Raw genomic sequence first — 256,283 nt, 5'->3', positions numbered from 1 at the left:
ATTGTCAACCATGTGTTCTGCACAAATCCAAAACACAGTCTGTACCAGTCACTCTGAAGACATTTAAATCTACTCCAGCCAAACCCAGCACATTCCATCCCTTACTCCATAGCATTTACATCATGCCAGGTGCCCCACTATTCAATACAATGGAAGTAACCACCACCTTAACCAGCACATTGCCCCTCATGAGGATGTTGAAGACAACATTTCCCCTCAGTCTCTTCTCCAGGCTGAACAGACCAAATAAGCCCAGTTGCTCCTCATACAGCTTGCCCTCCAGACCCTTCACCATCCCTGTGGCCCTTCTCTGGGCCTCCTCTGGATGTTCTTTAATAGTATAATGTCTTATATTGCAGCACCCAAACCTGTCTCCAGCACTGGAGGTGAGGCTGCCCCAGCTCAGAGCAGAGCAGGACAATCCCCTCCCTTGCAAGGCTGTGATGCTGTGCCTGATGCCCCTAGGACAGGATTGACCCTCCTGACTGCCAGGGCACTGCTGGCTCATGGTCAACTTGCCATGGACCAGCACCCCCAGGGCTCTTTCCGCACTGTGCTTTCCAGCATCCCATTCCCCAGTCTATACACACATCCAGGGTTGCCCCATCTAAAATGCAGAATCCAGCACTTGATCTTTTTGAACTTCATATGGTTGATGATTGCCTCATCTCTCTAATTTGTCGAGGTCTCTCTGCAGGGTGTCCCTGCCCTTCAACATCTCTCCCCAGTTTAGTGTCATCAGCAAACACATTTAGTGCTCCTTTGAGTCCTGTGTCCAAGTCAAGAATGAAGATGTTGAAGAGAACTGGGTCAAGGATGGAGTCTTGGGTTGAAATTGTGTGGCTGTCAGATCACCACCCAGCTTTTCTAGAGAAGAAAGAGGGAAAATAACATGAAAAATCTTGTGGGTTAAGACAAAGACAGGGGCATCACTCACCAGCTACTGACTCAAGCAAAAGAAGAGACAGCACAGGGAAAAATATTTTAATTTATTCCCAATTAAAACCAAGTTGGGTGTTGAGAAACAAAGATAAAGCATAAACCACTTTCTACCCACTACCCCTCCTCTTCCCAGGCTCAGCTTCAACCCTTTACTCCCGACTCTTCTATCTTCTCCCCTCTGGGCAGAACAGGAGGATAAGGAATGGGGGTCTGCAGTCAGTCTATAACAGTTCCTGCTGCCTGCTGCTCCTTTCTGCTCCTCACACTTCTCTGCTCCAGCCTTGGGCTTCTCCATGGGCTACAGCTCCTTTGAGACATCTGCCAGGGGCTGCAGAGTGGATGTCTGCTGCACCATGGTCTCTCCAGGTTTCACAGGGAAATACCTGCTCCACCAGGAGCTCTCCAGGTCACAGGACAATCTCTACTTGGGATAGACTGTGTTTGGCATGGGGCAGCCTCAGCCTCTCCTCACAGAGGTCACCTCTGCAGGTCCCATCCCCCCTGCCCCTGGACACCTGTACCCAGTACACACATAAACAGATAAACATTATTCTGTTTCAAAATAAGTTTATCAAGAGTTTTATTTTATGCAGCGGATGTAATGTTGAGGCTGGAAAATTCCCTCTCACAAATCAACAGGATGATGCTGAAATCAGTGCATGCCTTCCTTTTTTAGAGGCTTATGTACCAAGACCTGACACAGGAGACCTCTGTAACTACACTTAGAAAAGAGATAGAAATAATTTAAGCATTGGTGCTTAAAAGCTCCTTGTATATTCATAAACATTTATCCAATGAACTCTACACAGGGCCCAGCATTCTGTGTCACAGTCTCACAAGCTCAACATTACATTTGCTAAATCTGCAGATGCCTTACTGCTGTCTAACCAATTCATGTGAAAAGCAGCACATAAGCATGAACAACGAAATGCTATCTCAAAAAACCCAATTTATCTCCTGCATGGCAAATTACCAGCATACAACAGGCAATATCTTTGAGAAACTATGAGAATTCACTTCTAGGTTATCTTTAAACCATTTCCCAAAGGAGGAATTTGGGGAGATATTAAAGATGAAACTATGACTTGGGAAATCTGCTCTTTCACTGGGAAATACTTGTTCTTAATTACAACTTAAATGAAGGCTGCTTTCCCAGAAGGATCCCAGCTCCACTTGACCAAACCGAGATCACAGTTAGTATCCCAAAAAGCACTTGCAATACCAGCATAATAAAGTATGCTGTGATCAATATAACTATGTTTCACAGCTTTTAGGTATGTGTGATCTCTGGGATTTAAAGAATATTTAAGTGGTCTTTTACATGAGCCTAAAAACAAAATTAAGAACTATACGAAAACATTTTATTGTAAAGAAATCTTTTCGATTTTCATCAACACGAGTAAGGTGCTGGAGAAAAACAATACTTACCAGAAAAAAAAAAAAGAAAAAAAAAAAAAGAAAAAAAGAAAGAAAAAAAGAAAGAAAAAAGAAAAGAAAAAAAAAAAAAGAAAGAAAAAAAAAAGAAAAAAAAAAAAAACAAAAAAATGTAATTTAAGAGAAGACAAGACTTCTGTGCACAAGTATTTGAAAAACACCTAGGTCTAGAATACTTAACTTATGAGTGAAAAAAATGATAACCAAGATAGGTGAACTTAGACAACTAAGGTAAAATTGGTTGTAAGAGAAATGTTTATGGCAAAAGCGTTTTTAATGGCAGGATAACTCAACTTTAATTTCTATGGCACAGTAATTTTGCATATGACTGTGTTTATGTATTTCCATATGTAAAAAACAAAATCAGGAAATTATAAACAGCAGCAGGATTACTATAAGCAGGATACAGTTGCTAAAAAATAATGGAATTGTGTTGTCCTGCAAAATATTTTCGGTAGTAAGAGTGCCTAGTGCAGGATATGAACATTTTTGCATTGACCTTGTATTTGGATTTGTGCAGTACTTGCAATGCTGTATTCACCTACATGCCAGAAGATGAATTAAAATGAGAACAGGTGCATAGAGAGGATATTAGGATGTGAAAGGAAGAGGGACTCTATTCCAGTCACTACAGGGAGGGGAGGAGGGGTGTGTGCAGAATTAGAAGAGCCTGGCTTGTTCTGCTTAACAAAAGTCAAGAGCAAATGTTATTGTTCTCAGTTAATACTTTGCAGAATAAAATTTATTTTAGGCAAAGGACAAGCCTAAGATGGCAGAAGAACTCAAGGACACAAATAGATCAGAAATAAATTTAGCTAGAAGTTCAAGGTAGTTTTAAAATATTCATGGAATGAATCACAGACAACAATTCAAGCTGGAAGGACCCACGGGAGGATATCTAATCCAAGCTGCAGAGTCAGCTCTGAGGTCAGACCAGGCTGCTCAGGGCTTTAAGCCATCAGGTCTTAAAAATCTTCAAGGATGGAAATTGCCTCTGTGGGCAAGCAGCCCCAGCTCTTGACTGTATTTCCTTCTATCCCACCTTTTCTCCTGTTACAGTTTACACTCACTGCCTCTCATTCTCCCATAAAGCCCCACTGGGAAGTGGGTGGCTCTGCCTGCTCCTGGCTCCTGGCTGGCTGCTGTTGAAGCCATCCCTTCTCACAGCTGAATAACACCTGATTCCTCAGTCTCCCCACGCAGGGCAAGTGCTCAGCTGAATTTGTGCAGTTGCTTCATGTCTTTTCTAATGCAAAGTGTTAGAAGAGGAAAGAATTTGGCGGTGAAGACAAAGGCAAAGAAGGTATTAGGTACATTGGTTTCTCTGTGTCCACTGCCACAAGATCACTCTCCTCACTGAGCAGTGAGCATACAGCTCTTTGTTCAGCCTTCTACTGCTCACACAGAGAATGAAGATCTTTGTCTTGCCTTTGACATTCCTTCCAGTTCCAGCTGAGCTTGGCTTTCCTAACCCCACCCTTGAAAGCCTGGCCAATATTTCTAAAGCCTTCCTCTGTAGCCTGGCCCTGTTTCTGCCTCCTTTTTGAAGCCATTTTCCAGAGAAGTTCTCTCATGAATTCTTGGCTTAGATGAGCAGGGCTGCTGATACACCTGTTTGTTTTCCCAGGTATCAGGATGAACCATTCTCCATGTGGTCCATATAGTGATGGCAGCTCCCCTCAACTCTTTCAGCCTTTAGAGCTGCTCTTGTGATCTCAGCTACATCCTGGACAAGATGCTCACCTGGTGTTCCACGTTCAGACTCTGCCATTCTCCTCCCTCCCTCCCTCCTCTCAGGATCTTCATTTCCTCTCTCTCATACTCACCATAGCTAAGGCTGCCATGGGTCCCCACTGCCCTGCTGGTGTCTCCTCAAAAGGGACAGCAGATCTTTCAGTGTGATCCCATGGGATGACCCAACCAGGCCCTGTATCAAGAAGTTGTCCCTGGCACCATCCTATTTGGATATTAAAACTACTGTGAGAAAGAATCAAGATGTTGCACAGGGAAAAGGTTTGCACCACCACCTCTGGAAGGTCACATTTTTTCCATTTTCTTTGCATTAATCACCACTGACGGGAAAACAACTTAACTACAGGCAGCATAAGGGCAACTTTTAAGTTTCTCTTTTGGGACACAGTAGAAATAGCAAGAATTGTACAGGGAACAGCTCTCACATTCATATGACTTTGAAAGCAAGGAAGAATCAGATTCTGCTCACTCAAGAATAGAAATGTTGGCTCTAAAACTGACAATCACTATCCCAAAACTGTAGTGGTGAAACACAACAAGGCTCTCAAGGAAATGGTATTTCCAGTCACTAATGTATACATAAGATTTTAAAATGTTTAAAGTAAAAAAACCCAAACAACCCAGCCCATACAAAATAGATTACTATTAGAGGTGCATAGTTTAGGGAGTCACCAAGCACCACTCCCTAGACTGGAAAGACCCAATAATTCTTTTGAATATGAATAAGAAACTGATAGAAAACAAAAAAATATGCTTCATAAAGAGTTTCTTGATCACAGAAAGCTAATATGATGGGAGCTCCACAAAATAGCCCCTCAAACAGACAGCAAACCAGATTCTGATATCTTTCATTTGGAATTATATTGAAAATTCAACTTATTGTTAAAACAAATAATGTAATATTTAAAGCAAAGCTTTTCACATATTCTCCTTTTGCAGCTGGTCATCATCAGTATTGACCTGCTCTGGTGTATAAATCAAATTCAGTAATTCAAACAGCACTGCAAAGATATAAGCAGGCCATTTACTGAGCTCTGCCAGTCTGATGGTACTCCAGACAAAGCCACAGCAGTTTGACAGGAATTTTTTACTCCATTCTTAAGGTACCATGGAAGCCATCATGAATGCAAAGCAGACTGCTGATGGCTCCTCAGGAATTTATTGGCAACTTGGACTCCACTGCAACAGAAACTTTGAGAAAAGAAACTTTGGAAAAAGAAGCTTTGATTTTGTTGACTTCTCCTACTAGTTGCATCATAATATTTGAGTGGTTTTTATCTACAGGATGTCTTAGTTTATTGCATTTCTATTCTGTAAATGACGTATCAATGGAATGATTACCAGTACTGAAACTAACTCCAGTCTGTGTACAGCAGAGTATAGGACAATACAAGTGGGTGCTACCATACTGCAAAGCTGAGTTCTCCCTCTGAAAACTTTACTGGTGTTTTAAAAAGAACTGGAGATTTCTAGTAGATTGAATTTGAAAATAATTTATTATCTGTCAGATCTGCAGGTCTGTAAATTATGCACCAAGGAATATGGACAGTTTCTAATGATTGAAAAATATGAACTGTTAGCAGGTTTTATGAAAAGAAATGAAGATGCTCTTTAAACCATTTCATCTTTCTTGTTTGCCTTAAGTAAAAAAAAAATAAATTAATAAGCCCACAACACTTAAAAACCCTAGTGATTTATCAGTTCCTAGAAATACCTCGTATATAAGATAGTGTTCAGGGCTTAATTGACTACCTTAAAGAGGACAGCAAAAATGTATTTAAAAACCACTAATGTTTAGATTTTATGCATTAAAAGGAGAAAAGAGCTTTTGGTTCTTTATGCATTCAGAAATTTGTCAGGTGTTACTAACATTTCCCCAGATTTGAGATATTTATAATGCACTGTAGAGCACAAACACAGTCTGTATTAAAGGTGATGCATACATTAAAAGCAGTCACATGGCACAAAAATAAAAAGGCAACACTAGGAAACAGGCCCCTGAGAAGCATAACACCTTTCAAAGATCACCTGCAGACAAGAGGAAAAAAGCAATCATTAGCATAATTTCCTCCTGCTGTGGCCAGTCAGCTATCCTGCAGGCCTGTAGAAACCCATGAACATCCTCCTGCTTAATGAGCTCCCTCCTGACAGACCAAAGCTATCCTATCCCCGGAGCCTCCTCATGTACAAACTCTAGCTGAATTTGACCCTGACAGGTCACTATTTGCTCCCTTACTTTAGAAGCAGAGGGCTTGATGGCCTGTCCCCTGAACAGCAGAAGACCTCTTAGCTGGTCAAAAATTCATAGAAGCTTCATAAAATGGCATTTTCAGCAGCAAGCATCTGGCTGGAGCCAAGCACAGAACTTGTTTTAACACCAGAACAAGCAAACTGTACTGAGCTAGATCCATACTTGCAAGTCCCTCTGAATGCCAGAATTTGGGATCAGTCATAGGCAGAGACCAGAAACAGCACCGAGGTCACCAGAGAAGGAAGAGCTAAGGTGAATGAAAGGGGCTTGGACAATGATGGCATAGTCACCCAAAAGGCTTTCTTCAGTGTCCACTGCCCCTTCCTGGCCCAAAGCCTCGCTGTGTCTCACACACAAAGCTGGAAAAGGTACAGCCAAATTTCTGAAAGCAAAAATTATGTTGAAGAATTTATCCTAAGGTCCTGTTTTTTTAGGCCTGATCAGCTGATTAGAAGTGAATCAAGACCTGATTAGTTCTTGAGGAAGAGTACTTCTCCCCTGTTACAACCTGCCACCAGAAGACGAGAGTAACTCAAGTTCTTGTTAATAGATCCCTTGGGGTAGATTAATGTGACATGACATTGAGTGCTCAGTAAATAAATATAAATATAAATATAAATATAAATATAAATATAAATATAAATATAAATATAAATATAAATATAAATATAAATATAAATTTCAGAACTATTTGGTTGCAATGGAAAGCAGGTAAGTAGCCCTTTTGGCTGTTATTATCTACAATAATATAGAATATAAAAGCCCAGACACCACACAGGAACCCGACTAAGAAAGACAGTTTTACCATCGGGCACAAACATACAAACTCCTCTGTGTAGGTGCACAGACACACTTGGATTTATTTTTCTAATGCTACTGGTCAAAAACTGTAGCTTGGGTCTGGTTCAGGGACAGAAACTCAGCTGCATTTCTCCTGTCCAGAAGCATCCCTGAATAAAACTCTTTCATGTCTCTAATAAAGAAGGCAATTAAACCCAGAAAAGGCACACATAATGTTAGGATAATATGTTTTGTGCAACATGCCCCTGATCTACTGGACAAGGACATCTGTCACCAGGCACAGATTGGCTCCATCTGGGTTGTGTTACTTATTAGACTTTGCTGTCTCTTGTCCCAGGCAGATTCAGCTTGTGTTCATGAAATTCAGAATGAGCTTTTACACTTGGAAGGTCTTCAGTGCATGGGCTGATATTAGCAATACATTTCAAGCTACATTCAGTGCACACTGGAGTGGGACATTTGTTCCCACTAAACACATCTGGGCTATCAGTCACTCTCAGACATTAAGGTAATTTATCCACATCCCACTTTGCCACTGAAGACAACTTGGCATTTGTCCATGAAACAAGAGTATCTGAGAGGCCTGTTCAATATTTATCCTCACATCAAGTGTTTATCACCTTTGTAGGATATTAATTTCAGTATTACATATTTAATAAACCCCCAATTTACTCCAGCGGAGGAAAGTGTACTTCATTTGGTTTATTAATTAAAACACTTTTAAAAAAATGCAAACACGGTCTGTGTAAGTAACAGAGTCATTACAGAGGTTTCCAGTCATTCATAAGGATAAATTAGTTTTCTTGTCCTCTTCCCAAATTCTCATGCTCCCTGTGACAGTTTCTAACCTGTCACTCAAACAAAGCCCAGACACCAGCCTCTCACACTGAAAGGTTCCTCTCACACAGGAAAGTTGACTGTGAGCAGGCAACTCACACCCTTTATGTAGTTAAACTTCTGACCCTTAGACCTTTCTATTTTCATATACAGCTTCCTCTTTCTGCATACATAGCATATCACAAGGACCCTCTGCTCATCAGCAGGGCCTTTCAAAGCCTACCTCAAAGGAACATAATGTAATGTAATATGACAGCATCCTCACTCAAAACATGTCCAGATAATACTAAACTTATACTAAATACAAATCCAGAATTTTATGCTGGCTTGAATACAACTAATTTGATAAATAAAGACACAGTGTAGAAAAATATATGCAGATTCAGTAATGCAGATTTACAGTTTCAAAGGAAACATTTACAGTAACACATGTGTTTATTGAAGCTCTGGTTCTAATGCATACATTCAACTGCCATAATTTTGATTAAAAAGGAATTTAAAAAGAAAATATAAAGCCAGTGACTGAGATTTTGGGGATTGGCTTAATAAGGAGAAAACCCCAAATATTTTTATAGAGTATTTCTTTATAAAAGTAAGGTGTATTTCTGAAAAAAAAAAATATTATCCAGACCTTTGAAACTTCCAAAGAAACTTCAGACTCTAGCATATTAGTTTTGGCCTCTCTGCTTACACGAAGTCTTTTTCAAACTGACCTGCCATTTTCTCTTGCTGATTTTTGTTTTTTCCTTTTGTCCTGTTCAATTCAAATTCTCAAGTGGTTTCACAATGACGGAACAGTTCTACTCAGCCAAAATGGAAGGCAGCCAAAAGACCCAGATGAAGAGATTTTCAGATGAGCTGGTGAAATTCATTATGCTAAAGGTACATCATTATTTTCACTAGCATTTGGTAAAGTGGAACAGGCAGTAGGTGATTATTAATCATAGAAACATTAGCACTTTGGCTCCTCTATGCAACCTTTCTTCCTCTGCTTTGGTTTCTCTGAAGTCACATTTGCTCTGGGCTATCAGTCTTGGAATAATGTTGTACCAATTGTCTCAGCATCAGCAGTGATGGAGAAGTTTACTCTGAAAAGTTAAAACCAGAGATGCTGCTGTTATTAAAAAGCAATCAATAATGCTGTTTATGCCAGAACATTGGGAATGCTATGGCACACACAGCAAAAGCATGACATGATTGCATATTTTTTTCCTATCAAAAAAACCAAACCAAACCAAACCAAACCAAACCAAACCAAACCAAAAGAATTATAGACTAGCTTGGGCTGGAAGGGACCTTAAATGTCATCTAGTTCCAATCCCACTGCCATGGACAGGGACACCTTTCACTAGGTTGCTCAGAGCCCCATCCAGCCTGGCCTTGAACACTCCCAGGGATGGGGCATCCACAATTTTTCTGGGGAAACCATTGATACTTACAGTCTAACCTTTCCTTGGTCTGATGTGCAAGTTAGATAACTCAGCCTTGATGGTACCTGGAAAAAAAAATACAGAAACTCACCTCTAGGGCCCTGAGCTCAGTCAGATCCTGATAATGAGAAAAGAAGAACAAAAGCATGTAGTGAAAATTATGTGCATAATGCAGATTCACCAGCTGGCTATTGTTTTGAAGGAAGCTAAAAGATTGAAAAACCTAAATGGTGGCATGTACCAAAAATGGAAAAAGTGAATTTCAGTGGTGACAGACAGGGCACAAATCTGGCATATTTAACCTAGATAAGACTCCTGTGAGGCTTACTCAGAAAAAACATGTAAATACCAGAGAGAGCATCAGTTGACCTTGCTGCAATGAACTTGGATCTTAACAACATTTACCAAGCAACAATTGCAAAAATATACCAGCTACTTTGGGACAGTGAAATATTTGTGCTTCATCAGCTATGCTATGCTTTTTAGGCTGTTTGAACTTACCTACATGAAACCTCTAGAAGTCAACACTATTAGACATAGATTGTAGTTGCTGTTCTGGTACTGCAAGCCTTCTTTTTTTCATCCACAGTGGTCAGAGACTGATTCATCCTGATGGAGTTCACATTTTAGCAGAGGAATAGACAAACCAGCAGGCAGCAATGGATGACAATTTGATGAGAGATGTGCTGTGACCTTCCTTCCCTGTTGCTATAAAGCATTTCAAACAGACCTGTGAGCTCCAGGTGGTGTAGAGAGTTTTGCTACAGATGACAGGAGAATGACAGAAGCACAAAGGAGCTCCATTCAGTAATGTTATTTCTGAATCAAAGCTCAAGCTTTGCAGTCTGCAAGCAGATCAAGTTACCTGATGACTAAGGGGCTCCTCGTGAAATCTGGACTGGGTTCCCAGTGTATATGCCCACATTTGTTTATCCCTGAAATCTGAAAAATAAACTAACCTCGATAAACCACAATATCTTACACATGCCACAGCCATTTTGTCTGAAAAGAAGAATTCTATAATTATTGGCACCAACAAAAACCATAGAGGCAGCATAGAGAAGCAGCACCAGGTGAGGTGGTCCATAAATTAAAGGAAAGCATATGTGTGCCAAGCTGCTGCATAATACAGGGGATGGAACCTAATGTAGATTTGGATTTTCTCAAATCACAGCAGGATTGTCCTAGTTAAGACATAGAATTAATTTTCCATAATCAAGAAGAGAGAAGGATAAGTTTCATTTTTCTTTCCCAGGTCATGTTCCTGGAGGTCAGCATTATCTGCTCTCTCCATTGTGAGAATGAAGAAATAAATGATGATGCAAAGACCTGTAAAAAGACAGCTCCCGTCTCCCCTGCATTCCTAATTTCTGTTGCATTTCAGAAGTAGGCAAAGGGATATCCAATTTGTCCAATAGGTATTTTCTCCTCTAGGGCTGGACATAAAAGAATTTGGATGCATAAGAAAGCCCACTATCTAAATTGCATGCAGTTTGTTCTTAAAAAAAATAAAAAATAAAAAAAATAATTCTGCCATTGTGCAATGCCCTCTTCACATTAGTTTAATTAAGCCAGTACTATTAACTGCACAGGGATGAGGTATTTTGTGCCTTGAATAAGCAGGGCTGGAAGACTTATATCTTCTTGGGATGATCAGTTAGAGATGAAAAATCACAAAGGCAGTGGGTGCTTGCCTGCTATGACTGAGCTTAGCTTGACAGCTGGCCAGCCTAATGCTAAATGTGCTAATCATGATAAAAGCAGGGTAATTAATCAGAGCACAGCAAGGACATGCCCATTAGCAGTGCTGAAAGCAAGCAGAGGAAACCTTCCCACGTTACAAGACATACTTCTCTTTCCTAGAGAGCTTTTGGGAGACCTATTATGGAAATGTTTACTTCTGTAAGGCTGAGAGGGAAATGGTGCAGTGATGCTGCTGATGGTGATAGCCTTGAGGTTTCACAAGGGAAGCCAGCAGCTATCTCTGCAGAGGGACACCAGCAAAAGGATTTCCTACTTCTCTGTGATGGGCCTCATAAGGAAACTTAAACCAGACAAGAATGCACAGTGTAATTCAGAAACTGACCTGCTCTAGCAAGGTCTCCTGCTACAGTCAGAGTGAATTGCATGTGGTTAATAATTAGGAGACACCTTTCGGTCAGATGCAATAACCCATGGAGTTAAAAGGATTGCTGTTAAGGCACAAGATAACCCTGCTAATACTTGAGGTAAAAAGCTACCACTTCTTTTACATCTCCCATGGCTGCTTACTAGGATTTAATTTTTATTTTTGGTAGAAATATATTATCTACGTTAAGGAATAAAAATCATTTGAAACAAAAGCCTGGAAATCCTCTCTTCAGTATCCGTCTCCTGAGTAAGTCACCAGGTGCACTCAGAGGAATGTCTGGGTGGAAACTCAAGATGTGCTGTAGCCCTTCACTCAGTCCAGAGCAAACCCTGGCTTGGTCCCTCCATGTAGACACAGAACCCTGCCCCAAGAACTGGATGAGAATGAGGAGCAGCATTCTGGAACAGGGGCAGGGAGTCTGGCTAGGAGGGGATGTGGTTTGGAAACTGGACACTGTGTGTGAGCAGTTGTGCTAGCTCTGGATTTTGCTGTGGCTGTGTGGACTCTGACATGATAGGTTTGTTCTTTTTCTGACAAATTAGTTATACAGACTGAGACAGAGCAAGTTGCAGGACTGTTTCATGTTTCACCCAGAGTCAGTGGACCTTGGGCTCCTACTAAACCACTTGCCAAGCTATGTGATGACTTCCATGTGAAGAGATCACTGGATTCATAGCCTCTAAAGCCCAAAGGAATCATTTTCACAAGCCAGGTGGGTATCCTGTAAAGCCTAGACTGCAAAATGCAGTGTGGGGACCTTGAACAAAATGTTCTCTCTTTTATCAACAAGGAACTGATCTTGGATCTACTCCAGAAAAAATAAATCCCATTAAGACCATGCAACAATAGTGGTAATGGATGGGACTCTTCATTAGCTGATGAGAGAAATAAGAGATAACAGCTATGGAATGGAAGTCTCTGTCCCCAGAAATAAACCAACATTGTTTTCATAATGGCAGGAGATACCCCAGCTACCCTTAAGCTGCGTCTCCTTTTCTGAACAGAGGGTTCACACTTGGCCATATGTTAACTCAGAAGATGACAGCTCACAGAAAAATTGCATGAGGTAGTAAAAAAACAAAACAGTAACAGGGAGCTGCCTGCTGGATTGTTATGAAGAATTGCTTTGAGAAAATGTTCATCCTGCTAGGCATTTCCAGGAGCATCAACATTCAGCTGTTCTCCCACTGTAAAACTATCTAGGAATGCCAGCTGCCAGCTTTTGCTAAGTGGTGTTGGAACAGATTCAGCCATGGCAGGGGTCATGTACAGAAAACACATTCCTTCTCACAGGGTACCAAATGCTGTGCTTTGCATACATGGCAACAGCAAACTTAAAAAAAAAAACCCAACACAAAATAAGAGTGGGAATGCAGATGGAAAGGAAGAGCAGGAACAGAAGCATTCTTAGTTTGCTCTCACACATGAAATGCTCAGATAACCTGCATAAGTGCTGGTTCCAGGCAAGCCCTAAGATGCAGTTACCTGCCATGACAGGAAGGAAAACCCAGCAGCATCACTGCAGCGCTCAGGCTTGCCCTGCTCCCTGCTGGAACAGGCACTCAGAGTCGGTTTCCTGAGTGGGATTTGTAGGCAGTACAAATCAGCCCAATGGCAATTCACGGTGCATTTGGAGAAGCCCCGAGGGCTTTCCTCTGCCCTGCGGAAGGCGGGATCCCCGGGCAGGGGTGGCCGCGGGTCCTTTCCCGCAGATGGAGCCCTTGTCCCAGCCAGCAGCGCTCCCTGCCCAGCCCGGCCCGGGAATCCCGGCACGGCGGGGCTCAGCCGAGCCACCGCTCCCGCTTTTATCAGACCGGGCTCTATTTACACTCGGGACATCTGCATTAAATGGGCTGGCTCTATTGGCCAGCTCCAGGAGAAGCCAGATTAATGGGAACATGTGGAGAGGGCAGCTCAGTACTAGCCTAGCAGGGGATCAGGGTCACGGAGGAATTGAGAAGTATGAAAGCAGAGATGTCGAGTAACTCTGTTTGCTGGGGCTTTTTGTTTGCTTGTTTTTTGGTTTTTTTCCCCGGGGAAAAATTCCGTTCTGCAGGAACTTGTAAAATCTGACAGTGGTTTGATCCCTTTTCCTATCGTTGCCTGTAATTAGCCCATAACCATCCTGCCAGAGTCATTTATGGATAACTCTGTACTTGCCCAGGTGAGAGGAGTGAGGTGTGTTCATGCAAGAGGGAAAACCGAGTGGCTGAGCCCAGCAAGCCATGATTCCTGGAAAAAACCAGCACAAATGAATTTTTCCTTAAAATACTCCAGGTTTCAAATTTTGTTTTATCCTCAATTAGGAAAAAACAATTTTCAAAAGTGCTCATGGAGTAGTGCTATACATCCAGACGAATCACACCAAACCCAGTACAGTGATTCATGCTGATGAACTCCAAATGTTTTATTTGGAAGCAGATATCATTTTACTGAATTGTTTTTAAGTGGTTTTTTTCGAAGAGTGAATGGAGACATTTTTTGGAGGGAAGCTGGTCAGGCTGGTCAGGAGAGAGGTCAGACTTGGAAGGAAGGGAACATAACACAGGTTTTATCCAAGCCAAAATGAAAACTTCAGCATTTAAAGGACGTTTTAAAATAATTTCAAAAATATTTTGGTTCTGTGTCAGTGAAACTGATCTAATTTCACAATTCATGGGGAATTAAATAGTCTCATCTGAAAAAAAAATTTCAAGAACAAACCCAGCAATATTTTTGATCCTGAAACACCACATTTCTTGGCTGCCAGTGCAGCAGAGAACTAGATTGTAGTACAGAGACAGATGTTATCAATAATAATAGGCCAAGAAGTAACTACATGTCTCAGCATTCAGTCCTCAGTATTCTGAATTTTGCCAGGCTATGAGGGAACACAAGAACATTCCAGGGAAATCCAGAGCGGTGACATAAGGTAATGTCACTGCTCAGAGAACATGATGAATTTCAATGCATATACTGAGTGCACTGCTTTCACACTGTCTGAGCAATGAAGTACAAGCCCCACAACTGTAAAACTTTGTATGATGCTTCAAAAATGCTTAGTTATTTATGTTACAGAACCACAAACTTCATCAATTTGGAACTGAGCTTCCCAGGTTCTCACCCAAACCTTGTCTTGAGTGAATCTGACAAAACTCAGGTACTCCTTTCCTTGAAAAGCCTAAGAATTCCATTGAACCACTGTATGCCCTCTGCAGCAGAGGGAAGTTGTTCAGACTGCAAGGATCTGCTCAAGGACCACTGTCTCCAGACGGCAAGTCTCTGGAAGAAGTCTTCCTTCTTCCAAAGTTCCTCGGAGGAACTGCTTTTCTTAGCAAGACACAGGCAACAGAAGGTCCTCAGACCAATTATGCAAGAAAAAGAAATATGAAGAATCTAATACTCAAAATTTCCATGAACACTTAAGTGCCAACCAACAAGAATACTTCTTTTATCTATTATATTTGCTATTTGGCACTTGTATAACTCAGTATTTTAAATATAAAGCATCTTTTCATAGTTGATATTATTTTTCATAGTAATTTATGAGAATGAACTCTTACATGTACCTTGGGTTTTAATGGAATACTGTTGTGACAATATGTAGCTTTATTTAGGGTAATATCTATTACTTAAGTGAAATATAAATTTAATTACATTGTTCATTTAGATAATTCAATCTTATTAGAAGGAATGAGAAAGGAAAGATAGGAAATTTGCTCTGCAGAATAAACCCATTAACACCTTCTTACAAAATAAACCAGGATAATCTTTCCGCATGATATGAAGGTTCAGAAGGCATTCCTACTTCTTATTTTAACAGGCAGTGTTGGTCAGCAATGAGAGCTGATACTGCCTTCAATGAGTATCCCAAACACTGCAAGTCAGCAGAAACATTTATCATTTTCACATGAATCCTTCAACTTGGGTAATGATCCAGGATGACTCTTCTGCAGTAAAACATTCCTGCACAAAACTAAATTAAGTTCATGCTGTCACCAGCTGCCAGATTGCTCCACACAAACCAGCCTTTACTTGCAACTGATCTATCAACTGTTTTAGCTACCAGGAAAAAAAAATCATTTGAGGGATAACATTTTAACATTTGGGGGATAGCTTTCAGCATTTAATAGTCTGAAATAATGGAAAGCAAGGCTCTAGCTCCTCTTTTATAGATGCAGTTAACTCTTTATAGAAAATCTTCCTAGGTAGGCCTTTTGAGTCAAAAATTAAAAGAAAAAAAAATAAAAAAGAAAGGATTTCTGAGAGACCTTCAGAGACCTGAGAGACCCTAGGTGGTGAGAAAATTTTAAATCAAACTGAAGCAAGCAGGTGTAAAAGCCACCACAAAAGCAAGGAATCTGAGGTAGGAAAAACCAACAAAGCAAAAACACTTAGGGAACAAACAACAGACAGAACAAAGAAACTATTTAATAGCAAATTCTTTAGTACTGAAAACCAGGCAGCTGTGTAAATTGCCATTACCTTGTAGAGCATCATGCAGGAATAGGGATAAGACTTGCAACCCCTTAAAGGTAAGCTTATGCCTGAGTGTGCTGCAAACAGATGTTATCCAGCTGCTGGAACCTGTGCTGCAGTCCCTACTGCAAGAACTCAGCTGGGCTTCAGGTGTTCATCCCTCCCTCCCTCTGGGATGTACAGAAGAGGAAAGAGGAAGGAGGGGACACAAAGACCTCCTGCAGTTCACCATGTGGGTGTCCCCAGGTACGGGATGAGGTAGGGCTGTCCCACACCAGCTCTGGGACAAGGCCTGCAGGTGTTGCATGACACTCATGGCTCAGAGCACCCGTGGCTCTGAGCTGCACAGCATCCTCTGCACACTGAGCTGCACACCATCCCCTGCACACTGAGCTCCACACCATCCCCTGCACTCCATCCCCTGCACACTGAGCTGCACTCCATCCCCTGCACACCATCCCCTGCACACCATCCCCTGCACACTGAGCTGCACACCATCCCCTGCACACCATCCCCTGCACACCATCCCTGCACACCATCCCCTGCACACTGAGCTGCACACCATCCCCTGCACTCCATCCCTGCACACCATCCCCTGCACACTGAGCTGCACACCATCCCCTGCACTCCATCCCCTGCACACTGAGCTGCACACCATCCCCTGCACACCATCCCCTGCACACCATCCCTGCACACCATCCCTGCACATCATCCCCTGCACACTGAGTTGCACACCATCCCCTGCACACCATCCCCTGCACTCTATCCCCTGCACACTGAGCTGTACACCATCCCCTGCACACTGAGCTGCACACCATCCCCTGCACACCATCCCCTGCACACTGAGCTGCACACCGAGCTGGTCACAATCCCCTGCACACCATCCCCCCTGCACATCATCCCCTGCACACTGAGCTGCACACCATCCCCTGCACACCATCCCCTGCACTCCATCCCCTGCACATCATCCCCTGCACACTGAGCTGCACACCATCCCCTGCATACTGAGCTGCACACCATCCCCTGCACACCATCCCCTGCCCTCCATCCCTGCACACCATCCATGCACTCCATCCCCTGCACACTGAGTTGCACACTGTCCCCTGCACACCATCCCCTGCCCTCCATCCCTGCACACATCCCCTGCACACCCTCCATGCATCCATCCATCCCCTGCCTGGGGCTGGTGAGGAGCCTGGCTCTAACCCTGAACTGTGGCTGGTTCTGTTGCTTCCCACAGCCCTCGGGCCCAACATGAGGGGCTGTTCCTTCAGCAACCAAAGGGCAGAACCAAAAGAAGAGCAGGGTTATATCCTCACAACTATTTTAGGTATTAGGATATTCTCAGTGGCTTCTAGACTGTGACTCTACATCCCTGTTCCTTCAGCTGGGGATGAAACAGTGCCACAGCTTGAGATGACTTCACCTTTCAAATCCCAGAGACCTTCAGTAAAGCTGAGACAGTAAGAGCTAAGATGTCTCAATTTTTTATTTTTTTCTTTTTCTTTTACTTTAAACATCAGAAACATTTTGGTTTTGAAAAGGAAGTTCAAATTGTCTTTTCTTCAAGAATAAATATTTGCACAGAAATTGTGGCAGGCAGCAATACAAAATGATCATATCCTCACATGACAGTCATTTCTATGCTTGCCTGCATAGCCAATCATTTGTGGTTTATTTTTTGTGTTTGTGGCCCAGCCTGTTTGACCTCAACCACATTTTCCCGATAAGTTTCAGAAGCATCTTTGCCCAAGGAAGGACAACTAAAGGCATTTGAGAAACCTGATGGCATCTGCCTGGCCTCCTCCTGCCAGTGCAAAAGGGCACAAATCTTCCTCAGGGACTGTCATCCCAACCTTCCCTGGATGTCTCAGATACCCTTGTGCACCTCTAATGGCATCCAGTACCTCCATTTGTCAACTAAATGGAGCCTTTGGTGTAACACTTTTCCCAAAATTCTGGCCTTCATTAATGTAAATAAGGTATGAATGTAATGTAATGCAAAGGTGAATAAATGCAAAGGTGTCACAGATCCAAAAATGTGTATATTGCTTCACAGTGACAAGTCTCCCTGCAAACAGCTGCTGTGCACTGATATGATTTCCCCCAATATGAGTCTACATTTGCATTCATGTGTAAGGGTATTATTAGCAGAACACCTTATTAAAAAAAGAAAGGCAGCTGAGATTGTGCAATAAGTAGATATCAATGACCCTAGAGAAGAATCAGAATAAAGTTAAATATTAGAGGCATTTTAAATACCTTTTCTTCATGCACTAAATGGGCAAATTAAGCAAAGCTCTTGAACACATGAAGTATTACCACCCTGTAGGCAAATCCTGTGGAAAAAATCAAGTGAAGCCCAAGGACGTTTCAAATAGTGTCTCAGTATTCCAAGGTCAGCACAGTAATTCTGTATGTTATCTTTTTCATTTTCTTGGTATACCATGGGTGACTTCAGTCCTTGTTCAAAGCAAGGACTTGATCCTCTCATACTGCCAGTTTCCTATTTTTCTCCATGTTTCCCTAAAAAATTACTAAAGAAAGAGTTAAGTTCTCCAACATTCAGGGTTTGGTTCAGTTGTGCATTTACATGGGCACATTTGGGGCATTTGTCTGAAAACCTGAGTGTACCTTGACATTCAGCCATGAGGAGAATGGACTAATTTTTTCCAATCTTGGCAAGAGGAGCATGCTTAAATCAAAACAACTTAGTCATATTATGAAAGCTGAGACCCTTGCAAATTTATATTCCTCGCTGTGTTTGGGTATTTGTGTGGGCCCAGGGCCAGAAGTAGGCAAAGGGTTTGAAGGAGCAGAGAAGGGAATCTGTGCTGCTGATTTGGAGATAATTTCTCCAGATGAGTCTGGAAAACATATGAGCTGGCACTTGGTGACAGTACAGTTCCTGTCAAGTGTCTTGGTTGAGTCCTGCCTTCCAGGCATCTAAGGGAGATTTAATTCTGATGCCAAACACCACAGCCAGTTTGACCTGAGTGAGTGGTCAATTGCCCTGAAACAGCTGCTCGTGTCTGACACATGGCAGGCCTTGCTAAAAATTAATAAAGGGAAGCAGAGATGCTTAAACTTCTTTGACTGAGCAAAAGCTCTGGGCAAATTCTGGTCTTGATTACAAAGATGCAGTCTTACAGAAATCAAGAGGTTTCTTGATTTCCAGAATTCTCCCTGTAGATGAGAGGTGTGAGAGAGACCTGGAAAATCTGTGTCTGTGACCAACTTCCCCAACTGCAGGAGGTGGAAAGAGCACAAAATGCTCTCCTTACTCTGCTTTCTCTTTGAAATACAGACATGCTCTCATTGCAGCCTGCAGCAAAAAGGCTTAAATATGCAGACTACCAAGCCCACAGCAAAATTTCAAGTGCCTACTTCCATGAGAGCTCCTGAGTGGATTGGGTTTTCTAGTCTTGAGCACAAGGATTTCGGAAAAAAAGGTGGTGAAAATATTTGATTTGGAGAACCTTGAGCAACTCTGAATAAGGGCATTGCAAACAACAAATGAGTATGTGCTCTGTGTCACAGATCTGCTGAGACAGATACCAAAACATGAAAACAGCTGCTGACAAAAAGGCCCATGTAGCTGAACAGGCTGGCTGAGTGTAGCCAAAACCAGATGCCTGGAGAAGCACAAGAACAGAGCAAGCCTATTTTCCCAGCATAGCCTGCCAGGCTCCAAGACTTGGTGCCTCAGGCATTTCCTGAGCCAGAGGTTGTCTGTTGTATTTAATAGCTGCACACACACTTTCCTCCACAAACTCATCCAGTCTCTTCTAAAAGGATGTGAACATTTAGCATCCACAGCACTCCATGGCAGGGGTCTGAGGCTTCAACAAATGGCAAAGAACTACTCTTATTTGCTATGGATCTCTTACCTACTGGTTTCACTTGATGCTCCAAGCTTCTTTTTTTCCCCCACTGTTATTCATGGTAAACTTTCAGTCCCTTTATCCATTCAGCCATCCATGATAACATGACCTTTGTCATATGTGTCACATCTCACCACAGTTAACTCTTTTCCAGACAAAACATCCTACCCCATACTATGGTGCCAGACACAGACACCATTCTCAAAACTTTTTTGGTGCCCCCAGCTCCACAGCCTGACAGGTCCCCCTTGTATTTATCAACACTTTGAATTTCTTGTAGAAAAGATGTATTGGTTCTTCCCTATAGCCTCATTTATCCAGGTGCTCACTTCATGTAATCTTTATGATAACTTCAATTTACTCTTCAGCTTCACAGTACCACATTTGACTCCCACAGGAGAAAATCTCTTATAAGCAAGAGATTACACATTACCACTTACAGTTCAGCTTTCAGTCCTGAATTCCCTTGCTCTCTTTATTGGGAATTTTGATGCAATTATCCCTTGCCTTTTCTTATTTTTTGGCAGGGAAAGGGGCTGCTTTGTCATGCTCTCAAATCTAACCTGCCAGAGATTTATGAACTCCAAAGTTCAGACTGCAAGGCTGTCTTGTGTCTTCATCAATTTGCCTTACAAAAAAAGTCAACCAATGTTAAGAAATCAGACACCCCTCTGATCTGAGGATAAGCCAGTCTCAGTGTTTTTGGATGAGGTTCCCCTACAAAGGGTAAATACCATGCAACTCTAAAAGGCCACTACTTAAAAAACCCAAACCAACAAAAAAAACCCCTTCCCTTCTCATTTTACAAAAATAAATTTAAGAGCCTGGAGTCTCTCCTAACATGTCTCTGTGTTGCATTTTCAACAACCTCCCCTTCACTTACCAGGACATGGTCACCTTGGTCTTGTCAGAGCTCCCTTTGCTGCCTCTGAGCAGTCCCTGCTCTGTGTAAACTCTTTGGAGAACAATCTGTCCGGGCTGGATGCCAGGAAAGCCCTTTCTGCAAAATGCACATTTCCAGAAGGAGCTCCCGACCTCTTTCTCCCATTTCTGTCCTGGGTTTATGACAGGTCCAATAGACCCTGCAGTATGGATACCCCACCAAGCAGACTTTTCTCTTGTAATTCCAGCACTAAGGAATGACATCCTGGTCAGTTCCCACTAAGAGGTGGCCATTGGGATGGCTCCTCAGCATGTCAGCTGCTGAGAGAGAGGGAGGACGGGAGGCTGTTGGAGATTAAAAAGCAAAACACCAAAAGTTCACAGTCACTTGGGGCACAGATACAGAAAGTCTGGGTAGTTTTTCTGCTGTTCAGGTACAGGAATACAATGCTAGAGAGAAAAAAACTCCAGTGGTGCTGCCCCAGCAGTGTCACTGATGTATGACCTGCAATACATCATGATAGATTTTCTACTACACTACTTTAACAACTTGATTATGCAGACCACTTTTCCCCAGCTGATTCACCTTGTGGTTCACATATCCCCTTAAAAAAAGTATCAGAAAGTATCATATTTACTGATAATTGTGCATGGACTTCCCACCTCCACTGAGAAACATCAGCAAGGTCTGGACACTGAGTAACTTGTAGTCAGTCCCCTCGGTTAATCACCTGGATTGCCTGCCAAGAAAATGGCCTTACTCATCCTATTAATACTGAGACATCCATCATTTGAATTCCCCAGGACTGTGGAGGTGCAACACCTCAGACTGTCACAGGAGCTTGTGTAACTCGATGAGGGCAGAAGAAAAAAGGAAAGGACAGCACAGAGGAAAGGTCATGACTCAACTACCTTGCCCAAAGCAGGTGCTGTGGTTAGAGTCTGGTCCTGTCATTGATGCCAAATAAAACAGAAGATGCTTCATGCAGTTAAGGAATAGGTCAATACAAAAGCACTGACTCTGCTGTGGGTGGGTATTTTAAGACCCACAGCAGCACCATCCATGGAAATGCATCTCTGACAAATGCCATGTCACACACATCATGTGTTAGTCCACTCCACTGCTGTGCTGAAATGCAGGTGGTCACTCTGCAGTGACCTGTCACAAAAGACCCATCAATTGTGACACCACATGAGATACATGCCCATAAAGCAATCAAATAGAATGTAATTCAAGTCCAGAAAAAAGCTCTTTTCTTGAAAGTATTTTCACAGCATACAGCAGACCAGGAACAGACAACTAGGGCAAAATTGGCGTGTCAGAAAAACTCAATTAGTTCTAAACATTTAGAAATACTTTTGCAGTTGTCCTGATAAAGGCTTGGGATATATCCTTTATAGGACAAGTGATTAAGATGTGAAAAAACTTGATGAGGCTTAACTTACATTAAACTATAAATGATACATTAGCTACACTTATTTCTCATAGCTACAAATTAAATATTTCCAAAACTCTGATGTCTTTCTGCTGAGGCAACAGTGTGAATGGAATATATTGAAGAAGCAACAAAACATCTCAAGAATGACAATTTACTTGTTTTAAAAAATTGTATTTTAAGAGCCATCAAAGATAGACAATGAAACATGAAACTGTTAAAAACATTCATTTCTTTTGGCACAGATCCCTCTCTGCATTCTTTCTCCACTTTCCAAGATGACTTTTTACATTTCTACTCTTTGTGTGAGCTTGAGGCTACAGCATGCAATGTTTCTTAAAAAAACAAAGGAAAACAAATCTATTCTAACCCAAAGAATACAGTAGTTTTAGTGCTAGAAAGAATGCTAAGATTTCTGTCCTTCATTAAAAGTACTAGAGTCATTAATGACAGCCTGGGGGTTATCTGTTTTTAAAGATCCCTCCTTCTGGTTCTTCCTCCAATTCCTGTTTAGTAATTTTCATATTGGCTTAATCTGGCATATCTGTGGCAAACTGGATTGTTGCACTCATAATAGTTTTAAAATTTGCATTACCAGAGCCTACTTGGAAAAGATTTCTATTGACTGGTTTAAATCTCACTTGTGCCTCTGTGATCATCCAGAGGACAAGGAAAAATTACCTGTTTTCACAGAAGACAAAAATGGAGGAAAAACCTCCAAATCTGTGCAGCAGGGTGCATGAAAATAAACATCCCTCAGCTATTTTAGAGAGAAAATGGGTTTAATCTGTTTAACAGCATGTAGTAATGCTGTTCAGTCAAATGCACTTTTGTTAGGCTAAGTTTGAGTTCTGAAGTCTACTGCCTGGCAGTAACTTGAACCCATGTCACTATGCCCTTTAACAGTTCTCAAAAATGCCATGAGTCTGGGTCCTGCACTGGTGGCTGCACTTAGCAAAGGTGAGCAGCTGGTGTTGCTGAAATGCAGTTCCAAAAAAGAATGGACCTTACAAACCAGCCTTCCTTGCTCTTCTCAGCAGGCTACTTCACACAAAGGTGTAAAGGCAGGAAAAAGACACTGAGAGTGACAATCTCTCAGACTTTCATATACGAGTAAAGCTATATATTTCTGCAGGTAAAGACTTTCTGGCCTCACAGAAAAAAAAAAAAAAAAAAAAATATATATATATATATACACACACAAAAGTAAATACTGGATGCAGTAGATATAAAATTACTACTTTATTTTTTGTTTCAAACTTGAGGTATCCTCACTGAAATAGTTTGTAAGCTTTTCTCAGAGCCTGTGCCAAAGGAGTGTACCATATTTAAATTCAGTTTAATTGATTTTCTTCATGTTTCTCTTCCTACCCCAAACTTCATTCTTCACTCTTTACTTTCTCTGGCCCAAGTCTCCCTGTTCAACCAGTCATACAAACCCACCTCTCTTAACCCCAGTCTCAGTTTCTTTGCTAAAAACTATTCAATCTCTTGTCATCTCAGCCCCAGTCCCCCTTGCCCAGGAAATCTCCATCCTTTTTGTCCCTGTTCTCAAAACCCCATTTTTCAGCCCTGCCCTGACTTTCCAGGCAGCTTCCATATAATTCAGGTCATTTCCTCCTTCACACTGCCAGAGTGATAAACACCTCTTAGCTTTGCCAAATCTCAGCCTTGCCAGACTGCAAGCTCCAAAAGGTCTGAGCATGTCCCTTTTCTCCCTGGTTACAGAGCTGGAGATGTTCAAAGACATGCAATGCAGCTAAATTTAGGTGAAACTTACTGGGAGACCAGGAAGACACATCCTTGTCCCAAAGCTGACCTCCTGGCAAGGCTCACACTTTCACTCTGAAGGCCTTAGAGGAGATGAAGAGCAATGGACCATTTTCAAAGGAAAGGTCACCTGGAGTTTAACATGAGCAAAATGACATTTCCTCCAGCTTTATTTACAGAACCAGATGAACCATTTCAACGAACATTTTCAAAGCCCAGCATGGGAAGTTTCAGCATGAATAGCTAAACTGACAAAATTACAGAAAACTGAGGGTAGGTTACTTTCCTGGGGAATGCTGTGCAAAGAGGAGCCATGCACCAACTCTGTCAGAGAACTTTTCCCTCTAAACACTGGCAGCTGAGGGGCAGCCAGCCTGCAGTCCAAATAATCACTGTGTTTCTTTTTAATAAGAGTTTGGACCTGTTTCAAGCCTAGTGCTAAAATTAGATATTTTACAAGCTTTTCAATTTTTCAGTTCAAAGTCTAGGAGTTTTAAGAAACCACATAAACCACTACTGAAGGTTTCAGTCTGGACCATGGTTCTGAGTTCAAGACATCCAACAGAAGCTGTTTTGCATTCTGTAGAAGTCAGATGAGCACAGCTCAAAGAGGTAAAAGTGTTGCACTTCTCATCAGTTTCATGCTGCCAATAGGAAAAATGCAGTTCTACTTTTTACAAAAGCCAAGGGAAGGATGAATACCTAGACACAGAGTTTTGGCTATAATCACAATGCATGGTAGCTTAGATGTGCCTTTTCCAAGAGACAAATTATTTTCAAGAGGACGCAAATGATTCCAAAGACGTAAACAACATGCCAGCCTGACTGATGTGATTCATTGCTGCCTTTCTTTGATGAGATCACCATATGCTACTGCAGAGCAGAAGCCTCAGTGCCTGAGCCTGAATTTTATGGTTCAAGAATCACCTATGTTTTCACTCAGGAAATTTATAGTCTTTGCTAACCCTAAACTAGAAGACATATCAGTCACACATTGCAACCTTTCCAGCAAACTCACTCCACATGCACTATTTCAGTTTTTACCAGTGCAGTTTTTTCCAGTATCTTCTGGTTCTGTCATTTTGGAAGTAGACATAGGCAAAAGGTTAAAAGTCAAATCAGGCAAGCTGCATCAATAAGTTAAGTTCAAATTTTCTTGAAATAAGTAGCAGACTCAGAGTACCAACTCAGATAATGCAGGACTATGTACTTAAAAATATTTGGCTTAGAAAAATTACCTTTATTAACTTTCCAGCAGTGCCCCTCAGAGAAGGGTTTCTAGAGCATTCAAAAGACAACACTGCTCCAGTATGTGCTCTACCCTTTCAGTTGTTCCATTTTACTTTTCTCATCAAATATGTTAACAAGCCTTTAAACCAATGGAGAGACCCTCCTGAAATTTCTTAATTTTTTTTTACTATGTTGTTTTTTATTTTACTTACACTTCCAGTTTCTGATTATGTTTCAGGGTCAAAAAACCACATGAGGAAAATCAAATTTTAAAGAGAAAGGTGAGGTCATAATCCATAATAATTCTTTCCCTCTTTTAATAGTCATTCACCTACCTGATGGGTTGATATGCTCAATCACCCACCTACTTTTCAAGTTTTATAAGTTTTAATCTTTCCTTTTTCATTAGCAGTTAATCACTTAGTGCAAATGACGCTGCATGCACATCAGTTACCAATATATTGCTTTATTTCTTGGTAGCAAATTAAGGCTTTATAGTGAGATTTGTACAGTACAGGCCAATTTAAACATTAGAAACTTTAAAAACCATGTAGCACTATTCACTCAATTTAACATAGCCAGAAAAGTAGCTTTTTTTTTAATAAACAATTAAATGTTACTAGTGAGGCCTTATATTTCTTGAGTGCAAATGGCTCAAAATCCCACCATCCTCAGGGCTCAACATTTAAATTCCTTGAGGCCATTTTTAGATAAAGGATAAACAGAGAGTATAGCTGGCTCGGATAAAATATACTGTATTACTTGCTGGAGAAGAATCTCTTGTTTTAGAAATATGGAAAGGAAAACCAAAATTAAATTAACTGTCCAAGGGATGGTATCATTTCATATTGGTCACTGACCAGTAACAGTAGCAATGACAAATTCATTTTCCATGGCCCTCTTTGCTTTAGCATAACCTAATTTATAATTCAGAGCTGATGCCATCTTGTATTAAAAAATCCCAAACTGGAGGAACATACATAAGTTACAGGAATTTTTGCAGGAGTAGGACAAGTTCCCTCTCCGAGGATGTGCCCAAATCATTGCCCTTTTTTTTTTTTCTGGTGCATCTTGAGAAAGTATTGTTATAAGTATTTCCTCAGCAGTTACGTGTTTTTCTTGAGCATATTGATTTTCACTTCATACCACTGATTTTATTAGTGTTATCTGGAGATGATGGAACTACTGCTTATGAAAACCAGACACAGAGCTTCCCTTCTTATGAGACACTCACAGCTCTTGAGCTGAACATATGAATTCACCTGTCAGTCAGGCACAGGGGGCCTGCCTGAAAATATCATCACCCCTCACATTTCTGGCTTTCAGATCTTTCACAGCATTACATATGAAAATGCAGGGGAACAGCTGCCGGAAAATTGTGAAAAAAGTAACCATGAATCAACCACACACTCTGGGGAAGGAGCCAATGAGATGGGGGACTTCCAAAACACTCCTGCTCATGCAAGAACAAGAGTGACCATGAGAGTACCAGGAGCTCCCAGTGTCACAGGGCAACTCTGCTGTTTAATTCCTCGTTGAACGCAGCTGCATCTCCAGCCTAAAGGAACACATGCAGCCAAAGTCTCAAAAAAATCTAAATCTAATGTGAATAACACTCCAAGCCCCTCTTGTCCCCAGGGGTGTTATCTAACATCAGGCTAATGTCTTTGAAGTCTTGAGATCAGCCATCTATCCTTTGAACTGGAAGGCCACAGAAAAGGGTCAGGTTTCCAAGTGTATTAAGGCACATACTAACTTCACCTCAAAGCAAGTGCCTGGTTAGCCCAGGGAGCACCCACTGCAGTGCTGCCACAGCTGCTGAAAAGGTACACCAAAGGGACAAAGCCAGACTTTCTGGTGGCAGCTGCACAGCACAGCACTTGGGACTGCCCTGTGCAAGCTGCTCCACAATGCCTCAGACCTCTCAGCTGTCCTACAGTACTATCTCAGCTTGTTGCAGAACTACAGCAGCTTCTCAGGCTGATGTGGAGGCTTTTCCTCTTGCCAGGCCACCAATATCTCATTTGTTCTCCTTCACTCAGGTGAATACATCACTGCTTATCAGAGCCAGAAGGGTGGTACTACACATACAGGAGAGGACAGATTTAGAAATGAAGGCAAGTAGTGATGATGTACGAGTGACCTGGAGGTGCACTTTCCAAGAGAATCTATGAATGGGCACAGCCTCCAGATTCACTCTGCAGAAGTGCTCAGCAATGGCCAGCAGGTCTTAGTCTGCCTCAAATGAGTATGTTTAAGAACATTACCCAGTATTTCCTGAGGAGTTACAATGGATGACTACCAGAAAGAAACTACTTGGAGACAAAAGTATATGATATGACTTTATCAGCCATATTGGAAAAAGTTGGGGAACACAGACACAATATTGCATAGTCAGTTTCATCAGCACAGCTAGAACTCAGAAGTATTTGACACAGCTTAGTAGCATTTCCAAAGGAGGGATTATGTGCTATTTCCTTTGGAGGCAGCTACTGTAGCTTGGGACAAGATCATGGCTCTTATGGAAATGACACCCCACTGGGGATGCTGAGCACTCACCGCTTTTGCATTAAGGCAGCCTCTCCACAGAGACCCACGGCACCTTAAAAAGTGATCATACAAAAAGCAAACAAAACAGCCCTCTAGAAACCCCCCTCACCCAGAAGGTACAAGAAAAACTGACTCCCGTGAGCGACAGAAAAGACGGCATTGCTGGATATGGGAGCGTGTGTTTACACACCAGCGTTTTTAATACTGCATTGCAATGACAGGTGTGGGGCGTCCCTTCAGAAGAAAGCAGGGTTGGTGTGCTCTATAATACAGCGCTTGCAATGTCGTTTAACAAACCGCAGAGCCTCCACAGACACTTCGCAGTCCTGCACGTTCAGCATCTGCAGGTCAAAGCAGTTGGCAGCCACAATCTGCAGGCCCTGCCCGGTGATGCTCTCGCAGGACTTCAGGCTCAGGCGCTTCAGGTTGAAGCAGTTGAGGGCCAGGAACTCCAGGCCGGTGTCCGAGAGCAGGGGGCACTTGCCGATGTCGAGCGATTTGAGTTTGGTGCAGTTCTTGGCGAGGTACTCCACGCCGTGGTCCGTGATGCCCTCGCAGCCCCGCGCGTTGAGGTAGCGCAGCTTGCCGCAGTACTTGGCGATGTAGCGCACGCCCACGTCCGTGACGCGGCCGCAGTGCGCGATGCTCAGGTAGCGCAGCCGCGACTCCAGCTTGGCGATCTCGCGCAGGCCGAAGTCGCTGACGAAGCGGCAGTCGCTGACGCTCAGCTCCTTGATGGAGGCGCAGTAGATCATCAGGTAGCGCAGGCCCTCGTCGGTGATGCGCACGCAGCGGCGCAGGTACAGGTGCGTCAGCTGCGTGCAGTGCGCGGCGATGGTGTGCAGCCCCTCGTCCTCCAGGACGAAGCAGTCCGTCATGTCCAGGTAGCGGATGGAGATTTGCTTCCCGTGCAAGGGAGACAGCTTGATGGAGGCTTCGCGCGTCAGGCTGATGCACGTCACCTTGGAGCAGCCTGTGGAGAAACACAGCGAGGTTCAGCAAACACAAATCACACAGCGGGACCAGGCAAGTGTGGAATGCTGAGCTGGACGTGATGCAGATATCCTCACGTTGCAAGAATGGAATCACCCTGACCGACTGTGGACACTGCTGAAGGCCTAGGCAGATTTTTGCCAGGCTTTTTCTCAGGTTTTGAGTTTCGTTTTTTTTTCCTCAGGCTGGGAGGTTTTTCCCATGCTGAGACAGTTTCTCAGCTCCAGCTTGAGCTTTTTTTAAGATGATAACCTTTTGGTAAACAGAAAAGAATTAATAAACAAAAATTAACACCTGGTGTTAACTGAGAAACAGTTTCGTAACGTACGTGACAAAAAATGTTTTCTCCTATTGTCCAATAAACTACTGTCCTGGTCAAAGCTTGCAAACCACTCTATAAATATAGTTCAGTTTTTCAATAAAATGCTTCTTTTGCTTCCCTTGCTTAAAAAGTCGTTTGTTGTTATTATACGCCGTTCTGTGCGTATAGCGACAACCGACTGCTCTGATTTGCCCTGCTGAGTCCCCACACCAGAGGAAACCATGAACTGGAGTCAGTGAGCTTGCTTTGAGACTGTGGGCCCTGGAAAGCAATGGACTGGTTTTGTCCATATCCCAAAAGTAAAATGCTGGTCCTGAGTCTATCTGAGGACAGCCTAGGATCTGTTACTGCAATATAAGCCCAGGGACAGATAGAGAAAAGGATACTACGTGACAAACAATGCAGTTTTTTGATCAGTCTCACTGCTGACTGGCTGAATCTGCAAACTAACATCAGAGGCTCTTTCACCATCCAAACTCATTATAGAAAACACAACCCTGCTCCCTTCCCCCCTCCCCTGCCCTAAGCATTTGGAGAACAGATGTGAATCCAGCCCCAAGCCTGCAATGTGGGAAGGATGGAAAACTATGGCACAACTGTGTGCTTGTAGAAGGGTGGAGATTTGGATAACCTAAGAAAAATGGGGAGAATTGGTAGAAGCCAACACACTTGTAAGGGCATGCAAGGACACAGACAGACAAAGAAAAGGATTGTGTCCTATGAGAAAGTCTGGCCATGAATGGAGGTAGCTAGACTAGAGGAGAAACTCCAGACCTTGCAAGGAAAGACAAAGAACTAGATTAAAGGGAAAAACAAACACAGACTTTCCCCATTTTTAACTTCATTGCATAGAGGAGTGTGAAAGCTTTTTTTGGAAAGTGTGGTTTCTGCTGCACTGCAAACTGGCAGTCTCAGGCTTCTTAGGGAAATTCTTAAGCTGTGCCAAGTTCATCTGGGCACTTTGCATCAGCATAGCTAGAAACAGCTGCAAGAAAGGAGAGTCTACCTGTTAGTGATTAAGGCCCAACAGTTTTAGCCATAAATGGCTACTGAGAGAAATTCTGAAGGTTATGCCCAAAGGGATGTCCCCAGGTGGAAAATAAAAGACCTTTTCTGTATTGCTGGAACACTGGCCAAGCAGTGTGAAGTGACTCATAAAAAGTGATGACCTTAGAGCTCCATGTGTCAGAAACCCTGCAGAAATACTGTAGTGTGGAGTTAAAGAGCGTGATGATGTACAGAGACTGCCTCAAAAACTTACATGACCCAAAGCTGTACCACTTGATATGAGAGACTGTCATTCTGAGGATTAGTGAAAAGTATGAATATGCTTCAGTTCTTAAAAGCAAAAAGGAAAGAAAAATCACTTGAGATAACTGTGTGGACTCACACAAATGTTGTAAGAAATGTGAGATATAGATTTGAAACACTTTGCCACTTGCAACTAGATTTCTACATTCATCATTTAAATTTATGCTAGATCTTTAATTTGGGTTTCAAATTTAGTTGAACAGATGTTTATCTTAGGCCTCAAACAATTAAATGTGCAAATTGCCCACAGGTCATGCAGAAGCAAGACCTTGAAGTAAACCACTCTGTTCAATAAACATCTTAAAACTGAATGCTATTTTCTCTTCAGAGTGTTTCAGATTCATCTATGCTCTGGAGCAATCTCTGGAAGTACTTTTGTCTTCAGGTAAGCACTATATACACACTCAGTAACACAAAGGATTTAGGGAAGCACTACAATACTAATGGTGTAAAAAATTCACCTCTAGTGTATTCTTTGAAGTAGGTGATACAAAATGCATGAAAGGAGCTTCAGAGAAGAAGCTGGCACCTAGCAGAGCTCTGCTGCACCTGATGTAGCTGCTGCTGTTGCATTTGGCTGAGAAGGTTGCTGGATTAAGAAGTCAGTCTGGATATTTTATATTCTGACCAGAATTCAATTTTAAACCTGGCTTAGTGAGAATGATGCATCCATGAAGCCAAGGAGAACATTCTGTCTGCTGAGAGTCCAAGAAGGTTTAATGACCATAATTAGAAAGTGAATGGGTCAGAAGTCTCACAGCAGGGCTGGAGTCACACACATCAGTTGTGCGATCACTGTTCTGTCAAGCTCAGCATTGCCATGTCTAGTTACTTTGGCTACACTGTAAAATATTTCATGGGAAGGATATTCAAAACAGTTTCATCAGAAAAAAGAGTCCTTGTTGATACAGAACTGACTGATTTTTAGGCAAAACGACAGGTTCCTGGGTCCACTACAATTTTTCTGTCCTAAATAATACAGAATGTAAAAGCAAAGCTCTTGTAACAAGATTTTCCACAAAGTAAGTATAACTGATTTCTAAAAGGGAAAAGAAATGTCCAAACAGACCAAAAAACATATTGGCTAGAGTGTTAGACAATAACTTGCTGTCAAGCTCAACCAACTTGTAGCAATATCTCAGACCTGCCCACAAAGTGGATTCTGACAGCGACAAAACTTACATTGTGGAAAGCTCCTTAAGTTAATACAAACATCTGGTTTTGACATTAAAGATTTTGGTAAGTTTTTGCTGCCAAGTAGCCATCCAAGGGGGAAAAGGATTCAACTAGATGTACAACTGTGGACTGGGATTTAATTAACTAGCAACTAGCATCACCCCCCAACACACACCCCCACGCCCTCTTGCTCAGTGTGGAACCAAACCAGTGAAACACTTCAGTCCTGAGAATTCCTTGAGCATGTAGGTGCGAGCCATGTCCTCATAACTACAGAGAGAAGCAGAGGAAAATGGAATCCTCTTTCCAAAACATCCTCCAAAGTTACCCACATCAGAATGAAAAGAGTGGACTCAAAACAAGAGCCCAAAGACTGATTATCTTCAATTCATATGGTACATGCAGGAAAAGCTATATTCAAAACCAAACACCCTGACTTCTGAGCATGTTCAAAAGCAAGATTTTTCTCTCACATGCTCCAAATAGAAAGAACAACTTAAGAAAAAAAGAAATTAAAATTGCTTTCTATCTCATTGATGAGACAAAATTGAAAGAAAACAGTTATACTGGAGATGCTTCAACCTGAATGTGTGATTAGCAATCCAGAACTAATGTCAGTGTGTACCAACAACAAGTAATTCATATACAAGGTCACTGTGAATAGACTCCTGTGAAGTTTTATAGACGCCTTATTACCTTATTTCAGAAAGCAGTCACAAAAAAGGGATAATTCTGATTTATTGATATCTGTATTGATGCCTTCCATGACATTCTGCCATCCTAGGAATGGGGTGAGAGAGTTGGATAAATCAGCTTAAAAAAATAAAAAGGCAGAGAAAAGAATGCAAATCAGTGCTGGAAAAAGCATCTGGTACCAGTGACTCAGTAGCATCACTTTCTACCCCCTGTGGTTTTATCCCGTCTTCATCCTGCTTGTTGCCACTGGTACCTCTGCAATGGCAAATCTGGTTCAGTTGATTTATGATGGCATTAGACTGATAACAGATGAGATCACAAAGTAAATGCTGAGCAGCAAATTTACTTCAGTGCTCTGCTTGGCTGCATCCTTTCCATTAAGTGCCAACCTATTTGCAGAGAGGAAATTCTATGCAGCTGACCTTGGGAAAAAACATCTTGTTTCGCCAGAGCAGGCTTGAAGAAAATTGTCTAAAACATTTCTGCTGATCTAAACAGCTGCAATGGCAGCTTTAAAAAAAAATAACAAAGAGAAGAAAGAGAAAAAAGTTCAAGCTGGCTTAGTCTTGTTAAAATAGCAATGAAAACAAGGGGACCTTGAAGTTTAGCTAGAGATGACAACTGATTTTAATACCCAGAAAAAAAGCCTAGAACTTATTCTGAGCTCCTCCTCAAGTCACTTACCAGATTACAGATCTATTAATTACCTATATATAATCTACATACATATGTGTGTGAACAAGATTAAACAAATTTAGCTGAAGTAACTAAGCTTCACACGTGACATAGCACTGACTGCAGTGTGGGCCCTTCTACGGGTGCTTTGTGCAAAAATCTGTAATAACTCCTTGTGCCATTTGAACAGGTCATCTCTGCTAGCTCACCTCCTTTGGAAGAGACCTGGCCATTCCAGAGGTGCTGCTGGCATTAGGGGCACTGAGATTTCAGTTGCAGAGCATGACAAACATCAGCAGCATCTGCATTGGACCATTCCCCGTTACCTGACACATCCAGGTGTTCCAGGTTTGGGCACAGTGACACGACATCAAAGACTGCCTCGTTGGAGATGTTGTAACAGCCAGACACCTCCAGCCGCCGCAGCTCTGGACAGCACTGGGCAATGGTGTAGAGTCCTCTGTCCGTGAGCCGCCGGCAGCCGCTGACAACGACGGTCTCCAGCATGAGGCACACGTTGGGGGTGTCCTGGCACAGCCTGCGGGTCAGCACCCTGAGAGCCCTGTCCACGTTGACGGTGTCGCCCGTCAGGCGGATAGTCCTCCAGAGGCGCGGGTCCCAGGCCAGGTTGTACCAGCGGCGGCACACGCGGGCGCAGCGGCACAGCTGGTTGGTGGGCAGGAAGGAGAAGATGTGCAGCATGGAGTGGTCGGGCAGCCGGTCGATGCTGGCCTGCTCCTTCTGCCTGGAGGCCAGCCGGATGAGAGGGTGCGTGAGACGCGTCGGGGGCGGCGAGTGGACCATGGCCACGGTTTCCCCGGTGATGGAGGAGGAGGACGTGGATGAGCCTCTGCCATTTTGGAACCCGGGGGAATTCGGTGGAAATATCAGCGCTGGGCTGGGCGTGCTGAGCGTGCGCATGCTCAGGTCGGAATCTGGAAGACAGAACACACACTTTCAATGAGCACTGGACAGACACAGAGCTCTCTGCTCAGCACAGCACCCTGCCAGCCTATTTGCTAATGCTGATTTGCTAATGATGGACGTTGGGGTTGGTTGGGGGTTAGGCAGTCACTTCTACCAGTTAGAGTAAGAAAACATATTTCAAAAGCCATGTGACCAAAGGAGATGATGCAGTTCTGAGTCCTGAAGAGGAAACAGCTATGGAAGGACTTTTGAAAATCCAAGGATTTTAATTCTTTCTACTCTTAATTAAACACATAGTAAGGAATTACTATGTTTGAGTCACAGGATCCTTTTTGTCAGGAAGTAACCGTCCATAACCTTGGCACAGCAGTGAGCTCCTAGGGGCAGAGAATGCTGTGGTCCTTTACCTCTCAGCTCCTTCAGCCATTCAGCAGGAGGCCAAAAAAGAGCTCACAAGGCAAATGTTGCTTCCTTCACCAGATCTGGGCAGATGGGAAAAGCTCAACTCCATACACTTATTTTCAATGTGTCATCAAATAAGTTAATTTTTCAGTCATACAAACTGAAGTTCAGAAGTTCAGCTAACAGCCCAGTGACTAGCTCTTCATGTGCACACAGAAAACACTCCTTTCCAATGCACTAAAGTAACTTCAGTTTGATTGCAGGGGTAAAAAAAACCAAAACAAAACAGAAAAGTAACTGATGAAGAAATAGCATGCCTGGAAACTTGCTGGAGAATTGTTATACAATATTTATTATTGCTAGGGCTATTTGTCACACTGGAAGCAGTCAACTCAACTCTCCCTCCCAAAACAATTTGCTACTTCTTTACCTTCTTTAGTTTTAGTGGGAAAAATCAGGCACAAAAATTGAGATATTTTGCAACTAAGAAAGGTTACCTTTGCTCTAAGACTATTTCAACTGTTTTCTCTGTGTGCTGACATTGCCTGCAAGTAATTTCCACTCCTGCTCCCAGTTCTTCAAGCAAACCAAGTAAAAGACTGGAAGACAACTAAGATACAACTTTGATAGTCAAGCAAATGTCATGGACAATACATTTACAGACTCTGAGGGTATTTTAGCAGTATACTACACAAGGTAGAACCAGTGTATGAGAGATGATGCTGCTGCTGAGCACACTCCCTCCACCTCAGTAGTGATTTCAACAGAAATTCTTTATAAAGGAAAGCACCACCCAGGAATTAATACAGTAACCACAATTTAGTGACCAGTAGAATAACAAGTTTCACACACATACAATGATTTTAGAGGACCAAGCTTTTCTCCACATCATATCTGCTGTCACATCTATGTTCAGACCTTTCAGGGAAGTGTAGAAAGGCAGCCCCTTAAGTAACACCGACTGCAGCTGTGTGACTGACAGCACAGGTAAGGGCTAAGCAAGACACAACCAGAAATGCACTCAACAAACAAGTCCACACCTGAATTTGGGCAGTGTTTTAATTAAGTACATTTTTGGTGAATTTGATTGTTACACATAAACTTCCCTGCCAAGCTTTTACTTAGCTCAGCACAGGCTGCTCTGATCTCACTACCTACAACAATAGGAACCACAGGCCTGTATTTTCACAGTGTGTCTGCAAGGGAAAGAGGCACAAATATTTAGCTGAAGAACTCAAGACACAAAGTCCAGTAGCTTGCTCAAGATCACCTAGTTGAGTTGCAGAGAGATCAAAATCATCTCACACCGTGCAGAAAAAACCTATACTACCAAGCTCCTTCCCTCTTCCTCTCCTGCATCTTGTTTTACTTAGAAGCTCACTGTTTCAGCAAATGAAAGGAAAGAACATTTTCCCCAAAGCACTGAGTCCGTGCTATGGCTATGTGGTCCAAACACAGGGATTTGTGTATTTATGAGCAAGAGCAGTATCTTCATGCTGAGTGGGTTTTGCTCCCTTTGAGACCTCCTGAAAGCCCCCTGGCAGCTATTGCACATAATTGCATCGAGGAGTGTTATTTGTAAGAATCTGGTATATGCTGGTATTTTAAAAATGAGACTTACAGCTGGAGAGAAAAACCAACCAGCAGCAGCCAGGCTCCTGCAGACAAGCACTAACTCCACAGGCCTCTTATGCAACAGTCCCCAAGATTAATTCTTGCAAGGACTTACCATATATTTGACCTCCCTCACATTATCACCAAAACCAGTGACAGTGCCTGGAGATAAACATGTGCAGAATATGTGGCAAAGCATTTACTTCTTGTTCCTTTTTTTGAGATTTTAATACAAAAAATGTTCCTAATATAAAAGTATATATGCATTTTTTTTCAAGTGCTGGATGCATCTTCTACTATTACATGTATTTGATATTGTCAATTCCTTTCTTTTTACTTCTTCATTTGCTTTTTCCTTGGGCCTTTTCCTTGGTTAATTGTTGGTTGCTTGTTTTACACAAACCAGAACAAAAAGGAAAACTAAATTATAAAAATTTAAAAACCACCGAACAAACACTTGTTTCTATTAAAAAAAAAAAAATAGAATTAAATCAAAAGCAAAAAGTTTAAATTATTAAAATCCGCTTTAAACAATTTTTGGTGCTGTGGGAATGAGTACCTTCTGTAAAACAGCCTATTTGGAAAACATACATTTCTAGTCAGTTATTGTTAAAAACACCTTAAAATTTCTGTAGGCCTAGAGTCTTCATTAGTTTCCATTTCTACTTAAGCATAAAAAAGCTTTTCATACTTGATGATTCTCCCCCTCCTCCCCTGGTGAGCAATACTCCAAGCTAATACGGCTAATCTCCACTGCTTTTGGACCAGGAGTGGCATTCCTTCATCACTCCTGGGCACTGTGAATAATCAATACCTTAGACATTCTGGGTGCGTAATGAATTACTAATATGTGTTTTTTAACTCAGACATTGAGCTAAAAAAGGCCTGACCTTCTGTTTTATGTGTATGCTCCGTGCTTTTTGCTCTCCTAATTCTCTCACTAGTATAGCAGTTCCAGATGTGCATCCTGGATTTCCTTTCCCTTCAGTCCTGAAGGTGCATCATGTGAAACTTGCTCCCTCCATCCTCGGGGCATGGACTTCCAGACAGACACATACACATGCACCCTGTTCTCCCCACCACAAAATATTGTGGAAACAGACCATAGTGTTGCCATTGTGTTTAAAAAAGGGAATTGGGAGCACATTACTGCTCTGCTGAGCCCATAATGCAACATGTTCTCAGACAGGAATTTTGCTGGTAGCTCAGCTGAACTCCACACAGAGGTATTCCTGCTTACTGTTCACTGTACACCCCTAAGGGGAAACAAAAAATAAAAAAATAGCAGGTGAGTCCAGAAGCCTTATTGCCAGGAAAAACTTGGAAAGCTTTTTGCTAGCATTCAAAACTTCAGCAAAACACTTGGTCTACTGTACATTTTCCAGACTTTTCTAATGTTGTTGGGAGGGGCTTCCTATAGCACTATCTCAATCTCTAGAATTTTGTTCTTCACCATTTACTGAGTGCTAGCCAACAGGCTGGGCAGTCTGAGAAAGAGCAACTGAATGACAGTGGAACATTAATCAACACAGCCCTGCAAGTACAAATGAAGTTGCTGATTACAATACACATCTTCATACACACTCATGCCCTATACAATCATTTCTCTTGTAGACCCAATTGTTTACAAGCCTGAAATGCAACTTTAATTTTGGTATCCTAAAAAGTAAAAGCAAATTAGAAAGTAGTCCTGCACTTCCCTCCCTACAGACTCTTCTGCCTCTTTGCCTCCAATTTTCTGTCCAAGATGCCTTTTATTAAAGCTTTGATCAAACTCTGAAAGTTGTTTGTTCATGTAAGAGAAAATTTCTTAACAATCTTTAAAGAAATCTCAAAAGATGAGTGCCAGAAACAGAACCATAAAAGCTGAAAGAGGGAGAAAAGGCACTAGAGGGAGTTTTCTTATTCCACTAGGAATCTGGTTTATTTCAAAGGATTCTTTCTCCTCAGTTTGTTTCCCAATTAATACACACATCTGGGAACAAAAAAAACCTTTAAATATATAAAATTTAAGCCAAGATCTAGTCTCCATTCCTTCTGGCATCGACAATCATATGCAGTCTCTGATTTCAGAACCAGAGAGAGAAAACAAAGTTGTATTTCCATTACTCCAGCAAGGCACACTAACATGGGATACTCAATGTCCAAATCCCAGCATGGACTTTTTAGGATTGAACTATTTTCCATACTTAAGGCATGACTCCATTCATACCTTCCACTATGGTATTGTGAATGAGTCTTTTTTGAAATGAATACTATACTGAGCTCCTCAAGCTAACAAAATGAAAATGAAAATTTTGCCAATATCAATCAAACTTCAGATTTTTATCTGACAACTGAAAAGGATCCTCTGTGTTGACCTCCGGTCACAACTGATATTTTTAGCAAAACTGAGGCAGGAAATAAAGCAAACTGTGTTCAAGCTCTGAAAAAGACAGTATAGCTGAGAAAAATAAAAAGCAATTGTCATTTCTGTAAACATTAGCTGCAGAGTGATGTGCACAAGAAGCATTTACACAGAGTGCCAAAACCTCACTGACTTAGCATCTCTTCAATAAGTGTTGTGTAGATATTACATATTTTATTAAGTGCAATATGGGTATAGACTTCACATTTTTACCACACTACCATCAACCTCAGGCATGCCAAGTAAGTACTCCTTTTACAGAGACTGAGGAAAATGGGAACTTAATGGTTGTAGCAGCTACAACCAACAGTGCAAAGGGGAGCAGATGCTCCTACAGGGGATACAATGTGGGCTGATTGAAGGATAGACTTGTGAATTTGACAGACAGATCTCAAATATGGCTGTGTGCCCTTAGATGAGAATAGGAAAAGGAGTTAGCTAGGACAAGAGGCTAAACACAGTCATTTTCTTCCAAGTCCTGGGTATGGACAAAGTTCACGAAGCAGTGATACTTACAAAAACCAAAAAAAGAGCGTCTTCCACATGGCAAACATCCTCAGGCATTTCTCTCAGGGTAAGTTACCCTGCTGACCTCGGTTCCTCCCAGTCCCAGGAGGCTGGGAGGAGCTGGAGAGTCTGAGAGAGCAAAGAGGCAGCTGGAACAAAACTCACATGCAAATTGTATGGGGCTGCAGCAGCCAAGAATGCCAGAAGAAAAGGGCTGCCCAGTGGAAGATACCTACACAATTTTGCAGCCTTTTACAACGAAGAACATACAGAATGAGTTGGATGAGGTCTCTCAGCTCTCTCCAAGAACACTAACTACACCTAAACCATCTCAGATGTGCATGTTTGCCCTGTTTTTAACTGCTAGGGGCAGCTATTTCTCAGCTCACTGAGGTGTTGACATTGCATCAAGTTTCTAAGTTCTTCCTCTTGGCTCGTATAAGAAGCTGTTTATTGCCCCTCTCCTTGTGTTTGTGAAGAATGAGAGGTCTTCACTCTTCCTGTAACGATTTCTTACATGCATTTTCCTTTATTTTTATTAGTCATGTTACTAATATTCCAAGTTCCTTCTATCTTTCCCTTTACCTTCCCTCCTATCTGTGTGTTTTTCTCTTAATGGTCTGCACTAAGCACCATGGACCACCCAACCTCACAGCAGTGGTGAAAGTGGAGTCCTTTGCACCCATATTTCATGAAAATCACATTTTCAACCTCCAGATCTCACCAGTCTCAGAAGGCTGATGTATTTTCACTATGTGACTCAAGATATTGCTGGGATTCCCATGTGCCATACAGCACCTAGACATTTATTTTCCTCATCTATTTTTATAGAATCCATTCATCTTCCCTACACCTGTCTCCTTAGAGAATCTTATGTTTTCTCTCTCCTTAATCTACTTTTTCAAGAATATTATGAGTACTGAGCAACCTTCTCAAAGTGTGTTAGTTTTCAGTTTTCCAAATACCTTGCAGCTACAGGGCCATAAATTTTAATCCATTTCTCTAGATATTGGTAATTTTGTTTCTCAATTCAATTGAAAAAGATGGTTCCTAGAGAGAAATGGAAAGTCTGGCAATCTGCTAACAAATATTGTAAGCCATTGCAGATGAGACCAGCTCAGCTGGTCAGAGCATGGTGCTGCTAACACCAAGGTTGTGGGTTTAATCCCTCCATGGGCCATTCACTCCAGAGCTGGACTCAATGGTCCTTGTGGGTCCCTTCCAAACCAGCATATTCTGTGATTTCTAAAGGGTTCTTTCTCAGGTACTCAGAGTGATAACTACACAAAATAGTATTCCCCTTCAGTGCCCACCTTACCTTATCATGATTCTGTTTACTCCATATTTCAGCAGCCTTTTTCCAACACACACATGCAAAAGTCCAAATAAACCTGAGGTGTCTTACAGCTACTGATTCCCTCTCACCAGACAATTTATTTTTGCCAAAACAGAAAATTCATGGAAAGCTGAGGTCAAGGGAACAAAAACACTTTGGCAAAAGTGAAAACTAATTTTTTTATCCTGTGAGATCTTGACAGTCATGCAATTCTCATTTCAAGAGCAAAGACCTGTGGCAGAGCTCGATTTGTCAGTGTAAGAATAAGCTACCTTGGAGCTCACAAAGTAAACACACCCACGTGGTCTTGGAAGGAACAGTGCCCCAGAACTTGAAATAACCTTTCATGGTTTTTAAAAACCTCCTTTAGAATGTAACAAGAAACTGTACAATTGTGTAAGACTAGAGGCATTGTGGAAGAGGGATATGTTAACTAAAATCTGTAACCATTTCACAGTAGTTTCTGTGTGGCACTTTACATCTTGGATTATACTGGTGTAGCTTCCCTGTGATGTTGAGCTCTGGTTTTCTTTGCCTAGAAACTTCTCTATGTACATTTGGAGACCTGTTTTTGCATTCCTGGCATACTCACAATAGATGCCTAAAGTCAAAGAGCATTGCAAGTGAAGTAATCATTATAGTTTTATTAGGCAAATAATTCTTCCTTACAATGTATTTGTGGAAAGCTGGGAACTAATTTCCCCCCTACTGACTTTGTCCCCTGCCACTTGGCAGGAATTCATTTTATCCCCATAGTTTTGAACAAAGCTAAAAATACAAAGACCGACGGGGAGGAAAAGTAAAAATTAAAAATTCACTATTAATTTAGGAAGTCAAAGCATCTTAATTTAGCCTTCAGTACCGCTGATGCACATCAGAGCACATCAGCTCTGAGAAAAGGTTTTCACAGTCTATCATTGCAGGAATTACAGAGATGGATTGGAAAGTGCATTTTTTCCATGTTCAGTAAATACGTGTCCCAAAATGAATTCCACACATGCTTAAGTACAAGCTCTACTTAAATCCTTCAGGTCAGATGCTCTCCCAACTCTTCATGGTATGCCAGGGAGCTCCTCCAGCTGAGCTAGTTTATATTTACATTAGCAAGAAGTGCAGCCCAGAAAGAGGAGCAAAACTAATACTGCTGAAAATGCAACATCTACAGGCCTGGGAAGTGGGTGGTTTTTTTTTGCCAATATTTAATTTAATCCCCAGCCCTGAATGCTCAGTAGAGGTTGCCTTTGGTGCTTTAGGTGTACTGCCAGAATATTTTTTTCACTTTAGTTTTGCCTGAGTGTAACTGGGTTCGTATACCTTGTGGTGGTTTCTAAAACAGAGTAAGAAGGAGAGGTATTTCAAAAGTGAGCTTTGGACTTGAATTAAAATACTAATGTAGATAAACCCACTGGCCAGAAGAAGTCCCTGTCTACCTCCTCCAAATAATGAATCATCATTTCCCAACCTATTCCATACCACTTTGATGAGAGCCATCCTGTGCCCTGCTGGATTTTCAGGGCTGGATTATCAGTGGACCAGACACATTGCATTTCATCATGCCTCATTTTCAGGTTATCACACCTATGGGGATCCATACTGCTCAATGCACTGCTCTGAAATCTGCAAACAAAATGTGGTTAAAATGAAAATAATAATTTCACAAGATGCTTATAAATAAGTATCTTCAACATACCTCTTTATAAAGGTTTAAATAAGACAACAAAAAGACAGGAATATCGCTTAATTTCATACTAAAAATCCTGCCATCATCTCTCTCTTCTCCTGATAAGTTTGACAGCCTTAAGCAACCCAGGAACACCATCCTGGTGAATACAAAAACCCTTCCCAATTTATCCAGAGAATCACTTGTTCCAGTAAAACAGGCTTACAACTATAACCTGCCTTTTCTCTGAGTTGCTCTAACATGCTCCAAGGTCAAAATTTTGTCAGGTAAAACATTTTTCTACCTGACTGGACAATGTCTACATTACTGTGTTCTGATTTTTAAATCTATTGTTCTTAATTTTTCATTTAATACCAAATTTACATAAATATAGAGAAGATGAGTGCACACTGCTCAATCTACACATACATGGCCAGAACCAGTCACTTAGAATAACACTGGGGTGGGACAAACAGATCCTACTCTGTCTTTGATTGACAAACATTCAGTTTGTTTTGCAAATGTATCTTTGCAATTTATATAGAAAACTGGAACTGCTGCTTAATGGCTCCTGACTTCAAAATGCAGAAATCCAGTCAGCTGCTCCAGACAATTGTAGCTGTTCCACTATTTCACCTTTCCAAAATGGGAGAATTTGGAATAAAATATGTATGAGTTTACATTATCGCAAAACTTCAAGACAAGTTCCTGGAATAAATTTATGGAAGAGAAATATTTTCAAAATCCCCAGTTCACGTGGATCAAACCCATGGGAACCTTCAGAACTCTGAAGTAGCTCTGGTAGATGTGCGTGACTCTAAATGGAAAATAATATACAAAGCAGAGGGATGTTTGCCTCTGAGAAAAGCTGACAGTATAATCACTTTGTTGTGTAATCAAGAGGACTTGCATCCAGTTGATGGCAAATGCTGCAGCAGACAAATAATTCCCCCAAGAACGGCTGTTTCCAGCATATTTGCCATAAACAATTTATTTGTGTAAAAGAACATTGCTTTTCATAATCAACTGTTGGCATTTTAAAAGCATGCAGCTCTCAGAAATTACTGACTTTCAAATTAACAAGGGATCCAGGATTTGACCTTAAAAATTGCAGAAATAAATGGTAAGCAGTATGCTAAACAGAAGAATAAACAGTAATGAGAGATTTAAAGCCATAACATTGTGCTTCTCTCCTATCACTCAAATTTAGATCACATAATGCTGATGGGCTGAAAGGAACCCTAAAGATCATCTAGATCCATTCCTCCTGCTGTGGGAGGGACAACTGCTACTAGAACAGATTGCCATCCCAACTGGCTTTGAACGTTTCCAGGGATGGGACATCTACAACTTCCCTGGGCAACCTGTTCCACTGCCTCATTACTCTCACAGTAAAGAATTTCTTCCATATATGTAATCTAAACCTACTCTTTTTTCACTTTGAAGCCATTTCCCCTGTCTCTATATGCTCTTATAAAGTCTCTCTCCATATGCTAATAATGCATTAAATCAATATAATTTAGAACAGTACAAATATCCGTCCTAAAATAAATTTAGGCTTTGAAAACATAGTCTTTGCTGATAATTTGGAAAAGATAAACCTGCAAATTATAGGACAGAGCTGTGCACAGCAAAAGAAGAGGTCTTTAGATTAAAAATAAGAAAGTAAAATCAAGGAAGCCTGATTGGTAAAGCCAATCCCAGCTCAGCTTAGCTCAGCCCAGCTTGTTATGGATTGTCCATGAGATACCTGCAGGTGCCCACCTGGTGTCCCAGCTGTCAGGTGTCACAGCAGTAGACACATCCCCCTACCTGCTAAACTACCAGTGAGTGAGTGATAATGAAATAGCAACAAAAAATACTGCTGACAAGAGAACATAACCTTCATCTAAAAACTGCTAAATATGTCATCCTGTTACTGCTCACTCCAGGGTGAGTTTGGTGAGCTCTTTTCAGTCCCCCAGGAGAATTTCACTGAGGCAGTATCAGTTTTCCTGACTTCACAAATGGGATGTGTTTACTCCCAGACTGATGCTTTTGCATACCAGGAGCCTTGCCTGCATCCATCTGTAGGATGCCCATGGATTACAGAAAATCAGTAGAACTCTGCAAAGTGTAACTAAAGGCTGACCTGCAACACCTGCTCCTGATCATCTCAGATCCATTTACACTTCAGTTTTCCAAGTTTATTTTCTTTTCCAGGAATGAGATTCCTTCAAAAGCACCTGCTAGTATCCTGGCAAGCACTCTCATGTTTTGAGGGCAAATACCTTGTTTCTAGGGTTGCATTCCTCTTCCCTTCTGACACATGGCCAAACAGAGAAAAACAAAGCTGGTCTCCAGGGCTTTTTGAAGGAATGGTAGAAAACTTCACTTAATCCACATTTTTGCATTTCTTATAAATCCACAGTGTTGCCACTACATGCAGAGACAAAGGAATGCATTCAGCAAAGAACTGGCCAAAGCCAATTCCCCAACAAATCACCTTTGGGACCTGGGTGAGAGGAACACTCTGGAGAGGATGAAAGAACAGAAACCCACGAGCATCAGCTCGATCCAACTTATCCAGCATCTCTCCAAGAAAGATAAACAAATGGGTTTTTTTTCATAATAAACACGTCACGTTGTGAGAGCCCTGGAGTGGCAGTGAGCAGTCCCCTCTTACAAACACACACAACACACACACAGCAACACACTGGGCAAGCACATAGTGCTTATTCAGAACCACAAGGATTAAAATTTTGTTTATGGGAAACTTGGGAGTTAAGCTGGGAAAGAGACATGGCCACTGGCAGCTTTCCTTCTACTGGAAAAATGTAACTGGCTCAAGCCCAACTGCACTAAGTTACATGGATTCCTGACCACCAGTGGGAAGCAGCCCCAGACTGTGTCAAAACAGATGGTACTTATGACTGCAAAAGCACTCAGAGGGCATTAGGCACCCTCTGAAAGCCAGCCCTGCAGTCTGAGATCCCAATTGCCCTGTCTGTGATTTGTGCTGTATAAATTGCAGATCACTATTTATGCACAACAGCATATGGTACTCTGACATTTGAGGAGTATCAGATGTACATACATGCAAGTAAATCAAGAATTCAGCACTCAGTATTTATGGCAACTTCAATAACTTCCCATTCTACTGAACACCACAATAAATAACTGCTTTATTGTGCAGAAAATATGAACTGACTGTAATTATTCCTCTTCAATTCATTGTGATTTCAATTTACTGAAATTAGATAAACAAAATTATTCACTGACTCTCTCAATGTCCCTTTGATTTCATTAACTCAAAATCAATGTACAAAAAAAGAAAATGTGATGTTTATATCTACACAATTGCTGAGTTATTATTCAAAGCAAGGACTCTGGCACTATCTAAATCTTTCAGTCTGTTTCATGTTAACCTAAGCTAATTATTTAAAACATCATCACTAGCTCTATATGGAATTTTACATTTATCCACAGATTTATTACCACCAGCTTACGGCAGTATCTCAGGGAGTAGATTTAAATACAGGACAGCAGCAAAAGCAGTATTTGGAATTAAGGAATATCATGACAAAGTAAGAGGAAGATGAAGAGAAAGGCCCTTACCTTCACAAAGCCCAAGGAAAATGGGAACCTGCCAGGGTGGTCTAATGAATATGTATTTACACCTGATGGGAAGGTGTACAGCAGTCCCTTCTAAACATAATTATTTTGTGTTTACCAATTCAATTGAACTTAACAATACTCCTCTTTTTGAGGCTTGCACAGAAGAACAAACTCTGCCTTAAGTGAATCAAACCCTTGTGAAAAGGTCATAATAAATGTGCTAATTCCCAAGCTCTGAGTGGAAAGGTTAAGTGATCTTGACCCCTGCAGATGAAGATCAAAAAGGACATGCTAATATGTACCATGACCTCCAGTGTATGCACCTGGAGGACAGAGGTGATGGAAAGGTTACTGCACTTGCAGAGCTATGTCAGAAGAAGCAGCAGCCAAGTTTGACTAAGAGAAAACATAGTTGAGGGTTAAAAAATTTGACACAGTACACAAATAGGTCAAGGCATAGGCTGAGTGGGTTAGGATTGACATCTAGAGCTTTCTAGGAAGCAGCAAAATTTTAAAAAAACCCCCAGAAAACCAAAACACAACAGTAGAGGAATTAATCTATGAAGAAATTTCTGCTTTAAGATGTTGTTTGCACAGAATGATCCAAGAGCTTTCCCACCTGTTATCATCAACCAGCCCTGACTTGTTAGCCATCCTAGTCTTTCTGAAGCAGAGAAGTAAAATTCTTACTGAAAGAATTTGTCAGGGAGGTAAAAAATGAAGGAGGAACTGATGCTTATTTCCATCATTGGCACAGATACACATTTTGGGCTGAGAAGCAATGCCCTTGCTACAGCTTTTTCAAAGTTGTAGAAGTACACACTTTTACAGATTTTATACTCTATTCATAAAATACAGACCATTCTTCATTTTGACAGGGAAGAGGATGAAGTTCACTGCAATGCACATGATCCACAGGAGCATATTAAACCCTGCTCATGTGGAGACTCTGATATGTCTCCTGAACGTCAGTGAAAATTGCTCAAATGGTATTTTTTTTCTCATAATACAACAAATATACCAAAGATCCTTGTAACTTACAACTTGAGTTTGAGACTTGGCATTCATGTGCCTCAGTTCTGAGACTCCTGAGCAGCACACTCCACTGCAAATCTTTCACCTTGATGTAGAAAAATCAGCATGTGCTCTCCTTTTGGTAGAACTGAGGCTACAGATTTCTTGGTGGGATGTGCTAAGTTTGGAGACAAGGAGTACCAGAGCTACCAAATTGGTACTGAAATCCTAGTGAATCCACCCTCAGACCACCCTCAGGTGAACTGACACTTCCCTTGTAAGATCTGCTTCAGAAGTGAGGCTGATGCAGACAAGGCACAGGGGAAAGTCACACTCTTTCAGAGAGGGAAAGCACTGTCCAGCTGCTGTAATTCTATTATATTTAGGGAGTGATGACAACGTTGTGTTTACAGGATGTGTGATGGAAATTAAAGCACATGTAATGAGGCCCAGGTTCTAGAGAAAACATTTTACTCTATGCTATAGTTCCACTAGGTACTGAGTTTTCAGGTGGGGAAATTCTAGTAATGACTTATTTTATTATCTCCCTCCTAATTGCACAAGACTTCAAGCAGAACACTAATGCAAACAAAAAAAAAAAAAATTCTTCAGTATAATTTGGAAGCATAGAACACAGCCAGTAAAGAGAGATCACAAAGTTGTACTTAAAAGCTTCTAATGAGAAGGTTAAAAGAATTTTTATTAGGAAACATTTAGAAGCACATAGTGACTTCACATTTTCCAGCCCATTGAATTTACAAGCAAAGAGGCTGATACTGCTGCACCTGGATGCCAAGTAGCTCTTAGGATGTGCAGAGTACCAGAGGCTACTGCAAGTTCAGAGCAGCCAGCATCTCATAGGATCACAACTCCTCTGACTACACACACAATCTGAAACACTGCCAGGTTAGTTTACTCTCTCTCTTCTATTTGTGGCAAAGAGACTTTTATAACATCAGTAATTGGCTGGAAAGAATTGCTCTCATTTCATCACAGTAAATTACACTCCACTCATGCTGTATTCATGACTATTTATAGTGTGAACCATGTATAGGAACATGACACTGCAAAAGTGTCACTATGAGAAATGCTCAAGTAATAAGTGAGATGAGATTACAAACTCTGGGCCACTAATCTTCTATAATCCAGTTATACATTTACTTGCTCCATCATTTAAATTCTATTTACAGAACACTTGAATGATGTGCAAGGCACTGATACTACTGGTATTACTCACAGTTCAGGGAAATACTTCTGTAGCCCTGAGGGTGATTCAAAAACTAGTACAAAATGTTGATGCTTTCAATATTTAATATCTTATCCAGTCTGGGAGAGAGAAAAATCTGTTGCCAATTCCTCATCACCCTGCAGTTTGTAGGAAGGGGTGTCTATCACAAGATATCCCTCTTGCTCAGTTTGGACTGACTGTTTTGACATGATACAAGAAAGCAAACAGAAGTGCCAAAAGCACTGAAGTGGAACATTTTCAAATGACACTTTTGCATGTGCCTGCTTATGTCTACAGAGGTATCTCTTACTAGGACTTTACTGAAGTCCTTCCATTTGAATCTCAAGAATTAAAATCCTCCCTAGGACCATCTCCATAACACATGAAATGGGTCTTCTGTTCACTACCTGCTGAAATGGGATATCTATACCTCAACCTGGAGATGGAAAACAAACCCTCCACCAAGCTGCCTCTCATGTGACTTCTGCAGTATTGAATCCTGCCACTGCAGATTCAGACTGTGATTTAACTCATCAAATCCTGGCACAAAAGTATACCTTACAGAAAGGTGTCTGTTCACAAGGGCTGAAGAGCAGAGCACAAGGACAGACTGCACAGTTCACATACTGAACAAACCCTGGCCTTCACCATCCCACCTTCCTAAGTAAGGCCTTACAAAGCTTTGAGTTTACTGAAATGATGTAACAAACACATGCTGCTGAAGTGATATTTAACTCACAAGGCTTTCACATTGAATGGCCTCTGTTGATTTAGCAATTTCTATTTCAAAAGCTCTGGAAGGCAACAATTCATTCCCAAGTGCTCTGCTGTGTTATAAACCAGCCAGAAACCATTTGAACACCACAACAAAAAGGCTTCAGAGAGGCACACAGTGCCTCCAGCCATGAGGACTGACCATTAGGCATGGACTTTCAGCTCTTCCTTGTTCCAAAACACAGGTGGGATGCCTGCCTTGGGACTGAGCCATGGTTCCTGCACACCTCAGTGAAGCACTCACTTCTCTTCATTGCTTTCTATATCTATAGCACTCACCAGTGATGCTGTTGAGTCTTCTTTACTGATTATAATGAGTTTCATGCAAGTGGAGTCACATCTGGGGAACAATTTAGGCAGAATAAGTTATTTTAGCTAAGACTACAGCTGGCAGAGCTTGCCCCTTAGGCAAATAGCCTTGTAACACAACAAAGCCTCATCTGTCTGCAGTGCATTGCAGCAAGCTTGCTAGCCTTTCTATGAACAGCTATTTGCTCCTTGAAGGGAATTCAGATTTTTGTTTATAGAAAAACTCCAAACTCTCAAGAGCAAAAAGCAATCCCATCACACTTGAACTGCAATTAGCAACCTTGCTGTACACAAAGGTACAGGTGGAGGGTGTGCTTCCATGCCCTGCCAGTGAGCAGAAAATGACTGAGGATAACAAAGTGAGATCTAGGAACAGATGGTGATGGCATGGCCCAACCTTGGCCAATGGTCTGGGACACCACATTTTAAGAAAGAAATGTGAGTGAATCATTGTTGGTGTGCAGGTGTAAAAAACACACAAAATCAGCGTGTGCTTCCAACACTGATCATGTTTAAATGCATGAAAACCATCATCTTTAACCAGCCACCTCAGTATTGAAGAAAATCATCATCACCAGACAGAGCAGCTTTCAGGCAGGCTGCTGCAGACAGAGACCCACAGCTCCTGGAGTGCACCTGAGCTTGTGGGTGCTGCCTCACCAGCTGCAGGGAGCAGCACTGGGTACCAGGAGGTGAGAGCATCCACATCCCCTGCAGGATATGGATGCACTTCATGGGGAAAGGGGAGACTGTAACCCACACATGCTGGTAGAGTATGTGAGTGTACTTGTGGAAGAGAGTCTATAACTTCTGGGGATTAGTTAAAGCTGTTTTCTGTAAGTGCTATTAACCTTATTTCAGTGTTCAGGGCTGTAATTTATCTGTGGCATTACTGGTACTGATCCCAAATGAGCCGTTCATTGACTACTGATTAAATGCATGCCATTATTAAAGTGCTTTGATCCTAACTTTAGTTTAAGCTATGTGAACTGAGTAGCACTCCACTGCAGCACATGTGATTCATCACTTGCTGCTGTTTGTTTCTGTAATACTTTTAAGGATGAGAAAACCGATTTATATCAGGTGTTGACAAGAATTTCAAAATAAAGCTAGGGATTAAAGAGTGTTGTTTAACCAGCTGCAACAATTGCTTAGAAAAGGTGTGGACAAACTCCAAAGGCAACCTAGGTGTCACTGTGGATTTGTGGAGCACTGGTAGTGCTGCACAGTGCAGCAACAGGGAGATGCTGAACACCTGCAATGAGGGATCATGTTCTGCCTTGGCAAGGACTGCAGCTGATCCAGACTCTGGTTTCTCCTGCAGGGAATCACAACCTTGGTATAATCTAATTATCTCTCCATACATATATGTGCATTATTTCCATATATAGCTACATTTGGCTGTACCTATAGGTGGTTTACTATAATTACAGATGGCCATAAATGAAACAGCAGCTTTGAATTTTCTTACTAAGTATGGAAAGTAATGGGAACCACAGAAGTGCTACGACTGAATAAAAAGCTCACCTTTCATTTACAGAAGTGTGTGCCAGGGAAAACTTCATAATATACACTCAATGTAATTAGGGAACCAAATTAAAGGCAATTAAATAATTTAAAACATTTTATAGGAAAAGGTATCAAATTCCTTATGATTAATATTCTAATCACACAATTAAACCATAATGATTTTACCCTATCAACTTTCTTTCTTTTCTTCTTTTTTGTGTCAAAGTATGTAAGATCAGGAATTGGAATATTTCAATAGATGAGTATGAAGAAAAGCCAAGCACCCAGTGGCACAGTGGTAAGAACTGTTTATAAGATGGGTTAAATTCAGCTTATTATGTTAAAATTAATTAAAAATTAATCAGGCAAGCCACAGAATACAGCTTTACCGAGGCACTTGCAGAGGCTTCATCTGCTTTGTTTAAAATGGAGACACTTCATGATAGCTCTGCTCAGAAAACAGAAGGACACGAGCAGTAAACTTTAAGGCAAGCTATCACGATATTGTAACTTTAAGTCAAGTTTACACTGCAAGGAAAACAGCTTTTAGTGTGTGTCCAGTACATCCTTGGAACTCAACCAGGCAATGGCCCTTCTCACTTTCCTGAGAGTAATGATGCTTTGAGCTGTAGTAACTTCTGAGACACAACTGCAGTAGTACAGTTTTTTTCAGACTTGTACCAATTTTTAAATCAAATTCTCTCTTATTAAAACCTTTCAGCAGAGTGGTAAAAGAACAGACACAACAGACCATGAGAATGACTTTGGTGTGTACCAGGTCTACAGGTGAGCTCAAGTGCAGCTCATGAGATGATGCATCCCAGGGATGCACCAGCTCAGGACCAGAACTCCTGACTGTGGAAAACATGGAGCATTGCACAGAGCTGGGGGCAGCTGCAGCTATGGGAGACATGCTGGGGAAATGGGACCCTTTCCCAAATCATTGCAAGCACTGTGGCTTCAGAGGATATGAGCACTGAGCTGCTGTCAGCTATGATGGTGTAAAAAGTGCTGCTGCTTCACTCTTTCCCCTTTGTTGCACCCTCTGTTAAAACCCATAACTCCACTGCACAATATGATGTCAAAAATGTCATACAGATAATGATGAGTGGAGCCAGAGGATGTTGTAACCAATATAAACTGGATTAGGAAATTCAGTTTATATTTAATTGTGTATTTTAAAATAAGCTTTAATAACTGTTGCACTAACATACAAAGAATTCAGAAGCTGTTGGATGTCTTGGCAACCCTGATGTAAATTCATATTCTGCTTCTTTTAAAAGACTGTGTCCAAAAGAAACACTGCATCAAATGTATTGTTGAGACTTTCCTCAGCACATGTTTTGACATCTAGGCAAATCTTATGAGTCAGGGTGGTTGAGAAGCTCAAGCAACAGACCTGCTGCATCTGACAGATTCACCACTGGGAGAAAGTGAATTGCCTGTCTGCTTTTGACAGCTGAACAGGAGATGTCAGCCACTTGGCTTCGTGCTCTCCATCAGTACCCCACAAGCTCTCCAGTTTCAGCATGTGGCCAGCCAGGCACACAGCAGGGCTGAGCAGCCTCCCCTGCAGCTGGCACTGGGCTGTTCCTGGTGAATGGACAGAGCTCCCAAGGAGCTTCAGGGCACCTTGAGACACCCATCATCTCAAAGCAGCTGACAGGAACCTGAACTGCATCACTCACCTGTGAGCAGGCCAATATTACCTGTCCCCCATGCTCCTCACCAAAGCACTGGCAGCTTACTTCTGTTCCATCTAACTAGTCCCAGGAGTCATTTAGCAGCCTGAGAGCAAGCCCAGCCTGGTCACAGAACAGGTCTGCTTCCTTGCAATTGCACATCCTGGTACCAGAGCATTAAAGGCAAGTGAGGCTCACAGAAAGGCAGAAAAATTTCTTTTTTCACAGGAATATTACACATTGGCATGGCCACACAGTGCCACCCACCTGTGTTAAGCATCCCATGAAGATTATGCAGAACATGACACACTGCAACACATCTAATATTTGTGCTCACCCAGCCATGCATCTTTCTTTGCCCCAAGGTCCCTCTACTACTCTGAGCATTCAGATACATCTGCTGAAATGCAGCCTCTTGTTTGTTCCCCAGTACCAGCAGCAAAGCCCATGCAGACAGAACCAGGTGTAACTTCTTCACCATCACAGGCAGTAGCTGCAGCAGACAAAATCTGAATACACAAATACAAAATGTTCTATTTAACAGGAAAAAAAGTAAAGCAAAAGCAAGAAGATTACAGGGGCTCAGGAAAAAAGCTAATGCATCATACAACAAAAACTTCATTAACACCTGAAATTAGAGGTGGTAGCAGACTTGAAATAGAACCCTCTGGATGCTCCATCATGCACAGTGTGGAATCACCAGATTCCTGCATGCAACCATGAAAAACCTGGCAACCCTAAGGTTCATTATTTGAAACAGTTTAAATTTTCCATTCAAGTTTTGTTTACCTTTATGACAGAATATATCCCAGCTGAGAAATGCTGTGAGGACTCTCCTAGTAAGTCAATAATCACAACAAAAGTCTGTTTAACAGGAATACTGTTTTACATTTATTCATTAACTGTTTTGAAATCTTATGAAAAATGTAAAAAAAAAAAAAAAAAAAGAGAGTGAGAGAAATCACAGAAGGCAAAATTTCCAGCCTTCCTTAAGCCATGGAGTTAATTACTGTTAGAGGCTGTGGTGAAAAAGTTAAAGTTTATCACTGGCTTCTACCATCTGGCCAATACATGACACATCTAAATTTTCTATATACTGTACTACAAACACACTCTAGATTCAGGCTTTTGGCATGAACCTTCTACCTGCCAAGCCCAAAGCAGCATGTTGCCCACCACAGCAGAGAGCTGCCATTGGCAGGATGGTTTAGTTTTGCCTCTAACTGCTCCCAGTCACGGCACCATCCCATTCCCAGGACGCTGCAGAGGGACTCCCAGAGCTGGCTCCCCTGTGCAGATAGCAGCATTCAGCACAGCCCTGCTAGCAAGGAAACTTGGCAGAGGCTCACCAAATACACAACTTAACAATCAAGGGCCTTGTTGAGTTGGACCTTTTATTGAACACAACTCTGGCCCTTGTCTCCTCTCTCTGTTTATAAGGCTTACCAAGTATATAAACTATTGCTCTTAAATTATGAGGACCCACATTTATGAGAGCAATTATCCTTTGTTTGTTTAGAAAGGCTATTTGTCTTTCTCCTGTCTCTTACATGCCTCCCTGCCTCCTTTGCCCAAAACAAAGCAAAATGTTTGGATTTTTATTTGAGGGTGGGCTCCATATGAACTTCACTTAACGAGAGGAAATCTCTGCTATAACCATTGGATGGGGGGAGGAGCTGGAGGAGATCAAGCCTTGCTTCATTTCAAATGAAAGTTAGGCAAGGGAATTGTCTGGAGGAATAGATAAAGTTCTTGCTCTTATACATCTCTAAAATTAATTATAAAGTTAAGGTGGCTTGGCTTTAAAAAGATAATTTAAAAACCACAGTACACATCAGATAATAAGTATCTTGCTGTCACTGTGCACTAAAGTAGGGTAAGGTTTAACATTGCATTGGCCTTCTGCAGTCTGTTCAGATGAGATGGAAAGTAAAAACCCACTGCTGGGGCTTTGAAAAGAGCATGTTTCTCTGGAAAATGGATTAAACTATATCTTCCAAAAGACTAAAATATGTCTTTGTAAGACTGCTGTATTCAGAATTAATACTGCCAACATAAGACACATTTGTGCTCTGCAAGTGAGCACACTTGGCTGTGTGACAGTGCTTCCCAGAGAGGTGTCAAGTACCAAGCATAGATGGACTTCCTTTAACAGTTTCAGAAAAATGATCCCACATATCAGCTCTGTCATTCCTGTAACTCCAACAAGAATCCAAGACCTGAAGAGCCCTGTGGCCTGCAGCCAGGCAGCTAATACCCTGAGGAACTCTGTTCTTCCTTCCTCTCCAGAATCTGCAACACTGCCCTCTGCTACCAAAGGCAACACCCAGACTGAGCCTTTGAAATCATGGAAAAGAAAGCTTTCTTGCTTGGAAAACCACAGCCCAGTAGGGAAAGGAAACAGGCAGGTGATGTAGCTCCTCCTTTCCTCAGGCAGACACCTCCTCACTGTGAGTAACACTGAAACTGTTCTGTTGTAAGAAATGCCCCAGGTAGGGGAAATCCTCCAGTGTCCTTTCAATGTGAGACCATACAGGTCCTCCTGAGAGAAGAGGATGGCACAGATCTAGAGTAGCTGAGCTTCATCTTGGAAAATAATTAAAAAAAAAAAAAAATTGAAAAGGAAGATACTTTTGAAAAAAGTGCTGCAGAGCTGTCAAAAAAAGAGAGCAGAGGGCTGGCAGGTGCAAGGAAGGATGCAGATGGGCAGAGTCATTGTGCAACCAGCAGCCACTACAGAACAGAAGTGCAGCACAGAGAAACCTTCCAGGAAAGTGGCTGTTGTTTTCCTTAACAAAGCTCATCGAAGATACTTCAGAAATTAAATACATTTTCTAAATTAGGGATTCTTAACTCTCTGACAAGAAAAACACTTTGACTAAAGTTCAGTGGTTGTTTTGCTCTCCAGGTACCAGGCACCCATCCCCTTAGGTGATTTTTATTAACTGAAATTAAATGCTTCAGTGCAGAAAGCAGAAGCACCAGGCACTTGCAGGCTGAAAGTACATTTTTCTGTTTCTAAGCCAATGTCACTAACACTCCCAGCTTCCATATCCAGATATATTAGAAAGGAACTTTTAACAGGACTCACACTTCCAAAGTTATAATGGGATGTTATCTTTCATTTTGCAGGATATATTACACTCTCAATAATGCAGCTCTGAAATAAAATCACAAGTTTCCCTTCTTGTAGAACCTGCTTTCAAGGTTAAATGAACAGTTGTCTTTAGGCAAGAATATGAAGTACTATAGAATCACAGAACCATTTAGGTTGGAAAAGGCCTCTAGGATCATCAAGTTCAAGCACAAACCTAACACTGTCAAGTCCACTACTAAACCATGTCTCCAAGTACCACATCCACAAGTCTTTAAAATCCTCCAGGGATGGGGACTCTGCTTCCCTGCACAGCCTGTTCCACTGCCTGACAACTCTTTTTATGAAGAATTTTTTTTTCTAAACCTCCCCCAGTGCAACTTCAGACCATTTTCTCTTGTTCATTCACTGGTTGCCTGAGAGAAGAGACCAAACTCCACCTGGCTACAACCTCCTTTCAGGCAGTTGTAGAGAGCAAGAAGAGAGCAGGCTCCAGGCTAAACACCCCTGGCTCCCTCAGCCACTCCTAAGACTCATTCTCTTAATTAATCATAAAAAACATAAATACGAGCTCATGCAAGAGCTAAATGCCATTCTGCTTTTCAGAAGCAGACTTTTTTCTCTCTAATTATTATTATTTTTTTATTGTTGTTGTTGTTGCTGTTTTAAACCATCAAGAGCCATTTTTATGGAGTAAGTTTATGCCATGTCCTAAATATGAATTTTATAGAAAGATTTTGCTGTAAAAGAGTTGTCTGGTTTGATTAATAGTCATCTTGAACAGGAAATACTTGCATAATGTGAATACATCTTGGATACAGATCTGGCTCACAGTAGGTCTTTTGTGCTGCAGAGACTAACCTGGAACTGTTCCTACTGATACTGCTTTAAACAATCCTGCTGGACTGCAAAGTGTGGATACCAGCATCTCCTTCTGCTGGTTTTAAGCTATCTAGTTGGAGAGGAGAATTCACCCAAGTTCCACCAGATACAGATGAAGAAGAGAAACCACCCTGAGCCATATAACTCGGCCTGTCTGTCAGAAAGCCTCTAACCCCTATTACATGGCTCAGCACTGCACACTTAGCTCAGAATAGAGGGCAAAAATATGGAAAAACCTAAGGTTACTTGTTAGCTGGCAAACAAAACCACTGCAAGCAGCAGACTCAACCAAAAAGAAAAGTATTAAAGAACAGAGGAAGATCTGGTGGCTATAGCTCACTCATGTTTCCAGAAGATACTCAATTAATGTCTACACTGAAAGTCTTGAAAGAAACCCTGCAGCCAACACAAGTGGGAAGGTCTCAAAGGTGAACTGCTTGTTTTTGAGAACAGGAAACAAAGCAGGAGTTATCAGTCACTTGTCATTCAGGGTAGGATCCAGGCAGTTTGACAGACTCACATGTAATCTAGACAATGTGTTTAATAGGAAAACAATTAAGTATGATGGCTGAGAGATTAAGTTATTCAAGGAGGTGAAGATGAGGGATTGCTCTGGAGAACTCCAGAGAAGTCTTAATCACACTCTGTTACTGGACATTACATTATCAAATAATTTAATGTAGGCATGAATGAAACCCATTTGGATAAACTTTCAGGCATGCACACAAAAATAGGTAATTTTCCACATAAAGTGGAAGAGTTTGAGGTGACCATTACTATTGACAAATAAGAACTTGGGATTGCAATAGACAGTTACACACCATAATTCCAAGTATGCATAGTCTCAAACAAACAAAGAAAGAAGGGCAGAATCAAAACTCTCACAAAAGAATAAAGAACAGGGAAAGGGCAATTATCACCACAGAGGAAAATAATGACTCAAGCTCTGCATGCAGTCCTGGTCCTCTCCTCTCACTTTAGTAAAAGCAGAAGCAGCTCAGAGGAAGATGTTGAGGACAAGGAAAATAAGAAACAGCTTTAGAATGACAAACATTCTTCAGTCAGAAGAAGAGACAATTGAAAAGAATATGGTTGAGACCTAGAATATGAGACCTATACAGTCACAAGAGGCATTTAAAAGCAATACCTCACTTATTTTCTTGCACTAGAGAACAGATGATAGAAATCAAACTAGCCATTGACAGGCTCAAAGCAAACTGACACGGGAGGGCAATGATCTGTAGCTGACGACAGCAGCATTTGCAGAAATCACTCCTATCATATTCATAATGCTTATAGTTCTTACCCAGCTCCATCAGCATTTAAAATCTCACTCCTTCCTCTCCCATGTGGATTTTTAAATCCTGTAAGAATGCTGTATAAGCACTTCCAATAACACAGGACTGAAAACACATTACACTGCAAAGCTTTAAGAGCTGCTGTCTCTTCCATATAGAGTATTGCAAACATGATTGAAACTGATGAGTGTTTTCAAGCCCTAAGGCTGACCAGAAGGTGCAATTAAATGCCTCCTTTTATAAGAACAGCTGGAGCCAAATGGTGGTGAAAAACTAGTGAGGGCCATAAGTCAAGAAAGTAAGCTGTGAACCAGGTCAAGAAAAGGTTAAGTTGTAAACAGGCAATCTGGCACTAAGGACTGAAAAAAATTAATGTGCGGCCAATTGCTTAAGCGTGTAAATATTAGGCTTCCAAATAAACATGTCTGAATATAAGGGAAAGAAAAACATAGCAGGAGATGAGCATTTTCTCTCAACAGCCTTGCAAAGGTAAGGTAGACCGAGCTAACACACATGGGAACAGTCAAAAGACTGGTGGCTGCAGTGCATAAGCAAGCCCCTCAGCTTATTAATACCATAACACTCTATAAGTCTCTCTACAACTCCCTGATAAGACCTGATGATCTCAGAGGTCATTCTAAATGATTCTGTGATAACTGCCTTCCTGAAGTTCAGAGAACTGTGAGAATTATTCTTTGTCTAATTTTTGAAATTTTGAAAACAACCTTCCCAGTTCCCACACACTGACTAATGGCTCAAGCTAGCATTACTGCAAGTAAATTTTGAGTTTTGCAAAGTTTGACAGAATTTTCTTGTCAGGTTTATTTTACATTTCAGTCAAATACCACCTGTAAAAACTTACAGAGAAGATCTGTGATTTATGTCTGACCACCTGAAGTATTATACATGAATTCTGGTGATAAAAAGAAAAAAAATTATTTCCCTGGAAGGTGCTGCAGGACAAAAACATCCAGAAAATGGTTGGTATTTGGCATTACTTCCATTAAAGTCTAGGAAGAAAAGAGAATACTTTCCTAGCTATCCAAATCTCAAAATGAGTAAACAGAACCATAGTAGGTATATGGCAAGAAAAGACAAGGTTTAATACTATCAGGATCTAAAAGTTATTGCTTGTTTTTTGTCAGAGAAAAAAAAAACCAGCAATCCAAAATAAATAGCTCCCCTCTTCAGGCCATGAGAGGCAATAGAAGCTGAAGAACACAAGTAGCTCATGTACAGAAATCCCACCCTGGGAATGCCTGATGTGGATAAAGCAATTCATTTCCAGTGAATGAAGGAGCAAAAGCTGCTGTTGTCTCCTAAGGGAAAGGGAACAGGGTATCAGTGTGGGAAGGAAGAGAGATCCTCAGTGCTTGTGCACAGTTTACAGATGACCATGCAGCGGCATTTTCACAAAACACATTTCCCCCCTTTCAAGCATCTCTCCACTCATGCCCACACCTGAACTTTGCAGTAATTAGAGACAGCCCTGCAGGGCCCAGAACACCATGGGAAGGCTCCCAGGCCGTTCTGTGGCTTGAAGTGATCTGTATTGCACACAGCAAACAGAGCCCAGCCAAAGCGTGATTAATCTTCCTGGAGCATCCTTCTGTCCCTGGGTCCCTTATTGACAGGGAGTTACATCAAGCAGCCCTAAGCAGAGCCCAAGGGCAGCAGCAAGCAGCTTTTTCTGCTTCACAGCTGTGAGTGCTGCTTTGGGTTAGAGCTGGATTGCTAATGCAGAAGTGGCTGAGGGTGTGTGAGAGCCAGGGGAGTGCATGCCTGCACAAGTGCTTTAATCCCAGGAAGGAAGAAGTCAGCTCCAAGTGAAGCTTCAGTGAATTGTTCCTGCTGACCTTCCAGGCTGCCCTAATTTTGCTGGTGCAGAAAGGTCACCTTTGCAACAGCAAGCAACTCTATCAAAAACATTATTTTAACAGTAGTGCTGAGAACACAGCGGGGTAATTAATAAAACAAGGAAACTCCACCAAGGTGTTTTTAAAGGGTTTGGTTAGAGGAAGAAGGTAAGAAAGCAACTTAATGAAAAAGCAGCAGAACAAAAGACATAATGCAGAGAGTTCACTGGAGTTCAGTTTTCATACATTTAATACATTTTTTCAACATTATTACTGTTTCTAAAATAGTCTGCTGCACTTCAGGAACAATGAAGAGGCACATAAATAAGCTAAGAGCTAGGTTCCCTTAGGCTATCTGAAAAGGAACAGGTATCATCTGACAACTTTATTACAGGTTTTCAAATGTAATAAACACCTGCAGGGAACAGCAAGAGCAGTAAGAAACAGCGAAGTGAACTAAGCAGGAACAAAGACATTCATGACAGTATCAGGACAGGAATTACAAATATATTGGAATGCTCAGTCTGAATTAGCATCTGTAGTAAGAGGGCACACTGCCACAACATGGAAAAAAAACCCAAAACCCACTCCCATCAGTGATTTGTATAATAAATTGTCAGTGAGGCAAATCACCATGGTTGGGCTGACAACTGCAGTATTACCTACACTCAAAGAACAGCTGTACATTGAAGGAAAACCTATGCTGCTGTCAGGGGAGATATATTGAGCATGAAAATATGAATCACCTTATCTGCAGTAAAAAATAAAAGCAGCCTTACCGAGTCCTCATTTTTTCTCATGCAAACCTTCTGAAGAAAAGCTTCTCCACCATGATTTTAAGAGCTGTGGTGGCCAGCCTGCAGAGGCATTCAGGTGCCCAGTACAGCAGGCAGAACCTGGCCAGCCCCATCCTGCAGGTTGGCCCTGCTCAGTTGCAAGGGTGGTTATAACCCATGCATCCTACATGTGACAGCCAAGATCACTGCCAGAACTATAAGCACAAAAGGATCTAGCACATACCTATAAATACCTCAGGGAAGAATGTCACAAGTTTACCTGCCATTAATTAATTACAGGGAAAAAAAAAAAATCAATATTAATAAGTCCCCTCTCATCTCTGTTTTCATTTAGCCTCACCCCTTCAGTTTAAGGCACTGGTCATCTTTATTCTGCACAGCTATTTATAAATAGTTTCCTATTTTCATGTTTATCATGGCTTGCTTCATTTGACTAGTTTCATCTTTTGAGCTTCATGCTACTTTCTCTGGCAGTTCTGAAAGACTGCTATCAACCTAACAATCCAGTTTAAATTCCTATGCAAGAGAATACTTAATGGTGTGCTTATTAATAAAACTCTGCTCAGTCCACTTGATTTCCATCCCTTCTTCTCCAGTACATCTTTTGAAAGATCTCACACTAAGCAGTTCTTGCCTATTGCCCTTATTTCCTGTAGTGTTTTCCACAATATTCTTGACTTTCCATAGCACCTCTAAGACCTCTGCTTCAGAATATGTATGTGAGATGCTTACCATTCCTTTGGGGAATGGATTGTGGAATAGTAAGCAGTACTGTCTAATTTCTTATGAGAGTTACAGATGCTGAATACCATTTTTACTGCTGCAGTCTTATTACTGACACATTTCTTTTTCTTTCTTTGTGCAGCAGGCAGGTCACCAAGCTTCTGTCATGCACTTCCCCAAATTCTGAGGTAGTTTCTCCTACCTCATGCAAAATCCTCTTCTCTTTTTAGCATTTATAATTTTAATTCTTCTCTGAACCCAGGCCTAGCTCATGGAGACTAACCAATTCACAATTCAGGGAAACATGTTACTCTCCATCCTCAGCAATCCCTCAGATAGAAAGGAGATCTGCACTGCTGCTTTATCTTCCCCCTTCTTTACACTCTAATAGGCTTTTTATAGCCTCCATCACCTTTGCACATTCAGGAAGGAAACTGTGTATAACAGATTGGGGAAACAAAATTACTGAAGAAAAAAGCAGATGCTTCCCCAGCTTAGGCAGTAAACGTTTGTAACAGCTCCACAAACACTGGAATGGCTTGAGTCAAATTATAAACCAGTTTTAACTGAATGGGGAAAAAAAAAAACAAAACCCAAACCCAAAAAGAGGGAATAAAGCCACCCTAAACATTCTCAGTCTGGAAAATATTTTCCTTGTCAGACAAAAAAAGAAGGAAAACAAAGCCCAAAGATGTATGTGAAGTGCTGGATTCAGAATCAAAAGCTGTATCTCACCAAAACACTCCACACAATGCCATGCATGCTCTTGGAGTCTGACTCTGTTGCATACCTCTTAGCAGTAAGAGATGGTGACATACAGCAGTTCTAGTCAGCTCTATTCTTATTAAATGTCTTTAAAGAGGCATGCTTAGAGTTTTAGTTGTCAGCACCAAAAGAGTTTTTTTTAACATGTCGTATTATATTAAAGACAGAAAATATAGAAGAATCAAGAACTTAAGGTTGAGAAGAGCTAAAAACTATTTTTTTTTAAGAACAAAAGCCAGGGACTTAGAATAAACTCACAAACTTATCAACAGCTCAAAATTTAGACATTGTGTTGCTTTATATGATGTATCTTCAAATAATTCAGACTCAAGCTTTATGTGATAGCCTAAAATTATATAGAAATATTTAATAAGTTTTAAAAAATTTTATATATTATATATAATATATATATATTTATATATACAAGAGCCACCCAATGCCAATGTAAACACGTTTTAATCTAGATCTTAATATTTATACTTGCAGATTCTTCAAATTCTGTTATTTAGATTCATTCTGCAGAGCATTCTGAATGCATTGCTTGTACTAAAGAGTGGCAAATCTATTCCATTTTCACTCTATTTTGATATGACTATGACGTTTTCCTGAACTTAGGCCTTCACTCCAATGCAGGAACTTTTCATCTTCATAAAAAAGCAATTGAGGAGAGGAAAGGACTCTAACACATAACTGCCTTAATCCAGCCAGACCAGCATTTAACTTCTTATATATTTTACTTAAACAAAATATATGTGACTCTAGGGAAAGCAACATTAATAAACATTATCATATAAACTTTGCAGTGAAAATTCAATTTTACCTTTAATAGTATCTCTCTAACAGTAAACTTTATTATAAGGCCAACAACCTAATCAGATCCTAGCACCAAAATCAGGTGTTTCATTTTCAATTTTTGATGTTTGTTCAATTGCTTCTTGGAATTTTTCATGTCCTAAATGAGATAGAAAACACCAGTGAAAATGTCAGATTCTGCTGGAAACTGGACTGATGCCTCCACTCTACTCAGTTCCAGGAAAATTTTTTTGACCAAGGAAAGCATTCCTCTTTAGTTACTGCAAGATTCCATATCTGAATGTAAGAGATGAAATACTAAAATTTGTCCAGAATGCTATTCTAAAACTTGGGTTAGCAGCAGTTTCAGAGTCACACTGCTCTGAGATGATGGCACAAATTACATGCAATGGTGAAAAAAACCCAATTGTGATACAAGCTGATCATAGACCTTTACATTTCTTTGGTTGCTTTAAGTCTCCATAATGCTCTACAATGTTCTCCTGTGCACTGCCACCCTCAGCATTTATCCCAGTATTTCCACTGAAATTTCCAGAAATGCTCTGAGGCATTTTCCTCCCTGCCCTCATCACAGCATTTGCAGCACACAAATATGCATAGCCTGGCTTGTCCCTTAAGTATACTTTCTGTTTTAAGACACTATTGTTCTTTACATGCAAACATATAATTTGCCAGACACTAATTTCTTTCTCAAGCCATAATGTCTTTAGCATATTTAAAGGCAACTCCACAAACTTTATATGCTAGACTAGCGCATCATTAACTTTTTCAGGGATGCTATTTACATCTCTTTCCTAAGAACACATGGAAGAGCTTTTGCCCATTTGGAAATTGTGTGTGGAGCCAAGCTTTCCACAGTTAGTGGAAGCTCTCAGGTTTCTGCATGCTCAGTTTGAGTGATTACACCCAGACTTGCCATAAACAGTTGCTTCAGCTTCTGCAGTGGGGCACAGGGAAGAGAACGATGGTGCATCCATAATCTGCTCTGACATTGTGACTTTTCCACCAAAGTGTGAAAAAAAATAAGTCTTGACTTTCAACTGCAACTTTGTGTGGCTGAAGAGCATCATGAAAGACAGCAACTTATGGTCTGCAAGTGCAGTTTGAAAAGAACTTGGCTGCAAAAGCAAAAAGAAGTCCCCTGCCCCTGCAGAGTCCAGGCTGGTCATAAGCACTACACATACAGCACAAGAGAGAAGAGGTGCTTCAGTTCTGTACTGTTAGGATTTTGCCAAAATACATAAATATAGGAAGGGAAGTAAAAGTTGTCATTTACATGCAAGAATAATCTTTGCAGTTCTATGGATTGTCATTAAATAACAGCAAATGAGAAATCCACAAGAAACAATTTTGTTACTGAATCATCTGCACTTTTGTCTCACTACTTGCTCTGAAGTGTTGAGTCTTACAGACTGACACTGGTGCAGCTGCACCCATGAGCCTTTCCTAAACTCTGTGCCTGTCCTATGGAAAATCTAAATTATGTGCAAAGATGCATGGTGGCTAAAAACTATGTACATTTTTGTAATGTCATAAAATTACCCTTTCATGCCCTTTTCACCCAAGCACAACAACTATTGAAAATTTTTAATTACTATAACGAATTTTGCACCTACAAGGGGGAAAAATGCAAAGCAATTGCATGGTCCTTCCCTAAAAGCTAAACAGCAGATAAAACTTGTGCACAAAGCATTGTATTGATGGGCTTATCTCCCAAGTATACTGCATCATGCATAGGCACAAACCAACTCTTTGTACATCATCTGGATTAAATTCCTCCACTCCATGTCCTGAGTTTCTGGATGACTCAGACATATGTTTCCAGTGCTTTCAATAACTTAACAGGCTCGCAGCTTTCTGCATTCTTTTAAGATTAGGGAAACTATAAGACAAGTTGAAGGAACTACAACAGCATTGCTTTGGCACACATGGGGACAGAAAGGCTCACCAGAAACAGGGGCATTAAGGAACAGAAAGAAATTGCTTTTAGAGAAGGCAACTCTGTAGCTCCAAGGTACAGACGAGGCGAAATGTTCCAGGGGATTTCTCGCTATTAATTACTTCAAGGACAGCTTCTGCTCTTCTGGATGCTGCAAACCTGTCACAGCACAGGACAGATTTACAAGATGCATTTCCTTCAGTGCCCAGCCAGAAGCAGAAGGTTGCACCCTGTCAGCTGGGTTGATGTGACTCCCATGTAACCACATCTCTCCCTGGAAACGCCGCAGCCTTTCGAGCCTCCCTGGTGCCACAGCTGCAACCCAGCCTGGCTCTGCTCACCCTGGGGAAGGCAGCACCACAGCCTCTCCTCCTGCATGCCACAAGGAATGGATCAGTGCACCCCAGGTGGGATGTGCTGTGCAGCAGCCAAAATGAGGCTGGTTTTAAGAGGCCAAAAGCAGCCCTTTGATGAGTCAATAGATGTAATGCTCTGCATCATGTCACAGAGTTTTCTGCCACGGATCAGAATGAAACCCAAGGTTTGCTGCAGAAAGATGTGATCTGTAACTCTGCTGTCATGAGCTCAAACAAGCTGTGACAGCCACTGTGCCTTTCTCACTAGTGAGACATGTTGCAGTTGGGACATATGAAGGAAGAATGAGAAAGGACACAAGACACAAATCAAATACCTAAAGAGACCTTTGGAAAGCCAACTTATGACAATGAAACCCTTAATATGAGGGTACTTACAGACATCTGGCAAAAGATTCCCAGTGCTTAACCTCTGCTTTCAAAAACAGAATATGCAGAAACTGGGAAAGAGATGAAAGTGTATGTTTTGACCCACTCTCAGCTCTGCAGGCTTGTTAGATATATGAAATAATATATTTTTGCTCTCAGCAAATGTCTTTTAAATAAATAGTGTAGAACCACTGCAAACTGTCCACAGGGAGAAATACCTAAGTAGTCATTCTGTTGCCATGTATCTACTCCAGACTCCTTGCTACTCACATAAAAATTCAATTGTTTAGTGAGTTTACATAACTGTTGGAAGGAATAATTTCTGCCATCTTTTTCTTAATCTTAATAAAGTCTTTTCCCCTCTTGCCTCCTTCTCATTTTAGTATAAAATATGCTCCCACGTTAAATGTTACTGCAAAGAAAATTACATGATTTACAACAGAATTCAGGTTACTCTCATAATCTTTAAATTCTGTTTCTTGAAACTTGGTATATAAAATCCCAATTGCTTCTCAGAATTAAAAGAGAAAATGTACATAAAAAGCTTAGCACAAAATGCTTAAATCCAGTCTTATTTAGCAAGCACATGTTCTACACTGTTGAATGGCTTCCAGAACGAAGCTTCACATTATTTCCAAATAATCTTTACTGTCCTATAAAGCAGTCCATTGTATGATTTTTTTTTTTTGGATTGGACACATAAGCAGATAACATAGACACATTTATTTAATGCTGTAACTGAAACCAGGCATATATTCAGTATAAAATTTACCCCAAGGATTGACAAATGCCTAGGTCAATGAAATGAGAAAATGGAGCAAAATATTGGGAATCCTGGGGAACTAGACCTGAAGTCTCCCACCCTGCAAGGCACAGGATGTACCAAACTATATCTCCACACCAACTCTTCCAAATCTGAGTGAGGCTTCAAGACATGAAAACCCTTTTTGTCCTGCTACTGACAGGTCATGTCACCAGCCTTTCCTAAAGATGCTGCAGAATAATGCAGCACCTGTTCCAAACAGTTCTGCATGTTTGATGCTGTGAAGAAGGCTCTGTTGCATCCATTGTCCTTCTCTTGGCCAACAGGACCAACTAACTTTATGTACAGCACCATCAGGTCAAAAAGAAGCAAAAAGTGGATGTGCCACCCTCAAGTCCATCAAACAACTGAACTACTTGAGTGCAGAAATGGGGCTACAGCCCTGTCATTCAAGTGCTCAATCAGTCTTCTGCCTAGAGTATGGTGCAAGGCACAACCCACCTGGGCCAGATTAGTTCTCATTCTCTATGAAAGGTAAGTCAAGTTTGATCATTGCTAAGGGGTACCTGAAATGGCACTTCATAAACAAAAGTACCGAGCTTGCTTATTTATCACAAAGAGTGACATTTTACCTTCCTGTGCCACAGAAGAAGATAGAAAATCAACTATGTATTATTGCATTGCTAAAAAATGGCTTAAATTTCCTCCTCAGAATACTGTCACAGTGCCTGCACAACCCAAAGGAGGTGGTGGCCAAGCAGAAGCAGATTGGACATTTGACTGGCAAAGGAGTGATGTACCACAAGTTCACTTCAGCTGAACCAGCCTCAAACCCTTCCCCATCTCTAACAACACTTTGAATCAAGCCTTTGGTTTGCTAAATTCATACATCAGAAATGTATTAATACTTTTAAACTCTGTGTCAAAAAGGAACTAAACACCTCTTGGGCTAACATTTTTTCCTAAACATTTCTGCAACTGTGATGGTAAATCCACTTGCAACATAATCAGAAACATGACAGAAGCAGAGGCTTGCACCTCCCAATAAAGCAGTACATGTCATCTGGTGGGCAAAATGCCCTCTGGGAAACTGGGGTAAGAAACCACAGCCAGCAGATGCCTGAATTAACACATAGTTGATAAAGGCCAAAAATATCCAGTTACCAGAGGCAAAAAAACCCAAACAACCTGGTGATTGCTCAGTCTGGAAAGAAGCTGGAAATAAAAATTCATATATGTTCCACTGGACACCAAAACAAAAAGTAAAAAAAAAAAAAAATTACAGACTCAACAGGGATAATGATCTTAAGGTATTTCCAACTCCTCCTCCCTCTCCCAGACAGCCACTCCACAATCCATAGACAGTATAAGTTTCAGCTCATGCTGTTTTCCATACAGCTCTGTATTTGTTCACCTCTCCTCCTACTTTATAGTCAACCACCACTCCTGCTGTCAGGTAGCTGGACCAACAAGCTCTATCTACACTCCAAACAGTTGTTAAACTGCTAATGAGCTGTGAAGACTGCTACAGGCTATCTTGGATCTACAGAACAGCTTGTGCATCCAGAAACATGGATTCCTCCCACCCATTAATATTATTTGCTCCAAAAAAGAAATTACCTCTCCTCACAAGTCCCTCCTGTGAAACTTCAAGCACACTGCCCACAGAAAAGTGGGTGTAGCAAAGCTGCATCAGGGAGACACTGCTCCAAGCCAGCAGCAGCCTCACCTCCATCTGCTGACAGTCACTTCTCATTGTTTTCCATCCCTGGCCGCTCAATGCTGCCAGGCAGGCCCTCCTCAACTCTGTGTAATTTACTTCAGCAATGCTATGATTCATCCTGCACAAGGTCTTTAAGCAATGTGGGTTATTTTCCACACTAGTAATGACATTAAAAATTTCTCAGTTGTATTTCCTTTCACAGACCCCAGACTGTTTATGAAGGCATCAAGTATCATCAGCGTCCTCCAGGCTGGTGGTGCTCTTGGCTGACCATACTGATCAGACCATGGCCAAACTGTGACTGAACTGTCAAGTTAAGTCAGTGGTTAGAAGGATTTTAAATCCTGTTTGGAGATACAGCTTATCCAAAAATGCAATAAATACGGGTTTTATTTTTATTCTTTAAAAAATGTATTATGTGCTTGCTTAGTTTCACTTAACCTTTTTAAAAAACTATTTGGTGGTTTAAGGAAAGAAAAAACTGATGTATCCTGCCAATTCTCTCTCATTCATCAGTTGTTCTATTCTGCTCCAAATGTCTGTTTCACTTGTTAACAATTAAGCTCAGAATTTCTATATTTTTGGATGCCTATGCACTGAGGTAGTATCCACATACACCAGGGGAGAGTGAATTGTACTGTGACAGCAAGTGAGGCAGCTCCCACCTGGAAAAGCTCATACAGCCCATTTCTCAGGTGCTGCAAGTCCTTCAAGGCCCAAGTGAGATAAAGCTGAGGTGCTGACACAGATCCAGCTCAGAACCTGTGACCTGATCTTTGCTCACCTCTGTGCTGGAGTCTGTGCAGTGCAGATGCAAGTGAGTGCAACTGTCTGTTCCTGCTGGTCAAAACCAAAAACGTTTCTAAAAGGTGTAAATGAAATTAAATGCTGCTTGCAGTTGCCTTCATGTGGGATATGAAAACATCACATACCAGCACACTCTCTGATACATATGATTTTGATATGCTGATTTTAATTCTGAGAGTTCCCTGTCTCTGTCATCACACAAGGTAGCAGGTGCTGGAAGTGGTTCCATAAGGATTCCAGACACATTACCTCTCATATATTGTAACACCCTTCTTGGGATGCCCATGGAATACAATCCAGTGAGGAAGCCCTACAAAAATGCTTACATGATACATACAAGACAAGCATCTCTTACATACAAAAATTTAGAGGATCTGCTGTTCAACCAGAAGGAAATTGCAAATGTACCAGACTTTTATCCCTGTTTTGTGGGGGAGAAAGTATGTAGCCCAATATAATCATCTTCCGTGAATAACCATAACAGAGTTGTGGTTTGGTAAGATGATAAGGAAATACCAGGCAGGAAGAAAACACTTTCTCTATTGGCACTAACATAAGCTCAGCTAGTATACCACTCTGTTCTGCAGTGTACAACACAAATTGTATGGAAAAACTGGAGAGAGATCAATAAGAGCCACAAAAATGACTAAAAACATATTTCAGTAGACTAGGAAATTCAAGCAGCTGAGGATATTTACCTTACAGAGGAGGTCCAGGATAACCATTTGTAAGTGCCAGTAGGAAAAGACAGATTTGATAGAGGACCACTCAACTTTGGATATAAAACATATAATTATGCATAGCATTTAGAAATTGCAGTAGACATTCTTATTGGAAAAAAAAAAAAACCAAAAAAAACAAAATCTAATGCAGCTCTGGAACAACTTATGAGATTGGTTCCCTCTACCCATTTTAGGTGATTTTGAGAGTTCCAAAAACTATATGCTGTTACATAAGGAAGTAAAGGTCTGTGCTTCCTGTCCATACGAGAGGTAAAATGCACTCATTGCAGAACCTTCTGCAGTGAGAAATCATTAAATTCGTAGAAACTCAAAAGATATTTTGCAACCTCTTCAAAGAGTTTATTCTTCTTTTAGAATCATTACCAGTTAGGTCTGGAAGTAATTAACATTATGCTGATATTTTGTTTCAACTTTTTAAGAAAAATTATTCTGCCACCGTCTTTGCAACCGTTTTAACAATGTCCCTGAGTAACGACAAAGAATGAAAGAGGAATGACAGGGGAAAAGAAAGCAATATATTATTTTATTATTCGACTGCTAAATGCAAGAACTAGCATACAAGGAGGGCATCTCCCATTAAATCATTTAATTTGCTAGCTTTAAAAAAAAATAAAAAAAATGAATGAGTGCTATTTAATTTGCATTATAGTTCAGTAATACTTGGAGCATTTGGTTGTAGGAACCAAAACATTCCCAACACAGATCACAGAATTATCTAGGTTGGAAAAGGCCTCCAAAATCATCAGAAGTCCAACCTTTGACCTGATACCACCATGCCCACATATCATGAGATGCAATGTCTGTCTGTTTTTTGAACACTTCCAGGGATGGTGACTTCATGACTTCCCTGGGCAGCCTCTTCCACTGTTTAACCGCACTTTCTGTGAAGAATTTTTTCAGAATATTCAATCTAAACCTCCCCTGGCACGGTTTGAGCCACTTCCCCTTTTCCTATTGCTTAGCTGCCTGGGAGAAGAGACTGACCCCAGCTCACCACAGCATCTATTCAGGTACTTGTAGAGGGCAATGGTGCCTCCCCTGAGCCTCCTTCTCTGAGATGGAACAGCCCCACTGCCTTCAGCTGCTCCTCACAGGACTTATGTTCCAGACCCTTCACCAGCTCTGCTGCCCTTCTCTGGACAGGCTCCAGCACCTCAATGTCTGTGTTGTGGTGAGGAGTCCAGCCATGCACACAGGAGTTGAGGTGTGCCCTCCCCAGTACTGAGTACAGGGGGACAGTCACTGCCCTGCTCCTGCTGGCCACACTATTGCTGACACAGGCCAGGGTGCCCTTGGCCTTCTTGGACACCTGGGCACAGCTGGCTCATGTTCAGCTGCTGTCAGCCAGCACTCCCAGGTCCTTTTCCACTGGGCCACTTTCCAGCCACTCTTTTCCCAGCCTGTAGTGCTGCCTGCAGTTGCCGTGACAGAAACCAGCACTGCACCTTGTTCAACCTCATACCATTGGCCTCAGCCCATCACTCCAGCCTGTTCAGATGTCTCTGCAGGGTCTTCCTGCCCTCCAGCAGATCAACACTCCCATCCCAACTTGGTGTTGTCTGTGAACTTACTGAAGGTGCAACTTGATACTCTTGTCCAGTTAATGGATAAAGGTATTAGACAGGACTGGCCCCAGACTAGGGAACACCTTTGGTGACCAGCCACCAACTGGATATAATTCCATTGATCCCTATTCTGAGCTTGGCCACCCAGCCAGTTTTTTACCCAGTGAAGAACACCCCAGATACTCTTTAGCCAATATCCTCTCATTCTTCAGCATCCTCTCACCTCACTGTGCAGAGCTCTGCCTTCCCCTCTGATAATGCAAAGTTGCCATTCTGTAGTTTGTGAAGAGCTGTGGCTGCTCACACAGCCTGCACTCACCCAGTGCCATGACTCACACAATTCAGACACACAAAAGGAGGCTGCTCTTCTGGACTGGCTCCTTCCATCACACCTCAGCCTGCCAGTGGTCTCCTCCTCCATGGCCTGAGATGGCACTGTGTGTGTGGCACAGGAGCCAGCTCACACAGCCTCTGCAGGGAAGGGAATCACACTGCTGAAAGAGTTGCCTAGGGACTGGGGGGCTGTGAGCCAGCAGCTCTGGAGCTGCAGCCTGCTGCCCCTGCCACAGCATAAACCCCTGAGCAAATGCAGCAACTCCAGCCCCTACAACCAGAGAAAGGAAAGGAAGCTGATGTCATATGGAACCTCATCAGCCTCATATCCTTGCAGAACCCAGAGGGGTCACCAGCAGCTCAGAGAGCCGAATTTTATTATATTTATTTGTATGTATTTATACTGTTAAATTATTAAATACATAAATACATTATTACATGACTGCAAAACACATTTCAGTAATTATTATCATAAAAGTTACTGTAATGGAATAGACAAATACCTAACTACTTACCTCCTAGTTCTTGAGCTAGTTGGCCTTTAAATCTAGATTACAGGAGGTTTTGCTGGCTTTTTAATCAAGTGCAAAGTTTGATTATAAATTGTATTTGTAACATATAGCGCATGATAAAATGATATGTAATATATAATTATATATAATAAACATATTACATATTACAGTTACAGTATTATATAAAACATATTCCTTATCAAATATAAAAATAATATCCATGGGACTTCCTTTACAGCAACAAACGTAGGAATTACAGTACCCAAGATATCAAACTAACCCAAAGACAATTTTGAAATCTAATTATGACAGAAAGGAGCATGGGGAAGAAAAATGAAAATGCTTTGCACTATGAGCATTCCCTGATAGGCTGCAGCTGCTATCTCCATTCTTCCCAACACCCAGCTTGGCACCCCTTTCCACTCTGGGAGCTTTGCTCAAGCACAAGGAAGGACAGCACCACTCAGGCAGGCTGGGCTGTGTTGGAAGGCAGCACAGTTCCATGAACTAGGAGACTCCACTCACGCCGTGCAAAGCCAGAGGGAGCCATGTGAAGCCAGCTCCCTGCCAGCACAACGTGGAGCACAACCCAACACCACTGACTGAGCAAAGCAGGAGGCTGGAGAGGCTGAGCATACTGCTGGCCAGTCACTGGCTTATAGTTCCACTTGTTAATTTACTTGTAGGAATCCAGAAGGGAAAAGCAGGCTCGTGTGTAAAGGCATGAACCATCTGCATGTGGAAATTACTTCACCTATTCAGAATCCAGAGGACAGATTGAAGAATCCAAACTTAAAAAAAAAAAAAAAAAAAAAGGAAAGAAAAAGAAAAAAAAAAAAGACTATGAAATAATCTGGCAACTTTCTGCTCAGGAAAGAGCTGGGGGAAACATATCCCCTGCTGATTATGTGTCTAATAGCTCCAAAAGCTGTGTTCTGTATAAAACAAATCTGTACAGCACAAGCCTGTTTGCAAAAGGGAGGACAGATCTTTAATTGACCACTTTCAGAATGATGTAAGAGTTTGACAAAGGAGCAAGAAAAAAGAAGAAACACACAGCCTGACTCATGAAATTAAGACATTGCAGCTCATAATATAAAGATATCTGTGCTGTTAAAGCCTAGGCCTGCTTCTGTACCACAGAACTCACAGGTGCCAAAGTGTGAGACAGTATGTCATACTGTTGAGCCATGGGAGGAAAAAAAATTGTGCCACCAAGCCCAAAAATATGACAAGAACAATGGATGTTTCCCTATTACTGCCCAAGAGACTGCTGTGTTAGGAAATGACTGACTAAGGTCAAAGGCATCAGAATTTAATGTGATGGGACAATCAGCAAAAAACCAGAAACATTTATTCTAATCCCAGATTTGACAAAGCCCACTTCATAACTTGGCTTGGCATTTAAATGGCTTGTCTAGCATTACACTAGCTAAAGCCTGGGTGATGAATCAGGATTTACCTCATATATATGTATATCTAGATTTGCCTTAGAAGTCAGACATAAACACCTAGCCTTTGAAGATATAATAGGCTATTTTTTTTTATCCCACTGACTTTTAAAATACAGAAACTCCATGCCTCTAAGAAATATGCAGTAGAAGAAAGACAAGTTTTTGTGAGTTTAAACTGCAGCTTTTTTCATATTTTTAGCAAGATGCAAAAATGTTCTCTAAATATAGCAGTCTGGAAAGAGTGTTTTACATTTACTAATTTTAAATGTTAGTATTAGATGTATGTATTATGTATGCAATGCATTATGTATGTATGTATTTTAAATGTATGTATTGTGTATGCTCTAATGTATTAGAGCACAGAGCAACAAAAGCCATATAGATTTTTCAGAGTAAAACCAATTCTGTGTGTTGCAAGTATCATTAAAAAAATTTTCTGGTGTGGTTAGAAACTTATTTAGGTTTGTTTCCCAAATGAAGAGTGAGATGCCCTGCTGCTGATGTGCACTTGATCCAGACTTGATCCAGGGGCTGTCCAAGCCATGTGGTGGAATGGTGAATTTGGTGCAGTTCATTAATATAGCCAAGTATGTAAGAGAAGTAAATTTCTACTCCCAGCTCTCCTCACCTCTCAGGCTCCCACCAGTTTTGGATGTGTTTTGGGAGACCAGGTGTTTCAAACAAATTTCAGAACCAGTCTGATGAGTAGCAGTCACCAGCTGGATCAAATGTAACCATCTACCTGTGTGTGGGCACTGCTGCAGAGAAAGGAACTGATGGATGGATCTGTTCTGATGGAACAAAACAAAGGAACTTCAGCAGGAAGGCTCCAGACTAAAACTGAAATAATGAGCAGCCCTAAGAAAGATTTGTGTGTCTGTTCATCATCAGATCTTTGATGAATGAGGACCAGCATCTCCATGTTTTCAATATTTCCATGATCAAGCCTGGAGCTAAATGCAGTGACTCCAGTTAAGAGTTCTATTAAATATCTTTTGTCTACTGCATTTTAAGCAAATTCTGAAGACAACAGGAAAAATCCTGTTCTTTTCATACTTAATGTTAAATACATTTTAAATGGCATCCAGGAAAAAAAAAAAGTTAAAAGCCTTGTAACAACCAGCACAACTTTTCATTTAACAACTTTCTGTAGTCTTGGGACAACTGTTTCTAAAACCAGATGAACAAAGGGGGTTTAATCCTTTATTTTAAGAACAAAGGCAGTGTAATCTAGTCATTAACTATCTGATGATGTAGTTTAATGACATGTGAAGAAGTGCCTTGGCACTGGCTGGGGAACATGTGCTAGCAAGAGCACAGATTCCCATGTTGCTGTGATGGAAATAAAAGCCATGCCAGGCCACTAAGGCACTTGCAAAAATTAAGCCTTTAGCAACAGAGATCAGATAGCTGGATATCCTAAATTACAAAATCTACTTTAGCAATAATAACATTTGGGATAAGTTTCTAGAGAGAAAGAAAAAAAAAAAAAAAACCACAAAAAAATAAGGCAAAGATACATGATGTCATAAATGCACAGCAATCTCATAGACCTTTCCCTCCAATTTAGTATTACCTGAAGTTAATGAAAATGGGGGATATATGGGGGGGGGGGGGAAAGTTATTGTTAGCCTACAGACTCAATTCTGCAATAGTGTATTATGTAACACTTGAAATGCTAATGTTTGGATAGTAAAAATGTAAGAAAGAAAACAAGAAAGTAGGCACTGGCCACTGAACCAGAGTTGAAGCTTCTATTTTATTAGAAAAATATGAAGGAAATCTTCTAATCACTGACCACGCAGTTAGACTTTCTATTGCAGTTGAGTGAGTGTGGAAACAAAAATTTTGGTGATGTACTAAAACCATGATCAAAAATGTAAGCAGCTGCCTTCTGTAACCGTGTACGTGTACACACACACAGATATTTATGATTGGTAAATGAGAAAACACTGAAATGCAGAAATATTTCTATGATGAAGCAGGGATAAGAACTATTTGTTTGCTAAGAGTCAGCATCCCCAGAAGATTAGTTTCCTGCATTGAAACCTGCCTAAACACAAATGACCACATGCACCTGAAATAAACTGCTGCCATCTAATTGCAGCCTTTTACTATATTCTGCTTCCTCTCTCCATGTTAAATATTTAAAGGACATGCAAGGGAAACACTCAGAAAGGTTTTAGATTAAAAAAAAAAATAAAAAATCACTGTCCAACAGGCAATTAAACCACAGTAAAATTACCTCCCAATACCAGAACTATCACTGATGTAGTTTTTATGTCTTTTTTTTTAAGTTAGCCACAAGAGGGAGTCAATAGTACTTGAATGCCAACACCACACCCTCCCCCCAGCAGAACCAAGACATAGTGTTTAAAAAGGGAGTTTAAATAAAACACATTCTAAAGATGCCAGTGCATATTTTGTATGCACTTCAGGGAAATTAGAAGCACTAGCTAGAGTGTAAATGGGAAGCTTCACTTTCTTCATATGTGAATTCATATTCACTTATTCGTACATGAATTTGAGGGTGAAAAGAATGTCTATAATGCATAACACAATGATAAAGAAAGCACTTGATGGGATGTTTCAGTCCCTTCACTGCACCATCCCACTCACAGCCTTCAGCAGTGGTACCAATGGTTTGAATTACCCCACTCTGAGCCCTCGTGGCCTCTTCCACTGACTCCCTCTCTAAGAGGCAGGCTGAGACACCTCAAAAAGCCTTACAGTCCACACTCTCCACAGCTTCACAGCCTGAACAACCTGTAGATCTAGTATCCACCTCTCTAAAATAACATGTTGGAAGAAATTAAAATTAAATTAATTGAAGTGTCTAAATGAAAATCAGATTTGTACCTTTTTCTGCAGGTAAGATCAGGACAGAAACTACTTGACTTTTTCGCCTCTTTGCCACCTCTTTTTCTTGTATTTTGCCTTACAAATCATTCCCAATTAGATGTAATTTGCCTTATTAAAATAATTTTAATACTCACTAAAAAGAATTTAATTCTGTGGATAGCTGCTTTAAGCTGGAAACAATACTCAAACAAAGCTCAAAGATATAGCATATTCTTCTCTTCATAATTTGCATACATAAACAAAGATTTGTTCTGCCCATTCCTACATTTACTTAGGAGCTCATAAAACAGAGAACCAGATTGGAAACACCAGCCTTTGTTTCAGTGACTCTTCATTTCTAACACTGCTTTTCCCATTTTCCATCTCCCCCACTACATTTGTGAGACGGGTAAAAAACCCCATCATCCTTATTATGAAGTGTATTTATATCCATCTGATAAAAAAACCTGCTTTCTCAGCATGTCTTTTAATCCCATTTTATGTTCATGTTCTGCATTTCTATTTAGATGTTCATTTTGTCCTATGAGTATGCAAATGACTGTTACTGACACAAGAACTGAAAATGAGTTTACTTTAAATGTACCAAAAAACCCCAAATGGAGAAACAAACAACCTCTCATGCACTCAAAACAAACAAAAACCTACTGAGAGTTTCTGCTGGCTGAGGCAATAGAAGACTTTCATCATTAATAATGTTCACAGTACCCAAGATAATTCTGGACATAATTGGTACTTTGAATTGTCTACTAGCCTGGTGATTTATGATATGGGATTCTTTTAAGTCCAGATCCCATTGAAAGACTTCTTTCATAACCGTGATTTTTGTTGTGAAACCTCCTAAGTTCTCCCAGCTACAATGAGGCTACAACAGGAGCCATTAAAAAGTAAAGATTTATCATCACTAAGAAGCAGCCACAGAAGATCTCTCTGCACAGAAGACCACAGGACAAAGCCCATAACAAGCCTTAGGAGGCCAGTGGGGAGAGAAGAACAGCTGGGCACCCACACTGGAGCATCCATGGCATTAAGAGTCCATGACACCCTATTCGAACAGGAGAGGACCAAACAGGTATGAGGCAAGATGCAGGTAGCACCCCTTCCACCTACCCTTTTCCCACTAGGCTTGTTTTAGATTTGATTAGCATTTCATCAAATGTTCCACTGCCTCAGCTAGGAACAGCTTTTGCCCCAGATCACAGCCAGGCATACACACTGGGCAGGTTCTCTCTCTCTTCCTCAGAGCCACTGGAACATGTCAAGGCTGGGGTTAAACAAGCACTCCAGGCTGGGGACAGAAAATCATTTTCCTCATGTGCCTGCATAGTGCTTTCTGCTTATACAGTCATTATGGCTCAAAGACAATTCCACTCCCATATCCTGTGATCCAGGAGAACTCATACTGCAACAGACAGCACAATCAGTGGGAGAGTCAACTCACTGTCCTCTCCTGGAAAATCAGCCCTTAGTTATCTCTCCCATTTTCCCTGTGATCTGAAATAATGCTCCAAAAGACTACAATTACAGATGTCTTTCTGTGCCATACAGAAGGTAAGTGGTGAGCATTGTCCTCTTCTCCAGGGACACAATGCAAGGCAGTGGAACCTAAATCACTTTAGACAAGGGGTAGGACCATGTAGGCACAATGCAGGCCACTCATTTTAGCTGCCCAGCTCACTTGGAGCTCAACACAACTTTGAATTTCTGCATGGCTAAGAAGCTGAAATCACATAAACCCATCAAGTTTTACATGTTTCCATCCACAAAGGAAAAAAATGACCTAGATTCTCTCATTGTTAGATTCCCCCACAGTTCTGGCCAGGTTTGCAGAGGGTTGCTAACCTTGGCTGAGTTAAGGGTTTATAATGAAACACTAAAACATGAGTAGGTTTGAGTTGGTTTGGATATTATTATGGATGTTTTGGATGGCTGTAATTCTAGAGTCAATTCAGACGTTCTGGGTACTTTTCATCCAAAAAAATTGCTGCTTGGAAAAAAAAGAATCCCATGTTTACAATAAATTAAAATCAATCATTATTTTGGGCTTGATTCTCCACTTCACCATTCCAGCACAGCATTTGGTTTAAAACCAAGCTCCTGAACTTGCAGTGAATATACCTTGGTTTTATATCCTCTTGCTACAATAAAGAAAAGAAACTATTTGTGAAAAAAATTTACTTGCAACTTCAAAAGAAGAAAAAAAAAAAAAAATAAGGTGGCAGACAGGAAGATGAGCAAAGAAGTAAAATTGTAAGAAAAAAAGTCAGAAAAAATAAAACAAGAAATTCAAAATATATCATAAGTAGTGAAACAAGACTCTAACAGTATAAAAGACAGCATCTTTGAGCTTGTGAGATGATTCATTGCCATGAGACACATATGAAGATACACCATTAAGGTGTGGCTCAATGACTTCTTAATTAATTGGGTAATTTAACTAAGAACTTCATCCTCAAAAAGTTTAAGCAATTTTAACATGCTGCTAAAGCAGTATGGGCCCTTCTCAGAGGGCTCAGAATAACTTGGCATTGAGAATATGAAGGCAAATGAAAACTACCATGAAGACACCATGCCACAGGCTAAGTAATGAAGGAAGTATTTTGAACTCTTGAAGTTTTTCCTTACTTTGTTTGATGGACTGTCAGCTCTGTGAGCACCATTCAGCCAGAACAGTGACTTCAGGTCAGGATGCAGTAGGACAGAGAGAGAAAAAAAAAGAGGGGTGAATGATGCTGACAAAACACTCTAAATCTGGAGTTCTTTGGACTGATGTCTGATACTATCTTCAAAGCCTTTTTGCACTTACTTTAATTATTCTTAAGAAAGCAATATTCTTTCTCCTAAAGCAAACCTAAAACAGTTTTCATGTTAATCTCTTCCAAAATGAGGCTGCAAGAAGTAGTTCTACAGCAGGAATAAAATACACTGTACTATGCAAATACTGTGCATACCTTAACAATGGAGAGTTCAGAGATGCCTGTTTTCACTTACAAACAGGGACAGGGTAATTCTTTGTTAATTTTGTCTGCACTTTATTGAAATAGTTATGAAAGGAGGAAGAAGGAACATGCCTCTAGCTTTGCCAATATCCAAACAAAACAAACAGCAGCAGGGTTTGTTTTCACTTAAGTTTCATTATAGTTCATATATAGAAAATTAGTGCAACTTAAAACTGGTTTGTATTTAAACCCATGTGTAGGACAAGACTAGCCAACATGCTCATTTGCTAGTGGAAAAATTTTGTTCCTACCATTGTTTCCTTGTGTAAAGTGTTTTCATATATTCTGGGAATCTTTTTCCTGAAGCAAAGTGTACCTTAATGAATTAGCAGAGCTGAACCAAAAGCCCAGCCAAGAAATCTGAACTTCCAGGAGATTGCAACTAACTTTACAACTCTATGGCTAATGTTCCTCCACTCTGCTAACTGTACTTGGGTAAGGGTGTCAAGACAGCACCAGTCACCCAATGATCAAACAAAACGACGCTGGCAAGGCTTTGGCAACACTGGAAGCCAAAGACACAGCCAGGAGCAAGCTGTGCTTTCCCCAAGTCAATAGAGGCTACTCAGCTGAAAGCTCTTGCTATTCCTCATGCTGCTTGTGCAGTTTGGCAGCTGAGCCATTCCCTACTAATCTGTGTTATGGCTCACTGCAGGCACCAACATACACAACCCTAATGACCACCAGGAAGAGAAAATACTTTAATTCAGCAAAAGACACCAACTGTAGGTATCTCAGATGCAAACAACTCCCAGCAAACAGGTGACTGGTGCATTATCCAACACACCTGTGAGAGTTTGGAATTTATCTAGAAAACACACCCAGGCAGAGAGATTAACTTTGTGACTCTTAGTCCCTGCATGAAGATTCAAGGTGTTCAGTCATTTAAGGGTAATGTTCAGCACTTCAAAAAAGCAGCTTAGAAAGAAATAGCATTACATCTAGCAGCTAATTCACATATTTCAGACAATTCATGAGAGAAAATGCATGCTCAAACACTAGTTATCAGTTCTTTGTTACCTGCTCTAGTTGCGTGATCATTCCAGTTTTACATTATCCAGAGGAAAATGCTAAGGAATAAGGTGTTTGGAAGGGCAATTAGGCTTCTAATCAGCAGAGGGAGTGAGATTTTCTTACTGAAGTGGAAAATAGAGGAGAGCTCTTCTGAGTCAGTTTCCTGCACTGTGCATATGTTGTGGTTTAGGAATGGTATTCCCCAATTCAGTGTTCCCACTGAAATGCTCCAAAGTATGAGCTGTTTGCTTGTTTCTTGCTTCCCCTTCCCCCTCCCACCATGGCAGGATGGAGAGGAGATTTGGAGGCACAAAAGGCAAAGATCATGGGTTGAGATAAGAACAATTTCCTTAAAACAGCAATGAAATAAGAAATGTACACTAGCAGCAACCACTTTAATAACAGAGAATACAAGAGAAACAAAAAGAGTGTATTAAAAATTACTCAAGAACTTCTAAGACCAAATCAGTCAAGAAATCTCTATAAATCAACATGACCTCAGGTAAATCTGACTTAGCAAGGAATCAGAGGACAGCTCATAACAATTTAACTTAGAAGTGTTCAATGGTATTAATACTATAAATTCATTGTTGAGCCATCCAACAAATACTAGATCTCTGTCCCCATGGTTTTCATGCCAATTTCCAAAGCAAGCAAAATACTCCTCCATCTTTTTCCAGGCTCTGGTCATCTTTCCACCAGAAATCAGACAGGAGACAGCACAGCCAACTAATGCAGTAAGCAACATGTGACACTAATTGTCACCTGCTGGTTGTGATGAAAGTTGTGACTGTTGGCCCAAAATGCAAAAGGCTCCATGTTTCAACAGCATTCCTACAGCAGCTGCTTCCTGCCTGACTGATTAGCTGGGAAAAGAGAAACAACAGCAATCTGGATGGACCGTCCATGGGCAGAGTTGACCATGAAATTTCCAACACATACATGCTCCAAAAAGAGGCCTTCCAGTTGGGAAGCAACAGATATGCTATGAAGTGGATGGATATCAGGACAGACATGAAAGTGGCAAAGTGTTGAAACAGAAGAATTGATCAAAATTGCCAGAATGCAATGCTTTCACAATGCTTTTCAGAGATGGAAATAAAAAAATTAAAAAAAATAAAAATTAGAAGGGGTCTTAAGGACTATTGGAAGCAAAACAGTGTGAAAAATATTGCTTAGATCCCTAGCACTTAAAACTTTAAGAACAAAACCATTATTTTCATGATACTAATAAATCCCTAAGAGAAAGCAAACCCCAACTAAAGAAACATGCAGGTGATGTTCTCTAGATCAGCATGTGCCGTTACAGCCTAGAAACATTTGGGAAAAGCAATCTGGTCAAATTTGTTACAGCTCATTTAATCTCTAAACAGAGAAGCTTATCTTTTCAAGCCAAGACTAATGAAAAAAGAATGCCTTCAACCTAATAGGTCAAATGTAAACAGGTTTAAAATTAAACCACTTCTAAGATATTAGAAATTACACTATCCACATGACTCTTCACACTCCCTCATCTGGAAGGGAAAGTCCAGACCTGCCCCCAAGTCTCCAGCCCTAGTTTTGTTCCTACCCACAGCAGCCACTGCTTGAGTACAAGTAACCAATTTACTTGGCAGGGTTAACAACACTCAGTGCTATCACTGTGACTGAAAAAGAAGCTGAGAGTTGTGTGCTGTTTGCAGAGCCTTAGATAGCAAGACTCTTTCCTGGGAACTGGATGATCAGTCTGCTACTAATACTGTTCCCAGCCCTACTCCAGCTGCTCCTTTACCATTTAGTTCTCCACAAGTTTCTGCAGCTTTACCAATGGCTGGATAAAAAGCTGCTCTGCTTGAAGGTCCTCCAAATATTTGTATTTATATGTTGTTTCTTACCCCCAGTCTCCTTCATTAAAATCTAGAAAATCCTCACCCCAGCCCACCCCAAACCAAACAAACACAACACCTCCAACCAAAAATCTCACAAGCCTTCCCTCTCCCCTGCCACCTGCTCAGATAGTTACTGCAATAAATACTGAGTCAGAATCAAAGCATATAAGCTATCTGTGACAGGAACTAAAAAATATTTCACAAAGAAATTTACTGATCTGAATGACAGCAGGGAAAAGCTAATTTTTGATTAAATTTTAGCCAGAAACTTTCTCTCTGTAATTTTGTACAGTCTGACATACAAATACTTGGGTCATACTATTGCTCCCAGAGATTCAAAGCCTGCAATTTCATGGCCACTGAGCTCATTGAACAGCACAAGCCATGAGATGCCAAATCCCTTCTGCAATGAAGGATCTTAGATTTTTTTCCTGAATGCTCACTATACCCTCAGTGTATTGCTGTTTAAGACCACCTATTTCCCCTTCATTAACAAATGGTATGACTTGGCATCCCAGCAAATCTGCAAGCTGAGCTACAAGAATGCAAGCTGTATGCAAATAGCCCAATTATTTCCCTCTATCCATTAAATCTAACCTAACCTGAATAAGGACTAATCAATTGCAATTTATTTCAGTGTTTTCTGAAATTTTTATTTCAGTGTTTTCTTAAATTTTTATTTCAGAGGACTTCTTCTGCTTCCAATCAAGATTTTACATTAGAGCGATCCCTTCATGCCACAAATACACAAGTGTGAAAAACTTTTTTTACTTAACTTCAAAGAGGTGACAGCTTACTAGGAATTAACTAGACCATCAACTGAATCTACAAACTTCCATTTGAATTGTGTGAAAATATCAAGTGATGTTAATCTGCAGTTACTTTTATGACTATGTCACTGAAAGCAACTTTTTGGTAGAGCCAAAAGTACTTCTGGGGTAGTCAGTACTACACAAGTATTGGAAATATCAGTGGAGTTGGGCAGTAGGACTTAACTTCTGCTACTGAGGAAAGAGCAGCAGGGCCCAGCATGCTCATCAAATGGCCAGCTCAAAGGCACAAACTGAGGTTAGCCCACTTTACCCAGTATGGCCAGAAGAGTCCACCTCTATCCCATCTTTACTCTTCCATTAAAGTAGCTGTAGGCAGCAACATGATCTCCCCCAGACTGTTCTGCAGGCAAAACAAGCCCTGTCCTCTCAGCTTTTGGTTACAGGAAGTGCTTGGGTCCTCATCCTTCTTTAATGATGTTTCATTTGACTGACTTCATTAGGCCAGCATCTTTTATGTGCTGGGGAGCCCAAAACAAACACAGTAGAGCAGGTGGGACTTCACAGGTGCCAAGGAGAAAGGACAACTTCCCCCAGCTTGGAGACCACACTTTTACTAATACAGCCCAGCCTCAGGCCATTTTTTCCAGCCAGTTGATATTCCCCCTGCCATCAAGTAGATCAGTCATTCCACCTTGTTTGGTATTATCCATAAACTTGCTGAGAACACACTCTATACCATCCACCTGTGTTATTAATTTGGATTTTAAACAGTGTTGGCCCAGCATCAGTGCCCGAGGGATACCAGTGGTAATTGGCTGCTAGTTGAAATTTGTGCAGCTGTTAACCTGCTGATTCATATTGTAACCAATAATCTCACTTCTGAAGTGCATTTTATAGTGTGAAAAAATAATTTTAAGAAAAGTTAATTAAAAACCTTCTCTATGAAAACAGTTCTCAGCATTTATCCTCAGAGACTTGTTTCCATGAAGTACAAGTCCATGTGGCACAAGTTCAGCACTCCATGCTGCTGTACCAGGAAGCACTTCATACTCTCAGTGATGCCACAGTTCAGAGAAATACCTACACCAAGAGCTGCTTGGAGCTGCTTTGTCAGAAGTGCAAGCTTTAGGAGAGTCTGTCAAGCTCACCATGGAGAGATGGACCTAGCTCCTAACCTAGCTCCTGTCTAGGGTTAAACCAGACAATGGCTTCACAGTCATCCCTCAAAATCATTGGAGTATGTAAGACAGAGATCTTGACTGTCCAAATTCCCAACTGAAGCTTGTTTTTTCTCCACAAGCAGAATGCTGCATATGCAGAATTTCTGCTCTCAGTTCCATTTGCCATGGAACATTGCTTGGGAGACCTGTAAGTGATGTCAAGTATGAAAGTTCTTCCTGAGAATAAACTGATTTAATAATGCTTGAGGTTTTAATCTTCAAAAATTGACAGACCATGCCTGCAGGGAGTAGAGAGAGCTTATGAATTTCCTGGTTAGAATGCAAAGCCATTCCACTACAGCATTAAATTAAATTTTCTAATCTAACCCCTCATATACTTATCCTGCTTGAGAGCTTCTTGATGGGATCAAAAGCTATTAACTTTGATTATTATTCCTAGTGGATGTTTCTACAGAAATACACTTTCACCATGTACAAACAACATAAGTTTTAGAGTTTGTGCTATTAGCAAACACTGCTTCAAAGGGCAAAGAACAACTTCTTTGCAGGCTTTCTTTGAGAGGCCTGTCCCTCCAGCAGTGGGAGCACATGAAATGTGTTTGCATTTGTGGTTCTGAGGGCTGTGAAATGGCAGAAGGAAGCTGCAAGGAAGACAGCTGTCCCTGGAGAGTTTGTCAAATTTCAGCAACCATTGTTTGGATCTTAAAATGGCTGTGGGCATCACCAATCAAGGTGGCACAGAAGCAGCTGGAGGCTCAGCTGTGCAGTGCTGCAGCTCCTGGGCACCACTGAGCAGGATGGCTCAGCTCCACCAGGGCTCCTTGTCTGCAGCCCCTCTGCAAACCCCCCAGTGGCAAACAGAACACACCCCTGCTGAGGCACTTAGAGGTGCCTTTCCTGCAGGCTGCTCCTCTGCTCTGGATACTGAGTAGTCACAGAAAACTTGTTTAATCAGCAGAATATTCTTCTTCTTCCCACTGGGAGAAAAACACCTCTCTTCAAAGAAACTTTCCTGGAAACCGAGACTGGCTTTACTCAAGGAGAGACTGGGTTTGGGTTCATGTCTCCCATGTCTCAGACAAACCTTAGTCCTGAGCTGAACTTCTGGCCATTTCAAACACAGATGCTCTGCTGTACCTCTGCTTCCCCAGACACATGCATACCTATTAAAAGTTTTGATTCCAACAAGTCAGCATTTTTCAAAGGAAAAAACTCTGATCAGAAAGATGCTCAGTTTAAACAGTCAGAATAGTGCCTTTGACATCCATCTCTGAAAATATTGGGCTATTTAAGTGCACTATCATCCCTTATAAAACTTCAAGTGATTAAAGGGAATGGAAAAACTAGAACCTGGTCCAGCTTGCTGACATGTCTCTCTCTGGAATCAAGATGCTCAGCTTTATCTTCATCCATGCCTTTGAGTTAAGCCCTAGGATCAAGTACCATAACTTTGCATCCAAATCTTGTATTGTTCAGCCTATCCAGAAGGCAAATGTCATTTCAGTGTGAACCATCTGCTCTCTCTCATCTCCAGTTCCACAGTATATCACTGACAAGTCTTATGGATGAAATTTCATAGCATAGGAAATTAACATATAGAATGTGCGTGCATGTAGTACTTATTTTAAACATACATACATGTTTGCACACAATTTTTAAAAAATCACTGCAGAAACAGGAAGAGAGGAAAGCAGAATACACAACATTTTTAAAGGGCATGGACTCAAGCAGTGTGAGACTGGACTATACAGAAGACTGAATTCATTACCTTTGGCAGATGTGGAGAGGGCAATGGAAACACTATGTGCAAGCAGCTTAAGCCAACTGCCTGCCATAAACAGATGGACTGTGGCAACCACCTGACTTTCATGAAAATAGTGATTGACAGAAAAACAGAACTTAGAAAAAAATTAAAATTAAATAAAAAGAAAAAAAAAGCCCTACACCTCTGAACTACAGGAGATTCTGGGCCAAGCATAAACACCAGCCCAAACTTCCCAGAGAACTCAAGCAAACTGGAGGCCTCCAGATGTAGAAGCAGATGCGCTACATGCTTTGTGAAGCCAGAGGAAAGGCAGAGCAATACATGCTTCTCACCAGCAGTGCCCAAAATGCTGGAGAAAGAGGCTATCATTAAGGACCAGTTTTAGATATAGTCCTACTTTCTCTTCTCACTCGTAACTGTCTTACAGGTAAGTGTCCTTATACTCACCTAACACTGCATTAAGTTAATATCTTTCACCAAAAACAGTTTTTATTTGTTCCTTTATTTTCATCCTACCTGCTGGTAGGTGACACTCAAAATATGCTAAGTTGATAAATTTACTGCATATTTAGCTAACAGAAGTTTGTAAGCTCTTTGTACAGCTCTGAAGGAGATATGGCCACATTTCTGCAGTCACATGAAAATACAGGATCTGTAATAAGTCTCCAGTTGCTACTATGGCCTCAGCTGTCCCTTTCATTATCTGGGAGATTTAACTACAAGGCTACTATAATAAGTTACACTAACAGCACATCTTGCTGCTACTCCATGGAATAACCTTCCCTCCCTTGTGTACCAGATCTGTAATTAAAGAGAATCAGTTTTCTGCTTTGCTTAAAATATGCATCTAGCATGCAAGTCACACGAACATTGTTAACTGCCATAAAAAATACACTGGTGTCTAATTCCCTCATCTCCTCAGATCCTTATTGTCTCCTGCAAGCAAGAGCACCTGCCATGAGTCCCCATGACTTGCACAGCAATGCACAGCATCAGGCATCTCACAGGCTCGAGCCTTTTAAAGAGCTTAACAAGGTTTTATATAGTGAGGTTATTGAGGAATGCTCTTTCCATGGAGAGAAGTTATCCCTCATCCAAAAAAAGCTTTGTGTTGTTAATTAATGTTTTCCTGCCTCTGAGGGTCATCATCTCACATTCTTTTCTATTCATACACACCAGAGAAGGAGCAGTAGTTCTGAATGCCAAGATGTCTCTAGACCTGAGCTGGGGAAAAGACCCTGTGAGGACCTAGGAATGGAAAAGGCACATGCAGCACCACTAGCAGAAGGATGTTCCAGTGAGAAACTACATGTGGCTTCTCCACATAAATCTGCACATGGGTGCAAATTATGGCCACATGAAACACACACTCCTATGTGCTCTCTAAGAGCACTCATCCAGTAAAGCAGATGACTACACTGCAGGCATATTTAGAGGTGACTGCATCTCAGGGAATGCAGCCCCCAAAATTAAGAGACATGGCAGGATAGGGGTCAGGGTGCTTTGCTTTTATTTCGGGATGTTGAAGATTTTTCTTAGAAACTATTGACAGAAGTTGCAGAAGAGAAGCAGGATCCTGTAACAGACTTTGCACTAGATTAGAAGGAAGGAACAATAGCTTAGGGAGAACAGAAGAACTGTTTTGTTTGATGCTCTGCCAAGCTTATGTTAAATAACAAAACAGTGTCCTAAAAGAATTTGTTAATATGGCAACAAGTCTCTCCTGGACTGATGGAAGATAAGGCTATGTAAAGCATTGCTAATCTATTTGAGCACCAGTTTCTGCTACTCAAGTTAAAGCTATAGATCTTGGCTGTTGGAAGACCTGCTCACTTGCCAGTGGGCTGGCAGTAGTCCTTGCTGTGCTGTAAGTTCAGCCAAGCAACTTTCACATCTTTTCAGAGGACCAGCTCTTTCTAAAGTCACAAGTAATTATTTCCAGTAGTTTCAGCCTCCCAAACAAAGAAACAAAAAATTACTAGCTACCTACAGAAGTTAGGATACATCTTATTAAGATCACACATCTTAAAAAATATTAAGATCACTTATTTTCAGAAGATCTCTCAACTTGTTCTGATCCCACTAAGACCCAAGCAAGCAATTAAACACATTCCTTTACTGCAGTCCCCTCTGCCCCATAAGTCATCCATCCATAGCTACCCTTCATTTATTTATGTTACTTTATGGCACCTCTTAGTGCAGCAGATTAACACAGACTCTGGCCCAGAGAATTTAGTCTCTTATTTTAGCCAAGACCCAATGAAGGCAGGGGTGGGGGGGAATAACTGGGAAGGTGAAAATGAAGCTGTATGACTATGAAAAGGAGTAAGGTCATGAATGGTAGAAGACTGGCAAAGAATTTGGAGAAGAATGCTGCTTTACACAACATATTGTGATACTCTAGATTGAAAAGATGAACACCATTTGGGTATGCCACAGATGAGAAATAGCCAATTTACATTACTCAGTTGGATTACAGTGACTTGACTTTATGGATCAAAACAAAGAAAATATCCTAGCTTGAGTGAAGCTACACAGTTAAATCAGTGCCATGCAAAGATGCATTCTAATTTTCCATGAACTGTCAAGAAAATGGATTAAATACAACTTCAGAGCAGTGCCTAATGAAGGATTTTTACATGCAATTGCTTTCCATGATCTTCAACATATGGTTATTGAAGATCAGATTGCTTTGTTCCTTTCCTATAACATAGATTTATGATAATGTTTGTTTTCATTTCTCTTCTACAGCAGAACTTTTAATGCAAAAAGTAATGAAAAAAGAATCTTGCCATTAGAGTGCTACATGCTCCAAGCAGCAACTCCCTCCTCTCCTGCAAGCATCCCAGGACAGCTTGTACTTATCTCAATCACCAGTGTACATATGCAGCTCAAACCAAGGCTGTGAGGAGCTTGGCAGCATTCACCTTCACAGGCTTGCCACTCCCAGAATTTTGTTGCTTTCTGACCTGCATTACAACACGAAAGAAGCAGCCAGAAAAGCAGAGTTTTGACTTTAGGGTCACAAAGATGTGAAAATCACAAATTTGTATGGTTAAGGTGGAAACCAGAACCTGACTGAGACACAGATCTTGTAAAATCGTTTTGGAGAAATGGGGATCATCTGTTTCTAGGCCAAATTTCAGGTTAGGATTGGATACCAGACTGAAGTTTGTATTCAGTCCCCTGACTGCAGCTCATTTCCGGTGCAAGGAGAGACAAAACCAGCCAGTATTACCACATTTAAGTAGCCTTAGCAGACTTTGTGCCTTTATAGATTACGAAATAAAGCTAGAAACTGAACAATCTTTTTTTATTATTATTCTTTTTTTTTTCCCCTATCACATTTCAGTTTCTGATTTCACAGAACTGTTCCTCCTTTCACAGAGTATTCTGAGTTGGAAGAGACTCAGGACAAAGATAAACATAGGATTTCAATTCTTACACTTGTAAACTTTCAGTGCTGTTGCATGGCCTTCAAAACTCTAACAAACCAAAGAAATTAAATAAAGAAAAAGGAATATAAAATTGCAGTCAGCATTTTACAGAACCACTCCTATCACAGGTCACTAAATGCTCTTAAAACTTTCCAAGAAAGCAGAGATGCTGGGAAAAACATTAAGAAATAAAAAACCTGGCCCCCAAATAAAACCAACAATACTTGATTAAGATTAATCAATGCTGATATCTCAGTGTTTGTCATCTGCATGCAAAAGAACAGGGAACTATAAACAGGGCTAGGAAGGGAATATGAGAGGATGGAAAGAAGCATGAAACCAAGGAGTTCCCATCCTAAACTGTCCCTCTATGAAAAGAGAGAAAGTGCTTTAAGGCAGAAGTGAATTCCTGCTATATCTGCTGCCGTGTTCTGCAGTGTACAGACACTTGGGGATCTGCCATCAAAAATAAAATGAGCAGTTTGCCAGCAACATACCGAACATTAGTGGTCTTTCACATAGCTGCAGGTTTTGCTCACAACAGCACTGCCAAATGACAGCAGGGTTTTGTTCAAACACTTGCTTCACTTTCTCATTGCAGAACAACTGCCTGCTGAGCTATTGAAAAGGACTCTGATAAATATCTGATAAATACGGCTGTTACGGGCACACGGAAAACCCGCAGGGTTTCCGTCATTACTGTGTCACTACAGCGCCTTTAATCACACCATCACTTGTCAAAACAGTTACTGTGTCAAAAGCAGAGAGAAAACGCTATGGTTTCTTAGAACATAACACTAACCAACCCAAAACTGGGGTGAAGAGTTCCAAAGTTACACTCAAAGTGTGCTAGAAAGGAAACTTCAAATCTAGAAGCTCACCAGCTTCATTGGCTTGCTCTGGTTATCATTTACAAGCCACGAACTCTTAGATTAAGTAAGATCTGTTTGTTTCCACATGGTCGAGTTTTACAGGATCACTTGAAAATACTAAAAATTGGAAAAGAAAAATGCCTGGAGCTACTGCTAGCTCAAGAGGAACAAAATACTACCCCATACCTACCCATGACTCTATCAGAGTTCAAGTGAAAGCAGATGAACTTTTCCAATAATACACACAAAGCAGAAAAACAGGTGCCTTCTGCAGACAGCTGAACCACTCTATAACCTTGTTGAATTGCTGATTAGGAGCATGATGTGGTCAGAAGGAGGGCAGAAGATGAGCATCCATGTGCAGACCATTGAATCACAAAATGTTCATGGTCTTCTGAAAACCACTAACAAAGAAAAGTCAAGGCCAGTTCAGCCTACAGACAAGGTTCATTAGTCCATATCTAAATGAAAAGAACTTGGCAGGACAAAATATCAGCATCTTGCCCTTGTCATTTCTAAGACAGTTGGAAGTAAAACCTTTGCCATAAAGCAGTGTAAAATGATCCAAACAACTATTCTTTCCAACTACTGCTCAGACTAGTCAGTTGTCAAAAACTGAATCAAAACAAATAAAATCAGCAACAAAGCCACTCCCAAGAAACTCAGCTGTAAGAGATATTCTTTCAGAATTGCTAAAAAGTGTAGAAAGTGTTTGTTTGAGTTATAAAAACTTTTTTCTCTGACCCAAACAAGGCTACAACTGACTGTCACATCTGAGTTGCAGCAGGTAAGATAACCTCTGATGAGTCACCAAACTTTGCTGTCCTTGAAACGAAATTTAACTGTGGTTGGAGAAGTAAGGTATCAAAAAGTGAAAGTTAAAAACAAAAACAACAAGCTTTGAAAACTTGCAAACAAATATAGAAGTGATATTTGAGAGTTGGTTCCCTGGTCCTAGACTGATTAGGTTGAGTTTTTTGGACTGTGCCCTGAGGACCATTCCCTCCTCTCTCTGTGCATCTCTTCCAGACACCTGGATCTCTCATGAAAATGACAGTGCTTGTCTGTGCTGGAATTGAATTCACGTGTGCCTATGACAGCCCTATCAAGTCTCAGTCACTTCCCATGCTTTTGCCAAAACAGCAGCCACTTATGCAGCACTGCTAAGGGACCTGCTGTTTTGTGCATCACTTTTCCCACCAACCACTTCAGGAGAACATGCACATGGCTGCATGACCAGCCTCGTGTTCCCATTGCATCCCATGCCAAAGGTGTTTCTGGACCAGATTAAAAATTATCACAGAAAAAACCTTGATCCTTCCTGGCCAATCTCACAGTTTATATACTAGGCATAATGTTCTGTGGTATGGAATATCTCCTCAGCCAGTTTGGGTCAGCTGTCCTGGCCATGCTCTCTCACAGCTTTTTGTACACCTACCCATGGGCAGAGCCTGAGACACTGAGAAGTCCTTGAGTTAGAGTAAGCACTGCTCAGTGACAGCTAAAACATCAGTGATGTTAGTGATAACATTGATCTTATCACTGATAAGATCACTGTTATCAACATTTTTCTCATTCTAAATCCGAAACACAACGCTGTACCAGCTACTAAGAAAAAATGAACTCTAGCCCAGCTGAAACCAGGACAATGTCAAATTAAGTCACCTTAATTCAAATTTCTCTTTCAAACAGGAATTCAGCATGGCTGAAGGGTTGCCCAGGCCCCCCAGACAGTAACAAAGCCAGACAAAGGGAGGACTGTCCTGTTGCCTCCTCCAGTCTATAGGGAAAGTGCCAAGAATCCTGAACACACAGAGTGACTCTGCCTCTCTTGAACAGTCAGCAGGGCCAATGGCATGGACCAGCCACTCTTAAGCTAAGGGGAGAAATGACATCAGAACTTTCTATTTGTCTGCATCTCCAGCAGTCCAGCAAAGCAACAGCTGACATATGAAGATATCAGACAATCTGGCCTCCTGCTTTCAAAGGGAAGTTAATCAACACCTCGTGACTTCTACTTCCAGAAAACAGCACTGGCAGGTATATCCATCATCACTGTTCTTATCACAGCCCAAGATGGACTGATTGGGGCTCTCTGGCAGTCTGGGCACAAGCCAGCCACAGCCCCCCTTATTTGCCTGTACAGTGCTTGCTGCTTGCCAGCTGGGCTGCAGATTACATCTCAGCAAGATGGGAAGCCATCCTGGCTCCTACTCTTCCTTCTGATACATGTTTTATTTCAGAAGACTTTTCCTTTTCTCACTTCACTATTCCAATGATAGATTTGTGAATCTCTACCTCAAATTATTTCTGAGGAAGAATAAAAATTCCTTTTGGGTTATCAGACCACTCCCTGGAAGGTGTCCAACTCTTCTTTTTACAGGTTCACAGTGTTTAAATATAAATTTCAGAATAAATTTTCTCCCTGTCTTGACTACTTTGTTTCCTTCTGGAGTTTGCCATCAACTACCTAAAAAGACTCCTGGCTTTATTGCATTTGCCAGGAATATTCAGGCAAGGCAGCATGCAAAGATTAGGGAGTACAAGCCCACTTCTCCAAAACCTAGGAAAAAGAACTTACATAAATTGTTACTGGGGGGGAGAAGAGAAAATTGAAGTCAGGGAAATTGGAACATTGGAAAAAATTTTCTGAAAGCTTTCACATTTTAAATTTTTTTTTTTTTAGTGCAGCAGGCATGTCAAACGATGCAACTCTATTTCAACACAGTGCTGCAAAAGTCATTCTCTAGTTACTGCTTCAATTTCCAAAGACTTTCTTCCTTTGCAATGGCAGGAGCTGTTTGAGACACTAGAACAAAGCGTGTTGGTGAAACTTCTTTACGTACAACAGGCTAAGTTATTGATGTCTCAATAAAGTTCTTCTTTGAATACTTTGATGAGGTATTATCACCACCATCATTGTATGTAATGAGGCATATCCATTTGGCAGGTTTTCCTCTGGAAATTCAAATGTCTCCATTATTATGCCATTATAGCATTGACTCTATTATGTCTATTATGCCTATTTCTGGGTCTTGTGGATATAATTCTCATTTACCCACTATAAAAATGAGTATTTTCTATTTTTACTGTTAGAAAAACTAACAAGGGAAAACAATCAACATGTTTCTAGCTTACTTGGCAATGCAAGATCATTTGCAAGGAAAAAAGGTCACCCTTATTTCCTAAACCTACTAAAGCAATATTTCCTATCTGGAATTAAATATTCCTCATTTTTCGCACTGTAGAAGTGGTAGAGTCCAGATTCACTAAGAAATAGCTGATGACTCTAGACTGCCCATAAAATTGTTATTATTCCCCATGAAATAATATTTTTCTTATGCTTTCAATGTAGTACATCTCCAGGAGCAAGATACCTCTTACAAAGCTAGTGCAAACCATTCAATAAAATTTATTTTGTGTCAGAAGGCAGACTCCTGACAGCTTTTAAATACAGGCTCTGCTGAAAATCATGTAACCTGTTGGGCAGTTGATTAAATCCACAAGTGATCTCATCTGGAAGGAGAAATGTCTATATGCAAATAATATAAGTGTTTGCACAAAAAACTACAGAACAATTATTTCATGATTTAGGTCATATGTTATATATGTGTGTGCATGTGCCTATCAATATGTATATTAAGGGTAATATAGATTTACATTTTGCTGATAAAAGCTCTGGCTCAACACCAGACGATGCTACTGACAGCAGAATAAGGCACAGTAAGAGTCCAAACTGGCAATGGTAGGAGGTCAGGTGTAGGAAGATAGTTTCTGTAAATGCTTCCTCCAACATGTAGGTCAGTGTGAAGTTGCAATCCCACTGCTTGGAGGTGACCCTAGGAGTCACCATAAATGAATCTCTCCACACATAGCACTGCTCAAGCCTGCTACAGAGCCCCTTTGAACAGAGATGGGGTAAGGGAGGATATGCTAAGTCTGATATGAAGTGGAATTAAAAGAGAAAAAAAAAAAAAAAAAAAAAGGTGTCTGGCTGCTCCTTTTCTGAATTGTGCTGACCCAATAAAATTAGATTTGACATTTGAGGTATTTTGTTCCATTGATACCTTTCAAGAGTGGATTTTCCAAGAAAAGGCTTCATAATTTAATTTACTTAAGCAGAGCCTGCCTCCCAAAAAGGACTAATGTGTACTATTTAGTCTACTTTGGCAAGTCATTAAGTATTTTCTAACAATGTACTCTATTCCTAACAAGTGACTAAAGGGCTCTCAGTCTGCCAGAGGAATGTACACACACAAAGGCACAGTTGCTCCTCCACTAGGATTTAATGGTTCTAAAGACTGAACTGTAACACAGCCTGAAAAAAAAATGGTTTCCAGTGCTAGATTACTCATATCATCAGCTTCCAGTCAGATATCTACCCAACTGATTTTGCAATTCTAGCATTAAGTATCTTCCCCAGCCATCAGTAAAACAAGAGGAAACAAAAATGCAAACCGTAGAAACCATTTCCAGCGGATAAACTCCTTGCTAGCTCCCTCCTGCCTGCTGCTAAGTCAGCCTTCTATCTGGAGGAAAGACCTTTGTGATTTTTTCCTGCTTTAGTATTATGCTGGAAACAATGGCCTGTTTGTTCCGTGCAGGGCTGGAGGGGCCGGAGCTCGGCGCACAATCGTGTGATCATCGCGCAGCCCCGCGTCCCACCCCTGCAACAGGCGGCACAAAGCTGTCCAGCTGACTCATGAGAAGATCCAGGGCAAACAATGGACAACAGTGTCACTTCCAACAATGCAGAAGGCCACTTCAGTATTCCCACCAGCTCCTGCCAATTTCTCTTTCCTTGCGTGATTTCCTACATCAAATAACTACTGTCAGTTTTGACCGTCTAAATGATTAATTATTCTGACCATAAGTATTCTTGAGAGAAATGAGAACAGTGACCTAGACCTGGAACATTTATTTTCCATACTAATCATAACTTTATGTCCCTGAACATGAAGGAGGGTCTGAGACACTGAGCAGTTTATTCCCAAGGCTCCAGAACCCAGATGCTGCCTTGCTTGGCATCTCTGAGGTAGGTCCAATATACAAGAGCCCAGCTCCAGATCATCTAGTCCCGTTGGGGGACACCTGTGTAACAAAACTGCTCTACAAGCCAGGGAAGAAGTATTATTCCAGAAATGGAGACACTTTTCTGGAAGTCTTTTTGCCTGGTCAGGTTTCAGCTAGAGCCTTCTGGGTGCACAGCAGTAGTGGCTGTGCAGATTTTCAACTGGTTTGCAGCTGTGCCTCTTGTCTGCAGCATCAAAGAATGGCAGTTATCTGTCTCACCCTGCCACACTAGCAGACATAATGATTATGTGCTGTGCTTGAGTTCTGTGTTCTCAGTGGGTCAGAGACACACAGGCAAGTAGGACATTTTCATTGTCTTCATTCATAAGAGAAAATTGTTCCACTTGGAAAACAGTAAAGGGAGAACCAGGTGATGTCCACCCTTAGACAACTTTTCATTATTTCCTCAATGCTGCTACTAATTGAGCAAATGTAGGAGCAGGGCTTCAAAGTGCTGCTAGCAGTTCTACTCCTTCACTTTGCAAGAGCAACCTCCTCACCAGGCTCAGTGGTAAAACTCTTCACCACCATCATAAGCCTCACCTGAAAAGCACATCTTTAAGATAATTTAATTTAGTCATGGTCTGCTTTGCACATGGCTACCAATCATGCTAAACTCCATGCTCCATTCAGCAAAGCCATACAGATTAAATGGCCAATGAGAAACTCAAATACACTATGAAAAGGAGTGGCTTGCTTCAACTCATGCTGCTCAAACTTGATGGCTCAGGTCCTTGGGATCCAAAGTAGTCTCTAAATCAAATGCTGGGAAAGAGAAGATTCTTCCTAAACTGAGTACAGTTCTCACCCAACCTCAGTCTCACTGTCCTTTGAACTCCACACTGTATTCATCATTTCTGGGGAGGCTGAGGGTGGTAGGTGTGCCTCTTCTATCATTCTTGGGGAAAAAAAAAAAAAAAAAAAAAAAAAAAAAAAGAACCAGCTAGTATTCAAGTATTTCCTTCACAACTCATTTCTTTCCACTGCACTACTCCTGCCCTGTAAGACATTGGCAGAATTTTTTGGGGTAAAATAACTCATTCCTATTCAGGAGGAGTTCCTTAATTTTCTTTAGATTATAATAAAATGATAGGAGGTGTTCTGTTATGCATTTACTTGACTGAAAATAGACTTTGACCTACCTGGCAAAACTGAAAACAACAAACAGGAAAAAAACCCCAAATATTGTTAAAGCAAAAAATAGTAATAGAATATATTCTAAGTTATTCTAGAATACTACATAATATATTTTAACAAGTTAGAATAATTGATATTGTGATAATACAGTGATATGTCAGGATGATAAGGAAATTGTAAAATACTTTGGTTTTCAAATTTATCATCCAGTTATTCTCCAGAGCCCCATCCACCTGACCTTTAATGTCTCCAGGAATGGGGCATCCACCACCTCTTTGGGAAACCTATGACAGTGTTTCACCACCCTCACAGTAAACAACATCATCTTATCTAGTCTAAATCTATTCAACTTCAGTTTGAAACCATGACCCCTTGTCCTAACACAACTGCCCTTCTGAAAGGTCTGTTCCCATCAGAGAGAAGATGAACACGAGGATGCAGAGATGGATGTGAAGGAAGCAGGAGGCAGCTACATGAACAGAATCCTGAGTCTAAGGATGTCAGTTTGCAGAGTTCTTCACCCACCACACGGGTATCAGACATCTTTACTTTGTGTCAGCATTTTAATCAAGTCTAAACACAACACAAGAGTGTTGGCAGTGGAAGCTGCAGTGTCCTTTGTACAAGGACTATTCAGTCAGTTTAACTGCTGCCTGCTAAAGAAAAAACTCATTCCTTATATCTTCCCGTGTAAGTGAACTGTCAACCTGTCAAAAAAAAAGCTAGAAGGGCTTCCCAGTTTCACCAAAACTTCATGTTTTGGTGAAAAAACTCACATGCAAGGATGACAGAAAGGTTTACCAAAAACCCAAAAGCTGTATGGTTAGAGAAGGAATAGATTTAAAAAAAAAAACAAAACAAAAAAACCAAAACAAAACTACTACTAAAGTATACTAAACATGATCTTTCACTTCAGGGTCTTCTCCCCATGTGACTACCCCATGGTTACAAACAGTAGTCATTTTATGGGGCTGTGACTGCTAGAGATGTGCTACAAAGTATTTGTAGTGCTTGTGATGTTAGCCTGTGCTGATACCAGGGGATACACCACCATTTTCCAAACAGCACAAAGCCGTTCTGACAAATCATGACATACTTTTAATTGTACTACCAAATTGCAAAGGTATCTCTCAGGCTTATCAGCCTAAAGTTTAGTGGTTTGACTGTTCTGCATTGGATCCCTGAGCACACCAGCTGTTGCACTTAGCACTGCAGCCCAATAGACAAAGCAATAGAAGGGAGTTGGCAGGCAAAAACAAAAATGTGATTTTATGGGCTAGCCTATACCCACAAAAACAGTGGTGGAACACAAGCCCAATCAATATAGGACCATAGGGACCCCTGTTTATGTAACGTGAAGCCAGAGCACATTAAACTCTTAAGTTCTTTCCAGTGTTAGAGGTTTGCAGCATGCTTTGTACAGACTTTGGAACAGTGTCTCCTTTACTCTGCCAGCAAAAACATTACAGATGGAACTGTCAGATCTTCTTGTTTAGTGGCGCCTGCTTTTCTAACACGTGACTTTTTAAAATAACAACTGTCACTCATCAGATAAGCTCAATGTGTTTTCCAGCACCTGCAAAAATGCTTTGAGGACAAAGAGTAGATTTCAACAACTGACAAACTACAAACTGCCCTTCAAAAAACCATTCTAGGCTGTTGCAAACTTCATGTTTTTCACTATTATAATTGTGATTTATTTTATATTTGTAGGATCTGCTGTAAATTTGCTGATTACTTGCACAAATTTTGCTATTTCTTTGTTTTTTCACAGTTAAGCAAACAGTGGGCATGTAGATAAGATCATCCCAGAGATAAATTTGGTGCATATATGGTGTAAAAATGGCTAACAGCAAGCTTAAGACTCCTGTCCTACAAGTCTCATTTGTAATTTATTTCTTCATACCAGTCAGGATTCAGAGAAGGCTTAAGGGTTCAGTCATGTCAATGGAAATAGAAGAAAGCCAGCACAAGGTGTATTTGAAAGGCAGCCTTGGAAGTAGGACAACATGAATTTTCACTGGGATCAAATCCTAAAACCAAATGCTGAAAATGAGTTTAGAGTTCAAACTCAGAGTCTGGCTCTTGCTACTTTTCTCACTTGTCCTTAGGAGTGATGACTAATAATCATTACTACAGAGTATTGCAGAAAGCAGTCTTTCTGTTTAAGTACAATGTTATTACAAAAAAAAAAAAAAAAAAAAAAGAAAAAAATAACCCCAGAGAAACAAACAAGAAAACCCAAACCCCCAAACAAACTGATTTCATTAAAAAGAACACTTTATTATTTCATATTAAAGAAACCATAAAAGAATGCTGCAGCCATACATGCAGAGAGGGAATTAAATACATCACAACCAAGTTTTTGGGGGTCTCCCAGCATTGCCTGGGAAGTGGCAGAAAATCACTGCTACCAAATAAAATCATCTAACAATTAATTTTAGACTATAAACTTTCCATTATGAAAACATCACTACCAAATGCTATAAAGAAATCCTTCTCACGGAAACCTAGCAAAGCTGTAGTTAATCAGAATACCAGGAAGGAAAAAAAAGCAAACTTGGAAGACTGACACTGGCACAGCACTTGCAGATAAAAAGGAAGAAGCAGGAAGCAGAGAGCTCATGTGATATGGCTTAAGCCATGAATATGCAAAGACTTAAAGATCTACAAGCAAAATAGCATTTATAGAAGAGCTTGGTCATGACAAGTATTTTGGCAGTTTTGTGATTTAGTGGGTTATTTCTGTGGAAGGCATGTTTTTGCTAATTTTGGCTAGTTGAACTACAAGAAAGTATTTCACAGCTCCTGCTTCACTACAGGTGCAGAATCAAGATGGGAAACTATATTTTTCTTGTAAACCTAGAAGCATTAAATAAGGCCATTAAAAAAGGTAAGTATTTCAAGGTAATTCCTTTAAAATCTTTTCTAATGCCAAGCTGCATTGACTGTCCATACTAAATTTAGGAAGGGATATTAAAAAGATGATCTTACTTGCTTAGGTATTTCGGTCTCTCCATGCTCCATCTAGACTTTGATCCATTAGGAAAAATATTACCATTTGCCAAAACCCCCAGTGGCAGTTGCTCCAGCCCTTATTAGAAGCAACTAAAACAAATTTAATACCATCCACTTCTCCTGAAAGAGGTAGCATTTAGCAACCTGATTTAGCAGACCTGAAATTTACTCATCAAATGGAGTTTTTCATACATCTATTCTAACTCTAGTATTGAAAGAAAACTGTATCAACATGTTTCTGTAACAGATAATGATTTAATAGGAAGCAACTGCTGACAGGGTTCGTTAGATGCTTACATCTAATTAACTACACACACTAGTCAACACTTTGCTCAAGCACTCACTATTAATCTGAGCTGCTGGCTAATAAGGTCCTATATGCATATATATCCACATTTATATAAACATGTGGTGCTGAATATGATACTGTCAGTCTCCTTTAAGAGAAGAGTTTTAGTTTGTCAGTTCACTCCATGTTTCTTGCAGATGTCTTTGAATAAGTAGTTTCTGCCATATTGTTGGAGGGACCTTCTTTCCTAGGGGTGAGTGGTTGCTTTGTGTTTTTAAAACTGTTCATTCCATCAAGATAATATTGAGAAACTCTGTTCTGTGGAAAATATGCATGTAAACCTAAAGAAAAAGAGACTGATCTCCCATCTATTCTACAGCAAAAAGGCAGCAACAGCTTAATGCCAAATCACCTGTTACTCAGCCTGAATTATGGTTTTCTATTCTAATCTTTAACCAGCAACACAAAGTATTTGCCTTCATGCAATACAGTGTTGCATGAACTCTTAGAGCATCCTTGCTTCCCCCAAGGTTAAATGTAACGTGTACCTGGTTGGCAGAAGATAGTCAGAGGAGATTCCTACAAGTTTTCAATTTCAACTAACTCAATTTAAAATATTCAACTATGTTGCCTTCAGTTTTTGTAACGAAAGCTGGAAAGTTTCCTGAAGGCCCAAAACACTGAAGCTTTATCAATTATGAGATCTGTCAGATCTGAAATACTCATGCACACTGCAGTTTGACAGTGTGGCAAAGTGAGTGATTACATGTCCAAGAAGGCACTACAGCAGTTGCTTTGCCAAGTCCCAAGGTCCTAAAAGTATTGCTCACAATGCCATGGGAAGGTGATGCTTTCGGGCAACCTAGTGCCCATTTTGCTGTAAGGACACAAGCACAGGGCAAAGTCACAGAAGAGGAAGGAAAGACAGCACAAATCTATTCCTTTAGCTGCACAAAGGGCAGCAAAGGCAGTGAAAATGGAAAAAACACCCGGAGCCATGGCTGAAATCTGTCAGCCAGGAGGCTCTGAGTGTCTGTCCTGGTTATCTCGCTGAAGATCTGAGTAGAAATTTCCCAAGAATATTGGCTGGCTCCTGCCATTGCCTTCCTTAAAGAACACCAGATTTCTAACATGTTCCTGTGCCAAAGCTTCTCTGCTAAAAGTAGGGGTTTGAGGGTGGGCTTTATGTGTGGGTTTTTTGCTTATTTGGATTGTTTGTTTTCAGCTCCTTTAGAAGGTTTGGTGGAGATTTCTTTGTTGTTGTGAGTCTTGGAAAACAGACCTATAGTCAGGAAGCAAGGTAAGGAGTCTTAGGGTCAGTCTAATACTTCATAAAAAATTCTGAGAAAACCCCATTATTTTGTGAGAAAACAGAAACTAAAGTGGTGTTTGCAAGCTGTCATTATGGCACAAATTTCTGTGGGTATGAACAAAGCCTAACATCCTATGAGAGATTTAAATTTTCATCCCCTTTCCTACGTGAAAGGCAGTAGCAAAGTTGTCTTTTTCAGTACAGGCATAATTCCTTGGGTACAAGTATGTTTTCATACATGCAAATAATAGATTTTTCACCTATGGAAAAAGACACATGTAGTACTTAATTTCTGCTTCATTAGTTTTTCCTTCTTTTCTCCTGTTCTCATATGAATCAGTTCCTGTCTGCCTCCACTGAGTGAAGACTGGCAGATATGTTAATCATCTGACTACCAGAAAGCAAACTCAGTGGAATGTTTGGGTTTGGTTTTTTTCCTTTATAAATAGTTTGAGAACCACTGCATCACAGATACCTGGGTTACCCTGTTCTGTGTCAAAGGAAGGACAGAAAACTGTCCTTTCAGCATGTGTGTTTACATGAGACATTGGCAAGACAGAGATGCTCTAATTCCTCTCCCCTCCCTTTCTGGTCTCAATGTCTTGGCCACTGCCTGATAAAAAACATATGAAAAAGCAATGCAACAAGAAAAAATTTTCACATTCCAAGCATTACCATCACATATGCTGAGCAGCAGACTCAATTATAGTTTTAAAATTCATTACAGATGTAGCTTAAACCAAATGGAGGCAAGATGTACAGTCAGATATGAATTTACAGACAAGTGTTAGGAAATAGCTGGCAGAGGACAGGCAATGTTGCTTGTATTTTGCCAACCCAAATCTTCTTCCCTTTCCCTCCACCCCTCTCTCCCTTTAGGAGTTTTGGCAGCTGTGTCTCAATCTCTTCAAATTACTCTTCTAATTGGGTGTTTCTATGGAAACAGACTAGAAGACACAGTACCTCTCCATTAAAGAACTATAAAAACAAGAGGTGTACCACGAGAAAACAAAAAGGACAAAGAAGAACAATATAATGGAAAAAGTTCTTACCAACAATAAGGAACTGTACAGCCATTAAACAGTTTAACAGCACAAGGCAAACCAGGACCACACTGATGCTGCCAAGTTACCACATAACCAGCAGTGACTGTGCAAGGATGGCTTTTGACTGAAGCAGCAAGCATTGTGCTGTTTTCCACTGAAATCTCCCCAGCCCTCAAGTGCTTGTGCCAGTGGCCTGATAGAGTCTGTCTCTGATCATATTTCTCTATAACCCAAGATAAAAGTCTCTTGCAACTTCATCCTCTGCAAGCACACACTTTGACAGCCAGTGCATTTAGTGTGACCTCAGAAGGCAGATTTCCTGCTACAGTAGAGCATTCCAAGGGGAAGAGCAGAGAATGTCAGGGCACTTAGATTGTGCACTATTCCTTAATAAGGTTGCATAGATTAGCTCTTCGATTGATATATTTTGTAAACTCATGTGGGTTTTGTAAATTGTTGGGAAAGCTTATCCAATTCAGCCCCCAACCAGAACTGGATGAACTTGGTGATAACCACCAATAAACTGCAGCATCACACCAAGAAAACAGGAGGTGCAGATACCCAACAAAGGAGTAAAAGATGGAGCAGGTGTGCTGCACCCCATGCACATCTCCTGCAGGGGCAAGACCTGGCATTGCTCAGTCTCTGAAGGAATGCAGTGAGTTGACCTGACTGTGTGCCAGGTGCTCACTTAAGCCACTCTATCACTTGTCCTTAACAGGGCAAGGGAGAGAAAATCTAATGAAAGGCTCATGGGTTGAGATAAGGACAGGGAGAAGAGCTCACTCACCAACTGTCACGGCCAAAACAGACCTGACTTGGAGAAATCAGCTTAATTAATTACCAGTCAGAGCGGGATAATGTGAAATGAAACTGAATCCAAAAAAACACCTTCCCCCCAATCCCTCTTTTTTATGGACTCAACTTCACTCCTGATTTTTCTACCTCCAGATCTGCTTTCTCCTCAGGACTCCTCCTCTCCTTCACTGTGTGCTCTCTTCTGTGCCAAACTCCCTTTCCTTACTGGTGTCTGCAGGGCTGATTCTCTCACATCTCATTGCTCTCTCCTGGCTGATGTTGTGCTCTAACTTTTCCCCCACTGTAAATACATTATCCCAGAGGTGTTGGCCAGTGCTGGGTCTGTTCTGAAGCTGCCTGGCATTGGCTCTGATGGACATGGCAGGAGCTTCTGGTGGTTCTCAAAGAAGCCACCCCAATAGCCTCTGGCTATGAAAACCTGGCCATACAAACCTAGCACAGGGAGTAATCACTTCACAGAATTTAGTCTTAATTTAGTTCTGTCTTGTCCTTGATATTGAAAAAAAAAAAAAAAAGTCTATTACAAAACCCTATATCTCAGCAATATCAGGTCACTGAGTCTCATTGCCCAGCCCACCACTTCAGCCCATGATGAGTGGGGGAAATCAGCAACAGACTTTCCACCCCTTCTGATGCAGAGTCTATTGTGAATCAATTAAAAGGCACTGCCTACTAGTGAAGAAATTTCACAGCAGCCTCAAGTGCAAAAGAAAGTACATTCAAGACTTAATTAATTTACAATTAGTTTCGACTAACTTTTTCAAAAGTACTTCTAGAAATACATGGTATCACCAGCAGCTGCTGCTCAGCTGTGTAAGGCAACAGAATCCTGTAACTGCACTGGAGTAAAAAAACAGAATTTGTCAATATATTTGGGGAGGATTAACGAAGAATTACACTTATATTCCAAGGAAGTTACTAATTTATGGTACCTTCTTAAAAAGGAACATATTCATTTCCAGCAATCAACAAATAAAGATAGAATGTATTAAATCCTTGACATTAACAAGTGGTGCTTAGCACTAATCAGAGATTTTCAACCTTGAAAAATAAATCTGAAATCCCATGACAGCTTTATGCTATGGTAGCAGCGAGGAGTGAAACAATGAAATACATTTGTTCAAGATCATGTTTCAGGTTGGTTTTTGGTTGAAAATCTTGTTAGAAAGCTGCACTGAAGATTGCTGTACTTATCAGTCTATGGTTTCTAAATAATATAGCAATTAACCTAATCTGATCTCTCTCTTGCCAGGGCCTAAGAGCTGAAACAGAGGTCAGGGCAGACAACAATAGGTCATGAAGGAAATAAAACATTTTAAAAGGTGGCCAGCTGCCAACTGTGCCTTGGCATGAGGAACTCATTCCTTCTCCCATGCTACTCCACCTTTCCCAAATAATTCCCTTAAACAGGACAGTGAGATTTGACATGTGATCAGAGTTGACAAGCCACCCCATAATTACACTGCTGTCCACATCAGTTTTCCTCTAACTATAACCTACACCTCCTTCCACCCCCACAAAGTTTCTCTACTACATTAAAAATACAGCAACATGATATTTGGTAGTTTTTCTGGGATCCCACTACTTAGATGAACACCAGTTTGTCTCCCTGAAGGGACACATTCTTTTCTGCCTGAGATACACAATATTGTCAGAGTTGCCCTAGCAGCAGAAAGCAGCATCCTCTAGGTGCATCTGGACAGCAGAAAACCCACACAAGAGGTATGTGACCCTAGGAACACAGAAAAGAACATTTAAAAAAAATTTTAAAATCTCCTTTTGGAGCACATATGAACATAAATCTATGTATAAACAAAGGTATTTATAAGAAAATTAATCTTCTACCTCAGACCTTCAGCCACCTGATTGGGGAGAGGCTCACTACATGGCCTTTTGATGAAGAAATGCAGAGTGGTTAGGGAGACAAAAATAACTTAAGTCATGTTTTACAGAGGCCTGCATACTCACCAATCATGTCAGGAAAAAGACTCACCAAATTTCAAGACAGAGAGAACTTTCAAAATTAGGAAAGACTTATTTTATTCCCCAACTAAACACATTATGTGTGACCAGACAAGTTCATCTTCTATAACAGTACTACAATGAGCCCTTATTTTCATCAGTTTCTGGATCACTCGTCCTAATTTCCCCAGTGTACTGAGAACTCAAGTTCCTAACATCTGGAGTTCTTGTCTTCATACTGCAATCTATTTGGAAAGAAACAAGCTGAAAACAAAACCCCAAATCAGAAATCTAATTACTCCTTTTGAAAGTAATTATACTATTCCTTTAGGTCTGATAATATTCTCCTTCCATGCTGAGGAAAATCAGTGGCAAAAAAAAGTATGCATCAAGGAAAAATTTTCTGGTTCTCATTAATATGAGGAAAACCACCTGGAATTTCAATAGAATTAAGAAAAATATCTATTTCCTTTAAACAGATATGAAAAAAACATGTTACTTGAGAAGACTGATGCAGACTGATTCCTTATTTGAAATTACTTTTAATAGCCTGTAAGGTTGCTGCTGAGCAGGGCAACATGATTTCATGAAGCTTTGTGCAGTCTCACAAAGATGAGAGAAACAACAGGAGCTCACAATGCTCAGAGCACACATAAAGTGAAGCCTTCCAGGACTCCCACTCAGGCAGAGGGCCAAAGTCATACCTAGATACAACATTGAGGGGGCTACTGATTTACTACGAAGTCAACTGGGTTCACCATCTAGAAAAATGAATGTTTGCATGCACGTTCCAGAAAATATGAGCTATTTCCAATGTAGAAACCAGCTCCTATATTACCCAAGTCTCATTTACACACAATAGAAGTAATTTTTCCTGCCCCTGTGCTAGACAGCTGCAGTATATCATTGCCATTTTCCATCTCAACCCTAGACAGAAAGCAGAAATACTTCTGGTGCACACTCTGTTACAATTATTTTAAAAGGAGAGAAAAGAAAATTACCTACATAATAAATTAATGCTGCATGCTACTCAGCAGCACACTGGAACAAAGAAGAGGAAATTGAAGAATCATGTTCCTTCCAAAATTGCTACAAAATGCTACCTGTCATAACACCCCCTCCATGTGCACCTTCTGCTGTTCCTGCACAAAACAATATGCAAAGGGACAGTTTTCAGTTCCATAATTTTGAAGGAGATCTATTGCTACGTACAGACTGAGCCCATTTCCCTGCTTGCATCATTTGCAGTTATGTACTTTACATTTTCTTGTGACATCTCTGCACTTCATCTCTCTTCCTTGGAAATAAAATGAATGGGGGGAACAAGCAACAGAAAGGAAAAAGTTCTATTTGTCCAGGTTACTACTCATTAAGACAACAATAGGCAGCCCCTTGGACAATGCCAAATCTGGAATAAGATTTGAGACCACTTGGTGCATCTTCAGAATATTCCCAAACAAGTAATTAATTCTGGTCTATTGTTTAAGGCACAGTTAATATTCTCAGATATCGTGCAACAGGTGAGATTTTTTTTTTTTTTAGCAAATATTTAGTAAATAAGTTAACAGAGAAATTAAATGAATCCATGCAAATTTTAAACACTGAACTTTATGGTGTATTGAAGGTTGTTTGATTCATCAGGTCTACCAAATAATCAGGGCTGCTTTTAAATTGCCACAAAATTTGACAGCTCCTGCCTTGCTAAGTGCCAGAAGTAATTTGCTTAACAACTCTTGTGCACTGAGATGTATTATATTTATACAAGAGAATGGAAGAGTACTGGATGTGCTACACAGTATATTTATTTGTTCCTCAAATGCATCCCTGACATACTGTGTGCATTCCAAGCCCTATATAATTATCATCCTGAGCAGTGTGATAATCCAGCCTGGCTAAGATCAGAAGAATTCAGGCTTTATAGTAAGGTGTGGATACTGCTGAGGCAATGCAAATGAAGAGAAGTAATTACCATGTATTACCAACTCAGATTTCCATTGCATTTCTCTTACACCAACTAATGTAATTAATTTAAGTAAGCTTTTTTTAATCACATGAAGTTGCAGCTAAGGTGGTATTAAAAAATAACAAAAATCTCACTGCAATTGTTCCATGGGTTTATAATGCCTGGAAGTATTGTGGACACCGAGCCAGACACAGCACCTTCCATGGACTGTTTTTCCATCACTACAGATGCAGGCATATTCCCACTGAGATATGGCAACCTACACTCCTCAAATCACACATCTGAGCAGTCCTGGATACATGCAAGAAAAAATCTACCCACACTTCTACTCAGCATTTAGTATTTCCCTCTGGATAAAATAATCCTTTGCTGTCCTGAACTGTATTTCACATTATGATAATCTCAAGAGCAGAATAGTAAAAAAACAAGTTATTGGTGAAGAAGTAAACAAACCCCACTATTACCTGCAGGACTTCTAGCAATTTCTTTGCTTTTTGTTATTTCCTTTCATTGCTGACCTTTTGATTCCTTTTCTGGATAGCCCACAACAGTTTAAGCTATACATTTATCCCATTTTTCTGTTAAGCTAAAATGACAAATTAGTACTTTACCACAGTGGAGAGAATAGAGAACAAAACAAAACCACCTGTACATAAGCAGGTTAAGGAGAACCTCATTTAAAAATTAATTCCCAGTTTCATATAAATTTTCCTTGGTGGTGGCAAAACTCACCCACAAGAATGGGTGAAGAGCTGGGTAGCTATTTTACCTTGGACTCCTGCAGGCATGACCACAGTGCTGGCAATGCTACAAAGTTTACTCAGCATAGGGTTGTTTGGTGGCATTCAGTAATTATTTGCTTTTACAGGAAGAAAACAAAACCTATCACCAGGGTACAACTACCAAAACTTTAGACAGGTCACAAACGATCACTGAACTCGTCTAGTTTATCCTAAATCACAACAAATTTCCTATATTTCATTAGGATTTTTACAGGAGGGATTGTTCCTATAGGCAGAATGGGCACTGAGGTTGGACAAGGTTTAACCAGCAGCATCCCTGGAGGAAAGGTTGTGAGAACAGTTGCAGCTGCATTTGTGTCCAAAGCTAAATATCAAGCTTGAAGCTCATATAAATAATTCATGGAAATGGGTGGAGGGATTTCCTATTAGAGAATTTTACAGAGAACAAGAGTATTTGCTTAAAACAATTGCATTTTTAAAGCCTGCAGTTATTGTGTGTGTGTAGAATGGTGTCATTTCAACCCTCTAAGCAACTTTGGATGACTCAGCCTGGTACCTTATGCAACAAGTTGTTGCCTAACATCTGAGAGACTGTGTGCTTTCCAGTAGAAAGAAAAATGGGCAGGGTGGCCATGAACAGAATCCTTCATTTCCCCAGAAGGCACTGAAGAACAACCTCAAGCACATGATGCTTTATCAAATCCAATTTCATATTTTTCTAGTAAGGAAAGTGTCCATTCATCTGACATAACAGCAAATATAAACCTGCCACACTTTAAGTGATTTCTCTGAGCCTTGCATAGGCAGAAGTATCTTTTGTTCACTCCTTATAAACACTTATTTCTACAGTGTCACTGAAAATGTCATAATATTTTGGAAGCCTGGCTCTGTCTGATGGCAGTTTAATTGCTGAATTTATATTTATCTCATGCTTCATCCTTACTTCCATGGAGGATGTTGATTTCTTATCTTAAGCCAGGATTTAAGATGAAAACTCTCAAGAGTTAATACTAAGATCAATACTGTTCAATGTCTTCACTAAGAACTTGGATGATGGGAGTGAGTCTGCCTTATGGTAGTGCTGGTCAAGGCCCAGCTCTAGCCAAGTTTGGAACATCTGTACTTGGTATGTAAATATGACCATAATTCAGTGACCTGTCTCCATTAATACAGGACACTCTATGGCTGGCTGAGCTTGAACTCATGCCCAGTCTATGGCAGAACCCCAGTGAAGCTGCAGCTGCTCACAAAGCTCTCTGGCAGTGCAGATACCTGGAAAAGTGATACTCCATCTACACCAGAGCCAAGCAGCTCCTACAGCCACCCCAGCAGAAGTGACATGGGATGAATCAGCCTGGAAGGAGAGTGCTCAGCCTGAAAAGGCACAAACAAACAATGACACTGTAGAACTACTCAAAGACAGCAAATGGAGCAGGAGGGCTGGCTGCCTTTCAGGAGTGCTTAAACTCAGGAAGTTATCCCACATGAGGAGGGCCCTGGAGGGAAGGAAGTCTCACGAAAGGACCACAGATTTCCTTGAAAGATGACATCTAGACATCTGCCTGGAATACAGAAGAGTGCTGTTAAGAAATAAGAAGACATCAAAGGAGAAAGCACTGGTCTAGAAGCACAGGGATAAGATAGAAACTGCCCAAAATCAAGGATAACTAGACATTGAAAGGTTAAAGCATCTAGTAAGAAGTTCTTCAGCTATACTAAAAATAAAAAAAAAAAAAAACAGAAAAAATAATATCACAAGTAGTAGAGGCATTATCCAGAAATAAATGTAGATGAAGATCATTTGGGAGCAGTTTGATAACTAAGATCCCACAATAAGAGAAGAGCTGTTCTAACAACAGGGTGTTGCTGAAGAACAAAAAGGCATTTTGGCCGAGAATGCTTTTAGGCTTTGACTGAAGGAAATATTCTGGACCATTAGAGAAATAAAGCTTCGAAATAATTTCCCACAGAAATGAAGGGGTGGGGACAAAGTGCAATCCAGCAAGTTAATGAAAAGGATTGCATGAGGCAGTTGCTCCAGAGCAGAGCAGCTGCTCTCAGTGTCCTGAGACATCCCTTCAATTCTTTTGTGTCTGTCAGAAAAAAACCAGTAAAATCCTTCCCACCTTTATTACAAGAGTCAGTATAACATTCACACACTGTAATAATTTACAGACCTTTTTTAACCTTTTAAGTGTCTTTTCATCACTAAGTGAAAAAAAAAAAAATCAGTCTGAAGAAGTGTTTGTGCTAATGAACAAAAGCCTTAAACCATTGTTCGACAAAGCCTTTTCTTTTCCAAATATAGTTAATCCATTTCCAAAAATGAATTTAACTGTATGGGAATAAATCAAGGTTCTAAAATCCCAAATTACTATACAAGTGAACAGACACTGAAAGTATTTTCTCCCTCCCTAATGACTTTGGTCCCAGTTCTGAGATGTGATCAGGGCACAGTTTGTTAAAGTGTATCAATGTAACTCACTTCTAGAGAAAAATGGCTGGAAAAGCTTCAGTGCTTTTTAACTTTATCAATATGTGCTTCTCTTGAAATGACTGTCTTTTGGAAAACTGTATAATGGCCAATTGTTTGCCCAATTTTAGGAAGAAGTCAGCACAATAGTTGAAGATTTTTGGAAATAAATGTCACTTTTTATTGTGAAATGAATGCTTTCTCTTGCATCAAATGATAGGAAAATAGTATTTAAAATGAAAACAGAAAATTTCAAATCAAAGGAAACAACTGAAAATTCTGACAATCAAATGAAAATATAATTATGGATTAGTCTTATAATGTAAACTGTCTTTCAATTTACAGCAAATGTTGACCTCTGTCTCACTCTATCATCTATATTTAAATTTATATTTAATAAAATCCCACATTTTTCTAACTTGTATTATGCCACATCTTTTTGCAAAAAGTTAAAAGTTTGCTTTTATAAAAAAAGCTTACTAGATGCATCAGAATGGGAATAGAAGTTAAACAAATGGAAGACCTCTCTCCTCAGTAAATGAACAAATTTGACTCCCTTAGTCAGTCAGACACAGAACTTAAATTAGTACACTCAATACAGAATTTAGGAAAAAAAAAAAAAAAAAGCAGAAATGGAGTAAGTCTTCAGGAATGTATCACTTTTTCTATGCTACAAGACATATGTAGTTGTGATGCAAGTTCAGGGGCAGGAAAAGCTGGTTTTAGGGATTTGCAGCATATTATGTACAAGGCTTTATTTTCAACTGCTGGGGTGTCAAGTAAAAAAACAGAACAACATAACTGAAGCCTCCATAAACTAAACACTACTCTAAACTGCAATTAAATTGTTCCCTGCTACCAGTTTAATAGTCCCTCCTTGGTTTCATCTTCAGCTTTCTGTGGCTTACATTCCTTGCTGGGATACGTCAATCTGTATAAACCACAGCAAGAATTGTTAAAACTCTGGTGTCTAGGCAGCTGCATATACCCAGCCAGCAGCAATCAAAAGCATAGAAAAAAACAATTAAATTTTCTCCTGCATGTATGTTTTAAAAGAGCAGCAGGCTTTACAAGGCCTGTTGATGAGTCGAGTTTAAGTAAATCCCTCTGCTGGAAATATAAAGTCCAGCTTGGGGTACATGAGCACCATGTGTAAACTGGCATCAGCCTTGAGCTCTGATGGACTGGGCAGATGGGAAAGAGGCAGGAACACTGTTGTGGGCTTCTGGGACATTGGCTTTGGGGGAGGCTTAAGCTCTTGAGGAGCTGCCAGGTGCCACAGCTGAATGGGGCTGACACCCCACGATGGCACAAAACTAATGCACAGGCAACTGGGGAGAAGGGCTGTGAGAGACAAGCTCCTGGGCAGCCAAAATCTACTGTTTCCAGGACCTCGTGCTGCATTTAAAATGCAAGGATAGCAACAGCAGGGTGAATACTGCCCCTAAGTGCTGCTGGGACAAAACCATAGGGGACCATTGAGAGAGGTCTTTGGCAGAAGACCTGGATGCCTTTGTAGAGAAGCAGGCAAGTGGTGGGGTTAGATCTAGAAGGAGTGAACAAATGACAAAGCCAAGCACTGACTTTCAGTAATAGCAATGGAGTGATTGCTGAGGAGATTCTCCATGCTTCCTGAACTGCAGGAGAAACTGCAGGAGAATATCTCCCAGATACTTAACAGCTACTTAGATGTTAGGAAAACACCAGACAGTTCAATAGCTGCTTTGAAAGTTCATCAAAAGAGCATTTCTTGCACCACACAAAGCATCTTCTCATCTGTCACTCCACTGAACACCCAGGTCTGGTACTGGAGGATGCTTTGTGTCAAAACAACTTGCCTGTTCAGTATTCAGTCCTACTGTGCTGGTAATCTGTATTAGCTATGGGAAGCAGGAAAATTCATGGAGTTTTCAGCTCTGTTGATGCATATGAAAGTCTTTACATGGCAAAGTCCTTTGTGTGAGAAACTGCAGTAGAATAATCATCATGCAATTAACAACTTCTTGAACTGGGTGCAATTAAATCCTATTCAAGCAACCTTTACCATCTGAGACATGACTCATGTTTCAGAGTTCAAGTGAATTTCATCTTGGAACTCATTTCTGGGCACACAAGAATGAGATTTAGAACAATCAACAAAGCTTAACCAAGAGATCATGTCTGACCCACCTGACTGCCTTCAGTGATTCAGCAACATTAACTTTTTAAAGCCTTTTTTTGCTATATTCTTCAATATTTTTGAAAGCAAATTGGTATACCCTGGTCTGGATGGCTGGAAAACCAGAGTAGCAAAAAACATTGGATGGTTTGTCCATTCCCAAAGGGCGTAATTGCTTAGTTGTACTTTACCCAGGCTAGGAACAAGAACCAGAGGGGTCAATTCTAGAGATTCATGTGACTTCATCTCCCTTACTTCCAAGTTCTGGATTCCTTGATACCAGACTGACATTGAAAAATTGGAATTAGTCCATCAGGAGGCCCCCAAGGTCAAGGCTACTGAAGCACAGACCTATAAGGGTAGGCTGAGGGATCTGGGCTTCAGCCTGAACAAGAAACAACTGAGAAGGAAAAAAGGGCCAACAGCAGTTTCCCAACCCTACAAGAAAGTTGTCAAGAAGAGAGAAGCAGGCTCTTCACAGTAGTGAAGATATGAGGACAAAAAGCAATGAACATAGTCTAAATCAGGTAGCCAAGATGCCAGGTCTTTTTTACTCTAAGGAAAGTCAGTGGAAGAGGATTCTCAGCCACTGGCCTTGGAGGTCTATAAAACCCAACTGGATTAAGACCTAGGAATCTGGTGTGATAAAGCAGGCAGTTGGACTTCTCCACCAAAGCTGTCTTCCAACCTGAATTATTCCATAATTTTGGAAAATACTATTTGTTTTCTTTTACAGGAAAACAACACTTTGGGACTTTATAGCTATAGATGTGACAGATTTGCAAGTACCTTTTCATTATTATATGTACACAAACTTTTCCAAAGCAGTGCTTCCCAGCTGGAACAATCTGCATCAAACTCAATGAAAATAATACCATCTAAATTTCCCAGAAAGAACTAGAAATAAAACTCAAGAGTGCCTCATGAAATTAAACATTCATACTATTACCCCATATGAAAAAAAGAAGTTATTTCATACAAACAAAGCATCCCAGTCTTGCTGTGGGACCAAAAAATGTGACTGAGGTCTGTATGACCCACTGGATTCTACCATTTACACTGTATTAGTTAATTTATCCAAAGGCTTCTTACCAGCAGAGGTATTTATAAGAATATCCCTCTCATCTGCTTTTATTAACAAAGTCAGGGCCAGGCAACCACTACCTCATGCATGCAGCACTAGACTCAACTTCTGCCCCTGCTGAATACTGAGATCCACAACATAACAAACTTTATACTAAAAGGGATAAAGCATCCATGAATGAAATGTGCACATAAGATTTAAGTACAAAGTCATTAAGGACAAGTCTACATTCTGGAATTTAATGAGGAACACATAAGGTGTTGACCAAATTCATCTGGAAGAGACTAAAACAGGTTGTACCACTATCTTCCAGTTATCTTCCTACCATATTACTATATCCAACAGCATTTAGCAACAGACCTATTCTATAGCATTTCTTGATTTTTGTGCAATCCTAAATTTAGGACACCATTTCTGTTATAATGAAAATGTTGTCTTTTGGGGACAGAAATATATCTTATTAGAAATGGGGGAGAGAAGAAGATTCAAACCAAGGACTTCTAAAAGATTCCTGAATCCATGGATTTTCCATTTCCATCATCTGCAATGTCTGATCAGTCACTACAGTTTGGGAGCTATCTAGATAAATTACTCACTTCTGGAGTATTCCAGCTGTCACCAATCTCCCAGAAAGATGTCTGAACAAATGGAAATGCTTTAGCAAGTTTATCTGCAGCCAGAAAATCTCACACTAGTAATTCAGTTTTATTGTAAGTGTCAAGATACTGCTAATGTAAATGGACTTTGTCCCTTGGCTCAAAGAATCAATATATCTCATTTTTTGAGAAGACTTCAATTTGCCATATCTAAGAATATGAATTAATAGAAATTAAACAGCTGACATGGCTCAACATAACAGTGAGCACATTCCCACTGGTACTCTCTAGAACCCCAGAAGCACTTTTGAAATCAGGGTTCTGAAAGCCAGTATCCAGATTTTTATTCTGCAAGAGGACTGGAATTGCACTTCCAAGTGTAGGCCTGAGTGGTAAAAGGTTTTTTTTACCATGGCTGCATTTGTGGAGTTTAATACTCCATAGCTGAAGGTCCAAAGCACATTTAGCTATTTTGTAAGGTGACAACATCTCTTCATTTCAGAGCTGCCTACTCAGCGCACAGAAACATTCAAAAAGCATTACTTCCATCACATGGGAGGGAGAAGGAAGCTTTCAATCATTTGCAGATTCGAGTTACTGCAGATAGTTCAACACCTGATTTATGTGTACAGGCGCTGTTTGCCTCTGCACACTACGGTAGAAGGACTTCACATTTGTTTTTTGTGGCTCCAATTTTGCTTCAACAAGTCAGTTGTGGGTGGAAATAACCAAATAGCATTTAAGGTGCCAAGTAGAGGCCTCTGCAAACTTGGCCCACAGTTTGCATACTTGTTAGCCTTAAGTTTGCTGCTCTCATTTTAATCCCCTGTGCTTCTCACATCTGCAAATTGTTTAGAAAATTCAAGTTCTTCATTTATCCACTTACAACCCAGTCTGCTTTGCTACAATATTTCATCATCAGATTTGTGGAGCTGCTGTGTTTCACTTAGAATTTAAATTAAGTTAGATAGTAAATGATGCTGATCTTTAAGAAGTGGCCACCAAAAAGGTGCAGGTATCAGTAACAGCATGCTGCTTATTTAAAATTCTGCTGCCAGAAATGAGAGGGCAAATTTGAAAGAGAATTAAATCCAGCCAGATATTTCAGCTCCACCATATCTCAAATCACAATATTTTATTATTTTATCCCTGCAGGTTACATCATGATGGGCAAATCTTATGTGCTAGTGAGATGTTAATCATCCAAATGATTTATGATACTTAAATCTTCAGGTTCTTTTATAAGACAAAATGCATAACTTGGTATACTATGTACCAAATTTCCTGGTATCTTTCTTTTCTTATGATTGTTTGACCTACCCATTAGTGGATGGAATTATTAAAACATTGAAATGCTACCAATTTTCCCTTGCAGAAAGGAGCAACATAGACAATGGCATTTTTCTGCAAAAAAAAGTAATAAAAAACTATCTAGTAAAAAGCCACAAAAACATTAAATAAACAAAAGAGAAAAGTTTAGAAGTAGCTCCCCACTTTACCTACCAAAACAGAAGAAAGAAAAAGAAAAAAAAATAAATACAAGGCTCTGATATGGAATGAAACAAAAAGAATCATATCTCACTTCAGATTTCAAGGAGTTGCACATTTCCAGACAGCTGTTCTGTTTCAAACAAACAGACAAGGTCTGCCTCAGGATATGAAAGCTTTCCATCAGTATCTTTTTGGCTAGATAGGGGTAATCTGTCATGGAGCACCTACATCTCTATATCCTAATAAATTAGGATTGTGTTTCCTATTATACTAGAAAAAAAAAAAGAAAAAAAAAAGAAAAAAATCACCAAACCTACAAAAAAACCTCCAGCCCCCAACAAACAAAACTAACCCTAACAACAAAAGAATTCCACATACAAAGAAACCAAAAAATGCCAAGTCACCAAACCCCAAACTTTTAGGAAATAAATTCCTCTTTTAAATAAAAAGTGCTACAGGTAACTTTATTGCCACAGCATAGCATTGTACTTTGAGAGTCTTTCTCTGCAGTGGAAGTTTCTCTTGCCTTGCAGATTTGATTTCCAGGTCCTAGATGAATTGCAAAAATTAGTCCCATGAAGTTCTGGGTAATTCACTTGGTCCCCACGGCTCTTCCAACCCTTCCAGGACTGCAGCCATTCCAAGGCAAGCACAGAAACCCAAGCACATTTGCCATTTGATGCGCTATGTAAGCAAACAACATGTCTTTCTCCTGGAAAGAGATGCAAGTCTGACAACTTATTTCATGCTGCTTAATTTATTTCAGACCTGAACAGCTAAATGACTTAATTGGTCCCAGCAGCTGACCACTGTGATTTGATGGCCACATATGGCCAAACCCTGAGGGAAAAAGAAGGCTGGAGCTAGCATGGCAGCCAGAACTTTTAAATGCACAAACAACAGGTGAGAATACAAAATCATCTGGTTACCCAAGACAGACAGCTGCAGACACAGAAAACGTGAGACAGCTGCTTCCAGTTGGTAGTGTTGACTGCTAGAAAACTAGTTATCCTCAAAAACTTAACATATTTGCAATAGATATCCCCAGGAAGACATCTGGAAAGGCACAGAGGGATCTTAATTTCCCTTAGAAACAGAATTCCATCATAATTCAGTTTATCTGTAACAGATGCTCATTCTGGAAAAAAAAAAAAAAACCAAAAACAAAACCAACCAAAAACAGTCCAGCATGGGATTCCCCATCAAAATTCAACTATGAGCTTTGAATAAAAAAGTGATAATCATGTGTAATTCATAGCATCCTGGGACTAGATACTGGCCACTCAAACAATACAGAAGGACATGAGGAACATGCTGCTCAAAGCAGATGGCAGCTAATACTGCCACCAGACAAAAAACCTGGGATTTTGAATTCAGATTAAAAATCTGTGCTTTAGGACTTAAATTCTGCATTTGTTTTGGACAACAGAGAGAACTCCTCTCTTTCCATGAAAAACACATGCTACTCACCAAAAAAAAAAAAAAAAACAAGAAAAAGAAAAAGAAAAAAAAAAAATAGAGTTCAAATCTAACAAAAGGAACAGTAGCTGACTAGTGGAAGAGTTAGTTATTGATGTCTGAGAAAGAGAAAGCATTTTAGGTATGGAAACCAAACTGCTGCAAATTCACCGGAGACTTCTTATCCTGTATTTGCCCAAAACAACTCCCCAATACTGAATTATAGATCTACCTTTTTAATTTTATTTTTTTTCTGAAGAGCAAGAGAAAATACGAAATTGGCAAAAGGTTTTAAAAGATTCATCAACAGGGTTTAAAATAACCAATAACAGCAGAGAGTGAACAAATGGCTTAAATATGGTAACATGTTGGAGAGATAAATTTTTGTTAACCATGAAGTGTAATTTGACATGAATATTATTGCTGGCAATAGGCACCCATAAATAGCATCATCAAGAGCATGCTAGTGTGCCAGAAAAAGTCATTGCCAATTAAACAAATTCAGTCCTTGTTTCTTCCCTTGTTCCCTCACTATATTCAACATCTCTGCAAGAAGAAACACAGCCCTGAATTCTAACTAGCTGCAATGTACTTGGAGAGCACCTTCCTGAAACCTCCTCAAGCACAGGGCAAGTAAAAAAGCTGAGGTCTATCTGTCAGCATGGAATTTATTTCAATTTCATCCATCCAGCTCCACAGTTCCATCCCTGATCAGGTACCACAACACTAACATGGAACTTGAGATTTCATTACAACTGCTGTGAAAGAGCAGCATTTCCCAGCTTCACAAGGATACCAACCTCAGCTGAGCCACATGTAAAATTGCAGGCAACAGAACAGAACCAGAACACCTCGAACAGAAATCAGAGAAGCTTCCTTAAAGGCCATGATAGGCAAAAATTTGAGTGGAAATCCTTCATTCCAGTTTGCTTCCCGTATTTGTACAATGTTCTGCCTGGATGTACCAAACAGATTTAGCTTTTGGTAGGTCAAAACAGAGGGAGTTTCTTTTAGGATAAATAAAATCAGGAGTGCTGGGGGTTGGAACAAATCTGAGAGCAGTAGATTCTTTTTAAACCATGAGTTAATTCTGTACAGAAGCAACACAATTAGGTTAGAACTTTCTAAGCAATCTAAAGTCATTAAACCAATTTTGGTCTAAACCAAAACCACATACTGCCATAAAGCAAGGCCTCAGGTGAATTACTGTCATCATGTGACCTTTATGGAGAGTAATTGCAAGCTTAATACTTCTAAAGATGTTTTTATAGCATGTAAGAAACAGGGGAAAAAATTTCAAGTGATGATTGAGTTTACAAATACATGTCAAGGACTCAAGTTTTGGCACAGATAAGTGAACCAAGTACTTTGAAACTCAATGTCAAGCCTAACAGCTGACCAATTTACCTGCAAAGGCACTCTGGACTTCATTCACCTGAACTTATGGCTGACTAGTCAATACTGAAGAGAAAATATCTCAGCATAAGGAAACCATTGATCATAACAATATTTGCCAGCTCATAAAAATATGATTATGCTGCAACAAGCCTGTTCTAAATCAACACTAAGTGTTGGGGCTTAATACTATTTAAGCAGCAAGCATACTCACTGAGAATTATGACCTATTTTGTTTATGCTCGTTTTGAATGCTTTTCTCCTCAAATGATTTACAGTTTTATTTTTTCTTCCAAGGCTCAGTTCCTAGAATTCTTAAACTGCTCCAACTCAGCCACTTCCAGATCATCCATTAGTTGTTTCAATAAAATTGGGGATTTACAATGCCCACTCAGCATTCCTATCATTGACTCATGTTCTCATCAGCAAGTTCTGGCCAGTAACTATTTCACCCCAAAACTGAGCTCTGCATTATCTGTACAGGCAACTGGGCATGCAATTTTAACCCCCTCCCAGGAGCCACTTTATGACCTTTTTAGAGATTCCAACATTTAGTCATGCCTAGTTCTGCACTCCTCAAGCATCCAGTCTCCTGGAAATCTCACATCAGCTGGACAATACCAGGAATGCAGGTAATACCTCTGCCTTCCCTCACATTTCCTCCTGCCTTAAGGCAGCTTTGCTAATTCCATTTTTCCTAGAGTCAGGAAGAACTGGAAAACACAATACACACTCACCCTGAGAGAGACTCAATTAGAATTTGTTTAGTTGCATCCATGTTAACACTGGAAAATCATCCATCTTTCCCAATACAGAGCCAAGGTTTTTACAAAGGGTGTCAGAAGGCTGAGCATTGCTCTGCAGATCTGTGAGTGTCCATGAACCAGGAGGATTGCTGTCTAATATCAAAAAACAAATACAAACTGAAATATTGCCACCTTTAAATAGCACTGAAAAGGGACTCTGTGGCACTGCTGCCTTGACTGGCTATCACAATGGAGCAGATTGAAAGCAACAATTAAATGTTCATGTGTACGGCACAGGTTCTAATAGGAGACAAATAAAATAAAACAACCCTGATAGAATCACTACTCTTCTTCCTCCAATCTTTTTATGCTTTTTCCTATGGAGTTCCTCACTGATGTGTGCAGAATATCTAACTATTGCTATAAATTTGGATGTTAGTTTGCTGCAGTGCCACTATCTTTTAGTTTGCTAAAGACATACTGCAGTTGGAACAGCTGCTTTTAAATTAACTTCTATAATTTGCAATAATTATGTTTGTCTGTTTCTCACATTTAAGTTTTATATCTAGCGTAAGAAAATATTAAGATGCATGTCATACTAATATAAGAAATACTTGGGCTTGCACATAGGCTTCATAAATTGAAGATGTGATAGGTGGATTTGAGCTAAAACTATAAAAATCCACTCATAGTCCAATATTCCCTCTGAAGTCTTCTATGGTTGAAGTGATCACAAAATTTAAAGAAATGCCCAGAAATAAAAATATGAAAGTGTAGATTGGTGCCATTTTAGCACTCCCAGACATGAGCAAGGTATGGTGTTAACATATCCATTCAATTTGCTTGAATGCCTGAATCCCAACATGATCCTCCCCCAAGCACAAGGTGTGGTTAGCCTTTAAATGGACCAGTCTTTGCTTCTCATATACCTACCACTCATCTGATCATACAGCTTAAACGTGAATTGCACCATTTTTCCCAAAACATTCCCTTAAGATTCATGCCATTCACATTACTAACAGGCATACTTATGTTTCTTGCTAGAATGTTAGCCCTCGTAGCTTCTAAAAAGTTGCTGTAACAATACTCTCCAAATTTAAACTACTTCAAGTTCAGCCAATATTTGAGTCTTAAAACCAACCAAACAAACCCAATCCAAAAATAAAAAAGAAAAATGAGTTTTTTCCATTATTTTACTGCCTCAAAATGACTAAAACAAGTATCCTACATCGTTATGTTATATCCACTTTGCATAAATGCAAATAAGTCCATTAGATAAAAGGCATGTGTGCATGTGTGAGTGAAATCTGGCCCATCAGTCAGTACATAGCTTACAAACACAGAAATATGCCAGCTATGCACTGCTCAGCCACTTCAAAACACAGCAAAACAAACTGCATCAGCTGCTGAACACAGACTGATATCAGGGAAATTCCTGGGTTAAGAAAGCAATGCACACAGACTCCTCCTCCTGACTGTAATGCCTCTGAGAATAAATTATGTATCATTGTTCAGTTAATTACAGCTCATTACCAAGTCACATATTAGCCTTCAAGAGAAACAACAAAAATGTCCTGTACTAAAAAGAATAAAATCTGTGTGCCTAACAAGACTTTTCTTCTGCATTTCTGTATTTAACATTCATGGTTCCCCTCTAATACTCATTTTATACACTCATTAAATTCCTAGCAAATGCTTATATACATCTTAATTCCTGCAGAGTGAGCACTATCACTCTGCGTGTAAAGGTCAAATTTTGCTCTCACATCAAAGTGATGCCTTGGAAGCCCTGAGATAATACAAACTAAACTGAACCAAATTCCTTCATATATTGGTAATCAGCCAGTCAGCCAGCTGTGCTACTGGAGCAAAGTAAGTTATCTGCCAATTCTTGAGCAGGTATGTGCTCTCTACATGAAGAACCGAGGCTCTTGAAGCCAGAGGATTATGTTTAGGTAGCTTTAGATACTTACAGTAAAGAACATTTTCTCAGGCAGACTATATATGGTCAGGGAGCATTATCTGGCTGATGCACATTTAGTAACATAGGTCTCCACACTATGACAAAAATAGTTTTTGTTAGAAGCAGCACTAACTGAAACCAATGAATTTAGGGGCACATTTCATTCCAAGTAGGACTGAACTCTACATCACAAGTTTTTGTGAGGTTAATGCCTGATACAACAGTTTCTACAAAATACTGAATATTGCTCTGCAAGCAGAGGGTGAGATAGGAGTTCACAAATTCCAGGTGATCTTAGAGAAAAAAAACAAGAGGAGGCATCACTGAACTTCTCATTGTTTCCAGCTAACTGTGCCAAATCAATCCCAACCATCTGTTTTCTTCTTTATCCAAAACAAAACTTTAGCTTATTAATACATAAAATTTTAAGCTATTTATTCTGCTCAAAGGACATGCAGATTTCATCTCTTATAAACCTGATACTGCTTTGGTCTCTGCTGTCATGCTCAGAAAACCCATCCATTTTGTTGTGCACCATAGGAGAACTGCATCAATGATAATAATCCAAACAGTATTTTTTCTAAACACACAAGTTGCTGCACACTTTTAAAAAACACATCCTCTAATTTCCCATCAGAAAGGATAAAGAAAAGTTCCAAGCTAAGCCACACAGCAAAATTTTTACATAAAGTATTTAATCTACTAAAACAATATTGTTCATTTAATTAATTTTCTGGTTGTACAACCAAGACATTACTTCAAAACTCATGCATAAACCCTGAGTGAGTTGGGACCTTTCATCTACATGGCCTGTTTTAAAATCTAGTATGAGATGAGTTCTGATGAATAAAATTTGTCAAGGCATTTTGTCAAGGCCATGTAGTTTTGCATCACTGAAATAATTTTTTCACCCTACAGTCATTGGCAGTTGTGTTAAATATGATTAATATGACCATTTCCACTACACTGTCAGATTTCAGTGAAACGTGAATTTTCAGTGGTATAAGAACTAGACCTGTCAAATATAATTTAAAACTGCATCCAAATAATGACACAACATTACTTCAGTATTTCAAAGATATCTTAAAAGAAGACTCTTTAATAAAATATCCCCTCTCTGCATGAGCAAAGTCTCATTAGAAACCCCCACTAATTAATAACTTTTATTCTTAAAATAATTTTTAAGAAGTCTCAGATTTCAGGCTCTGAATTGAGCTAAAGCCCCAGAGGCAAACTGCAGGTTTAATTCAGTGTAAGAGAGCCTCATCATTTTTGTTAAGCATGTTATCTGGAGAGAGATTTGAGAGAGAACTGATGAATTCCAGACTACAAAGCACTTGACTTCCAAGAACCTACTGTTCTGTCAAGTCTCTTAGTATCACCTAAGAAAGAGGCAAGAGCAAATAGCTTATTGTTCCATGTCAGAGCTGCTCAGAACTTTTACTTCTCCTGCCATGCATGTTTCCTTCTTACTGAATCTATTCTGAATAGGAAGCACAATTCATGTGGACAATGTAATTGCTTAATTATTGCAGCCTGCTTACCTTCCAAAACAAACTAATCCAAAAGAAATTAGAGAAAAACAGAAAGCAACTGACTTCATCTCATGATCCAGAACATTGAAAACAGTGGAAAAAGCCAAGTAGGATAATGACCAAAAGATATTTTTCTAGTACCAATGCCACAGAATTCATAAAAAATTTAAAGGAAACTTTCTGATGAACATTTGGTAGTTTGTGCTCATGTCTTCTGCTCCCCTTCCTCCCCCATCTTACTCTGTGGCATATCTGTCTGGTAAAACTTTCACAAGCACAGATGTATACTCTTTATAACTAATGGTATGAATGAAATTTATTCCTAGGCAACCTGAGTATGGCAGTAGCAGTCACTACTGGTCTTCTACAAGACTTTGACCACAGCAGGACATATCAGGAGCAGCATCTTCAGTTCCATCCTCTAGGAGAATCTCCATTTGACCAGTGAGGGCTAAATGGGAACACAGTTCTTTTGTGCTAGGTGCATCATGGAGAACACACTCTACCCACTCACCATTTTTGTCCAGCAGCAGTCTGAGCTAAGTTTGAACTGTTGTTTTAAAGACAGAGCTAAAAACACCCAAAATACAGTTGATTTGCCTTTTTCTTCAATTCATGTTGAACAAGAAAAGTAAGCCCTAAACTCTTTATGCTTTAATTACCATGCAGGATTACCCTGCACATGTGTCTTGCTTGTATTTCCTCTGAGGATGTGGAGAGAATTACTTACAATAATATTCTTTACAAGTGCTGCTCTTTGCAGACTCATTCTCATCTAACATTTAATCAAAGTTTCTAAAAAGCAGCAGCACTGAGTAATTCTTCTATCTTCCTGTCTATTCTCCTATCACACATATAGGTTCAAGCATTTCAAAGAGTCAACTCTGCAAACTGAACTGGTCTGGATGTGAAGCTGCATTTGGTTTTTATTGTACAACCTTCAGGAAAGGCTGAGTAAGTTAACATTATTCTCCAAGCAGTACTTGTGCAATTCCTTTGAAAGCCATAATCAATGGCTGCCTATTAAATAAATTTCTGCCAAAAATTCATTATTTGACTAATATAATAAAATAATTGGTAGGACATGCCGGATTAATACATCTTTCACACAGTAGTTTAACTCAGTGATACTTCAGCATGAGAATCAAATAATTTTTGAAAAACACTGTCCTCTTTTCTTTAAAGCAGTGCTACCACCACCACCCAGCAACTTGCACATGGCATAATACCTACCTGCTCTGTGTGCTGCTTCAAAGCATGCCCTAGGTCAAGGCATTTCCATCTTCACTGCCTGAAACAATTACAACAGTGTAACACTGGACCTTCTCATTCCAAACTTCTTCTCCCAACTGGGACAGAGGAATTCCAGGCTTCAGTGTGAGGGACCAACAGGTAATACTGTTTTTGGAGCAAGGCTCTCAGTGGAAGTCTCAGTCTGAAATGGACCCACTTCTGTGAAGAGTGGGAGAATTTGAAGAAACCAGGCAAATGGTATTTGACCTTTGCTCTTAAAACAAGCAGAAAAAAACCCAAAAATCTGAAACTCACTGGGTGGCACACGTAGACCCTTTGTGCAAAGCTGTGCTTTTCTCCTTCAGTAATGCTTGAACAGTCAGAGAAAGCAACATGCAAGAAAGCAGTTTTATTGTCCAGCCATCCGACACTGCACACTCCCTGGAGGCTGCCTCTCACATTATCTTGCTGTGCTTAGCTGGGTCACAATATTTTTCTGTAAAATATTTCACTATGCTTGCAAAAAAGCCTTAACAGCAGTCTCAGGGATAATGACCATGAAGAGATGCCAGGCTGCTTTTCCTAAAATGTGGCAGATATGAAATGAATTTGATTGGCAATATTTGAAATCCCCAATACCTGCTAGACTGGCAGTTCTTGAGTCAAACACAGCAAGTACCTCCAAGCACTCTGCTGTTATCCCGCCCTGAGATAATTATCACTGCTAGATTATGTCAGTGCAACCAATAAAAGAAGTTTATTTGAAGCTTCTGTTTACATACAACCCCTAAGGTACTCTCCTTTTGAAGAGATTGCTCAAAAATGGTGTCAGCACAGCTTCAGCATTAAGAGATATATTTTCAAGCAGGGCTTCTCTGACCTGACCTAATAAAATAACTTATCCACAAATGCAAGCAATATTTGTAGAATCCCCATGCGATCTTAAAACAAGAGCCATTATTTTTCCATACTTGCAAAAGGGAATTGATATTTATTTTAAATACTTAAATGCATCCTCCCTCTTTTTCTCTGCAGGAAAAGCCCATTATTTTCACAGCTGAAAGCAATAATTTCTAAATGGGAAAATATTTCCAAACAAGAAACTTCTGATTATCACAAAGCTGCTCAATTGTTATTTTGTTTGGGTTATTTTGTTCCCCTCCTCCACAACCAACCATCTGCAAAGAGGGTGGAATTTAGGTATATGTAAGAACACACATTTACAGGAAATAAGCTCTTCAAAGCATGTATGGTTTCTCCAAAAAGCACCATTAATACAGTTCACATTTGGCACATGTGTGCTTAGGACAGGAAAAGTACTTTTCTCCTAGCATTTGGGAGAGGAATGTGAACATCTTTCAAAGTCTTACCTATTGGGTCATGGCAATGATAATTTTATTCTTTATAAAAGAAACAAATCAGAGGCTACTTTCTGCAAGAACCATCTTTCCCTTAAATGTTCTTAAGGGCTGAATTCTGCTAACTGAAAAGATTAGTGCTGGTTTTATACAGGCTCTTCTCCTCTGCTGGTCTCAAGGCTGTTCTTATAAGCAGCCACCAAGCAGTGATCAGACAGCCAAGGGTAACCTAGAATAAGCCAAATCTCTTCTCACAATCTTGTGCCTACACAGATGTAAATATTCTGAACCCCATCCATATCAGAGCAATGGCAAAGATTCCTGCACTAGTCTACTACAGAAATGCTTGAAAACTTGGACAAGATGTATCACAGGCAAAGGCTTGAAGGATGGAAGCAAATTTAATAGAGCACAGAATGACATAAAATATAGATCCATTAGTATCATGGGAAAACCAGAATACATGCAGCTGTCCAGAAAATAATCAGGAGGTTACAGTAAATACAGCCCTTTTCTCTGCATTGTGCTTTCACCACAATGCAATGACTACTTTTTCAGCTGCTAGCAGGACTTACACTAGATTTTCCTAAATTGAACAGAATGATAGCAAAGTGAATTAAGTTAAGAGACTATATAAGCTTGAACTGTTGCTTTTCCACCAGATGTCAAAGAACACAACTCCATTTTCACAAAAGACATTCCAGGCAGATTACAGATGTTTGCAGATGCAGCCAGCTAGAAAACCAGAATGGGCAGGGCTGTTACCTCTTTCTTTCTAGAAGGGAGACATGAAATAGCAAGTTGGTGGACTAGGTCCTTTTGTTTAAGTCCTAGAGGATATAAAGTCCTCAAAAGTGGCAGAATTGATCCTGGCTAAAAACATGCAGTAGTAGAAAATGCAGCTGACTATTTCTTTTTGTCAGCTCAATTTCACGAGTAACATTAACACATACAAGTCATGCCTGGCTGAAGCCTCTCAGAGTTTTCATTCATTTTCCCTCATTGTCAAAAATAGTTATTATACAATTATAATTATAAAATTATACAATTATAAAATAGTTATTATACAAGGGTATATATAATTTTACATTAACAGTAGGAAAAGTAATGTCTCTAGACTAATATCTACAATACATTCCTGTCAGATCAGAAGCCCTTTTCTATAAGTACAGCCTTCACAAAGGAAACTGCCCAAACAGAGTTGACAATAACTCAAGAGTTGGTATTATGGAGAAAGTCTCTTTCCCCAGCTTTACCCAAAACAGATCCACCCAGAATGAAATTCCACAAACTGGATTCATAAGACACCAGTGCAATTTCCAGGCCATTAACTAGGTTCTTGGCTTCAGTTCTACAGACAAAAGAAGGTATTTCAAAAGCTTAACCACAAACACTTCTCCTCAATACATCTAACTATTAGTAAGAAAAGCCTAGTGACCCTCCATTCTGAAGTATACCCATTTGAAATTCATACTCATGACAAGTGGCCACAAAAATAATAAACAGATTCACACTGGATGTGAATTCTCTCTGCAGCTGGCACAAGAACAGATCAGCACTGGAGAGAGAAGATTCCATTTCTCAACATCTACAGATATTTGGGGTTTCACTGCAGCTAGAAAAGAGCAAGTTAATGTGGAACATGCTTAGATCTACCAGAAAAATCAAGAAAAGAAAAAAAAAATCAAGTTATACTGTTGAACTTGGACAGTTGAGACAACAGTTTAAACCAGAGGTACTCCAAGGAATCCCACAGAACTGCCACCTGCAAAAGAAACCAAGTAAAACCATGGTTGTGTGGTAATGCTATTTTTGTCCTTTTTGCAAGAAATCTGTCTCCATGTAGCTTCACAAATTCCTGGACAAAGAAAGATGGATGAAGAAGGAGAGGCAAGGAGCAGGAATATCACAGAGGAAAGACTGGCTCTGATCAAGCATCAGTCTTGACTTCAAAAGTTAAAAAGTAATCTGTGTCCTGGAATGTTACATCACAATTAACTGCCTGTTAAAGGTGGCTGTTTCTCAGGGGTAGAAGGAGTTGGGTGATGGAGACTAACACAGGGATTAAGCCCCCTCTACTTCATAAATTTTCTCAAAGCCTCACAATGCAGGATAATGAAAAACAGCATCAACTTGCAGACTGGAGGCAGAAAAAAACATGGGTGAGTTAGGAAAGCACAAAAAATAAAATTCATTTCTGTGGGTATAAGATGGAATGCAGACAAGAACAAATAAAGTTTGGAGTTTCAAGGATCCAAAAGGACACAACTGAGTACAGTAAATATATAAGATTTATGGGAGGGGAAAAACAGCGGTAAGGACATGAAGACAGAAAAAATAATGTTGCACTCTATTTCTCAAAACCAAGCCTAAATACCTGAAATCAGGGATGTGCTTGCCAGAGAGAATGTTTGTTGGTGACCTGAATGGCAAGGGGAAGGCAATTCACCATGTGGAAGCACTCAATAGTTTATATCCAATAGTTTTTACTCAATAGTTTTTTCCTTTTCTTTCCCTGCATACTAAGCAGGAAAAGAGGCTTGCCAGTGGGTACCTAGGTATAACTTTTGTGGCACAACTACAGCAATACACTTACACACCAGCAAAGAAACACCCTTCTGCTGACAAGGCTGCTGTCACACAACAGCCCACCCTGAGACATGAACATTTAATGGGATGCTCCCAAGGCTGACCCTCCTATCAACTGACCAGGTTTGATTAAACCTGTTCCAGCAATTCCATACCTTACACTGAGCCAAGAGACCTGCACCTAACAGAGAACCATAGAGTATGCTGAGTTGGAAGGGACCATCAAGATCATTGAATTCAATTCCTGGCCCTGCACAGGATGGAAGAATCAGACGATATCCCTGACAGCATTGTCCAAATGCTTCTTGAACTCTGTGAACTCTGTCCAGTTTGGTGCTGTGACCATTTCCCCGGGGAGCCAGTTCCAGTGCTCAATCACTCTCTGGGTGAAAAATCCCTTTATGATACCAAATCTAAGCCTCCCCTGACTCAGTTTCAGGCCATTTCCTTGAGTCCTGTCACTGGTCACCACAGAGAAGAGTTCAGTGTCTCACCCTCCTCTTCCCTTTGTGAGGGTGTTGATGACCACAGTCAGGTCTCCCCTCGGTCTCCTCCAGGCTGAACACACCAAGTGACCTCAACTGCTCCTCATGCTGCTTCCTCCCCAGATCTTCCAACATCCTCATGGCCCTCCTTTGGATGCTACCTAATGGCTTCATACCCTTCTTATATCGTGGTACCCAGAGCTGCCCCCAGCACTGGAGGTGGGGCTGCCCCAGCTCAGAGCAGAGCAGGACAATCCCCTCCCTTGCCTGGCTGTGATGCTGTGCCTGATGCCCCCAGGACAGGGTTGGCCCTCCTGGCTCCAGGGCACTGCTGGCTCATGGTCAACTTGCCATGGACCACTCCAGGTCCCTTCCCACAGTGCTGCTGTCCAGCATCTCTCATCCCAGTCCATACACACAACCCCACCCCAGGTGCAGAATCCAGCACTCGTCCTTCTTCAACTTCATACAGTTATTGACATTCTCTGTAAATAAATTGGTACCAGTGCCTTTTTCACTTTCTCTTGAGCCTATAACAAAGTAAGGAACATTTCCTCAAGAAGGACAAGTCCTCTAGCTGTAAATGAGGCCCTGACTTTACAATTTACTGCTTACCCACTACCACTATGACCTCCTTCAGACTAGAAAATTAGTAGAGGGCACAATTGCTTAAAAAGACTACAAACATATGTATGTACACACACACATCATACCCCCTTCACTCCTTTTTCAAACATAAAACCATCTTCAGTTCATTTCTTCAGATACTACTAGCATTAAAACATGCTTACACAGGAACATCAAAGTTAGTACACAAGTCAATGCTGGATAAATTTTTAAATGGGAGCAACAGATTATGGTCAGGTTTTATTACAGTGATTCAATAAGAAAGTATTGTTTCATTCAACATGTTTGCCTGTCCAAACAACATGTTGCAGCTATTCAATGTTCCACTGGTGAAAAGTCTTTCAGACTTTATCTTTTTCAGATACAGAAGGGTAGCAAGGGAAGCATGAAGCACTCCTCCTCTTGGTGCAGAAAGAGATGCTATCATTATTTCCTCAGGGGTTAAAGAAGAGTGATGAGTTAGTGCTACCCATACTCTTTACCCACACTTAATTACTTGATTAATATGAAATGTCAAGTATGTGGTATTGCTCACAAAGAATTTTAAATATTAATGTGCATAGTGAAGCAGTTTGCTATGTTCAGTACAAAAGCTTCAATCTATAATGCTAAATACATCAACAAACAAGAAGAATTTATGAAAAAAGGAGCACAAGACTAAGTCTTAATGCTATGTATTTATGCTACATTATTGTGATGTGGCAATTATATTTTCCAGTGTCCAAATTAAACTGTTACATTTAAGCCTTCATAAGAAAAGTTTACAAGTACTTCTTTTGTCTGACATAAATTCACATTTGTATTTTGCAGATTACTTTATATAAGTGTAAATATGTTAAGATTAATGCTGCTGTGCCACACAGACATTTTTGTGTTTACCAGAAAACTTCTAATTGTTTTTGTCTACATAAGCAACAAACATTGTCTAAAGGGAAGTCAGTATCATCTAAAGCATTGCTGGTGTAGAGTAACTCTGAACTTGCTGAACTAGCAATCCTGTGTGCTGATACTTGTGTTGACAGGGATTAGTCACAGCAATATTTTTAAGATATCAGTTTACAGCTGAAAAAGCAGCCCCAAAACATTTGGCAAAATGCCTGCAAAGGTGCAAAGAGTAAGATAAGGTCATTAAAATTAGGGAATAGGATAAATCATGCTTTAGGGCTTGGTAAGGCAAATAAGGTAATCTGAACAGACAGGAGCACCTTCTTTTTTGCAATGGCCATCCATCTTAATATTGACCAAGTAATTTCTTCTGCACTGATTATGACTGAGATTGAATCATATGTTTAAGAAAACTCTGCACCAGGGTTAGAGTGGCTTACAACCTTAACTAATTATCCATGCTGCAAGAATCAGCTCTGGTATTAATAACTGCATTTCCATTTCATGTAGGCGAGGATCAGAAAAACTGCTTACAGACACAGATACAACTAAGAAGATACAAAATATTTTTACTTTACAGTGAGAGGTCATCTTTAGAGGCTACACAGTGAAAAACACAGGAAAACCAGCTTCTACCATAGTATGACTTTATTTCTATCAGCAGCCAGGCGTGAAGATCAAAATGCAGAAAGCTAACTCACAGCAACAGAATATTTGAAGCACAGGTGTCAAGCTTTGAATTGATGAGCAATTTTCATTTGGGGAGTGAAGGGCAAGAATTAAGGCAAGAAGATTTCAATCATAGCTCAGACATTGCATCTTCTGCAATTTTTTACACCTCTAGGTACTCCCAAATTTGGACAAGGCAACAGTGTTTTTAGAAGCGTCTTCCTTAGCCTGAAGTCTGAGCTCATCCGACCTAAGGTCTGTACCTTGACAAAAGAAAGAAATGACTGTGAAGTAATTAACATTGGAGAATAAGTTTTCACATTCCAGCTAGGAAATAAGAGACTAGAAAAGGAACACAGCAGATCAAACTCATGGTTTTACACAAGACACCCACAAAGTAGCAAGAAGTCACTTAGTGCAACCCACTGTGACTGCATGACCATCTTTTTCAAGGTAATTATGAAGCACTGGAACAGGCTGCCTAGGAAAGTGGTGGAGTCACAATCCCTGGGGGTATTTTAAAAGACTTAAGTGCCTAGGGGCCCAGTTTAGTGGTGGACTTGGCAGTGCTGGGTTAAATGGTTGGACTCAATGATTCTAAAGGTCTTTTTCAAACTAAACAATTCCATGATTTAAAGGCAAAATTAACAGTGGGATTTTCCCACCTCGACTTAACGACTGGGGGAAAAGGGGATGGACTTCAAAAACCAAACAAAAAGGCACAGATGTGCACTCCTCTCCCTAAGCCAATACCTTGTTTGAAGAGAATGCATCCTCATTCAAGATCTGCAAACAGAAGGCCCCATACATACATACAGTGAGATGTCACCTAATGCACATCAACAGTGCTCATACAGATGCTGACAGGGTTAACCTCATCATACCATGGGATCCTAGATCTACTTAGGATGTATCCTCAATTTTGGATGTATGCAGCAACCAGTTTGTTTTCGTTTTCACTTACCAAGAATGTTTCTTCAATGGGTAGATAGCTGATCACACTCAAAAGCCAGTAACTAAACTCAGTAAGTTAAGTCTTCAGTGTTAGTACAACTATCCAAATTTTTAGTATTTTTTCTGCTTCTGAACTACTAAGAAAATTCAATTACCTGGAAAATTTAACCTATTAAATACTCCTTTTACACTGAGTATTCAATCACAATTTTTCTCTTAGTTAAAACCAGAATTGTATTCAAAACGGCTTTTTCACATTTAATAATTACTTAACAACCAATTTTGTGTCTTTGGACTTAAAATTAAGTTTTGAAACCCCCAATATTTGATGAGTACATAATATGGGGATGAAAGCTTCCATTACATTTTACTAAAGAAAATACATTCCAAATTCCATTCTGCATTCTGCATCTGTACCATAAACCTGATGTGAGCATATTTAGACACCAATAAAACTGTTACAGTGCTACAGTTCCTCACTGTATCATGATGCTAATAAATAACACACTATCTTCAGTGGAAAAAAAAGAATTTTTTTTTTCTTGAGAGATTTTAGCAATACTTTCTCACATAGCAATTTTGTATTAATTACAGTATCACAGAATATCAAAATTTTGCCTGTATGGAACCCCTCAGTTACTCTCTTAAATTAAGGAGGTTTATTACTTAACAATTTGAAACTGTGCTTATTGATCCTTGAGTGAAAATACATAGAAAAGTAAGTTTTAAACCATTTTGAGTTTCTTGAGCAAATACCATTCAAGTGAAATTAACAGTGTAATACCATATTCAAGGTCTCCGCATTTATTTTTTGTACTTGCTAAAATAGCGTTATTATTTGAAATATTTAGATGTCATGGAGAGTGACTTTGATTTGAAAAGAAACAAAAACAGTATCTTAAGATACCCAGAAGTTTATAGGTAATTATACATTCTGTTACTGATGTCTCATAACCTTTGAGTTAGTTCCCAATTTAATGTAAAGAAAATAACAGGCATTAATAATTTAAGTTTGCTTCTTACACATTTTCAGGGATGTGTTTATTCTTAAGAGTTGTTTGTGAACTAACTGAAGTGGCAGCAATATTACAATAATGCAATTAAACCAAATAAAGGTGTCTTACATTTGCCTAATTAAGAGTAATAGATAATCTCAACATGCAGTTTAAGCCTAAGTCATACTGTGCTATCCAAATGAGTCTCCCCTTTCTCCTGCCTTTGACTGAGTCCTTTGAAAGAAACATTTGGCCCCAGATTTTAACAAGAGCAGCTATATCTTCACAGTCAACTTGATACTTCAATTTTCAGAATTTCCCATACCCTCTCTTTCACTTCCCTGCAGTGGAATCTTCACAAGAATGACACTAGGCACCCAAAAATGCTGCTGTTCCCCTTCCTCCACTCCCCAAACTCAACATGGCATGTTTGCTGATTAATCATTTGCTCATAACTTTCTTGTTAAGAAAATTTAAACTCTCAGCTTCCATCCCTCCAGGGCTGGAAGCTAGGGAGCAGTAAAGTGGGGAAAGGCTTTTGCCATCCACAACTATGAAGCTGTACTGGACTGACCACTGGAGCTTAAAGCTGACAAATTTACCTTCCTGAGTGAAATGGTAATACACAGATAGGGAAAGACCACAAAGGTTATATAACAAGACAGAATACTGGAATTAAGGCAAAGCATCTCATATCTACCTCTATGTCCTTAGGCAGCTTACTATAAAAACCTAGATCCTCTCCAGTTATCTAAATGAACTATCTATAAGAAATTAAATCTAAAGAAATTATCTATACGGAAAAATGTTGCTTAATTTTAGAGACCTCATGATGGATGGGCCAATAACCAAAATATAACATGTTCAGGTAATATGCAAAAATAATCCACATTCTCTCTTGAAAGATGTAATGTTTTCCAAACTAGCTTGTGTTCACAGAACTCTACAAGCAGGCACCCACATTCTGCATGAAACAGCGTTATGGCGATGCTTAAACTCTTGTTAAATCTCTCCCATTTTATAGCTAATCACATTTTTATAGCAGGCATGAAGCACTCTACAAGGCCCTTGCTGAGCTGCTCTTGTAAATCAAAACCTTATTCCATCTTTCTGCTTGCTGGCAGCAGAGCAAGGTTACTTTTACCATTTATGGTTATAAAACACATCCAACTTTTTTCCCCCCTTCAGTTGCTGCTTTTTTTCCACTATTCTTTCCTTCTCTGTCTCACTCCAAGAAAGATATTCCAAGTTCAGCTAAACAACTTCAGAATTCATCTATAACCTTTTTCTTGTCTCCCAGTGCACTTACAACCTCATGAAAACATCTAATGAGAAGACAGTGAAACATTAATACAGTATTTAGGTCAAGAGCCTCCTTCCGACCTCAAGTGGCATGAAACAACAAAAACCACACAAGAACAGCAGGAGCTCAGAAGCTCTTTATGATAAGTTATCACTGTACGGCCCATACACACATCAGCTCACAAAATAAGGCCCAGATCAGACTGGGGGTGCTCAGAATGGTACTTTAACACTGATATAAGCACTCAGCTCATGCAAGCAAGAAGAATGAAGAAATACAGTTAAATCCTACTGTTTGACCCACCTATAAGCAGCCACCACATTCTGCAATAAAGCAAGCTTAAGAATGAGGGAAGAAAATTCCTAGATTTAGATATGCTGTCCAATTACATCCACCCCTCCTGGCACATCAGGTATTAAACTGAAACAGTCTCTATTTACAATGACCACAGACTGAAACACCAGATTCGGTTTCTTGTCAGGTCTGGTTCTGTTTTTCCCCCCTACAATTTGGAGCTGGAGCATCCTGCCACAGAAACTGGACACTCTCTGCTCTTTCACACACCTCCTCAGAGCACAATATCAACAGCTCTATAAGAAGCTATGTTGCATGGAAGAACAAGGATGTACCTTGGAAACTCCTGAATTTTCAGCTAGAAAGGACCCCAGCCCACACTGCATATGGGAGCAGGCAGCACACATGAAAATCATTACAGGGATGTTATTACAGGAGAACACATGTCCAGTTACAAAAGCAAAGCAACTCTGCTGCTTAGAAATGAAGTTTTTCCAATGGACATGAAATCTACAGTGCTTCAGAAAGATATAGAGACATTTATGGACTAAATCAGATTTATCTGAACATCAGGAACAGCCTCTAGTCTCAAATCACCCTTTAAGACTGTTGGCCTATTGTTTAAAATCTGATGTTCCAAAGAAATTTAAGCTTAACACATTCTCACATATAATTCCTACATCTTAGACAGGGATTTGCCACCACAGAAAAATCAGAACTGAAAAATGACTGACCTTTAAACTTAATATTTCCTGAATCTTACAGGTGAAATGAACAGGCTACAAAAATGGTGATGTACATGTGTACAGAAAAAGGCCTCCTAAGGAGATCAGTCCCACATTAACTGGGTGGCTCATGACAACAAGCTGGCTTGTGAACCCACATCACTTTGTACTTTTTGTTCCATTCTGCCTCAAGCAGAAATCTGCAAGCAATCAGTAAAAATGATGCAACTACCTGCTTATCAAGGGGGTTTGGTTCCTCTGGTTTCTGGAAGTATGCCTTAAATAATGCTGTTCACTTAAAAGACATTTAATTTTGTGCATAATTTATGGTACATATTCTATGCAGATGTGAGCATAAACTGTTGTTACAATTTTCCACCTGGATATTCACAGTGACTGTACTGATTAATGGCTGCATAACTATTACATCATTCTTGACTTCATCCCTTGCAGTTAAGCAAATTTCATGAACAATGGAACAGAGGGTAATCAAAGGAAATCAATTTTCAAGGTCTCAAGTTTTTGACACACAGACCACCTGCATGAAGTGCTCAAAATATCTCTGCATCCTGAACTCAAGGGCAGGATGAGGCAACGGAAGCATTTGGAGTAAGAGCTGGGGCTGGACATTGGGGAAATGGAAGCACATAACGAGAGACAGGGAGGGAGAGGAGCCATGCAAAACCTTGCTCTGCCTGCAGAAGTAGCCTCCCCTTCCCCTGAGCCCAGCAGGACAAGGTGCAAGAAGGAAGGCTTCCTTTCACCCAGAGGGAGAGTCCCTGGGCAAGAGCTGCAAAGAACAAAGCCTGTGAAGGTCTCTCTATGCTTGTATTCTCTTTCTCATCATTTTCATGCATTTAAGTCCATAACTAAAACTAAAGTCACTACAGCCATCTCCTTCCTGTTCCTTGGCTGTCCCACACAGAGGTGCTCACAGCTGCTACCTTTACCTTCCTGCCAGGGAGAAAAGGTAGAGCATCCACTGAAACACAAGAACTCTAGAAATTACTCAAGTACTTTCTTATAGGAAACTTCAACAGAGCCTTCCTCTCTCATATTTAACATAATTAACTACAGATGAATGCCTCTGAGAGCTCATCAACAAAGGCAGAGAAGGAACTTGCTATAACCTTTCAGCTCCATAGTTCTCCTATCCCAAATCAAACATAGGTTGTTTATTCTTCAAAAAACAAAGGTCAGATTACAATTTCATGGTAAGATGAATAAATATCTGGAGTAACACTATTAAGTCAATGGAGATCCCCTGGATTTGCACAAAAAATCTGGCTCATTGTATTCCAAATTGCTAAAAATGTGGTTGACATCATAACACAGTAGCTGAAAGATTTGAAGAAAACTATTTGCATGCATTTTTCTGAGCAAAAGGAGCAGAAGGTTAGATTCAAATCCTACTGTCAACATAGCAAGGGTCAACATTAATATTTTCTTCTCATGTAATGAATTGTCAGATCTCAGCTACGCTGCTGTCCTATTATCTCCTGGGAGGAAGGATAAATTGGTTAATATAGTTCTTTCCAAAAAAAGCCTTCAAAAGCAGAAACATCTGGTATGTTCATTAGTCACTATTTGGCCTGAGTTCAGTAGTAAGGCAAACTACAAACCCCACTCCCTTTCTCTTACCTAGAGAGGTCACAGTAAATGGGAGCCTAGGGTTACGGAAATCATTGCTAACTGGAAGGAAGGTGGCTGTGAAGTTTACAGATGCACTTTGTTTCCTGTTCTCAGCAGCAAAAAAATACATTCACACACACTATCATCTAATGTCCATAGGAAGTCATATGATTTACAGGAGACAGAGATTCAGGTAGCCAAAATATTTTTAAATGTGGCATTTTTTTTACTTTAAAGTATGATAAGAGCTCAAAAACTTAAGCCTACAGCCACAGGAAAACTGGAAAGAGTTGCAGAAATTCAGCAGCATAAATTAGTCTGAAACAAAGCCGGTAGCTGAATCCAGATACCAGAAGTTTGGGTTTAACTCTTCTGGTCAGTTGCCTGTGCAACTGAACTGAGCAATCTTGGAACCACACCCTTATTTTTACTTTTAAGAATATATATGTTTAACCCTAATTCAAGCCAGTTGGAGTTGGAAAATAAATATTAAAGCCTTATCTCCTAGTCTTTCTCCCAGACTGTACTATACTAAACAGCAGCCACTTACAAGACAAAATACTGGTTTTTAACTCATCATTTGAGAGAAATAAAAATAACATGCAGGAGTACCACTATCCAAAGAGAGCTGTGTGATGAGATGAGATTATTAATGGGATAGTTTAATCACAGCAAAATCCACAACAGGAGTTTGCTGTTGTGATGCTCAGTATTCTTATACCAGGAGTCTAGACATCCCCCACCAAAGTCCCTAAAACTGTGGGCCACCTTTCTGCAAACACACAATGTGTTTTCACACTTGATTTTAGGTGAAACTTTAGGTTAAACATAGGACACCCAACAATGTCATAATTACATAGTTCTTATAGTTCTTCGGTCATCACTTCACCTCCAACAACCCCTAGGCAGCTGAAGAGATTTTACATGCAACCTGCCCCAAAGCTGTCCTGACACAACAGAAAGTGGCAAATGCCACTCTATCCAAAATATGCTGTGAGCACTACACCTGATATATTGGTACCACAATTAGGGTGACCACAGAAAATAAACAGTAGGTCTTTGAGCAAGCATTGTCTGGTCTTAATATCAATTGAGGCAGAAAAGGTCCAAAAAGATTTTTTAGAATTCATAATCATGACAAAGGTAAGCTGAAGTTTTCCTAATTATAAAATGCTTGGGTTCAAAACCATGACTACTGTTTCAACTTAGGCCATACTTCTAAGTATATTTAAAATAAATTCAAACTAAAATAAAATTTTAGACTATAGTCTTGCATTGAAACCTGTTTGTTTCAACAATCATTGACCATCTTCTGATCCACTACACACACTTCTGCTATTCAAGCAAGCAGAGAATTTAAAAACAGCAATGGAGGGAGCAGACTGGAATGAGGGGTTACCACTGGGTTTCATAGGCATTTACAAACAGAAGACTCTAGCCATGTACCTGGGAGATCTCCCCCTGCCTCACTCTTCCTGACCATGCAAGGTCTTTCACCACTCAGAGTTTCATCTTCCCCCTTCAAGTACCTGTCAGGCTTTCTTTTCATTCTTACAGATGGCTGTAAGAGACAAACACTTCTTCATCCAGCGTCTGCTTGTAACTTTATAGAGTTTGGAGATTTGGGATGTGAATGTGGAACGGGTGGGATTTTTGAGATAGCTTTTTTTCCTTCTTCACGGGTTGTTCATTCTACTTGCTTATTTTCTCCACTTTATCAGTCCAAACCACAGCATCTGTGCAAGCAGTAAAGGGATGGCACTGGGAAACCAGGAAACAGTATCTTGATCAGCTCTGATCAGCTCTAGTACTCCTGCAAACTACCCTTAATTGTTTTTGGTGAACATTTAAAGACAACTCTCATTAAACACAGATGAGCTGAATGTTCCAGAGTTTACAACTCAACATAATTTGGATCAAGCATCACAAGGGTACAGGATTCTGACAAAAACTCTCCCAACTCAAATCAGAGACTCTGTATTCCACAACTAGAGAAATAAACAATAGAATTCCAGTAAAAATTATACCATAACTACAAAATAATATTGCAAATAGTCACAGAAATTAAAAAGGCTAAAAAAAAAAAATCAACAGCACATGCTACAGACACACCAAGGAGTGATCTAATTAAATTTCTGTGATCCTTTTGTACAGGTATTGTTCAGGTTTTCTTTATGGTTGAGCAGCTTCAACACACACACTGCTTCAGACTGTAAAAAATTCATCAACTCTGCTCCTCTTAAAAGCTCTAAAATTATATTTTATACTAATGTAAGATCACCACATATTTAAAGGGGGGAGGGGGATGAACAGCACAATATACCTGAATTATTTCAAAAATACTTAGCTTTTTCCATAACAAAATGAAGTTTAATTTCATCTCATTACTTTTTCATATCTAGCCTCTTCTTGGTTTCCAGCCCTAACAATTTCAAAACTAGTTAACAGCTATACTTTTTCAGGCAATAATCTGACTAAAATTGTTAAATATTTCTCTATGAAAAATGGAGAAAAATGTCCTTATGGTTTTCATTATCTCTTTTTTCTTCAAAATAAGCTTGTTGAGTTTACCTTCAGGGATCTTTAATATTTACTATGCAGAATCTGCATTACTGACCAATTTCACTTTCAGGAAATAAAATTTTCAGCTTTTGTTGTTGCTGCTTGTTTTTATTCTTCCTGGCAAACAGGCTGTTACTTGCCTATAGCATGAATGTGAACCCAAAAGGAAGAAACCATATCTGGAAAATACCCTGAGCCTACAGTCTTGGTAGTTCACTGAGAAAACTGAGATGTTTTGAAAATGTCATTCAGCATCTAGAATCTGTAAGTTAATTCTAACTCTATCAAACTTCACAATGAGGTTAATATCCTGAGACACACACAATTTTAGTCAGAGCCTGCAAACTTTGATACACAACTAAGCACATTTTATTAACTGAGGTGGAGACTCTAACAGGGTACCTCCTGACCTTCACATCTACAGCAAATAGTGATCCCTTTTACATACAGATATTTGCTCTAGCAAAATAGTTTATTTATTTACTATGGATCACACTTTCAACAAAATCCCTGAACAATATGCTTCATATGTTTCACCTCCTTCTCCACATAAAGGAGACATTTAAGCTCTGTTTTATCTCACATGCCCCTACAAAGAACATTCTACATGGTTCCCCATGCACCCTTTTGCTAGATTTTCATGTTGTTTTAATGCCTGTAAAAGTTGACCATACAACAGAACAGGAAGATTAAAAGAAGGCTTCCTAGAGACACTTCACAAAACCTCTTGGACATTTAAAAAAAGCTACCTTGGCATTTACATTGTCAGAGGTGCTTTTCCAGGCTGTGAGGCAATTCAAATCCTGGTTTTCTTTAGGCTACCATTCTCCAAAGGTAAAAAGCCAGTATTTTGTAGTAAAATGGGAAAGATTTTATCTTTCTCATCATCAGGCAGTCTGTCCACAGTGTGAATACACTCAATTCCTAAATGACAATCCATTTCCAGTTTACAGATTAAAACTGGCATGAGAAAAAGTCCTCGTTGTGGACAAGTCCAACATGAGAGCATACAAGGGATAGAGTCTGCAGAAGGTCATAGTTCCTTTCCATTTTTAGTTCTTCTATTTCACAGCAATGTTAGCTGTTAGTTACAAGGGTATGTACAAGACTTTAAGCATCAGCCCTACAAATATCTAGGCCAATCTTTCTTTCCTTAATGACTCAGCAGAAGCATCAGAACTTAGCACAGGCTACTTCAATGCTCATAGTAAAATGTGATCTATTATTGAAATCTAATTCTCTCATTCACACCAAGCATGGACAAGATCTTAATCCTTTCCCTTTGCAGTAATTTTGTTCTGCATTCCAAGACACAATTATGTCCTCTTCCATTCCCAACCTTATACTGGATTAAGGAAATACAGATATTTCAATGATTTCTTTTACAGGTCAGGTTTTCTGAACACAGATTTAATCTTGTATTGCCTTGAAATTACTCAAAACATTATACTTGTAATGAAATACATTCATATACCCTCAAAACAGCTACCAAGATGCTTCCTAAAGATAAACACAGCTCAAAATACAAAGTACTTGAAATTTGATCTAGCAAGGAGCTCATATATCATACTTTAATGCTTTTCAGGCTGAAGGAAGGCATTTGAAATGCCAATGTGAAAGAACTCTGAAATAACTCCATTTATATGAAGTTGCGTTTTTAAGACTCTGTTCATCTTTTTGCCACCTCTATATAAAATAGCAGCTTTTACTTTAAATACCACAAGTTTTATGGTGTCAATGGGCTGAGCTGCATCCCTTCTTGCTTACCAAGATGACTGACATGCCACCTAAGTGCTGCAGGACATGGACTTCATGGATCACAAAGGCACTTGCCTCTTGTGATACCTGATAGACCACATACATCTGAGAACGGAAATACCTTAAAAAGCCCCATGGTGTTAGAAAGTGCAGCACCAGACAAACCAAGCTATTTCACTCGAGTTTGTTTTGGCAGGTTTTCAACTCTCTAGTCTATCCTTGCCTTGTATTCACACACAAGACTTGGAACAATTCCATTTATCAAGTCCACCTAGATGGAGCATTAAATTGGCCTCTAAAATAAGACAGGGACAAAAGGGAAAAGCAATGGAATTCAATGCTGTTAACAATTTTCTCACTGTAGTTTTATGTATGCAGGACAAAAAATGTAAGGTAGATGGGGGGAAAAAAATCACATGAAATCTGAAGATAAAAAAGAGTGCTTTTTAAGCCATACTACTTGGCATAAGGCAATGTTAGCCAAATCTAGAAACCTAATCTTTTGAAAAAAGTAATCATAATATCTCAGAATATTTTTCAGAATAAGCTAGAAAAGAGAAATACTTATTTCCATTGTCTAAATCAGAGAGCTGCAAGTGCTGTAAGACTGACAAGCTTCCAGTTATGTACGTTATATTTTTCTATATTGATAGAATGGCTATAATTACACACATATCCAGCATACATCTGCTAATGGAAATATAAAATTACTCTGTGTTTCAAGTAAAAGCTACACTTCACTTTATACTGTCTTTCAAGGGAAGCTACATTTTTATAATACCAATAAAATCTCATTAGATACTACCAGGAAATAGTTACTAAATATGTACATGTGGGCATCTGTTTACATAAGGAAAGCTTCCCAATTGCTGAACTTCTATAGCAACTTTAAGAAAAATGAAAAAAATTTTGGCTAGCCACTATTATGCATTAAACTTGAAAAATGAAAGCAACATCCTTGGTCTATCCTGGAATTTAACTTGGACAAAATTCAGCTTCCATTTTATTCTCTGACGTTTTAGTAAACCATTACCAAGTTATGATCAGTTTTAATTAAATTAATGAATTATGAAAAATAACTACCTAAAATCACACAAATCCTTTTTACTGGGGCCTGGATTTGACTTCTAAAATCTGGTTTAGTTTGGCAGACCCACCTACCAAATGGCAACAGCAAGAATAAAAAAGCAATGAGAAAACATTGCCACTGGAATGACATCTGAGATCTTTAAAATTGTCTCCAGTAATAAATGTATCTTGCAATAATTTCAATGGTGTAATTTACAAACTTTTAAAGAAGAAATTTCATTATGATCATGAAATTCTCAAAGCAACTTTGTTGAGCATTTTTAAGTACTACTGCAAGATACATACCACCCTTCCTGCTGTATTTTCTGCATGTTACACAGATATCAAATACAGCATATGCTCTAAGTCAGTCTCGTGCTCCAAGCTTTTGAAGACTAATACAATTTAAGTCAGAGCCTTAACTTGATTCAGAGTATCAAACTGATGGATATTTGTTTATTCAAATTATAAATAAGTTTTTTACATATAGAACAAACCAAAGTATAGATAAATGGGTCATTAATAACTCTGCTTAACATACACTGTTTAAACAAACAAAAAAGACCCTCACCATTATACATCTTGTTACAGTTGGACTGCATGGCAGACAGCCATCCTGCATCATTTGTGGGTGAGGAAATGGACTGAAATCGAAAATGACAGGAATGGTTTCTAAGACTTACAAGTTCCTTGATTCTCCCCAGAACATTGCCTTTTTGCAGTAGAGGTGTCATTACATCAGAAGTTTCTACCTGAGGGTTCAGAACTTTTACTATCAATATATAAAATAAAAACCAAAAACAAAACAACACCTATTCTGTACCTCATGGAAAAGTTTCAGGATCTGCAGATCAACAAGCTGACATTCACAGTACTTTACTTCAGCTCTGTTAACCACTTTGGCAAGGAGTCAGTCCTTGTACAGTCATCAAGAAGCACAGACAATAATTCTTAGCCTTTCCCTTCTAGGTTCACCCTATGTGCTCGATTAATGACTGACAAGTTTCTCTAGTAAAATGAATTGACATATTTAGCAGGGAAGCCATGTAAAATTGTTTGCCTGACAGTAGAAATTAAACATGGGAGTTGTACAAAATTAGACTTACAAAAGATGGGACAGATAATTTGCAGCAAAACAACACACCAGGAGGTGTTCTGTAAAAAGCTTTACCATCTCCACAAGTCTCCTTTAGGACAACAGGGAGTAATAGCAAAGTCTCAGTAAAATACAGTATTGTAAGACTGCAAGCAGATGCTTGTCCCTGTGTTAGCAGGATAAACAGCACATTTTCAACACCTGAACTTGTCTACTTCTAGTGTAGTCGAAGTTTCTGACCCAGAACAAGTCAAGATTATGCTACTCAGTTACAGCTTTACTTCTCAAAACAATTTAAACAGACATTTAAATTGTCCAAGACAAAAGTTTAACTGCTCCTAATAATTTATCAACTTTAGAGCAAAGCAGAAGGTAGATCAAGATGGCATTCTATATGAGAAAAAACAGACAAGGTTTCTATTTCCTTCTTACCATGCATAATATTTGGTGAAGAATAGTTAGGATTGTTACTCCAGCAATCAAGCCTATTTTTCTGTTTGTGGAAGTAAATTAATTAATTGATGACTGCCATTGCTCACTAAGGCATTTCTTTCTGAATAACTGTACAATATGGAATATTATTTCATTTCAGATGAGACTATGAAAATACAAAGTCTACGGCTGCAAGCAAAAAAAAAAAAAAACAACAAAAAACAAACAAACAAACAAACAAAACCACAAATGGAAAACCCAAAACCTGGAAAAGGAAGAAAAAACCCACATACATTTTTTTTATTATTATGAAATAGCATTCAAATCTACTTTGCAATTGCTCAAAGTTCTGCCAAGCAAATCCATTTCATTTTCATCTTCTGCAGGCAGTACTCTTTTCATCCGTGTTTTCCATTTGAAAATGGACTAGGTATAGCCATTAGGTGGGGATTTTTTCGATAAAGCCATCAGCTGCTACACTTTACACCTCCAACCCTCACATCATCTGAGAGAGCTGGCATCAAAGCCTTCAGGATTACTGATGATTTCTCCTTCTGGTCAGCAGAAACCCAGCAGAGCAACAGAACTGAGCACTGTCCTAAACCAGTCCTGTCAGCTGAGGTAAACAGACAGTAGGTCTCTAAACCCAACCTTGACACTGTCCAAAACTGGACACTCTGGAGCTCTACTTGCTCTCAGCAAAGAAGTTTTGACTACATTAAATGAAGCACATGCACAACTATGAGAGCTCCAGAGAAATTAGTGACTCATTTGCCTTTAGTCCTCTGAGTGCAAACTGCCATGAATGCCCTATGGTTCTACAGTACAGTTTGCTATGGTTTAGCAAATTCATTTGTCTATCATGAAAAAATTAAGGTCTTCACACTAAGCAACTCCAGCCCAGACAAGTGATGCAACAGAACAGGGCTGTGAATACCAAGTGGCTTCTGCCTCCCACACGACCAACAGTCCCTCTCACCCCCAACATGCAAACCTCAGTGCAGCCATACTTTATACATCCTTGGAGAGGATTAATTTAATTTTGATTTCCTCTCTGTGTTTGCTTTGGAAGTTTGCAGCTTCAGCAATATATATATGACCAAAGTTTGGCAGCAAGAAGCCTGTAACTATGATGTATATCATTTCAGCCTGGCAAGCATGTTCAGAAAAAGAAGCTGGCAGTGAGGACAGCTTCATCTCACATTCAGAAGGTGGAAGACTGGTGTAGGAATAAGAAAAGGCAAGACATTTTTAGGAGGTAAATTTAAGATGGATGGAGTCTGATATCATCCATGTGACTGAGAGAACACAGTGCTCAGCAAAGCAAGCTTTGATCATGACAGAGGAGGTGGCAGACATACAGATCTTTGAAGGCCTTTCCATCATCCAAGAGCTTTCTGTGTTGGTTACTGGTACCTTCCACAGCTTTCCAGAGCAGTGGTAAAACCAGGGCCAAAGTGTTATTATTGCCACAGGATAGCACACAGAAAACTAATTATTTTGCTGATTCAGTTTGCATGTTTGAGCATAATGCTAGATTGACAAAAACAGTAAGTATTTTCTATACTTTCCAATCAGAGGAATAGTAATGAACTCTGAACCATACCATCTCCAATTTAAGTGTCAGTTAAGCATTAAAAATTTCAGTTACAACTTTTATTCCAACAGCTACCCATCACAAAAGTTAAAAGTGTGTACAAGATACTATTCTAGATACATAATATTCTAATCCATGTAATCATAAAATCATGCTTCTATGATAATACCTCCCAACCTATAACACATTCTATGCACAATAGAAAACAGCTCCTACTGCATTCCAACGAAATACAAGGATTTTCTTTTTAGCTTATTCATGCTGTTTCTATATAGCTGAAATACATTTGCTCAGCTGAGTTCTCTGGTACCTCCCTGCAGTCATAAGCTCCAATTTGTGAGTGAAGAAGGCATTATTGCCTGGAGCAAAATAATCCATCCATCCTGATACAGACCTTGTTTCAGGGATTTTCTAGCACACAAGGGCTCTTCACTGTGTGCGAACTCAAAATTATCCAACATCACAACCTATTACTGTTTCAATAGTGTACTAGTCTTGTAGCATTTAGATTTCCATGCACCTAAAATTGATAGGGTTCCTTTCATTAGACCTCTCTCTTAGTCTATCAAGATTACGTTTTTGCTTCCACCAGAAGCTTTCTGTAAAGAGGCAAAAGTGTTGGAATGCAATGGCCTACATTTTCCTTGATTTCTTGTTATCACTGCTTAGCAGTGTTATCCCTACAGATGAAACATAAACCTATATTTTTAATATTCTCTATCATAGAAGCTTTATTTTTAATTTCGGCTTTACTACCTTTGCTATCTTTTAATGTCACTGCTCCCTTTTCCCCAATCTAAATTCAGTGCCTTTAGTTTAAAGCAGTCCCTTCCCTCCCCAAAATTCAGTTTGGTGTTTCTGTGATATGGAACAAAAATAACTTCAGCAAAAATTGCAAAAAAAAAAAAAAAAAAAAAAAAAAAAAATTAAGTCCATTCAGACTCAGTCACAAGCTCAATGCCAGAGCTAAGTATGAGTGTTCTATTAAAATTAAAAAATTAGACCCAGAAAAATAGGGGTTATCAGGTTCAAATCCACAATCAAAAGTGGAAAAATAAAACAAAAAACACCCAAAAAAACCAAACAAAAAAACAAAAACAAACTTGTTTAAAATCAGTGTCAGTTTCCTACACAGTATTTTGTGCAGACCCAAGATTCAGCATGCAATCTTCAAATACCAAGAGTAAGACCATGTATTTCAATACCTACATATAAGCTTTTATTTTATTTTTTACTTTTAAGCCTTTGACATTGAGTGATTCATGGTTTGAATATGGCTGTCTGAAGACTATCATACTCTGGATGTGTAAGACAACATCATTTACAAGATGGTGCAACACAGTTAAACACCTGGTTTTCCCTGGACTTGCTCTGTCAGCCTACAATTCTTTCCTCGAGGAAAAAGAGAAAATGATGATTTTTCAACTACTTCCAGATGTTAAATGGCAATGGCTCTGACCAGGATACCTGAAGCTTCAAAAGCTCCAGCTAACTTGTACATCCACATTATGCAGAATCAAATTAAGTGCATCTGGCATGGTAAGCAAAGGCATCATGCCACACTTCCAGAACTCTGCCTTGAATAACTGGGAGCAGGAGTGTCCTTCATTTGGATCAAATTAACACAGACATGATGTACAAATGAGGAATTTAAGCCAGCATGTCAATAAAACAGCACAGGAGCCTGAACACTTGCAAGCCCCATAGAAGACCTAGTTCTGAGTTGAACACACCATTACCAGACCACAAAGCCTGCTCACAAAACTGGGTCAGAATTGAAAAGATCACAGTCCAAGGAGAAGCAAATTTTTTCCGTTGGCATTTGAACCACATTAGTATTAAAAAACACTCAAAGTCAGAACAAAATTGATGTTACTTGTTTAATTTTCAATAAGCAACCAAGGCAACAAAACCTTTCTAGCTTTTGAGTAAACATGCACACACCACAAACTACTGCAATACAGTGTTAATGAGGTGAGGACTGACGATCTGTTTGCAGTTCAGCATCCTCCCGTGCCAAATTTCTTGAAAATTCCAATACACACACAGATGGGAAGAGTTGAAGCTCATCCAAATCTTGAATATAGTTTCCTGGACACTAGTAAATGAACACAAACAGAAATAAATAACCCTCTGACACATAAATAGCACCCCAGCACCTAAAATACACACATTTTTCTTGCTGCAGAGAAATGTGTCAAAACATAAAAGGAGACCACTATCATGGTATCATTGACAGCCATGTATTTCATACCAAAGATGGACCTGTCCTCAGGTTAAAAGGAGATGACAAACATGCCTCAGATTTTAACTTAAGTTTCAACTATTTTCTTTTCATAGAAGCTTTGTGTAATGATTGATCACTTGTTGGAGAAGATGAAACTGAGGAATCTTGCAAATATGAATGCTCAGATTCTGGGAATTGTTGGGGAAGGTAGAACAGGAAAGCCCTAGTTACTGAATTACCATAAACACAATAGGATGGCTCACCGAAGCTAATCCACTCTTAATTAAACAATGCTTTTGGCCAGAGGGCAAGGCCAAAAGACACAAAAGACTGACCTGCACCCAAAGATTAGATCTTAGAGTTTAGAATGTCACATGCTATGCTAATGTAACATTTCCTATAGGCTGTATGTAAATGCTATAGAATTAGTATTTTGTATTAGATTGGTTCTTAGGGATTAGAATATTCATGATGGAAGTGGATTTATTGTGTTACAAACGGGAAGTCACTCTCTCCTCTCCTCTCCTCTCCTCTCCTCTCCTCTCCTCTCCTCTCCTCTCCTCTCCTCTCCTCTCCTCTCCTCTCCTCTCCTCTCCTCCTCTCTTCTCTCTTTCTCTTCCTATCTTTACTCCTTGCTCCTTTCCCTCTCCCTTTACCCCAATATCCTTTTAACCCATTACTCCTCTCCTCTTCCTCCTCTCTTTTCTCTTTTCTTTTCCTCTTCTCTTCCCCTCTTTACCTTCTTTACTCTCTCTCTATACCCTCCTTCTTCTCTCTTTCTCTCCCCCTTTTTATCTCTTTAATCTGCACGTGGCTGTGCCGGGCAGCTCCTTGCAGACTCCCTTATAATAAACTGCAACTGTAGCTTTTAGCATTTACAGAACGTCTGAGTCTTGTTCCTCGCGTCCACCCTGATACAAAGAGTCCAGCAGTCCCCCGCAGAGTGGCGCCCAACGTCATTTAAAGAACCAGCTCACCCGTTTTTGGTTGCGGGACGTTTTTTCCTGGACGGTAATTATTAAACCTACTTTTACCTACTTTCCTCGCTTGCCGTGAGCACAGCTTTGCGTTGGTTCAGCAACGTATTGGGCTGGAGCTCTTAAAATATTCTTACTGTCGAGAAAGCCGTGGAGTAAGGGGAGCCAAGCTTTGCACGGACTTTCTGACAGCCCTCGAGCACACAGTTACTGCCGGTCAGTACTGCCTGGAGCTCTCTGAGGGAACCGCCGCGGCACTCCCCGCCGTGGCACCGAGTACAGCCACACGCTGCCTGGCGGTGTGTGAGCTGTAACTCAGTGGAGGGAGGTCCCGAGTCCGCTACGCCGTTGCACAGCGACGCATACAGCGGTGCTCAGAGAGGGGACCGGAAATACAGTGTCTTCCACCCAGAAAGGACGCCTGGCCAGCGCTTTCGTGGGACCCCGGAAATTTCACACTGTATCAGCGGCAAACCGAGGTTAGTAGTTAAAAGTTAATATAAAAGTTAATAATGGGACAGACTCATTCCGCTCAAGAGAGAGACCTGTATAAGCAGTTGAAACATTTATTAAGTTCTCATCACCATGACCTGCCTAAGCAAGAGTTAAAAAATCTTTTGGAGTGGACTTTACTTAATTTTCCTCATGCAGACCGTTCCGTAGTTTTTACCGCAGATTTTTGGGAGAAAGTAGGGGTTAAACTTTTTAACCGCATTTCCCGCCGAGATATGGCTGTAGCAGAACTAGTCCCGGCATGTCGCGCATTGCTTGAGTTGTTTGTGGACAAGTCCTCAGCAGCCACCTCCCCTCATGCCCCCGCGGTTCCCCCCTCCGTTTCTACAACCCCGGTCCCCGCGGCACCGGTTCCCCTGCTCCCCCGAGTCCCGGCCGCAGCGCCTCCAACCCACGTGGTCCCGGGACTCGCTCCCCCAGTCCATCCATCTTCCCCGGACCTCGCAGCCTCTCCCGCTGCTCCCGCCGCCCCGGCGGGCACCATCCCCCACGCCCCCGGGGCCCCTCCCCCCGCGGTTTCTGTAACCCCGGGCCCCGCAGCGCCAGTCTCCCTGCTTCCCCAATCTCCTGCCGCCACGCTTCTGACCCACGTTGCTCCTGCCCCTCCTCCCCCTGTCTCCGCTCCCGTATCCCCAAACTCCGTCCCCGTAAACCCACCCGCCGCGTCCGCACCCAGTCTTGCTAATCTCCCTCCCGTCCCGGTAACTACGACCGTTCCTGTCTCTCATGCTTCCTCAGTAACCCCAAATCCCGCCCCTCCTCTCGCAATCTGCACTTTCCCCACCCCCGGTCCTGGCCCGTCCCCGTCCCTTACCCCCGCTCTCCCCGCCCCCGCGCCCGTCACTGCCATGGCCCCGCCCGTTGGCTCCGCCCCTGCACGCCCACCCGCCAACGTCATCGCCTCCGCCCCGCCCCTCGCTGATGGCGTCACGCCGACCCCGCCCCCCTCCCTCGCTCCCGCGAGTCCCTCAGCCCCTCCCCCGATAACCGGCGCCGCCGCCATGACGCCCGTGGCTGCGGCTCCCTTTGTTCCCACCCCGTTGCAGACACACCAGTCTGCAAATGCCATAGTGCCTGCAGTTACGGCATCGGTGCAGTCCAGTGTCCTGACGGACCAAGCTGCGCCGCTCGGCTCCACACCGGCGCTGCCGGCGGCAGCACAGATGCTCCCCGTTCCCAACCCGGGAGCCGCCTGGCGCGGAGTGAGCCCGCCGTCGGAGCTGGCCCGCGCCGATGCACCGCCGCCTGTACGCGGCCCCACGGATGCGCGGAGCACAACGTCGGCGCCGACCGCGGTCCCGGAGTGCCGAGACGTGCCTGTCAGTCCCACGCCAGCGCTGCAGGCTCCAGCCAGCCCAGTCCCCGGGCAGGCGGTGGGGGACGCTCAGCCTGGAGCTCCCCCACCTCCTGTGCCGCCTCGAGCCACTGTGTTCCTGCCTCAGTTCTGTCCGGTGACCATCGCAGCTCACCCCCTGAACTCCCGGTGCTCGGCAGAGCCCCACCCCCAGTCGGCAGCGTTCACCGACAAGCCGCCGCCCACCCAACCCTCCGTCCGAGATACGGCCGCAGTCGCGCCGCCGCTCAGCTGCTCTTCTGTGTCAGCAGTGCAAACTACGTTCCCTATGCACCTCCCCGCCTGCGCCCCGCCTCCGCCTCCTGCCCTGATCCCGTCGCACACGGCTCCACCGCCTGCGACCCGCATGGCACCGCCGGCCGCCACCATGCAGCCAAGTCCGCCGGTGGAAGCCCTGATGCAGCATCCTGCCCCAGTTCAACCGCTGCTGCCCGTTGCAGCCCAGATCCTGCCTCCCGTTTTAGTCCCATTGAATGCAACTCCGCAGCCCGTGCCCACCAGTGCTACTCAGTCCTTCCCAGCCCCTCCTAATCCACAGCACCCCACCAGAGCCGTCAGCAAGCAGCCCGCCACAATCACAGACGCCACGCCTGTCCACATAACACTGGACACGAACACCACCCATGCCCACAACTCGCCAGCGCCTCCTGCATCTGCGCTGTCCCCGTCTCTCCTATGTCCCAAAGCATCCCTTCAGCAGTACCCCTCCGCAGCCCGCTGTCCAGTACTCTATATGCCTACCGCACCAAAGCCAGATCCACCGCCGGACTTATCCAGTTCAGCCCTGTTATCGCAACCTGGCACACACATTATGCAAAACAGAGGGGGAATTGACGGCATTGCACCCCCCGGTTTTGGTTAAAAACTCAAAAACACCTCAAGAAAAAAATTGGAATTTTATCGTTTGCTCAAATGCATGTTAATTTTCTTCCTTTGTTTTAGTTTTTATAGTAAAACTTTATCCGTAAATCAACCTAAGATAAATGCCTGAGTTGCTTTAGCCAAATCCGCAAGCTATGATATCATCTGTCTATTTAACACATGTAAAAATTTTCACAAATTTGCTGCATAAAGTTATCAAACTATTTTGCAAAATTTAAAAAATTTGGCTGACCAAATTATAAAAAGTTACTACCTAGCTAAACAGTTTGTTCAAAGTTAAGGCTTTGCCTCTTGGCTAAAGAAACTCTGTTTAACTCTAAAATAAGTTTGTGTATTCTAGTAGTATTAATTTTAGTTTTAATATTTGTACCCTGCAAATACTAATCAAAGCAATATCCAATGTATTAATTGTTAAACAAAACGGGGGAGATGTTGGAGAAGATGAAACTGAGGAATCTTGCAAATATGAATGCTCAGATTCTGGGAATTGTTGGGGAAGGTAGAACAGGAAAGCCCTAGTTACTGAATTACCATAAACACAATAGGATGGCTCACCGAAGCTAATCCACTCTTAATTAAACAATGCTTTTGGCCAGAGGGCAAGGCCAAAAGACACAAAAGACTGACCTGCACCCAAAGATTAGATCTTAGAGTTTAGAATGTCACATGCTATGCTAATGTAACATTTCCTATAGGCTGTATGTAAATGCTATAGAATTAGTATTTTGTATTAGATTGGTTCTTAGGGATTAGAATATTCATGATGGAAGTGGATTTATTGTGTTACAAACGGGAAGTCACTCTCTCCTCTCCTCTCCTCTCCTCTCCTCTCCTCTCCTCTCCTCTCCTCTCCTCTCCTCTCCTCTCCTCTCCTCTCCTCTCCTCTCCTCCTCTTCCTATCTTTACTCCTTGCTCCTTTCCCTCTCCCTTTACCCCAATATCCTTTTAACCCATTACTCCTCTCCTCTTCCTCCTCTCTTTTCTCTTTTCTTTTCCTCTTCTCTTCCCCTCTTTACCTTCTTTACTCTCTCTCTATACCCTCCTTCTTCTCTCTTTCTCTCCCCCTTTTTATCTCTTTAATCTGCACGTGGCTGTGCCGGGCAGCTCCTTGCAGACTCCCTTATAATAAACTGCAACTGTAGCTTTTAGCATTTACAGAGCGTCTGAGTCTTGTTCCTCGCGTCCACCCTGATACAAAGAGTCCAGGAGTCTCTCGCAATCACTCACTCCAGTTTCTCTCATATTGCAGTATGAATCTTTTTAAGAACAGCTCAGGCTGTTTTTGATGGGCAACTTCTTGATGGGACATATCCACAGGTTCAATGCAGCTCAGACATCAACTGAACTCCTTCAAAGCTTTGAAGAAATACAGCCTCTCTCAGGACTGGAAATTAGAGACACTTACTCTTGAATTTAGCATAAAAATATAATTCAATCCAAGATGATGAGCAACATCTTCAGACTGGTATGTCAATTATCTTTTAGAACCACACTCACAATCCCAAGATAAATGTCATTAAGTTTTACATAGTTTATGTTTTATCTTTTGGATTAAGGAAGTCTATCTGGTTATGCAAGTAACATCAGGCTCCAAAGATTCACTGTGATTACATTTGCTGTTAACTAAGCCATCTACTACAAAATGCTTGTTTCTCTGGCCTGCACTGGCTAACCATCCAAGCAAAAAGTCGATTTCCAAAAAATGGTCCAAATGAAACACTTTGTCCTTTTTGCAGTATCTGAGCCTGCTAACTTTATAAGCATAATATATCATATTGAGATACAGACATTAGAATACAAAGGTTTGATCACTCATACTTTTAACCATTTTTAAAAATGACTTTGCAGATGCTGTTTTTCAGTTTCTTTTACCTAGTTTTACTGCTTGCAGTTCCAACTACATTCCTTTTTTGCTCCTATTAGGCAAATAGTTAAGTTTCCCTTTAGTTCTAGTTTTATTACTCTTCCTTCAAAAACAGTACAGAACATCACATATTTAAACATGGTTGCTGCAATTTAGAATCAGGAAATGTTCAACAGTAGAAGTTCATGGCATACTGTCCATCTATACTTATTTCCAAGATAGATGAGAAAAGATCTTTCTCTCAGATAAGGATATATAAGGAGTTGATCTAATATTTCATGTTCTGATTTCTGTGAAATTTTCAGGTTTGAAATTTAAGCAGCATTGAAGATATGAGATATGAGATAACAGATATGAGTTAAAGCACAAATGAAGGATAATAGTAAGTTACTCTAATAGTCTGGGCATTAACTTAATATCAAATTCAAGAGGCTACCCCTGTCATCCTTTTGCTTTACGGAAAACTGGAATAACCAATAACAGAAATCAGAACATGAGATGAATTACATCAGTTCTGAGCCTTGTTTTTTCAGTTCACAGCATTTGCCAGCTGTCTAAAATGAACATTATCAAAAATCATGATACAGTTTCACACAACCAAATCTCACATTTGCTTCAGAAACTCTACAGTCTTTTTCTTATGAAAAAGATTCTTAAAACAACTAGTATCATCACAGCAACAAAAAAAAACATTGTAGGTGTGGATAGTTTTTGCATGGTTTTGGTTGGTTTTTTTCCCATATAAAAGCAACATTCTAAACAGAATTAAAAATATGCAAAAGCATTAACACATCAAGGTGAGAAGATACAAATTCTCCTTCATTCCACATAGCTACTTAATATGATTGTAAAATCTGAACCCAGTGACTGAATGGCAGTGCTGCTATTTTGAACTGGATACACATTCATTGGGAGTGACATTCTCAGCAAAAATTCATGTTTCACTAAATGCTGCTGGATTAATTAGACAGTGGCAGAAGTAATCTTTACAATACATTGATGGATAGAAGCATATTTATCATTCATCTAATGCCATTTCAGAAGAATGAAAATAAATATGCCTTTAATGGCTTTTTCCAAAAACAAATTTGTAAGGAATTCTGCCAACTGATGTCAGCTTTTTTTACTGGATCATGACAAAGCATATTTGGAATATTGTGAATTTTAGCCAGGTCCAGAATAATCTCCCATTAAAACCAGGCACATCAGCTTCTTGATCAGCTTCACATGTTTTACATGGCAAAAGCTTTCAAAAGACAAACCCAAGGCTGGACAGAAAATCTGTAATACAATGGAATCTGAGGTATGAGGGCATTGAAAGAAATTTGAGAAAGTTAACTCTATAGAAACAGCAAAGGGAAAATACACTTAAAGATAAAAATCAGATTAAGCTGTAATTTTGTCTCAGATTACAGGTTAAAGTCTTGTTTTTAAAGTGAAACAAAAGCAAGAGTAAGAGAGCATTTTCAGAAAGCAGATTTCAAGCTAAGGTTTATTTCAACTCACAATAAAGAAAGGTGAATAATTTTCCAAGATCAAACTCACAAAATTCAGTCCAATTATAATTCTATTATTTAGACTACACAAGTGCCTGTTCTATAAGGAGATCTACCATAGACATCCTTCCTTGACCAAGGTAAATGACTGCTCTGAGCAATGAAGAGTTCCTGAACTTCTGGGTGCCACACTAAGTTTTTATTGCTGAAATGGAAGTTCAAACTCTACCTGACAAGGCTTAAAAATGTTCATGTTATGGGGTGGAGGTGGGAAATGTGAGTGTGTCTAATAAAGAAATAATCAATGTTTACATATGCCTACATGGACATATAAATATTCATATTAAGCAAGCATCAGAGCTGGTAAAATAATTTGTTCCTGCTGCCCACATCCTTGAGATTTCTTACTGTTTGTCTTCCACAGATTGCCACACAGCTTTATTCACCTATCATTAACAAGGTAGAAAACTTCCCACAAACAATGAATACCTCACAGTGCTGTAAAATTTCACTCCTTGATGTACAAGATGGAAATGGGAAAGCTATACAAGACGTTAGGGAAAACTAAAAGCAATTTAGATTAGACTAGGCACTGGTAAACCCCAGAATGCAGTAATGATAACTGTGATAAAAATTTACAGTGGAGATTTATGATGTATCCCAGTTATGGCAAGCAGCATTCCAGATTACAGTCATCAATAAAACCATCAAGCCTCTTCCCACCCACACATCCACATGTCCAGGGCAGCACAAACATGCCACAAGCAGGTGACATGCCTGTGAGAAGTCTCCACACTTCACTTTGTGGGAGGGTAACTCAAACTAGCTGATCTAAATTGACTGCAGGGTCTCACAAACAAGCATTTAAAATGCATGTCCAAAGAGATCCTGCCTCCCTTCTGGCAAACCTATGTACACCCAAGAGGACAGAGCAAGGAAGTAAAAACCTCCTAGCCCAGTAGAGATGACATGTTGCTATGGGCACTTGTTTTTCACTATTAAAAAAAAAAAAAATAAAATCAAAAAATCTTTTATTTGAACTATCAATTTTACTTTGAGGTTCAAGAGTTACAAACTCCCAAACTCACCATCACATCTCAAGAAGAAAACTAACCTTAAATAGGAAAGAAGTATCACAATGGTCAGTTAGTGACCAGGCACACCACCATACCACAAATTCTATCTTCAGGTGTGGCTGATTAAGGCCAGAGCAACACATAAATGGCAAATCATCCAATTATATTCATGTTCACCACTTCTCCTAATACTTCCAGCCTAATCTGGTGTAACTGCCTAAACCAATGATGATCCAGCAGTCAGCATTAACAGAAGCATAAGAGTTATCATTATCCACTCTTGAACTGCCATTTTCATTCCCAGTACATACTTCTCAAGGGAAATCTAGGAATGCTGGCAGAAACAAGGTGATGCCAACCTGAGAAAAACACAGTAGCAGCAATGATGGTGCAATAGCCAGAAGAGATATACAGAATGGTTCAGCAACTCCAAGAAGATATTTCTCAAGCATGCTGCTAGTTTTGGCACTGTTGGTGGTATCAGTCTTAAAAATTACACAGTCATTCGAGAAGCTGACATTAAAAGATAAGATATAGGAACATAAGGCAGGATATTTTGTGCAATAAATTTAACCTACAGCATCTTAACAGGGATTGTGAAGTTATAGTCCAAAAATTTGTTGTTCCAATTTTATTTTATTATTTCAATCAAGAACTAGAACTAATCTGAAGGAACTTGCTCGTCTCAGTTCATAAATTCTGAAAAATGGATAAACCTGACATATTTAAATATGTGTTATCACGTTGTATATATTCTTCATGAAGTCTTAGGAGACAGTCTAGCATTCAAGAAGGATGGAGTTTTGACTAACAAATGCTGGGCATTCTTCATATCCTTTGAGATGACTTCACTTTTCAGAGAAGGAAACTACTTTAGACAGCTATCATAGGCAATAACAGCACAAACAGTTAAGTGTCAGAATCTCCCTGTGATAACCATATCTAAGTAGTTTGGTACAGTATTTTACCTAAACAACTACATTTGGGATCTTAGATTCCTTAAAATCAGATTTACAGGTAATTGAATAAACTGTAATCACTCCTACAAAGCATCAGACATTACTTGGAAAAGCTAATGCCAGGTTTTTAAATTGGGATCATTTCTCTTTAACTGCACTGTAAGTGCATTTGCTCTGGTGGGTCTCACATTTCAGGCAGCAGATCAAATAAGACTGCAGTTTCATGTACCATTCCAATTTGTTCTTGGTATTGTTTGGGCAAGTTTTAAACATTTGGCTATAGCATTTCAGTACAAATTAGCCAGAATAACGTAAGGTTTCAATTTGCAGGTTTAGCCTTGCCAGTGTCTCAGCTACCTTTGCCTTGTATTTGAACTCTAATTTAACTGTTGATTGTAAGGGTATTGTAATTAGCAGAACAGTTCTGCAATACTGCCTGTTAGATAGCAAGAGCATGTCAAGATGTGGTTAAGCACAACAAATTAGTGCTTAAGAGCAAGCTCTATAATACTTGGTACCTTCACTTACTGCTTGAGGTGATTATATCTGTGTGTGCATTCAGATATGTTGGTTAAAGGAATTTAAATAGTGAGCTCTGTTTATTTGGCCAAACTGTTTATAGTTTTGGATTTATTAGCTGTCATGTCTCTCAGCCCCCTCTTATTCCTCCTCAATCTTTTTGGCTTGAAATGATTCTCTTTTGGCACATTCTGCAATGCAACATTTCACTTTTCTAGAAAACTCCCCTGCTAGAAAAGGAACACAAAACCCCAGGAAACTTACCTAGTCTCCAGTTTCACTACCAACTTAAAACAGCCACAGTTCCCTCAAAGCCAACTGAATCTCTGCCCAGTTCCAAGCAAGCAGGGGCAAATTCAGGCATTGATAACAACTTCTGACATACTGTGGTGTACAGAAAGCCTGCTTGGACAGAACTTCAACAGTAGAACCAAGAGCCCAAATACCCAGTAAGGGGCTGCAAAGACATGAGGACAGAGATGAAGAGAACTGCCATCAAAATAATAGGAATTATGCATGTATTTACATTCATCCAGAAAGAAAGCTACAGATTTTCATTTCTGATACTGGATTAATAAACTTCTAATGTTAAAGAGAAAATGAAAAGAAAAATGGTAAAGAACTGAAGTGGGAAAAGATTTCTTAACAGGTATCAGACAGAAAAAGGGATCTAAAGAGCTCATTCTCCCAAAGAGATCATCAAGAAAATCTGGGCAAAAAACTCTTTTCAGCAATAGTCTTTTGCCACAACACCTAGCTCAGTGCCTCAAAAAGGCTACACAATGACTCAAAAGATTCAATGGAACTCTGATATACCAAACATAGCTACCTACCTATTTATGTCAACCTCAACACACAAAATGGATATCTATTTGCAATCTGGTTCTCTGAGATTTTTATCTCCCTCTAAAAACAGATCAGGATTCCACTCACCTAAATCCCAGTTTGAGCTGATGCTTTATCAGGAAACATTTAAAATACAAAAAGCATTCCATAGCAATGAACCTGCTCCATCCTCTCAAATATTTTTATATTGTCCATCACAGTTCACAATGCAAGAACTTCTCCTCTTAAATTTATTGAATAAATTAACAATTACTCAGAGATCCAAAAGATACCACATGTTTTGAAAGAATGTGATTATGAAGCCAAAATAAATTATACCAATTACAGCCTCCCTGAAAGTACTCTAACAAGTACTTTGTTCCCTCACTTGTAAGGTAAAATGAGATGCACACAATTCAAATAAATTTGTGTTCAAGAAATGTCATTTAATATATTCCCATGTAGAGCAGTGATACATGCTTTCTGATACTGAGGTCAATTTTTTTCTGGAAAAAGGAAATTTTCTGTATAGAAACTTCATTGGTCCCACAAAAAAAGGATGGCCAAGGGCCCCAAACACACCTTGATCAACCAAGCCATCATCTTGCACAGGGTACAGTAGAACTTTTACATGAGCAATTAAAGCATAACATGTTTCCAAAGTGCTATATTTTCACACAGTTGGCCCTCCCAAGATGATTTAATGGGGGGAATGTCTTCTAAAGAATGCAATTGTTCCCATCAGGCTTTAAGCTGTGCTGCTCTGAGGGTCACAGAATCATTTCGGTTGGAAAAGACCCTTGAGATCATCAAGTCCAACTGTAAACCCCGCACTGTCAAATCCAGCAGAACCACTACAAAACTCAAATAAAACAGGACGGAGGATATGAAAGGGAGGGCTCTTCTGGTACAGACCTAAACTTCAGAAGAAATACCTCTTGTGTTGAGATGCACACAGCTACTGCCAAAACAAATTCATTCATTCTCAACACTAAATATACATTACAATGTACTCTAGAATTGTCAGGAGCAAAGTAAAATACTTAGTCTTTGAAGGTCCCTAGAAGTCAACTACAAGCAGATAAAATTTTACCTTCTTCAAAACTCAGCAGCTGGCTTCACCATCTTTTTGCAAAACGAAAATACTAAGATTTAATGGGATGTATTCAGAGGTCCTTCAGCACTGAGCCCTTCTGCTAAAATAGTGTTTTACTTCAGACCTAATCCTTCAATTCGATTTTACAGAAACTCAGAAATAAATTAGAACTTCTAGATTGAGCTCATACATGAGCTCTCAATTTAAAGCTGCCTCTGGATTACATCTTAATGTGCTCCACATGAAGTGCAAACAGTATTGATTTTTTATTTGAAAAACAGTCAGTCAAGTTAATTCAGTGTCCAGCTTGGACATTACATTCCACGCTCTGCAGGTAAGTGTTAGAAGAAAACTCCCTGATCAAGGTAAGCCCATACAAAAACAGTCATTCAGTCTAATCTTCTAAATCAAGTTTCAGACAATAATATTCCAGCTGAGACTGTGTCTAGCAAATTGCATTTAAATGGCCCACAAAAAATCCATTTAGCCTTTCACTTGCCAGAGAGCAATGGGGGGTAGTAAAAACTCATGAGTTCTCACGTTTCTAAGTGTATTTGATTGATAGGGTAAAGAATTTCAGACAATGTCTGAGACTGGAAAAGAAGTAAAAGGCAGTGTATATTCTAAGCTAAAGAAAACTGCATGCTTAGAAGAGGAGACAAAGTGGAGGCATCAGTGTGCTTGCACACCCACAGGCTACAGTGCTTCCCTCTGAGCCAAGCTGCAGCCAAACAAACCGCCTGGGATTTACAGAGAGGACCAGACATCAGGGGTTTGCCACCTTCCCTTCACTGAAGTACTGAAGTGAGAGCCACTGGACTCCAGTTCCAGCACTCTGTGTCCCTCTCAAGTGCATCACTGGTATGTCAAAGCCTGAATTTAGGAAGCTGCACAGTCTGCCAGGTGCTGTCTGCTTTCCTCTATGCAGCAAGAACAGAATAGTGGTTACCTCTGATGCATCACTGAGTGAAGCTTGTTCAGCTAAGGATGCAACACACACTGTCCCTGTCTGGGGAAGAGGTGCCCTTCACCCAGACACACTCAATAGCATGGCCAACATTTTGTCTCTTTGAAATATAAAATATTCCACAACTCTACAGAAGCTCTAAATCCACAATGTGGGGGAGGGTACCATTATTTTGGCCATAACTGCACAACTCATGCCCATCAAAAGAGTTAAATGATGTTCCCTTAACAGGATATCTACAACAGGAACAACAAAAGCCATTTCAAGCATCTTGTTATATTTTGAATCTGCTGTCAAAATAAGTATTTGTCAAATCACTCTATTCCAGAGAACAGAAAAATTAGCCTAACAACTGAAATGCCTCCAAGTACAGAATACACAATCACACTGCTCTGAACTCTGATTTTGCATGTGAACTCATAAAAACATATTTTAACTACAGCAACTGCTGGCCTGCATTTAAACCTCCCTCGCTAATGAATTAATCAGCTACAAACTAGTGGAGGAGATTTCAAGCTCAACATTCATATTCACTGGCTCAATGATGGGCTAAATTAAGAACATAAATCATAGAGATTAGTAAAGGATTATTTTCATTATCTTACTTGAATCCAAGGAAAAAAATGCTTTGCAGACTGAAGAAGAAAATAAATTCAGAGTTATTTTTAAGTACTGACTTCCAATTTGCCACTATTCTTTTCTTTTTCATTCCTGGCTGTCATAAAGAAAATACATTTCCTAAATTTTCTTTGTGTCCTAGTAATTCACCTCTTTCAAGTACCTCAAAACTTTTGAATCTAAGGTTTAGAGAAATAAAGTCTATTATTCAATTTAAGATTATTAACCATTTATTTGTTGTTAAATTTATTGGATGGACTAAAAAGCAGATTCTAAACCAGTATTTCTTATGATTCATAGGCGCCAGATATTCATTCTTGGTATGGTATTATGCATGCCAAACAACAGAACTCTTGTGATTTATGTGGTCATTTATTACTTACATGAATTGCTTTTACTGAACAGATTCTACAGTCACAATCAGACTTGCCATACTAAAACTATTCAAAAGTCTGATTTCCTTTAACCACAAGAAATAAAACTAGACTGAGAGCAATCAGAGCTTGCAACTTAATTTGTAGTGACAGAAGTGTAAGAAATCAGAATTAACTTGATTACTACCAAGTATAACCAAATCATTACGACAGACTTAAACAGAAATACTGGTTAAGGCACAACTTTTTAAAATCCTTCTGGCTTGCAACATTAAACTGTATATAGTTATTTCCTCTCAGCCTTAAAAGACACAATCATAAAAACTAGGACAAATAGACTTCCATTTAAAAGAGCTCACCTACTCACATGTAAGAAGTCAGAAAGGGAAAATCAACATTTCTACATTCATAGGCCGGTTAGTACAACATACAGGACATAACTGTATGGCAGATATGGCACCTCCTTCCCCTGGACATTAAAAATCTAGCCCTCAGTAATGACATACTCCAGTAATTATAGGTGAGGTGTATTGGCCTAATTAAATCTGTCAGGTCAGCATGTCCACAGCTACACTTTTGAAAAACTTGGCTCAAACAACTCATGTTTTCATAGTGCTCACAGTATGAAAAGAATTTTTACTGATATTTGACCTGTATGTCAAAAAGCTTCCATCAATCATATCCTTCAAACATAACTGCAAAATCAGATTATATAAAACCTTTAAGTTTAAAAGCCTTTGCTGAAAAAGCAGCATACAAAATTACTCCTAACTCCCTACATTTGGGTTCTGCAGAAGTTATCTTAAATCCTTTGTCACAAATTCAAATCAGAAACCACCACAGGTAGAAGCGAAAACTGTTTGAAGGAAGATCTGCTTTTGAATTTCTAGCAGACCAATGCTACTCTGCACAGAAGGAATGAGGAGAGTTTCTTCTTCTGAGCACTGCTAGGATCCTCTGGGGGGCCTGAGCTGGGTAATGAGTGCCAGCTGCCTACCTTCACTGGTAGCTGCATTCTTCTGGGCTTTGGTGGGCGTGTGATCCGTACTGGAACTCACGTCGGATGAGATGCTTGAGCTGCCCTTGCCTGCAAAAGGAGAAAGAGGTGGAGAGGGAGGGAGGGAGGGGGAGAGAGAGAGAACAAACATGAGTATCAACTCTGAAATAGAAAGACCTTCAATATCTGAACCTGGAACAATTCCAGGAAGCTTTAAACTAAGTTTAAAGCAGCTGATGTTCATTTTGTACACATCAGAATAGGAATTCACTGCACTGTAACTTTTAGCATGTGCATCTTCACATGTATTAAGGCTGCAAATAGTCTCCCATGCCACAGGGCCCCTCACTGCATATTTGCTAAGCTCCACTGAAAATTAAATGTTTGTGATTAACAACATTAGGGGAACTTAAATGTTCAGTTTACTCCTTCAAATACCTCTAACACAGATCAAGAAAAATGTTTACATTCAAAGTATGTTAAATGAGCTTGGATTTCTGTTCTATGTGTTCACATCATGTATTCAAGTCATTTGGTCACATGAAAATGAAAGCAGGGTATCTGTTTTCTCCTTCACCATACTCACTGCATGATGTAATACATCATTTCAGAATTAACTTCTCACTAATAATGGAGGGGTTTTAAGTGCAAATCATAACCTATGGATGTTCCTTCTCTTATTTTTCCTCTTAAAAGCTTTTCCTGAATTTCCTACATCACTGTCTTCAGACCTATATGCAGGATGTCAAACTCTAGATACAAGTCACAAACAGAAGAAATCCAAATACATATCAAAAATGAACCCATATAAGATGCTATGGAAGAACAGAGTTGGCTAAACCAAAGCAGTCTTTTTGTTTACCTTTGAGGATTTAAGAGAGCCACTTCAGTTTCCTTTCACTCATTCTACTCAATCTCAGTCATTACTAACAGGGAAATACATTCTACTCTGCAGCAGGAAACAGACCAACCACCCAAAGAGCAATAAGTGGGATAATTCTAGAGAGTGGAAATGTAGCTAACACTGTTACATTTTAAGAAGTTACCAATCCCCACAAACACTGCATCACTGAAGCTTTTAAGACCTATTTATTTTTTTTACCAAAATTAGGCTGTATGCAGAAAACTAGCTGACACCAAGCTTCTGTCACTTGAGTAAACCTATAATCACAGGAATGTTAGCAGAGACTTTTCTGATCTGCTATTTCAATCAGGCATTCCTTGGGGTTCTGGGTTACTGTATGCCTGGTTTTCATAACACTGAGATGTAAGGGAGAGCTCTGCTTTTTAAAGGTGCCACAACAGAACAAGGGTTTAAGTTTTAATGGGAAATGACTGGAGAATGTGCAAATGTAGGTTGCTTCACAACCAAGGTACTGCCATTTAATCTCTCAGCCAGCCCTAGAGAATCATTCCCCACAGAAAGTTGTTTAAATTAACATGCTTAGACTTGAGAGATGAATATGAATTGAGTGAAAAGATATTAAAATGGCCAGAAGAAAATAAAAAAATAAATGGCTAAATTTAATAGTTGGGCAGGGTGAAGAGAAAGAAAAATGTGTATTTCCAATGATTTGCTAACTGCTTTTTACATTCCTTTAAGGAATTAAGCAAAATGAAGAAGCAACACTTCCAGAATATCACTTCAATTGCTCTCAAGCTGTAACATGAGTTGGAGTAATAGACTGTGGTCTTTATAGAAGTTAGTGCCCCGAAATAACTACAGCTAAGGCAATGACATTTGTGGTAGGAGAAAGGCAGAAGATAAAAGGGAAGGGTAGATGTTTAATGCTCTTTCCTAGGAAGAAGCCAAAGAATAAGAAACACCTGCAGCAGCTGATAATCAAGTCACTACTGACAGGAAAGGTATTTAGATGGTATTGCCACTACCTGCAACTCCTTATGTATCAAAAAATGCAACTGCAGAAGCAGAAAATAAAATTCCAAGGGGTATCAGCACCCCTTAACAGATTAATGGAAAGAAAACAAAACTAAACAGACTAACTGGAAAAATTATTTCCTCAAAGCAAATAAACAGGATTTCCTTTAAAAAAGAACTTATCTTTTTTGGGGAGGAGGGAAAGGAAGTCAGTGATAACAAATAACAGCAGAGTTGCAAGATGGTCATATCTGGCATGGGTGGTTTTCAGAAAATGAATGCTTCCCAGGCTCTATACCTCCCCACTAACAACAGCAGTTCTATTTACTCCAAATACATGCCCACCTAAAAGAGCATAACCAAAATATTTTACCCACTGTAAGCTACTAATTGTCAGTATACCTAGTAGCAACATGCTTACAATTGCACACTTCTGTAGAAATTGTGAAATGCCTGATGTAAGTGCAGATATTTATCATTTAAACCTACTAGAACTTTAAAACATTTTAACACCTTGCAAGAACTTTAAACTAGAAATTAAGAAAAAAAAAAAACAACAAACAAACCATAGTTACTGCTTTGGCTGGGTACAGTTCTACCTGTAATTATATTTTTAGATGAAGTTCTGTCTTGCTGTATACAGCCCCAAAACTAGCCCTTTTCCTTACTGCCACCTCTGACACTCTCCACTCAGATAAGGAGAAAGCAGGAGGTACTTTCCAGCAATTTTTAATGTGTTTCAAATAGACTAGCTGACACTATATAGCTTTCTTTTGCTTTTTTTTCAGTGCAAAGCAAAGCTTCGAGTAGGCTAGATTTGGCTACTGCAGACACATGTACACATGCCAGAGCTAAAACATAACAGTATTTAAGTACTCTCCAAAGAGGAAAGGCTGGGAGAGCAGCAGCTGTTCAGCCTGGAGATCGTAGCTGGCCTCTTCTCCCAAGTAAAAAGTGACAGACAAGAGGAAACTGCATCAAGTTGTGCCAGGGGAGGTTTGGGTTCCATACCAGGAAAAATTTCTGCACTGAAAGGGTGTTCAGGCATTGGAACAGGCTGCTCAGAGAAGTGGTGGAGTCACCATCCCTGGTGGTATTTAAAAGACATGTAGATGTGGTGTTTAGGGACATGGTTTAGTGATGGACTTGGCAGCGCTGGGTTCACAGTTGGACTCGATTGTAAGGATCTTTTCCAACCTAAATGATTACATGGAATATTAGAATCACAGAAATTCAAAGGCTGCTGATTTCCCTAATGCCATAGGGAAGAGTTAAAGCACAGTATAACACTGGTTTCCAGAGGCCAGTTCCTCTCCAATTCAAAAGAGAAAGTCATTGCACATAAATATACCCTGACAAGGGTTCTAATGCAGTGACAACTAGAAGGATCAAACAGAGGGCAATATTGCAAAGACTACAGCAGTAATGACTGTATTTGATCTTCTGCTTAAACAAATTAAAGGCCTGCCAAAAGCTTCCCTAACATGACTTGCAATGATCTAGAGTTTCCTTCATACAGTCAACAGTTCTTTATTTCTAAGCCAGAAGCTGCAATCCAAAAGAAAGGAAACTGCACTATGGCAGTACGTAGATATGAGAAGAAATCTATTTTCCTAGAACACACAACATAATTCACACTGGGAGTGAAGGTAGCATGTACTTCACAACACCTGCAAAGAATCACACAGTTGCAATTCAAATCATGTTTCTGACCTGCTTCTGAAGAAGCAAAAGTAGGGATTTTTTTTTTCCGTCTACTAGTGCCAAAATCCTACAATAGTCATAGGAACAAGATTCCAGCTAGTATGCTATTTCCTACAGATATATTTTGATCCTGCTGGAAAGAAAGCTAGAATCAGGCAGGCATATAACAGATACTTCTCCTGAGCATTGTCTCCAGGTCTTTGCAGCCCATGGAAGTTTTTCAGCCATAAGATGTCTTTCTACTCAGTAGCCCTAGAGTCTTATTAAATTTACCTTGTCTCTTTCTGAATCATGACTATTAAAATAATGTGTTCAATTTTCTTTTTATCATCACAGATGGCTATGTTGACTACAATACTATGGTTTTTTATTAAGAGTGTTCGCTGTCTTCAGTTTTGCAAACTTTGGATTCTGCCAGTCACACTCAGTGCTCAGAAGTGTCAAGGACATCCCATCAGTCAGGACAGAATCAATGCAATTTAAACTTCCATGGGAAAGCACAGTCTAACTGTATGGCACTGAAAAATTAATTTTGTAGCCATATATGCAAAGCTTGTCCTAGTCTGAACAGCAGTGAATCCCCTTCACTTGCTCTGGAACAATTTTACTAGGTTTTCTTTCAGCACATATGCCTTGGATTCTGGTGTATGGGCATTTTCATGCCATATTTTACATATCTCACAAAAACAGGCTGACCTGACCATTGTTTCTTATGTGTCACCCTGGAAAGTAACAGCAGTATTTCTCTTGACATCAAGTTTTATGTGATGACATCTTTCTTCTGCAGGCAGCGACAGGTACCTCAGGAATTAAATGGATAGTAGGGCCAAATCCATTGCTTGCCATGCTGAAGTGAAATGTTAGACAAAATGCCAAAACAGAAAAACAAAATAATCATTAAGGAAAAGAGAGCAGAAAGCAATTAAGTCTAGAATATCCATTAATCTTTTTAACTGTCCAAAAGTGTTATATTACAATGTCTTTGATATAAAAAAAAATCTGAAAATTTTGTTTATTTAAGCCATCAGTTCTTATCCAAATGACATTATTCAAATTAAACTTCTCAACATGAAAGTGCATATGTGCATGGTTTTCCTACCAGATGATCATTACTTTCTCTTTTATATCTTCAGACAAGTTCTTTTAAAAATCAAATACATGCCAACCACATCAAGAAGAGATCCAGAAAAAAAAAATAAATCCAAACCTCAAAGCATCAGGGATCATTCAAGAGGAAAGAAAAATCTCTTTTCCTTCTCTTGTTTCCATGACACACGTTATGCTGGTCCAAGTCACCAAAACCTCAAGTGTATCTCTTTACAATCTGCACCTCCAAAGACTGCAGACTCCTAGAATGTTTCCAAGTATTCCCATGGAAATCAGCAGCCTAGAGCAGCACTTAGGCTTTGGGGATATAGCATCCTTTAAAGATGCAATATATCAATTCATTTAACCAAAGTACAAGAAAAGTTGGACTGCACACTTTGGACAATCATTCTCCTTGAACTTTACATTTGTACCAATGGAAATTATATGTCATAAAACTGGTTTCCATCTATTAATTCTTAACTGCTGAGCAAACTACCACTGCTTCAACACTGAAGTTACCTACCTACCAGCATTGTTACTCACTGAACTGCTTTCAGGATGATATAAGTTAATTTACAAATTCACATTGACCTTCTGCCCTAAAATCTTAGGAGTGTGGCTCTTAAGCTTGCTCTTCTTTTTTTCCAAATGAAAACACGTGCCAATATAACAAGCAGGCTACAAATTTTATTCCACCCAACATTTGTCAGGATATGATAAAACAAACAGTAATCTGCACAAACTCCAGTCCCAAGGAAATGAAATAAACTGTGAATGTTTCACAGGAAGCATGCTGAAGTTTGAAGAGTTTGCAGATATGTGCTAGCACTGGTACTTTAGGACAATATTTCTTAAAACTTTCAAAAGCGGAATCTCCACAAATATTTTTACATAACTTTTCTTTTTATTTTTAAACAACTCCAGCTTCCAGGATTGTGAAATTTGGCTGTGAAATCTGGCATAACTTAGCTATGAAATAACACATTTAGTTCTGCAGCATTTCAATGAATTTTAAGCTAAATTTCAATTTCATTTGGCCAGTTTTGTTCTTCCAGTCAGTGCCTGCTTCCCCTCCTCAAGAACCACAGCACACAACAAAACCCCCTGCAAACACCAACAGGCTACACTAAAATATCTCTGCTAGGGGGTAAGTCACCCTAGGATTTTTATTTCTTTTTCCAGGTGCAGGTGCCAGCCAGCTCCAGTGGCCCCAGCACAGGGCATGGCTGAGCCCCTGAGCCGTGGGTGGGTGGGCACAACCAGATACAAGAAGCCACTTGAAAGGTGATGCTGCAACAACAAAGGCAATAAGTATAATTTAATTCTGATGTAAATATGACACTGGAAGTTCTGCAGCTAGCAAGACACAATAGGTTATCCACTATACTGCAAAAGGCCTGAAAAACATGCATTAAAGTGCAGGTAGGAGACTGGATTTTTCAGAACTGTTTAGCAGAATGATGTTTATTACCAGCAAGGCAAGTCTTCAGAAGGTCTGGATTAAAATCATGAAGCTTAAATAAAATTGTTCACACAGCCATAGATTCTAATTGCTGTACTAGAAGCCTACTGGGTTTGTAGTCATGACATCTTTAACTCTCTTCTTGGTGCCAAATAACTCACTATGAGTTTAGAATAGCTAAAGGCTTTATTTAATGAAGACTTCAAGTGGACTCATCTAATCTAATAAGTAAACAGAGGCAGGGCACATATTGCTTTTTCTAGGTAACAGATGATAATACCTTTTCTAGACATGATCCCTTTTCTAGAGAACTTCAGCACTCACTGGGGAGGCTTCTTAACCAAGAACACTTATATGGGACTCTGAAGGTCACACCAATTTTTGAAGACAGTACATCTCTGCTTTATCAAAGGATTTCACAATACTGAGTGACAAACAACACACACCACTGCTAGGTTTCTAAAGAATCAACAATGCATCAAACTACTTTGAGGCCTTTCTTCCCACCTGCTAAGCAGCCTGCATGCAGAAGGTAATGCTTATTTGCAGCCAAACTTTGCACCCACTCCAAGGGTTAAGCTCTACTTTTCAAACACACACTGATAAAAGCCCAAGAACTGTTTAGTCTGGGCTGCCTCAGAAAGAATGCAAGCACTCTACTTATTTGAACTCAAAGTGAGAAAACAAGATGAGAAATATTTAACATCCTTTTTAATTACTTAGCAGGACTAGCATGTCTCTAGACTAAGTATTAAAATATTATCTTTCACTGAAATGGCTCAGCCTATATTTCAAAAATGGTCCCTAACCTTCTTACTTTACCAAGGAAACTGGGAAATAAAACTTTGGCCTTCCAACCAATCACAGAATATCTCCCAAAATTTCAGCTTGACTATTGACAGCTCTTTAAGTCAGAGTTAATGGTAAAGAGTTGAAGAAGTGAAAATCCTTTATCAAGACATCATACAAAGTACTCTGGTATCAGTGTACACTGTGACAAGTGATACAAAAATCTTTCACAGGAGAATACAGACCTGACAGCCCAAGATGACTTCTTTACTTACAGAACAACAAAAGAACCTGACAGCTAAGGAAAAGCAGACATGGATCACTCAACTCTCTTAGATAAGCACAGTCACTTCCAGCTTTTCTTTACTTATGGATACAGGGAGGGGAGGAGGGGCAAAGGGAAGTGGCTGACTCAAGGATGCAAAGAGAAGGAGACTTTGAAAAATAGCGGGATTACAAAAACTAAAGATTTGTGAAAAAAGGCAGGTAGTGATAGAGAGTGGTATCTTAAAGGCAATGAAAAGGAGAGAACCTACATACTTGAGAAATATTCTTACTTTTTTAACTGACCATCAAGTTTGGCAAAATGACAAATCTCATACTAGCAGGTTTAGAAATGAAACTCATCAGCACATGATAATTGAGTTAAAAACAATTAAGAGTATGAAAGAAGCCATACTTAAAAAAGAAATCAAACTAAGGCTTCACACAATACATTTGGCAATCAGCTTTAGATTTCTTCTTCCTTTTTCTCTGAATTCTATGAAATGCTAAGTTCTAATGTTGCACTAACCACAGACATCTGGCAATGATTTCACTAAAAACTAAAAAAAAAAAAAAAAAGAACCAAACCACAAAACAAAAACAAAACCCAGTATCTGTCTGATTTTTTTAACACACAGTTTTAACAGATCATTTTAATATAATAGAAAATTCCATTATTCCTATTGAAAACTCTCTGTAGTTTCAGTTACATAAATTAATCTTCTAGTCTCAACTTTGTACTGAGACTGTGCACACTACTGTAATTTGCCACTGCAGACACTGCCTGAATACTGAGAGTAAAATTTATCCAGAACAACACAGAGGCTCATCTATCCCCAGAATATGAGTAGGATAGTAATTCTCCATAGAGATACTGTGCTTTCAGAGCTAATTCAGCATTTTTATTCTTTCTGCACCATTATCTATATTTCAGCTGTCTTTCACAAAAAAACCTTCCTGTCAGAAAACACAAAAACATGGCATGGAAACTCTCAGAAGAGTTAAATATAAATGTATCTCCCTCAAAGCACTACAATTTCTTCATCTATTTTAATCACAGCATACTCCAAGGTATCCCAACAAAACAGAAACAAAAAGACAAAGGACACCTTTCTAGCTTGCCCTATAACCTTCACCAGGGCCATGTTATTTGTAATTCACACAGGTTTTCAGTGGGAGAAGGACACAGTACGGAAAAAAACCAAAAGGTACCCTTCTGATAATTCAGTATTTAATTTTAAAATGTGTTTCATTCTCACTATTTAGTAGTATGCATGCCACTGTCATAAAGTATGTTTGGTTGCAGTTTGAGTGTTCTAAAATTCCTTCTGAAGTATATCCATAAAGCTCAAATTGAACTAAGTAATTCTGCAAAAAATTAAAAAAAAAAAAAAAAAAGGCATATCTTTCAAAAAAGTTTTTGTCTTTGTGAAAAGACCTGCTTCATCCCCCTTTCTTTCCAGCAGAATCGACAAGAAGTGGTTCTTCTCTTTGGTATAACTCATCCTTGCAGTATTCAGTATTAGCATCTCATTACAGGAAAAAAAAGTTCTGTGGTCAACAGGATAAAGTCCAAGCACACTGTCTACAAGATACTTCTGGCTCTCCCCTTGCATAAACTTCCACTCAGTTATGCATTTTAATGGCTTTTGCATCATCCTGAAACCAGCTAAGCCACCTATGCAGTGTAATGTGAAGATGGCTCAACTGGCTCTACTTAAGGACCAGCCCCTCACTCCTCTTTTACTTTTAGAGATGTGCCTGATGAACCAAACCGAACTGAGCAAAGCCCAGGACAGCAGCCTTTTCTGGCAGACCTGTCAGGCAAGGTTATCCAAACATCAGTGAACAGCTTTGCCACTGAACAACACAACTCAACTTTTCCCAGTTCTTTCTGTCTCTCTGGTTAGCTTCATTGTGCTGAAAGCAGTCACCACCACTAATTCATTTCTGTGAGAACTCTTCTGATTCCCTGATCACAATCTGTCTGACAAGAAACACTCTCAAAGTGTCTTTCAAGTGTGGAGTAGAGATGTTTAACAATTTAGCCATTTGGGATTTAGTTTGCATCTTCCTGCATTTGCTCCAACCTGTCTGATGATTTCTAGCAAGTAAGTCTAATAAAATATACAATCACATTTGTACATTTTTGCTAGCAGACAGAGCAAGTTTGGACTTCTACATGCAGAGGTAGAGCATGAAGCAGAGTAGTTATGTCCTGGGAACTGACAACAGTTGTGCATTTCCTCCCACTCCCTGCTCTTTGAAAATCTCTGTCCAGTGCCATTTGGCACCTTTCATACCCAAGCACTTCCTTTTCTAAGCAGCTACTTTTGTAGTTTTAGGCAATAGCAATGTGCATTTTACTTCCAGGGAAGCATACAGTTTACATGGGCCAGAGGGAAACACCTGCACTTCTCCAGTCTTGGCATGTCCATGGCTGCATATCAGGTCAAAACACAGTTGATGTCAAAGAGCCACAGGTGCAGGAAGCTGCTCCAGTGCTCATTTCCACAATATCCTCTTAAAAGGACAGCTTATCCTTTGCTAACTACACTTAAGAGAGCTGCTAACAATTCACACGATTCTTTTTCAGACATAAGTTTTAACTTAACACCACTGTAAAACTACAGTTTGAGAAATACACCATGCCATGTCAAGAACCTGATTTACTCCTCTTAAAATTTACTCCTCAGAAACTATCTGTACCATGACAACAGGAGCAAAACTGCTTGTCCAACCCAGCTAGAAGTTTTGCTGATTTATCTCATTCTCCACTATGCTATTCAGGGTAAAGTCCATGAGCTAAACCATTATTCTAATACAGCAAGGGCTTTCAGAAGGCTGAGATACTCTTCTACCAGTTCATTAGTACATAGCGCAAAATGTAATTGAAATGCAAAAGTAATTCTGTGTTTCAGGGAATTTCTGCTAATTAATACTGAAATCAAATCACTCTTTACTGAAATTGACTTCTCCAAAACTAAAACAACATACTGAAACTAATACTGAAGCAGTGATTTCTCATGTGATTAATTATCGTGTAATTTCCTTGGGTATTCTTTGCCTTCATTAAAGGAAATCTAAGGCTACTATTTATGAAACACAGGTACAAACCTTACAGCAGCAAGACCACCACAGTCCTACACTAGCCTGGAACAAGCAAGCCCAATAACTCTGTCCAGGCTACACACATCAGTGGCATTTTAAACCAAACAGGCTGATTCTTCCACTTGTGCCAATAAGTGCACCTTCATCCACTACCAGAGGGCCTGAGAGAAGGAGCAATGCTTAAAATCATCATCTGTTTTTCCACTGCTTGTCATAACCTCTGTCAAAAGAAGTCATTAGAAGGTACTTACTCAAAATATAAGCAGTGGCAGTGAGTACAGGATGGAAACACAGAAGGACAGAATTGAAGAACACAAGAGAAACTTGTCCCATGTGTGTGCCAAAAAACAAGTAGAAATGTATCTGAAATTCTGTGTAGCAGAGATGAGATTGTATAAATATTTTTTCTAAAAAACCTTCTATTCTTCCAGCAGTGGGGAATAGATAATCATACTACTGAATGGTTATATTACACCTCTGAAATAAACATGAATAGCTACCAAAACAAAGTTGCTATAGGAAAGTAAGAGTTTTAGACGGATTCCTGCTGCAGTTCCAGCACAGCACAACTACCAGTTCATAATTTAACCAAACAAATAAATGCTACTTGAACATCCACGCTGTCTTGAAAACTCAGCAAGGTACCTGATTCCTGCATATAAATGCACACACAGAGCTGCATACAGTCAAGAAATGCAAGGGTGTGTCCATTTTTAAGATCACTTCAGAAACCCAAGTTGTACAATACAACAAGTGCATCAGTATTACTATTATTTTGAAATTCATAATCTGGATTTCAAGTATCAGCAAACACCTCAAGGCAAGCTTTCTCACTGGTTACTTCTTAACCTGCAGTGTTTTGACTTTTTCCTTTGCAATACAGCACACTTTTCTTTGAAGTAAAACACCCTTATTTGAGCTGAAACTCAACTTCAGAAAGCATCACTGCAAAATCTGAAGCTGTAGACAGAGGCATCTATTACGGTCAAATATCTTTACTAAGCCAGTCCACTCACAAATAACAAAATACATTTTGAACTTCATATCTAAAGCATTTTAAAATATACATAACTACAGAAGAATGTTTGCCAAAGTGGTTTTGGCACACAAAGGAAGAGGTGAATACTGAGCATGTGTCCACTGTTCTAGGTCAGACAAAGGTTGATCCATCTCTGAGCTCTGCAGGCAATGTCCAACAGCAGATGACTTTTTGGCACAGCCATCACATCTGACTGAAGAAAAGCACACCTCTCAAAAAGAACTGTAGTCACACCTTTTTCATTTTCTCTTACTTTAAATACGTGTAACAGCCATTAGAGTAAATACCTGTTTGAAAAGAAACTTTGAGGAGCCAATCACATAAAGATTGATCTGTCCCCATTATGACCTTTCACTATGTAAGACTATTTCAAAGGGATAAATCACAGCCTCAGTTGTAATTATCCCACTCCACTAGCTTGCAAAAGTGCAGAATAACCTTTCTAAAGCACTTTCACAGTCTCCCTTTCCAAAACTGGCACCAATGATATGCCTTAGGGCAATAACTTGCATTGTGTGCACTGCCCTCTTTAAAAATCAAGACAAACAAAAACTATCCTCAGGTAGTACCTGAGATAAGGGAGGTACTGTTGGCTTGAGATATTCACTGTTTACTATATCCTGTTCTGCCAACTGAAAGCAAAACAGCCAAACAGCTCTTCCTTCACAGCCTTCCATTCCATCCACTCCCTAGCAACATCCACAGGCACTTTCCCAAGGTACTCTTCAAGCCCATGAAATCTCTTTAAATATACTGCCCTCTTTTAGTCTCCCACATGAAGCTCCCCATGATTAAAGCAGTCTACAGGTAGGTAGGCAAATATCTATCAAGACAACAAGTATTAAATACTAGTTGTTTCCTCAAATCTGCTTTTCTATGTCCATCTGACTCTTTCAACAAAGAAGATATGCTCTGGAGACTGGAATTTTATTCTATTGTTGCAATCCTTCAGCAAGAACAACCAACATTTCAATTCTGGAAGACTGCAGGGAAAGCTATTTCTCCTATTCCTGGCAAGAGCAAGCAGTTAATCTTCTAATTTTCCCTGAAAAGGACAGCAGAGAATAAAAATTCTGCAAGCTGATCAAGTACCCACCACAGTGGGTAAAACAAACTGCCAAGTGACATATAACAGGATCCCTACACAGGAATGCAGGGTCATGACACACACCATCTTCCACCATGATTTATTCTCTTTAAAAAGTTGTAAAAATCAGGGGATGAAGTAGGTGGTCATGTCACTCTTCATCCAACAAGTCTTCGCTGATACCATGCACTGAAACAGACAAACTTCCCTAACATTGTAAAAAACCCACACAAATATGGTAACTGATGGATGGCTGAGCTGTGCTTGAAAGCAGCTACTTGCTCCTTCTGCTCAGGCAGGAGGAAAAGATGCAGCTCACTGAAAACCTGGCAGTTCTGCAGTGAGCTGCTTTGCTCCCCATCTGTCCATCCCCTCCTGGTCTCTGCTCAGACTGGAAGGACACCCTCTGGAGAGTGTGACCCCCAGGGTGCATCGGGTTTCTGATCCACACTGCATGCTGGGTCAGAGCTTGCCCGTGGAGCATGTTTTAATTACATCATGCTGGAATTTGGCAAGAGTCCTGGCATTTAATTAAACAGCCGTTTTCTGAAGCACAGCTCACAGCAGAGCAGACAAAGAGACACAGAGGCCTGATGATGTGCTTCATAGCAGCACTTCCCCTATGGCCCAGTGCCTACTCTCTAAGCAGTCCCAAACTACCAGGAATACAGCATTTCACATCACCAGATGCCTAAAATCAGCCTAAATGGGGTGGTCTACACCCAGGGGTATGAAAACCACTCACATTTTCCAAGAACAGCAGAAACCATACTAAGCTGAATTCAGGCACATAAAAACAGCATAGCCAAGATTTGGAAAAGATGATTTGGGTTCTTCCTAACTGCTTTCTCCCATGAAGAAAGGTCCACAGAGTAGCCATGCCACCGTATTTCCTCAGACACTTACAAACATAGGGCCCAACAGGAAGATTAAAAAAGCAAGCATGATGGTCAGCATTTTTTAGGTATTTTTACCTAGAAAGTAACATTCCTGATGTTACAGAGAAAGGCCAGGGCCATTTTTAACAGTTTGAAGAACTCTTGCTTTAAAATAAAACCCCTCCTCTACTGCCAGGTCCAAAAGACAAATTTAAAACTACATGCCTGGGATCAAGCATCCTAACTTCTAGTTTCAATCATTTTTTAAATTTTTTTTACCTTTCAGGGATTTATAACAGTCTAAACATTTGAAGAGGAACCAAGGAGGACTCCCCAGAAGCATGTAGCAAGCACATCCACCCAGAACATTTGTTCTACCTCTGGGAAACAAGACCCATTCCTAGTTTCACAGTCCTGAACACTACAGTCTTAAAAGTAGCCTAATGTGTAAGATATCATTCTCCAAGCACTCTGGTAGTAATTTCCTACAGGTGTTCTGGTTTAGATCAATATTGCCATTTGGACCCTCTAAATAGACCTTTTACACACATTCTGGTCTTCTCTCATTGCAAATACTTTCCCTGATGTACAGTAGACTTCCCCTGTCTCCATGCTATGCCATGCTCACAATCCATGGTCAGTTTAGCAATAGACTCTTGACCTCTTCTCCTCAGCTGTCTCCAATCAATGAGATACCTAATAAAAGTTTTACTGTCATGATGTCCTCCCTGAACTACTCAGTATTTTGCACCACTGAGTTCATGCCATTTCTACTTTTACCACCTCACAAAATTCTGTCAGCATATTCTGTTATGGTCCTTTTGCAGTAAGGTTGTTTCCCAGCATTACACACATTGCTGGCTCATCTAGTTCAAAGTCAATAATGAAAATGTTAGACCAGATGGGTCTCTGAGGGAACACCACCATTAATATCACCATTGTTTTAATTCCCTCTTGAAAATACCTTGCTATGTGCTCTTCACATCAGCCAGGGATTTGTTTACCTAAAGACATCTCATTTCAGGAGACAGGTTTGCCAGGACTACTGGCAGTAGGGGAAAAGGAGGTGAGGCAGCCAAGAGCTGAAGTGAGCCTGCAGGTACTGTCCAGTAGAAGACACGGCCCTTTGGAAGAAGTACTTCCTTTTTGAAGCATGCAACAAACAATGCAAGGCAGAGTTGTCTTTTATTAAGGAACTAAAACTGATGTATGCTTGGTCTTGATGCAGTTTTACACTAAAATTCAACTTGAGAAAGGTTGAAAACCTAACCCAGCATCATCACGCTCAACATAATGACAACCATTACCACAAGCATCACAAAACCATACAGCTTTCTATCTGTGAACTGTCAAACATTAAACTATCTTTGATATATTTGGAGAGAAAAGTAAGACAAACATGCGACAAATCCATTTTCAAAGGTCTCCTCTCCCTTTAAAAATTTATTTTTAAAAAATAGAGCAATTGCCACCAAGACCAAGAACACAAGGTCAAGTGAAGACTTGTGATTGATTTATTGTCCAACCCCAAAAAAATGGACTTGAACTTCAAAGTCAACTAAGATTTATACTTGCACGTGTAAAAATTGAAAGCTAAGCAGCACCTCCACCAAAAAAAAAAAAAAAAAAAAATCCCATCAACTAAAAGAAAGCCTACAAACCAATAATACCATTAACACCTGCATCTAAAATAATTGAAATGCTATGAAATTCAAGCTATTTGCGTTAAGGCTAACCCATGTTTTTACAAAAACCTGATCACAGTATGTAAGCCATGTAGTGCCTCAAATATATCAGAAACTTTGCATACTTGGCCATGAGAATCCATTAAATTGAGCAGTTTCAAAAGCACCTTAGAGGGAAGATGTGAGGTTGGACTGTCAAGCACACTGCATGCTCAAACAAACATTTACAGGAATTTGCAAGCTTTTAAAAGTTTCTTTACTGTACACAATATCTGCAGCATGAGTTGCTCTCATGCCAAGTATATATTTTTCTAAAACATGGTAGCAAACATGAAATTTCAACTTTAATCTGATGTGACACACCAGACTTTTAAGTTCTTATATGTGTAGTCATTTTAACTCTGAAGAGAGACATTTTTAACAAGTAATTTAACAATTCTCCATAAAAATCCTACTATCTCCAGGCTTCCAAAATACATATCACTCTAATGATTTCAAAACACAGCTAAACTGAAGACACCTTGGAAGCTGGTATATATTATGAATGCAGTTACTCCTGTCACAATTAATATATTCCTGGGTCATCAGGCCAGTAATTTCCATTCTACCTAAGCAGAGGCAAAGGGTGCTCTGATGACCTTCAGCTCTGTACACCACATTTTAGATGAGGCTTCTGGAAAGTGTTTCCACCAAAGACCACTGCTAACTTGCTACACATAGAGAACTACTGTGTAAGGCAAGACAGGAAACACCTGAACTGAACTGAGAGCCACACTTATACAAAAACCTACACCACTCAGGGCCAGCAAGGCAGAGGTGTCAGATCTCATCTCAGAAAGTTCCTCCTATCAATCTTCTTCCATCAAAAAATTATTTAACTTATTATTTAACATATGTTCTGACGAATGATCTGCACTGTTTGGCTACCAGCTATAATCTTTTCATTTGTACTTACAGCTGAGTCAGAATTCTTAAATGGAATTAAAAGAAACATGGAAGTTCTAATTACAATCTGACTTCATAATGGGTTACAGTAGGCTTAATGTCACACATTCCCCAGCTGGCTTACAAATGACTTACAATGACTGCACTCCAATGCCAAATTTTATTTATAACATTAAGAATATATATGCTTATATTTCTTTCATTTAAAAGGTTTAATATTGGTTTAATATTTTCTTTAAAAGATAGCATCATTTAACCAGACCTTTTTAATTGGGTTACTATATGCAAATTGTGAGAATTAGTACTACTAACACTTTACAGTCTACATATCCTTAGGAGACCAGAAAAACTATTTGCCTTAAAAGCTACCCAGGGACACTCTCATAGAAATGAAAACTTACAACTAATGCTAAGTGTTTCCTGTAACTGTTATGACTGCCTTTAGAAAAACATACTTCTAAGATGCAGCTCTTCACTGTATTTGTAAATACTGGGTTCCATATAGTTATCCATATGACCACAGAATCATATAACCATTTAGACTGGAAAAGACCTTTAAGATCACCAGCTCCAACCATGAACCTAACACTGCCAAGCCTAGTACTAAACTATATCCCCAAGTACAGTATGTACATGTCTTTTAAATATCTCCAAGGATGGAGATTCAACCACTTCCCTGGGTAGCTTATTCCAGGGCTTGACAATTCTTTCTGTGAAGAAATTTTGCCTAATATGCAATCTGAACCTCTCCAGACACAACTTGAGGTCATTTGCTCTCATCCCATCACTTGTTACCTGAGAGAAGAGACCAACACTCACCTCCCTCCACTCTCAGGAAGTTGTAGAGCGGTTAGGTCCTCCCTGAGCCTTTTTTTCTTGAGATTAAACAACCTCAGCTCCCTCAGCTGCTCCTCATCAGACTTGTGCTCCAGACCCTTCATCAGCTCTGTTTCCCTTCTCTGGACCCTCTCCAGCACCTCAATGTCTTTCTTGTTGACTCTACACAGGATTCAAGGTGTGCCCTCACCAGTGGCAGGGGAGGACAATCACTGCCCTGTTCTGCTGGCCACTCTACTGATGATACAGGCCAGGGTGCCACCGGCCTTCCTGGCCACCTTGAAACAAAATCATATTAGAAAAAGAGGCAACCACGATAAGTAGATAACACTTGATGTATTGGTCAGTTGCACAACTGAATATGCAAATCTCTAGGAATGACAGCAAATTACTATCAGGACTTAGAGACTGCTGTCAACTTGAATAGCAGAAGTCTTGAAATGCCTAGAAAGACTGCTTAAATTTCTGAGTCCTGTGCCCACTATATATGATTTGGACAAGAATATCAATAGAAACAGAAAACTCGTAACAAAAGCAAACCTCCAAGCGTGGGCCCTCTAACAGAAGCCATAAGCAAGCAGAAAACAAAAGAAAACCAAACAAAACAAAAAAACCAAAACAAAAATAGTCATATGTTTTGTTTTTAAAACTAGCAAAATATTTACCTTGTTTTCCTCATGGCATGAAGTCTGAATACTTGCTAGAAAAAATTTCTGAAGACCTAGCCACACTGCTACATCTACTTGAGGCTGTCATTTTCCATGCTTTATAGATTCACAGAATACCTAGGGTTGAAAGGGACCCATAAGGATCATCAGTCTATCTTTTGACCCTATACAAGACCCCCCAGGAATCCCATGTGCTTGTCTATTGTCCAAATGCTTCTTGAGCTCTGTCAGGCTTGGTGCTCTGACCACTCCCCTGGGGAACCTGTTCCAGTGCCCAAACACTCTCTGGGTGAGGAACCTTTTCCTAAGATCCAACCTAAACCTCCCCTGACACAACTTCAGGTCATTCCTTCAGGTCCTGTCAGTGGTCACCACAAAGAGATCAGTGCCTGCTCCTCCTCTTCCTCTCATAAGGAAATTGTAACTGCAATGAGATCTCCCCTTAGTCTCGTCCAGGCTGAACAAATCAAGTGACCTCAATCACTCCTCTAATTGTCTCTTAACAATTTTGGATTCATATATGAAGCAAGAACCCCATCTTACTATTACTTTTTGGAACTAACTCTGGCAATTCTCATAACAGCTTTTATTAAAACTTTATTTTCTATATGAATCAATCAGTGACTGCTAAGTCATGCAAGTACTTCAGCTCTTAATAAAGACATGGCATTTAATTAAAAAGCAGTTGAATTGTTTCTGTATTTCCAGAATTACAAAATCAATAGTATACTTAAAAGTCATTGCATGTAGATGAAAACCTTCTCAGGCCTGAGTTTCCTCTCTGCTTACCCTGAACAAGTTTCCCTGAAGTACATATCCCCCCATTTGAATCACCTTTTAGAGCTGTTTGCCAATGTAGGATGAACAGTCAGTGTTTCCAATCCAAGTTGCTCCATTTAATCCAGAGCATTATGCAGATTCCCTGACATGGGAAGCAGACCCACATGCCTGCAGGTATCTGACATCCAGCTACCAGAGGCTGTTAATGCCAGGGGACAACACATGAACAAATGGGCTGGTGACAAGAATTCTTTTTGAGAAAGAGCAGCAAATGCTGACAGTATTCAGATTTTAGTAAAGTAACTAAAATATTTAGAGTACTTAGCGTTGTTCTTCCAAGAGCATAGACCAGAAGAGAGCAATTCTTCATTAGGCCTAAAGAGATATATGACCTAAGGAACAAGTCAGAAGAAATCAAGCCTTTAATACCAGATATTTGTTTAGACTTGGAGCATCCTACCTTGTGATGGGAAAAGCCCTCAGTCTGTATTAGTCCTCTACTGCAGGAAATGCTCACCATACAAAAAACAGTATTCAGGAAAAGAAAGCCTAAGCAGGATTAGATAATTACAAACAGAGACATGCAAGTTAGGCAGCTTTGAGTCACAGCTGTTGTCAAGCTACAAAATCTGCTTTTTGCAGGATTCTGCCAATAATCACAGACAGTAAATGTGTCCATTTGCCTGTCTTCTATCCTTACCAAGGAGGAAACAGACACCACAATTCTATTCTTTTTATAAACCCCTGGAATGGCTTCAAGTCCATAAAGGAATTCTGCACAAGTTACTTGAAATTCACAGACCAGACCAACTTTAGAAATTTGCTGAAGAAGCAATGTCCATTAGCAATGGAATGTCTTCCCATGCAAAGCTTCTACATGGATGAGGATCACAGTTTAGACAATTATACCAAATGGATTCTCCAATGGCACATTACCTGATCTGAGGGAACTATTACAGACTAAATTTGAAAATGCTCTTTCCTATGTATAAACCAAACTAAAACTAAGGGATGCTTACAGCTGTACCCAGCAGGTAGATTGGCTTTCCCTGTAGGTTCACCCTCAGTTTAAAAGGCAGTCTCATTGTTCTGAAATAGACACTTCCAGAAGAACAAGGATACTTTCTACACAAACAGGTGCTTATACTCAGAGTCATTCTCAGTAAGAGTTGCCCCATTGGACCCACCAAGTCCAAGTCAGGGCTTGGAGCTACAGTAGTGTGATACAAGCAAAGTATTTCAGAAAGAGCCACTTCAGGGTAAGATGAACTCAAGCAATGATATGCTTCAAAGCTTTTGCTGTAAAAATGTTTATAAAACCCATCCCTTATTGAGAGATATTGAAAACAGATGAACAATAAAAATGCTTATGCAGGAAAAATAAAAAGCTTGGAAAAACCCAGCTTTATTTCTTATGGTCCATAAATCCAATAGTTAGAAATGCACTATACACACAACAAAACTCCATTTCCAAAACCCTAGAATGATCCTTCAGAATTCACTGCAAATTCATGGAGCTTCAATTAATTTTCTCATTATGGGAGGAGTAGATCACACAAGTAGGTTAATACATTGTCACTAAGAAAGGCTGCACGACTGGAACAGGGCTAGAAAAACAGCTTTATGTAACAGTCTACCCATCAAATCAAAAGGCTAAGAGAATAGGGTTTGTTGAGATTGGAAAAGAGAAGGCTTTGGGGTCACTTAGGTGTGGCTTTTCAGTACCTGAAGGGAGACCCCAAGAAAGATGGAGAGTGACATGATAAGAGTGAATGGTTTCAGACTGAGAATAAGTTTAGGTCAGATATTAGGGAGAAATTCTTTCTTGTGTGGGTGGTGAGGCTGCCCAGAGAAGCTGTGGATGCCCCATCCCTGGAAGTGTTCAAGGACAAGTTGGATGGAGCTGTGAGCAATCTGGTCTAGCAAAAGGTGGCCCCATTCATGGCAGTGGGATTGGAACTAGATGAGCTTTAAGGTCCCTTCCAACCCAAACCATTCTGTGACTAAACAGCAAGGAAAAAATAGATTCACTCTCTCTAATGAAACTTCTCATATTGCTGCTGCTCCAAGACTCAACCACAAGGTGTCAGAAATAAATGTTTTTAGCTCAACTATAGTGATAAATGATCACAATTCGCAGGATTTCATTTTTAAACACAAAATATGACTGCAGCTTTTCACTTCTACTGACTACAGTAGGCAAGAAAATTGTAGTATTTCAAATAAGGAGCACTGAAGACCTAACAAGAAAAGAGCACCCACTTACCTCTCATTCTTGCTTCAGACACCAGTCACACTTCTAGAACATACAATTCCAGCTTACAGGTTCTGTCTATTAACTCTTCACATGACTTCATTAAACTATTCTTTGTTCATAAGTCACAGAAGGCCACTGCAAAGGACAGGACACCAAGCTACAGAGGTCTCATTTCAGCCAGTCCATGTATTTTGGGCTCTATGCAGAGATAATCCCAGGAGTGTCTTTAGAGAAAGCACTCTTGCCCACACAGCTCTTTTCTTCTGAGTCCTACTTCTGCCACTGCTGATAGCTGCCACAGAGATTTTAATTTAAATCATGGGGGACACAGAAATACTGTGCAAACCCTGGGTTGTCAGCCTGGAAATATGATCATCACCTATGCACAGCATTTCTTAGGACAAAAGCAAAGCATTAGGATATAAGTCCATGACATAAATACAACAGCACAACATGAAGAGTCCCTTCCCAATGAGAACCCATACAAAAAAGTAGTGCTCTGAAGGACAGACCCTTAGATGCCATGGTACAGAGGAAGGCAAGAAGTCCCACAGCAGCACACTCCCACAAGTCAAGGACAGGTCTTGGGTTAGCAGAAAGCATGCTCATGAATCCCAGGAAATCAATCACCATTTAAGTTTAGCATCAACTGAAAATAAAGATGTTCAAGTCTAAATAGCATTTTACATTACACAGATGCAAACATAATTTTAAGATAAAGGTAGTATTTTGCTATGAATGAGACATGAAGTACTTTGCAACAATTTATCTTGCTGTCATTAAATATTCAAAGAAACAGCAATTCTGGTTTGTTTACTATGGCCAAATGCCTAGATTTAATTTTTTTTTCACATATCTGTTTAACCTTAAATCTGGACAGTTTAGGCAGCAAGAAAATAGAAGTCTCAAAATGCAAACATCTTTGCCTGGAGGCGAGAGGACTTGCAAACTTGGTAGGCCACTTGTCTTTACAGCAACATCAGAGAATTTTTGCCAAAACTTTAGATTCCAATTATTTGGGGTAGTACAGGATTGTCCAGTATTTTACAGCAATTTCCTCACTTAGAATATCTGTCCTTAGCATTCTCCACTTTCATCTCAACTTTAACTAGCAAACAAAAATAATGACCACTTATTCTAAGTGAAAGTGGGAGAAAATTCTGTCTACAAGTTTTGCTGTAGCTCTGGTACTTTATGAGACTCACCTACAGATTATGAAAATTTGGGGTGAGATAAGTAAATGTATCTCCCTTTTCTAGTTGATAAACTGGCTCTGAAACTCTAACTTCATTTCCCCTCTGCTGTTCTACAATGAAGGAGCCTTGATCCAGTTCTGTCACTAGATTTATGAGGAATGTGCAACACAGACCCAATGGGCAGCAAGACCCAGTTCTGTCACTCCTAAATTTTCCTTTGCTTCAGAGGAGTTTGCTGGCTGCTATAATTTAGTTGGCCTTTCCTATTTCCTGTGCCTCTCACAGACAATAAACAGAAATTTTCCAGACATTACTTTTTGTCTGGATCCCAAGAAGCATTTTCAAAACAACACAAGCACTTGCAGTGCCCGCTCTCCCACACTTCTCCTCAAAACCACACAGCAGAAGAGAAATACTCAAGAGACAACCTTGCCATTAAGCAAAGGAAGAATAACCTCTTAGCTACTTCATAATTTACTCAAAAGTGATTAGGAGGTGTAATGGAAAATTCTTCAGGATGCTAAAAACTTCTGGCCAGTCTGAATGACACCAATGCAGAAAAAATACTACCTGAGCTGTAAAGAGTTGAGCAGCTGCTGCCACCAACCAACTATCTACACATGGGACCATAGCCAAGGCTTGACTGGCTTTGCATACAATTACTGAACTATAAGGAACTGCTCTCAGATTTTAAAAGAGAGCAGCAGGCAACTGGACTTACTGACTGTAAGGATCTAAGGATCAGAGAATCACAGACAACTGATGTTCATCTCTCAGAACACATTAAGGTGAATTCAGACTAATCTTAGACTGGAGTTTGTTTTCAGCTGCAGAGAAGCAAATTGAGAGGCAGCTCTTGAAGGAGCAGTACCAGATTTGACCCAAAATTACAAACAAATTCCTTTGGCAGCTTCTGGATGCATTCCTTACCCATTCTGTTTTTAACTTCATTCAAACATTCAAAGCCCTACCTAGAATAGTAGTAGTATCATTCTTACCTATCCCAAATTGTTTCCTACATGGTCACAGAGCTTCATAGTAGTTTACACAGAAAGACAGCACAGGAAGTAATTAAATTTGCAAACTCTCTTTAAAATATTTTTGAAAAAACTTTTGAGCCACTTATCTAAATGGTGTTATCTATCCATACAGTGTTACCAAATCATAAATCCATTGCCCTCGAGAATAAATCCTTGTGTAAGTGGCAAAGCAATGAGAAAACAGCAGATAGGGAGAATTGTGCATTTACTCCTCACAACTGATGCAATCTCTCCAGATAAGTCTTCTTATATCTAGTGTAAAGAGTCAATCTTCAAGGAAAAAAAACCAACAGTGATAGTCTTTCCAACTTCCTTGGCAAGCACTGAAGGACCACCTGATTTGCCAGGTCCTTGAAATGCCTTGGACAATTGCCAAACAGGAAAGATAATATTAGGCTACTGTACTTCTTTTTACCTATTGCACAAGAAAAAGATCTAAGTCAGTCTTTTGTTGAATGGATGACAAAACTTTAACAAATCTGTTAAAGTTCATCAAAGCTGTGATTGCACAGCTCCACTTTAGAGGAGCTAGTCTGCCACTGCCCAGATGCAGCATCCCTGTCTCCTCCACCACAGAACATTCCACCAAAAAAACCTAAGGGAATACCCAGCTTGTTGCAGCTGGTACTCAGCAAACTAAGAACACTTTACATCAATTAAAGAATTTTAATTCACCAGCTTTCCAGAGGGAATAGCCCTGCTGAAGAGTAGGGCTGTCACATTTCACTGGGTCGAGTCAATGCACTACATTAATATATATTGACACCAAGCATTAGTGTTATAATAAATTGCTTATAAAAAATGAAATTAGTTGATTTCTGGTCTGCTGGCAACCAGAATTTTCAGGGCTCAGCTGATGCATTTCAGAAGATAACCAGGATTTAGTGACTTTCACGTATAACTAATGTGGCCAGACAGTCTCAAGGAAAGTACAGTGGTCTGGTTTCCAATCTCCTTAACACATTGCATTCTTGCATTACTTGTGCTTGTTTTTTTATATCTTTTTCTAAAAGCAAAACACTACATTGTCCTTATCTGAATATTGCATTTCAAATTTAAAAAGTAACACAAAGTTCAATTCCTCAAATGGAATATTTAAGAAATAAGCTATCTTTTTTAGATCAATCAAAATCAATGATCAAAAATCAATGCTGATCACACAACACTGAAAATCATATCCTTAGGCTTAACTCTTCAAAGCCATTTCACTAGAACTAGATTGAAAAACTCTTTGAAGATTCTTGTTAGAATTCAAGAGCTTCAAGTTTTAGAAATTCCATTAACCTAGCACATATCCTAGGAAGAACCCGAGGCTCAAAGAATGTTATGGATACCTTTCTTTTAAAGATACACTACACAGAAAACAAAAAGGTCAAATAACACTGTGTAGCATGAATATACATTTCCAGTATATGTACAGAAATTAAGGCCAGTTCCCTGAAGAATTTTGTTGTTCAAGTATCTCTATTCTCATCATACATTTTTGATTTCTGCAAAGCTGTATTACTCGTGCAGTCCAGGTATCACTAACACAGTACTTCAGCTGTCTGGGAGACAAATGCAAAACCAACGTGTAAAAAATTAGCATATTAAGATTTTATTTTTCATGGCTTCATCATGAAGGAGGATTTAAAAATATATTAACTCCTTATTAAAAAATCCCTTTTTAAAAAACAGTAGCTCTCGTTCCAAAGGAAAGAGGCTCAGCTACACCACAAGACAAGGTTCTTTTCTCAGAGCTGAAGCAAACTAAATTTGGATATTGCCATAGAAGAGAATAGCAGAGAACACTTCATGTAATTCACTATTCTCCACCATTCTCTATCATCCAAAACCACACCACTAGGAACATCTAGTTCACCAGATGACTCACTAGTGATGCAGATTAGCTTATTACCCCTAGAGTATTCATACATTTTTTTGGTTTAACCTAAGTTTCTACTGGGTACCCAATTAACATCTCTTGTATGGCCCAGGAAAAAAAAACACACACCTTTCCAATGCAGCTCCCCTTCTTTGTACTTTCAGCTGTAAGACTCAAGACTTAAGACTATGTAATTGAGTTTACACAGGTTTTTTTTTTCCTGAAATTGCCTGTGGTCAAGACTACAGAAAATAAAGTTTCACACAAGTTCCACTGATTTTACGGGGATTTTTTTTCACACTTCACACCCATTAGCTGGCATCTACAGGGTTAATGCAAGATTGTGTGACATCCTTCTTCTCCCAAGTGCATAGTTAGAGACCTGACCTTGGCTTGAAAATACATCCTGAACCAACTAAATCCTTCACAATTTGTCTTGTATTTTCTCAAACCCATGGATGGCTAGCACTAGCAACAAGGCTATTGCCAGTGTGACTCAATTAACAAAAAGCCCAGGCTCTATGACATTCCTTTCAGACAAGTGCCAATTACTCAGTTGGGAAGAAAATTGAGGAAAACACGGGTCGGAGTAATCGGTGCTTAAAAGGCAGAAACCACACAACCACTGACAGCCAAGTGCTCAGGAGCTGAAAGGCTCCTGTGTCTGACTGGACTTGTTCTGGTGGTTTAGACTCTAATCCTGGGGAAGCTAAACTTCACTTTCTAGGAATGTTTTTGCTCATGTAGGGACTTAATGAAGAAATCCTACCCTTCTGTGACAGACGTGGCAAGGCGAAGGGCAGCAGGAGATCTTATCCACAGAAGGGCAAGGATTTGTTTTCCATAGAAAATGAGGCCTGGCAAACTGAAAGCAGGAAACCCAGAAAGGAACAGGTCTGCAACATTCACTGTGTCCTAGTTCTGCTGACAAACCCCATGCTCAAAAAATAAGGTAAGCAACAAGGTTGTTCAATTCCACTTCATTACCTGGCACACACTATGGAAACGTACCATTATCAAGATGCTGGGCAGTTGTCACAATTCAGCTCTTACAGAGAAAGATATAACTTGCCATACTATGTACTTTCAGGATGAGAAGCAAATTAAACCATTATCAAAGACCTAAATCAACAGAATATTTGAATCAATAAATTCCTGGGCAACCAAACAGAAACTAGCCCTTCTCCTTATTCACAATTTCTGTGCAACCTCTTGATAAACTGTAAACCAACTCACAGCTGGATTATTTCTTAGATACAAGAAAGACTCTCATATGGAGCCTTTTAAAACCAGAGTTAAAGCAGGAAAAACTAGTAATTGTTTGAGGGAGAGGAAGTCTCACATTCACCTTTGTTCCACTAGTTCCTGGCAAGAGAAATAAATACACACCACAAGCATGTGTGTTTTTCCATAAAGACAACCATGCAGGGTAACAAAAGGTACACCCACAGGGGAGTAAAGAGCAATAATTTCCCAAGAGAAATGAAGACATAAGCAAAATATTCTGCTCATGCCTAACCAAGTGCCAAAGAAAACTTCAGACTGGACTATGCTGTCTAGTCCATACATACAAATGGAAAGAAAAACAGTTTTAAAAAGTCACCCCTAAAATCTTACATTAGAACATTTTGATTCATGCACTGTGGCTATAGTTCTGACACCACAGAACCTTTACCTTACTAGAAAGTTACCCCCTCTCCTGCACAGAACAAATGTTGAAGGAATAGATAACATTAACAGGTGAATTACCCTAGAGGTAGATTTTTGGTATGAAAATCAAAATGCAAATTCAACTGCCAAGTAGCATCATACATAGCAATACCCAAAACCCACTGTATTGCAGTAACTTTAGTTTTAAACAGAAGACTCTAAACTGAGAAGCATCTACTAGCACTTTATATGATTAAAATTACCCACGTTGTGTGGCAATGACTGCTTTCAGAAGGAAATTTAAGGCAATCGTATTTCATCATTTCACATATGAAAATTAAGGCATTTCTTCTAAACTTGAATATTAACCTTCCATAACTTAAATGTGGGACTTAAATCCTCTTTGATTCAATCCTAGAATACATGGAAAGAAGCTAACCTTTACACCAGTATAATAAGGATTACTGTCAAGTATTTTTACCAGTCACGGCTGCATCAATTTGAATATGGCAGAAATTATTTCTTCTTATTATTATTACTACAGTTATCAATTAAAGTAACAACCTTAATTTTATAGGAAGCAAAAAACATGCTATCCTGGGCTAGCTGTTCCTCCTGAAGCAAGCAAAACTCCACTGAAGAAGCTTTTATGAAAAGTACAGACCATTGCTTTTGCCAGAAACAGCAACAAAAATACACAGAGCCAGATCCTACCACCACAACTCTTAGGAGCATTCTTCTTACTCTGTTTTCTGCCAAGAGAAAGTGTAGTCATTGAGAAAGTGTGAGTTTCTTTATCCAGTGGAAATGAAGACTTTTAGCATAAATTATACAAGGTAAAAATAAATTATAGCTGAAAAACTCCAAACCAGCTGTAGACACAAGTTTACAGAGTACTGTTTAGAGATACTCAACTACTGTAATACAACCTTCACACTTGCCAGAACTTGCTACAGCTGAACTCTCTGAAAGCCTGGTAGTAGCTTTTCTAAACATAAGTAACCAGTAGAAGTACAGGAGGATCAAGTTAGGGAACATTTAACCAAACTGGACAGACACAAATCCATGAGACCTAATGGAGTGCACTGGTAATGGCTGTGGGATCTGTCCAACGTCACAGCAAGGTCCCTCAATTGCTGCAGAAAGGTCATGGTGACCAGGAGAGGTTCCTGAGAACTGGACAAAAGCAAAACACGCCCCTGGTCCCCAGAACAGCTTGGAGGGCAGCCCAGGGAGCCACAGGCTGGTCAGCCTCGCCTCAATTCAGGACAAGTGACAGCTTCCTGGAAAATATTTCCAAGCCAAGAAGGTGATGGGAAGTCATTATCAGGGGTTTAGAAGTGGAAGTAATTCTTGACAAACGTAACAGCCATCAATAAGGAAACAACTGGCACTAGAGGAGTACATGAGTGGTTCATCCTGACTTCAGAAAGGCTTCCCAACTTTTGTTTTCCATAGAATCTTCATAGACAAATGGATGGAGCACAGCCTAGCTAAGTGGACAGTGAGACAAAACTGAAAACTGACTAAGTTTTCTTAGGCAGAAAGGTACTTAGAGAGCTAGAACACTTTCCTCTGGAGAAGAAGGGACTCAGACAAAATCTTATCGTTGTCTATAAATATGAGGACCTTCAGGCTTGTTGGCTGCAAGAGAGGACAGTCATATACGAACCTGAGGAGGAAGGTCAGCTACTAGATATTCTTGACATAGAAGAACATACAATTAGCTTCAACTTGATGCTAGCATGGCTAACTGGAACTGAAATCCTCCTGCTACAAGCCTTTTCTTATACCTCTTTTAGTATATCTTCAGGTTGGAAGGGGCTGTCAGCAACCTGAAGCTCATTGCAGGGGGATTGAGCTAGATGGCATTTAAAAGGTCCCTTCCAATCCAACAATATAATGTATGTATGATATTGATGCCATGAGCAGAATAGAAATACATTTTACATAGGTACTACAGAAAAACCCAAAAAAGTCTGTTGAGTATTTGTGTTGGTGACCAGCTGCTGCTGTTCATCTTGCCCTCCAGTGATGAACAAGATCAAGTACTGCCATCATTGCACCAGAGAAAAAATAATACAAGAGCCATGAGCACCATAAGAAACTCTCAAGTAAGTGCACTTTGTCTTCATCTGTTTTCACAATAGCATTACTATCTCTCAAGGATAGGATTTAAACAAAATATTCACCCTAAGTAATTATTATTGTACAATTTAAGAAAAATTTCAAGTTTCTCTTCTCCTTTCAGCCACTTACACAGAAAGAGGATTTTGTGCAATCTGGCAACAAAATAGTATCTGAGCCTGGCATCATCTAAGTAGATGGCATGCTTCTCCACTATGCAAGCAATAAAAGTCTGGATGCCCATGAACTGACAAGACTACACTTGTCATGTGGCAACCAGACTTGATGCAAACTCTGTTTTTATTGTGAAACAAGGTTGTACGACTCTTGATCAGAAGAGGTTCCTCCTACTTAACCATCATTGATGTTATGCCAGTGTTTTTGGAGTCCTCTTCCTTTCTTTAAAAAAAAAACAGCCAACCTTATAATTGCTTCTTTTATAATGGCATCTGCAAATTTCATTTGGTTTTCTATTCACAGGAACAAAGAAGGATATTGAGGAAGATAATTTTTAAAAGAAGTTCACCAAAAATTGCATTAAAACACCTTCCTCCAAGCTAATGCTGCTTAAAAAGACTTCACTACAGCACTACTGCAGCTATTGTACACATTTGTACCCAAATCGCTGACAAAGAAAAGTGCCACGTGATTTTGGATGTTGATTTGACAAATTTATGTATTGCAGACAGGAATTTCCTGATTCAAAACATGGGCATGAAAAAGAGTTTCCTGTTGCTCATTTAACTCCAAGGGTAAAGGCAGCAATTTTTCCCCTTTTATTTAAGGAAGAGATCACAAAAGTATATGGGGTGAAGAGACTTATTTGCCAACAAATTATTTCTGTTGAGTTTGGATACTGGCACAGGGTTGGAAGCTTTTCCTCAAATACCTGCTTGGACACAACCAACTCAAGCATACCATCAAGATGGTAACACCTCCTTTATGAAAGTCTCACATTAACCTGTCCTCAGTGCCATGTTGGTGCTAGAAGGCACACAAGTAGATTTGGAACTAAAATGAGAGGTATGATCAGACAGATCTAACAGGTTTTCCTCCCCAAGATCAGCTACAACACTACAAGCTCTCAACCTAAATGGTGCTTGAAAACCAAGTCTTGCAGCTCATCTATTCCATCACAAGCTGCACATCTACACACACAAAGTATTGCACATTTCTTCTCATCAAGAAGGAACAGATTCTACTGGGGGCCCACCACCTGTTTTTCAGCTTTTGAAGGTCTCTACTCCTTAATGAAATAGTTGTCCTAATTTAGCAAAGCACTTGTCCTGTATTAAAAAATAAGGCATAGCTAATTATAAAATGAAGAGCAGAAATAAACCACTTGTGCATTTCAGCCTTCAAATGTCATCCACTGCCTTCTGCCAATCACTTTCCTAACACAAACAAGACACACAAAGGAGCAAACCAATTCCTAGTTAGGAATTGTTCACAGAACTAAGGAATCCAGAAGTGGCCAAAGGACTGAAACTGCCAGAAAACTAAGTTTGCTGAGGAGTTTTTTGGGGTTAGCGGTTTAGGCTTAAAACCACTCACCCAATTCTGAATAAGTGCTGACTTTTATTTTTCCCCCCTCACAAAGAATGATATAGTATCAAATTCAGTTTGGATTTTATGAAGTTCCATTTGAGAGGATGCTCAAATTCAGCTTAGAAGTTACCAAAGCAGTCTCGTCTCCTTCCATGCCTTTGGGAGTGGGCAAAAGAAGGATGAGGATGTGCAAGTCCTGGACACCTACTACCTTAGCTCAGACAGGTCTGCTGGAAGCTTTCCATGTCATGCAGCCCCAGCTTCAAAGTTTACTCAGCCTCTGACTGGCATCCAGTTAACTATTTTTTTTTTTTTTAAATGCACAGAAGAGCATCCAGTTCATCTTAGCCCATTCAAAGCTACCAACCAAGTCAAAAATAACTCCCTACAATACAGTTAGTTAGCTAATACCTAGTAAAAAAAATAATGAAATAAAAAGACACCCTTCTTTCCCCCAGAAGCATTTTATGAAAGAGTAACATTTTATGGTATAAAATGGATGTTAGTATCTAAGTTACTTTCTAAAAATCTATTAGCAAAATTAGAAACTTTCTAAAGCCTAATCTCCCACAAATCTGTAGCCCCATGCATGTATATAAACACACATTTGTATTACACACAGACTGGTCATTTTTTTTAGAAAAGAAAATTCTGGTTTATGGAAAACAGAGAGCAGCACAGCAACTCACTAAAGTGCTGTGTCTGACCCTCCTCCTGCCCCTGCCATGTGATCTACACAACAACATGCAACGTAAGCACTGAGCTTAGAGCAAATTTACTTTTTGGAGACAAACTGAGTAAACATACATACACACAATCATTTTGCATTGCTCAGTTGACAGTTACATAAAAAAATGAACATCATAAGCAGCATGTTTGAAGATTACTTTTCGTTAAGAGCAGTTGGCCACTGTCAGACTGCAAATTCACTTTTTAAAGAACAACACTGCTCAAAGAACTGACATTTTAAATATTGCTGTCCTTCCAGTCCCAACTTTGCTGTTAAGAGGCAAGTCTCATCTCTCTGAAGGTAGCTGAATGAAATTCAGCCACAGGTAAAATGCAGGAACTGACACTGGACAAGAAGTACCTAAAAGCAGAAGACAATCACATGAGTAAGTGCAACACTAAAAGCATGATTAAGCAGAACACTAATATTTACAGTAGTCACATGGATGTAAAGGTTAAAAAACAAACAAAAAAATCCCACCAGAACAGTAAAGACAGCAGTAAGTGATATACTAAACTTCACGTTTAACAGGTCAAATAGTAATGTGTAAATGCAACTCAGACATCAAAACAAGATGAGGAAAAAATGCACAACCTAGGAGCTTTTTAGCACTCACTTTATGAGACTCTTCACTTGACTTTGGGAAACTCATGGGGTAGAAAATAATAAACTACAGGAAGAAAAACTGCCCTTACTTCTGAAGATGCAGTACACAGGGAAGATACCTCAGGGGGGTGACACAGTCTTGTAATTCAATAATGTAGTAAAGACTAATTTATTGCCTTTCCCACCTCCTTACCCTCATTAAAATTTCCCACAAGGCTTCACAGATTCTAACCACCAATATAAATAATTGGGAAATTATTATGATTCAACTCTTTAAACAAAAGAATGGAAGACTACCATGGTATACTGCTTTTCACAGCTGACATAAGCACTGCATTTAATGTAAATCCAGCACTTTGGGCAGAAACAAATCCTAACATATGGCAAAATCTATAGGTCATGAATGCCAGAACTTTTGGATTAATAAGATTTTCATACACAATATCAGGTATGTCAGAACACATGCCATCACTGAACTATCAGAAATCTACTTTGAAATGAAAGGCAGCATTCAAAATGAGTTAGTGTCCAAAAGCACCTTCAAAAAAAAAGGACAAGTCTGAAAGCCTGGCTTTATAATGCAGACCTTGACCATGTTTCCCAGCTGAAGGGACAGATTTGAGAGGGTAACATACTCCAAAATTAACACAGACTGACCCATTTCTCCACAGTGCTACATGATGGCAACTCCTAGGAAACTTTAGCTACTGTATACCAGGTCACACATCATAATTAACACCACCTTTGTGGAACCATGTTGCCTGTGCTTTGTAGCAACTGTATCTCATGACAAAGGTAGGTTTCTGTACTGCTGCTTACTTTAGCAGAACACTGGGATCTCCCTCCAAGTGGTTTGGGAATAGAAAACACCATAAATAAAAGTTTGAAGAAGGAACATTTTCAAACCAAGAACAGAGTGTAAGTTTTTCCTCTAGAGTTTGCATTAAAATATTCCCAAATTAAATATTCAGATACAAAAAGTTTGTCAACAAGGTTTATGATCCAGAAAGGCTGTGGATTTCCTTGTTTAAGGTGCTGCTTCACCTATTTCTCTCACAGTCTAGTCTATTTTTCCCCTGCCATCCTCTGTTCTTTACAGCCCCAGACTCCTGTGTTGCATCAAGTCTTTCATAATTTTAGCTCATCAACTGGAGCTGCTGCATATTGTCACCAATCCTCTCTAGACCAGCTTCTGGAAGGAGAAAGTGCAGGAGATGCCCAATAAATTTTTATCTACAACTGCAGGATTATGGACAGTTGAGTTACTAAAAGACATTTGTTCATGTGGTCTGAACATCAGTATTGTGAAAATTCTGTACCATTATTTAGCTCCTCTCAAATTTGACTGGGTCTCAGGTCTCATTTAATGAAGAAGTCACTTGTGAAGAAGATGCATTGAAAAGTTATTTTGCAAGGCAGCAATTTCACCTCAATGCCACAGCTTCCTTTCATGTGTAAGAACACAGATTATTCCTCCAACTCGTATCACAAAGCCAATTTCTTGTATTACAGAAGCCTGCAGTTTTAGTCCTTCCCTTGAGGATGAGAAACTGCCTTGGATGGGAAGAGGGGCAGCATCCAGTTAACCTTTTCCCAAAGGTCCCATGCCAACAGCTGGCACTACAGTCAGCACCCATCCAGCCTTGTGCCCAGCACAGGAGGTTTTTCTGGGCAGAAATATTACAGAAACACTGCCAACTTGGCAACAGTTAAAGGGTAACATCCTTCAGCTCAGTCCCCTCATCTGTGGTGATGAGCTGTGTCTTGTTTGGTCAGCTGCAACAGCATTACCCTTTAGGACAGGTCCTTAAACAGAACACCTGACTTTTGACAGCTTCTACAACAAAAGGCTGCTCTATCCACTATCAGACACAAGGCCTCCTCTTATATAAAAACCAAGCAAGGAGCTAAATACATGACATTATCCACATGGCTAGAAAGTGAAAGACAGCAGCAAGACTCTTGCTAAGGTATCTGATGATTTCCATCAGTTTATCTGCATAGGCAAAAGCCCTACAAGTTCTTCTCCACGATAAAGTGGATTTCTTGCTCCAGTGATCTATTAGAATCAGTAGCACTGTCCAAACACAATTGCTGGAACACATTCAGAAAGACTCATCAAGCTTTAACACTTCAGTCTGAATCTATTGCATACTATGGCAAGCCTAACATCTCAAGCTTTACATATTTTTTCAGGTGAACAGATTTCCAGGTATAATCTGCCTTATAACAATTATTTCTGAAGTCCAAATGAAAACTAGGAAAGTAAACTTGTATTTAATATTTCACATTTAAAAATAGGTAAATTCCTGTAAACAAAGTTTTGTTTATATATTAATTTATTGCGATTTCTTAAATGAGTGTTGTGTTCATATCTAATTTGCATGACATGATTTTTCATGTAAGCAATTTTATTTAAATTTAAGCTTGATTAGAGCAAGTTTTAATCTTAGAAAATTAAATTAATGGGAAACAAACACATTCAAAGGCACTGTCAATTATACACCAGACTCTACCTACAGATTTAGGCTCCTCAAACATCCAACTGTCCAGTGCATCTTAACATGACAATTGTAGCTTCTAATTAAAAATAAAATTGCATTCAATAAAGGCAGTCCAGTGTAGTTCACATGATCAGTCACAAACACTTAGCTGCCTGAGATTGTTACATACACAGCACAGATGTGAATTTCAAAAAAATTTATTACTAGTAAGTGTAACAATGTAGAAATCCACGTAACACCCAATTTTCTGGTCATAAAAGCTCTCTCTTTTAGAAGTGGTATCTTGAGCAAGAGTTATCCATGCCCTAATGTATCTGTTCAACATTGATAAGTGAACCAATTTGGACAAATTCATGAAGTTCTGAATTTCCAAAGCAGATAGGAAGGAAAGCTGTGTGAAAAAAGCCCAGCCATTTAAAAAAACATTTGCAGTTGTCTTCCTGAAATCTCACCTAAGATATCAGCAAGCAGAAAATGGGAAAACAGCCTTCAAGAAGCTCAGCTAACAAAGGTACTTTTCTTCACCCCTAAAATGATGTACCACAGTGCAGCATCAGCCTGCAAAGCCCAAAATGCTGAAAACTGTACCATAGACACCACTCCATGAACTCTCAAATGGATATTCAGGTTGCTTTTACAATACACAGAAAGTGGGTTACTCTTCCACCCGGGAGCATAATCACACCCTACTAAAAACTTTTTACAGCAATTAAGTGTTTCATTTGTGAAAGGCACCAAAAGGACCAGTAGTTTATGAAAAAAAAAGGCCTCCCTTTATCAGGCTTAGATTTGTTCTCCTCTGTATCACTCAGGAAACACAACTAGTATGAGAGCTTGCCCAAGTTTCTCAGTAACTGATGATGTATAGAAGTTACCAGGAAACACGACCTTTGAGGCACATTAATGATGAAGTTTTGGCCATGGGGCTTGGGGATTTTTTAAATTAATTTAAACTCCAAATCACTAATCTACCTAATTCTTAAGACAGGTAATGATCTGCACTGCAAAGATTAATTTACCACGTGTAGTCTGCATTCCCAGGATCCAATCTCTACTCTGAATGGAGGAGAGGGTGAACTAAGAACACCCTGGTGGTACTATCCTCCTCTTCCTCAGAGTGCTATCAGGTACTTCTGGAACTGTTAATGTCCCCTTCATCTAAGGGCTGCAAAACACTCTGTGTCAGTCACATTCTTCCCCAAAAAGTGTACATTTATTGAAGCAATCAGTCCTCTGAATTCTCAAGAAAGTTCGGGCACGCATCCACACCTTCCTGTCATTGAGGCAGACACCACCCCAGAGCATGACCTGAACTGTCAATGACCCATTCAACTCTGTGAAAAACTAAGATTTCCCCTTTCAGGAGGAATCCAAAGAGGCTTTCACTGCAACCTCCAGATTCACCCCATTTATGCAGGAGTTTTTCCAGTGATGGTAAAATTGACTGAAACCCCACGACAGGAAGAATATCTGTAGCTTAAAGCATCCAACTTCATGAACTCTTCAGAAAGCAGAGCTCATTTGGCAGTAAGTGAAAGGAACTGCAGAATCTGCACTAGAAGCAGTGTCTTTCCCCTTTCCTTTACACAATCTTCATGCATATTTTGGAAGCAAGAGGTGTATTCTTTGGCAGTCGCCGTCTGAACTCCCAAAGAATGGAGCAGACCACAAGATCATCTCCCTTGCTCCACCTACAAACCCGTAGCAACAAAAAAAGGGGGTGGTGGTGATCCTATAGGGTTGCCCAATACACCAAGGGGAAGGCATACATCCTACAGAGCAATACATATAGAAGTCAGCTAGATGTTAAAGAAAGGCTAAAACTAGCTGGCAAGAAGACAAACTTTCTGTACTTGCCATTGGTTTGCCTGACACCAGCTGACTGTTCCAGTAGTCCTTCACACCAGAAGCAAAGCAGCTGAAATTCATCCCTGATGCAACTCCAGCGAGACTAATAGGTTTCCACAAGAACGAATCAGGCCCTGTATATCTAAAACCAAGCCCACTAGAGTTTCACTGAAGCGAAATTGCAGGAGTACAATCTCTGGATAACAGCTGGAGAACATTAACTCTCTCCCCAGCCCTTGCCGGGGTTAATTTTTTTCTTTCTGTTCAGACAGGAAGCAGTCATATAGCATACTGCATAATATAAGGACCCTGGGATATAAAGACGAGTAGAAAAGGATTACAAAGAGCGCCTTACAAGTTTTTAGCAAAGTTAACGCTGCCATAACCACCGAGCTGCCTTCGACCAGCAAGCCGCGCCGCTGCCCCGACATCATCAGCTGAGACAGCATTTAAACTCCTATCTAGTGGAAACAAATAACTAAAAATTCAGGGTGTTTTTAAGGGCGCAGCGGGAGCCCAAGGACTGTGTCGCGGCTCCGGGAGGGGTCGGTCCCGGATCCCGGCGGTCCCTGCCGGGGAGAGGAGGGTCCCGCCCGGTGCCCCCGCCCCGGAGCCCCGCCGCCGCTCCAGCAGCCTCCTGCCGCCCCAGCTCACCCTCGCTGCCGTACTGCTTGCCATTGTTCGCGCCCATCCTGCCGCCTTCATGCTCGCCGCCGCTTTCCCACGGCGCCGCTCAGCATCTCTGCCGCGGGGCGCCCTGCAGCCCTGGGGCACCGCCGGGGGAGCAGCCCCGAAAGGGCTCACGGCGACATGTCCAAAGCAGCCTTGCAACTTCCTCCGCTTCTTCTCGGGGGGCCGACACCCTCCCTTCCCCACGGGACAACAACAAAAAAAAAAATTAAAAAAAAAAAAACCAACCACAACAAAAAAACCCCAACCAACCAACCAACCAAAAAACTTTAAAAGCGAAAGAATCAAAAGCGCGATGTCTCGGTGCCGGTTTCCAGCCGGGCTGCCCGGGCCAGGAAGGCGGCTCCAGTTATAATCCACAAGCAGGACGGGCGGGACGGCCTCCGGGCGCCGGCTCCACCGCCCCGCGGCTGCCGCTCGGCTGCTCCGTGCTCCAGCGCCGCTCCGCCTTCCTCCTCCTCCTCCTCCTCGCAGCCCCGCCGTGCCGCCGCCTCCCCCGGGAGCCCGCCAGCCACTTGTTGCCCGGGGCGGGAGGAAAGGAGCCTCGGCCGCAGACTTTTGTTAGCGGCAGGCGCCTCCTCCCGGCGCCCAGCGCCGCCGGGCCGGGGAGAGAGGGAGGGGATGGGGATGGGGATGGGGATGGGATGGGGATGGAGGGAGGATGGAGCCCGGAGCGGCCCCGGCCCTTAAAGACACAGCGCCGGCCGGGGCTCCCCTGCCGCTGTCCCCCTGCCTGTCCCCCTGTCCCAGCTCTGCGTTCGGCACCTCGGCGGCGCCCCGACCCCGTGCGGCTCCCCGGGGCGGACAGAAAGCCGCAGAGTGCAGGAGGAAGCCGGGCAGCAGGAGCGCTTCTCGTTCCCTCCGGCTGCTCCGGGGCTCGAGCCGTTCTCTCCTTGCAAATGCTATTCCCACTCAGTTCCAGTGAATCACTGCCGGCCTTTGCCGCCACATCGAAGAAAAATATACAGCTGCTGAACATCCCCCAGATTAGTTCTTCAGGTATCCTATATACATATCCTAGATATATCCCTTGGGATAAGATATTTCTATTTAATTCAGCTGTCTTAAAAATTAGTTTCTGCTTCTTTCACCCCAAAAGGCAGACTCTTAGACCACTGGGATTGTCAGGGATAGTGGACATCCCGAGGGCAGCCCACACAACAGCATTGGGAATCAAGGATTTCATTCCTGCATGAGCCCACATCACCTCTGCCTGGCAAAAGGGGCTGGGTAAAAAGAGATGCTGTCAAATGGGAGTGAGGATATCCTGCATGTGACAAGGTTAATACAAAAACTGCCAGCCCCAAGAGGGTACTTCCCCCAATGTGCCAGCTAAGAATATCACTTAAGTTTGCTCCATACAACCCAGGTTAAATGGTAATTGGGTGTTACTAAAGGCTTTTTGGGAAAGAATCAGGTTTAAAAGAAGTGAGAAAGAAGGGTGACAGTTTGTGACAGGTGGAGAGAGACATTAGAGCAGGCAGTCCTGTTTGGGGCTGGTATGTCCCCTCTGCCCTGGCCTGGTGGTGCTGGCTCTCTGTCTGGTGGCAGGTCAGGATGTAACAAGCAGGGATCCCAGGTATGCAGGGAGTCTTGTGGCACATATGTTAGCTCAGGGAGCAGCACAGGAACATGTAACTATACCTGAAATGTGGTTACATGTACCTGCAGGACATGTGGGGCAATAGAGGGACCCACACTTCCAGAAGAGGAGTGTCAGCTTGTAGCCCACACAACCTTGGGAGTGACATACCCAAAGCAATGCATGTTTGAGATTAGGACTTTTTAAGATTAGTTTCAAAGTTCTTTACTAACATTTTCCAAGTATTTATGGTTGGTGCTTTTGTGTTGTATTGCTCATACTGGCCCCAGCACAGATTGCAAGGTCAACATGTCCTTGCTTAAAAGACAAAACCACTTTAATTCTGATTTGATTAAAACCATGAGTTGAGCAGTTTTCCCTGCATCATGCTATGATCTTATGTATGAAAAGCCTGTCTTCCTAAACATATCACAACACCCACAAAACAATTACTGCATGTACAGCTAATTCTAAGCTAATTATATCTTTGTCAACTTATAAAAATGGCATATGAAATGGCAGAGGCAAAAGTATCAACACTGACAGGACCGTAGAAAAGGTGTCTAAAACCTTAGTACTGGGGATGGGTGGGTTATTATTTTTTTTTTTTTTAAAGTGCATTTCCATTAAGAGGTGGGCGAATTACCAGAAGCTGAAGTAAATACCAGTAGCACAGATGACTGACAAGTAATCAGCCAATGTTTATAAAGCTCTAATTGCATCAGATACCCCTCATTAACTTTCTCCTTGTGTAAAGGTTTTGGTCCTGATTCAATACTGAACACTACAATACAATGCTACACACACCTTTCAATCCTCAAAAATCAATGAAGGTCTAAGAAAATAGACCTTCTGGGGTCAAACTCATCAAATGACCAGCCTTGGTCCTTTGAAAAAAATATGAATCAGTCTAAAAATACAGGTGGTCAAAGGGTAATTTCTAAGCACTAATATGAAACAAACTTAGTACTGTGCCAAAGCAGGTAGCCTTGACACGTGTCTACTTTTAACATCCTCTACTTACTTTTTGAGAGTTGCCTGTCCAGGGGCAGGGCAGGGGATGGGGGAGAGCAATCTGCCTTCTGTAAGACACTAAAGGCAAGGTTAATATCTGCTCACATATGAGCCCAGAGGCTGCCAACAAACACATACATCTAAGTACATTTTTTTCCTGCTGTGTGGCTTGTGGGGTTTGAAAAACACACCTCAAACACTTGTTAGGAACCCACCTAGGCAGAGTAGGATGGCAAAGAAGAAATGCAGGGCTTTCTACAGCACAGCAGCCTACCTTTGTCACTGAAACCTCACAGCCAGCTTGGCTTGGGCCAGCACACCCAGCCACACCAGTGCTGCAGGCAGTGCTAGTCCCCAGCTGTGGGGCAGCACATGCAGGCTGGAAACAGCACGTGTGTCTGCTCCATGTGCAGCACAGCTGTGCCTAATTCTAGCCTGAAATGCAGAGAGGGGAGTACCCACTGCACACCACTCCTGAGGCAGCCTCTCAGCTCCTCATGTCACACCGTGTGCTCAGCATCCCATGGCACTCAACCACCCAAAAGTTTTCCTGTGTGAGTCATAGCACCAGGAAGGCCAAAGATCCCACTTCTAACTCCTAGAAAGCTGTGCAACCTTTTAGACATAAGAGAGAAATTTCTCAGACTGGTTGGAAACATCACCTCACATAGACCCAAGTGCATAGCTGCATGTAAATAATTTTACATCATTCCAAAAATAATAAAACACAAAACATCCCAATAACCAAACAAAACCCCAAACAAACAAAACAAAACAAAATACACAAACAAACAAACCAAAACACCCAGGGGAAAAAAAGTATAGGGAGGAAAGAAGGTCTTGGTCTAGGAAATTTGAACACAGCTTTCTGATGAAGGACTGAATATTGCTGCTGCACATCATGTCACACTCTATAGGAGAATGAGGTGGAGGACACAGGAACAAACAATAAAGTACTAAACTCATTTTGCTATAAAGACATAAAACTCAGCCAGAAATGCATCAATCACAGATGGCCTTGCTGGCAATGGATAATTGTTTCATGCAAGGTATGCAGGATACTCAAACTTGGATCTTCATAAGCCCAAAAACATCAACATGGGCTGAAAAGTTGAAAAATTCTAGTTTGAAGAGACTACAAGTTCCAACTAGTTCTGAGTCATCTTTCAGCCCTTCAGTATTTACCAAACACTTGGTTCATTGTGGGATTCACTGTGATACCCTGGGAGGCCTATTATATTTAGATATATGGTTTGGGACTTAGTATCCTTATGGTGCCTGCACATGAGACTTAAGAAGATATTTTCTTTCAACAATTTCAGAAATGTTTCACTCATTCTTGGCAAAATCTAGTAGTAGGCTTTTTTCCTTTTTTTTTTTCTCCTTGTCTTCTAGTTGGTCCATTCTTTATATGCTGTGATTATTCAGCTTGAACAAATAGTACATAGTACATGTATATATAAATACAAAGGCCAGGTAGGAGTACCTTGGCTGTGGCTGAATTAAGCTGAACTATATCATATAACTCCTATGTGAAGCTGTTTGCAATAAGCCTTTAAGACACTCTCACCTTCAAAATGGTGCAAAGAATCTGAAAGCACACCAGTTCTGCCATCTTTTCAAAGATCCAAAGGAGATAAAGTGCTTTCTACAAGGATAAGGACAACCTTTGGTGGTTTTTTTGCCTCTTAATCCAAGCAGTACACACCCACTTCAGAGGGGATGAGATGGAGTACTAGCAAATGCAAGAGAGAAAGATTTGTTGTTCCATGTGCCTTCCTATCCTTTCCTTCTTCATAAGGAGATATCAATGCATTTTATTAGACTTGTATCCTCTCCCAGCAAGAGGAACTTAGAAATTATTAGAGCTGAGGAAAAATAAGAAAGCTATGGGCCAAAATGTTTCTATTTGGATGTGTTGCTACAATCATTTCTCAGAATGTTTGTATTACATCTGTAGTCATTATGGGCCTCCCTCTGTGGTACATTACATGTCTCATGATGCACAATTTTTCTACTTCATGAACAAAACCACAGCAATTTTTGAAGAAGTGGCCAAATAAAGGGTTCTGGACAAAGAAAATAAAATTTAAAAAATTGAAAGCAGCAGAACTATTTCCATAAGGTATAGTCACAGCAATTCCAGGGCTAAATAATTTGGCATTGAAATTTTTGCCACAGTTGTTTCAGTAGGGATTTTTCCTTCAGTTTTAGTCTAAGCTTTCCTCTTTGGAAGACAGAATAAACAAGTATCAAAAACTTCCAGCTACTTCCAAGTGGCTTTATGTCATAGTTCAGTTTAAAAGCCATTTGTATTTCATGTCCTAAAATTCCAGCAGCAAATCTAGTTTCCTATTTGGAAAAAGCAGCTTTAATTTTTTCCTACCTTCCGTTCCTTCATTTAACATTTTAACCATTTTATTTTACAATTTGAATTTAAATAAAATGTTTAAAAATTCAGTATCCTTTTAATGACAGCAGAAGCCAAGTGATATTTTTTTAATTAAGTCTACTTTTACATCACCATGTTCATAGGGCTGCATATATTTTGTGAATGCTTCATGATAATATCTGTGTTGACTGCTTTTGGGCATTGTAAAGGGAAAAAGAATCCAAAAGAAATTTGACTAATATGTTGCTGGCAACTTAAAACCATTCTCAAAAGCATATTGTTTCATTAACTAGAAAATGATCCATTAATGCTATGTACCTCCTAAAGAACAAAATTCTAGATTATCATCATCGTAGATAAAACTTATGGCCTCATTGCCCTGTGTCCTGAAAGTATGTGCCATTTTCTCATTAGTAGCCTTAATGTCATTATGAGTGACTTGATCTACATGCAGAATCTAAGGATAGCTCAGATTGTATTCTAAGGGGCAGCTTTTATTAGAGCCTGTTCTCCTGGCTGAGAGCTCTCTTAGCATCCACTTGCATGAGGTCAGGCTGCTCCAGCCAAGCAAAGGCTCTGGTCCCACAATGACTTCAACAGGTCTGGTTGAAATGCTCTAAATCAAGGTGGTGCTCAAGTTCTAGGACATTTTGGACAAGATGAGTTTATATTCTAATAGGTTTATCTGATGGTATCACAGACCAGATAAAGGACAGGCAATTCTATCAAATAAAGATCCAGCTTAAATTTAAACTTCCTTCAGAACTTCAACTAATTCAAATCTTTAGACATTTTTAAACAACCTGAAATTTCAAGACATTTTTGCTGATTTTTTTTTCAGTTTTACAGGAGAAAATCCTCACTCTTATATGATTTTTCCTTCTTTCAACAACAAAAGCAATAAATAAAGTTCAGACTGTGTTGAAACATGTTTTACATTACATGTAAAATCTGTTGAAAAGAATAGTGAGTTTGAAAAGCCAAGCTCCTAAGTCTCAAGTGTAGGAAAACACAGGAATGAAGACTGTGTACAATTCCAGAACCACCATCAAGAATTGCCCTGCCCTGTCTGCAGTGCACCTTCCACCACGAACAAACCTGAGGCCTTCAGCCAGCACTACAAAACCACTTCAGTCCCAGCAGCACTTTGCAATTATGTAAATTGTGGCATTTTAATGTATAGGCACAATGAGACAGAAGGAGGACTGGAAAAGCTAAATTAATTCTGGCATTTCACAACTGATGTCTGACCTTGCAATTTTAAAAGAGAGGTTTTTTTCATTAGATTTAAAAAACAGTTTTGGCTGGTGCATTCTCCAAAAACTGAGCAAAGAATGAACTTAAGATACATTGCCTCATCACATTGACATCTCTAGCAATGGTTTTCAGGGTTGAAAGCCTGAATTCTGCTTAACAGGCTGCTGTTAGTTGGACTAAGAGAAGCAATGATGGAAACATAAGGCTTTCCGAGCACCATGGTTGTGTCTATGCTTCTTCTCAGAAAGAAGCTGTGGCCTTTTTTCCTGGCATGGCCAGGTTTCCTTCCAGTCACAAACAGAGCAGGGTGAGGGCTGTACCTGGGCTGTTCATAGCAGACCTTCACACTGTGGACACTCCCTACACAGGGTTCTGGACAAATTCTGGAAACTTCTGTCTAGGAACATCCTGCAGGAATCAACACTGGGCAAAGACAAGGCATTTTTCCAGTGCTGTGTGTCTTCTCAAGAAGCAGCAGGTGTTGCAGGATCCCAGGGTGCTGCATTAGACTGAGCTTCTTCTGACCATTGCATCTCCATAAGTGCTGTTTCTTCTGCTTTGACCACTATCCCACAAACAGTGCCCCACCATCTGCACACCAAAGCCTCATTTCACATCCTTTTTTCCCCTCTGGCTAGTTGTAGTCTCAGCTCACCCCATATATGCCAGACACATCACTCAACAAACTCCCTCCCACCCTTTGGCCTTCCCTCCCTTCCTCCTGCCTCTACTGTCTTACCTCCCAAGCTGGTAACCAGTACACTCTTGCATTTCCACAGAATTTTCCTCCTCAGCACTTATCTCCACTAATTTCCTCCTACATTCAGTCTTTGTGAGCATTTGCTGAACCAATTTTCTTCTAGTCTCTTGCCACTGCCGCTGCCAGTTCCATTCTTCTGCCTCAGACTGATGCTAATGCAACACATTCTAAGAGAATTCACAGTGGCTCTTCAATTGTTCAGCCCTGATGAGCTCCCTCCCAGTTCTTTCTTCTTTTCATGAAGAGAGGCAGTGAAATTTAGCCAAGTGAAAGGGAGTTTCACCAAGTTTCAATCAGAAGGTTTTGTTGTGTTTCAAAATTTCTCAGACATCACACCTGAGTGATGCAGCCTGCAGACAAAATTTTCCCTTGGTGGTGTCATTCCCTGAACAGCCAGCCTGATTTTCCTTCCAAGCTTGTATTGACTTCCAGTGAAGAATTCACAGACAGGTCTGTACAAGGCTTAGTGAGGGGAAAAAAGTCTCTCTGCTGACCCTAGATCACCTCACAGGCCTGGCAGAATCATATCTTGCCCAGTCACTGGGTCACTCAACTCACAGATGGAGCTGAACTAGATTTCTTCTGAGAAAGAAGGAATTTCCCACTGAGATCAAGCTGTGTGTGCCTTCTCCCAAAGGCAAAGCCAGCAAACAGTGACTCTGTTGTCACTAACACTAATCCCACTGTCAGCACATCCTGCAGTCTTAACCAAGAACCAGAACTTGGTTTGTAAACAGCAGTGTGGTATGCTGAATAAATAGGTGCATGAAGAAGCATGCACAAGAAGCTCTTTCAGTGCTGCAGGCTGGACTACTGTGCCACAGTGAAGGAAAAGTGCATGTCTGTGTAAACATTTACATGTTGGAGGAAAGTGTGAACTAAGGTGTGAACATCAGCCATGGACCTGCAGAGACACCAATGGCAGCTGTCTGCATGCAAAGAAACAGTTCAAGCACCAGCCCTGGAAAAGCACATGTACTTCCCCTCCCACAACAGGACAGTCTTGTTTGTGTGCTCTGCTAGGAGGTTTTTCACACAAGAGACCAAGATTCTCTGCCTGTGGCAAATCTCCAGTGGATGGCAAATGTCCCAGCAGAGTGGTTCTAGCATGCAGTGAGTGCATCATGTTCAGTGAAAAGTTCCTCTGCCTCCTCCAGTTTTCATCCCCCCACAGACAGCTTGCCTTGTCCATGTTATCATGGTTTAGGAATGATATTCCCCATTGTAAGGCTCCCACTAGAAGATTCCAAACCTTGTTCCCTCTCTCTTCTCCCTCCCCATGGAGGGCTGGAGAGGAGAACTGGAGACACAAAAGGTAAAGGTCATGGACTGAGCTAAGAACAGTTTACTGGAAACAGCAAAGAGATAAGAAACCAGCAATGACAGCAACAGCATTAATAACAGCAACATATATTAATAACAGAGTGTACATGAGGTGGGTGATTCACACAAAATCTCCTCCCACAACTCACCTCCCTCTACATGATCAGGATGGACCCCATTACAGCCCCTGAAGAGGACATGAGGTCTTACAGAATAACTTCAGTGTCCTAGCCATATGCCCCCTGAAAGTGCTAAGAAAAATTGACCTTTACCTAGCCAGATCTAAGACACACGTGCCTATGACTAATTTTGGAATTTGCTGTAAGGACAGTGTCCACATGTAAAGCCAGCACAATTAGCATGCATTTAATATTACCAGAAATCTTATGAGACATCTAGCAGGCTAATTTCTGGCTCGACTGAATCACTGAACTACTCTTCCAACCTAGAGATTCTGTAATATAGGTTGGATATTAGGAAAAAGTTTTTTACAGAAAGAGTGATTAGGTACTGGAATTGTCTGCCTGGGGAGGTGGTGGAGTCACCATCCCTGGATGTGTTTAAAAAAAGACTGGATGTGGCACTGGTGCCATGGTTTAGTTGAAGTGTTAGGGCACGGGTTGGACTCAATGATCTTGAAGGTCTCTACCAACTTAGTGATTCTGGAAAACAAAGTATTATTGCTTTTTAACATTCAGATGTAATATTCTAAAGATTTTTTGCTCATACATGTCAAATCTCTTGTGCATGTCCTTTGCAGTTAAGAGAATATTATAGAGGTCTTATTACAAAGTGAGCCAACAGCTGAAGCATTATTTTTCAATTTGACTTTCATTGATACTTCCATTTTATGAGATTCTGTCCTTCACCACACTTCCCACTCCCTGATGGCTCCAGGAAGAGTCTACCCACTTCATTACCACAAACTTTGCTCAGAGGAACACCTGATGATAATGCAGAGTGCAACCTACCACCTAAGCTTTAGCTTCAGCATATCACAGCCCAGAATAGATTTTAAGTTCTAGATTTTTGCATCAGAGAGACACCATATTCAGGGAAACAGTTTTCCAAAGTGATGAAGCTCAACTGAGGTTTTCCTAAATGTGGGAAACTGGACAGCAGCGAGCTCTAAGAAGGACCAGGCACATCTGGTTTTACCCCACATAGATCAGTGGTTGACAATATACCCATGCTTTTCTTATATTACAGTTCTTCTTCAAAATTACTATCAGTCTTCAGCATAAAGACAGATTAATATCTATACTTGTGTCATTTTCTGCATGGTATACATTTGGTTTCGGGCAGAGATTTTTCAACATTTCATCTCATGGGTCATCTTTCAATATGGATTGGCTGTTATCTCCTACACCTGTGAAGCAGCTAAAGCAGCAGCTGAATCAAAGGTAAACAGCCAACAGTGGTAGCTTTTTGCATGGATGCTTTCCCTTTTACTACTCTAAAACCTGGTAACAAGCACACGCTGTGTGTGGCACAAGCCTGGCTCTCAGCCATGGCCTGACCTTCATCTCTGAAGGTCTCAGTAGCTGTGCAGCTCTCCCTGTGATGGCTTCACACTTCATTCTCTGCCCAACTGGGCATATTTCGGCTGATGGCCAGAATTCAGCTTGGTAAGGCAAGTGCCTAGTGCCCACTGACCTTACTCAAATGCTGGTGAATGTCCTGGATCAACAAACACCATTCTTTGAGACAATTTTTCTGGAAGCTTTCTACCATCAACAAGGCTGAACAGAATACAGAGTTGCATTCTAATACAGAGGCTTTTGTGACTTTTGTCCTTTTGCTGCCCCTTTCATTGGCAGGGATCAAGTTAAAGAGTCCGAGGAACTTAAGGCATTTCTAAATCCATTTCTTGGCACTTATGAACTCTGGTGACTGGGTTCAAAATGGTAGTAATAAATTAATGAATAATTCAAAACCACTTATGGAAGTCACCCTCAGCAATTTCCCTTCACATCCCATGTACTGAACAGTGAAGACAGCTACAATGGTTGGCTTTATCAGGACATTAAAGCTCTTACAAGAGTTTAAAAGATAAGAATAGCAGCACACACAATTTCAAGTAGAAGTTAAATTATACATGGTGATATCAAGCCAGTGTTCTCATGAAAGCATTCATTTAGTGAGTTTAATGAGAGCAATTTGTCAACAATTTCACACACCATTTGCCCAGAATTCTCCAATGCAGGATTTCACTGCAGGCTCCTCCCCCCCAAATAAAGTGCACGTTGTGTACAGTTCTGCCTATCATTAATCATCTTTTCAGCGCTGCAAGTTCAATGCTGCTTTCCCAGTAGGACTCCAAGGGAGCAACATAGCCAAAAGAGGGAAAAGTCATGGGAAAAGAACATAAATGTATGCCAAAACAAAAGTAAAAAACAAAATACAAGGGCAAAACTCCCAACCCTAGTATCCTTGTCTGCCCACGGTAGCTGCTCCAAACAGCAACTTCTGGAGCTCTACTTTTTCCTGCAGCTGAGTGTACAACTATCAAATCCAAACAGTGCTTCTTTCACCTTAAAAGTTCAAAGCAGATGTTAAGACCTTCAGTCAGTTTAGAATATGAAAAACATAACAACTTAAAAAAAAAAGTCCAACCACTTCCCCCTCTCATACTGTTATCAGCTTCTGGGATTGTTGCATTTTGTTTTTCAAATATGTCCAGTTCAAAGATAACTCTTTCTTAAAAAAAAACAAAACAAAAAACCCACCAAACAACGAACCATGTATTTATTGAAACTTTATCTGCAAAATGCTTGACTTAATAAATAACAACTGAAGAAATCATTACTGTTGATTGTCAGCATTTTTCTTCTAACCAAGACGACTGAAGGAAAAGCATATGGAAAGTAATTAAGAAGACCAGGAGTGAGGTTTGCTGGAAGTAACTGATACTGTTGGTAAATCTGGGACTTATAAATTATGCTCTTCCATGGAGGAAGAGAGGCAGATGTTTCTGCTATTTCAGCAAGGAGCTAGGGGAGAGCAAGTAAAAATGAAAAGAAAAATCAATAGAAGAACAATGAACCTGTAAATACTCAATCTAACTGGTATTACACACTTACTTCTTTTCTCTGATGCTCCTAGTAACTTTGAAGGCTTTGAGAAGTGGAGAAGGAATCCCCTGACATGATCTTATTAAAAACATTCAAGACACCAACAACTATGGCTTACTTCATCTTATCTGGACTTGTGCAGCAGGAATATGGGCAAAAGAAAGCATTAATTTTACTTTTAAATATCTGAACTTTTAAAGATGTATAGGAAGAATTGCCAGTTCCGCAATATGTTTTATGTTATGCTTAAACAATATTGAAAATCTGAAACAAAGTAAAAGCAAAAAGGGAAATAGGTGGAGCTGTAATTTGATACTCAACAAGCTATAAGTTAATACTCGACATAGGATCCTTTCCTTTTACAGGAAAGGCATTTTAGGAAGGCTGTGAGAACAGGGAGGACAGGGGGAGCTGAGCACGTCTAAAGGGGCAAGACAGGCTCAAGCTACAGAGCATTTCCACAGAGACAAAGTGCTGCTGTCATCTGCACTGGCAGCATCTTCAACCAGCAGTGCTCTGCTTCACTAACTGTGCTCCCTCTTGCCAAAGGCATCTGAAAACAAAAAGTTGTTTTCTGAAGTGCAGCAAATCAAGATTTTACTATTTTGGCCCTCAACACCTATCAATAAAGGTTAAATGAAGTGTGGGCTTGTATATAAGCATAACTACATGTATATGATAAACAGAAAACCACTCTTTTTAGATTTTTTTCTGTATCTGTTTAAAGATATGTGTGTTCTTCTATATACTTATCCACCCACCTATCTTTCAATAATGAACAAAAAAAGACTTTAAAAAAATTCCCCAAATATCTGACACTGCATCTGAAGGAATTAAGGTGTTCCATCTCAGCTGCTGTTATCCTACAGGCTTTTGAGACATTGTCCTTCATGGGGGAAAAAAGATAAATCCATACAGAAAGGTCAGGGATATATATATATATATATATATATATATATATTTTTTTTTTTTTAACTAACATTCTAAACATTCTATTTTTTTCTTTCCTAGAAGCTGTTGAATGATTGTGAATATTTGGCAAAAAAAATAAAATAAAATAAAATAAAATAAAATAAAATAAAATAAAATAAAATAAAATAAAATAAAATAAAATAAAATAAAATAAAACCTGCTTTCCTAACCCCTGGTGTCCAGGTATGAACCTGTTCAGATTAGTCAAAAAAGAAGCTATGCATAAATGTTGAGGGGTTTTCCTATGTCTGTCTTCTGTCTAAATTTAATCTTTTTTTTTCTGGTTACAGTATGACATGGTAAACTACCATCACTAGTCTTAAATTTAGGAAAGGAATTACTTAGAAACTTCAGAACTGAGCTTTGAAAATGCACCTCTGGCCATAGTTTACATTATGGTTACAGTCAGAAAGATCCTGTAAAAATGACATGAAGATGATGTAATATTGTCAGCCACAGAAAATTCTGTTTGTTCAACTAGCAAGGTCTTTTTCTTTTACTCCTATGCCACAAAATTCAATGTTACTGAAGAACTCCAGAGTGCATTTCTGTGTCATAGAATCACTTAGGTTGGAAAAGACCTCTAAGACCATCAAGTCCAGCTGTTAACCAGCACTGCAAAGTCCATTACCAAACACATTCCCAAGCACCACATGCTTCTGCACGCCTTTTAAATATTTCCAGGGATGATGACTGCACAGCTTCCCTGGGCAGCCTGTTCTGGTGCTGGAAAACTCTTTCTGTGAAGAATTTTTTCTGCTATCCAATCTAAATCTCTCCTGCCACAACATTTCATCTTGTCCTGTCACTTGTTACCTGGGAGAAGAGACCAGAGCTTATCCCACTGCATCCTCCCTTCAGGCAGTGTCCCTTGGAGTGATAGGGTCCCCCCCGAGCCCCCTCCTCCTCTCCAGGCTGAACATTTCCATCTCCCTCAGCTGCTCCCCAATGGACTTGTGTGCCAAACCCTTCACCAGCTCTATTGTCCTCCACTGGACACACTCTAGCACCTCAGTGTCCTTCCTGAATTGAGGGGCCCAGAGCTGGACACAGCACTCAAGGTGTGCCCTCACAGTGCTGAGTAGAGAGGGACAGTCACTGCCCTGCTCCTGCTGGCCACACCATTGCTGATACAGGCCAGGTTGCCATTGGCCTTCTTGGCCACCTGGGCACAGCTGGCTCGTGTTCAGCTGCTGTTAACCAGCACTTCTAGGTCCTGTTCCAATGGGCAGATTTCCAGCTACCCAAGTAGGACCCAGCACTTAGCCTTGTTTAACCTCACAGAATTGCTCTTGGTTCATCAATCCAGGCTGTCCAGATCCCCTTGCAGAGCAATAGGCACTACAGGAGAAAAAAGACTGACTTAACATTTTGCACATAAAGACACCCTGTAGACACTCAAGAGCCACATGAAAAACTCAAAGCCTTGGGCCATACATTTCTTTTATCAACACAAGCTTGTGCATTTTCAAACCCTTCTCAAAGGAGAATCTATGAGAGTCCCAAGAAGTTCCAGGCTCTCTCAACAGGTTCTCCTGCACAGAGACTGTGGACACTCCAATGGTAGAGGCAGGGTCTCCATAGAACTGGCTTCACCCATAGGAGAGAGACCAAGGGTATGCCTATGGAGGATAATTCTCAACCCCTACTGTGAACACTGGATCAAATAATTCCTCTTTGACAAGTACAGATATACCAGGAGTACTCATCATAGCTTCTTCCCTATTATATAGCTACTCCTACACTACACATCTTTCTGCCAAAGGATGTGATCCTGACCTGAATTAGCTATAGGCACATGTAAAACATGTTGTTTGAATACTAAACCCCAGACAACTAAAGATGAAAATGTATCAGTTTACTTAATACTTTAACTTGTTCTGTTACCACATGGTAAAATACAGAGACCATCTCAAGGATATATCACATGGAAGAAAATGGACAAAAGACTATTAGGATGTTTTTAACTCCATGCTGTCCCACAGTTAGACAACCAAAAGTCTACATGTATGCACAAGAAAATTCAATCCCCAGCCCCACATACTTCAAAGCTACTTTTGTTTAAAGTGATCATGGTGCAGGAACCAGAACTCTCTAGAAAGAAAATCAGAGAGGCAGGCTGATGTAAAATCATGCTATATCTCATGCCATCTTTGTGGAACTTGCTGACATAGGAGATTGTGGAGACAGAAAGCATTTTCAGATTCAGAAAAGATCATGCAAATTTATGGGCAGTAGGTCCCGTAAACAGAGAGGCAACAGGATCCAGTGCAATCTAATGGGAATGGACCAGGGAAAATGAATAAGATTGCATGATCTCATTAAATGGCAGCTATAGTTATCCTTGCTGCTGGAGAGGAAGTGTACTGGGAAACACAGCTGGTCTGATTTTGTGGGGCATTTTGAGAATCTGTGTCCTTCTTCATAGGCACTTAAAATCTGTACTGCTTGCAAGGACATCAGGAATCTGTGTGACATTCAGCAGACATGCCTCAAAACTATTGAAGTCTGTGATCATGTTTTCTGTGCTGGATAGAGCTGTGTTAACATTGATATAACAGGCAGCCCTAGAGTTATTTCATTATTTAGAAAGTCTGAAGAAAAACAGCATTGTAGTTTTGTGTTCTTTTATCCAACTCCTGTCTGCAATGGTGGTGGAGTCAGGCACCAGTCTACTGCTTAAATCTAGATTCTCAGCCCTGTCCACCCCCACACTGCTGTTCCCTAATGCATATTTGTGACAAACTTGGAACAACATCTGACCTTTGAGGCCTCTAGCCACTTCCTTGCTGCCTGCCAACAAATTCTGGCTAACACTTAAAGGAGATATCTCACCACTGACCTGGCACTGTGAGTTATCAGCCTACAGTGAGGCCCCTGCAGTTTAGTAAAACAGTGCCCCAAATACCCCAGGATTCCTAACCCTGCACACTCATATCCCATGTTTGTCAGAATAGTGCAACTGAGCTTTATTATTGCATCAGTATTAACTTGAAGTATGTGTGCTCTTTTGCCTTCAAAAATAAAAGAAAAAGTCTGAATTCAAACAGAAAAGGGCAAGGGAATACAAATAATCAGGGGTAACAGTCAAGAGCTTTCTGTAAGTGCTTTATCCTTTCAGATGAGTTGTGGAGGCAAAGTGACTGGTCTCACAAGTCATCTTAGGACTTGCTACACCTACACCTAGATATATATACTTTTACATATTCAGGATGACTGTCCCTGCTTCAAGCTTTTCTGAAGATGTTGCAAAAACTTTGGAAATTGCATATGTTTACGTAACATATTTATGAAGTTAATGTAAAATTTAGAAGCTCTCACAAGAAAAAAAAATCTGGCATGTTTAACAAATTACAGTAGGACTGGGTGCTTAAAGATTCAGAAAGAAGAAACTTAGGTCATTTTCCTACAGAAATCTCAAGGTTAGTGACAGTCTCAGAAGGTCACTTGGGAAAGACAGGGATTATGTCAACTGTCCTGGGCCCCTGTTTATCCAGTTTCAAGACTTCTGGTGATGAAGACAATTTCTCCAGTACTTCCACATGTTTGCCATGTGAGACTTTTTCCTAATATCAAACTTGAATCTTCCTTGCTGCACCTGAGCAGATTTTGCTCTACCCACCATGGTCACGAAGTGCTCGCATGTATGAGCACAGGTATCCTACCTCCTCCCTCCTCCTTCTCTGAGATGAAACAAGCCACTTCATTATGTCCTTCATTGAGATAAATACTGTTAAGAGCCCTGATCATCCTCATAAGTGGTCTTAGATTTCCTCTCCCTAAGCTGCATCTCCAAGTGCAGCACCCAGAAGGAGGCACAATATCCAAATTAAAACCTAACCAGAACTGAGCATCCTGCACACACAGCCACTGCTCCATTTCTCCCTTGGATTGGGAGCTTTGCTGTCTAGGCAGCAGCTCTGTATTGTTGATTTATGTGCAGCTTTTGACCCATCTACAGGCTCTGCATACAGGCAAAGGCAGCTGTATTCTCTTGCCTGTTTGAGTTGCTGCAGCCTCAGTGGAACTGATAAATAGACTGCTGTAGATTTATAGTCAGTGAGCAGATGACTCAAAATTGCACAGTCTTCGCTTTTATTTCTTCATTACTTTATCAACAGACTCTAACTCCACAGGGTGCATAAATTCCACAAACTTTTCTTTCTTTTCTGGACTTTGGAACAATGCAGGTCAGGCAGTGGGGGTCCTTTGTACAGGACATTGCTTATCCCTACATGTGCTCGTGCTCACAAAACCAGTTTGCATTCCCTCAGGAACATACAGTTTATACATAAATACCTCCTTCTTATATAGGAATAAGAATCCAAACCCTCAGTCTTGCATTTCAAGTGGAGTTCAGCTGCTCAAGACCAAATGTGGATCTTGGTTATGAAGATAATTGGCCACACAAAGCAATGTGCAGTAGGAGACTCAGGACTGGGAAGAAAAGTTGGGCTGCCTCATACTTAGTGACTTTAGATTTACACATCTGGAGCTTAAATTCCCAAACCCACCAATTAGCACAGGAAAAGCAGTGAGACAACAAAGTTTCTAGGAAACTATTGACAGTTGTTTGGTAGATAGGAACAAGCATGGAAGAAACGGTCTTAGGAAGGTCAAAAAACCCTCTTAGAGCAAAAAACTACCAAAGAAAGTAAAGAAAAAAAAATATATCTGAAAAAAGTGGTACTAAAAAAAAATAAGGTCTGTTTTTTAAGTTATTCTTTTAATAATTAAGATAATATTTATTGTAATATATGAATAGGAAAAAATGAACTGTTTCAAATATTCTACACTCTTTGAAAACAAGAAAAGAGAAAAGTAAAAATATTCTTCATCTGGAAGAAAAAAATTGCAACAATTTTTACCAAAATGCAAAGTAGATATTTTAAAATTACAGTAGTTTTTCACTGCTAATTTTAAAGTTACAGAAAAAGGTTTTTAGGATTAAACCTTTTCACTATGGTAAATCTGTAAAAAGTAGATATTAATTGTATTCATTATATATACACATATGTTTAAAAAGTTAGTTGTTAGAAGACACTTATTTTTTTGAGTATGTAAATCAGAAACTTGCTTAGGGTCAAATATTAAGAAGTAAAAAACCTTATGAATTGTACATGCTTGCCAATTTAATTTCTTATTGACATGTTCTATAGTAAAAAAACCTAGCCATAAAATGCACCTCTAAAAAAGCTGAATAAAATTAGAATTGTTTTAAAGTAAATCTAACATTTTATTTGGTCACCTCCATTAGCCATGAGGTTTTGGATGTGCAAGCACAGCTTAGGCTGGCCCTGAAAGTGCAGTTGCTGACACCCACCACCCATGAGTTGCTCTTGAAGTCATTCTCATGCCACTAAAGTATCTATGAACTGTGGTAATGCAAAACTTGCCTTAATAAAAGGGTAAGTCATTCATGCAGTGGAGCTGGACAGACAACAGAGCAGGAAGAATGGGTCACTTGCATTTTGAGGCTAAACTTCCCTCTCCAGTGATGTCTTCTTCAATTATTTTAGCCCTAGCTGCCTGGTCTCCACTTTCAGCCTTTTTATCAGAGGAATAAGCAGTGCAGTCCACATGAGCAGAAGAGAAGGAAAAAACAGAACCAAGAATGCACTGGTGACTAACTAATGAGCAGTTCATGCTTCTCCTATTATTTAAAATAAACTTTTTTTAAAAAGACATGCCCCCAAAATATCCACATTTATGTAAATGATTTACAGGAAGCCTCTAACTACTAGACCAACATCCCACAGAAATAAATAGTCATTACAAAAGAATGTATTCCTTGCACAGCTATTACTATTCTAACATCAAGGAAGGAAAGCATTCACTCTTTCATTCAAGGAAATAGGCTATTAATTTTCTTTTCCTGAGAAAACTGTTTTGCTGAAGATATCAAATCCTTAATTGGGAATTACTGCAGTATTGTCTTTCTTAAAAGGTTGTTATTTAAACCACTCTGGACAGCTAGCCTAGCAGAAGGCTGTGTTGGTGCATCCAGTTCAAAACACAGGGCTCCTTTAATTAGGGAAAATGTGTTTCATGGATAAAATCAAATTGTGTTAGTAAGTTTACTCCAAGCATGAGATGAAGAGGATCTCAGGGTAGACCTATTTCAGCCAAACTTTATTCTTCATCCATCTTATTGCCACAGATTTAAACGTAACCACATATATCATCAGAAATCTTTCCCTCTATTGAAAACTAGACATCAGACACTGATTCAGTGGGCTATACAGATTCAGTGATGGAAGTGTCAGCAATACATCTCAGAGAGGGAGCCAAAAGCATAAGGGATAGTTCAGCTTATGGGATGTTGCTGCTGGAAAAGTAAGAATTTATGTAAATCAACCCCAGACTTCACTGTGTGGGGAGGGAGGGGAACTTGAACATCACCACGTGGAATGATGTGGTCCTACCACATACTCGAGCTTGTTCAGTTTACTGTAATACCCAATCTGCCAATATTAATTTCTTAATGAAAAACTTACATCTGGGAAACTACATCACCATCAAAGTGACAAAACCCACATCCTGCTTAAATTTCATTCACTTGAATGACATATCCATGGAAAATCACTGCAAAGCAAATCAGAGCTACAAGAGAAGCAGACAAAAAAAAAAAAAAGCACTATGTTTATTAAAACTAAAAACATGTCTTTTTTCCAAAGAAGCCATGCCAGTATATTTGCTACAATCTACTCAATTAGGAAAAAAACAAACCAAAAATAAGAACACACACAAAACCCCCCAAACAAACAACAAATAAAGAAACTACCAAACAAAAACAAACAACATTCCAAACAAACAAAAAACCAAGCCAAACCAAATCAACCAAAAACACAAAAAAGCCCCTAAACACCCAACAAAAAACACCAAAAGAAAAAAAAAACACTAAACAAAATATACCCCCAAGCCCCCATGTAACAGAATCACATAGATTCACTGAGGTTGACATTCTATTGAATATTTCTGATAAAGGAGCAGGTCTTTCTGTAGAAGCAAAAGAGTTAAATTCTAGATATCCTAAATACTCCCACCTTTCCCTGCTGCTGAAGCTGTCTGCACATAATTTGAGAAAGTTGAATTAAAGGAAAAGAATACTGTATACATAACACACTAAACGATGGCTATGAAAAGAATGTATGTGAAAATCCTTCATATTTTCTGCTTGCCTTTAATTAGAGATGGATTCCTGATCTTGATTATCCTAAGCAGAAAATCAAGACCAGTCCCTGAAACCAGTCTTCCCTTTGTGGGCCTCCTCTTGATTTATGTAGGGCTTTAAACAACACAAAAACCCCCAGAGCTGGGGTTACTGTTCTTTCACATTAGTTGCTTTTTTTGAGGCTGTAGATGGGCCTATGCTTTAGGATATTTATTTCTTGTTATGCCCTACATTACAAGAAAAGAGAGAGCTGGGGAAAACCATTAGAGAAAGTGATACACTTTTAAAATAATTTTGTTAACCATTTCATTATAATTTCATTCAGAGTCCTCTCATTTTAAGATGCTCCTCCTGACAACCCATCTTTTTTGGTTTGGACACTACTATGCCACTTTTAAGACAATTAAATCTGTTGCAGAGTATTTTCTGATAAGTGCTCTTGGCTCATTCAAAGTAGCACCCAGATACCTTGAATAACTTACTGACCTAATGAGGCTTCAGCCACTTTGCCACAGGAACTAAGGCAATGATATTTTGGGACAAGTTACAAGGTGTGACAAAATAATATGACAAAGTCAAAATTCTGAAGTAGTTGGTTGTGTGGTTCACATCTTGCAGAGGGAGAGAGAAAAGTAAGGTAAAAGGAGAAAGGGAACATTATAATGCTTCTGTTAACAAATTACAGGGTTTACCATCACACATTTTAGCTGCATGTTCTCTTCTTGCATGTACCCAGAAAGATTTGAGGCCAACAGCTCCCCCACAACACCTTGAAAGATTTAGAATCCTCCTTCTCTCCTGTGGCTACATAGAGGAAGACAGGGAGGCTGAAACCACTCTGTTTCTTACCCTCTTAGGCAGTGCAGCCCTTATCCCTACCTTTAGGAAGAAGGAGAGACTGGCTGATCTCAGGAGAGACCAGCTGATCAAATTTCACTGTCACCCAGCCCACTGGAGGGAGTACTGTACAGAAAATGTTAACACAAGGGCAGAGGGAACATGGTGTGTCCAAAGCAAGACAGAGCAGAGCTTGCTTCAGTGCACAGCAGGGACTCCATTGCCATGATGGATGCAATAGTCCAGCAGGTTGCTAAATTAGATGTATGTGTTGGGCTAGCAAGCTGTTACACAAAATACCCAAGTCTCAACTGTTTTCCAAAATGAGTGGAGGTAGCAGGTCAGTAATATGAAATGCTTACACCCTGGCCAAGTTCTCATTAGTGGCTTGTTTTCTCCTAAAGCCACAGGCTAACACACCACTGTATAGCACTGACAATTTCTAAAGCTATCATGAGTTCAGCCACTATACCTCATCTCAGTTTTACAACTTTTTCATCTTTCATATTTCTCAGCTCTTTTACAAGGTACTTTTAATAGAACTCTGACCAGCATGACTAGAGTACTATACTGTACAATTACCTTGGGGGATATGGATGGCTCATCAGCAAGTGAGCCATCCACATTGTCCTCATGTGAGGAACACAAATCCCAGCAGATGGACAGAGTCTTTGTCATGGCAGATTTCACTCTGGACAGACAGGACATATGAGAGCTCTACTCACTCAGCTGCACAGTCTCCTTGACTCAGGTGGCCACATGGTCCAAATTTGCCATTCTGAGGAGTCAGTATCAGTGGTTTCTTCTGGAGCCCAACACTTACATGTAGTTACTGCACTCCCAAAACTTTTATGAAGTTGTTCCCTTAATTTAATTTCAAAGCCCTGCAGAATTAATTACTTGACCAATAAAGAAACAACCAAATAATTCTGCATACAGATAAACACTCATAATTTTTTTTATTTGAAAGCGACTTGTAGGTGAAGTCTCCTTAATTTAAACTGTATTTCTGTAGATCTTGAAAACTGTAACACCAGATTCTCTCTCAATTACCTTTAATAGGCTAACTAGCTGCATTAATCACATCTAGATAATTCAGCAAACTTTCATAGGCAAGTAACTGAATGCTGTCACTGTTTGCCACTCCCTGACATGCTTATTACTTAGCCACTTCACAATTTAGCTGTGTAAAAAAAACTTGTAAATGATTAACATTGGTCCTCTGGGATGGAAGAACAATTTTTTACATAATGACTGACCAAAATAAAGGGAAAAAATTTTTTTGAAAAGTTGTACTGAGCAAGGGGCAAATAACAAAAGTACATTGGGAAAGGGAAGGCACCAATTGCAATCTTCTTTCAAGGTAGAATTACTATAATCATTATGAAATCTATGCATGGAAATTGTAGACTGTGCCTGACTCCTCTCATGGGCTTACAGAAACACACCACATAATAAAAGAAACAGGAGAGTGAAGAAGCACTGAAGAACTGCATCTCAACTTTTATCACCCTGCAAATACTCAAGGTCAGGTTGAATAGGGCTCTGAACAACCTGATCTAGTTGAAGATGTCCCTGCTCATTGCAGGGGGTTTGGACTAAATGATCTTTACAGGTCTCTTCCAACCCAAAGCAATCTATGATTCTTTGACTCTGTTGCAGGTCTCAAGGATATGGCATGATCTCAGTGATGGATAGATCTGATTATTGTAATTGTATTTTAGGTGTTTCTCTTACAGGAAAAGAAAAAAGATATCTCTAAGAAATGCCAACACCATAGATCCTTATTAAGGCAGAGTTTAAATTATTAAGTGGTATTCTGCACTCTTAAAGCATTTCTGAAGTGATTGGTCTCAAACTCAAACCATCTTTCAGATGTTTACATCTTTACAGAATGATTCCTGTAATGCACATACTTGCTTATCTGCTTTTGAAATCACATGGAAATGAACTGCATTCACTGGGCTTTAACAAATGCCAGAAAAAGCTAGACACTAAATTGCATAGCTTCATTCTTAGGGACATGTTTCCATTTAGCATCCTGTATTAATATGATTTTATTTTTACCTAGATGCTTTACTTTGGAGCAGCAGCACTAGAGATCAAAAGGAACATTAAGAGAAGTTCTCATCAGAGACTGTTTGTGATCATCTCCGTTTTGCTTTGCCTTTAATTACCAAGGAAAAATAGATTATTTTAGTAAGTTTTTTTCATGCTGTTTGAAGTAACAGCCTGTCATTAAGATCCATAGGAGTGCAAGAGAGTACAGCAAAATCAATACCACACTTTCATTCAGGGGAGTCTGGTGTGCATTTACATTGCTGTGGATCCTGATGATGTAAAAGTCTGCTGACCATAATAACAGTGGAGTTGGCACACTGGTACAGATCTTGGCATTTACCTTGGGGCCCTTGCATATGTTCACAGCTCTTGTGAACAATTCCTCTGAAGGAAGTTTGTCTCTTGACAGGATCACTTTTTCCTGTGAAAAGGGAAAAGAACATGGTGAGGTTTTATACATATAGACATGTAGTCTCCTCACTGATTCTGATCAACTGCAAAATATTTGCAACTTGGAAACAAAAAATTTCCCTTCTTTGTTCCCAGGATGACAGGTCTGATACAAGTCAACTGCACTGAGAACATCTACAAAATTAGGGAGGCAGGGAAATAATTTCTTGATTCCAGATAGTGACCCTGATGTAGGAGCTGTCCTGACACTTGGAGTTGTATGGACTGAGGTGCTTGTGGCCAAAAGGAAAACAGGGTGTGAGAAATACAGCATTAAACACAGAGGTTAGGGACATGCTGAGCTGGGCCCCTATGGATTACCATTTTCCAACTTGAGTAGGGTATAGGGGCACATTTTATTAGAGTTGTTGGTGGCGTAACACTGTAGAAAAATTTAACCTAAGTTACATATAGACAAGCAACTGGAACATCAGATTAGAAAATAATGAGTCCACATAATTCACTGGTAATATATACTGTTGAGTAGCTGCTTGAGATGACATCCAACCATCCCACTGAAGGAAAAAGCTTACCTCAAATCCTAAAATTTAATTTAAATTTTCCTTAGGTGAGGAAAAATACTTCTATTTCATACTGTCCAGCAACTATCTAGAGTTAAGCATCTTATTCAATGTAAAATAAACTAGTTGATAATTACCTAGTTGATAAGAGAAAACCAGTGAGTACACCTCTGAAGATATTCTCAGCTATAAGAAAAACAGGACAAAGTCTATTATTAATGACATACATTTTAAGAGTCCCCAAGACAAGGCAATCTACCAGACTTGGCAAGTGAAACCAAAGGTCAGGAATCTACTTAAGCATGCACTGATGACCTGCTGGTAATATACAAAATGTGTTGTTTTAATGAATTCCACTGCTGGAACAAAAGCTTGGTACAAACAAACAAACATATTTGTTTTGCACTGTTGTGGGATTTATTCTAAACTAAAGGCAAGTGAAAAAGAGGTCAGAGCATACAGTACAGAGGCATGTCACTTTCATTGGACAAATCCAATCTAATAATTATGTTGCCTGATTGATATAGTGCTGAATGTGTGAATGCACTACCTAAATTTATTTTCTATGGGTTTCTTAAAACTCAGAAAAACCTTTTCAATAGTCTTGTTTAACCCACCAGCAGTGCAAGAGTTATGCAGAGACTTGGCAAATCAGTGTTTAAAAGCTGACAGGTGCAGTTCTTCAAGCCTGAGGTTCTGGACATGTCATAAATCTGTTCCAGAGTTTCTCAGAATTATTGTCAATTGGGTCACACAGATGTAAATGTGCAATGGCCAGAGCTTCTCTAATGGTGTGATGATAAACCCCAGACACACAAGGCTTGTGTTCAAAGGCATGATTAGCTAAGATTTCCCACTATATAAAATTGCTACCACTATCCAAAATTAAACTTGAAAATTATGGAAACAAGTCCAGTCATGATTAAATACAGCATAAAGAAAAAGACTTTAGTGAACTGGAACTGCTGTAGTGATTGAAAGTAGATAGCCAGAACAAATCTGATAGAAACCTGTATTCTTTCAGTTGAATGATTGATTTATCATTTAAAATGCTGATATGGGAGGTAAAAAGTGAAGAATCTGAGTTGTTTCCATAGTCACTTTGAATATTGGGAATGTATTTCCAAAATAGGTTATTTCTCACCTTCAACATGCAAAACAGCCAAATTAAGATAAGGCCATAATGATCCTAATCAGCTAAGAGTTTTGGATATTCATCTCTTTTTATCTTACTAAAAGAGAAGCTTCTACAGGTATTCTCAGTTCTTGAATTACAGACACAGCCACAGTGATCTGTGGGTGTTAAACTTGTTTTCCTGATGAGTAGGTTAGAAGGTAATTTCAGTTATTTCAGCAGACAGAGATCTGTCTTTGATAAGAGATAAACCTAAACCAGCACAACACAGATGTTATGTATTCTGTTTAAAGTACCAAAGCAGTGCTGTGCTCTAGAAAGCATGATGAACTTGCTACATTGCTCCCTATTTCAATAATTGTGAACTACTGATGTTACAGGCCAAGGAGTCTAGGCAAATTGCTAGAAGCAATCACAGTCCTAACTTGCTGGAAATAATGAGAACTTCCATTGATTGGTTCACCTGCAATAACAGTCCTGGCACACATGGACAGCTGCCAGCAGAAATTCCAGGTGTTACCTACTGTCTCATATATGATAGGGCTGCCCTTCTCACTCTGCATCCAGCAACCTTGACTCAGCTCCCTGCTTCAGTTTTCTCACCTTCTATGTTTTGCAGTCATTTTATTCCTTAGTAGCATAATTAAACCTAAGTTCATCATGTGCAGCCTGCCACTGTTGTTCAGTTGCTCCTTACATGAACATCTTATGATATTTATTGAAGTATTTTATGCTAAGGAAGATTTTTAAGCCTACTAAAAGAGTCAAGAAGTGATTAAGTCTGTACACTTACATGGGAATTTTGATTTTGGGTGCTAACAGAGTGCCAAGGTAGATGACAGAGGTAAAAAAAGGAGAGGGCAAAAAGAGGGTGGAATAACACATAAAGTAAGAAGCAATTGCAAGGGAAGAAAATTCAGTAATTAAATGAGAAAGTGGAAAAAAAAAGAGGCAAACATTACTGCAAAAGTTTAATTGTCTCTCAAATATAGGTTTCCTCAGATTCTAAAGAAAACATGAATGTTCTCTGTGATTACATGGGAAAACTTGTTACAGGCAGCTTCTCACAGTCCTGTGCCCCAGGGAGAGAGTCTGCTCTTTTTCAGAAGGAAGTGGTGTCTATCCCAAAGAAAGAGGTGACTTAAAACACTGAAGGGACCACAACCAAGGAATATACAGAAGAACCTTATAGTAAAACAGTAATTAAGAAAGTTATGACAATACTTGAGATGGAGCTCTGAGGGGGTCAGTGCTCATTCATGGGGCCAGACACTTATTCATGGCTGATGGCTCCTGCACTCATCAATAGAGCCAAAGATCTTGGTGAGCATCAGGAGACATTCCCTCTTCAGCAGCCACTTGAAATGTACACAATTGCTGCCAACAGCCCATACACCACAAAACTCCTCATCTCTGAGCAAACAATAACTGGAGGAACGTGCTAAGGGATAAAGGAAGAGTGATGGACAGGAGACTCCAGTGCCTGTGATCAGAAGGGGATCCATAGAGTACTGTCCTCATGGACTCAGCATCAGTTTCATGTGCAGGAGAGAGCTGGAATCTGCTGAGGCAACCTAGTTTCTCCAGAGCACCCTTTCCCTTAGGATAGACAGCAGAAGTACCTATTAATAGACAGGCCAATCCTATGGAATAACTGAAGATGAAGCTAAGCATTACACTTCTCAGGTAGGGAATTAACACAAATGAGTTAACAAAAGCCTGTTTTTTAATGGAGAAGAGAAGAAATATATTTTTCTACCCTTTTATAACTGTGAGGACAACCAGAAAATGCTTCCAAAATTGATACCATACGTGCAGATTAAAACCAGGCTGCAAGCCAAATCCTCCTCTTCAGTTTCACTGGCGGAGCCCAGCAGACTGCCACAGAGCTATACTGGAGCAGCAGGGAAAAGAATTTGACCCTTTGACTGCTGCATCAAAAGCAGCTAACTTCCCACTCTGTTTGGTGGCCTCAATATTAGAAGTTACAAATGGCTTTGTGCTCAGAAACGTATGGATTTGCTGCTAGAATAGTTATGTGCTGATGTCCTTCTGCCCTGCTCTCTCTGAAATGACATTCCCTCTCCCTCAGCCAGCATAACTGGCATTCCTACTGTTGTCTAGCTGGGGATGTATTAGATTGTACTGGGTGCTGATGAAGGAAGCTCCTCCACTCCCTAATCATTCTCCCAACACAGATAATCTGTGAAAATAGCAAACGACTTTAAAACTGGGCTTATCATTTAACTTCTGCTCTGTTCCACTGGCCCATACCTGTAGACTCAAGCACCAAATGTGCTCTCCCATCATTTTTGAAGTCAGGCAATTCAAATGTCAAGGTTTATCTCATGATCACAGCTGGTTAAGATTTATTTTTATGAAACAGAGGCTGCATACTGTATACATGAACAAGAATGTAGACTCTAGAAAGAAGAATATACAGTACTTTGTAGTAAAGCTAAACCTGAAAATGCAAACCTTAAGATAGCAAGACTTCTTTGTACCATGAAATTCTGGATTCTCTTGGTATGAATTGAAGATGAGAATATCTTATGATAGATGTAAATGATAGATATAAAAAGTATTCTGACTGAAAAAAAGAAGTACTCACACCATGAAAATAGCTGTTTTGCTACTCTGCACTAAAATACTTTATAACTAAACCTGCTAAAGCAAAGCAATGGAAAGTTTTGTTATTTATGAAGAAGCTCACACCAGGAGCAACCTTCATACACAAAGTTGATTTGTCCCTTAATGCTCATGGACACAAACTTAGTTCAGGGCATTTCCCCAAGCATTTTAAGGAAAGGCAGGGATGCTGCTTGCCCAGAACACAGACCATTTGATGCAGAATTCAGTTTTCAGGTGATGAATTCAAGAAAATTGGAAAGGAGGGACAAGAGCAGGGAAGAGGAGTGGGGTGCTTGTTTAATGCTATGTCTGCTCTAGATGTGAAACCTTCCTTCAGTTCCTTCTTCCTCCTCAGTGCTCCCTACCATCCAGCCCCTATCTTTGCCTCAGCTGTAGCCCAGGTTTTCACCAGACCCCCTCCAACAGGCCTGCCTCCCCATCAGCTTGCTGAGTGTATTGGGTTTGCATAGCAAGGTTTTGGTAGTGGGGGAAGGGGGGGGGGATGAAGGATAAATAAATCACAAAACCAAACTCATCATAATTTTCTAGTACTACAATGCATATTCTTCATAGGTTCTATTGTTTTGGCTAGTCCTGAAACAATGCAGCAGAAAGCCTCAAAATAAAAAGTTTCAGATTTTTTTTTTTTTTTTTTTTTTTTTGGCAGCAGCAAAACTACACACAGCATCTCAAAGAGGAAACTCAAACAAACACCAAAGACTGCAATGCCTGACCTGCTTAATGTGGTACAGGGGATACAAGAGAAAGAACAGTCTGGTAAAGGAGAGTTATCAGTAACTTTTAGAATGGATGGTGATATTCACTGGGTTGTGGGAAAGGGTAGGCATCTTAAGCAGACAAGCACTGCTATGGGCACAGCAGTTAATCAGCATTTTTGCTGGTATCTGTTCCTTTACAGTTCCAGGAACCTCCTGTCACATGGGAGGCCACTAAAAAAAATAAGTAGTCCATCTCTGGACTACTTCTGTACAAAATAAGGTAATACAATCTCATTAGATCCTAATATAGCCAAAACAGTTTTATAAATTTAGTTTACCACGTGTTTCCAAAAAAAAAGTCATTTAGAGAACATCAATTAACAGTAAGGCAAAAGAAAGCTTATGGAGGATTGCATGTAGCTACACAAGTAAGGCTTGAATGAGCGGACAGCAATGCTTACAAGTGATGATTTAGCATTAGCATCTGGTGATCAAGACTTCCATAGAAGGTATTGAAAATAGTCAGGTCTAAGAGCCCCTTCCCAGTCTCTCTTTTTTTCCTACTTGGGGCACTTCACCGCCCTTAGCAAGTTCCCTTCCATCCTCAAAAGGAGAAGGTCTGAGCTGGGCCAACATGCCCTGTTATACCCACTGCAGTTACAGATTTTTATAGCTGAAGGAATCCAGAGAAAGGCAAGGAGGTTGATCAAGCAAAAAAAATAGGACCTCATAGAAAAAAATCAAAGGCACTAGATTGTTTAGACAGGGAAGAAAGAGACATAACATTTTCAAAATGTAAAGGGTAAGTTTGACCAAGACAGGCAGCAAAAGTGGATGCTTACATATTATTAAAATGCAAATGAGGGATTTAAACAGTGAGGAGGTTACTTATCCAAAAGAACTCAGGAGAGCCAAGAACAAAGTTCCAGACATTTCATGATCAATCCCATGCTGTCACCAGTAGCCATTATTTTCTAGATACTGTTTAGGTGACAGGCTCTTTCTGAAGGGAAGATATTGAATGACTGTCATTTTATACTAAAGTAAAGTCTCTGCTGTAGAAGTCTTACCTGAGACTTTTTATTTTTACCCTCATCAATTGTTCTTATCCTCATTTCTACTATGTGCATCCAGCTGTCTTAATAATTTCTTTCCCACTCAAACAACAGTATGAATAGCAGAAAATCTATTTGTAAAAGGCAGGGGAGGTATGGATAAATAGAGTGATCTAGCAGTCAGGTTTACTGTAATATGTTGACAAGGATCCTTCCAGCTTTCAATGCCTTGGTCAGCATGAACAATGCTCCAAAATCACAGTGGTGTATCTAATACAAATGGTACTTTTCTCACTGTATTTTTGCTACCAGGTCTGAGTTGATAGTATTGCAGTGTGAAACTACAAAATAAGCTTATGAGGATCTTCATTATATTGATGGCTGCTCTATAGTTTTTGAAAGCAAGCTGTCCACGGCCCTTTTGCCTGGTCCCTAAGTACAAATTTGTAGCTGCAGTTTGGGGCTGGGCAGGGATGATGCCTGAAAGCCTGTACACTTTTCTACAACTTGAGTGAGTCCTAGTTACTGTATGTTTGAAGACAATCTCAAGTTCTGGAGTCACAGGATGACAGAAGCCCACCCTGTCAAAGCACAGTCCCGCTCCCAGGCACATCACAGATGCAGCACTTCCTGCTTCCCTCACTGCTCTGCAAGTACTCACTGCACTGTTTGCAGTAATGGCCCTTGGAACAGCTCAGGCACCAGAGCCATACTATGAGCAAAAACTGCTATTCAGCTACATCTGGCCTCTACAATGGGTAGTGATTTTTTAAATTAAATCAGCATGCTGAGGGTGCGCCAGCTGGACACAGGAAAACACGGATAGCGTTCTGTTGAACAAAGAAAAGAAAGATAGATATTCAATGAAGTACATTTTACTCTCAATTTGAAACCATCCCCCCCCCTCCAAAAAAAGTAGTTGTTTGCAAGGACATCTCGGAAAGAGACACTCTAAAGACTTACACATCTGAATTTTCTGGTTGCCCATGTGACCAGATGCCAATCTCAACACGTAGCAGATAATCTGAGGGTAGGTAATGCATTCTAAATCAAGTTGGCTATCCAAGAAGCAAGTTGCTTTTAGTTAGGTACCAAACAACATCAAATCCATTGGGAGTTAGAATGCTCAAGCATTTTGAGAACATATTCAGGAAGGAGAGAAGTGTTATAAACCAGCCAGGACTTCCCATTATTGTACTTTTTTCATTACAGGAACCAAGTTTCCTTATGAGTTGAAACAAAAGACTGATTTACCAATGGTGTTATTTAGAACATAATTTCTCCAACTGATCTCTGGTTAGGCACGATGTGCAAGAGGCCAGAATGAAGTCAGTGCAGTAAGTCATGAATCGTCATAACCACAGTTTTTGTTGGCTTTCTGGAAATTTTCTTACACTATTATTGTAAGTTAAGATATATGTAATTAAGATATATGCAATTGTGGTTTTTTAGTGTAAATACCTCTGTAGATAGAACATCTTTTAATACATAAACTTAACCAGTAGTCTCCTTTCTTTTCTCTTCTTTTTTTTTTTTTTTTTTTTCCTTTTTTTGGGGGGAGAATAACCTTCCCTTTGACACTGGGAACAGTAAGAGAAAATCATCATTTTATGTCTCAAAACTTTGCATTTGTCTCTGACAATAACTATATTCCCTTGCTTTGCATGTGAAACCATTACTGGTTTGATATTTAACGTCTTTAAGCAAATATATCAGGTTGTAGGCAAAGGTGAGAGTTAGAATGCTCTTTGGTTTCGTAGGTAGTTACATTCTTAATTTTATAATGTTTTCATGGGATTCACAAAACAGAGAGGTCATCTTTGTCCCTGTACAAAGATTTCTGACAAAAGACTTGAATTTTCAAGATTTACACACTTGGGTGAGAGCTCACTCCTTATGTAGAACAGTTATGGGATCAGACTGAGACATGTGAGCCTACTTCAGGCACAGAGCATTTAACAGAAGACATCATTAAGGTCAAACCTAATAATCAGAAAGGATTTTCATATATCAGCAGATGACTGTGAGACAGGTACGAAACTCAAGTGGAAAAACAGAAATGGATCACAGAAGTACCTGAGACGTTTCTCAAAGGTGTTTTACCCTCTGGCAAATCTGCCAGACATCTCACCTAAGTGTGTACACAGAATGCTACATCCTATTGAGATTAATACTCTGTCAAAAGTATAACAAAAGAATGAACAGAAAAAAGCCACCAGAACAATTAGCATTATTTCTTCTCAATAGGAATCACATATAAGATAATGTAAATATCTCAAAGTTCAAGTTCTGTAGAAACAAAACAAAATCCTCCTCCCTCCCTATAACATCACATTTTGTTTCTTTCCAAAAATCCTGATATAAACACTTTTTTCAGCAAGCAAGCAACAAGCCAACCAAGCACTGGAAAAGTTTTGAACCATGACAGTGAACTGATGTCAGCCAGAAAACAGAATTCATCATGAATTAATAAAGAAGGAGGGAGAGGAGGTATTGTCAGTTGGTTTTAATCACTTACAATGAAGCAAAAGGGGGAAAAAAAACCAGCATGAGAATAGGAATTCTAGATCTTTTCATTCAATTCTGCGAGTAACGTAGATGTACTCTGTACATCTCATGTTCAGGAAGATTTAGCTTCCAAAATTTAAGTGTACCAGGAATTCTCTGGGAAACTAAGCACTTTAAAGCCAGGTCATTCTTCTCCCTTCACTGTCCAAACATATTCATCTCCTGTAATATCTTAAAAATGAATAGTTGGGATTGACATATCCCATACTCTGTCTACTTTAATTTGTTGGGTTTTTTTCGTCTGTATTGTGGAAGCCACTGTTAAGTGATTGAAACTTAATTGTGTCCAGGTTAAATTTAATCAAACTTAGCATTAATCTCAAAGTTAACACAATCACTTTCTAGGAAAAAAAAAAAAAAAAATCTCTAATACTAGGTCCCAATTAAAATAACCTCTCTGGCTTCAACACCAACATTAGAGATGAGAGACTGAACTAATATGCTTTGCTTGGCTGATTATCTAGGTCTTTCCACTGGCACCTTCTCAAACTGACAGCAGAGGAGGAAGGCAGGGGCAGCAGCAGTATTGTGGGGGTTGCTGTCAAGATGGGAGACAAGAAAACAGCATGCAGTGCTTTGGAAAAGGTTGAATGTGGTTGGGAACCACTGGTGTATAACTGGTCCTGACTGAAATGTTTCATAAACATGCTTAACTCAAGAAATATTTTGTAATTTCCTCAAATACGCCCCCCACTCTGCACACACACGTCTCTCATTATGTACTTAATGTGCAGTACAAGCATCTCCCTTTCACTTGTGCAGCAAGAGGGGCTTGACATGTAAAATCTTTGGACACTATTGCAAAGTTACATGTGTGTGTGGCCCTCCTGCCAGCAATGAGGATATAGTTTACATTTAAAGAAGATTTTAAAAGAATACTGCCTTGACCCTCCTCTGGGGGAGGAGGAAGTCCCTGAAGTACAGCACAAATGACAATTTGCATTGTTGTTGGGGTATTTTTTCTGCTGAAGAGAAATGCTCAAGCCTCCTAGTTGTCATTGTGGACAAATAGCAACGTCCAGAGACACCTCAGAGGATCTGTAGCCCTTATATTTTCCACAGTGGGCCCTGCTACCTGCCATGAGCTGTTCTTCCCTCAGCCAGTCAAGCATCAATCCACCCCTCTTTCTATAAACAGTGATAACTTCCCTGCCACTCTGCTCAGTTTGTTATTTCAGCTTTTTAGAAAGTGTGGCTAACATGGAGAGCTGAATACTTTCCACTAGGAATCTCCCTTAAAGGTGATTCTTCAGCAGCTGCTTTTGTTTTTCAGCTCCCAGGAAACCCATAAGAAATCTTTTTGGTGCCAGAGCTTGCCAAACCCTTACAGAAAACCATCTCTTTCTCTTCCCCCCTGTCCACCCACTCCAGCCCTGGAAGCAACTCCTGCACACAAGATGAGTTTATCCCAGGCACAGTTAGGGTTAATTGGCCTGAAATGCTCAATTTTCAGCAGAAAGTCCTTTCAAAATTTATTAATGCATGAAAACTTATGCATTATAAATATTATTATATATAAATGCATTAATACATTTTAGGTTCGGCTATTGCTCCTCCTTGTCTTCTCCACACCCTCTGAGATGTAAATAGAACACTCATAATTTTTTAGGTTTCTCTGCCCTCTGCTATTTGGGCAAAGTGGGAAAGTGCAATGCAGGAGATTAATTTTCATTTTAGGCCTCAGCCAACAGGCTTATACATACATTTTACAACTTGCAGATTTCCCCAGTGAGAATAAACTGATGTAAATAACATTTTCTGCAGTCATCCAGGTCCTCTACAGCAGTGCTCAGCCCAAGAACCTGAGAAAAGATGGAAAATGCCTCCAGAGAAGAGAGAGTGATTATATGAAGAGATCTGGGTCTTTGACCACAGCTGCAAGAGAATATAGGAGAGAAAGTGGGAAGGGAAGATACATAAAGCACATAATTTCAGGCAGCAGGATGCTGGGCAGTAGAAACAGCAAGAAGAGAACTTGTGCATTTTCTTTTGCTGGAGAAAGGAGTTCCAGTCAAGCAAAGGGCTCAGGAAGCCTTTGCACAATGCACTAGCAAGGAGGACTGAAGACACCTGGATAATCTGATGGGAGGAATCAAAGCTAGACTGAAGTTTGGAAGAGCTGAGCTCTTGGCACATTTTCCCCAGAAAAGTGATGCATTCACACTGCCTGTGGTTCTTGCATGACTGCCTCAGCATGGTACTTGAAACAGTGCCTGGAGAGTCACTGTACCAGCCCAGGCCAACACACAGAGCCTGATCTCCTGCCATCCCCTTCACCATTCCCTGCCCAGTGCCTGTCCCTCCCCCTAAACAAAGTCCTCTCAGCCTCTTTTACAGAGGCCAGTAAAGGAGGTGCTGATGAATGCATCCATGGCTTCTCATTTCCATTAAAGAGTACTGCAAGCACAAAAACATCAGGGAAGTGGCAGGGCTGGGGGACAGGTGAGGCCATGTCTGAAGTCTCAGTTCCATTTGCTAAGCCCCTGATATCCCAAGGAGATGGCAGGTGTCAGCCAAAGCAATGGGATGGGGCTGCACAGATATACAGACATAGAAACTCTCACCATTAGTGCATTAAAAAAGGAAAAGGAGAGAGGCTACTGAACTCCATATTTTCTCTGGCACTTTATGAACCCCAGGGCTGGCAAAGATGAGTGTTAGGTGAATTTGGTGTGATGGTATAAGCAGAGAAAAAGAGAACACCATCCCAGTGAGTAATCTACCCAGATTAATTACCACTAAAAGAGAGGAGAGATGGGGAATGATGGAAAAAGAGAGGAAGAGTACATACAAATGACAAGCTCTCTTTTCCCAGGCAGATTTATGCCAATCAGAATACTTTCTGCATCCCCAGAGCTTCTGAGGTGGTCAACTTGAGTTGTTGTTTTCTTCTTAAGTGGCCTATTCACAGTGTATGCTAGAAACTGTGTTTTACAGCATTGTTATTGAAGATCGCTCTAATTTTCTGGCTTTTTTCATGCAGCCTGTCCATTGATCACAACCTAAGGTTTTCCAAGAGGATCAACAATTTCAAGTGACTTGTCCCATTGCTCTGTGCCTCACCTTAGGTCAGTGTGAAGGGGTGATCAACAATTCCATGTTACAGAGAGGTTCAGAAATCAGAATTATTTCTTCTTTCTCAATATTTTCTTCAGTGCTTCATTTTGAAACTTTCTAAAGAAGTGGAGGTTTAGTATCTCTTCAGAGAAACTATTCCCAGCTTGGAACCAGTGGATAATAAAATAATTTTCTTCTGCATTTTTTTCCTGCTTCCCTACATCACTTTCATCCCTTAAAAAAGAATGTTAGAGCTTGCCTAATTTCTGAGAGAATATTGTGTATCCTCTCCATGTACTAGAAACTGACACTGAAACCAGGTTAAAGACCTGGCAGATGTATCACACGTTGTCAGATTAAATAAGATGAATCAATCACCTCAGAAAATCTACTCAGTTTATGGCACCTCTAACTCACTACACTGAGTTTCCAAACAAGAAACCTGAATCCACGTCTCTCACCCGCTCCAAAATAACATTTAGAAGTTGATACACATCTGGATAATTTCTTCCAAGTCTGGTTAAGCAAACATAAAACAAACCAAGTCTGCTTCCAGGTCCAGCTGACACCCAAGTGAAGATGTTGGCAGGAGAGTCTGTCATGAGATCCTGGCAACCCCAGCTCCAGCTCCCAACCCTGCCAGGCTAGTTTTCTGGGATCCATTTTGTTTCTAAAAAAGTTTTCTTCTTTTTATGACTTTCACTTTAGAAGCCAGTGTTATTTCTCTCCCTGCAGCCTTTCCCAGGACTGAGAGGAAGCAATGACATGACATGTAGAAATAAATGCAGTGTTCTCAAATCCATGCAGCTCAGAAAGGGGACAAGTAAGTGTTGCTCACTGCCTCTGCCTCTCTCAGAAACCAGAGGAAGGAGGAGGAGGAAGATCCAAGGAGGAAGGCTGTAGGGTTGCAGCAGAGTGGGGGCATGGACAGAAATGTCTTGGGAATGATACAGGCTTGCTTGGCACATGGCAGTGGCTGTGCTGCTTGGACTCCAGGATGAGAGTTGTCACACTGTACCAAGGCAAAATAAAATTACTGTCTGACTCCTCTTCTGCCTGACTGATTTATACACATGTATAAATCAGACTGTCAGACTCCATTGTGAATCATCAGATCCTGGCAGATGAGAACATTTCCCCACATCCCTTTCTGAGAGTGCAGCTACCAATCAGTGGAACCCCAAACCTCCCAATCTCATAATTAGCAATAATGCAGGCACTACCAAAATCTTAGTCAATATGTTTTGGATAAATTTCAATCCTTTCTGCTTCTGATTCAATCACTTCTTTCTTCCCTTCTACCATGGTCCCTCTCCCACTTGCTTCTACACACACAGCAGTGACACATGGCCTGAATTACACCTTCCTTCTTTGCAGGATTGAAATCATCTCACCTGCCCATCAGCTTGTCATGGACCAGCCACCAGAACCACCTGCTGGGAATTAAGATGACACCTGAGCATGCCAGCCTGTGCTGTAGGGATGGCAGGGCCAAGCAGACCCAACAGCTGCCTCCCTGAGGTAACCACAAAAGGAAGCCAGAAGGTAAATGATGACTTTATCTACTTCCCCAGCAGATTCAAACTACTTGAGAGAGACACCTAGCCTTGTTCCCCCCAACTTTTATGGTTATTTTTTTAGTTCAAAATATTTCTTTTGGAAGATTTGCAATCAAAACAAAGTGCTTCAAAAAAACAGAAACTACTATAAAATTACTTTGTCCAAGTAATTTTATTTGTCCTCCTTCTGTCTCTGTGGCTGAGAGGGACAAACAGAGCAATCACAAGCATAGGCAGGAGCTAGAGCAGTGTGCAAGAACTCAAGGAGCCAACCATCCCTCTAGAAAACCAGTACTGGGCACAGAGAATAATTGCTTACATGTGGAACAGTCTGGTTCTCTATCTGAGGTGATCAGTCATAGTATTTTGGAAATGCATTTAGTTTTAAAGAAGGCAATACATTGACCTGGAAAATGAGTTGCTGGCTTTACCAATAACTAATTCCTAGCAAACTTGGTTTGCTTGCAAACTGTGTCTTATGTCACCAGATTCCTACAAGACTTGTGGATGTAAAACAGCACAAAATCTACTTTAAGGATTTGAGATTTGCTACACCAGACTCAGATTCAGTCATCTATTTATAAATTCTGAAACGTTTGTGGCTAGTCTCATTTCAACAGCCACTTAATTAGGCATGCTCAGTCTTGTGTAGAGCTTAGAGCTGTGATCCAGGCTCCTAAGACTCATTTTGAGAAGACTGGAATAGTCTTGTGCATGCAAAGATAAAAATATGGCAGTCCAACCAAGTGACTCAAGTATTGTGTAAACAGTTGACTGTTTGGACTCATTTTCAAGAGTCTCTGTCCTTTATCCTTAGCAATATTCAAATTAAGGCAAAACACTGATGTTGCATTTGTCTCAGACTAAATAGATTTCAATCACTGCTCTACTGGGAATGAAACTAAACATTAAACAAGTTAATCTTCATCTAAATGGGTTGTAAAGCAGCTTTTCTCCATAAAAAAATGTAAGCTACTTAAGAAATAAAGTGTTTGGGTCAATACCATGTCTGCATGTCTACATATGTCTCCCACCAAAATCTATACATTTTTTTGTGAATTTATAAGATTTGCCAATGATATATTACATATGTAATAAAAGCAAAATACCATCACATATCATCATTTCTCTAATGTAAATTCCTATGCATCACAAAAGAAAATTCTGCCCACAATATGAGGGTATGAGCTAGGTGTACAGTTTCCAGTGAAGTGTTCTCTCTGAATCACAACCATCTTCTCAGGCTTTTAAAACTGATTAAGAGATCAAGTGTGCATAATATCATATAACAAAGAGAGGATTTCATGACAGGGAGTGGCAACCAGACAGATGTGACATGTAAATAAATATATTTTTGCTCTTGAGGAATTAAGCAAAACAGCTTGGCTCAGCTAGACTATATCAGCTGATCAGAATGGAAAGATGTGTCCAGGAGATACTCAATAAATGGGATGCTTTTGTGTTTGTGATATCTGCTTGTCCTGTAAGTCACCATAGTAACTCAACTTCTGCTCCAGGGATTGCCTACAAGAAAACAGACAGAAACCTTGGCCTAGGGATGGTGCTGCCATCTGGGAGCATGCTGTGGGGCAGCAGTCTGCTACTTTAATTATATCTATTTAAAAAAAAAAAATTAAAAAAAAAAGAAAAAAGAAAGAAAGAAAGAAAGAAAGATGCTGCTGCTCATTAAAGAGATCAAATCCCTGCAGTTTATCCATCATGTAAGGCTACTTACATGGCTAAGACTGGCCCAGACCTAGACTGTAAGTTAATGCTGCCCTAATTTTCTGCTGACTTAAGGCTGCCTTACCTCCCACTATCCGGAGAGTGCCAATATTTCTTACTGTCCTCAGTCTCTCAGCAGCACAACTCCCAGCTGTAAACAGGCTGTAAGAGCCCAGCTGGCTCAGCAGAACTGGGATCCAGGAATTGCTATCTGCTGTGCAAAAGCCAAAAAAAGCTTTGGGAGCATAACAAAAATGACCAGAGTGGCTCTCAGACTGTATCACTAGTGTGTTGTACTATTGAAATCCCGAGATCCAGTCAGGAAACGCTTCTAAGAAAAATTAAAGGGGGAGGGGGAGCTGGGGGTGGGGGGAGAGAGGGAGAGGAGGGGGGAAATAATCTCATGTTTGCAGGCTCACATGCCTTCAGGCTTTTTTTTCCCAGCCTGAAAGAAAATCTGCTGTTTTGATTTCTGCATGTCAGGTACTGAAGCAGGAGCAGAGCACTCTAGTGCAGCACAGTGCTCTTTTCATGCACATAAGAGCAACACCCTTCTGTGCAACTTTCTTTTTATGGAACTGGGCCAGGCTTGTCATTCAAATAGTCTGAGGAAAAGCATGATTAGATAAGGTGTGGTCATATCTTTTTACAGGCAACTAACATCCATAAGCATTAATAATTCAGTAGACACCTAAAGCTTTTCTTTCTTTCCTGACTCAGTAGTGCAACTCATTCATCCCACAGAGTTTGTTTTGCCTTACTCTAACCATTTGACCTAGTTCAAAGGTTGGGTTTTAGTTTTTTTATACAGGTTTTACAAACACATAAATCCTCACCAAATCAATCCTGCCTATTCTTAATTTTAAAAAAACAACAACAAAAAACAACAACTGAAACAAAAACTGAAACAAAACAGCAACAAACCACACTTATTTAAGGCTGCCCGTAATTGCTCTAGAGGCAGAACCTTTACTGTGCCTCTATTGCCTCAGGCAGTGTTTCCATCCCGTCCTAGGAAGTAGTTTAAGACACAATAGCACCATCTACTGAGATGAACCCCTGCAAATCCTAGTATGCCTTGCCAAGTGTGGTAGATAAATGGTGTAATTAATTACCTTGTTGTTAGTTACAATTAGGAAACTTATTTCATCTTGCCATGAAAACTGTTTAACTTCACCTATGATTGTTGCTTTCCAGCCTGTTTATTCTGAGAAGACTGAGAGGGGAATCTCATCAATACAAACAAATATTTCAAAGGTGAGTGTCAAGAGGATGGTGCCAGATTCTGTGTAGTGGTGCCCAGCAACAGGATGAGGAGCCATGGCCATAAACCAAAACTCAAGAAGTTTCAGCTCAGCATGAGGAAGAACTTTGCAGTGAGGGTGATAGAGCACTGGAACTGGCTGCTGGGGCAGGTCATGGATTTTCCCTCATTGCAGATATTCAAACCCCACCTGGGCACATTCCTGTGTAACCTGCTCTAGGTGATCCTACCCTGGCAGGAGGGTTGGGTAAGATGAACTCCAGAGGTCCCTTCCAACCCTAGTGGTTCTGTGCTCCTCAAAGCTGAGGAAAGCTCTGCTCCCATTTCAGCACCCAGGGTTAAGAGCAAAATTGGTAATTCATCATATAAATGATATTTTGTGGGTGAGATGCTTAATTTGTATTGCTGAATATATAAAACCAAAAGGGAAATCAATATAGCTGTTTCAACCTGGTACTAAAATCTCCTACTGAAATACACAATCATTTACGAAAGTTTTCCACACAAGAAAACAATTAAGATATCTCACTTTTGTTTCTGGGAAGGTTGTCAGACCCAGAGAACTGGTTTTAACCAGCATTTTATTGGCTATATTCAGGTGATTCATAGTGAAGTGTCTGAAATTAGCAATTGGGTGGCATTTGGCCTTAGATACTGTATCAGCTTAATATTTGAAAGCATTTTTCATCACCCTTTTATGACTCACAATGCAATTTCTCTTCAACCTGTATCAAATAACTGTAGCAAGATGATCTTCCAGTATTCTTTTTTTTTTTTTTTATCTCACATATATTATTTCTAGGCACCCAGCTTAATATGACTTGACGTTGTCTTTGAGCCAGTGCCTAAAAATGCATTCTGCCTGGCTGGCTGCCTGGCTGATTTGCTTAAATCTGCTTTTAAGAAACACTGAAGACATTGAGATTCTGTGTCACTTAAACAAATAAATACAGTCTGCTTTGTAGAAAGTGCTGCACTTCCTCTTCCTCTTTTTGTTCCTGTTTAATAGGGACTGGAGACTGATTAAAGCAGTAAAAAAAAAAAAAAAAAAAAACCAAAAAAAACACAAAAAACCCACCAAAAAAAAAAAAATAGTATAAGAAAAGAAGAAAAGGTCCTGTAAGAGGTTTTCAAGGAGAAAAAGCTAGATTCACATCTACAGCAGGTTTTATGGAATTTCATCATCTCTGCCCATTGCTCTTCTGTGGTTTGACACAACCTTGGTCTCCAGTATTAAATTAATATATACTGATATATGATGTTCAGAGACATCCTCTTCAATCAAACACCTGAAAATACATGAAGAAGAAGAAAACCTGGGCCAAGAATGCAATGCCACCTGCTTCAGCATTTTCAGGTATGTTGCTTGCATTTGTCTGAACCCTGGGTACAGTCAGCTGCAAATATGATTCTGCATTTCTCACCTTACTATCTCACTTTCCTACCTCCTACTTGGGTTTTTTTAAGCTTTGGATGTGATTTTTTAGCTTTTAAGGACTGATCAACGTTACTTACATAGCACAACATAGTGCTACTTAAGTACTGTGACACCATAACATCTCTGTAGCTTCATATACAGCAGGGAGAGCCAGCAGTGTCCTGGGCTCTGTCAACAGGGTCACACAGCCAGCACATGGAGGGGAGGAATTTTACCCCTCTGCTCAGCCCTTGAGAGACTTCATTTTCAATCATCTGTATCTTATTTTGGACCCCTGATGCAGGATGGACATGAATAAACTGAAGTGAGTTCAGTGTTTGGGGGCTGGAACATTGTCCTCTGAGGAGGGCTGAGGGGCAGGGGCTTTTTCAGGCTTGGAGAACTAAAGGCACTGGAGAGACCTCATGGCAGTTTTCTGATCCATGCAAGGAGATCATTGAGAAGATGGAGACAAGTGCATCTTAAGGCAGCACTCACAGTGATGCACAGTGGGAGGATGGAAAGCAGTGAGCATAAACTGGAACATGAGAACTGTGACCTGTGGGTGGCAACAGTGGAGGAGTGGTAGAGATCACCTACAAAGCTGTGAAGACACCAACCTCAGCACTTCAGAGCAGTAAGTTACTGTCCCTGTATGCACCTTCCTTCTTGCCTTACCTCCAGTACTCCACAGATGGTCATGGTGCCTCCTCACTCCTCGTTCTTACTTTATATATGAACAGCAACACTTTTTAGCTATCCATATGCTCACCTGTAACAAATTTGAGCTTTGTGAAGCCACTGAGTTTAAGCTCTAGCAATCTAATCACAATGGGAAAACAAATTCACTCTGTACTTCATTCGACACTATTGCACATATTAACAGAAATGACAGCAACACCACTTAACCATTTCACACATCTGGAATTTTCCTGAATGTTTTCTTGATGATAAGGATTAAAATATTATGAAAGACTTTTATTAATAATATCAACTTTTAGGGTTACATTATGAGGAAGCCCTCTTAAACACTGTACTGTCATCAAAGTGAAATGACAGCATCATATTCTGCTGATTTTTTGAGAAAAAACCTCCCAAATCTGAGGTGCAGCTGAGAAAAAAAATCCTATCAGGTATCCAAATAGGTTGTGGAGGGTTGCCTTGGGGAGCAAGGAACACCTATTTGTCCTCCATTTGTGCAGAGCCTAACACAATAAACTCCTTATCCACAACAAGGACTCTCAATCACTGCAGTAACATAAATCCAAAGGTAAGCATAGTAGACTTATACTGGTGTGTATTACAAATAGTGGAATGTGTCCCTTGGCAATAAAACCTGGTTCAGATAACCATCAGGCCCTGTATGTATATAATTATGCATACAAAACTGGACCCAAGTTGAATACTTGCTTTAAAAGTATCCTTCAAGCCACATTTTTTAAGTTCTTCAGTTTAATATGGTAAAAGCACATAAGAAAGAATAAGCTTTGCAACCATGTGGTTATCAAAATAATTCCTGTGTACTTCTAATTCTTCTCCTAGCAGCATCTTGTCTGTTCTAGGGGCTCCTTAAAACACCAAAAGATAACCATCAGGAACCACATGAACATCATAGGCAGGAGTGAGTTTAAGGCCCTTTCAAATTTTGGCTCAAAGATTAATAAGAGCAGAAATTTTGAGACATTTCTGTACGCTGGTTAATGTTAAGGTATGTTTTCCATTCCTGAAGAATCCTGCCAAATCTAAGAGAGGGGAGAAGGGGGGAAGATATAAAGTGTTCATTGTTCCTGCTGAGTTTCCTTCTTGGATTTTTTTCATTTTATCATTTAAAAGGAGTATTGTTTTACTTCTAAACTATTATACAATAGGGAAGAGAACTTGGACCCTTAATTCAGCAAGTGAACGTTATCCAAGTTTTGTGCATATGAACATTTCCCGTAACTTTTGTGTAGCTTATTACAGGTGTAAACTGAGACATGATAAAAGAACTTGTTAACTCAGATGTGTGTACATAATGCTCTTTGATTTTTCTTTGATCACTTCTGCAAAGCATCTGCCCCACTCACTTGAGCATACTGAAAGAGAGGTGCCAGCATTACTCAGAGACTTATTCTGTTTGGATCATAGTTATTACTACTATTATTTCTTCTCCTTCCTTCCTGTGTGCTTGGCATCCTGCATGGGAAAGGGTGAGGGGAGGGGGAAAACCCATAAAAACAGCAGTATATTTGTGGTGGGTGAGCAATGGAAGTAATGGAACAGCAACAGAAAGAAGTAATCTGGTCTGAGAATGGGCACTTTTTCTGTCTTTTTTGTTGTTGTTGTTATTTTAATCTTAAAAAATATGCCTTTATTTTTTAAAAAAGGGATGAGACCTAATCCATTTTACATATGTGAGGCTCATGGTTAGGAGCTGAAAGAGAACTGGACTAAGGTTTGGCACTGGAGATAGGGCTATGGAGAGGGACAATACCTGAGTATGAACAATAAGAGAATAGGGCCAAAATGAACAGGCAGGAGGAAAGAGGAAGGTGTAAGCACATGCAAAAGCATCAGTGTTGTAAGGGAGTGAAGGAAATGGCAAAAAAGCATTCAGTCTTCCCAACAGACAGGATCCAGCAGAGCCACAAGGTCAGGTTATGTAGTCATACAGTACTGCTGTCAGAACTGCAGGATCAGGGCCCTGTCCCCATAATGCCAGGAAGAAGACACCTGAATGAAGGCCACCAGATTCCATGAGATATAAAACTGGTATTGCAAAACATCCTCTTGTTTGTAATCACACACTATTACATTTGAATAAACATAACTATCAGCAAAAATTACTGATAGTGAGACAAGCATAACACTGTATCTCTCTTACCAAGGTCACAAAAGCTGGGGAAAAGCAATCTACCAAGATATTTGCTTGAGGAAAATTGGGGAAAATAAAGAATGTCTCTTTCATTAATGGACAAAAATTAAAAAAAAAAAAAAAAAAAAGCCAAAACAATTGGAGAGAGTAACTTCTCATTTAATCTTTGACTTTCACCATGAAATATATTTACCTCTACTTTACCTAGATACTGTATTTTTTGACTGGATAGCAGCTGGATTGGACATGAACCAACTGGAAAACTATAAGGGTTCTTTGCCTTGAGCAAAAATCAACACAGGACATGAACTTTAGCTAATGAATTGGATGCAGTTTTTCCCAGGCCTCAAATCAAGGACATGAATCACATGGAGTGAGATCAACCTCTACTACTAGATTACACCTACCTTACTGCTTGAGTGAGCCTATCAAGTTGTGTGAGACGTGACACAAAAACACCAATCCTGTGCCAAGGAATTCACACATCCACTTCACCCCAAGCAAAGGAGGTTGGAAATACACTGTTTTGAAAGTTTTTATTGCCTTCAGTATTGTATGCAGATTCATATTTTTGAAACTAAGCTGATTCTATCAGTTCACTGAGTCTGTGTGGGTGGGGAGCAGATGTGGTTGTTACAGTTCAAAAAGCAGGGCAGAAGTCTTGTGATGTTTACATAGACTTCTGGTCATGAATCCTGCACTGATGCACAGAGAGAGCTGGCTGGACCTGCAAGAACTACACAAAGGAGGTCTCAAGCTAGGAAGGATTTGTTTGTTCAGAGATGTCTGTGCTGTGCCAGCACTCAGGTAACTAGGATCCCAGCCCCTTGATGCAGAAATCATATATATAAATATTCCCAAAACTGGAAAAAGAAGCAAAATATTTTTCTATAAATTACTCTCTACCTGTTACACTTCATGCCAAAAAATACAGTACATAGATTCTCCTCAGCTCCTCAAAGACACAGGCTGAATGGAGCTGATCAGGCCAGCAGCCAGCTTTGTCTGTGAGCCTTGCAGCAGGAGAAGAATGGCACACTGCCCAGGAGCCAACCAGGGCATGCTTCTCCTGCTGCTGCTCCATCCACAGCCAGCTGGAGAAAGGGAGCTGCTCCCACATCACAGACATGCTGGGCAGCCTCAGCTCAGCTCACACGCTCAAAGTTCAGAAGATGGGCACTGAGGAAAACTCAGCTGTCACAATGACTTAAGTGCAAAAAGCCCAATTAAATCATGGAAATACTGCCCTCTGAAACCAATTATTTTCTTCAGAAAACTTTGGGAGTAATCAGCTATCTTCCTTCTTTAACCTGTAATAAAGATGACATGGGAGTGATAATTCAAACTAAACAAATAAACAATTTTGTGGTTTAGTCTCTTTTCCCACTGCAGAACATAAATTATATTGATGGTTTCCTCACAACTGTGCCTGCTCTAGAGTTTGCCCAAAGTGTTTTCTAAAATTAACGCTGTTATTAAAAAAAAAGTTTGAAACATTTCCATGTTTATTAGGCTTCTTCCAGATATTGTTTGACAGTATGAAGGAAAGGATTAAGATGTCAAGGTACTCTTAGTAAGGAAAAACAAAGCAGCATTTGGGCCAGAAACATATCTTGGGATCAAAATTAGCATTCACATTCTCTATTTTTAAACAAAAAGGCCTTTGTCCTCCACAGGTTACCTGTTACCATTGTTTTCAGTTTTCAGCTGACTTTTCAGGAAAGGCAAAGAATCAAACAGCATGATATAAATGTAAACAGCCATCATTTTAAACAAGGGTGAGAAATGGTGTGGGTGGTCTGATCAGCCATCATGGAACCATTGTGAAATCATTTCTGCACAGGAATAAAGGCCACAGTTAAGACTGGGAATTACTGTCTTTGGCTATTCAAGTGGCATAGCTTACTCCTCAGCTGTTACACTTAGGTACCAAACTTTGTCTTTACCATTCAAGCAGCACCATTGCAGGACTTTAAATCTGAGAGCTCTGTGCTTAACCTGGATGCCTGTGGATAACACTGATGCACTTGCCATTTGAACACAACCCAGGGCATTTTTAATGGGGGAAGAAGGGAGAGAGGAAACAGCACCAGGAGAGCACTGACTAGTCTTAAGTGGGAAAACATCCAGATACTTGCTAGAAAGCAATGTATTAACCCTGCAAAGCTACTTAGGCATAAAGTCAGTCACAATTAAGCAACAAATGCCTCAACCAGGAAAAATGAGCAACAGGAAAGATTATCATATTTGTCTTTTAGTTGTGACATCAATTCAACTTGACTCCCAGGTTCAAAATACCTATTATTTTTGGTTGGTAGCTCATATTTCATGAACAGTTTTCCCTTCAAAGGGTACCAGTAGGGATTTAAACTTCTCATTACAATTCTGAAAGATGTCAAAAGCTTGGCAACAGCAGTACAGCCTTCCCTCAGCATTCAGGATAACCTGGAAAAGGAAGATCTTTTCCATTGTTTGTAATCAGAGCTATTGCTCTGACCAACCTTATCTCACTAGTTCAACTGATTTTCTTCCTTTCTCTGAATGATTTTACAGAACTGTTTCTACAAGCAAACATCCCACATGTGAAGCAATTCACCTGCCAAAGAAGAAAAGGTGAAGAGACTAATTAATCACAATTGGTGAGATTAAAGAAAGGCCTTTGAAGAAATATGGAGACGATCTGGAGGAGTACTTGTAGAGCCAAGTAGTGAAAATTATCAGGAATAGCCCTAACTCCTTTACCTAGAGGCTGAGTACATGCAGCAGCAAACACCAATTGATGGCAATATAGGCATTGTGTGGGACATAGGGACAAAGTATTTCAGAAGTGGATGACACTTCTCAAAATGGATAAAATCTTTCTAATGATTATAAGTGAAATTTAAAATCTTTCCAACCTGTTAGGGTCTAAGATTTCCCTCAGAAAATACTGTCATCAGCAGATGTAGCCTTGAGAAACATTGGCAGGAGATGGCTCTGAGCTGCCTGTGTGAAGTGTTGGCTTTGTGGGCTACAAAGGCAGTCAAAAGCCTTTGACAAGACACAGGTTGATGGTAGGTGAGCAAAGAAACGGATTGGAACTGATTCAGGGTGTGAGGAAGTGCATGGATGCCATGCAGCCTTATACTCACACGCTGGATCAATTAAAACTTAGGGTACATCACAGTGCCTGCTTAGAGGATAAATGATGAGCACATATGTGCTTCTGCAGGAGATCTCATGGCCAGTGGCACCCAGGTAACTCCTAGGGGGAAATCAAAAACATGTCATCATTTTTGGGAATAAAAGTAGTAAATGCTGAACAGTGCAAAATGGTCCTGACTTTCCCACTGTAAGAAATTTCTCATATTAATTGCAAGTATTAGCAAAACAAAACAAGGGCTCAGAAAAAGCACAAATTATATTTTCCTCAGGTTCTCCTTCAGAGGTAATATCTAAATACTAACTTTTGATATTACAAATGTACCAACAGTGCAGTAACACAACAGGATGTCAGAGTTAGCTTTCTGCAGTGGGTTTATGAGATGTACTTTGTATCTTCTCTTACACCAAAATGCTTGTGCCAAAAAATCCCCAAGAATCGAGGAAGTACAGAAGGACAAATATCAGACTCTCTACCATATTGCTATGTACATCTTGCACTGACTATTTATATTACCTCATGCTACATATTCTGGCCATACAATTCAATTAGCAAATCACAATCCAAAAAAGCTTTGTGACAATTTTATTAGTTAAAGCAACCAGGATCCACAGACATAAACACCAAAAGAGATGTAAATAAATGGAGAGTGATGTGAAGCATGTGAAAAGTTTTAGACAAAGCAATAGACTTATTTATTAGAGCAAAGACATTCTCAAGTATTCTCAAGCTGTAACCCTAACAAAAGTGTGTCTTGGAGACTGTTCTCATAATTTCACTCCATATCTTCTTCCTCCCTTCCCCAAAACAACAGAGACAATAGGAAGAATGACATCATACATTTTACTTGTTGAAGATTCCCAAAGGCAGCTAAAATATTACACAGAAGTTTCTCTTAACTATTGCTAAAGCCACAACAACACGTTCCAGAGTAGTCCCAACCACTTTTCCTACTGGAACAGATTTTTCTTGCTCTGAGCTCATTTAAAAGGACTTTTGTGTTCACTTTGCACTGCGTGCAGTCAAGCCAACATAAAAAGCCCAAACAGTAAAAGTTTTCATCTACCAGCAAGGGGACATGAGAGAAAATGAACATTTAACACTAATACTAGATAATAGGGCTGTTACATAAAATTCAGTAAGCTCAGTGGGGAGTTCTTCATGCACAGTTCCTTCAAACCACTAATTAGCAGAAGAAACACACAGAATATGCATGCCCCCTGTGTTCTTCCTTTTATTGGAAGGAAGCAGTAGGGCTGATTTCTTTTTTAATATACTGAGGTCAGCATCATTTAAGACAAGTACCAAAACTCAGTTGTTGAAAACCTACTGAACCTTTGTGATGATTCTTATGTCCATCTTTGATGTTTGTGAGGAATTGCAGAACGCAGAATAAAGAAAATTATAATGATCTTGCCACTATCGAGTACCTTTGAATAATTTTCATGGGACAGGTATGTGTTAATACACAAAATATTGACTCTGTGATTTGATGCACACAAGAAATTAATAATTGACCTAAATATAGTAGGTTTAGTTCAATCAAAACTGATCTCAGAAAAAAACCCCTCAAGTAAATATTCAAAAGAACCAAACATTCAGCCCATCATTGAAGTTAAGCATTTACTCTGTCCTCAGCCCAATATTATTTTTTTTCCTGCAGTGTATCTTATTGGCAGTCTAGATTTTCACTTTTTAATATCAAATTATGTATAGCAGAGCAGTGGCAGAAAGCTATATTCAAGGCAGATAATAGTTTTTTGATTGAAACTTTTCTCAATCCTCTTTCATTCAGACACTGACCACATTCCCAGAAGATACAAAATAATATTAATTTCTCATCACTCTTTATAAGGTTTGTAAGAAGTTTTGAAAGAGATTTGTTAAAGCATATTAAAACTGCAGTGTTTCCCAAGAATTTCCAACTGACTAACAGGAAGCTATGCATTAGCAGTCTATTTATTCAACTTTAAACTCTTAAAATGTCATTTTTTTCTGGACTGCTAAAATGAAAAAATAATTCAGAAGGAAAAGATAAGGCTGGGATTATGCAAAACTCTAAATCTAGAGCAGACTCAGATCTGTGATGTGCAGTTTTTTGACTTGACTTACTCTGCTGTGAACTTTTAGCACAGTCAAGGTCTGTGGACATCCGGAACAAGAAATTACTCCTTCACAGAATTCCATGACAAGGTTATGTGTGGGAATCTCAGATTCTCAGCACTAAAATGGAAGAGAAAAAAAAGCTCCTGATAGCTAAGAAGCAGAGACACATCAACTTCAGCAAGCTGCTGTGTAGAATAAAATAACCCTTTTGTGATTATGGGGTTTATGACTTGACTATATGGCTACAGGTGCTTAGCTGTCATGGAACTAGTTCAAATAGACATTAGCAACAACAGCAGAAAATATCAGAGATGAGAAACATTCCAGCACACTGGGGGAAGATGAAGGGACAGCAGTTTAACAGGGGAAAAACCTACAGGTATATCAGGAACACTGGCCTCCACTGATGACACTGGAGGTACTGGGATAAAGCCCTAAGAATGGTCCTGAGGGAGCAGAGAGTAAGGCAAATACAAGAGAAAGATAAACCTCTTCTCCTAATGTGTTGCTCTAATTGCTCTCTACCTTTTGCACCTTTGCTGGCAGAGTGCCCACACACCCAATCCCCACATTTTTCACTGCCAATTTGGTTTTCAGCTGAGCATCACCAACTAAGGTAAGGTTCTACACACTTCCATTTACCAATTCCTTGTGGCTTTGCCAGCTTCTTAGAGATGCACCTCCCCAAATCTTCCTTTTCCAGCCACCCCCTGCAAGTCCCAGCAAGAATTAACCTAATGGACAATTCCATGTTCTTATCCAGTTAGCTGGCAGTGTGCTGCAGACTTTGAAATACCCCACAATTCACACTGACCTGAAACACCTGACTTGCAAGGTATCTGCCCTACTGCTGTTGATGGCAGACCTTCATTAGTCTTGAACTCACCACATCCTGGTACTTTTAAAAATAAATCCATTTAACATCAAGAGCTCCACCTACAACACAATTTGGGAACCAGGAAATTCCAACAGAAACTTAATTCTGAGCCTGAGCAGCAGAACAGACAAAGGTATCACTCATTTTGGTTGTATTCATGGGATGAGATTAGACAAGATATTTTTGACATGACTTTACAAAAAAAAAATAACTGGCTGTTCAAACAATGCACCAGGAAGAACCCTTTGGATCCTTCCATTTTATCATGCAAATCAAAGCAGACCAGGCACTTACTGACAAGAATTCCAAATTCAATTAAGCAATAAAATTCATGCTTCCTTACTCATCACAGGCCCTGAAAAGGTCTACTGCTTTTTGCTTCATACAACCATATTTTCTTAAGCCCAGAAAAGCACCTGTGTATGTCAGGAGTCATCTGAACAAGGGTTGTGAGGATAACCTGGGGTCTTGTCAAGATATGAACAGCTGCTTAATGGGAGATACTCATATCAATCACAGATTTATTTGGGTAACTCCTTCACTTTTAACAAATAAATAGATCCTACAGATTACAATACATAAAAAATTATTTTTAATTTCTCTTTGAAGACACTACATTAAATACAATCTGCATTAGAGAAAGACAGATATGATGAAAAGTTAAGCAAGATACTGGATATGAAGCAAGAGAACAAAAGAAGTGAAAAAAAAGAGTAGAGATAAACAAACAAGAGGAATTGAAAGAGCAGTTTGCAGGAAAAAGACAACATACATATGCAATTGGAACCACTTAAAAAAAAAAGTAAAATAAATAATTTGAACCTAAATTATTCAAATCCTCTCTAATTTATTTGGGGTTTTATACTCCTTTCATGGGTTATTCAAGAGCTGTGAGTGGGTAAAGGAACTTGTAGTTGCAGTCAAAATGGGGAAATATTATTCTGGATTTTTTATGTCTCTATTTCTTATTACTCTCTACTGCAGCCAGGCTCAATTGACTTGTCTGAAGTACAATTATCCTGTAAAATATTTTGATATCGACAAAAATCTAGGAAAGTAGAATTTTGCTATTTACTTAGTTTCCAGATTGCAGAATAGGCTCCTATGTTCTTCAACTCTTCCTTATGTAGAAACTGTAAAACTTATTATTATCTGAAACCATATCAGACATGCAGGTCGTTCAAATATGCCCAGGTGGGAGACATGAGGTACACGAGACTTAGCATTTTTCCTTCCTATTTTTCCTTGAAAAATCTGATTTAGAATTTGGAGAAGCATTTAGACATTTTGAAGATGTCAACAACTAGGACCCAAATTGTCAGATGTTTCAACTACAGCAAAGTCTGATATGGTGAGACATGCAACTGCTCCCTGTCCTAGATTTAGACCCCCACTGGTACATTCCATGCTTTATCCTGTGACTCTTGGGCTGCCTACTGAGAATTCCAATTTCCAAGTCTCTATGAAAACATAAGTAAAAGTTCTGCAATATTTGGCATGCATACTTAAGTAGGTAAACACTAAAATCAGTACATCAGGGCTTGTATCAGTTTCTGTTCCAACTGTGATTGCTGTTAGGCTGTTTTACTAAAACACTGAAGGTTGAGCAATGCTACAAGACAGAAAAAATACTTAATAAAATAAATATTCATTAAGAGAACATGCACTGCTGTATCTAAGATTATAATAACATTTTACAATTTCTTTTACTCACTAAAAATAACTCCCCCAAAAGATCAAAGCAATATTAACAAATATAAATTGAAACTACAAGATAAAACTAAAATTTCTGGATGAGTTATTAGCAATGTAAATAAAAACAGAACGTTTTGATCTAAAAATGTTTCTTTCTTAAAAATAGAAAGGACTCAGGTGTTCCCAAGCCTTACCATATCATGGACTTTATATTCTAGCCCCAAGAGAAAAACAAAGGTCAGTAATGCAAGAAGCTTTCCTCCAGTACAAACATTGTCAAGACTGCAGCTCTAAAATCAGACATATTCTTGGTTAGTGTTATCAGTTTGAATGTTACACTAAAATGAGGGTTTTTTTTTAAAAAAGAGCACTAAATTTAGGCTTGGAATGATTCTTGAGCAGAAGAGAAACCACAATATATATTATTAGCAGCTCAGATCTTTCAGATCTCTTGCAGCCAAAGCAGAGCCCTGCTTCTAGCACAGATTGCTAATGAATGTTGACAGCCAGCATGCAGACATGACAAGGTAAAGCAGTGGGAATGTTCAGCACACTGCTTGTCTACTGAGGGCACACGTGTGTGTTTTAGTTGATGTAGCTTTCACTTCACTGTTATCAGAGCATCTGTCCTAGAATCAGCTGGCAATTAATGGAAGTTCAAACCCAATTGGTTCATATTTTATTTCCACAAAAAAAACCAAACAAACCTGCAGTTGACTTTTGTTACATGTTTAACACAGTAATTTTAGAGACAAATGTAAACAACATTAATAGAATTTAAAATATATATTCCACTTTCTCTTTTAAATAATACGTGTCTACATTTCTGCAGTAAATAGGCATAGGCAAAAATACTTCCATTTGGCAAAGTTGTTGAAAAGTTGATCCCAATTTGCTTTTTCCTTTCTACAAACACACACACACATATATGTATATATCATACTGCATATGTCCTCTGGCTGTTTTCCACAGGATGCTCATCAGACCAGCCATGGGTGAACAGAATTCCTTTAGAAAACAGTTATTCAACATTTTGCCTTTTTTTTGCTGCTCTATGTACTGCCTTGGGCATATTTACTGCAGGGTAAGATTATTTGATTTTTTCCCAACAACAGGATTACTATTACTAGGAAAGAGAAATAGAACTTAAACTAATACTATTACTAGAACATAACTGGCTCATGAAAACTAATTTGTACCAACAAATTGTACCCTACAGTGAAATTATTCCCACCTTCCACAGGTAAAGACAAAGTACAACCATACCAACATTGTAAGCACCAGTTAACTCTCACCACTTCACCTCATACAGTGTGGTAATTCAAAGCCTAGTGAACAATGTTGTGAATACATGAAATATTATCATTCAAATTTTGCAAGTCTCTGCTCTTGATTCAGACTCCATATCCACAGTACTCTTAAAGGTCTTGTATCTTAGCCAAATTGGGATTTTTTTACCCTCCTGAGATGAGCAGTAGAATACTCAACATGAAAGTAGCCCCCTATTAAATATCAAGTAATTTCTTCACAGTAAGAAGCTGCTAAACTTTAAGAGAGGATATAATCTCCTCTGTTCTTTGACATTGTTTAGTCTTCATCGAAGAAGTTTTAGCTCATTTCCCCACCCCCAGGTCTGCTTGAGACAGATATCCAAAATGGAAAATTGCAGTTCAAACTGTTAAAGCTTAGCAAAAATAGCACATAAAACTTAGAGAAAAAACTTACAATGAGAAATACTGAGCATTATGGCTTATGTTATCACCTAGGCTAATGACATGTCTATAACATTACCTTTCAAACACTCAAAGTTACACATGTAAATGATTTAAAACCTTGCCAGTGAATTACAAGTATTTTTCATGTTTTTGATGAGCAGAGTACACAGCTGCCAGAAGGCTGGAAAGTAACCTGAAAAAAAAGGAGTTTGCTGCCAAATTGTTTCAGCAGTACTGATGAGATCCAGTTTTGGGGATGGGTTGGGGATTCTCACCATCTCCATCTTAGGCCTTTTGAGTGCAACAGAACATTGCAGATTTTTGGCATCTTTTTCCCTTACCATACAACAGAATTTCTGGCTAAATGAATGCAGTAACTGTGAACTCCAAATGTACCAGCTTACAGAAGAGCCCATTCTGATGGGAATGATACACATTCATATGAAACAGAAAACTATGTAATTCAAACCACATTTTTCACTGTTAAGCATTTCTTCACCAAAATATTCATTATTCTCCATGAGTGTGTTTGTGTGTGCATATAAAAAAAGCCAGTTGTTGGCCCAGTTCCTGCAGCTGAGCTCCCCAAATGAGTATATGAACTTGTGGGTGGGCATTGCAGACCAGGAGGAGACTTTGCAGTGAGAGGAAAAAGAACCAATTTCAGGACAATTTACAAATACTGTAGGTATTGCCTGGTGTTAACCTGTAACAGCTAAGGGCTGGTGCATCTGTGTACATCTATGTGAAAGGGAGTAAGTTTTAAACATTTTATAGCAGCAGTAAATTAATGATTAGTAAAATCATCTTTATGAGATGTACATAAAATATCAGGTGCTTTCCAGGCAAACAGAAACTGTCCAGGTTTAGTGAGTTTCCAGATGAGAGATCTTTCTTTAGTCTTTCATGGTATGATTGGGAATATACAGAGAATATCTCCAAAAGAATAATACATATTTCTGTGAAAGAGAAAACCACATTTTCTAGATATGAGGCAAGGTAAATGCTGGAACAGTGTGCCAGTATAGTCAGTTCTAAGATTTAAAATAGAGGGAGGCACTCAGCATGCCTCTGAAGCAACTGATTCCCAGAGCAGAAAAACAGTCATGCCTCACATGTCTTGGAAAGAAATTCACAGGAAAAAAGCATGTGGCAAGGGAAGTCAAGGGATTGCTCAGCATGCTTCACATTTTTAATTGACTGCTTTACATGCAAAATCTCTTGTAACCCCAAATCATGTGCTTGTATATGCCATATGTTCACACATCCAAAATTATCTTTGTGCCAAAGACCTGCAACAACAGGTTAAGTCCCTTCCATTGCAATACAGCCCCACATGCAGACTCCTCCTGCAAAAATGAGGGGAATAAGGCACCCACCATCAGATGGAGGGCTTGAAAATAGGCAACTTCAACTGTTTTTACAAAAAAAAGAGGTTCAGACCAGCAGGTCATAGATAAAACTTCATATATCTTTAGTGACTGTGCTGCCCCACCTTAGAAAGTCCAAAACACTCAGAATCAGTGTGCCTGGAGAGAGACTGAGCCTGAATATGAAAGCACAATGCTGGATTTAGGTTGAGGACATGGTCAGGAGGAGGCACTATTCAGGCATCTCTGTAAAGAGTGAACACCACCACTGCCTAATGCATGCCCAGAGCAGTCTGCATCCTGCCCACACCCAATCTCTTGGGATGTAAGTGCTTTTAAAGGTTGACACAAAAACCTGGGATAAGAGTTTTGGTTCGTGCATCCCATTGTGTTAAGTTAGGAATTCAACACTATCTGCCAAAAAGTGAAGGCTCATCACAATGGCTTTTTACCAAGGTTGGGTAATCACAGAATCACAAAAGAGCTTTAACAGGAATGAAATAACCACAGTAAAAAAGAAGACAGAAACTTATCAATCTGATTTTAAACTGTTGGGGTAGTATCCTCTTTACACACAGATGGAATTGGGTCTGCAGCTCCCAATCTGTTTTCTTTTGGAGATCGTTGGATTTAGTGAGATCTGCTGCAGCCTTGAAAGACTCTTCTCACCCTGTCTGTGAAGCTGCATTGTGCAGCTACTGAAATAATCAAAGCATACTAATATTTCAGGGACAGAGCACAAAACAATTAAATGGAACTTCATAATGAAGAAAAGCAACTTGCAACTTTACCTGTAGATTACTAGTATCCATAATGTACTCTATATCCATAATGTACTAATATCCAATAATGTATTCTAAAATAATTTAAAAATATTGCATTGCATTAGATCATACATTTGAGAGGTAGCAAGCCACTACACAAAAGATGCCATATTCTGTCAAAGGAAATAAAGTCCATTATTTCACATTTTTGCTAGAGAAAAGAGTATTTTGGGTTTAGTAGAAGGCAACAGAACCCCATATTCAGGCAGGCAGAAGTATGAAACCCTGACTTTAGACTCCACTGCCAATGAGTTATCTTTCCAGCCATCTTCAGCAGAATGGTGGTGGATTTAGACATGCCACCAGTACCAGACTTGAGTGAATCCATCTTAGTCTCTTGGCATGCATTGAGTAGCTACCAGCAAACTTTTAAAAGTATTAATAATGCCTTCTGCCAACAATCTTTAAATCAAAACTAGGCCCTTCCTCATAAGCACCCTGACCCCAGTAACAGCCAAGTAGGGAGCTTTTCATTGTGTGTCACACTGAGGGTATCTAATGCAAAAACGTGGAATTGTGGACCTGAATCCTTGTAATGGTTCAGCAGAGCTTTTTTATGGATCATGGGATGAATGAAGTCCATATGCATAAACTAAAAATGCCTTCCATTCTTTTTTACAATCAGGTTGAATTTTACAGCCTTATTTAGATTTATGAATAGTCATTTCTATATTTATAACTACTGTAAAAACTAAGCAGCTTATTGTTTTTGTAAACCTAACCTCTAATTTAAGCCAGGAAAATAAAACTAAAAGCTTTCTAAAAAAAGAACATTGTTCTTACACTGACAGAAAAGAGAGAAAAATAAAAATTTATAAATGAATTGGGCTTTCCTGGTCAAGGGGAAGTAGTGTCATGAAAAGAGAAAGCATGGTTTGTCATCAGGTTTGCCACCTGGCCTTCTGTGAGGCTTTTAAGCCCTCAGGTCATTCTTTCTGCTTAGCTCACTCTAAGGGTCATAACCACAGCACAGAAGTAATTATGCTGACCTCCTCCCCACCTCCCCTACCCTACCCATGTCTTTATGGGAAAGATAATTTATCACTAGTAACTATGACAAATTCAAGAACTTACTACCCTGGCAAACAGTCTATTTGTGGTTACTTGCAAGACTTGGGAAATGGGGAAGGTGGATACACTTGGTAATGCAAATGCTAGACTGAACAGGAGGTTTGGTTGAAAGGCAGCAAACAGCCTGATACATGTAGTTTGTTTAGTACAGCACACACCAATGTCCAAGACAAAAAGAAATTCTCTTCCTTTCCCACTAGCTAGTACAGCAAGACCATCACAATAAACCCTTCCTATGTTTAATTGACAAAAGCTACACCTACTATGCTGCCTAGTGTTCCAAAAGTTAAAAAAAATAGGAGCCTTAAAGGTGTGACAATCCTACAATTAAAATAGGATCCTGTTATGCTGAAAACTGCACTAATAGCTTGTCCTATAGATCATAGAATTACTGCACTGAAGCCTACTCAGAGTCCTCTGATGGTCATGAGAAAACCCAGCAGTCTGGTTCAGACAGCAATTGTTTGCAGCAGTACAGGGATAGAAAAGTTTCCTGAAAAGGCATCACAGCAATTTTCTAAGTAAAACTCAGCTACTAAAACACAATATATACTATGCAAACTGAAACTACAATGTTAAATCTCTGGATTTTAGGGAAGGAATTTATAAACTTTTCTAAACCCCTGAAATTCAAAACTGAACTTGAAAGGCTTCCAAGATCCTTTCAGGGTATCTCTCTCTACTAAAACCATACATCATAAATTCTAAACACTGCTGTTGCATTGCAATGAAGCTACTGCACACTAGTGGCCTGAAGGGACATTGCCACATTTCAGTCATTCTACTTTTCTCAGAAGAGATGGGGCTTACCTCCAGTATGGTCATACCACTTCCTAGATCCAGAGCTAACAATAGCTGGACTCTGCTGACAGTATCTGGATGGTAAGGATATTGCCAGGACAAACCAATAGAGGCTGGAATCCAAAACTGAAAGTTAAATGTTCAGGCAGAGCATAAGACTAAGCAAAAAGCAAATATTTAGGAAACAAAAGCAAACAGAAAAAAAAATCCCAGTCAAAGCAATGGGTACATGCAAAAGGAAAGGGAAGGAAAGGGGAAAGCAAGGAGGAAATTAAAATGCTGGAATAGTTGAACTACTGGAGACAGTTTTAGTGGGGGGCAGCAAATAGACATTATCCCTTCCTCCTAAAATTCAGATTCTACTTACAGCCCCCTGTGCGTGCATTGAAAAAAAAATGGTTAGGGAAATGCAGAGAAGTTTCCAGGGGATGTGCCAGTCCCAAGAACTTTTAAAAAACCAAACTTAAGAAAATTTGAAACTGCAGGTCATCAGTCTAGACCTTTCATAGAGTCAGAATTCACTCATGCTTTTTGTTTAAACTGGTACTGGTTTTCTTAACAGCCACAGAGAAGCATTTACAACATGAGGTACCAGCAGAGACCTCTTAACTACACTGTGCAATCAACTCACCAGGGTCTTTCCATTTCCCAGTACAGTTCATGTCAAACCCTGCAATATCCCCAGCTGCAAACTGTAATAATGATGGATGAGTTATGCAGCTGATACAGAAAATCAGAGTGCAGTTTGCCCTACTTCATCATTCCTCAGATACTTAGCATAGCTTTCACCTCCTCCCCTTACAATTCAGAGAAAGGCAGATGGATATGTTTTTCCATGCTTTGATGGAAGAAAAGGACTGTTAGCTGTTTGCCTTCATTTAACAGTTGCTTCAAGAGCTTTTCAACAAAGAGAGAAAAAAATTACAAAACGCAAAAGGAAACTATTTCCCCAGAAGGCAAACCACTGCAATATTTCCAAGTCAGAAGGCACAATATGATCAGGCCGCTTAAATGATGGTATGGATTTCACTCCCACCTATGGATTCTTTGACATGTAGGTCAGTCTTCTAGTAATGAGGTGATTGTTATTAGTATTTATATATCAAAAATTTGGACACTAATTTTTCAACACTAGTGGGTTTTCTTGTGGTTTTGCTATGCTAGGAAGATCACTTCATTGCTTCTTTTGGCATTTCTAAATGTGGTTTTGGAATGAGGAATGCAAAATGGACATTTTTTAATCAGAAACATACTGCAATAACTACATCAGTATTTGGCATTTTAAAGCAGTCTGCTTAGTGACAAAGCAATACCCATCAGCTGTCCATCTGCCTCAGAGCTCAGTGGAGCTCTGGTGTGAGTGTTGTCCCGTGCTGCAGGAAGCAAAGTGCAGCAGGAGCAGGAAGGCCAGAGGCTGCACAGCTTCAGTAAACCAATCCCCAGGGGACTGAGACCTATTCTTCTCCTTAAAGATGTACATATAAATCCCAGTGTTTCCACAAAACATTTATAGTTTGAGAACAACAGACCTAACATAGGGCAACTTCAGGGATTTGATTGTGTTTGCCTTCTGTAGAAATGTGAAATGGCAATAATTTTTCTTTACAAGAGCTTTTGTAACATGCACATGTGCCCTGCTGAATTAGGAGTGGTACTGCCTGGAAAATATATGTTAATAAATCGATGCAGGAAAAGAAAAAAGACAGTCCATTGTCTATTGTTCCTAAAATAAATATTTACATATCCAAAAAATAGGAGCCAATTGATGCAGCTCTTATTAAACCATAGGGACAGGACAAAAAGGAGGATCCTCCCACATTGTGCTGCCAGAGCGGGCCAGAGGGCACTGTGAAAACATCAGAGAAGTCCTTGAGGAGCTAGTGGAATCACTTGATGGGGGCTGAGGGAGGAAGACTGGAGGCTGGAGGGGGCTGCTGGAGGTTCTCCACTGCAAAGCCAGCTCCTGGAGGGGTCATTCCAAGGCCCATCTGGTGGATGGAAATCCTGCTTTAGCCTTACAGAAGAAATGCAAGCCCCTCCAGAGATGAGAACACAACCCCTGGAGTTGTGTGCCTGGGGCTGTGGTGCCTTTTCAGCTGGGTAGCAAAGGCAAGACCAAGGGAATGCCTCCCTGAATGTCCCTTCTTGAATGCTCCTTCCTGAGAAAACAACTGCAGAGCTTGTTGTCCTCATCCCCTGTGGAATCACAGGCAGCAGACATAAGAAATGGGG

At 40.0% G+C, this 256,283-nt stretch overlaps 1 protein-coding gene across 1 annotated transcript; it reads right to left on the bottom strand.

The window, feature by feature from the left end:
- Positions 1-25,684: 25,684 nt before the first annotated feature.
- Positions 25,685-197,598, bottom strand: FBXL7 (F-box and leucine rich repeat protein 7). The gene is made up of 4 exons (XM_056483257.1): positions 197,014-197,598; positions 160,773-160,862; positions 33,288-33,896; positions 25,685-28,761 (listed from the first exon to the last, which is right to left on the bottom strand). The coding sequence occupies exons 1-4, from the start codon at positions 197,048-197,050 to the stop codon at positions 28,025-28,027; spliced, it is 1,473 nt and encodes a 490-aa protein (XP_056339232.1). The 5' UTR covers positions 197,051-197,598; the 3' UTR covers positions 25,685-28,024.
- Between the last annotated feature and the right edge of the window lie 58,685 nt (positions 197,599-256,283).

Source organism: Oenanthe melanoleuca, chromosome 2 (assembly GCF_029582105.1).
Source record: "Oenanthe melanoleuca isolate GR-GAL-2019-014 chromosome 2, OMel1.0, whole genome shotgun sequence".
Classification (NCBI taxonomy): domain Eukaryota; kingdom Metazoa; phylum Chordata; class Aves; order Passeriformes; family Muscicapidae; genus Oenanthe; species Oenanthe melanoleuca.
Note: the sequence above shows the minus strand (reverse complement) of the source record. Positions and strands in the feature narration are given on the sequence as shown.

Coding starts and splice junctions, on each gene's coding strand:
- FBXL7 (XM_056483257.1), bottom strand. CDS start 197,050: ATGGGCGCGAACAATGGCAAGCAGTACGGCAGCGAGG. Junction 160,863..197,013: donor CAAGCAGTACGGCAGCGAGG/GTGAGCTGGGGC, acceptor CTCCTTTTGCAG/GCAAGGGCAGCTCAAGCATC. Junction 33,897..160,772: donor GAATGCAGCTACCAGTGAAG/GTAGGCAGCTGG, acceptor TCTGTCTTCCAG/ATTCCGACCTGAGCATGCGC.